The 288,358-nt window shown below is 39.9% G+C and overlaps 15 protein-coding genes and 3 pseudogenes across 15 annotated transcripts; 14 read left to right on the top strand and 4 right to left on the bottom strand.

Annotated features, from left to right (window-relative positions):
* Nucleotides 1-5,051: 5,051 nt before the first annotated feature.
* On the bottom strand, nucleotides 5,052-6,062 carry LOC148675507 (trace amine-associated receptor 13c-like). Its single transcript, XM_088627193.1, has one exon. It carries the CDS (start codon nucleotides 6,048-6,050, stop codon nucleotides 5,052-5,054), a length of 999 nt encoding a protein of 332 aa, XP_088483319.1. The 5' UTR covers nucleotides 6,051-6,062.
* A 7,288-nt stretch (nucleotides 6,063-13,350) lies between these two features.
* LOC148675506 (trace amine-associated receptor 13c-like) lies at nucleotides 13,351-16,084 on the top strand. The gene has a single exon (XM_088627192.1). It carries the CDS (start codon nucleotides 13,691-13,693, stop codon nucleotides 14,711-14,713), a length of 1,023 nt encoding a protein of 340 aa, XP_088483318.1. The 5' UTR covers nucleotides 13,351-13,690; the 3' UTR covers nucleotides 14,714-16,084.
* Nucleotides 16,085-27,887: 11,803 nt separating this feature from the next.
* LOC148675505 (trace amine-associated receptor 13c-like) lies at nucleotides 27,888-28,907 on the top strand. The gene has a single exon (XM_088627191.1). It carries the CDS (start codon nucleotides 27,888-27,890, stop codon nucleotides 28,905-28,907), a length of 1,020 nt encoding a protein of 339 aa, XP_088483317.1.
* Nucleotides 28,908-38,331: 9,424 nt separating this feature from the next.
* Nucleotides 38,332-39,436, top strand: LOC148675504 (trace amine-associated receptor 13c-like). The gene has a single exon (XM_088627166.1). It carries the CDS (start codon nucleotides 38,408-38,410, stop codon nucleotides 39,434-39,436), a length of 1,029 nt encoding a protein of 342 aa, XP_088483292.1. The 5' UTR covers nucleotides 38,332-38,407.
* A 9,561-nt stretch (nucleotides 39,437-48,997) lies between these two features.
* Nucleotides 48,998-50,026, top strand: LOC148675503 (trace amine-associated receptor 13c-like). Its single transcript, XM_088627165.1, has one exon. The coding sequence runs from the start codon at nucleotides 48,998-49,000 to the stop codon at nucleotides 50,024-50,026; it is 1,029 nt and encodes a 342-aa protein (XP_088483291.1).
* Nucleotides 50,027-63,005: 12,979 nt separating this feature from the next.
* On the top strand, nucleotides 63,006-64,014 carry LOC148675502 (trace amine-associated receptor 13c-like; annotated as a pseudogene).
* A 9,457-nt stretch (nucleotides 64,015-73,471) lies between these two features.
* LOC148675501 (trace amine-associated receptor 13c-like) lies at nucleotides 73,472-74,577 on the top strand. The gene has a single exon (XM_088627164.1). It carries the CDS (start codon nucleotides 73,549-73,551, stop codon nucleotides 74,575-74,577), a length of 1,029 nt encoding a protein of 342 aa, XP_088483290.1. The 5' UTR covers nucleotides 73,472-73,548.
* Nucleotides 74,578-90,667: 16,090 nt separating this feature from the next.
* LOC148675500 (trace amine-associated receptor 13c-like) lies at nucleotides 90,668-91,787 on the bottom strand (annotated as a pseudogene).
* Nucleotides 91,788-104,832: 13,045 nt separating this feature from the next.
* LOC148675499 (trace amine-associated receptor 13c-like) lies at nucleotides 104,833-105,861 on the top strand. Its single transcript, XM_088627162.1, has one exon. The coding sequence runs from the start codon at nucleotides 104,833-104,835 to the stop codon at nucleotides 105,859-105,861; it is 1,029 nt and encodes a 342-aa protein (XP_088483288.1).
* A 619-nt stretch (nucleotides 105,862-106,480) lies between these two features.
* On the top strand, nucleotides 106,481-108,162 carry LOC148675498 (trace amine-associated receptor 13c-like; annotated as a pseudogene).
* A 14,888-nt stretch (nucleotides 108,163-123,050) lies between these two features.
* LOC148675497 (trace amine-associated receptor 13c-like) lies at nucleotides 123,051-124,073 on the bottom strand. The gene has a single exon (XM_088627161.1). The coding sequence runs from the start codon at nucleotides 124,071-124,073 to the stop codon at nucleotides 123,051-123,053; it is 1,023 nt and encodes a 340-aa protein (XP_088483287.1).
* Nucleotides 124,074-139,626: 15,553 nt separating this feature from the next.
* On the top strand, nucleotides 139,627-140,725 carry LOC148675496 (trace amine-associated receptor 13c-like). The gene has a single exon (XM_088627160.1). The coding sequence runs from the start codon at nucleotides 139,697-139,699 to the stop codon at nucleotides 140,723-140,725; it is 1,029 nt and encodes a 342-aa protein (XP_088483286.1). The 5' UTR covers nucleotides 139,627-139,696.
* A 582-nt stretch (nucleotides 140,726-141,307) lies between these two features.
* On the top strand, nucleotides 141,308-149,145 carry LOC148675495 (trace amine-associated receptor 13c-like). The gene is made up of 4 exons (XM_088627159.1): nucleotides 141,308-141,314; nucleotides 142,044-142,408; nucleotides 142,473-142,889; nucleotides 149,083-149,145. The coding sequence occupies exons 1-4, from the start codon at nucleotides 141,308-141,310 to the stop codon at nucleotides 149,143-149,145; spliced, it is 852 nt and encodes a 283-aa protein (XP_088483285.1).
* Nucleotides 149,146-156,000: 6,855 nt separating this feature from the next.
* LOC148675494 (trace amine-associated receptor 13c-like) lies at nucleotides 156,001-157,121 on the bottom strand. Its single transcript, XM_088627190.1, has one exon. It carries the CDS (start codon nucleotides 157,027-157,029, stop codon nucleotides 156,001-156,003), a length of 1,029 nt encoding a protein of 342 aa, XP_088483316.1. The 5' UTR covers nucleotides 157,030-157,121.
* Nucleotides 157,122-169,154: 12,033 nt separating this feature from the next.
* Nucleotides 169,155-170,183, top strand: LOC148675493 (trace amine-associated receptor 13c-like). The gene has a single exon (XM_088627158.1). It carries the CDS (start codon nucleotides 169,155-169,157, stop codon nucleotides 170,181-170,183), a length of 1,029 nt encoding a protein of 342 aa, XP_088483284.1.
* A 7,083-nt stretch (nucleotides 170,184-177,266) lies between these two features.
* LOC148675492 (trace amine-associated receptor 13c-like) lies at nucleotides 177,267-178,286 on the top strand. Its single transcript, XM_088627157.1, has one exon. The coding sequence runs from the start codon at nucleotides 177,267-177,269 to the stop codon at nucleotides 178,284-178,286; it is 1,020 nt and encodes a 339-aa protein (XP_088483283.1).
* Nucleotides 178,287-188,974: 10,688 nt separating this feature from the next.
* Nucleotides 188,975-226,563, top strand: stx7l (syntaxin 7-like). Its single transcript, XM_088626859.1, has 10 exons — nucleotides 188,975-189,065; nucleotides 202,363-202,485; nucleotides 205,183-205,252; nucleotides 207,479-207,569; nucleotides 216,813-216,950; nucleotides 217,459-217,511; nucleotides 220,352-220,448; nucleotides 220,784-220,856; nucleotides 222,787-222,869; nucleotides 225,477-226,563. The coding sequence occupies exons 2-10, from the start codon at nucleotides 202,401-202,403 to the stop codon at nucleotides 225,570-225,572; spliced, it is 786 nt and encodes a 261-aa protein (XP_088482985.1). The 5' UTR covers nucleotides 188,975-189,065; nucleotides 202,363-202,400; the 3' UTR covers nucleotides 225,573-226,563.
* A 9,151-nt stretch (nucleotides 226,564-235,714) lies between these two features.
* On the top strand, nucleotides 235,715-285,146 carry moxd1 (monooxygenase, DBH-like 1). Its single transcript, XM_088626858.1, has 12 exons — nucleotides 235,715-236,330; nucleotides 240,825-240,971; nucleotides 241,250-241,417; nucleotides 242,043-242,126; nucleotides 263,098-263,277; nucleotides 263,720-263,822; nucleotides 269,172-269,338; nucleotides 270,761-270,952; nucleotides 272,506-272,565; nucleotides 274,286-274,428; nucleotides 283,259-283,427; nucleotides 284,359-285,146. Exons 1-12 carry the CDS (start codon nucleotides 236,058-236,060, stop codon nucleotides 284,530-284,532), a joined length of 1,860 nt encoding a protein of 619 aa, XP_088482984.1. The 5' UTR covers nucleotides 235,715-236,057; the 3' UTR covers nucleotides 284,533-285,146.
* Nucleotides 285,147-288,358: the final 3,212 nt, after the last annotated feature.

Here is a 288,358-nt window from a genome sequence, read left to right as displayed (position 1 = left end):
GTGTATTCAACCCTTACTTCAAGAATTTTTATGGTCTCTGTTGCTCTTGTTGGTGGACAGAGGTCCCAGATAAAGAGGTGCCCGTGCATCCAAATAGGAGCACAGTCCTGCTTATTTCCCACATTATTTTAATGAGGATGTAAACCTGAAAGAAGCACATCGTATTCACAACAAGCACTTGTTTTTAATTAATAAAAGTCAAAACACTATACAACTATAATTGGAAAGATTGTCCCAAGGGGCTCAGCATCACCAGGGTTTCAAACCAGGTGTTTTCTGACTACAGCCCAAATGCTTCCACACATCATGTTAAGCATTCACTGCATTCACTGCGGCACCTGGTGGTTTTACAAAAGTAGTCCAGTCCTTCAACAGAATATTTTTTTTGAAAGGGCAGTGTGGTGCAGTGCAGAGTGCTGGGGTTTGCATAGCACAAACTGCTGTATTGTCCAGCGTGCATTCTGAATGGCTGGATCTGTACGGCTTACATAGCTTATATAGGTTTTTTCTCTGGTCCCATTCTGCTGCTCTGGGGAGTAACACCAACTCTTTTAACCTCAACCCTTGTCGATCGCTATTAACCAGTCTCTTCACCTCAAAGATTGTCCATTGATACTCCTTAATGTAAGCCCCAAACACATTTAAAATTGACACAGCTGACAACAGTCCTTTCTAACGACAGAACTGAAAATAGATTGATTTTTGTAACAAATGCCACGTGATTAATTTCACATTACATTATTAATGGACAAGTCTGTTAACAAGAGTATATGGTTGCCAAGGGTGCCAGAATGTTTTGGTGGTTGTGTCTATGATGGTAATCATTAATTAACATGACTCCAAGTCACCTTCGCCACACAGAAGCTGTGACGGTGGTATAGTATACCTGCGGAATATTGTTTAACAAACCAGAGGATGATACTAGACTCATCTAGTTAATTTGGTTGCAAGTTGCTTTTTCCATTGAAAGTTGCCACCTCAATTTTCATTCATTCATAAATTCCATTAATTTCCTGCATTGACAAGGTAAACAAACAAAAAAAAGTTTTCTTTCTATTTTGAACAAAAACTATAAAGGGAATCGATACAAAATCCTTATCTATCTCCTCTCCCAAAATGGAACAATGTTCTCCTAGACCGGATGTACCTTTTAATGTCTTGAATTATCTTTGAAACTACAGGCAGTATAGACCTGGTTTGGGTCTTGAATTAAAGAGAACCCCTGTCTGAACCTTCAGATTTGTATGTTTTTTCTCACATTTTAGACAGAAATATCCAGAAAAAAAACCTACTATCTTGGGTAAAAAGTGATCGAACAAGTATAAAAAACCTGCATGATTTTTTTTATGAAGACAGGACATGAACTGGTTTTCTCACCCTTCCAAAAAATTAAATGTAATAGTATTTAAATACTGCCAGCCCTAGAGAGGCTTCTGATAATCTTTACAGTTTAAAGAAGTGTTTTACACTTTTTGTTTAAACTTTTCTGGTATTTATAGGGTTAAACAGGTTTAGTAAAACAAAATAAAAAACTATGCACGCATTCTAAAGAGAGGATACGTATTTGAACGTACAGTATATGGGAGCTTCACCAGCCATCTTTGTTGCAGAATGTTTTGTTTTTATAAACTTGTGAATTTTCTCATGGTAAGGTGAAATGTTCTTTATCTATTTTAGCAAAATTTAGCTTTTCTGCTTGTATCTGGCTGGAGAACCAATAAATTACAGACATACTGTACTTTGGTGCTTCTCTTAACTAAAACGTGAGATGACTATAACTATGACAAAAGGTTCATTTGCTTTATGATGATGTATCTAGTTATGAAACACAGTTCTGAAAAGCTCAGATTGCCTTGTGTTTTGTGATGTTGCGTTTTGATTTTGCTGGTAAAAATATATATTATTCAACCATTGTGCAGTTTCTGTCTCAAGAGCTATTGCCAGTATTACAGTATTAATTTTATTTGTTTATTAAAAAATTGTTTCACTGAAATGAAAACAAACTTAATTGTTGTGTTTAGAGGATATTGGAAGTCAGTTTTATGTCCAATATTGTGAGGAATGATTAAAAAAAATGTTTTTGGTAATAAAATGTTTAGCATTAAAACCAAACACACAAGCTTAGACTGATATGCCTAGCTAGGGGTGGACAAAGTCATCCCAATGGACTCAGAATCAACAGTTAAACCCAATAACACTTAATGATGAGAACAAGAAGCACCTTTAACACATGTTAAAACATCTGGAACCATAAAAATATCGAACAGCCATTTCATTGAAGCTGATACGCTGGCTACATTCAGGATATCAGCTTCAAAAACTTGAATGGGTAGTTTTTTGCAGACATCCAGGTAGCTAGTTACTGTATTTTGTGATGCTGAGTGTTCCAAGTGTGCATCAGAGTCAATAAGAGAGCATTTTCTAGGCTGTCTCTATTGGGTTTTGCTGGCTACTTCACTAAGACAGGGTTCTTAACCAGGGGTTCAGGAAGGGAACCTAAGGGTGTGGGAGTCACATATAATATTAACAGAGAATGCCTAACCATTATACAAATATTTATCTTTATATTTTTATAATTTGCAATTAGTTATTGTTTAACTTAATTGCATAGAATTCATTTAATAAATGTTGCCATTATTATTTTTAATAAAACTTGAAATGATAATTTAAACCATTGCACCCTAAGTTTAAAAATGTTGGTGATGTCGACGAAGAATTTCAATGAATCTTGGTCTCACATTCATCACTGATCATCATGACATACAGAGGCCTCAGTGCTTCTTATGTGGGAACATTTTTTGCAATGCCAACATTAAACCACCTGGGAATGAATCAGACAGTCTTGAGGTATTCTGACAGAAAAAGGCTCCAGGGAGGCACCAGAAATTTTGCCGAAACTTAGATTTGCTTCGGTGCAAAAACTAGAAACATCTTACAAGGTCATTTGTCATGCCTTGTGCCATGGAAATGGTTGAGCTGGAATGTGCTACAGAAAAGTGAAAGAAGATTGAGGAAGTAATTTTATCATTCATTCTCAAATTGTCAATGTCTTTGAATATTCTGAAACAGGTTATACAAGACAATACCAATGTGTCACATAGTAGTCAGCTGTTCATTTTTTATTTGGTATATGGAAACTGGTACCATAAAGAAGAATTTATCATTTTTTGTGAGCCGTTTCAAACAACCATGGAGGCTTCAGATATTCTTTAAAAAGTAAAAAGTCAAGGTTTAATTGTAAGGAATGTCTCAGCACAAGATACACCAATGGAGCACCTTCTATAATGGGAAAGAACACTGGATTTCCTCCCTGCTGAAGAGAGAAGAAAGTCATAGAGACTCACTATTTCCTACATTGGGGTGCTCTGGCTTCTACATTGCTTTCAGAAACTCTAAAATATGTCCTGTCAATAGCTGTACAAGTATTCAGCTTTATTCATGCCAGGGCCCTAAGCATCGATCCATTACTGAATTTTGTACTGTTATCATGTAATAAATATTGGAATTTACATATCATGCATTAAACATGAATGCTCTTGGGGGTGTGGTGTCTGGTGTTGCCTCCAGGCTGTCTGAAGGCTGGTTGGGCATATTGTTATGGGCAACCCTGCAGTCTCAGTTCTAGGAAGCTCCAGGCAAAGGGCTCTTGGCATGGGTCAGGTAACATGGCTGGGCTGGGGTCCAATGCAGCTATGGGGCATAGCACAGTGCTCCCAGTCCCCAGACCTGTGGGCATAATTGATATCCCATTCAAGTTGAGGCCACTGGGGAACTGCCAAGACTAGAAGAGGAACTCTCAGTGTGGGCAGCTTGGACACAAAGCAACCGGCCAGCGTCTAATAAATGCACTGGATGGGGCTGCTGCCAATGTTCTCATAGTCCTTGATAAGTGTTACGCCCGACATCCCTCCCTAAAGGGCGCTCCACTGCTCCCATTATTGTCCTTGTGATTAAGCTGCCTAGGTGTACCCCCTTAGCTTTATTATTTAAAGACTAGCTCCTCCAGTCCTCGGCGCTCATCATTAGGGTAAAGATGTCGCGAGGCCAGCCTAGCACCAGGAAACCCTACGTCCATCTCCTGAGGGCATAGGCCTCAACCTTCCTGAGCCTGGGGTCTGGAGGATCTCGCCCCGTCACCCTTGGACCTCCATGTTTTGCCTGTCCGTGTGGTTCCCCTCTCCCACGGATTTTAACCTTGTCGCGTCCCAGGATGGATTCCTTGTTGATGGACTTTCGGACTGTGCCCTGACCTGCCTTTGGACCTGTTTGGATTTGGATGCCGTTCTGTCTTCCCCGTTCACTGTCTCACGGATTGTCACTATTATTTTGTGCACTATTAAACCACTGCGTGTTCCCTTTTACCACGCCTCCTGTTTTCTCCAACTCTTACCGTATCGCATAGGGTCTACTACAAGATCTGACACGGATTTCAGTCTGTGTCCGTGACAATAAGGAGGCTGTGGAAGTCACTGATAGCTTGATGGTGGCAGTGGAAAGGTGCTTTGGCAGGTGGGAAGTCCTCACAGTTGCCTGGTAATGCCTGGGACAAAGACTGCAACAAAAACATCACCTGAGCTGTTTTGCTACAGACGCTGCTTGCTTGTGAAGGAACCTTACCCTGGAAGTCACAGACTTTCAAAATGTTGCTGGCACTGTAGAAGCTGGGACCACTCATGGTATGATGCCAGAAAAAGCTGACAGAATGGCATTAACAGGGTTCTACGAAATATATAATAAAATGGACAAGCCAACACTCATTTCTCTGCAATGTTCCACTAAACAACTTTGAGAATCATTTTTAAAGTAGTTTATTCAGAACGTTTTGTATGCAGAAACATAAGGAAGCAGGAGAAATTAATTAGTGACATACAAAAGATGCTGATTTTGTCTGTGACTCATGATGTATTTCAAACATGATGAAACTATAAATTTGTATTTTTCCCCCAAATTTTTAAAAAGTGCTTTTAAATACATATGAACTGTACTTCTAAAAGGGATAGATTATTGCACTTGAGGCTTATAATGACTATGTATTAACAGCACCAATATGTTTACAAGTTCTCTTGGAACAAGTTGATCAAAGATGATGCAGTGTTAAAAATTCTGAGTGTTACAATCAATTTCACAGTCTTCTGAAACCAGGGATAAAAGAGAGCATAAATAATAGGATTCAGACTAGAGTTAAAATATATCAACCATGTCAGAAAATTATTAACTATAGAAGAAAAAGATAAATTCATACCTGCATAAACAAAACCACATATATAATATGGCATTAAACACATCAGAAAGATAAAAACTACCATTCCTAATGTCTTTGCAGCTTTTCGTTCAGATTTAATAGAAATCCTACCCTTTCGTTCATGAGAAAAAGGCAATTGCTCCTTGAATGAACTAATGACTTTTGCATGACTTCTAGCTACTATAAAAACTTTTCCATAAAGTAATAACATTACAAAACATGGTAACATAAATATAATTATATCAGCCATACTCCACATATCATTGATAAAAAATAAACACTCTCCAAGACAAGTATTATGTTTTTCTGCACTGCTGATATTCCCATTAAAATAAAGTAGTGCCAAGCTGTAAAGGACTGATAGTAACCATACATGCAATATAGCTATTCGTGTTAGATTAGCTGTTATTTTTATAGAATAAAGTAAAGGGTCACACACAGCAAGATACCGGTCAATAGCTATACATGCAATATTATAAACTGAAACAGAAGCTACAATACAACCAATTGTTTTATAAAGTATACAGAACTTTTCTCCAAAATACCAACATGTTTCTATTAAAAGAATTAAACAGAAAGGCATCACAGTTAGTCCTACTAGAAAGTCTGCCACAGCCAGAGAGAGCACAAGGAAGTTAGTTGGTGTGTGGAGCTGCTTGAAGTGAGAGATAGAGACGATCACAATCAAGTTTCCACACACTGTCAGCATCACCACTGCCACTGCAGAAATATACATCACCACATAAACAGCTGGAGATCGCACTTCCTTAGTACAGGATGAGTTGTATGTCTGAAAACAATACTGCATTGCTTCAAATTCGTTTTTCCATGAAGCTGTAAATCAATTGTGTTCACTAAAGGTCCACATGTAAAATATCAGAATTTAAATAAGTTTGTAAGTCATGAATAAGGCATGCTTACAGATTCAACTGGTATAAATCAGAATAACGTTTAAAAATTGAATTATATACCATGAATAAGTTAAATATCTGCACTCAAAACATCAAAATCTAAACATGGTTAAGAATTTTTGGGAATATGACGAGAACAAATTAAATTGACACAAATAAGAATAACGTTAACAACCTTGCCTTCAACTCAGTGTCTACAAATCTTTTGATGTGGTGTGATGTTTATATTAATAATTCCTGGCCCCTCCTGGGTGTTGATGACTCTCCAGTGCTCCTAATGACATCTGTTGATCTGGGTTTTTGTGAGGAGCCTAGTGAGCATCCCATATCCTTAGACTGAACAGGGAATAAACAGAAAAACAATGGGAACTTAAAGATGTTTTGGAAAATTCAAATAAAATAAAAGTGAACAAAAGTCTTTAAACTAGGGGGAAGAAAGTTAATTAAATCAATTAATGAAAGGCAGATACAGTAAGCAAAATCCTAAGAAAAGAGCATGTACAGCTCATGCTGTTGGGGTTAATGTGAAAGTAGTCTGCCAGGACTGTTGGTAGGACAGTTGCCCCTGCCACCTCCTGGATGCTCGTAGGCATGCAGTATTGCTTGTGCGGAATCCACCTTTCTTCCAATTAGCGATAAACCTTTACTACTGGTCTATTTTACCAATAAAGTGGTACAAAATGAACAAATCAAAGGTCAACAGGTGGAAGGAGCACAACCACACTTCCTCACGTTCCCATGAGCAAACCCAGGATTCCTAGCTCGAAGCAGAGACATGAGAAAACACATTTGACATTTGACATCAGATGGATATTTGTGGATATTATGACTTTCGGGTAGTTAGTTGACGTAGGAAGGTGAGGAGACTGTTATTTTAGGTCTGTTGGGCCATTAGATTACACTGTTCTTCTTGCTTCATGAGGAAGCTACATCCCCCTTTTTATTTACAGAGGGCATGCTACAGTAGTCACGGAGAGGTGGGAAAAGCAGGGCGAAGAAGAGAAGCAGAGGGAGATGAGGCTCTTGAATGATTCCAGGTAGGAAGAGAGCGAACAGGGGTCTCACATTCCTTTTGTGGGGGGTATGACACCGCGGATATACCCTCGCACCATTCGCTACAGATGGTACCACTAGAGGGCCTGTAAAGCAACAAAACAGCCCTGTGCTCACCAGTGAATGCCCAGAACCAGAACCTCGCTTATGCAGCACTGCTGAACAGCTTAGTAATCAGAACCCCTTAAAGACAGAATTCTTCATTTACTTTGCTATCGATCTTAACAGCTCCATTTAACTGTATAGAATATAATCCATCTAAGTGATTTTACACCTACTTTCCACCTCCTTATCAGGAGAGTTAATTTAATATTCAGTGACACCCCGGGCCAATTACCCACGCACTGTTACATCGTGGCGCCCAAGGTAGGGCTCTGTGTGGAGAAATGGCCAGGGCTGATTCTGCTTAAGGAAGCAGTACGAGCACTCACTTTCGCCGTCTCTGCTGAACAAGAGGCTAATGGGCTCCGTCGTCAAACTCAAGACACCCAACAAGTCCAGCTGGTGATTTTCCAGGAGGCAGCCTCGGTCCAAACCTGCTACCTACCGAGCCAGGTTATGGTGACCCAAGACCTTTGTTGTCAAATGGAAGATTTTATTTATCTTTTCTCCCTGCTCCTCCTCATTTTTTTTGAGAGGACAGCTGAATGCCTTAACCGGGACTCTGCTATCTGGGTGAGCATCATTGCTCCTTTTCTCTATGGGGAAGCTCAAAAGGCATATTACAACCTTGACAGCTCTTCTGCCGCAGATTATAACCTGCTCAAAGCTGAGATCCTCACCCATGAATGGGGTTAAAACACGGGTCCAGGCACAGTATTCCAGGTGTTGCGCTACAGTCCCAACATCTCCACTCACTCTCAAATGTTCAATGGAATCTACTGTACTTGGCAAAGAAATGGTTGGAGCTAGACACTTTGATGCCCAATCAAATAGTAGAAAGAATAGTCCTCTACACTCATCTATGACAATTGCCCCCTAACCTGTATCAAAATGTTGAACAATCCAATCGTCAAAATGTAGATGACTTCATGGCAACCTTGGAGAGGCATCTGGCAGCCACTGACATCGCAGGGAATTCCCAGGGGGCTGCTGCTTCCTCATCCTCTCCTCTGTGTCGAGGACTCCAAAGGGAGGGGACCAAGCAGAATCTCGGAACAGGCGCAGGGTCAGTTCCCATCTAATCTGAAGGATGGCCATAGCTTTCCAGGGACATAAGGTGGTAGAACCGTGATGAACAGCCACATTGTGAACATCGTGAACTTGACCAGTGTCTCATCAAAGACTGCACTAACATGGACTGTAATATAGAGACCCGCTAAAGTAGAGAGTCACCCCAGTTTCTCTATCACCTGTATTCACAGGAAGCAAAATAATTATCCAGCTGCCTGTCTAAATCTCCAGCTCAGAGGACAAAGCTTCAATATCTGCACCACCATGATTCTCTTATTCTTGTGAGGGACTTTCTCCGGTTTTCACAATTATTCCCCTCGCAGGAATCCCTTTCGCGGAATACAAACTTAAGGAAGAATGAAAAAACTTACCCTACACCACAGGTAATCTGCATAGTGGGAAAATGAGCAAGAAAAGGAGTCACGTCGCAAACAGACTCTCACAGAGCTTCCCCCTCTCCTTTTTCTCCCCACAGCTCAAGGGCTAGGTCTAAACTAAATGGCACAAACCCAGAAGGGATACTCGTACCATAAAAACATTGACAATTCATATTGCGGGCTAGCCCACTCACACCTACAGAGATGCAGGAATTGAAAAAACCCAAGAAAGAATATTAAAAAGGTTCTCCTGGTAAGGGAAGGTTCTTCTGCTGACGTCAGGGGTTTCTGCAATAGCTTCGTTCCCTGAAGCCACAGTTACAAGCTCTGCTACAACCCTTACTCATTATCGAAGAACCTTTTTCTCGCACCGCAATGGACCTCCTAGGACCACTCCCCAGAAGTTTTCTCCCAAAAGTTTGACAAGGTGGAGCACCCAGTCCTTTTTCTAAACCGTAAACTGCTCCTGAGGGAACAAAAATTAGCTGGGCAGTGTGTTCTGACTTGTTCATAGCAGGGACTGCAAAGAAGACCACCTCTGCTGGTATCTGAAGCTTACAACCAAGAATAAGAAGGGAAGGTGTGCAGCTAGTGAACTCCTTGACTGCTGAGGAGCAGGCGAGGACCACCAGGGGCAATAACTGGTCCCAGTTGCTTTGCAAATACCAGGGACAGCAGCATGTCCTCTTGATGCAGCTGCAGATGAACCGATTGACAAGTCCATTGTCTTAAAGGTCAAGAGGAGTGATCTGACTCTTTTGAATACCTAGGCATTGGCACATGCACTGGAACACTCGGGACTCCAAGTTCTGACCTCGGTCTGAGTGCAGTTCTTTCAGCACTCCAATTTAGCCTAAAAATCTCTTGGTTAAATCCTCACGCATTGTCTCCACCTCCTGGTCTAGCAGAGCATAAGCCTCTGGCCAGCAGGAAAAATGGTCCATGGCCGTGAGGAGGTACCTGTTGCTGCGAGGCGCTCATGGAACTGGATCCAGCACATCGTAGCAAGGTGGCTGAGCAGTGGCTTAGAGGCCCCTTCTGAACGGTGCAGGTGTTGCAACACTGAAAGAAGTCCGTGACATCCTGCCAGACTCAGGGTCTTTATGACACCAAAATGTGCCATTCTCTGAGCCCTGTGGTGCGCCTGGAAGACCTGGCCCATAAGTACATAAGTATTATGGGCACAACCACCTGCCACCTACCCTCTTCTGAGGCAGGGTGCACCCAGCACCACTTTAACATGCCATCTTGGATGCTGAATCCAGACCACTGTCCAGACAGTTTAAAGGCTCACTCTTACTCACTTCAGTCCTTGGCCTCTCAAACCTCTGGATCCTGGCTATCTCCCCTGGCTGGGTCAGGAACCCATATCCTGCAGCTAGTAATCAGGGTCTAGTCCTCAGTTCACATCTCACACAGTGCCTGCATCTGGCCTCACTGCAGGGTCTCCTGGAAAGCACATCAGTGCTTCCATGCAGCTTGCCAGTACTGTGCTGGTGCATAGTGAACTTAAATTCCTACTGGATCCCAGAATGAGATAAGCCAGTTAGGGCATTGTGGTGAGTGAACAGCATGAAGAGGAGGCCACAGATGTAATACCAGAAATGGCGAACCATGTTTGCCACAACCAGGAACTCCTGTCTGGTGATGCAGTTACACTCCTGTGCACTAGATATGTGACTCTAATAGGCTATAATTCACTCACCTTCCGACATCTTCAATACGAGCACTGTGTCTAGAATGAAAGTTGACCGCAGGTCAGTCAAGGCGAGGACTGGGGCTGAGCACAGCACCTCTTTCAGGGTCTTGAAAGCCCCATGTCTCTTCAGGTCCCAGGAGAAAGTTCATTCAAAAACCGCCTGTAGTAGATGACCAGCCCAAGAAAAACCTGAGAATTGGGAGCTTCTGATCAGAGGCAACATTGTTCTCTGTGGGGGGGATGTCTGCTCTACTCACCTTTTACCCAAAGAACATCTCTCTGTACATCAGGTAGCATTTTTCCGGGTTTAGGTTGATCCCTGCTTCCGTTATTTTTTCCAGGACAATTCGAAGGGCTTGGAATGCTTTCTCAAATGAGTTGCCAAGCACCAAATATTAAACCAGGTAAATTAGGCACTGGTTTGGGGGCAATGGCTACAGGACCCTCTCTATCAAAGTTTGCAAAGGCATTGCAGAGGCCTTGGGACATCATTGTAAATTGCCACATCCCATGCTCTATGGAGAAGGCCATCTGGTGTCAGTTCCACTTGCCAGTATCCACTCTTCAGGTCAAGGGATGAAAACCAGGACAGCCCCCTCAGGTGATCCAGGAATTCCTCAATGCGGTATATGGAGTAGGAGTCTTTCTGTGTAACAGCATTCCAGGTGCTGGTAGTCAACACAGAACCTCCAGGTTCTGTCCTTCTTCGGCACCATGCCTATTTGCGACTTTCAGGGCCTGACTGAAGGTTCCCCTGTCCCTGCCCACAGCGTCTACTCTAGGGGCCTCTCAGCAACCTTTCTCAGTTGTTCTGACAGCCAGTGGGCCTGCTGTCTGATAGGGCAGGTGTCACCAGTGTCAATGAGGTGCCTGAAGAAATCGGTGTGGCCAAGGTCCTGTGGTATCAACGCGAAGACAAGCTGGAACTACAGGGCAAGACTCCAGAGATGCTCACCTTGGCAGGGTGTCAGGTCCTTGGTCAGGTCAGAGCCACACCAGCACAGCCTCCCTGGTTCCTGGCAGGAGTTGACCTGGTGAACCCTCATGGACTAGAGCAGGGTTCTAGTGCATGGGTGAAGCTTGACAAGCCTTCTGGCGAGAACTGTCTTAAGATCCTGCCTGCGTAGGGTGTCAGGTTTCGATGGCTGTTGGCGGGAAGGGGCTGCTGCCGGCAACTTACTCAAAGGCTGCCAGGCAGTGGTCAGCTCTACCGCAGGGCTCTGATTCAGGAACCAACTACAGTATAGTATTAGTCTCATTCTTGCAGACTGCCTAATTACCAGTATTTACCATTGCTTTGCAAATAAAATTATATTTCAGGGTTTTGAGTGGTGCATACCGTACTTCAACAGAAAATTGCAATATTAACAATTTTGTTATGGATGTTGATATACAGTAAATATAGAGCAGATTTGTATCAGCTTTTTTTAAAAGCTTTTGTTATCCCAGTGCCAAAGATATTGAATGTAACATGTTTGAATGTTTACAGGTTGGTAATCTCACATCAGCCATTATGAAAGTGTTTGACTGGCTAGTATGCAAAATAAACAAGTGCTGTTGAGGAGGCTGCCTCTCTGTACCTGCACCTTGAGGTACACTGGTCTTGCTCATAGATTACAGTTTGGCTTTTAATACAGTACAATAGTCCCTCAGACGCTGTTCCATCAGCTTTCATTGACATGGATGTGAATCAATAAACAGTTTCTAGATTCTAGATTTTTTTTATAAAGTAGGAGGTGGATGGCCAAAGTACATCAGAAGCTCTCATAGCCATTGGTTTTAAATACAAGTACTTCCCAAGGGTAGAATTCTGTGACTGATGTTGAGATAGTGGAGAAATTAGGTGCTGTTCCTTTAAGTTTCATGGCACAACAGTCTTCTCCATCTTGAATGAGAGACCAATGTACTGTACGTATAACAGATAGTGAAATAAGACCATCAAAAACCCTTTTCTCAGCAAACTCAGAAAGTTTGGTGTGTAACATAGACCATGGTCCATTTTTACAGGGCAACAGTTAAGAGAGTGTTAATGTTTTCTGTGACAGTCTGATTTGAGAATTTAGCCTCTCCAGAGAAAAAACAGTTGGATAGAGTGTTCCACACTGCTTCTAAAATAATTGTCTGTGACTTACTATCTGTTGCTTCCACACACTGTATGCAACACGCTTAAAATTGAAAAAATTGAAAAAATTATTAGTGACCACCCCTACCCTCTTTTCCCTTGCTGCTGAAAAGATTTGCATGTCTGTGGTGGATTCTCTACTCACGAGAACATGAGTATCACACGCTTTTAAGTTCAAATTAAATAGTGATGAATGTTCAGTCTTTAATGTCTGCAAGGTTAAGGAATTGTATGTATGGTTTTGGTAGTGGTAGATATATACTGTACAGTGTTATTTTATGGCTCCAGCCACATTCCAACTGGTTTCTTCCCAAAGACCACCCACAGGTCAAAGGTATTACAGATATTGAAAAAAGCCCATCAAAGACCCCGTTTTCTCAGGCAGCTCAGAAAGTTTGATTTGGTTTGTCTCATGACCACGGTCCTTTTTTCACAGTGCAACAATTGAGAGTATGCTAACCTTTTTTGTGAATGTTTAAGAATTTAACCTCACAGGAGAAAAAACAGCAAGTTTGACTGGTCCACACTACTTGAACTCTGAGAATTGTGAGAAAAAAAAAAAACATCCAAATATTTCAAAATCTTTTTTTTTTAACCCAGCATACAATACACAGCAGTTTGAATGCATTTGTAAATATTTTGAGTGAACCACAGCCATTTATTTGAAGGTATTTAAAATGTTAAAATTAAAATGCTTTGTCAAGGTTTTTGAATGTTATTCTTTATTGTTTCTCCTTGCCGTATTTTAGAGCACATAACAGCCTCTTTAATTTTTTCCATTGTTATTTAATATTTTAATATTTTATGCTCTACAGGTATGTCTGATCGTGGGGGCTGTTCTTTAAGCTCCTCATCCAACCCTTAGTGATTAGGGCCAATGAACAATTATCAACACTATTAAAGTGGGAGTGGCTAGTAATCCTGTTTAACATTTACACTCACATGAAGGGATGTTCAGAGACTTTGAAGCAGGAAAACTAGCAATGATTCTGTCTGTGCCGTTTTTGCTCTGAATATAATTCACAGTATGAAGATGTAATTGTAATTTAACTGTAACTGGGAAATCTGTTTATTTTTCTTTTGTGGATAATTCAGTTAATACATTTCAAATCAATGGAATTACCAGAATCTGGAGAAGTGCAGTACTGTTTCCAATCATATAACTCATCCTGTATTAAGGAAGTGCGATCTCCAGCTGTGTATGTGGTGATGTATATTTCTGCAGTGGCAATGGTGATGCTGACAGTGTGTGGAAACCTGGTGGTGATTATTTCTATCTCTCACTTCAAGCAGCTCCACACACCAACCAACTTCCTCCTGCTCTCTCTGGCTGTGGCAGACTTACTAATAGGACTAACCGTGATGCCTTTCCGCTTAAGTGTGTTAATAGAGACATGCTGGTATTTTGGAGAAACATTTTGTACAATTTACAAAACAGTTCAATATGTTTTCACATCTGTGTCAATTAATAATGTTGTATGCGTCTCTATTGATCGTTATTTTTCTGTTTGTTATCCTTTCCTTTATTCTACAAAAGTTATATTTTACATAACACAGCCAGTTATATCATTTAATTGGTTAATATCTCTGTTATACAATTTGGCACTTGTTTATTTTAATGGAAATATTAGTGGTGCTGAACTCAATACTTGTCTCGGAGACTGTTTGTTTGTGATGAGTGAAGCCTGGGGAATAGCTGATTTAATATTTGTATTTATTCTGCCATGTTCTATAATGATTGTCCTCTATGTGAAAATTTTTGTAGTAGCTAGAAGACATGCAAAATTAATCAATACTGTTACAGCACATGCTAATTCTGCAAATGAAAGAAAAGGCAAAATTCCTAAGAAATCTGAAACAAAAGCTGCTAAAACATTAGGGATCGTAGTTGTTGTCTTTCTCCTGTGTTTGGTGCCATATTATATCTGCACACTAGTTTATGAAAAAGTCAATATGTCTTCTTCTTCTGTACTTATTAATTGTCTTGTTTTGTTGGCCTGTTTTAATTCTTGTCTCAATCCCATTATTTACGCCCTGTTTTACTCCTGGTTTCAGAAATCAGTGAAATTGATTGTAACACGGAAGATATTTAACCCAGCATCATCTTTGATTAATTTGTTCCCAGAAACCTTGTAAACATAGTGACTCCCTGTCTCAAGTGTCAATTGTATGACTTTACCCATCCCTCTTTTTTTGTCTTTTTACCAGAGATTTGATCATTTTAAAATTCACCATCACATATCAGCAAACAGTGTGAAACGACTCATACTGAATTAAAAATAATATACTGTACATACTTTCTTTTATAAATATTCTGCAATAGAAAGTACCATGTTATACTGTAGTTCCTGCCCTCTGTTTAATAATATCTAAACTTTACAAAAAATATTAACATCATTCTCAAATGTATATGGAGGAAGAGGGCAGATGATGTTATATTGTAGATTGAAACAGTTGAGAAAAATCAAATCCTCTGTCCTTGATATTCTTTCACACTGGCTTTTTACAGCAAGAATGGGAACCCCATGTTTCTATGCCGGTATACTGTAGGTTGATATTTTGATTAGCTACTGACTAACATTTGCAAAAAGAGGTTGTGTGATCTGCTATCTAAATAGTTTGTTCTTTTACGTTATTCAGCTGTAATAAAAGTCAGGGATCCACTGTAGTTGTAGTTGTACTTTATTGGTTTAGAAGATGATTCTAGATAACAGGTCTTCAACAGGTCTTTTTTCCATTTGTCTAATTTAATAATTTATCTTAATGAGTACCTCATCATTGTTAACTTTATATAACTTAATATAAAACATATTTATTTCTTACATTTTTATTATTAGGTATACTACCCCAGCACTTCAAATTTTGATTCCTCTAATAAAAGTCAATATTAAACTTGGAATCATAAAAAACATATTCTTCTGGGGTTAAAGAGATTGCAGATGTATTTTTAAAAATTAAAATAATTTTCCTTCATTATTAACTGTGCAAATATCATTATTGTACCATTCCTCAAAAAAGGCTTCTGTTTTTGGACTTTATGTATATTCTATTTAATGACTAACAGCAGCCATATCACCCTGCAACTCACAACTGGCAACCCACTGAAGCTCAGCAGGTGTGAGCCTGGTCAGTACCTGGATGGGAGACCTCCTGGGAAAAACTAAGGTTGCTAACGGAAGAGGTGTTAGTGGGGCCAGCAGGGGGTGCTCATTCTGCAGTCCATGTGGGTCCTAATGCTCCAGTATAGTGACGGGGACACTATACTGTAAACGGGCACCGTCTTTCAGATGAGATGTAAAAGTGAGGTCATTAAAAATCCCAGGGTGTTTCTTGAAAAGAGTAGGGGTGTAACCCCAGTGTCCTGGCCAAATTTCCCATTGGCCCTTTCCAATCATGGCCTCCTAACAATCCCTCTATGAATTGGCTACATCACTCAGCTCTCCTCCCCACTGAGAGCTGGTGTGTGGGGAGCGTTCTGGCGCACTATGGCTGCTGTCACATCATCCAGGTGGGGCTGCACATTGGTGTTGGTGGAGAGCACTTTGAGTGGAGTGTCCAGTAAAGCGCTACATAAGTGTAAGCAATTATTATTAATTATTATTAACATCAATGTGTTGAAAATATATGTTTGCAAAGTTGCAAAATCAATAAATTTGTTTTTGAAAGGGAATGTTTGATTTCATTACCAGTTTTATAAATGTTCTATGTTAAAAATGTACAGATGCAGCCATTCAAAATGGGTGAGGTATTTCACGGCATACCGCGACATGCCCACCGGGGTATCACGTGGTATCACGTGTGTCACGTGACTAGCTATCCGGCGTCGCCTTGTAAAACCGCCAGGGGGAGCTTAACCTCTCATGTACAGCATTCGAGCCTTTAATTTTGAACTGTGTATTACAGCATGTTAATCATCAGTCATTCAAATGTTGGTATATTTTATGAAAGCAAGATTGCTCAGTTGGACAAAAGTACACAACCTACCTTTATCAGAAATATGTATGCATCAAAGCCTTTACTGAAGATATTACTAATAGTATAATAATGGATGACTTTGGACAAGCTGTATACTCAAAGTATAATTTCTTTAGCACATTTGTACAAGCACTTGGAATCTGTCCAAGCCATACTTTGTCAGGCATTTTGTTTTACTTCAACGGGCATAAAAACGTCCTTGCTTTTAACAGGGCGTTTCATAATTTCTAACTACGAAAATGATTTAAAATGCGACACGTATCATGAAAAGAAAAAAATACACACCAGTATTCCATTTCTCCCTAAACATTGTAAGCTTTGAAGTCTTTAACTAACGTGATACCGGAGTCAACAAGCATACTTTTAGAATTTGATTAAAAGGAAATATAATATGGAATCGGGTATCTCAAGAATTTAATAACGGTATGATTATATCCGTGTACTGCGGCAGGGCTGTTTCGCCTGCCTGCTTATGCGAGCTGTCTTGTAGCCTACTGGTCTATGTGTGTGACTACCAACTGGCAGGTTGTTTGTTCGAATCCAGCTAGTGCTGGACCTTTCAGTTTTATTTGTTTATTTTTTAATCGCGTAACATAAACATATTGTAGCGTTTGCAGGTTCTTTTTCAGAACTAAAGAACAGTGGAGACACAATTAACCAAGCACTGACTTTATTTTACAACCACACCAAAACCAAACACAGGATCTACACACACATGAGGAGACTGACGAACACGTACACACATTTAGGGTGGTAATTACCTAACAACACACTCTACTTTTACAGGACTACACAGGGCACTAGAATTACTAGGACATTATTTACACAGGTAGGGTCAGCCGCTGGTCATCGTGCTGACCCTCAGACTCTTCCCGGCTACCACTCCCAGCATGCCCAGCGGTACTACGAGCGCCTAGGGGCGCTTCCTCCTCACCACCAGGCGAGGGCGTTACACTGCCCCCACCTGAAGCGTCTGGCGTCTCGCTGACGTCGAACACCCCCCTCAGGCTGTACTCGTATTCGGCCAACTGCTGCGGAACCCTGCGTGAGCGGCCGCTGCGCCGCGGTGACGGCTGGCGATCCACGGACGCCCCACTATCGGCCGGCTCCGGCCCCGGCTGCTCCTCTGGAGCCTCCCCACACGGCTCCTCCTCCCGGGCCCGGTAGGGGGCCAGGCGGTCTCGGTGCAGGACCACCACTCTCCCCAGTGTTCGCAACCGGACACGGTAGCAGACCTCGCCCACCACCCCGAGTACCTCAGCGGGCCCCTCCCACGACGGCGCCAGCTTAGGACTGAGGCCTTTGCGGCGCCGCGGGTTGTACACCCAAACCGAGTCCCCGGGCTGGAAGGCAGGCCCCCTGCAGCGCAGGTCGTAGTACCGCTTCTGCCGGACCCCCGCCTGTGTCAGGTGGGTCCGTGCAAAGCTGTGCACCCGCTGCATCCGCTGCCGCAGGTCCCACTCGTAGTCCAGTCCAGCCGGCGGTGCCGACCCGTCTCCGGGCGGCGGGCCGAAGACCAGGTCCACCGGTGTTCGCATTTCCCGGCCCAGCATGAGCGAGGCCGGGGTGCACCCGGTGGATTCCTGGACCGCGGTCCGATACGCCCAGAGCGCAAGGGGGAGGTGGCGGTCCCAGTCCCGTTGGTGCCGGGACACCAGGGTGGCCAGCTGGGTGGCGAGCGTCCGATTAAACCGCTCCACCAACCCGTCGCTCTGGGGATGCAGCGGGGTGGTCCGCGTCTTAGTAATCCCCAGGCGCTGGCACACTCTGGCGAAGACCTGGGACTCGAAGTTACGCCCCTGGTCACTGTGTAACTCCTCCGGCACCCCCAGCCTGGCAAACATCCCCTCCAGCAGTGCATCGGCCACCGTGGGGGCACTCTGTTCCGGGAGGGCGTAGGCCTCCGGCCACTTCGTAAAGTAATCCATGGCCACCAAGACGTAGCGGTTCCCGGCCTCGGTGCGCGGAAACGGGCCCAAAACGTCCACTCCCACCCGCTCCATAGGAGCCCCCACCTGGTGTTGTTGGAGGGGGGCCCGAGAGCGCTCGGGGGGACCCTTCTGCGCCACGCACACCGCACACGTTCGGCAGTACCGCTCCACGTCCCGGTGGCAAAGACCCCAATAAAAATGGCCTCGGAGACGCTGCAGGGTTTTTTTACCGCCGAAGTGCCCCACACCCGGTTGGCCGTGCACCGCTCGGAGCACCGCCCCGCGGAGCGACCGAGGCACCACCAGCTGCCACCGTACCTCGCCACTGGAGGGTACCCGCCACCCCCAGCGCAGCACCCCGTCCTTTACCTCCAAGGCCTCCCACAGGGCGCAGAGGGCCTTGACGGACTTCGGGTGCGGGGCGAGCTCCTCTCGTGTAGGCCGCACTCCTGCTGCCCTCCAGCGGAGCACCGGGCCCACGTCAGGATCAGCTGCCTGACGCTGCGCCAGGTCTGGCAGGCCCACCCCCAGCGGCCCCTCCCGGGCCGTGGCCGCGGCGCTCACCCCCGCCACGGTGCGGATAGCCTCCTCACGCTGCTCCCGCCGGGCGCAGTGATGGCAGTCCGCGGCCTCGCAGGGGCGCCGCGAGAGAGCGTCGGCATTGAGATGGCGAGACCCCGCACGGTGCACGACAGTGAAGTCGTACTCCTGCAGGATCTCTATCCATCGCGCCATCTGTCCCTCTGGCTCCTTAAAGTGGAGCAGCCAGGTGAGGGACGCATGGTCGGTCCTCAACCGGAACCGGGTCCCGAACAGGTACGGCCTGAAATGGTGGACCGCCGCCATCACCGCCAGCAGCTCGCGACGGGTCACGCAGTAGTTCCGCTCAGGCCTAGTCAGAGCCCGACTATAGTAAGCCACTACGCGCTCCCCATCCGGCCCCTCCTGCGCCAACACCGCCCCCAACCCCGAGTCACTCGCGTCGGTGTCGAGAATATACGGCAACCGCGGGTCGGGGTAGGCCAGCACGGGGGCCCCCACCAGAGCTTCACGCAACCGGCCAAAGGCAGTCTCACAGCCCGAGTCCCAGTCAAAACGGCGGCCCTTGTCGGTGAGGCGGTGCAGCGGGGCGGCGATGCTGGCAAAGTCCCGGACGAACCTCCGATAGTACGAGGCCAACCCCAGAGAGCTGCGGAGCTCCGCGACGGTGCGTGGAGTCGGCCAGCCCCTCACTGCGGCGACCTTACCTGGGTCCGTAGCCACCCCTCGCGGTCCAACAACATGTCCCAGGAAGGTCACCTCCCGCCGCAGGAGCTCGCACTTGCGGGGGTTGAGCCTCAGGCCAGCACGGCGGATGCAGGCCAGCACCGCCTGGAGGTTCGTCAAGGCCTGGTCGAAACTCCGTGCATGAACCAGCAGATCGTCCAGATATAACACACACTGGTTCCGCGGGACCGATGCCAGCACCCTCTCCATCAGCCTCTCGAACGTCGCCGGGGCATTGCACAGGCCAAAAGGCATGACAGTAAACTGCCAGAGGCCCTGGCCGATGGAAAAGGCCGTCTTCGGGCGAGCATCGGGAGCAAGCGGTACCTGCCAGTAGCCGCATCGGAGGTCCAGGGAGCTGAACCAGGTCGACCCGGTGATGTAGTCCAGGGCGTCATCTATCCTCGGCAGGGGGTAGGAATCTTTCCGGGTGACCTCGTTCAGCTTGCGGTAGTTGACGCAGAACCTCCACGAGCCGTCTTTTTTTTTAACCAGTACGGCTGGCGCCGACCACGGGCTCGCGGAGGGCTCAATCACCCCCGCTGCGGCCATCTCCCGGATCTTTTCCTCGGCGGCGGTCCGCTTGGCGTGGACCATGCGTCCTGGTGGGATGCGGATGGGCCGAGCGTTGCCGGTGTTGATCTCGTGTTGGACCAGGGCAGTGCGGGTGCAGTCCTCATCCCTCGCCGCAAAGAGGTCTTCGTTCTGGGCGAGTAGCTCCTGGAGCCGCTGCCGCTGGTCCTGATCGAGGCCCTCGCAGCTCCGCTGGAAGAGGTCCTCAACGGCACGCTTCGCTTCCACGCAACGCTCGGCCCCCGCCGCCGCCTTGTCTGGCCCCCCGGCCGACTCAGGGGCAGGATCCGGCACGCTCGCTCCCCGGCTCGCAGGCCTGGTCTGCCCCGGCGACTGACGCCGCCGCCGCCGCCGCCGCTGCCTCTTGTTCCCCCGGCTCCGGCAAGCCCGCGTCCCTCGGCCTTCGCCGGACCTGTCCTCCACCAGGTGCAGTCGCTCCCCCTGCCACACCAACTCCTGCCGGTCCAAGTCCAACCTGGCCCCCACTCGCTGCAGTAGGTCCAGCCCCAGAATGCAGTCCTCCTGGATGGGTGCAAGGTAGCAGGGGTGGCGCACCGTCGCTGCACCCAGACAGAAGGCAAGCACCCGTTTCCCCCGGACCGCAGCGAGCTGTCCCGTCACGGTCCTCAGCCGCAGGCCGGAGGCCTCCCATCCTGGGGGGTTGGTGCCCTCGGTGTCGGGGAGGACGCCCGGCCGAAGTAGGGTTACTGATGAGCCGGTGTCGAGTAGGGCCAGGCAGGGTTGGTCCTCAATCCGGCAGTGGAGGTACAGGCCCCGGCTACAGCCGACTCGCCCCACGGTGGCGTGAGGGGCGCCGGTTTTTACAGCGCTCTCCGGAGCGGGGGTTGAGGTGTTCAAGGGCGGCCTTCCCCGCGCTGAGCCGCCCCGTTCCCGTTTCCCGACGCCGATCGGGGAGAGCGAGGTTCGGGTGCCCGGCAGAACCGGGCTCGGTGTCCTCTTTTCCCGCAGCGGTCGCAAATCAGCGTGCGGGGCTGTTCCCCCGGCGGTCGCTGCACGGGCTGGCTCCTCTTCCCCCTCGCTGGATTCCTCCGTCGCCGTCTTGGTCAGCCAGCAGGGCGCACTGCGTCTGCTGGCGCTGCCAGTCACCCCGAACACTACCTCAGCCCGTGTAGCAAGGGCCAAGGCCTGCTCCAGCGATGTTGGCTCATAGGTCTCCCAAGGCGCCTCACCATTGTAGCGACCTGGTCGCACCCGCGCCGATGGGTGTGGGAATCGCTGATCGGCTCCGGCAGGGAGGGCATCCTCTCTCCGGGGCGGCCACCCCAATTCTACTGGTGGGACCACTACTGGGTAGCCCTGGTAAGGGCTGTGGCCACCTGTCGCACGCAGGAGTTGCTCAGGCTCCCTATGTGCGCCGCCGATGGGTTCTGCGTCTTCCAGCGTCAGCTGGCGCTTTATGGAATCGGGTAGTGTCTGCCACGAGTTGTTCATTCATCCCACTTCTAAAACCAATGTAGCGTTTGCAGGTTCTTTTTCAGAACTAAAGAACAGTGGAGACACGATTAACCAAGCACTGACTTTATTTTACAACCACACCAAAACCAAACACAGGATCTACACACACATGAGGAGACTGACGAACACGTACACACAGTTAGGGTGGTAATTACCTAACAACACACTCTACTTTTACAGGACTACACAGGGCACTAGAATTACTAGGACATTATTTACACAGGTAGGGTCAGCCGCTGGTCATCGTGCTGACCCTCAGACTCTTCCCGGCTACCACTCCCAGCATGCCCAGCGGTACTACGAGCGCCTAGGGGCGCTTCCTCCTCACCACCAGGCGAGGGCGTTACAATATTACCGTATGCAAACTGTACTGTATACAATATGTATATGTATATTTAATGTCTTAACTGTGCCCGTTTAAGTATTGAATATTCATATCTAATTTTACCACCGAAGGGAAATCTTAACATAAACATACAGTATATGGCTGGTCTCTGTACTTTAAAGAAAAAAATACACGCCAGTATTCCATTTCTCCCTAAACATTGTAAGCTTCGAATGAAACCACTAAATAAAGACATAAATATAGAAATCTTAAGATTTGTTTTATTTAATGTTGGTAGCAGGATGAACTGTCAGAGTGTATATTTTGTTGCAAAGTTGCTACAAGATGTTAACAGTGAAAAAGGTATTTAGAAATGAGTTATTTCAAGATGAAAAAGAAAACATACACGAAACATGGTTTCATTACGACCAGAATCGGTCTTGAGATATTTTTAACTTGATTTACAGTATTTGAGAGGTATGTCTTAACACCGATACTACAGTGCTTAAGTACTGCTCACGTATATGTTTCTAGGTTTATATTATGAATTTCATACGGTCAAATTACTTTTGAGCAACTAATAAGAAGCGCTGAACGGTATGCGTTTTAGTTTCGTTTTGTGCTGGAACCCGTGGATTGATTAGAGATATCAAGTACATACAAGTCATTTTTTAAATGTTGTAGTTCGTCTTGAAAAAATGTTACGAGTACATCATCTATCAACAATTAGGTTCTGTTTCCATATTGCGGATTTTGGTTAGGTACAGTATTATCAAATCCAGTGGTGCTGTGTGTTACTTTACTGAGTCCCAATCTGTGATTGAAACCTGTAAAACCGGTTTAATTCGTCACAGCCAGCACTCTTCAGGTGTGAGGGTCTTCTGCTCAGAATGAAACGCTAAAATGTTTGTGTATATTCTAATGGTAGTGGGGGCAGGGTGTGTGGGAACAGGTTTGTTCTTCACACCTGAAACATTTTCTCTGAAAGGATTTTCTTCGCAGTTAACCGATCTTGTAACAGCATGTTACAGTTTACTATTATTAACCATATTAATTTTAAGTGCTTAATGTAAAATCTTGTAAAAATATATTTTCATTGTTCAAATATACATTAATATACATTAAGTCTGACTATCATATAATAAGTTAAATACAAAACTAAAGAAAAAATAGGGTTAAATATAATTCAAAATATTTTGCTAACAATGTTAACTGTTTATGAATAAAATGTATTAACTAAGGAGTAGGATGGCACAGTTGTTAGTATGTTTTTTGTTTTGTTTCTTTTTCATAAATACAACAGTAGTACCTGATGTCTCAGTGGCTTTCAAAATTAAATTATGCATGCAAACCTGTGAACTAGAAAGATAACTAAGATTTTAATACTAATTAAATGACCGCGGGCACTTCCCACCGCCTCTACATTCTCAGAGTAGAACAGACTAACCTTCTAATGAAAGACGGTCCACCCCCCACGGACAGTAAAAGTGCCCACAGGCACTTAAACTTAATATGGTCAGTAACGGTAAACAGTAACATGGTAAGAAGGAGCACGTACAAACGTTTTCGAAATAACCACATGTAAGACTCTGATCCTAAAAATGGGATTTCTATATGTCTTTATTTAGTGTTTACATTAGTGACAAAGGCTAAGCTTTTAGCTTCAGTAACGTGTACATATCTCCCCTTTTTATAAAACGACTTGGTTGAAAACTGTTCCAGAGCCACTGTTGTTTCATCAGTGAAAAGTACATCATGAAATGCCTCTCCCTGTTCAATCCACTGGAAAAAAGAAAAGGAGCATAAAGCTTCTGATGGTCATAAACGATATTCATTTAGGAGCAGCATCAGAGGTATGTTTTTAACTGCACTGCATTGGAGAGAATACCATAGTGTGTTTTTTTTTACTCCCTGGCGGAAACTGGCTTCCAGAAGAATCAGTATGGCTCAGAGATTAAATAAAACTTCACAGACATTAACGAAGAGCATAACGCGTGTACTGTATGCACTGCAAGTACAACCCAACTCTCTGCAGGAGTGCTGGCTGTGACGAATTGAACCGGTTTCACGGGTATTTTCAAAGTAGGAGGCGAGATTTCCAGCGAAAGACACCCCCCTCAAAAACCCAGTAAATACAGTACTTACTAGTTAAAGGCTAGGCTCCCGACTACGGCGAAAGGAACCCTTCTTTCATTAGAAGACAATGAACATATTTTAGCCCTGAATGAATTAATAGCAAACATGGTTTACATAAAAGACATTTTTCCAAGAAAGTTTAGCCTTTGTCACTAATGAACCCACTAAATAAAGACATAAATAGAAAAATCTTGAGATTTTTAAAATACATGACTTTGCTAAAATTTATTTGAAAATTAAAACAATTACAACCGCCAGGGGAGAGAGAGAACAGGGGAAGGATGTTGGTTTTGCATAAGGGGCGGGGCTATGGAAAGTAGGTATGTTTGGGAATGTGTAGTTACATGTTCTGGCTGTTTGTGAATTATCGTTGTTGAGTATGGAGTGTTGAGGTATTGATTTTGTGTAATGCTTTATGTTGAAAATTGAGGTGGATTTTGTTTATGATAAACAGGATAAACTGGGATGGGAGGAAGGTTTGGTTTTGCATAAGGGGCGGGATTATGATAATTGGAGGACTTTGCGAGTGTAAAATGGTTTGATTATTTGATTTTGTATTGTGGTTGTTATCTATGTTTTTGGTTGGTATTATGTTTATATGGTTGTTTTTGTTGGTTGGTTGTTATTATGGTTATTAATAATACGATCTATAGTTGAAATCTGAGCCTAAATAAAAAGAAAAAGCAAGTGATTAGGTTTATGAGCAATCTAATTACTTATTCGTTTAAAAAGCTATATAAAATAAAGTTTATTATTAATTTGCTGGACAGAGCGGTGAACATTATTATGCATAAGACAAAGATAACGATCCTGATCAGTTTAGAAATCTGTGTACGCTGTAAGGTTTTTACTTCTTAAACTTTTAAAATACACGTTTAGAATTGAAAGAAATCCTCTTCCTGGTATAGCAAACCAGCACGTCTTTTTTCTCCAATCAGAGGGGTGTCAGATGGTGTCAGCCAATCACCATTCTGCGTTGGGTAGCAACGGGTGACTGTTCTCAGGCGGAACATGTAAACAGCTTAATGTTCGTGTTAAATATTTTTTTTTAATTAAAATTCATTCTATACAACAATCGCATATTTGGGTACCGTTTCATAAAACTTTCATGCTTAAAATGTTTAGGGAGAAATGGAAGACTGGTGTGTATTTTTTCTTTAAACTACCAAGACCAGCCATACACAGTACAGTTTACATACATACTTCATACATACAGTCTTCTTTTTATGCTCAGCTACTAAAATTTCCCTTTAGTGGTAAAATCCATATAAATATTCAAAACTAAGCGGATTAAAATGTGCACAGTAAAGACATTAAATGATTAAATCTTTGCACTACCAACCAATGCACCATGAGTGCCCCTGTCGGTCATTTTGGCCAGCCAATCATTTGCCCTGCGGTACCCTCCGGTGCCCCGCGGTGGCTTGTGGGTAGGTTACCGTACCGCGGGTTTTTACCGCGCATTTTGAATGGCTGCATCTGTACACCCGATAAGGATTCTGAGGTATTACAGTCCATTATCTCTGTTCCCTGACTGGGCTCTCTTCTTGATCTTGAGAGAGGGAATAATGAGAATTCAGGCATTGTTATTCTACTCCAAACCATCCAGGGAATGAGAACCTTATCACCTCTTATCTCTGGTGCTCCCCCTTGGTGTGGAGTCATTGTCGCTTCCTGGCAATTTTGGCAGCTGAGTGATGTCATATTAAAGTCATCTCGTTAGTCTCCACTGTGTAGCAGAACAATACTACTGCCTTTGACCACAGCAACATGTGAACCATAAATTCATGATTCTCAGTGATGGGAGATTATATCATGTGTTTAATCAGTGAACATGTTTTTAGTATGTTTTAGTTTTAATTTTAACAATAGTTACACTAGAACATGGAGATCAGGGACTAAGCATCATCTCTTCCTCCTATAGTTTAGTTTAGAATAAAGTCATGGAACACAAAGTGAAGGTGTGGAGTCCTGACCAACACAGGTCAGGCTGGTCAGGGTGGGAACCAGAGACCACAGATCAAGAAGGGGAAACATGGGACAGCCACACGTACACCCACATAACATGTATACAAACCCTTGTCTTTCCCCCCGAGTCCCAGGAGTTAAAGATGTCCTTGATATTTCCCAGCTATCCTAGACAGGTTCCGTGAAGAGGTGTTAGTGGGGCCAGCAGGGGGCGCTCACCCTGCAGTCCATGTGGGTCCTAATGCCCCAGTATAGTGATGGGGACACTATACTGTAAACAGGGCCTTCCTGTTTACTATCTTGTAAACAGAAATAAAACTGAGCTCCTGACTCTCTGTGGTCATTAAAAATCCCAGGGTGTTTCTTGAAAACAGTAGGGTGTAACCCCAGTGTCCTGGCCAAATTTCCCATTGGCCCTTACCACTCATGGCCTCCTAATAATCCCCATCTATGAACTGGCTTCATCACTCTGCTCTCCTCCCCACTGAGAGCTGGTGTGTGGGGAGCGTTCTGATGCATTATGGCTGCCGTCACATCATCCAGGTGGGGCTGCACATTGGTGGTGGTGGAGGGGAGTCCCCATTATCTGTAAAGCGCTTTGAGTGGAGTGTCCAGAAAAGCGCTATATAAGTGTAAGTAATTATTATTATTATTATCTATCCTAACATGCTCTCCTGAGGCTGACATCACCAGCCCCATGGCCTGTCCACTCAGAGCCCCATCACTGTCTGAGGAGGGCGCTACAATACTATCTCAGAGCTCAATTCTGTGCTTTGTACTGTCAAGGGCCAAGACCTTGCTGTTGTTCTAACTGAAATGCAGGTCTTACTACAAGGGTCTCTGAATCAGAACATTTGAATAAATCTGATGTGAACAGTACGTTAATGCACTGTGTAGACCACAATAATAATATAGAATTATTAAAAAGCTGAAAAAGAAATCCAGGAGGGTTTGTATGAAGGTAGCAAAAACAAACAATAAAAACAAATGACAAACCCTAAAAGTGAAGTGGCTGCATAAGAAAAAAACTTTGGTGTTTCTGTTGACTCATCTTTTTTATCTTTTGACTTTTTTAAATGGAAAATCAATTAAATTGGACAAACAAAACATAGGGATATACAGTATGGTTTAAAGCATACAATATTTGTTGCCATGTTATTGAAATGATATTGCTGCTCTTGAAAACTATAGCCAGATACTATCTTGAACAAACTCCATAGGGATCTTATACAAGTTTTCAAACTCCTCAATGTCAGTGAGAATGTCCAATTTGTACAGTTATTAAAAGGCTTATTATTAATAAATTATTAATATTTATTTCATAATATCTATATTAGCTTTAAGTTCCATCGTGTTTATAATCTTTTTATGTTTAATTTCACTGCACTCTGAGGATGTGGGCTGCACTCTAGGCTCCACACATAACCCCAGGACAACAGGTGTAATTAGAAAAACAGAACACTCATCCACGCTTACTAGCACCAGGAGGGGCCAGTAAGAATTTATATAAATGTCATACAAACATGAAATGTTTTACAGACGTTGGTAGAAGTCAAAGATGTCAGTGCTATTCTAATTAGTATAGCCAGGATCTATGTTTATTTAATATTTAAATTCTGGTATATTAAGTATAGATAAGTAAACATTATTATACATTTCAATGGAAGTAATAGAATTTGAACCAGTGCAGTATTGTTTTCAGACTTACAACTCATCCTGTATTAAGGAAGTCCGCTCTACAGCTGTTTATGTAGTGATGTATATTTCTGCAGTGGTAGTGGTGATGCTGACAGTGTGTGGAAACCTGGTGGTGATCATCTCTATCTCTCACTTCAAGCAGCTACACACAACAACTAACTTCCTCCTGCTCTCTCTGGCTGTAGCAGACTTACTAGTAGGAATAATTGTGATGCCTTTCAAATTAATTGTGCTAATAGAAACATGTTGGTATTTTGGAGACATATTTTGCAAAATTTTCACGATATTTTCATCTGTTCTCACTTCTGTTTCTGTTAATAATGTTGCATGCATATCGATTGATCGTTATTTTGCTGTTTGTTATCCTTTTGTTTATTCTGCTAAACTAATAACTAACATAACATGGTCAATTATATTATTAAATTGGTTTTTATCACTGCTATACAATTTGGCTTTTGTTTATTTTAATGGAAATAGCAGTGCTGAACTCAACACTTGTCTTGGAGACTGTTTGTTTGTAATTAGTGAAATATGGGGAATGGTTGATTTAATATTTGTATTTATTCTGCCTTGTTCTATAATGGTTGCCCTCTATTTGAAGATTTTTGTAGTAGCTAGCAGACATGCAAAATTAATCAACTGTGTTACAGCAAAAAATAGTCCTACAAATGAAAGAAAACATAACCTTACTAAGACATCTGAAGGAAAAGCTGCTAAAACGTTAGGGATCATTGTTATTGTTTTTCTCTTGTGTTTGGTGCCATACTATATCTGCACTCTTGTTTATGAAAAGGTGAATATTTCTTCTTCTTCTGTGGTTATTAATTTTCTGTGTTGGCTGATGTTATTTAATTCTTCTTTCAATCCCATTATTTATGCTCTGTTTTATTCCTGGTTTCAGAAATCAGTTAAATTAATTATAACACTGAAGATTTTTAACCAATCATCATCTTTGATCAACCTGTTTCCAGAAACCTTGTAAAACTAGTGACAGTATGTGACTGCAAGCCTCAAGTATGTAAATATCATCATTTTCTTCACACATTTCATGGCATGGCGGTAAAACTGAAATTCCTCATTTTGAAAAAAAACATACACAAATTCTGTTTTTCTATATTCTGGAAGATGAACTTTAAAGTTATCATTTCTGACATCTAATAATGTTCTACATGCACAGCAAATGCTAAGGGAATTCTCGAAATGGAGGAAGATTTAATCCAGTAGATTGAAACATCTGAGGAGAGTAACATGATTATATTATTTCTCACTGAGATGGCTTTTTACAGCAAGGATGGGAAACCCCATTTCTTTGGGCCAGAGTACTGCAATTTGGGCAGTTGGTTTTGTATTAGCATCTAATCTGCAGAAAAGGGTTGTTCTTATCCAGGTACTGTAGTTTGTTCTTTCAGGAGATTTGACTGTGCTATTTTTCAGGAATGTATTCATTCTGCGAGGAATGCAGTTGCCCTCTAATGTTTTAGAACCTGATTCTGGAGAGCATGTCTTCAAAATAATGTGAAGCATATCAATAGACACGAGATCTGTGTTTTCAATTGTCTTACTTTAATTTACCAATTTTGGTAATAAGTGCCCCAAACTATGCTAAATCTGAGTAAATGCTGAAACGTATAGTTAAATGTAAAACTTTAAGCCAATTGTCTTATAGTTAAATATAAATATAAGTGTCTTCTTCAAATGTATCTAAAATTTGAATAGATTTCACCTCTTACACTCATGTTTCCATCTCCCTGCACCTAAAATTATAATTCTGTCTATCGAAGTCAGTATTCCGCTAGGAATCACTTTAAAATCAATAGAATAGTTCTTTTTTTTATGTTATGTACTGTAAATACAGTATTTCATTTTGAGTTGTATAAATATCTCTATTGTTCTACTTCTCAAACAAGACTTCTATTTTTTTTTCTTACTGTAATGTATAATAGAATTAGAGGCCCGTGAATTCTTTATTCTCTGACACAGCTTTGTTGAGAGGAGTAAAAATGCAGGCACACTTGGGTAAACAAACATTTATTAATGCCAAGACACAAACTACACTACACAAAACAAAGCACACAGCACACTAGTTACTCTATGTATAGTATTTACAGACAAGGCGTTTCAGAGGCCTAGCCTTCTGGTCAACCAGAAAAGCCGAGACTGCTACTAAGCATTAAACGTTTAATGCCTACAAAGGCCACATAAAACTAAGATGCCTTCTAACTAAATACAATGCAACTTGCAGCTAAATCTCTCTCTCTGCACCCCCCATGCCGCAAAATCAATGGGAACCTATATCCTAATCCATAAAAATGCACCCTAACCAGGAAAGACGTTTCTTGTATATTTTACCCAGGAAACACAAGTTCAAATACTGTACTGAGCTCCAGTCAGGTTTGGTTTGGATGACCAAGAAGTAGGGGGTTCTTGTCTGGCGCAAGCTTCAAGTCCCAACTCCTCCGGACTCCTCTCTCTTCTTCTTATTCCCTGCTTCCCTGCTTTCTTCATTTTGTCCTGTGCTCCAAATGTGATCTTAGATTGTGTTTCTGTACTCCTCTTTGATAATCATTCACCCATAACCTACCCAGGTATACTAAGGTAAACTTTACAATTGTTTCTGCTCAAGAGACTCCCAAGAGCTCAGCACACATCCTCTCTGGCTTTGAAGCTAGAAGTGTTTACTCTTCCCAGTGTTATAAACTTTGTCTAAAATCCATGAGACACTTCTCAGTCGCCTAAAATTGTAACAATATTTAAACTGTATTGTTTTCCATTCTGGACATGCAAAATATTCAATTAGTTTTATTTTTATTTTCTATTAAATGAAGATAATCTTATTTATACCTTGGTTGTCAAATTCGGTATTGACTTAAGTTTTATGAGTCCTATTGTGTGATTTGTTTTTCAATATATAAGCTGTTCCCCAGTGGATCATCTGGTTCCAAGCATTTGGTTCTGTCAGACAAAAGCAGTATGTGGATGTGCAGAGGAAACTGCTGCAAAGGGTCCTGTGACTGGCCTGTGAGCAGCAGAACCTGTGGGCATCTAGATGGCCTCTCCACTATTTTGTACAACTACCCAGACCCAGGAATTACTCTCAACGTCATCTCCCAGAAAACCACAGGACCACTAGTGTCACGCCCTCTGCAGCCAGAGGGCGCTCCTTCTCTGTCCTGTCCCTAGTTTCCGGTCTGCTGTCCTTCCTGTCCCTCTCTTTCCCTTGGGCTATATATTTCCGGGTCTTGCACTCTGTCCTCGCTCAGCATTGACGTTCGGATGTCCTGAGACCTGCCTAGCTCCCTGAGGGCATAGGTTTCTATACGGCATTCCTGAACTCTTTGCACTAATGAGCCCGGGCCTTTTTCCCGTCTCGCCGTTACGCATATGGGTCTTTTTCCGCTCTCCTACTCCCCACGGTTAGTCCCTTTGGACGTCCGTGACAACTAGAGGCTATCATTCCCAGTACTAAGGAAGAAGTCTGGAGTACCAATGAGTCCTACAGGGCCACTACCTGCAAACTGTAATGGAAAGTTACTGAGAAAAAGTGTTTTATCCTAAAATTTTGTTTACGGACAGAGCTGTGCTGCAGAAGCAGCTGGATACTTAGAACAAAGTGTGATAGCACCCAACTCGTCAAGGGCACGGGATGTTTTAATAATGTTTATCTCTGCTGCTTGAAGAAGGGAGTATGAGAAACTGTTTGTATAACTGCTCTTCTTTGCTTTAAGCAGAAACCCATGAGGAATGGAAAATTACTGCTTCACCTGTCCTTGAAGTGTTGCATCAGCTTAAAAAAGATATAAAACAAGGGGCTCTCCCTGCTTGCTTTTGAATCAGCTTTCAGTTCTCTGCACAGGCTGGGTGATTGCTTTTTCCCATATTGCAACATGAATAAAGACCTTACTGAGTGAATGAGAACACCTCTCCTGGCTCTTCTTTGATAAAATTCCACAACAAACCCCTTCACAAGCCTTCAAGGACTCTCTGGTATCCACGCAAACAAACACTTCGACAACATTAGATCTGGGACTCTTTTTGGGGACCACTGAGCTCATCCAAGCCGCCAAGTCCCAACCCAGCTGCCCTTGCAGATGCTCTGTCAGCAGCCACCCTGAAGGATGCAGCATTCTTCATACAACCACTGCTGTCCTTCTCAAGGGCCTGTCTAGCTGTTTCACTGGGCCCTGAGTGACTGGTGGTTCAGAAAAACATCTTCCTCCTTTCTCCCAACCTGAGGAATGTCTCCCATCCAGGTACTGACCAGATATGAGTCACTTACTCCTGACACTTAGGAATGCAGTCCAGATGTCCATCTGGCACTCCCAAGACAGATAGGCGCCAATGGATGACCATTGATCATGACTGCCAGGCTTAGCTAAGTGCATCCCCATTTGGGAGCTGTCCCTTATCAAAAGAAAACATCATAAATTAGCCTGCATGAATAGTTTCTCTGTGGCTGCACCACAGAGATGAACAGAGAGATGGGGCCTCATTTGGGAAAGCACTGCAACACTTAATTCTGTCTTATTAATAAGCATTGCCTCTACAAGTTCATTGACACAACAAGTACAGTCTGGAGGATGTATGTTTTGCCTGGTCTTCTCTCTCCCCATCATTATATTTAGCCCATCCCAGGCCTGCTTTGCATTACCCATGTGCTTCTGCTCAGTTTTCTTTTTAAAATCTTTCTTAGCCCTCCTTACTTTACTCCTAAATTCCTTTTCTTTCTCCCTGACCACACCTGTATTAAAGGCAGACCGCTACTCATTTAGACACATCTTAAGTTTCTTTACACACATGCCTTATTTTTGGGAAAAATTCCAAAGAATATTACTGTATTATTGTGTTTTCACAAAACTGGATGCACAATGGTATGGCACCCGTTAGCTTGTGTGCTTCGAGACAGGAGCCAAGAAACACCTGCCATTCTGTGGTGTCAAAGCAGTGTTTAAGTTCCTCCTTACTCTCCTCCGACCACAGCTATACAGATTTTATACAGAGCTGTATATAGTTTTTCATGTTTAATCTTCTGTCGGTATTTCAGCAGAAGATGATTAATATTGTAATGCCCTCGCCTGGTGGTGAGGAGGAAGCGCCCCTAGGTGCTCGTAGTACCGCTGGGCATGCTGGGAGTGGTAGCCGGGGAGAGTCTGAGGGTCAGCACGATGACCAGCGGCTGACCCTACCTGTGTAAATAATGTCCTAGTAATTCTAGTGCCCTGTGTAGTCCTGTAAAAGTATAGTGTGTTGTTAGCCCAGTGGGCAAAAGACGTATAATATACGTCTATTAAACGCATACCTTAGACGTCTAAATGTGGTCTACAATTCGTCTAGAATGAAATTCTAATATACGTATAAAGTTATACGTCAATTATACGTCTATGTTTAGACGTTCATTATACATAAATGGTTGGAGTTCTATTATACGGATAAATTTAGAGGACTATTATACATATATGGTTGGAGTTCCAGATAACTTTAGAGGTCTATTATACGGATAACTTTAGAGGATTATTATACGTATATGGTTAGAGGTCTATTACACAGATAACTTTAGAGGTCTATTATACGTATATGGTTAGAGGTCTATTATACGGATAACATTAGAGGTCTATTATACGTATATGGGTAGAGGTCTATTATACATCAAAGATAGATTTTATAGGTGTAGAAACAAGTAAACCAAGCCAATGATTAGGTTTAGAAATTTATTCTGAAAATACACATTCACACCTGAAACATATGTATTTCAAATTATACATTGTATACAATCAATCAACAATCAACATATGGGCAATAATCATAAAAAACACAACTAGTCTTAAACTTCAGCTACAAATTCTGGTAACATGGCAATATACAGTATAGTAATGACAAACACAAAACTAATTACATTAACACACTAACTCAAAACCACATTTTGATTCAAATATACATTTTAAAATGTACAACTTCTATATTTCCAAGAAAAAAAAATATTACAATGGAAGTTAAGACGATTTTTGTCCACTATTTGCAAACCCTGTCTAATTGTCCTAACAGTTAGAACCAAAAACCTATTATTTTCAGAGTCCAGATCTCCTGGCCCCCTGCCTTGCATATGCATTCTTCAAGTAACACATTGCGTGCTCCTTTAATTCTTTTTCTGTTGATGTAGGGTGGACTTCAGCACCGCAGCTAGGAGAAAATTATATAATATTACTTCCCAAATAAATGATGATTAATATCTTCTTTAGTACAATCTAAAAAATGAACGGTTTACTAAGCTCAAAGCTGAAATAAATGTATAAAATTTGGCTTGCATCATAGCAGTTGAGCAATAAAGTCTGTCCTAATTAAAGAGTACCCAAAGTTTGAAAGTACAACATAGAATAAGAATAAGAGAAACGGCAAAACGATTTTGTGTCATCTTCCCCATTCACACTATTTTATGTGCCATTTTTTTGCTTATTCACGTACTATTTTAATCAAAATAATATTAAGAAAGATCTGTATGTATTCAGATAGTATTATTATTGTTCATACTTACTCGTCAAAAGAGGATTGCTGAGATATTTGCGGATATACTTCTACGTTTGAAAAACGTGTCCAAAATGGTGACCAACGAATACTAGCAATGCATTGTGATATATAACCGGAAAATATGCTGGGTTCGATATTTTCTCAACGTATGCGTTTATTAATGTTGTCGATATTATGGTTGAAATTTAACATTGATAATACATCGCGGCTATGTGCCCCCTGCTATGAGCTGATGTGCAATTTTAACGCATGCAGTTAGTAAGGATCGGTCACTGTTGTATGGTATTATATATAATGACATTATGGAATAGGATGGGGACAGGCCTGGCATCACGGAGGGAGGGGGGAATGTCGCCCCTTCAGTTTTGGGCAAAAAGATTTACCTAACTTAATTTGCGCCCTAAAAAAATAGTTGTACTTTGTCAATGGTCAGACAACACTAAATGACACGAACAGTCACTCAGTCTGTTTGATGGGCAGGAGGGCAATCCGTCCAGGAACTGCACATATCAGTGTCATTATTGAGTGTCAACATTACGATCCTGTTTGCTCAGGTGGACCGATTCCTTGCAGTAGTTTATCATTATACTTAAAATCGTTATATAACTAGGACTTGTTATAGCAGTCTGTGCTTTCTGTTGGTTTTACAACATTTTTTTCTTAACGATTCAGAACGTCCATGTAGCTGCAAAAATGAACGCTTATGATACTTTTCGCTCCAGGCAATACAAACTGTGAGAGTGACGAAAAATGTGAAACTGAACTTCATCGCAAATACCAGATTGCTAGTCGTTATCTTCTATCATGAAGCACTAATCAATGGCATAGCCGCTGGAAGAGGTCCTCAACGGCACGCCTCGCTTCCACGCAACGCTCGGCCCCCGCCACAGCCGCCTTGTCTGGCCCCCCGGCCGACTCGGGGGCAGGATCCGGCACGCTCGCTCCCCGGCTCGCAGGCCTGGTCTGCCCTGGCGACTGCTGCCGCCGCCGCCGCCGCTGCCTCTTTTTCCCCCGGCTCCGGCAAGTCCGCGTCCCTCGGCCTTCACCGGGCCTGCCCTCCACCAGGTGCAGTCGCTCCCCCTGCCACTCTAACTCCTACCGGTCCAAGTCCAAACTGGCCCCCACTCGCTGCAGTAGGTCCAGCCCCAGAATGCAGTTTTCCTGGATGGCTGCAAGGTAGCAGGGGTGGCGCACCAGACGGAAGGCAAGCACCCGTTTCCCCCGGACTGCAGCGAGCTGTCCCGTCACGGTCCTCAGCCGCAGGCTGGAGGCGTCCCATCCTGGGGGGTTGGTGCCCTCGGTGTCGGGGAGGACGCCCAGCCGGAGTAGGGTTACCGATGAACCGGTGTCGAGTAGGGCCAGGCAGGGTTGGTCCTCGATTCGGCAGTGGAGGTACAGGCCCCGGCTACAGCCGACTCGCCCCACGGTGGCGTGAGGGGCGCCGGTTTTTACAGCGCTCTCCGGAGCGGGGGTTGAGGTGTTCAAGGGCGGCCTTCCCCGCGCTGAGCCGCCCCGTTCCCGTTTCCCGACGCCGATCGGGGAGTGCGAGGTTCGGGTGCACAGCAGAACCGGGCTCGGTGTCCCCTCTTCCCGCAGCGGTTGCAAATCAGCGTGCGGGGCTGTTCCGCGGCGGTCGCTGCACGGGCTGGCTCCTCTTCCCCCTCGCTGGATTCCTCCGTCGCCGTCTTGGTCAGCCAGCAGGGCTCACTGCGTCTGCTGGCGCTTCCAGTCACCCCGAACACTGCCTCAGCCCGTGTAGCAAGGGCCAAGGCCTGCTCCAGCGATGTTGGCGCGGCCAGCTGCACGTGGCGCCGCAGCTCCTTGGGTGAGAGGGCCTTGAGAAAGGCCTGGAGAGCCATCTCCCGCTGCGCCTCCCGGGGGAAAGTTGGGTATCCTCGGCGGGCGAGGAACATGACATCCGCGGCGACCGGGCCCAGTCGCTCTCCTGGTCGGCGCCGCTGCAGGGCCAGCCTCTCCCGCATCAAGTCTGGTGCCTCCTCTACACCGAAGCACAACTGGAGGGCTGCTGCCAGCGCCGTGTAGTCGCCTCTGTCCTCCTCCGGGACGTCCAGGAGCACCTGGCAGGCCGCTCCTTCCAGCGCCGCCGCCAGGTGGCCGGCCATCTCCGCCCGGCTCCAGCCATTCGTCCGGGCCGCGAGCTGGAACTGCGCCTCACAGGTTTCCCAAGGCGCTTCACCATCGTAGCGACCTGGTCGCACCCGCGCCGATGGGTGTGGGAATCGCTGATCGGCTCCGGCAGGGAGGGCATCCTCTCTGCGGGGCAGCCGCCCCAATTCTACTGGCGGGACCACTACTGGGTAGCCCTGGTAAGGGCTGTGGCCACCTGTCGCACCCAGGAGTTGCTCAGGCTCCCTATGTGCGCCGCCGATGGGTTCTGCGTCTTTCAGCGTCAGCCGGCGCTTAACAGAATCGGGTAGTGTCTGCCACGAGTTGTTCATTCTGCCCGCTTCTGACACCAATGTAGCGTTTGCAGGCTCTTTTCAGAACTAAAGAACAGTGGAGACGCGATAAACCAAGCACTAGCTTTATTTAACAACCACACAAAACCAAACACAGGATCTACACACACATGAGGAGACTTACGGAACACGTACACATATTTAGGGTGGTAATTAACTAACAACACACTATACTTTTACAGGACTACACAGGGCACTAGAATTACTAGGACATTATTTACACAGGTAGGGACAGCCGCTGGTCATCGTGGTGACCCTCAGACTCTCCCCGGCTACCACTCCCAGCATGCCCAGCGGTACTACGAGCTCCTAGGGGCGCTTCCTCCTCACCACCAGGCGAGGGCGTTACAATACTGTAGCAATATATAGCTGTTTGTATTACCATATTCCACTTTCTTTGTAAACATCTGCGTCAATTTCTTTTATTCTTTGATTCATTCACATTAAATCCGCTTTACCACTAAAGGAAAGTTTTGGTAGCTGAGCATAAAAATAACAGGAGCATAAAGTCTCTGAACGTCATAAACAGTATTCATTTAGGAACATAAATATATAATACAGTACAAACTGTCTATGGCTGGAAATGGTAGTTTAAATGAAAAATACACAACAGTATCCCACTTTCTTCATTTTATGCATCAACGTTTTTCACTCGGTCACTTACTATGGTTATTTTGGAAAAGTTTTGACATGCTCGTTCAGACTATATTCATTTCAAATTCATTTTTGTTTTCAGCTATTTTCAAAATAAATTTTACAGTTTTGTTGTAGGAAGCTAAAGTTTACGCTAACATTTAATGCATAAGAAGGGCTACCTATTGATCGTCTTTGGTCAGTGAATCACGATGTTTGCTGTGGTATGGTGAAGCAAAACTCAGCCCCTGTAACACATTAATGAGTTTTAATGCACATTCTGAATGGCTCCATCTGTATGTGTAAGAAGAGAAGTGCCCTGCCTGGTCTGTGGGTGCACTGGTAGTTTTAAGAGATAAAAACAGCCTGTGTCAAAAGAAAAATGGTCCTAGCACTTTTTCATAATTGCTAGGTGGTGTAAAAAAACAAAAGTAGTTCCTGCATATACTGCAGAGTTCACCTACTGTATCTGTGACAAAAATTCTATGGAAAAAGTAAAACTTTTAAAGTAAAAGTTTTTGGATTGTCTTTTTTTACTAAACATATCACAACGGTAGCTACTTCTCAAGATAATATTCAAATAAAGAAGGACAGCAGATTAATGAGATCTCTAATGAAATCTCTTGGCTCTTCACCACATCTTAATTAACCAAAAGAAAGACACTGGTTCCCACAGGCAAGCTCAGTAACAGCAGGAGGGGCTACTAGAAATACTTTATAAATTGAGAAGCAAAGAAGATACTAGCAATACTTGAAAGATAAATCTTACAGATTTTTTTTGGAGTAGACAGAGTTTGAGTGGAAAAAAGCAGCATTTCTAAGGAAGAGGAAGTGGAATTTTTCTCATATAATGGATTTAAATGAAATAGGGGGACATCAAATAGTGCAGTACTGCTTTGCTTCCGACAATACATCTTGCACAAAAGAAACTCGATCCACAGCTGTTTATGTCATTTTATATGTTTTCTTTATATCAGTGGTGATGCTGACAGTGTGTGGAAACCTGATGGTGATCATCTCTATCTCTCACTTCAAGCAGCTCCACACACCAACTAACCTTCTCCTGCTCTCTCTGGCTGTGGCAGACTTTCTAATAGGGCTGATTGTGATGCCTTTGGCAATGATCAGATATATAGAAACCTGTTGGTATTTTGGGAGGACATTTTGTATTATTTTCTATTCTGTTCTCTTCATTCTTTCAGTTGCTTCTCTTATTAATGTTGTTTTCATAAGTATTGATCGGTATTTTGCTGTGTGTGACCCATTGCAATATTATAATAAAATAACAGTTAATGTTATGTGCCTATATATAATATTCATTTGGTCATTCTCCGTATTTTATGTGTTGATGATTGTTACTTGTAATATTAATGTTATAAACTCTGCAGGTGCAAATGCCTGTCTAGGGGAATGTGTTTTTGAAATTAGTGCATCCTGGGTTATAGTTGATATGTTAGCTACTTTTATTTTGCCTTGCTCTATAATGATATGTATCTACATAAAAATATTTATTGTTGCCAAAAGTCACGCACATGTGATCAAAACTGTTACTGAGCAACTGACATATCGAAGTGGAAGCAACACTAAAGTTTCCAAAAGATCTGAAATAAAAGCAGCCAAAACCTTAGGAACTGTAGTGGCTGTATTCCTTCTGTGTTTCCTGCCCTATTACATTGGCAGTCTAGTTCAAGGAGATCTTAGTGTCTCTTCTTCAGTAACTAACTCATTAATTTTTATTATAAATACAAGCTCTGCAATGAATCCTATTATTTATGCTTTGTTTTATCCCTGGTTTCAAAAGTCAGTGAAAGAAATATTAAAATTCAGGGTATGTGATCGAGCATCCAATCTAATCAATTTGTTCCCTGAAAATCAATGAATTTTGCATGCATACTAAACTAAACATCACTTTGTTTCATGTAAATGTATTTCTTTGTATATGAACATTTTTCATACACGCTAAATAAAGTAAAAATAAAATAGGAGCGGAAAATGAGTTTTGCAAAGGTACAGATGCAGCCATTTAAAGTGCGCGGCACAGACACGTACCGGAGGTAATTGGCTACGGCCTCGTGCATCGTGACGTGCGATGACGCAAAATACCACGGTACGTGATTGGTTGACCGACAGGGGCACTCGTGGTGCGTTGGTCGGTCTTAGAAAGATTTAAATGTCTTTACTGTGCCCGTGTAGTATTGAATATTTATATGGAATTTTACCACTGAAGGGAAATCTTAGTAGCTGAGCATAAAAAGAATAGGAGCATACTGTAACGCGTGTGAACATAAACATACAGTATATGGCTGGTCTCAGTACTTTAAAGAAAACATACAGACCAGTATTCCATTTCTCCCTAAACATTTTAAGCATCGAAGTCTTTAACTAACATGATACCGGAGTCAACAAGCATACTTTCAGAATTTGATTAAAAGGGAATATAATATGGAATCTCGAATCTAAAGAAATTAATAACGATATAATTATATTCATGTACCGCAACACAAGAATAGTACATGCTGTACGATGTTTATTGATAATGTTTGTAGGGCTTTTTCAACACTCCTCATGTGACTTTGCTGGTGGCACTGTGGGTTACGTTCCTGACTCCCACATTACACAAGTTGGGTCTTCAAATCCAGCTGGAACCATGACTTTTTTTTTTTAACAAACATTTCTTTGAAAAAATAAAATCTTTCCCTGGCTCAGAGATTAAATAAAACTTCACTCGCACCAAACAAATTTATATTTCTAAATATCACAACATGATTGAATTTAAGTCATTTTAATATCAATGGATAGTCACCTATGCGTTACAATATAAACATTTATATTGATTTAAATCGGGTTTAAATCGCCTTTATTTAAAACCCATAAATAAAGCTGATACTGTTTAGACTTTTAATTATTTAAAACTGTATTACAGCAGCATAATGCACAATGCAACGTAAATTGCTATCTTTGTCTTCTGCGTAATAATGTTCACCTCTCTGTCAATCAAATTAACAATAGTAATAATAATGAACTTTATTGTATATGGCGCCTTTAATGGTGGCTCCTCAAAGCGCTTTACATGATAAAAACAATAACAACAGTACTGTTCGGCTGGGCAAACGATTTTTTTTTAAAAAAGAAATACAAAATGAGATATAATGATGGGTTCCGGCTTAGACATTAACAAAGAGCATAACATGGGGGCGGCGTAGCGGTCGGCTCTGGCTTTCCCATCTATACCGATGTACTGCAAGTACAACCCCCCTCTCTGCGGGGAGGAGAGCAGAGTAATGTAAATTCATAGATGGGGATTATTAGGAGGCCATGATTGGTAAGGGCCAATGGGAAAATTGGACAGGACGCCGGGGTAAAACCCCTACTGTTTTCAAGAAACACCCTGGGATTTTCAGTCATTTTATGTCTCATCTGAAGGACGGTGCCTGTTTACAGAATAGTGTCCCAGACACTATACTGGAGCATTAGGACCCACATGGACCGCAAGGTGAGCGCCCCCTGCTGGCCCCACTAACACCTCTTCCAGCAGCAATCTTAGTTTTTCCCAGGAGGCTTCCCATCCAGGTACTGACCAGGCTCACACCTGCTTAGCTTCAGTGGGTTGCCAGTTCTGAGTAGCAGAGCTGGGGCTGCTGTTTCCCAATTATTTTTCCGGCCATTTTCACAATCCTACACAGTTTGGTTTTGCTTTTCAACCCCAGGATTCCATACTAAACTGTCATGTTAAATCCCAGGATGCCCTCAACAAGGCTTTTATATGCCCTCTCTAGGACATTTTGACTCATAAGTTCTTGAGTCTTTGAATTAAAAACCCCCTCTGACTTGCTTTCTTAAAAATGTTGTCTATGTTCTCAGTGTAACTCAGCCTCTGATCAATATGTGTTCCTCATTCCATACATTTGGCTTAAAGTGAGTTGAGAGCCACAGTTCTAAAATCTTTGAGTAATGTAGCCCCTGGCTTTTTCGGAGTAGGTATAACCATAGATACTTTCCATATGTCTGGCACTGTATGGACATTGAGCAAGAACTGAAAAAGCTGGGTAAAAACCCCTTTAAGCTGGCTAACACAGACTTTTAGTACCTCCCCCCTTAAACCGTCAGGACCTGGTGCTTTGTTTGTTTTGACGCATGCTAGACACACAGCTACCTCCTATTCTGACAATTGTATGGGTGGGCGTATGGGAACTTCTGAAGTCTGTGGAGTCAAACTTTCTATAAAACTGATTAAGTTCATTGACAAAATAAGTACAGTCTGCAATATGTATGTTTTGCCCTGTCTTCTCTCTCCCCATCATTATATTTAGCCCACCCCAGGCCGTCTTTGCATTACCCATGTAACGTAAAGCTTCTGCTCAGTTTTCTTTTTAAAATCTTTCTTAGCCCTCCTTACTTTACTCCTAAATTTCACACCTGTATCACCTTTATTAAAGGCAAACCGCTACTCATTTAGACACATCTTAAGTTTCTTGACAACCATGTCTTATTGTTTGGAAAAATTCTGATAGTCTTTGTCTGTATTATTGTGTTTTCACAAAACTGGATACACGATGTTATGGCACCTGTTAGCTTGTGTGCATCGAGACATGAGCCATGAAACACCTGCCATTCCATGGCGTCAAAGCAGTTTTTAAGTTCCTCCTTACTCTCCTCCGACCACAGCTACAGATGCAGCCATTCAAAACAAGCGGGCGATACCGCATTATTTTGCAGTGCGCTTTACGCAGTCGACCGCGAATTACCGTAAATTCTCGTATAGTACCGCAAGTAAAATAATAGTATCCGGAATTTCCGCAAGGTGGAGCTAATAAAGCTCAACCTCTCATGTTTGAGCTGTCGCCTTCAAAGTCAACCTCTCACGTCAAAGTCTTTAACGAAGATATTACTAATAGTATTTATAATGAATGACCTTGGACAAGCTGTAAACTCAGAGTATTGCCCTGGTCAACATTCTTTTTTTCATTGACCGTCTTTGTAAAAGTAACACCACAGCATTTCGCAATCACACATTTGTTTCCAATCGTGCAAAGTACAGTAATTTTTGAGAATCGATTCACCATGCCTTTCACATGCTCATAAAAGAGATTGATTTTGGAACATAAACATATTACTGTATGCAAACTGTACTGTATGCAATATGTATATGTATATTTAATGTCTTTAATGTGCTCATTTAAGTATTGCAGATTTATATGGAATTTTACCACTGAAGGGAAATCTTAGTAGCTGAGCATAAAAAGAATAGGAGTATACTGTAACGCGTGTGAAGGCCAGAAACGATATTAATTTTGGAACATAAACATACAGTATGCTGTACTGTATGGCTGGTCTCGGTACTTTAAAGAAAAAACTACACACCAGTATTCCATTTCTCCCTAAAGATTTTAAGCATCGAAGTCTTTAACTAACGTGATACCGGAGTCAACAAGCATACTTTTAGAATTTGATTAAAAGGGAATATAAATATGGAATCGCGTATCTAAAGAAATTAATAACGATATAATTATATTTATGTACCGCAACACAAGAATAGTACACGCTGTACGATGTCTGTTGATAATGTTTGTAGGGCTTTTTCAACACTCCTCATGTGACCTTGCTGGTGGTGCTGTGGGTTAGGTTCCTGATTCCCACATCACACGTTGGGTGTTCGAAACCATGATTTTTTTTTTAACAAACATTTCTTTGAAAAAATAAAATGTTTCCCTGGGTCAGAGATTAAATAAAACTTCACTCGCACCAAACAAATTTATATTTCTAAATATCACAACATGATTGTATTTAAGTCATTTTAATAACAATGAATAGTCAGCTATGCGTTACAATATAAACATTTATAATGATTTAAATCGCGTTTAAATTGCCTTTATTTAAAACCCATAAATAAAGCTGATACCGTTTAGAGTTCTGATTATTTAAAACTGTATTACAGCAGCACAATGCACAATGCAACGTAAATTGCTATCTTTGTCTCCTGCGTAATAATGTTCACCTCTCTGTCCAGCAAATTAACAATAGTAATAATAATGAACTTTATTGTATATGGCGCCTTTAAAGGTGGCTCCTCAAAGCGCTTTACAGGATAAAAACAATAACAACAATACTGTTAGGCTGGGCAAACGATTTTTTTTTTTAAAGAAATACAAAATGAGATATAATGATGGGTTCCGGCTTAGACATTAGCGAAGAGCATAACGAAGGCCATAAAGGTCATAAACGATATTAATTTTGGAACATCAACATATTATGTAAACTGTATGTTGCTGTAATTGGTATTCTAAAGAAAAAATACTGTAAAATCTTGGGTTCGGTACAATGATTCAGGCATTCATGTGAAGGACAACAGAGCTTTCACTGGCCGATTATCAAACTTTATTGATAAAACAAAAACAAAAGCTATCCGACCAAGCCAGAAGAAGACAAAAAGAATAACGGACAAGCGCGAGCCTGCATTCTCTCCTCAGCCGTCCACACCACACTTTTCCCTGGGTCAGATTTTAAATAAAACTTCACTTGCACCAATCAAATTACCACACACTGAACACTGAACACTGAACATGTTAACTCAAATATGTCTCACAACACTTTTATGGTACATTACTTTGCTAAAATGTATTTAAAAATAAAAACGCCAGCAGAGAGAGACCCACACACAGTTCTTCATTGTCAAAAAGTAATTGTTTTTTACTTTGTCAGCACCCAGACAAACGCAAACGCATTATTAATGAAATGCTTTTATTCATTCTTAATCTAACTCACAAGCTGTCATCTGCTGTTAAAGCTCTGTGAGACTAGACTCACACATGGCTAGACTTGACTCGGCTCTGGCTTTCCCATCTATACCGATGCACTGCAAGTACAACCCCCCTCTCTGCAGGAGTGCTGGCTGTGCCGAATTAAACCAGTTTCACAGGTATTTTCAATACCACGCCCGGACTGTTACACCAATGCATTAGCATGTTAAAGCGATTTCATTGAGGAGCCTAGCTTTCTTAACTAGTTAGTACAGTACTTACTGGGTTTTGGATGGGGGGGGGTTGTCTTTCGCTGGAAATCTCGCCCCTTTCTACTTTGAAAATACCTGTGAAACCGGTTAAATTCCATATTAATTCCATATTTAATTCCTTCACTTCTGCATAAGCTTTCTGGAGGAACAGTGGATGGGATGCGGCTCTTTCTGGGAATACTGCAAATTCACAGGTGCCTGACTTGATGGAATTCATATATTATCATATAATGCCTTGCCCTCCTCCCTGTATATTGTCCGTTTAGGGCAAGCGAGAGAGAGTGTGCTGTCCTATGACAAAACAAGGCTCGCCAGATAATGTGAATCGAAACCTGTTTTTCTTGCTTTTAAAGTCGTGCGATGTGTAAGCAGGAACACATCACTATATCTTACATATGAAAAATACATAATATAGCTCCCAAACAAACACTTGTGTTTTTAATAAAATGCTTTTATTCACTCATAATCTGACAATTTCAGAAAGACTAAGCAAGGACTAAGGAAATTGTCATCTGTTGATGAAGCTCTGTGAGCTCGGTAACTTTGAGACCACTTGTTATCCCAAGTTGTTTGAATCACCACAATTCAAATAGAGAAAAAAGAGCTGACTGACAAGATTTAAAATGTGGCTGTCAATGTTGGATTAAAAAAAACACGTTTTTAACTTCCTGAAAAACAAGTAATAATTTAACAATATGTGCAAACGTTTTATGATATGTCGCTGTTGTGAATGTCTGTGGAGTGTGTCTTATTTGCCTGTCTGTCCTGGCTGTGCTCTCGCTCTCCCTCCCCCCCCCTCTCTCTCAATTCAATTCAATTCAAGGTGCTTTATTAGCATGACAGATGGGTACAATCAGTGTTGGGTATTTACTTTGAAATCTGTGGTCCTTTTAACTGTTTGTACATCTACTGTATTGCTTTGAGATGCCACTTTTAAAGGTGATATATAAAATCAAGGCTTTAACTTGCTTTAACTCCGCAAGTCTGAGTTCTTGTGTCCATCCTATCCGAACCCGAAAGTATTACAATATGTATCTTTATAGCAGGTGGTGAACAGCTTTTTAGTATAGATTACACTTTTCTAAAATGTATTTAAAAAATAAAAACGATTACAATCTAATCTTTCCACGTTTGATCCCAAGATCCCAACCCAAGAAAAATAAATCTAAACGGGGAGAAAGCTATGCTGAAAGTTTATTAAGATACTTAGAAGACAAATATATCAATTTATGTTGCATTTGTCTGATTGTGAATCAAAAAACACATATATTTAAACACGCGTTTGCGATTTAAATCAAAACGCGATTTAAATCAATATAAATGTTTATATTGTAAAGCCTAGGTGACATTGCTATTAAAATGACTTAAATTCGATCATGTTGTGATATTTAGGAATATAAATTTGTTTGGTGCGAGTGAAGTTTTATTTAATCTCTGACCCAGGGAAACATTTTATTTTTTCAAAAAAATGTTTGTTAAAAAAAAAAAGTAATGGCTCTGGATGGATTCCGGCTTGTGTTGCGGTACATGAATATAATTATATCGTTATTAATTTCTTTAGATACGCAATTCCATATTATATTCCCTTTTAATCAAATTCTAAAAGTATGCTTGTTGACTCTGGTATCACGTTAGTTAAAGACTTCGATGCTTAAAATGTTTAGGGAGAAATGGAATACTGGTGTGAATTTTTTCTTTAAAGTACCGAGACCAGCCATATACTGTATGTTTATGTTCCAAAATTAATATCGTTTATGGCCTTCACACACGTTACAGTATGCTCCTATTCTTTTTATGCTCAACTACTAAGATTTGCCTTCAGCGGTACAATTCCATATAAATATTCAATACTAAAACGGGCACAGTAAAGACATATAAATCTTTCTACGACCGACCAACGCACCACGAATGCCCCTGTCAGTCAACCAATCACGTACCGCGGTGTTTTGCATCGTGACTCGCGAGGCCGTAGCCAATTACCTCTGGTACGTGTCTGTGCCGCGCACTTTGAATGGCTGCATCTGTATACAGATTTTGTACAGAGCTGTACAGAGTTTTTCATGTTTAATCTTCTGTTGGTATTGTGGCAGAAGATGATTAATATTGTGGTCAGATTTACTGAGAGGGGGCCTGCACACTGCTTTTTAAGCGTCAGTAATGTTTCCAAAGCACTTATCGAGGACACATGTTGAGCCCGTCGGACATGTGATGTACTGTTTTGCTGACGGGCAGGAAGGACATTGAAGAAGAAAAATAATAATTTTGTTTTGTCCATCACTATACAAACAAATAGTCAAATAGCATAATAAGATAACTGGTGAAACACAAACAAACCGAAAGCGATGATGAACTGTAATCACCATTGCATAAAACAAAGTCATTTTCAGTCTAGTTCATCCCAGCACAAGAGCAGGCCTGCTCTTCTTTATCAACATTGGGTTACCAGGAGTGATGTACCCCACATCAGTACCTGCCATCTCCTGTTGACACTGCAGTGTGAACGTACAGATGAGTTCAGAATAGCGCTGCTCCTGCTGCTGTGAGGGGGGTGGTTTGTGGATGAAGTCCTGGCTCTTTCCATTACCTGGCAGTCCTTGTCTGGACAGGCTGAATGACCCTGATTTCTGTCTTTGTTGAGAGACAGAAACAAAACAAAGACATTAACAACAAAAATAATTTAAGGATCTAATATAATATATAATATATAATATATACTATATAATATATAATATATAATATATAATATATAATAACATATATATAATATAGAGATGTTTGTATTACCATATTCCACTTTCTTTGTAAACATCTGCATCAATTTCTTTAATTCATTCACTTTAAATCCACTTAATATGGAGTTTTACCACTAAAGGGAAGTTTCAGTTAGTTAGTGCTCAGCATAAAAATAACAGGAGCATAAACCATAAAGTCTCTGAACGTCATAAACAGTATTGATTTAGGAATATAAATATATTATATAAACTGTCTATGGTTGGTAGTGGTAGTTTAAAGAAAAATATACAACAGTATCCAACTTTCTTCATTTTATGCATCAATGCTTTTCACTCTGTCACTTACTGTGGTTATTTTAGAAAAGTTTTGACATGCTCATTCAGACTATATTAAGTTTCTATGCTTTGTATAATACTTAATATTATATTAAGTTTCTATGCTTTGTAAAAAGCTCTAATGTTTTAAGGTACAGGTACAGGTATTATAGATAAATTATTATAGAAGTTTTACTTAAGTAAGTTTTACTTACTGTTTACTCTTTCCATCTTTAGTATTCACCCATTTGCTCAGTCACAGCCTCTTTTCCATTCAGCAGGGAATAAACCTTTTCCCTTTTCCTTTGCAGTCTACGCAACGAGAACAATGCTAACACTGAACCAAATTGTCACTCAGTTTGAACGACTTGTATCCAGCACCACTGAGATGAGGGAGAGAGACTGGCAAGGGAGCAGCAAGATTTTCAATTTTCCAATGAAACAATCATGACAGAAAAAGTAGTTAAAATAAGCACGGCAAAATGTTTCCAATATAATCACATGACCGAGTTATGTTTATGAAGAAAGTGGAATACCCTTCCACAACCAGCTAAATAAATATATTTATATTAATAATTTGAAATTGTTCATGACGTTCAGAAATTCATTTTTATTTTCAGCTATTTTCAGAATAAATTTTACAGTTTTGTTGTAGGAAGCTAAAGTTTAAACTAACATTTAATGCACAAGAAGGGCTACCTATTGATCATCTTTGGTCAGTGAATCACGATGTTCGCTGTGGTATGGTGAAGCAAAGCTCAGCCCCTGTAACACATTAATGAGTTTTAATGCACATTCTGAATGGCTCCATCTGTATGTAGAAGAAGAGAAGTGCCTTGCCTGGTCTGTGGGTGCACTGGTGGTTTTAAGAGATAAAAACAGCCTGTGTCAAAAGAAAAATGGTCCTAGCACTTTTTTATAATTGCTAGGTGGTGTAAAAAAACAAAAGTAGTTCCTGCATATACTGCAGAGTTCACCTATCTGTGACAAATTCTATTGAAAAAGTAAAACTTTTAAAGTAAAGGTATTTGGATTGTCTTTTTTTTTCTAAACATATCACAACGGTAGCTACAGTACTTCTCAAGATAATATTCAAATAAAGAAGGACAGCAGATTAATGAGATCTCTAATGAAATCTCTTGGCTCTTCACCGCATCTTAATTAACCAAAAGAAATACACTGGTTCCCACAGGCAAGCTCAGTAACAGCAGGAGGGGCTACTAGAAATACTTTATAAATTGAGAAGCAAAGAAGATACTAGCAAAACTTGAAAGATAAAACTAAAAAAGTAGCATTTTTAAGGAAGAGGAAGTGGAATTCTGATATCCTTTCAGCAAGATCTTTCCATTTTTTTTTTATTTAAGATTTTATTTTTTCTCATATAATGGATTTAAATGAAGTAGGTGGATATCAAATAGTGCAGTACTGCTTTGCTTCCGACAATACATCTTGCACAAAAGAAACTCGATCCACAGCTGTTTATGTCATTTTATATGTTTTCTTTATATCAGTGGTGATGCTGACAGTGTGTGGAAACCTGATGGTGATCATCTCTATCTCTCACTTCAAGCAGCTCCACACACCAACTAACCTTCTCCTGCTCTCTCTGGCTGTGGCAGACTTTCTAATTGGGCTGATTGTGATGCCTTTGGCAATGATCAGATATATAGAAACCTGTTGGTATTTTGGGAGGACATTTTGTATTATTTTCTATTCTGTTCTCTTCATTCTTTCAGCTGTTTCTCTTATTAATGTTGTTTTCATAAGTATTGATCGGTATTTTGCTGTGTGTGACCCATTGCAATATTATAATAAAATAACAGTTAATGTCATGTGCCAATGTATAATATTTATGTGGTCATTCTCTGTACTTTATTTGTTGATGATTATTATTGGTAATATTAATTTTGTCAACTCTGTAGGTGCAAATGTCTGTCTAGGAGAATGTGTTTTTGAAATCAGTGCACCCTGGGTGATAGTTGACATGATAGCTACTTTTATTTTGCCTTGCTCTGTTATGATAGCTCTCTATATGAAAATATTTATTGTTGCCAAAAGGCACGCACAATTGATCAAAATGATAACTGAGCAACTGACTTATCAAAATGGAAGCAATGGTAAAGTTTCCAGAAGATCTGAAATTAAAGCAGCCAAAACATTAGGAATCGTAATGGCTATATTCCTCACATGTTACTTGCCATATTACATTGGCAGTCTAGTTCAAGGAGATTTTAGTGACTCTTCTTCAGTTACTATATCATTAATATTTGTTATCAATGTAAGCTCTGCAATTAACCCTATTATTTATGCTTTGTTTTATCCGTGGTTTCAAAAGTCAGTGAAAGAAATATTAAAATTCAGGATATGTGATGGAGCATCTGATCTAATTAATTTGTTCCCTGAAAATCACTGATTTTTGCATAATAAACATTAGCATGTCTTATGTAAATGTATTTGTTTATGTCCGTAATTCAGACATACTAACGAAGGTTAAAATATATAGGAACTGGAAACAGCATTTTGCAAATGTGCATGTGGTTTTTCATGGAAACATGTTTTCTTCCAATGATATGTTCTTTCATTTTAATTGAATTAAATATATACATTAACTTGATAAATTAATTTTTATTTGGCTTTAGAATGTTAATGGAAGGCAGATGAATACATACAATTATTTATTTGCCACACTGTTCACATTTTATTATTGAGTAATATTCTATATATTCTATATATTAATGTTTCTAGTAAATATACTCATCTGACTATATGTATTTAATCAACTTATCATTCATGCCTAACCATGAAGCACATGTGACTTTGACTATTGAAATACTAAATCAATGTGGAATTATTAAATCTCATTAGATCTGATAGGTGATGGTGAAGCCTGTGTAACTTAAGAAAAAAAATACCTTCATATATAAATATATAAAAAATATTTTCCCCACCTATCCACACAGAACAAAGCCATTAACTACAGATGCAGCCATTCAAAATGCACAGTACAAACCCGTACTGCGGGCAACTATGCACGAGCCACTGCGCCATACTGCGGTATGTGATTGGCTGGCCAAAATGACCGACAGGGGCACTCGTGGTGCATTGGTCGGTAGTGAAAAGATTTAATCATTTAATCTCTTTACTGTGCACATTTTAATCCGCTTAGTATTGAATATTTATATGAAATTTTACCACTAAAGGGAAATTTAAGTAGCTGAGCATAAAAAGAAGAGGAGCATAACGCATCTGAAGGTCATAAACAATATCAATTTAGGAACATAAACATATTACTGTATGTAAACTGTACTGTATATGGCTGGTCTTGGTAGTTTAAAGAAAAAATACACACCAGTCTTCCATTTCTCCCTAAACATTTTAAGCTTTATGAGCTTTTTTTTTCATAAAAAAGCTAAGTTTTATGAAATGGTCCCCAAATATGCGATTGCTGTATAGAATGAATTTTAATAAAAAAAAATATTTAACAAGAAAATTAAGCTGTTTACGTTCCTCCGCCTGAGAATATAGTCACTCATTGCTACGCAACGCAGAAACACAGCCACTAACTAGCAAAGAGAGGACATTAGCTAGCCAATATGATAAAGGAATAAATTATTATTTTTTGTTTATTTCTTTTGCACATTTATTTGAACATTTCCATCGATTGTACAAGCACTTAGAAACTGTCCAATCCCTAGTTCGTTTTCCATCTGATAATACATCTTGCCGAAAAGAAACTCGATCTGCAGTTGTTAATGTAATTGTATATGTTTCAGTGTTGATACTGACAGTGTGTGGAAACCTGATCTGTATCTCACTTCAAGCAGCTCCACACACCAACCAACCTCCTCCTGCTCTCTCTTGCTGTGTGTGACCCATTGCAATATTATAATAAAATAACAGTTAATGTTATGTGCCTATATATAATATTCATTTGGTCATTCTCTGTATTTTATGTGTTGATGATTGTTACTTGTAATATTATGTTATAAACTCTGCAGGTGCAAATGCCTGTCTAGGGGAATGTGTTTTTGAAATTAGTGCATCCTATAGTTGATATGTTAGCTACTTTTATTTTGCCTTGCTCTATTATGATAGCTCTCTATATGAAAATATTTATTGTTGCCAAAAGACACGCACATGTGATCAAAACTGTTACTGAGCAACTGACATATCGAAATGGAAGCAACACTAAAGTTTCCAAAAGATCTGAAATAAAAGCAGCCAAAACCTTAGGAACTGTAGTGGCTGTATTCCTTCTGTGTTTCCTGCCCTATTACATTGGCAGTCTAGTTCAAGGAGATCTTAGTGTCTCTTCTTCAGTAACTAACTCATTAATTTTTGTTTTCATTAATTGACCGTCTTTGTAAAAGTAACACCACAGCATTTCGCAATCACGCATTTGTTTCCAATCATGCAAAGTACAGTAATTTTTTAGAATCGATTCACCATGCCTTTCACATGCTCATAAAAGAGATTGATTTAGTAACATAAACATATTACTGTATGCAAACTGTACTGTATACAGTATGTATATGTATATTTAATGTCTTAACTGTGCCCGTTTAAGTATTGAATATTTATATGGAATTTTACCACTGAAGGGAAATCTTAGTAGCTGAGCATAAAAATAGGCTGGGCAAACGATTTTTAATTTTTTTTAAAAATAAATAAAAAATGAGATATAATGATGTGTTCCTGCTTAACTTAGACATTGCACGACTTTAAAACATATAAAAACAGGTTTCGAGAGTTAAAAAACACTTTTTATGCGCGAAAAATTGGTGATTTTTCTTCCTCGTGATCAGCTCAGAATCTTTGTGTACGCTGTAAGGTTTTTACTTCTTAATTAAACGTTTAAAATACACGAATTTCATAAAGACAACACACGTTTCGAAGAGAAAAAATCCCATTCTTTTCTCTTCCTGTTGTGTGAAACTCATCAGCAGGTCTTTTTTTCCCAATCAGAGGCTCTGAAAATAGCGTACCGCCCACTGCGCTCCGTCAGAGAGGGGCGCGGCACCGAGAGAGGGAGGAGGTGCGGAGCTTAGCAGTACAGACCGAACGTTCTGCTGCCTGGAGCGCTTATGGCAGCGATCGCGTCTGCATTTATAACTTAGTTTTTAAAATTAAACAAGCAATATGAAGCATCTCTTTTTACTTTTAAGTCACTTAATTATCATTAAGCACAACTTTCTCACCATCTAGACTACTTTTTGATACCATCCTTAGACAAAGCAGAAACGTGTTGTTCTGTCTAATGACATTACAAGTGGAAAGATTACAGATTTTAATCGTCTTTAATTTTGTTACGTTATACATTTTAGAAACGTTTCATCCATACAAACACCACAAAACTATTCTTGATTGTATTTCTGAATGGTACAGATGCAGCCATTCAAAATGGGTGAGGTATTTCGCGGCATACCCCGGTGGGCGTGTCGCGGTATCACGCAGTTCACGTGTGTCACGTGGCTAACTATCCGGCGTCGCCTTGTAAAACCGCCAGGGGGAGCTTAACCTCTCATGTACAGCATTTGAGCCTTTAATTTTGAACTGTGTATTACAGTATGTTAATCATCAGTCATTAAAATGTTGGTATATTTTATGAAAGCAAGATTGCTCAGTTGGACAAAAGTACACAACCTACCTTTATCAGAAATATTTATGCATCAAAGCCTTTACTGAAGATATTACTAATAGTATTAATAATGGATGACTTTGGACAAGCTGTATACTCAAAGTATAATTTCTTTAGCACATTTGTACAAGCACTTGGAATCTGTCCAAGCCATACTTTGTCAGGCATTTTGTTTTACTTCAATGGGCATAAAAACTTCCTTGCTTTTAACAGGGCGTTTCATAATTTCTAACTATGAAAATGATTTAAAATGCGACACCTATCATTCAACTAGAGCTTAAAATATCACAAGGATCCTCAAGAGCACAGCAAAGAGTGTATTAAAAGACACTTGTATTTATCAACGCTTTCTTTTCCGTATACCAGATTTTATGGAACCACTTCAGAGGGGTGTCAGCCAGTCAGATTCCAGGAATCGGCACTTTAAAGGAAAAATACACACCGGTATTCCATTTATCCCTAACGATTTTAAGCATCGAAGTATTTAACTAGCATGTGAAATAGAGTGTGAAAAAGTGGTAGTTTTAAGCTTTTCTGCTAATATAATTACGCTGGGCAAACGCCCGAGATCGAATTCTTCCGCGACGGGGGTACCTTTAAAGCGGAGACGACGGCACCGAAAATTTTTGGCGCGCCCTCTCTTTAAAGCCCTGGCCAAATACGAAGACAGTACGTACAGTTATAATTCAAACGGAATTAAAAACTACACATCCCAGTTACCATGGTGGTGCTTGTGATCATTGCGTTTAACCAACGAAACAGGGCGAAAAATCAGTCACATGACTTTGGGGCAGAGTTTCGAAAGCTTAACCTATCAGCAACAAAGCGAAATTTACACGATAGGCTACCTCAAACTGTCAGTTACACGACTGTGTATGTCGCTTAAGCCACTCCTATTTGGCATTTTAGTTATGGAGGCGAGAAGACGCCCCCCCCCCCCCCCCCTCTCTGGGTGTCTGATTTGCCGCCATGTTTAACCGTCCGTGTCCGAATCGCAGTAGCTACGCGTACGAAATAAAGTTCATCCCAGCTACAAAACATATATATTTTTGTGGTAAGGGGGCGCAAAACATCAGTATTTACTGCTATTAATTACTGTACGATTTATAGGTGAAATCTGAGCCTAGATATAAAGTTAGATATAAAGTTAAAATCTCGACAAAGCAATGTAGGAAATACAGAGAAAAGAAATCCTTTCTGACATCTAAAATCAGTTTCGATCAAGGTCTCTAAAACGAACAAGAAAAAGAGGATTTTCGGAGGGCAATTACGCTGTGTTTATATAGGATAAGTGATCTATGAGCAATCTAATTTCATGTTCGTTTAAAACAGTGAAATGTCAGCTGCAAAAGATCGCAACAGAAACAGCACTCTCTCTGCCTGTCATAGACGTTCAGGAAAGGCTGAATGAAGTCATGTCAAGAACTCGAATAATTCGGTGATCAATAATAACAGTTGTAGGACAAGAAACAAAAGATAATGAAAACTTCTTTAGGCTAAAACTCAAGATCATTCTACAAATTAAGGCAAATGAAAATTCAGGATGTTAAAGTGCTAGAGGTGTAAAAAATACAAAAATGCACATGAGTAAAAAGTTTTAGAAATGGAGCAGGTGTTGCTTTGAAATAAGCAAACAGAAAAAAAAGCCATGACTAAAGTGCAGAAGAGGGATGCAGGAACACTTGCTTAGATATACAAAAAAAATCACAAAAAGGTGTATGTTACAAAAGAACATGCAAACATGTTCATCATGTACATCAATTTCCCTTCACGATCAATAAAGTCTTGTCTATAAACATGAAACAGAGTGAGGAATCAGAAAATTAGCATGCATAAAAAACAGCAATTCTGTCAATAAGCCCTAAATGAATTAATAGCAACCATGGTTTCATGGAGGGCTTCTCAGATAGTTGGGCATTCAGGTAGATTGCCAGGTGAAAGGATTTGTAAACATACTTTGTTAAAGCAAGTCAGTTTTTTCTGCAACACATAAAAGACATTTTTCCAAGAAAGTTTAGCCTTTGTCACTAATGAAACCACTAAATAAAGACATAAATATAGAAATCTTAAGATTTTTTTATTCAATGTTGGTAGCAGGATGAACTGTGCTAAGTGTATATTTTGTCGCAGAATTGCTGCAAGATGTTAACAGTGAAAAAAGGTATTTAGAAATGAGTTATTTCAAGAAGAACATGTTCAGAATAATTGCAAATCTAGCAGGATAGAGAAAGCACAGAAAACAGGCAGTTAGATTGATCAGATTAGTATAAAAAGTTATTTAGCAAAGGGAATGAGAAGAGTGACAAACTAGTATGCTTTAGATCTTTTTATCTGGACCAGGGAAAACTGATCATGTTTCTCTATAACAATAATAAAAAACTTTATTTTATATATCACCTTTAAAAGTGGCATCTCAAAGCAATACAGTAGATATAAAAACAGATAAAAGGACCACAGATTACAAAGTAAATACATATAAGAAAGACAAGCAGTTAGAGGTGCTACCAAAATTAGAAAATGAAGCAGATACAGACACTAAGTCTTCTGAAAAGAAAGGTTCTGAGGTTAGATTTAAATGCACTCAGGGTACGTGACTGAGATCACTGGGAATACAAATTGAGAGCTCTGGGGTGCAGCTAGAGAAGACCCTGTCACCCACAGAATGTAGATGTTCTTGAGGACAGCTAGAAGACCAGAGTCAGACGGCCAAAGGTGGGGAGTAGACGGATAATAAGCCATATACTGTAGGTACTGAATGAGGATGAGGATTTTGAAGTTGACTCGAAACCTGATAGGTAACCAATGCAAGGACTTGAAAACAGGTGTAATGCATCCCTGATAGGATTCTCGCTGTCATATTCTGAACATATTGAAGATTGCTCAGTGTGGATTTAATTTCCCCAGTGAACAGGATGTGCATTTATTAATTCTAGAAAAAAAAGCCTTTCTTGATTTCTCTAGTTCTTAGTTTCTCTAGTTCCCTTTAAAATAAACTATTATTCCACAATGCAGAGTATTACATGGACAGTATTTACACATGATATTTGTGATTTAAAGAAATGAACACAAGCAGCTTTTCGAGATTTAAGTGTTGGCTGAGTTATTGCAGGATAAAAAACTAGAGATGTTGGTAAGAAGATAATTTTGGGATAGCTGAGGAATACACTGATAACAAGAACACTTCCTAATGGGGTAAGGCATACTTTTGATGAAGATGATGAAGTTAACAGACTGTATGTTTACATAGATACTGAAATGAGGATTGTATTTTAGATTTTGTGTAGTCGCTAGCATTGAACTGTGTGTTGGATGCACATGAATTGAAGGAATGGGCAAACATAGCTGATGCGGATCCACAGAGCCAGCATATTAAGATGTTTATAATTAGAGGCAATTTGTTTAAATAACTAGGTATGGATACTGATGTGCAAGAGAGGTGGAAAGGCTGTTTCCTTAAGCCAGCACTATAAAATGTTTTATTCTCAGTGAGATGCTGCCATTTCATAGTGGGTTTCTAACACTGTGTATAGTTCCATCCACACAGTGCCTTTACTTCCATCCATTTCTAATCTCTTTATCCAGGACAGAGGATTTGGAGCCTATCCCAGTAAGCGACGGACACAAGGCAGAATACACCCTAGACATAGCGCCAGTCCATCACAGGACAGACAGACACAAACACACACACACCAGGGCCAGTTTAAATCTAACCTCAGAACCTTTCTTTTCAGAAGACTTAGTGTCTGTATCTGCTTCATTTTCTAATTTTGGTAGCACCTCTAACTGCTTGTCTTTCTTATATGCATTTACTTTGTAATCTGTGGTCCTTTTATCTGTTTTTACATCTACTGTATTGCTTTGAGATGCCACCTTTAATGGTGATATATCAAATAAAGTTTTTTATTATTGCTATAGGGAAACATGATCAGATTTTCCCTGGTTCAGAAAAAAAGATCTAAAGTATACTAGTTTGTCACTCTTCTCATTCCCTTTGCTAAATGACTTTTCATACTAATCTGATCAATCTAACTGCCAGTTTTCTGTGCTTTCTCTATCCTGCTAGATTTGCAATTATTCTGAAAATTTTCATCTTGAAATAACTCATTTCTAAATACCTTTTTCACTGTTAACATCTTGCAGCAACTCTGCGACAAAATATACACTCTGACAGTTCATCCTGCTACCAACATTAAATAAAACAAATCTTAAGATTTCTATATTTATGTCTTTATTTAGTGGTTTCATTAGTGACAAAGGCTAAACTTTCTTGGAAAAATGTATTTTATGTGTTGCGGAAAAAACTGACTTGCTTTAACAAAATATGTTTACAAATCCTTTCACCTGGCATTTTCATAGTTAGAAATTATGGAACGCTCTGTTAAAAGCAAGGGAGTTTTTATGTCCGTTGCAGTTCTTTTGCAACATGAATATAATTATATCGTTATTAATTTCTTGAGATACGCGATTCCATATTATATTCCCTTTTAAGCAAATTCTAAAAGTATGCTTGTTGACTCCGGTATCACGTTAGTTAAAGACTTCGATGCTTAAAATGTTTAGGGAGAAATGGAATACTGGTGTGTATGTTTTCTTTAAAGTACCGAGACCAGCCATATACTGTATGTTTAAGTTCCAAAATTAATATCGTTTATGGGCTTCACACGCGTTGCAGTATGCTCAGGCACTAAGTAAAAGGAGATGCTTCGTATTGCTTGACTAATTTTAAAAACTAAGTTATAAATATAAAAATTGCAGGCGCTGCTCTGGTGCGTCGGCTCCTACACAGTGCCTGTCTGCCGTAAGCGTTACAATATACATACAGTACCCAACACTGCTTGTACCCATCTGTCATGCAAATAAAACACCTTGAATTGAATTGAATTGAGGGGAGAAGGGGGGGATACTTAAGCCAATACTGGCTCAATGGGCTTTGACGTGCTAATGCGTTGGTTTAACAGTCTGGGTGTGGCAGGCTTCCAATGTCAACTCGACTCGATTGGAAGACAATGAACGTATTTTAGCCCTAAATGAATTAATAGCAAACATGGTTTACATAAAATACATTTTTCCAAGAAAGTTTATAATAATACGATCTATAGTTGAAATCTGAGCCTACTTTAAAAATAAAGGAAAAGCATTTTCAGACAGCAATCACGCTGTGTTTATGTAGAAAAAGCGATTAGGTTTATGAGCAATCTAATTACCTGTTCGCTTAAAACGCTATATAAAATAAAGTTTATTTAGAGATGAATGATCAGTGTCGCAGTTTAAATAATGGGAGTCAGGAAACTAACACACAGCGCCACCGGATTTAATAACGCAATAAAAACGCTATAAAATAATGTGACTAGGCACAGAAAAAGTTTACAGCACAGTACAATCATAAATGCTGACCATGACTTTAGAAGCATAAATTACCTTACACTCAATTTATACACAAGTTGTCTTTCTGTATGAACCTCTAAGCTGGTTCATACAGAAAATGTAGAAATGCATTAGCCTGATTATGATTAAAAAACACATAATTAAACACGCGTTTGCAATTTAAATCAGAACACGATTTTAATCAATATAAATGTTTATATTGTAACGCATACTGTCAAGCCTCCATTTCTCTATAAAAATTTACTCTGTTGCACACACACACTATAGAAGCAGGAACCGCTGTCAGAAGGGAAGATATGTTCAAAATATCGCAAATATCGATCATGTTGCGATATTTTGAAATATAAAAGTCAATTGATTGTCCATAATATCGCTTACCTATTTTTTCGAAGAAATGTTTGTTAAAAGAAAAGTCCAGCACCAGCTGGATTCAAACACACAACCTGCCAGTTGGTAGTCACGTCTACAAGACAGCTCACATGAACAGGCAGGCGAAACAGCCCTACACAGCCCTGTCGCAGCACACGAATACCGTTATTAAATTCTTTAGATACGCGATTCCATATTATATTCCCTTTTAATCAAATTCTAAAAGTATGCTTGTTGACTCCGGTATCACGTTAGTTAAAGACTTCGAAGCTTACAATGTTTAGGGAGAAATGGAATACTGGTGTGTATTTTTTTCTTTAAAGTACCAAGACCAGCTATATACTGTATGTTTATGTTCCAAAATTAATATCGTTTATGGCCTTCACACGCGTTACAGTATGCTCCTATTCTTTTTATGCTCAGCAACTAAGATTTCCCTTCAGTGGTAAAATTCAATATCTACAACGGGCACAGTAAAGACGTTTACAGTAAGTCTTTCTACGACAGACCAACGGACCACGAGTGCCCCTGTCGGTCAACCAATCACGCACCGCGGTATTTTGCGTCATCGCGCGTCACAATGCACGAGGCCGTTGCCAATTACCTCCAGTACGTGTCTGTACCGCGCACTTTGAATGGCTGCATCTGTATATAATAGGCCTGATCAGCGATGATGACGAGTCCACTTACAGGGATGAAGTCATACAGCTGCTGAGGTGGTGTCATAGCAAAAACCTGGACTTGAACGTGAACAAAACAAAAGAGCTAATAGTGGACTTTCGGAGACACAGGCTGCACACTCACAGCCCACTCAGTATTGATGGAACAGAAGTGGAAACAGTCACCAGCTTTAGGTTTTTGGGAATTCACATTTCTAATGATCTAACCTGGACTGTGAACACGGACTCTATCTTGAAGAAGGCTCAGCAGTGCCTCTATTTCCTGAGGTGCCTCAGGGGCACCAACGATGGGGGATGCCAGTACCTGTGTCGGTGAACTTCTACAGCTACACTGAGAGTGTCCTCACCAACTGTGTTTTACGCAACACCTCTTCTCAAGAGAGAAAGGTACCGCAGAGAATGTTGAATGTGGCCCGGATGACCATCGGCTGTGGTCTCACTGAGATTAAAGAGCTCTATGAGGACCACTGCCCAGGTAGAATTCCATCACAGAGCACAGTCACCACCCCAGGCATGAGCTCTTCACCCCACTGCTTTCAGGCAAGAGAAACAAGAGCATACGGACACTTACCACCAGATTCTTCAATAGCTTCTACCCACAAGCAGTGAGATTGGCGAACACATTTGGCCATGCCCCTCGGACCACACCTACACCCTCTACCTCATTATGGTTTCTTATTTATTGCATATATCTCCAGTCATTGTTTACACATCTGTATTGTTTACATTCAAACTGTTTACTTGTACATTGTCTACTGTTTGTTCGTATATTGTCTTGATTCGCTGTCTACACTTTGTGTTTTTACACTTGTTTTAACAATCGAGACATGTACTGGTTACATATGGCAATAAAGCTCCAGTTTAAGTTCTTTAGCACTTGGTTTTAGGTTTTCTCAACCACTATATGCAACCCTAATGAATGTCCATGGCAAGTTTATAAAATAAGCGTTGATGCTTTTCAGGTACAGCATGAGAAGCTTCTCTGTTCTTGCCATTCAGTTGGTAGAGGAGGTCATTTTTTATAATAAATTAACAAGGTAGTCTCTTGAGTCCCCATTCCATTGATTTCCACAACCTGGGCACGGGAGTGAGATAAGGTGGGATCTTCAACTCGGTCGAAGTGGAAGCAAACGGTTATGTGTCCCATCTCCCAGGTGTCAAGGTGCTTAGACCAGGATAGGGAAGAACTGTTCGGGTTTGTTTGTGTGGCCACCCCTTTCCCTAGCCTTTCCCCAGCCACACAGATTACTTTTTCATGTAGAAATGACCTTTTTCCGCTCCCTTGATTGCCATGATTTATTTTGCTAGTTCTCACATTTGGGGAAGAGGTGTCTTCAGTTATATCGCCCTGTGTCTGGAATATCTGTTGGATATGGGGAAAGTCTCTCCCTAGGATAAGAGGGTGTGGCAAACCTTAGACTACTGTTTACTGAATAGTGAAAAGTTTGCCATTGGAGCTGCAGGTTCAGGCATGTATGAGGATGGGTCTTCTTATCTCCGTATGCGCAAGTGACAGATTAATTCTGTTCACAAATGCCAATACTGAGTTGAGGTTAAGGAGGACTGGTTCCATAAATGGGGTGTTTATAAGTACCTGGGATTCTGACTTACACCCGATAAGGATTCTGAGGTATTACAGTCCATTATCTCTGTTCCCTGACTGGGCTCTCTTCTTGATCTTGAGGGAATAATGAGAATTCAGGCATTGTTATTCTACTCCAAACCATCCAGGGAATGAGAACCTTATCACCTCTTATCTCTGGTGCTCCCCCTTGGAGCTAAAGATGTCCTTGATATTTCCCAGCTATCCTAGACAGGTTCCTGGAAGAGGTGTTAGTGGGGCCAGCAGGGGGTGCTCACCCTGCAGTCCATGTGGGTCCTAATGCCCCAGTATAGTGACGGGGACACTATACTGTAAACAGGGCCTTCCTGTTTACTATCTTGTAAACAGAAATAAAACCGAGCTCCTGACTCTCTGTGGTCATTAAAAATCCCAGGGTGTTTCTTGAAAACAGTAGGGCGTAACCCCAGTGTCCTGGCCAAATTTCCCATAGGCCCTTACCACTCATGGCCTCCTAATAATCCCCATCTATAAACTGGCTTCATTACTCAGCTCTCCTCCCCACTGAGAGCTGGTGTGTGGGGAGAGTACTAGTGCACTATGGCTGCTGTCGCATCATCCAGGTGGGGCTGCATATTGGTGGTGGTGGAGGGGATCCCCATTATCTGTAAAGCGCTTTGAGTGGAGTGTCCAGAAAAGCACTATATAAGTGTAAGTAATTATTATTATTATTATTATTATTATTATTATTATTATTATCTATCCTAACATGCTCTCCTGAGGCTGACATCACCAGCCCCATGGCCTGTCCACTCAGAGCCCCATCACTGTCTGAGGAGGGCGCTACAATACTATCTCAGAGATCAATTCTGTGCTTTGTACTGTCAAGGGCCAAGACCTTGCTGGTGTTCTAACTGAAATGCAGGTCTCAGTGGGGCTCTGAATCAGAGCATTTGAATAAATCTGATGTGAACAGTACGTTAATGCACTGTGTAGACCACAATAATAATATAGAATTATTAAAAAGCTGAAAAAGAAATCCAGGAGGGTTTGTATGAAGGTAGCAAAAACAAACAATAAAAACAAATGACAAACCCTAAAAGAGAAGTGGCTGCATAAGAAAAAAAACTTTGGTGTTTCCGTTGACTCATCATTTTTATCTTTTAACTTTTTTAAATGGAAAATCAATTAAATTGACAAACAAAACATAGGGATATACAGTATGGTTTAAAGCATATAATATTTGTTGCCATGTTATTGAAAAGATATTGCTGCTCTTGAAAACTTTAGCCAGATACTATCCTGAACAAACTCCATAGGGATCTTATACAAGTTTTCAAACTCCTCAATGTCAGTGAGAATGTCCAATTTGTACAGTTATTAAAAGGCTTATTATTAATAAATTATTAATATTTATTTCATAATATCTATTTTAGCTTTACGTTCCATCATGTTTATAATCTTTTTATGTTTAATCTCACTGCACTCTGAAGATGTGGGCTGCACTCTAGGCTCCACACATAACCCCAGGACAACAGGTGTCATTAGAAGAACAGAACACTGATCCACGCTTACTAGCACCAGGAGGGGCCAGTAAGAATTTATATAAATGTCATACAAACATGAAATGTTTTACAGACGTTGGTAGAAGTCAAAGATGTCAGTGCTGTTCTAATTAGTATAGCCAGGATCTATGTTTATTTAATATTTAAATTCTGGTATATTAAGTATAGATAAGTAAACATTATTATACATTTCAATGGAAGTAATAGAATTTGAACCAGTGCAGTATTGTTTTCAGACTTACAACTCCTGTATTAAGGAAGTCCGCTCTACAGCTGTGTATGTAGTGATGTATATTTCTGCAGTGGCAGTGGTAATGCTGACAGTGTGTGGAAACCTGGTGGTGATCATCTCTATCTCTCACTTCAAGCAGCTCCACACACCAACTAACTTCCTCCTGCTCTCTCTGGCTGTAGCAGACTTACTAATAGGTATAATTGGGATGCCTTTCCAATTAATCGTGCTAATAGAAACATGTTGGTATTTTGGAGACATATTTTGCCCAATTTTCACGACATTTTCATCTGTTCTCACTTCTGTTTCTGTTAATAATGTTGCATGCATATCGATTGATCGTTATTTTGCTGTTTGTTACCCTTTTGTTTATTCTGCTAAACTAATAACTAACATAACATGGTCAATTATTTTATTTAATTGGTTTTTATCACTGCTGTACAATTTGGCTTTTGTTTATTTTAATAGAAATAGCAGTGCTGAACTCAACACTTGTCTTGGAGACTGTTTGTTTGTAATTAGTGAAATATGGGGAATAGTTGATTTAATATTTGTATTTATTCTGCCAGTTCTATAATCGTTGCCCTCTATTTGAAGATTTTTGTAGTAGGTAGCAGACATGCAAAATTAATCAACTGTGTTACAGCAAAAAATAGTCCTACAAATGAAAGAAAAAATAACCTTACTAAGACATCTGAAGGAAAAGCTGCTAAAACTTTAGGGATAATTGTTATTGTTTTTCTCTTGTGTTTGTTGCCATACTATATCTGCACTCTTGTTTATGAAAAGGTGAATATTTCTTCTTCTGTGGTTATTTTCTGTGTTGGCTGATGTTATTTAATTCTTCTTTCAATCCCATTATTTATGCTCTGTTTTATTCCTGGTTTCAGAAATCAGTTAAATTAATTATAACACTGAAGATTTTTAACCAATCATCATCTTTGATCAACCTGTTTCCAGAAACCTTGTAAAACTAGTGACAGTATGTGACAGCAAGCCTCAAGTATGTAAATATCTTCATTTTCTTCACACATTTCATGGCGTGGTGGTAAAACTGAAATTCCTCATATTGAAAAAAAACATACACAAATTTTATTTTTCTATATTCTGGAAGATGAACTTTAAAGTTATCATTTCTGACATCTAATAATGTTCTACATGCACAGCAAATGCTAAGGGAATTCTCGAAATGGAGGAAGATTTAATCCAGTAGATTGAAACAGCTGAGGACAGTAACATGATTATATTATTTCACACTGAGATGGCTTTTTACAGCAAGGATGGGAAACCCCATTTCTTTGGGCCAGAGTACTGCAATTTGGGCAGTTGGTTTTGTATTAGCATCTAATCTGCAGAAAAGGGTTGTTCTTATCCAGGTACTGTAGTTTGTTCTTTCAGGAGATTTGACTGTGCTATTTTTCAGGAATGTATTCATTCTGCGAGGAATGCAGTTGCCCTCTAATGTTTTAGAACCTGATTCTCGAGAGCAGAACCTGATTCTGAGTCTTCAAACTCATGTGAAGCATATCAATAGATACGAGATCTGTGTTTTCAATTGTCTTACTTTAATTTACCAATTTTGGTAATAAGTGCCCCAAACTATGCTAAATCTGTGTAAATGCTGAAACGTATAGTTAAATGTAAAACTTTAAGCCAATTGTCTTATAGTTAAATATAAATATAAGTGTCTTCTTCAAATTTATCTAAAATTTGAATAGATTTCACTTCTTACATTCATGTTTCCATCTCCCTGCACCTAAAATTATAATTCTGTCAGTATTCAGCTAGGAATCACTTTAAAATCAATAGAATAGTTATTTTTTTAATTTTATGTACTGTAAATACAGTATTTCATTTTGAGTTGTATAAATATCTCTATTGTTCTACTTCTCAAAAAAGACTTCTATTTTTTTTTCTTACTGTAATGTATAATAGAATTAGAGGCCCGTGAATTCTTTATTCTCTGACTCAGCTTTGTTGAGAGGAGTAAAAATGCAGGCACACTTGGTTAAACAAACATTTATTAATGACAAGACACAAACTACACTACACAAACCCAAGTTTCCTAAAAACACAGAATTGCACGCTCTCTCTAGCAAAGTTCAAATACTGTACTGAGCTCCAGTCAGGTTTGGTTTGGATGACCAAGAAGTAGGGGGTTCTTGTCTGGCGCAAGCTTCAAGGCCCAACTCCTCCGGACTCCTCTCTCTTCTTCTTCTTCCCTGCTTCCCTGCTTTCTTCCTTTTGTCCTGTGCTCCAAATGTGATCTTAGATTGTGTTTCTGTACTCCTCTTTGATAATCATTCACCCATAACCTACCCAGGTATACTTAGGTAAACTTTACAATTGTTTCTGCTCAAGAGACTCCCAAGAGCTCAGCACACATCCTCTCTGGCTTTGAAGCTAGAAGTGTTTACTCTTCCCAGTGTTATAAACTTTGTCTAAAATCCATGAGACACTTCTCAGTCTCCTAAAATTGTAACAATATTTAAACTGTATTGTTTTTCATTCTGGACATGCAAAATATTCAATTAGTTTTATTTTTATTTTCTATTAAATGAAGATAATCTTATTCATACCTTGGTTGTCAAATTCGGTATTGACTTAAGTTTTATGAGTCTTATTGTGTGATTTGTTTTTCAATATATAAGCTGTTCCCCAGTGGATCATCTGGTTCCAAGCATTTGGTTCTGTCAGACCCCAGCAGTATGTGCATGTGCAGAGGAAACTGCTGCAGAGGGTCCTGTGACTGGCCTGTGTGCAGCAGAACCTGTGGGCATCTAGATGGCCTCTCCACTATTTTGTACAACTACCCAGACCCAGGAATTACTCTCAACGCCATCTCCCAGAAAACCACAGGACCACTAGAGGCTATCATTCCCAGTACCAAGGAAGAAGTCTGGAGTACCAGTGAGTCCTACAGGGCCACTACCTGCAAACTGTAATGGAAAGTTACTGAGAAAAAGTGTTTTATCCTAAAATTTTATTTACGGACAGAGCTGTGCTGCAGAAGCAGCTGGATACTTAGAACAAAGTGTGATAGCACCCAACTCGTCAAGGGCACGGGATGTTTTAATAATGTTTATCTCTGCTGCTTGAAGAAGGGAGTATGAGAAACTGTTTGTATAACTGCTCTTCTTTGCTTTAAGCAGAAACCTATGAGGAATGGATAATTACTGCTTCGCCTGTCCTTGAAGTGTTGCATCAGCTTAAAAAAGATATAAAACAAGGGGCCCTCCTGCTTGCTTTTGAATCAGCTTTCACTTCTCTGCACAGACCAGTGATTGCTCTTTCCCATATTGCAACATGAATAAAGACCTTACTGAGTGAATGAGAACACCTCTCCTGGCTCTTCTTTGATAAAATTCCACAACAAACCCCTTCACAAGCCTTCAAGGACTCTCTCTGGTATCCACGCAAACAAACACTTCGACAACATTAGATCTGGAACTCTTTTTGGGGACCACTGAGCTCATCCAAGCCAAGTCCCAACCCAGCTGCCCTTGCAGATGCTCTGTCAGCAGCCACCCTGAAGGATGCAACCACTGCTGTCCTTCTCAAGGGCCTGTCTAGCTGTTTCACTGGGCCCTGAGTGACTGGTGGTTCAGAAAAGCATCTTCCTCCTTTCTCCCAACCTGAGGAATGCCTATTTCCCCACTGACCCCAGCTTGAGCACTGTGCTTTAATTTCTGGGGATGTGTGGGCTCCACCCTACAGTATGTGTAAAACTCTCTCTCGCCATAAGACGGCAGCGCCCAGCAATCTATCTCTCCCTGCGGCCTCATGCCCTCCCCTTGTCTTTAGTAAATGGGTCCTTACCAGAACTCTTCTCTAACATGGCCCCCATGAGAGGTACATCACTCTGTGCAGCCAAACAAGAGTATTCCTGCATGTGACCCCACATCCCCACAGCAACGTTGGCAGGATCTCATGGTTTAACAGCAAAATGGAGAACTCAGTTTCAACCAAGTGGACAACTAATACATTTCTCACCGAGAAAACTCTCAACCTTGAGGGACCGAGTAGTTTATGAGTGAGTGTCACTGTTGTGTAGCAGATGAATCATACACTGACTGACTGACTGACTTCAGTGAACCCTGACAGCACTTGATCAATTGTTCTACCCAGTTGTTCTAACCAGCTTGGCCATTGCCTCTGTATCTGAAAAAGGCCAGGGTCAAATTATCAATAAACTGTACTAACCACAAATTTAAAAACCTTTGCAATTATAAACACTCAGACGTTTGTACATTATATTCCGTGGAAAGTCTCTGATGGGCCCTTACAGTATCTTTCATGATCCATGAACATGTCCGCTTCTCCCTGTTCTCCTGAAATTGTGCTGATTGTTCTGTACAAATAGGGGGTAATGAAAATAGTGAATATAAGAAAATGACTGAATAAATACATCAATAAGGAAATTAAATCATAAGAACCCTCAACTTATACCCAAGCGGTTGGTATACTTAGAGGCCCATGAATTCTTTGTTCTCTGTCACAGCTTTGGCAAAAAGAGTAATAATTCAAACACACTGGGTGTCAATATCAAGAGATAGATAGATACTGTACTTTATTGCCCACAGCTGTGGAAATTTGTCTTTGGCTTCTCCCACAGAAGTACAAAACACACAAGCACAACATAAGAGTCACATATACTCACATGAAATCACAACAGCAGCATGTGATCCATAAATAGAGGGATAAATGAATAGATAGAGGGGAGAATACGTTTACATAACTTCATTGAGTAGCTTTATTGCAGAGGGGACAGAGGACTTCATATGAATGTTTTTATTTGAACTTGGTACCCTGTACATCTCCCTGATGGGAGTGTTATGAATTGAGAATGGAATGGAATTAATTGAGAATTGAGAATAGCGCTTTTCTGGACACTCCACTCAAAGCGCTTTAAAGGTAATGGGGACTCCCCTCCACCACCACCAATGTGCAGCCCCACTTGGATGATGTGACGGCAGCCATAGTGTCCCAGAACTCTCACCACACATCAGCTGTCAGTGGGGAGGAGAGCAGGGTAATGAAGCCAGTTCATAGATGGAGATTATTAGGAGGACATGACTGGTAAGGGCCTATGGGAAATTTGGCCAGGACGCCGGGGTTACACCCCTACTCTTTTGGATAAACACCCTGAGATTTTTAATGACCACAGTGAGTCAGGACCTCGGTTTTACGTCTCATCTGAAGGACGGCGCCTGTTTACAGTATAGCGTCCCCGTCACTATACTGGGGCATTAGGACCCACATGGACCGCAAGGTGAGCGCCCCCTGCTGGCCCCACTAACTCCTCTTCCAGCAGCAATCTTAGTTTTTCCCAGGAGACTTCCCATCCAGGTACTGACCAGGCTCACACCTGCTTAGCTTCAGTGGGTTGCCAGTTCTGAGTAGCAGAGCTGGGGCTGCTGTTTCCCAATTATTTTTCTTGCCATTTTCCCAGTCCTGGACAGTTTGGTTTTGCTTTTCAACCCCAGGTTTCCATTCTAAACTGTCATGTTAAATCCCAGGATGCCCTCAACAAGGCTTTTATATGCCCTCTCTAGGACATTTTGACCCATAAGTTCTTGAGTCTTTGAATTAAAAACAGCCTCTGACTTGCTTTCTTAAAAATGTTGTCTATGTTCACAGTGTAACTCAGCCTCTGATCAATATGTGTTCCTCATTCCATACATTTGGCTTAAAGTGAGTTGAGAGCCACAGTTCTAAAATCTTTGAGTAATGTAGCCCCTGGCTTTTTCGGAGTAGGTATAACCATAGATACTTTCCATATGTCTGGCACTGTATGGACATTGAGCAAGAACTGAAAAAGCTGGGTAAAAACCCCTTTAAGCTGGCTAACACAGACTTTTAGCACCTCCCCCCTTAAACCGTCAGGACCTGGTGCTTTGTTTGTTTTGACGCATGCTAGACACACAGCTACCTCCTATTCTGACAATTGTATGGGTGGGCGTATGGGAACTTCTGAAGTCTGTGGAGTCAAACTTTCTATAAAACTGATTAAGTTTGTAGTGTGCTCTCACGAGGCACCAGTTCTGTAGGGTTTGGGCATTTACTGGGACAATTATTAATTGTAGCAGTAAATCACAAAGTTGATTCTTTTAATGGCTTTAGAATCCAACCATGCGATATAACTCAAACAACGCACACACACAGGTACTAATACACGAGGATACATTTATTAATACATAGAATGTGCATGTAAACCTAACAGATCTTATCGAGAGGGTTATCAGAATACAAAAGATATATATTCATTCAGTTACGAAGAGTTACATATATCAAGAGGACATACGTTCAGTATATCATTCATTTAGACCGTTTCATAAAGTGAACTTGGTTACAACTTTTACATTGGATACTCAAAACAAGTACATAACTCTTAGGAATTAAACTGATATCAACTGGTTGGGATAACAATTGAATTCTCGAGCTGTAATGCATTGAAGTTGAATACTCATCCAATCGCTGGGGATTCAGATCTCCTGAGGGCTCTCTGGCTCCGTGCCAGGCTGTGCTGTGCTGCTTGCGACAGTGCGCTGCTGATGCTCACTGGCCGGCTAGTTAGTGTTGGCTTTAACTAGCAAAGTTTGTGCACAGGAGAAAAGATGACTGTGGGTCCCAGCAGGTCAGGAATAAGACCGGTTCGTTCCTGATGAAGCGCTAGTTCTGAATAGTGATTCAGCTGTCTACAGTTCCGACCTGTTCACGAGGCTTGCTGCTGATGCTAACCTCGGGTGGATCCTCTGGTTACTCTCTGGCAACCTCCTCTCTAGACTCGGACACACTGGCCGTTCCGTGGTTGTCCGGGCTGAGTCTCAGGATGGTCAGGAGGTGCGCTGCGAGAATGTCCTGCCCTTGGGAGCCTTTCTTCTCCTGGGCCTTCCTGCCCTGGAATTGTCTCGCACCCCTGGAATTCTCCTTTAGAATAGTCTCCTACTGGAATAGTCGTCAGAATAATCTTGGAGCTCTGTGTTGCCTGTTTTTACCTGGAGGAACTTCAGCTCATTCATTGGCTGAAAGTTCCATGGGCATCAGAGTCCCACGAGGGTTACTCGGCCCTACCAGTCCCTGATTGGTTGATCAAGGTGAAATATGAGTCACTTACTCCTGACACTTAGGAATGCAGTCCAGATGTCCATCTGGCACTCCCAAGACAGATAGGCGCCAATGGATGACCATTGATCATGATAGCCAGGCTTAGCTAAGTGCATCCCCATTTGGGAGCTGTCCCTTATCAAAAGAAAACATCTTTAAATCAGCCTGCATGAATAGTTTCTCTGTGGCTGCACCACAGAGATAAACAGAGAGATGGGGCCTCATTTGGGAAAGCACAGCAACACTTAATTCTGTCTTATTAATAAGCATTGCCGCTACAAGTTCATTGACACAACAAGAACAGTCTGCAGGATATATGTTTTGCCTGGTCTTCTCTCTCCCCATCATTATATTTAGCCCATCCCAGGCCTGCTTTGGATTACCCATGTACTGTAAAGCTTCTGTTCAGTTTTCTTTTTAAAATCTTTCTTAGCCCTCCTTACTTTACTCCTAAATTCCTTTTCTTTCTCCCTGACCACACCTGTATTAAAGGCATTTCCAAAGAAAAATTCCAAAAAATATTACTGTATTATTACTGTATTATTGTGTTTTCACAAAACTGGATACACAATGGTATGGCACCCGTTAGCTTGTGTGCGTCGAGACAGGAGCCAAGAAACACCTGCCATTCTGTGGTGTCAAAGCAGTGTTTAAGTTCCTCCTTACTCTCCTCCGACCACAGCTATACAGATTTTATACAGAGCTGTATAGAGTTTTTTACGTTTAATCTTCTGTCTGTATTTCAGCAGAAGATGATTTATATTGTGGTCAGATTTACTGAGAGGGGGCCTGCACATTGCTTTATAAGGGTCAGTAATGTTTCCAAAGCACTTATCGAGAACACATGTTGATGTACTGTATTGCTGAAGGGCAGGAAGGACATTGAAGAAGAAAAATAATAATGTTGTTTTGTCCATCACTATACAAACAAATAGTCAAATAGCATAATAAGATAACTGGTGAAACACAAACAAACCGAAAGTGATGATGAACTGTAATCACCATTTCATAAAACAAAGTCGTTATCAGTCTAGTTCATCCCAGCACAAGAGCAGGCCTGGTCTTCTTTATCAACATTGGGATACAACAGGAGTGATGTACCCCACATCAGTACCTGCCATCTCCTGTTGACACTGCAGTGTGAACGTACAGATGAGTTCAGAATAGTGCTGCTCCTGCTGCTATGAGGGGGGTGGTCTGGCTCTCCATTACTTGGCAGTCCTTGCCTGGACAGGCTGAATGACCCTGATTTCTGCCTTTGTTGAGAGACAGAAACAAAACAAAGACATTAACAACAATATTAATTTAAGGATCTAATATAATATGTAATATATTGTAGGCATCCTCTCACGAGGCCCCAGTAAATGTAGGGGTTTTGTTCTTAACTGGGTCAATTATTAATTGTAGCAGTAAGTCACAAAAATGATTCTTCTGATGGCTATTAGAATCAACCTTGCGGGATAACTCAAACAACGCACACACACGGGTACTAATACACGAGAATACATTTATTAATACATAAAATGCGCATATAAACAGATTTTATAGTGAGGGTTAGCACAATACAAAAGGCATATATTCAATCACAAAGAGCTACAAACCAAGAGGGACATACATTCAGTATACCATTCATTTAGACCGTTTCGTAAATGAACTTGGTTACAGCTTCTACACTAGATAATCAAAAGCAAGTAGATCACTCATAGGAATTAAATTGATATCAGCTGGTGTTGAGGTAACAATTGAATTCTCGAGCTGTCATGCACAATGTTGAATACTCACCCAATCTGTGTGGATTCAGATCTCCCGCAGGCACAAAGAAACAGTGGCAGGCTTGTTGCTGTCCAATCGGCGCTCTCTGGCTCTGTGACAGGCAGTGCTGTTGCGGCGTGCGACGTGGTGGGAGAGATTCCTGCTGCAATGCGCTGCTGATGCTCTCTGAAGACCAGCTAGTTGTTGGCTGAAACCAGCAGAGTTTGTGCACAGGAGAAAAGTGACTGTGGGTTCCAGCAGGTCACTCTCTTTAGGCAGGAAGAAAACCGGTTCATTCCTGATGTACAAACTGTCTATGGCTGGTAGTGGTAGTTTAAATAAAAAATACACAACAGTATCCCACTTTCTTCATTTTATGCATCAATGCTTTTCACTCGGTCACTTACTGTGGTTATTTTGGAAAAGTTTTGACATGCTCATTCAGACTATATTAAGTTTCTATGCTTTGTAAAAAGCTCTAATGTTTTAAGGTACAGGTACAGGTATTATAGATAAATTATTATAGAAGTTTGGTAGAACTGTTTTACTCTCTCCATCTTTAGTATTCACCCATTTGTTCATTCACAGCCTCTTTTCCATTCAGCAGGGAATAAACCCTTAACTGTTCCTTTGCAGTCTACGCAACGAGAACAATGCTAACACTGAACCAAATTGTCACTCAGTTTGAACGACTTGTTTGGGCAAGATTTTCAATTTTCCAATGAAACAATCATGACAGAAAAAGTAGTTAAAATAAGCACGTCAAAATGTTTCCAATATAATCACAAGTGACCGAGTTATGTTTATGAAGAAACTGGAATAACCATCCACAACCAGCTAAATAAATATATTTATATAAATAAATTGAAATTGTTCATGACGTTCAGAAATTCATTTTTGTTTTCAGCTATTTTCAAAATAAATTTTACAGTTTTGTTGTAGGAAGCTAAAGTTTACACAAACATTTAATCCACAAGAAGGGCTACCTATTCATTGTCTTTGGTCAGTGAATCACGATGTTCGCTGTGGTATGGTGAAGCAAAGCTCAGCCCCTGTAACACATTAATGAGTTTTAAAGCACATTCTGAATGGCTCCATCTGTATGTAGAAGAAGAGAAGTGCCTTGCCTGGTCTGTGGGTGCACTGGTGGTTTTAAGAGATAAAAAGAGCCTGTGTCAAAAGAAAAATGGTCCTAGCGCTTTTTTATAATTGCTAGGTGGTGTAAAAAAACAAAAGTAGTTCCTGCATATACTGCAGAGTTCACCTATCTGTGACAAATTCTATGGAAAAAGTAAAACTTTTAAAGTAAAAGTTTTTGGATTGTCTTTTTTTACTAAACATATCACAACGGTAGCTACTTCTCAAGATAATATCCAAATAAAGAAGGACAGCAGATTAATGAGATCTCTAATGAAATCTCTTGGCTCTTCACCACATCTTAATTAACCAAAAGAAAGACACTGGTTCCCACAGGCAAGCTCAGTAACAGCAGGAGGGGCTTCTAGAAATACTTTATAAATTGAGAAGCAAAGAAGATACTAGCAATACTTGAAAGATAAATCTTACAGATTTTTTTTGAGTAGACAGAGTTTGAGTGGGAAAAAGCAGCATTTCTAAGGAAGAGGAAGTGGAATTTTTCTCATATAATGGATTTAAATGAAATAGGGGGACATCAAATAGTGCAGTACTGCTTTGCTTCCGACAATACATCTTGCACAAAAGAAGCTCGATCCACAGCTGTTTATGTAATTTTATATGTTTTCTTTATATCAGTGGTGATGCTGACAGTGTGTGGAAACCTGATGGTGATCATCTCTATCTCTCACTTCAAGCAGCTCCACACACCAACTAATCTCCTCCTGCTCTCTCTGGCTGTGGCAGACTTTCTAATAGGGCTGATTGTGATGCCTTTTGCAATGATCAGATATATAGAAACCTGTTGGTATTTTGGGAGGATATTTTGTATGATTTTCTGCTCAGTTCTCAGCATTCTTTCAGTTGCTTCTCTTATTAATGTTGTTTTCATAAGTATTGATCGATATGTTGCTGTGTGTGACCCACTGCAATATTATAATAAAATAACAGTTAATGTCATGTGCCAATGTATAATATTTATGTGGTCATTCTCTGTACTTTACATGTTGATGATTATTATTGGTAATATTAATTTTATAAACTCTGTAGGTGAAAATGTCTGTCTAGGAGAATGTGTTTTTGAAATCAGTGCACCCTGGGTGATAGTTGACATGATAGCTACTTTTATTTTGCCTTGCTCTGTTATGATAGCTCTCTATATGAAAATATTTATTGTTGCCAAAAGGCACGCACAATTGATCAAAATGATAACTGAGCAACTGACCTATCAAAATGGAAGCAATGGTAAAGTTTCCAGAAGATCTGAAATTAAAGCAGCCAAAACATTAGGAATCGTAATGGCTATATTCCTCACATGTTACTTGCCATATTACATTGGCAGTCTAGTTCAAGGAGATTTTAGTGACTCTTCTTCAGTTACTAATTCATTAATATTTGTTGTCAATGTAAGCTCTGCAATTAACCCTATTATTTATGCTTTGTTTTATCCGTGGTTTCAAAAGTCATTGAAAGAAATATTAAAATTCAGGATATGTGATGGAGCATCTGATCTAATTAATTTGTTCCCTGAAAATCACTGATTTTTGCATAATAAACATAAGCATGTCTTATGTAAATGTATTTGTTTATGTCCATTATTCAGACATACTAACGAAGGTAAAAATATACAGGAACTGGAAACAGCATTTTGCAAATGTGCATGTGGTTTTTCATGGAAACATGTTTTCTTCCAATGATATGTTCTTTCATTTTAATTTAATTAAATATATACATTAACTTGATAAATTAATTTTTATTTGGCTTTAGAATGTTAATGGAAGGCAGATGAATACATAAAATAATTTATTTGCCACACTGTTCACATTTTATTATTGAGTAATATTCTATATATTCTATATATTACTGTTTCTAGTAAATATACTCATCTGACTATATGTATTTAATCAACTTATCATTCATGCCTAACCATGAAGCACATGTGACTTTGACTATTGAAATACTAAATCAATGTGGAATTATTAAATCTCATTAGATCTGATAGGTGATGGTGAAGCCTGTGTAACTTAAGAAAAAAAATACCTTCATATATAAATACATAAAAAATATTTTCCCCACCTATCCACACAGAACAAAGCCATTAACTACAGATGCAGCCATTCAAAATGCACGGTACAAACCCGTACTGCGGGCAACTATGCACGAGCCACTGCGCCGTTCCGCGGTATGTGATTGGCTGGCCAAAATGACCGACAGGGGCACTCGTGGTGCATTGGTCGGTAGTGAAAAGATTTAATCATTTAATCTCTTTACTGTGCACATTTTAATCCGCTTAGTATTGAATATTTATATGAAATTTTACCACTAAAGAGAAATTTTAGTAGCTGAGCATAAAAAGAAGAGGAGCATAACGCATCTGAAGGTCATAAACGATATCAATTTAGGAACATAAACATATTACTGTATGTAAACTGTACTGTATATGGCTGGTCTTGGTAGTTTAAAGAAAAAATACACACCAGTCTTCCATTTCTCCCTAAACATTTTAAGCATTTAAGTTTTCTGAAATGGTCCCCAAATATGCGATTGCTGTATAGAATGAATTTTAATAAAAAAAAATATTTAACAAGAAAATTAAGCTGTTTACGTTCCTCCGCCTGAGAATATAGTCACTCATTGCTACGCAACGCAGAAACACAGCCACTAACTAGCAAAGAGAGGACATTAGCTAGCCAATATGATAAAGGAATAAAAAATATTTTTTGTTTATTTCTTTTGCACATTTATTTGAACATTTCCATCGCTTGTACAAGCACTTAGAAACTGTCCAATCCCTAGTTCGTTTTCCATCTGATAATACATCTTGCCGAAAAGAAACTGGATCTGCAGTTGTTAATGTAGTTGTATATGTTTCAGTGTTGATACTGACAGTGTGTGGAAACCTGATTTGTATCTCACTTCAAGCAGCTCCACACACCAACCAACCTCCTCCTGCTCTCTCTTGCTGTGTGTGACCCATTGCAATATTATAATAAAATAACAGTTAATGTTATGTGCCTATATATAATATTCATTTGGTCATTCTCTGTATTTTATGTGTTGATGATTGTTACTGGTAATATTATGTTATAAACTCTGCAGGTGCAAATGCCTGTCTAGGGGAATGTGTTTTTGAAATTAGTGCATCCTATAGTTGATATGTTAGCTACTTTTATTTTGCCTTGCTCTATTATGATAGCTCTCTATATGAAAATATTTATTGTTGCCAAAAGACACGCACATGTGATCAAAACTGTTACTGAGCAACTGACATATCGAAATGGAAGCAACACTAAAGTTTCCAAAAGATCTGAAATAAAAGCAGCCAAAACCTTAGGAACTGTAGTGGCTGTATTCCTTCTGTGTTTCCTGCCCTATTACATTGGCAGTCTAGTTCAAGGAGATCTTAGTGTCTCTTCTTCAGTAACTAACTCATTAATTTTTGTTATAAATACAAGCTCTGCAGTGAATCCTATTATTTATGCTTTGTTTTATCCCTGGTTTCAAAAGTCAGTGAAAGAAATATTAAAATTCGTGATCGAGCATCCAATCTAATCAATTTGTTCCCTGAAAATCAATGAATTTTGCATGCATAATAAGCTAAACATCACTTTGTTTCATGTAAATGTATTTCTTTGTTTATGACCATTATTCATACACGCTAAATAAAGTAAAAATAACAGAGGAGCGGAAAAAGAGTTTTGCAAATGTACAGATGCAGCCATTCAAAATGCGCGGCACAGACACGTACTGGAGGTAATTGGCTACGGCCTCGTGCATTGTGACGCGCGATGACGCAAAATACCGCGGTACGTGATTGGTTGACCGACAGGGGCACTCGTGGTGTGTTGGTCGGTCGTAGAAAGATTTAAATGTCTTTACTGTGCCCGTTTTAGTATTGAATATGTATATGGAATTTTACCACTGAAAGGAAATCTCAGTAGCTGAGCATAAAAAGAATAGGAGCATACTGTAACACGTGTGAAGGCCATAAACGATATTAATTTTGGAACATAAACATACAGTATATGGCTGGTCTCAGTACTTTAAAGAAAACATACACACCAGTATTCCATTTCTCCCTAAACATTTTAAGCATCGAAGTCTTTAACTAACGTGATACCGGAGTCAACAAGCATACTTTTAGAATTTGATTAAAAGGGAATAATATGGAATCGCGTATCTAAAGAAATTAATAACGATATAATTATATTCATGTACCGCAACACAAGAATAGTACACGCTGTACGATGTCTGTTGATAATGTTTGTAGGGCTTTTTAAACACTCCTCATGTGACCTTGCTGGTGGCGCTGTGGGTTAGGTTCCTGACTCCCACATCACATGTTGGGTGTTTGAATCCAGCTGGAGTCATGACTTTTTTTTTTAACAAACATTTCTTTGAAAAAATAAAACGTTTCCCTGGGTCAGAGATTAAATAAAACTTCACTCGCACCAAACAAATGTATATTTCTAAATATCACAACATGATCGAATTTAAGTCATTTTAATAACAATGAATAGTCACCTATGCGTTACAATATAAACATTTATATTGATTTAAATCACCTTTATTTAAATACAGATCAGTTATTAATGAATTCCTCTTGCAACTACCAGTGATCCCCTCATGTTTGAATCAACTTTTAATCTGAATAATCTGCTTGCTTTCCAGAATCAATATAGATAGATACTTTATTGATCCCGTGAGGGAAATTGCAGGGCAACAGCAGCTTAACACAGACAACACAGCCACAGTGTAATGAACGATATAATAATAGTACAATACATACAATACAATCAGTACAGTGAGGGGTGCACTAAAAGAGTTACACAGTACGGACACACAAAGAACAAACTAGAACAACAGTACACAGAAAATCGTATCACACGTATGAATATAAATATAGATGTAAATATAGATATAGATATAAATATAGATATAAATGTATTGCACAGGTCCCTGGCATATATTGCACAAAAAACGGTTTTAAATGGGAAAAGAAAGAAAGAGAACAGATGTAGCAGTAGATGAGTAGATGCGTTCAGTCCAGAAACAGGTCACTGTCAATGTTGCCTCTGCCCAGGTGCAAGGCGGATGCGTTGTACAGTCTTATGGCAGAAGGCAAGAATGATCTCCTGTAGCGTTACCTGTTGCACCGTGGATGAATCAGTCTATTGCTGAACGTGCTCTTAATTTCTGCAAGCCTGTCTTGGAGGGGATGGGAGATGTTGTCCATGATGGCCTCTAGTTTGGACACCATTCTCCTCTCAGCCACTACCTCCAAAGGGTCCAGGCCAGACCCAGTGACAGAGCTTGCTCTCCTGATGAGCTTGTTCAGCCTTTTAGAATCCACTGCTCTGATCCCAGGGCCCCAGCATACCACTGCGTAGAAAATGGCGCTCGCTACCACCGACTGATAGAACATATGAAGTATCTTACTACATACATTGAAGGACCTGAGCCTCCTCAAGAAGTAAAGTCGACTCTGTCCCTTCTTATAGATGGCCTCGATGTTCTTAGACCATTCCAGTCTATCATCGATGTGCACTCCCAAGTACCTGTACGAGTCCACCATCTCCACGCCACTCCCATGGATGTAGACAGGAGTAGGTTTGACCTTTTTCCTCCTGAAATCTACCACCAGTTCCTTTGTCTTTGTTACATTCAGTTCCAAGTGGTTCACCCCACACCACTCCACAAAGCTGCTGACCAGTCCTCTGTACTCCTCCTCCTGCTCACCCTTGATACATCCCACAATTGCAGAGTCATCTGAGAACTTCTGCAGGTGGCATGACTTTGAGTTGTACTTAAAGTCCGAAGTATAGAGGGTGAAGAGGAATGGAGAAAGAACTGTCCCTTGAGGTGCCCCTGTGTTACTCACTACCTGTTCAGACACACAGTTCTGAAGTCTCACAGACTGTGGTCTGCCTGTCAGGTAGTCAGTGATCCACGAGGTCATGGAGGCATCGACTTGCATCTCCTCCAGCTTCCTCCTTAGAAGTAAGGGCTGGATGGTATTGAAGGCACTGGAGAAGTCGAAAAACATGATCCTTACAGTGTTGCCAGCCCTGTCCAGGTGTGAGTAGGCCCTTTGCAGCATGAAGATGATTGCATCCTCCACACCAACACTGGGCTGGTAGGCAAACTGTAGGGTGTCCAGTGATGAGCTGACCAGGGGTCTCAGGTGGGATAAGACCAGCCTCTCCAGTGTCTTCATGACGTGAGAAGTCAGTGCAACTGGTCTGTAGTCGTTGAGGACAGAGGGGCGCCCTTTCTTTGGTACCGGGACCAGGCATGATGTCTTCCAGAGCACCGGGACTCTCTCCAAGCGCAGGCTCAAGTTGAACAGTCGCTGGAGCACTCCGCTCAGCTGATCAGCACAGGCCCTCAGAACTCTGGGACAGATGTTATCTGGTCCTGTGGCCTTACCCTGGTGCAGCTTCTTCAGCTCCTTCTTCACCTGGGCAGCCATGATGGTCAGCCTGGCCTGGGGGATGGTGCTCATAGTGCTTTCAGTGCTGCAGGTGTTAATGGCGGATGTTTTGGAGAGTGGCAGCTGTGGGGGATGGGTAGGTGAGTAGCTGTCGGGGGTTGTAGCTGTAGGCGGCCATGTTTGTGGGGGGATGGAGGAGGTGTTGGGCAGTCGCAGCTGTGAAGGGTTAGGGAGCGTGTGGCTGTGGGGGGATGGGTGTTGAGCCACAGAGGACCCAGAATCAAACCTGTTAAAGAACTGGTTCAACTCGTTGGCCATCTCCTGGTTCCCCTCTGTTGCACCCCCAGCCTGTTTGAAGCCAGAGATCTCTCTCATGCTGCTCCATACGTCCCTCACCCTATTCCTTTGCAGCTTGTCCTCTACCTTCCTCCTGTAGGCGTCCTTGCTCTCTCTTAACGTCTGCTTTAGCTCCCTCTGTACACGCTTGACCTTTTCCTTATCCCCCCTCCTAAAGGCTCTCTTCTTGTCATTCAGAAGAGCCTTCAGGTCGCTGGTGATCTAGGGTTTGTTATTGGAAAGGCAGTGTACGTCTTTGGTGGGGATGGTGTTGTCTACGCAGAAGTTAATGTAGTCAGTGACACAGTCCACCATGCTGTCTATGTCGTCCCCATGTGGTTCGCATAGCACATCCCAGTCGGTAGCCTCCAGAGCACCACGTAGATCCTCCATAGCCTCCTGAGACCATCTCCTCACAGTCCTCATGGTCGCAGGTTGGCGCTGGACAATAGGCGTGTATAGTGGTGATTGATATAAAGAATCCGAATAAAAGATAAGAGCTACATCATCGCACGACTAGTAGTGTCTCAATAAGTAGATTGTTTTTTTTTCCATTTTTTTGAACTTTTTTAATTTGTTTATTCCTAAATTTAATAAATATATTGATTTTCTATTTCAAAGACAAATAATCCAAAGTTCAACATATACAGTAAAAGAAATGAACTCATTTAATCCACTGTGACGTACTGTATAACACATTCCTGTATGAAGAGAAGCTGATGATTTGCCAACAGCACATCAAGTAGAAAATTGAAAAATTACTTCACTAACTCAAGGGAGAACCTTTAACAGGCCCATAATGTTGTATCCTTTAATACACCTGACGATTTGGATAACATTTGCCTTTGGAATTCAGTTGTTTTCTCTCTCTCTCTGACTCCGCACAGGGTCATGCTGTACTTCCATTTATCTGTAGCAGTTAGAGATGCAGGACAATTTGAATTGCTTAAAGTTCTTTCTTACTCAACCAGTGAAGTAATTTCACACTTCTCAAGTTAATCCATTGTGTATTTCGGTTGTTGGCACATCATGCTCTGCCCTTTACACAGGAGGGTGCTGTATGTCAGGGATGGATGAATTGGGTGATGCCGAGTAGCAGTCTGAGGTAGTTAGGCCTCTGAAACGCCTTGTTTGTAAATACTTTACATAGAGTAACTTGTGTGTTGTATGTTTGTTTTCTGTGTAGTCTAGTTTGTGTCTTGTGTCATTGTAATAAATATTTGTTTAACCAAGTGTGCCTGAATTATTACTCCTCTCAACAAGTTGGGGTTTATGAATACTTATTTTATTTATTGACTATACCGTTCGGTCAGCTCCTGATTTTCACCAGTTTCGTAACCATATATTTTCTAAAAAACTTGAAAAAACCACGGGAGGGTGTCTGAACCTTATAGGATGATCCAGGACAATAGGCAATAGCCTATTATCTATTATCTATATAATGAATATAAATAAGTTCAACATAGGGGACACTTTTAACCTTAAATGTGAAACAAGTACAGGAGATCACAATAAACAAATTAAGGAAAATTCGTTTAGGACAAAGGAAACACTTTACTCGGGGTAGTGGACAACCTGCGGACACCCCTGGCTGTGTTGCAATAAGCAGCTTCATGACTGTAACACATACACTGAATTTCTTTAAAACTTTTAATACCAAAGATTGCAAAACACTTCACATATAAGAAGGTGCACAATTAATCCACTCCTGAAGTACAGAACCCTGAAGTGTGATGGGGATATCAAGATGATAGCAGAGGAAGACTACTCAAGAGTAGCAGCCCCAGGACACAGTAAACCAAGTAAGCAAGTGAGAAATGACTTTTCTGGTTGAAGAGAGGAAGAACTTTAAGCAGGCCAGATCATTCTGCAGAAATTCATGCTGTACTGCATGTTGTGACACCATGGGGTTGATGGTGGAGGATGTGTTCCAAGTGGGTTCACAGGAATTGACATGCCCCTACAGCCTGTTGGGGAACTTTCGGCACTATTTTTCCCCTATTAAACATTATCTGCTCCGAGCTTAGTGTTTTATATGCTCCTTCATCATGGTACCTAAAACAAGGAAAATAATATTTGATTTGCTTTTTCTCATTCCATCAGAGCTATTTTACTTATTAACTATCTCTGAGCTCTCGGTTTGCAGATTCTCAGGCTCTGAGTCCCGTACAAATAATATGTCATCCTACATGTCATCATGGATCTCACACCTCTGTCCTTCACCTGTCTGACCTCCACTGTGTTAGTCTTTGAGGATGACATTGCCAGCAGCCATATCACCCTTCAACTCACAACTGGCAGCCCACTGAAACTAAGCAGGTGTGAGACTGGTCAGTAACTGGATGGGAGACTTCTGGGAAAGCTAAGGCTGCTGCCGGAAGAGTTGTTAGTGGGGCCAGCAGGGGGTGCTCACCCTGTGGTCTGTGTGGGTCCTAAAGGGGACACTATACTGTAAAAAGGTGCTGTCCTTCGTACTTTGCCATTTACCCACAGTTTTTAATTTGGGTATGTGCGAACAGTAATCCTGGGGACAACATCTTCTGTGCATTTGCTGATATACTGTCGCTAGTAGCATATTCCAGGTTAATGTCGTTCCCGGCAGCTTTGCAAAAAATCCACCAGTCAGTGGTAGCAAAGCAGTGACTTAGAACAGAGCCCGATTCCTCTGACCAGCGCTGAATTGTCCTTTTTAGCAGGCTTCTCCTGCTTGAGTTTCTACCTATAGGCAGGGAGTAGCAGGATGGAGGTGTGAACGGATTTGCCGAAAGGAGGTCGGGGGTCGTGCTTTGTATCCATCCTGGAAGGGAGTGTAAACATTGTCCAACGTGTTTTTTCTGCGTGATGGACAATTTATATGCTGATGCAGGTTTGACATGATTTTCTTCAGGTTCGCGCCATTGAAGTCCCCCACTGTGATAAATGCGCCCTTGGGGGGCATACCTCTGGGATACTTAGGATACACTGTGCTATAATGTTTAGCAAGGTATTGTAGGTGTTTTGTGCATTTACTGGGACAATTATTAATTGTATCACTAAGTCACAAAATGATTCTTCGATGGATATTAGAAAACCAACTTTGCGGAACAATTCAGCAAAGCACACACACGGATACTAATACAAGAGAATACATTTATTAATACATAAAATGTGCATATAAACATAACAGATCTTGTAGTGAGGGTTAGCAGAATACAAAAGGTATATACTGTATTTAATCACAAAGAGACACATACATTCAGTATACCATTCATTTATACCATTTCGTTAATGAGCTTTGATTACAACTTCTACATTAGACACTCAAAAGTAAGTACATCACTCATATGGGACATCAACTGGGGTTGAGGTAGCAATTGATTTCTCGAGCTGTAATGCAGAATGTTGAATACTCATCCAATTTATGTGGATTCAAATCTCCTGCGGATACAAAGGAACAGCGAAAGGCTGTTGTTGCGTCCAATCTGCGTCTTCTGGCCTGGTGCCAGGCAGTCCTGGTTCGGCGTGAGGTGTGGGAGAAGGAGGGAGATACTCCTGCTGCAGCGCACTAGCAGTGACTCTCTGAAGACTGGCTAGTTAGTCCTGGCTGCACTAGCAGAGATTGTGCACATGAAAAGTGACTGCGGGTCCAAGCAAGTCACACTCTTTAGATGGGAAGAAGACTGGTTCACTCCCGATGTAGCGCTAGTCCTGAACCCTGAGATTCAGCTGTCGACAATTCCGACCGTAGTTCACTCGTTGATCAGGCGAGTGTTCGCAGTGGAGTACCGGCGGTTCACCAGGCTTGCTGCTGGGCTAACCTCAGGCGGATCCTTTGATTCGAGTGGGTGGGTCTCGACTCTTAGAACAAATTAAAATCCTGGCACTCGGACACACTGGGCCGTCACGTGATTGTCCGAGATGAGTCTGAGAATGTCCTGGAGGGGCACCTTCTGGGCCCTGTGCTGCCTGTTTTATCTGGAGGAACTACGGTCATTCATTTGTTGAAAGTCCCGCGGGCATTTGAGACCCACATGGGGTTACCCTGCCCTGCCAGTTCCTGATAGGCTGATCAAGGTGGAGGATAAGTAACAATGTTCTCCGACATCAGGGATGTAAACACCTTGGGATGAGTCTCTCCTACGGAATCTCCCAGACAGTAAGGCACCAGAGATGACCATTCATTAGGGTGGCTGGAGAATCTCAGCCTTGGGAGTTGTTCCTTATCAGGAAACTCTATCAGCTAGAAAGACACCTTAAATCTGAACCTAATGGAATGGCCTTTCTGTGTACAGCACCACTGAGATGAGGGAGAGAGGGACTGGCAAGGGAGCAGCAAACTTAATTCCTGTATTATAAATAAGCCTTGCCACTACAGTATTAAGAAAATATGTAAAAAAAAATTTTTTAAAAAGTATTTTTTTTTTAAAAAAGATCCAATGGGAAATTTGGCCAGGACACCAGGGTTACACCCTACTCTTTTCAAGAAACACCCTGGGATTTTTAATGACCACAGAGGATCAGGACCTCACTTTTACATCTCATCTGAAAGACGGTGCCCGTTTACAGTATAGTGTCCCCGTCACTATACTGGAGCATTAGGACCCACTTGGGCCACAGGGTGAGCAGTCCCTGCTGGCCCCACTAACACCTCATTGGCGTTAGTGGGGCCAGCAGGGGGCGCTCACCCTGCGGCTCATGTGGGTCCTAATGCCCCAGTGTAGTGACGGGGACACTATACTGTAAACAGGCGCCGTCATTCGGATGAGACGTAAAACCGAGGTCCTGACTCTCTGTGGTCATTAAAAATCCCAGGGTGTTTCTCGAAAAGAGTAGGGGTGTAACCCCGGCATCCTGGCCAAATTTCCCCATCGGCTGTTATCAATCATGGCCTCCTAACAATCCCCCTCTGTGAATTGGCTTCATTACTCTGCTCTCCTCCCCACTGATAGCTGATGTGTGGTGAGCGTTCTGGCGCACTATGGCTGCCGTCGCATCATCCAGGTGGATGCTGCACATTGGTGGTGGTGGAGGGGAGTCCCCATTACCTGTAAAGCGCTTTGAGTGGAGTGTCCAGAAAAAGCGCTATATAAGTGTAAGCAATTATTATTATTATTATTACCTCTTCCAGCAGCAACCTTAGTTTTTCCCAGGAGGTCTCTCAGCCAGGTACTGACCAGCCTCACACCTGCTGAGCTTCAGTGGGCTGCCAGTTGTGAGTTGCAGGGTGATATGGCTGCTGGCATTAGATCCTGGAGACCCAGGCCCACTTTAATAGGGCTGTTGTTGAAGTTAAGAGTTCATTTTAATGGTTCATTTTAACCCCAGACAGGGAATGTGACATTATTGTTGAATGTGCTGTACTACATAACATTGCCACCCTGAGGTCCTCCCCTCAACCTGAACCCTGTATCCAAAAAGGTAGGAGAGCTGTGACAGACCATCAGGAATGAGCACATTATAGTTAAATGGTGACCTAATTTTTAGGATTTTTCATCCTATTATAAGTAGGTCACATTTTACCTGGCTTAAGATTTTCTGCAACTTGGGGGAAAAAGCTTCACCCATATTATTTGATACACAACACAAAGTTGGGGAAAAACACAATGACCCAATAATGGAGGAATGCGTTCTTTATTGTGTTGATGATTATGATATTCTTGTATTTTGTCTTGACCATTGTGATCCAGATCTTCCCATTGTGATCCAGCTAATGTGTACATTACTGGATAAAAATAATATTATACAACTAAACAATGGCTTTAACTGGAGCTCCACTTCAGGGCCATAATAATGTAAGGTAAGTAATGCAATACGTGTGTGCTCATTCAATTTTTATAGTCTTGTCTAATTTGAGATATTTTTCTGCATTTCATAAATAACTTTTGCTCTCAATTTATTAGTGATTCTTTGCCAGGCGTCTGCAGCAGTTATGGGCAACAGATTTTACCCCCTCATAGTTTTCCATAAGGAGCCATAATTCATATTCTCCGAATAAAGACATAATACATTCTATGCTGTTTGCCTTGGTTTTGTTGGTGCAAAGGAGTCAAGGCTTGACACTCCTGCCTCCTGAGAGTGGCACATTTACTCTGATTGATTAACCCCGTGTGGCTTTAAACTGACAACTGAAACCCGAGTTTGCCGTTGTGGCGCTGGAGCAAACCTGAAGTCAGAAATCTGGTTAATTCAATCTGGCTATCTAGAGAAAATCTTGAACAAGTTAAACCTGTTTCATGAACCAGCCACCTGATCTCTTAGAGTCCATAGCTGTGTATTGTTAGACCACCAGCCTACTTCAGCTGTGGTCACATAACAACGCATGTTTCTCTCCAGAGTGATCTACATTCCTGACAATCACACCCTCTATTATGTTGCAATACATTGTGTTTATTTTGTTCTAAAGTTTGACATTTTTTATACTTTTAACTAAATACTGTATAGGTTTAACTCATTGTGTTAATATTCCCTCTTGTATTTAATAAATATTCCCTCTTGTATTTGATAAGAGTGTTTGTCAGAAATTCATGATCAGAAAGCAAACTCTCCTGATGAGAGCTGCTCCTATCCTGGAAGTACAGAGTGAAGCAATTAAGTACAAATAAAATTGGGAGAATCTCTACAGTACACTTAAACTGTAAATACAAATGTAACTAATCAATATTCCTTACTATTTTTTAATTAAGTTAATACATTGTATGCAATCAAAAACAGAATACATTCCATAACAGTATACAGTAGATAATAATGTTTCTTTATTAGCCCTATACAATTTCTTGCATTAGGAATTCATCTTTTCACATACCCCAGCATTTCTCCATGGAGACACAGACAGGGAGAGAAGCTGGGGTCAGAGCGCAGGTTCTGCCATTGTATGGTGCCCCTGGAGCAGTTGGGGTTAAGGGCCTTGCTCAGGAGCCCAACGGAGTAGGATTCCTCTGCTGGCCGCAGGATTGGAACCGGCAACCTTCCAGTCACAGGTGCAGATCCTTAGCCACAGAGCCACCTCTCCGCCCCGTAAGATAAGAAAGCATCAAGTCATATCATCATACTGATATAAATACTGTTTTTTTTAGCAGAAATTCATTCATATAAGAAAGCCAAATATCCTGGTGAGAGCTGCTCCTATCATGGGATTGAAGGTGGATTGAGAGCACAAAAATTCTGCATCTAATGAATGTTACAATGAATGTCAAAACTGGTACAATTTCTGAAAAGAAATCTAATCAAGAAAAATATAGATCCTAAAATGATACATTCATGCACCTCACAGTTCTAAAGGAAAAGTACTGAGAGTAGCAGTACATACCTACGAGTGCTCAGGAAATACGTTCAGCATAGATGATGCTGTATTAAAAATCTGAAGTGTTATAATTAGTTTCACTGACTTTTGAAACCAGGGGTAAATCAGAGCATAAATTATAGGATTGAGAGAAGAATTTAAATATACTAACCAATTTAGAAAATTAACATCTACTGAAGAAGGAGATAAAAAATTATCAGCATTAACAAAACTTTTTACAAAATATTTACATAAATACAATACAAAAAAACCAATTACAGTTCCTAATGTTCTTGCAGCTTTTCTTTGAGATTTGGTAGAAAGTTCAGAATTATTTTTTTTAGAAACTGTTTGTCTCCTAACCAAATCACCAATTTTAGCATGCCTTCTAGCCACAACAAAGATTTTTCCATATAATAATAATATCACAGAGCATGGCAGAATAAATACAGCAATTAAATCAGCTATACCCCAGGCTTCACTGATCCCAAACTTACATTCACCAAGACATATATTTGTTTTTCCTGTACTGCTAATATTTCCATTAAAATAAATGAGTGCCAAATTGTATAGGACTGCAAACAGCCACACAAACACTATAAACAATCTTGTTGCTTTTACCAGTTTACTTGTTTAGTGTTTACCCTCGCCAGTCCATCTCTCTCTCATCTCAAGTGGTACTAGATACAGAGAGGCCATTCCATTTGGTTCACATTTAAGGTGTTTTTCTAGCTGATAGTGTGTCCTGATAAGAAACAACTCACAAAGCTGAGACACATCAACTACCCTAACAAATGGTTATCTCTGGAGCCTTAAAGTCTGGAATTCCAAGGGAGAGTCTTATTCAAAGTTGGTTTACAAATCTAAGGTCAGAGGGCTTGGTTACTCATCATCTGCCAATAGGAACTGGTAGGGCAGGTTAACCCCATGTGGGTCTTGAATGCCCATGAAACTTTCGACCAATGAACAACCGGTAGGTCCTCCAGGTAAAACAAGCAGTGCAGAGCCCCTCAGGGCGCCTGCTGGACATTTCTCAGACTCAGAGCTCATCCTGAACATCCTCAGACTCAGCTCGGAACCACTACATAACGGCCAGTGTGTCCGAGTGCAGGACTTTCCTTTGTTCTAAGAGTCGAGGACGGAGGTTGCCAGAGCGTATTCAAAGGATCCACCCGAGGTTAGCATCAGCAGCAAGCCTCGTGAACAGGTCTGATCTGTGGACAGCTGAATAAGTATTCAGAACTAGCGCTTCATCAAGAACTAACCGGTCTTCTTATTGACCTGCTGGGACCCGCAGTCACTTTTCTCCTGAGCACAACTTTGCTAGTTAAAGCCAACACTAACTAGCAAGTCTTCAGAGAGCAGCACATCGCAGGAACTTCTCTCAAGCCGCACAGCACAGCTTGGCACCGAGCCAGAGAGCGCGGATTGGACAGCAACAAGCCTGCAACTGTTTCTTTGTGCCCGCAGGAGATCTGAATCCCCAGAGATTGGATGAGTATTCAACTTCACTGCATTACAGCTCGAGAATTCAATTGTTATCCCAACTAGTTGATATCAATTTAATTCCTAAGAGTTATGTACTCGTTTCAAGTATCTAATGTAGAAATTTTAACCAAGTTCAATTACGAAACGGTCTAAATGAATGATATACTGAACATATATCATTCAGTATGATATATGTTATCATACTGAATGATATATTCAGTATATCATTGAATATACCATTAAATAGGGCTCCCTGTGAATGCCTTCTGCATGTGCACTGGTGGCAACAGACAACTGGTAAAGCACTAGCACTGGCCAGGACCTGCAGAACATGTCACCACAGCCAGGCAGCACAGAGACTCGTGACGTAGATGCCAGGAAATTGCCCAGCTGGTTTTGTGGGAATTGGAGGTCCTCTGGTAATACAGCATCTGTGAATTATCAGTCTGTTCTATCCCGTACACCCTAGCAGACAAAGTGAACTTGTAGCTACTGCTTGCAATGGGGAAATACTAATATTAAGTGTAAATAGATGAAGGCAGGCTGCAAGAAAGGCAGTAATATTTGATGCGTAGATACAGTACACGTGACTAGTACATCTCTGAATTTTTTCTTTGGTAACTCAGTAACTTTCCTTACTCATTACATTACTTAGTTCATACAAACAAAACTGTTTCATGTTGTTAATAGTAATATTATGCATGTGGTGCATCAAAAATGTAGTTTATGTGTCAATATGTTTGTTTCACATGCCTTATTGAAAACAACATTTTCCGCTGTTTTTTTCCTGTGTTTTAAATTCTTCCCTCTTCCCTATTTTAGACTTCTTAAATGAATAAATGCCACTAACAAAATCAAAAAGTATTGTAAATATTTGTGTTTTGTCTTCGTCCCCTCATGTCATAGCTAGGAGTCAAAATCTATAATAAGGCCTTAGTGGGACCTGCAGAACAGCATGAATAAAAAGATTAGCCCATCTGTGTGAAAAAAAACAGTACATAACAATCAATTAAATTCATAGAACACATGTCCTTGTCTCTAGCAAATAGGAAAAACTAAATGGGATGTACTGCAATCAAGAGAAAATAAGTACGTAAGAGTTTATGAAGTTCTAATCAGGAGATAAAAAGTCCTAAATGGGGGGAAAAAAGTTCTAAGTATGACAGCAAATTTATTTTATTTAACTGGCTTTCGCTCCACAAGCAATGTTTAGTTACCAACAAATTACCACCAAACCAATCAATTTTACAACACATTGTAGTCACTACAGCATGATACTGTAGGTACAGAAGACAGGTTTGTGCTTTATACAAATTTCTTTTTAACCCACATTTATGCTAAAGTTTTATTTAAGGGAGGTAAAGATAATTTTTGGTAGTCTTCCAGCTTTTGTGACCTGACCATTGACTTTCTCTGGATTATGTTTTTTATATCCAGGGCTTGTATCTGCTTGTGGCTCTCATGGTATTTTCTAGTTCTTTCTTTGGCAAGTCATACATTTACTTAGCAATTTTAAGTTTCTCCCTCCTGCAACACAATGTAAAGTCTTATTTTACTTTATTGTGACACATTTTGTTACAGCACCATCCCCCAAAAGCTTAATTTAATTAACTTAATTGACAGGCCGCCTTGACTCAGACCAACCTTGACTCACCCATAACAGGATTAGCAAGAGCTGTGTAGCTTCAATTGGCCTGAGCAAATGCTCCAAAGAGTGTCCATTGTCTATCCTTAAAGATGAGAGCAACTGTAATTAACCACTTGGTACAGTTGCATACAAGCAAACCATTTTGAATATGCTGAAAAACAATTACTGAAACAACACCAGCCATAACACTGTAGATATTGGAGACAGATGCCAAGATACAAGAAACAGTTAAAGTAAATCTGTTTCAAAAGGAATAATGCACAATTTTCAAAAGTAATGTGAGCCATGTTTCCTCAATTCTGCATGGAAATGTACTGTAGGCTAGACCAAGAAACCTTCAAGTGGAATCTTAATATTCAAGAATACCATTACTCCACAAATTATGAATGTATTTTAATGTTCTGAATAATTGTCAGAAAGAAGTATAAATTACAATAAAAGGCATGAATTTTATATTGAAGGTAAAATTTAAAGGTTTTCTGGAAACAAAGTAATAAGTGTGGATGCTGGATCACATATCCTAAATGTTAATATTTCTTTTGTTGACTTCTGAAACCAAGGGTAAAAGAAGGCATACAAAATTGGATTCATTGTAGAGTTAAAATAAACTAGAAAGAGAAGAGAATCCATTACTATAGAATACGAAGAAAAATTAACGTTTCCTACAACCAGACTGGAAAGATAATATGGTATCCAACACAGAAAGTGCACACTAATTATAATGCCTAAAGTTTTGGCTGCTTTTCTTTCAGATCTTTTAGAAATTTTACTATTGCTTCCATCTCTACAGTTCTGTTGCCCAGGGACAGATCTGATGATTTGTGCGTGCCTTTTGGCAACAATAAATATTTTCATATACAGAACTATCATAACAGGGTAAGGCAAAATAAAGCAAATCAGCGTGTCAACTATCACCCAGGCTCCACTCATTTAAAAAAAACAATCTCCACGACAGGTATTTCGGTTTTCAGACCTTTTAAAATTTATACTAAACATGATAGCCACATAACATACAGAGAATGACCAACTTAATATTATACACATGCGCATGTTATTAAGTGTTATTTTATTGGAATACTGTAATGGGTCACACACAGCAAGATATCGATCAATACTTATTAACAGAATATTACTAAGAGAAACAACAGAAAGTAAAGTTACAACTGCATAGAAAAAAACACAGAATGTTATCCCAAAATACCAACAGGTTTCTATATATCTGATCATTTGCAAAGGCATCACAATCAGCCCTATTAGAAAGTCTGCCACAGCCAGAGAGAGCAGGAGGAGGTTAGTTGGTGTGTGGAGCTGCTTGAAGTGAGAGATAGAAATGATCACCACCAGGTTTCCACACACTGTCAGCATCTTCACTGATATAAAGAAAACATATAAAATTACATAAACAGCTGTGGATCGAGTTTCTTTTGGGCAAGATGTATTGTCAGATGAAAAACAGTAGTCCTGTATTTTATGTCCTCCGATTTCATTTAATTCCATTTTCTGAGAACAAAGAATTAAAAAAACTGCAGCTCAAAAAACTGCTCTTAAATTTCCAGAAAGAAATTCAGATCCACTCTATCTACTTTATTGAAAAGGGATATCAATCCTATTTATAGAATAAGATTCAAATTCGCTGCTGTCAGCTTTGCTGCCCCTTGGTTTATATTCAGTTTCTGGTAGCTCCTCCTGGTGCTGCTGCGCATTAATGGTGTGAAAAGCTCAGAACAGATTAATTCCTTTGAGACCTTCTCAATAGAACTAGTCTGTCTTGTTACCCTTGATATTATATTTAGCAGTATGTATGCTTGTGTCAACATCATTAGTAAGCGTTCAATGTTTAAAATGAATTGAAGTGTCCCAACATTACTGTTAATCTTCAGCTCTGCGGCTGGACTACCAAGGAAATAAGGTATATTGAAAGTTATTAAATGTATCCACATAAAAGTGTAAAGTCCACTTGCACTATAAAGTCTGGATACTTAAAAAGTAGCCACCAGGTAAAGCTTTTTAGGGATAAAATATTGTGACAGTGCGCTACAACAATGAAATTCTAACTGGTTTAATTTTAAACTCTCGTGAGTACTGTAAATAATTAGAGATTGGGATATTGCCTTTCCACAGATCTTTTATTATGAGCTGTGTCTCCTGATGAGGGTTGTAGCAACCCTGAACCTGACAACTGTATCCTCTGTCCAAAGGTTAGTGTGCTTGCTCCGGTTGGTCTGCAACCTTGTCACCATACAAGACTCCCTGTCAAGCACACAATACGGCTCAGATCTCTGATGTCATGACAGTGCTGGTGCCAGTGATCGGTCCTGCATGCACACATGGACACCGCACCCCCCTGTGCTGTTAGAACATGCTCAGGCAGACTTTCACACCATGCGGCTAATTAATCTGCTATTTATTATTTCTTTATTAGTTCCACTTGGCTTAAATACTTCCCCCTTCACTCAGGGCTCTGTCATTAGCTGAGCTACTGTGCTTTTGCTACCTCATGGTTTCTTTAGGCCTTTTTTCTTTTTGCACTTGCTTATTAATACTGAAGCACTCTGGCTGCCTTCACATCATCCAGGTGGGGCTGCACATTGGTGGTGGTGGAGGGGAGTCCCCATTATCTGTAAAGTGCTTTGAGTGGAGTGTCCAGAAAAGCGCTATATAAGCATAAGGAAATCTGATAATTGATTCCCCTACCATTACTGTCTACTGTACCTTTCAGTGGACCTTTTGAGTGCTCATCAGTCATCCCTACATTATTTCCATGAGCAAAAATCTTGAATTTACATAATATCCTGTAATGGTAATTCAAAATGATGAATTATGACTGCATACCTGCTCCATATGAAAAACTGTTGTTCCCAAGGAGTAAAAAAACACAAAAAAACAATGACAGAGAAGTAAAAATTATTCTTCTGGACCCCACAGATGTTGAGCAACAAATTCCTGGAAACAAGTCAATACAGATGCAGCCATTCAAAGTGCGCTGTACAAACCCGTACCGTGGGCAAATCATTACGTCATAACGCGTCATACCGCGGTATGTGTTTGGTATGTGCTGGTCTTGGTAGTTTAAAGAAAAAATACACACCAGTATTCCATTTCTCCCTAAATATTTTAAGCATCAAAGTCTTACATGTGGTTATTTTGGAAATGTTTTTACATGCTCCCTGCTCCTTCTGACCATGTTACTGTACGTTTATACAGTATACAGTACTTTGTGAGAAAAGTGATAGTTTTAAGCTTTTCTGCGAATACGCTCGATACCGGAGTAAAAAAGCATACTTTTAGAATTAATAGGGAATATAATATGGAATCGCGTATCTAAAGAAATTAATAACGATATAATTACAGTATAGTCATATACTGTGCACAAACAGTTGTTTCACCGCTTGTCATGTGACTGTATCAGTAGCGTGATGGTTTAAGTACCTGACTTATAAGCGAGAGGTCGGCTGTTCAAATCTAGCTCTCGCCATGAGTTTTCTTTTAACAAACATTTCCTTGAAAAACTAAAATAGCAATATTATGGACACTCTATTGACTTTTTTATATTTCTAAATATCACAACATGTTCGAATCTAAGTCATTGATTAACAACAACGGATAGTTTCAGACTGTTACCGATATCATTATCATCGATATGTGAAAAAAGTTAATCCTGTTTTTTTATGGTCTGTAGCTGAAATCCTGCTTAACTAAAAATTAGTTAAGTGTGCTGGCAGCTGTGTGACGCAGTGGTGGCCGGGCACGGTGAGGTGCGCTGGCAGCTGTATGGTGTGATGCAGTGGTGGCCAGGCACGGTGAGGTGCGCTGGCAGCTGTGTGGTATGAAGCAGTGGTGGCCAGGCACGGTGAGGTGTGCTGGCAGCTGTGTGGCATGAAGCAGTGGTGGCCAGGCACGGTGAGGTGCGCTGGCAGCTGTGTGGCATGAAGCAGTGGTGGCCAGGCACGATGAAGTGCGCTGGCAGCTGTGTGGTGTGACGCAGTGGTGGCCTGGCACGGTGAGGTGCACTGGCAGCTGTGTGACGCAGTGGTGGCTTGGCATGGTGAGGTGTGCTGGCAGCTGTGTGGTGTGACGCAGTGGTGGCCTGGCACGGTGAGGTGCGCTGGCAGCTGTGTGACGCAGTGGTGGCCGGGCACGGTGAGGTGTGCTGGCAGCTGTGTGGTGTGACGCAGTGGTGGCCTGGCATGGTGAGGTGCACTGGCAGCTGTGTGGTGTGACGCAGTGGTGGCCAGGCACGGTGAGGTGCGCTGGCAGCTGTGTGACGCAGTGGTGGCCGGGTACGGTGAGGTGCACTGGCAGCTGTGTGGCATGAAGCAGTGGTGGCCAGGCACGGTGAGGTGTGCTGGCAGCTGTGTGGTGTGACGCAGTGGTGGCCGGGCATGGTGAGGTGCGCTGGCAGCTGTGTGATGCAGTGGTGGCCTGGCACGGTGAGGTGCGCTGGCAGCTGTGCGGTATGAAGCAGTGGTGGCCTGGCACGGTGAGGTGCGCTGGCAGCTGTGTGATGCAGTGGTGGCCAGGCACGGTGAGGTGCGCTGGCAGCTGTGTGGTGTGACGCAGTGGTGGCTGGGCACGGTGAGGTGCACTGGCAGCTGTGTGGTGTGATGCAGTGGTGGCCAGGCACGGTGCGGTGTGCTGGCAGCTGTGTGGTGTGACGCAGTGGTGGCCGGGCTCAGTGAGGTGCGCTGGCAGCTGTGTGACGCAGTGGTGGCCGGGCACGGTGAGGTGTGCTGGCAGCTGTGTGGTGTGACGCAGTGGTGGCCGGGTACGGTGAGGTGCACTGGCAGCTGTGTGGCATGAAGCAGTGGTGGCCAGGCACGGTGAGGTGTGCTGGCAGCTGTGTGGTGTGACGCAGTGGTGGCCGGGCACGGTGAGGTGCACTGGCAGCTGTGTGATGCAGTGGTGGCCTGGCACGGTGAGGTGCGCTGGCAGCTGTGTGGTATGAAGCAGTGGTGGCCTGGCACGGTGAGGTGCGCTGGCAGCTGTGTGATGCAGTGGTGGCCAGGCACGGTGAGGTGCGCTGGCAGCTGTGTGGTGTGACGCAGTGGTGGCCGGGCACGGTGAGGTGCGCTGGCAGCTGTGTGGTGTGACGCAGTGGTGGCCGGGCATGGTGCAGTGCACTGGCAGCTGTGTGGTATGAAGCAGTGGTGGCCAGGCACAGTGAGGTGCGCTGGCAGCTGTGTGGTATGAAGCAGTGGTGGCCAGGCACGGTGAGGTGTGCTGGCAGCTGTGTGGTATGAAGCAGTGGTGGCCGGGCACGGTGAGGTGCGCTGGCAGCTGTGTGGTATGAAGCAGTGGTGGCCAGGCACGGTGAGGTGCGCTGGCAGCTGTGTGGTGTGACGCAGTGGTGGCCAGGCACGGTGAGGTGCGCTGGCAGCTGTGTGGTATGAAGCAGTGTTGGCCAGGCACGGTGAGGTGTGCTGGCAGCTGTGTGGTATGAAGCAGTGGTGGCCAGGCACGGTGAGGTGCGCTGGCAGCTGTGTGGTGTGACGCAGTGGTGGCCAGGCACGGTGAGGTGCGCTGGCAGCTGTGTGGTGTGACGCAGTGGTGGCCAGGCACGGTGAGGTGCGCTGGCAGCTGTGTGGTATGAAGCAGTGTTGGCCAGGCACGGTGAGGTGTGCTGGCAGCTGTGTGGTGTGACGCAGTGGTGGCCGGGCACGGTGAGGTGCGCTGGCAGCTGTGTGATGCAGTGGTGGCCTGGCACGGTGAGGTGCGCTGGCAGCTGTGTGGTGTGATGCAGTGGTGGCCAGGCACGGTGAGGTGCGCTGGCAGCTGTGTGGTGTGACGCAGTGTGGCCAGGCACGGTGCGGTGCGGGAGTAGGGGTGTGTGCGGGTGGGTTTGTGGGGAGTGTCAATGAATAAAATAATGTTGACCAGGGCAATACTTTGAGTTTACACCTACAGCTTGTCCAAGGTCATTCATTATTAATACTATTAGTAATATCTTCGTTAAAGACTTTGATGGCGACAGCTCAAACATGAGAGGTTGAGCTTTATTAGCTCCACCTTGTGGAAATTCCGGATACTATTATTTTGCAAGCGGGGTATGCAGCGGTATAACACGGTGGGTGTGTCGCAGTGTACCGCATCATACCGCATCATACCATATGCAAATTAGATTTTGTTAATAGTATCCGGAATCACCTTGTAAAACCGCCAGGTGGAGCTAATAAAGGTTAACCTCTCCTGTACAGCATTTGAGCTGTCACCAGAAAACGTCGGTTTCGAATCCCGATCACTGCTGAGGGACAATCTTTATTCAATTAAGAATTTAAGTTGTATACTCTTTAGACTTTTAAATTTAAACAGTGTATTACAGCATGTTATAAAAGCAAGATTGTTCTGTTGGACAAAAGTACACAACCTACCACCTTTATCATCAATATTTTAATTATGTAGGAATATTTTATGCATCAAAGTCTTTACCGAAGATATTACTAATAGTATTAATAATGAATGACCTTGGACAAGCTGTAAGCTCAAAGTATTACCCTGGTCCACATTCTTTGTAACCGTCTTTGTAAACGAAAATAGTTTATTTTTTCCTTGACAAAAAGTAACACAACAGCATTTAGTTGATCCAATCACACATTCGTTTCCAATCATACAAAGTAATTCTTGAGAATCTCCGATTCACCATGCTTTTCACATGCTCATAAACAATATTTAGGAACATAAACATAGTACTGTATATAAACTGTACTGTATATTGCTGGTCTTGGTATTTTAAAGAAAAAATACACACCAGTATTCCATTTCTCCCTAAACATTTTAAGCATCAAACATGTAAGCATCTTACATGTTATTTGGGAAACTTTTTTACGTGCTCCTTCTGACCATATTAGGATGATATACTTTGTGAAAAGTGATAGTCTTTTAACCTTTTCTGTGAATTCGCTTGTTATCTAACAAATGCATACTTTTAGAATTTGATTAACAGGGAATATAATATGGAATTGCGTATCTAAACAAAAATATAACGATATAATTATATCCACGTACTGTCTGGCGGAATAAACTGAAGAGGTTAGTTAATGCGACACGGAATTATTAAGAATTATCACCTCTTTTTACACTGAGAACAAATGAGAACATTCCACTCAGTGGGCGGTGCATTGTTATCTCAATCACCTGCTAATTCGTTTTACACCACTGAACGACAGGAGAATGTGACTGTACTGTATCTGTACAGAATGTGTGTTTCAATCAATACAGTAATTGATTAAAATCGCAATTGCGTGATTAAATAAATGCATTTTTTGATTCACAATCTGAAAATGAAAACCACGGTGAAGTCACCTTGAATTAAAAAAAAAACGATTTTGGCACGCCTGTAGCATTTTCACGAAACCTCCTAGAGGTGTGAGAACACTTGCTTTGTGTATAAAGTACATTGTGAATGTTTTCACAGCCTTCACTTTGTCGTTTTTATGCCATTTTTTTGACCACACACGAATATTCCTACAGATGCAGCCATTCAAAATGCGCGGCCGATACCGCATTATTTTGCGGTGCGCTTTACACAGTCTACCGCGAGTTATCGGTAAATACCGCTAGTTACCGTAAATTCTCCTATAATACCGCAAGCAAAATAATAGTATCCGGAATTTCCGCAAGGTGGAGCCAATAAAGCTCAACCTCTCATGTTTGAGGTGTCGCCATCAAAGTCTTTAACGAAGATATTACTAATAGTATTAATAATGAATGACCTTGGACAAGCTGTAAACTCAAAGTATTGCCCTGGTCCACATTATTTTTTTCATTGACCGTCTTTGTAAAAGTAACACCACAGCATTTCGCAATCACGCATTTGTTTCCAATCATGCAAAGTACAGTAATTTTTGAGAATCGATTCACCATGCCTTTCACATGCTCATAAAAGAGATTGATTTAGGAACATAAACATATTACCGTATGCAAACTGTACTGTATACAGTATGTATACGTATATTTAATGTCTTAACTGTGCCCGTTTAAGTATTGAATATTTATATGGAATTTTACCACTGAAGGGAAATCTTAGTATCTGAGCATAAAAAGAATGGGAGCATACTGTAACGCATGCGAAGGCCATAAACGATATTAATTTTGGAACTTAAACATACAGTATATAGCTGGTCTTGGTACTTTAAAGAAAAAAATACGTACCAGTATTCCATTTCTCCCTAAACATTTTAAGCATCGAAGTCTTTAACTAACGTGATACCGGAGTCAACAAGCATACTTTTAGAATTTGATTAAAAGGGAATATAATATGGAATCGCGTATCTAAAGAAATTAATAACGATATAATTATATTCATGTTGCAATAAAACTGCAACGGACATAAAAACTCCCTTGCTTTTAATAGAGCGTTCCATAATTTCTAACTACAAAAATTATTTAAACTGCGACACTTATCATTCAACCAGAGCTCGATATATCACAAGGATCCTCTAGAGCACAGCAAAGACTGTATTAAAAGAATCGCGTATCTAAAGAAATTAATAAGATATAATTATATTTGTGTACTGCGACAGGGCTGTGTAGGGCTGTTTCACCTCTCTCTTCATGTGACTCTATTCAAAAGCCATTTAGCAAAGAGGGGATGAGAAGAGTGACAAACTAGTATACAGTACAGTACTTTAGATCTTTTTTTCTGAACCGGGGAAAATCAGATTATGTTTCTCTATAACAATAATAAAAAACATTGCCACACCCGGACTGTTAAACCAACGCATTAGCACATCAAAGCCCATTGAGGAGCAGGGCGCAATAATTGTTTTGTCCCTTGATTTACTGATCTGCGTTAATTACAGAAATCGAGTTCCTGCTCTTTGCAGATGACCTGGTCCTGCTGTCGTCCACAGAACAGAAGCTGTGGCAGAACCTGGCACTGCTGGAGCAGCTCTGTCAGACCTGGGCGCTGACAGTCAATCTGGACAAGACCAGAGTTATGGTTTTCCAGAAAAAAAGCCAGACCTCCCTTAGTCTTCCTGAAATTGTCGGATTATGAGTGAATAAAAGCATCTTATTAAAAATACGTTTGCGTTTGTTTGGGAGCTATATTATGTATTTTTCATATGTAAGATATAATGATGTGTTCCCGCTTACACATCGCACGACTTTAAAAGCTAGAAAAACAGGTTTCGATTCACATTATCTGGCGAGCCTTGTTTTGTCAAAGGACAGCACAAAAAAAACAGACAATACACAGGGGAGGAGGGCAAGCGAGAGAGAGAGTTTTTTACCCTCTGTCAAAAAAACCCAAATCACCTGGGGGAGAGACTCTGGGGGGGTCATTGTGTGGTATAGAACGGAGCTCACTCAATCCAAACAAGTTCAGTAGTAAAGAGAGAAAAGTCAACAATTGATTTAAGGGCGATCTGTCAAAGTGCAATGAAATACAATACTGTTGTTGTTGCTGTTATTGTTGTTTTTATCCTGTAAAGTGTTTTGAGAAGCCACCTTTAAAGGTGATATATAAAAGCGCTGATTCTTATGGAATGTGTTCCGCCGGGGATTCAAAAAAACTGCAACGGACATAAAAACTCCCTTGCTTTTAACAGAGCGTTTCATAATTTCCAACTACGAAATGTATTTAAACTGCGACACTTATCATTTAACCAGAGCTCGAAATATCACAAGGATCCTTTAGAGCACAGCAAAGACTGTATTAAAAGTATACTAGTGACAAACTAGTATACTTTAGATATTTTTTTCTGAACTGGGGAAAATCTGATCATGTTTCTCTATAACAATAATAAAAACATTATTTTACATATCACCTTTATGTGATATCACCTTAAGGACAGCACGTACAAGGGTTAATTGCACAATGGACCGCGCAAAGAAATTTAAAATATTCTTCTTTAGGTGTGAGGGCAGGAGTGGATCACAGAAGGCATAATAAGCAAATTAGGAAAACAAAGAACAGGACAGGTGAGACATTTATCCAGAGAGCAAGTGATCAGAAAAAGGAACAGCTGTTACGCCCAGGTTTTACGCTCTCTCTCTGCTGAATGAATAAAAGCATTTTATTAAAAACGCGTTTGCGTTTGTCTGGGTATTTACTTTGTAATCTGTGGTTTACATCTACTGTATTGCTTTGAGATGCCACTTTTAAAGGTGATATGTAAAATAAAGTTTTTTATTATTGTTATAGAGAAACATGATCAGATTTTCCCTGGTTCAGAAAAAAGACGATTAAAATCTGTAATCTTTCCACTTGTATGTCATCGGAAAATACAAGAAGTTTCTGCTTTGTGTAAGGATGGTATCAAAAAGTAATCTAAGTGGTGAGAAAGCTGTGCTCCTCAAAGCGCTTTACAGGATAAAAACAATAACAGCAATAGTGTTAAGCTGGGCAAACTATTTTTTTATAGAAATACAAAATGAGATATAATGATGTGTTCCAGCTAAGACATTAACGAGTACAACCCCCCTCTCTGGGGGAGTGCTGGCTGTGACGAATTAAACCGGTTTCACAGGTATTTTCAAAGTAGAAGGGGGCGAGATTTCCAGCGAAAGCCACCTCCCCCCTCCAAAGCCAAGGAAGTACAGTACTTACTAGTTAAGAAAGCTAAATTCCTCAATGAAATCACTTTAACATGCTAATGCATTGGCGTAACATTCCGGGCGTGGCAAGCTTCTAATGTCAACTCGACTCGATTGGAAGACTGAACATATTCTAGCCCTAAATGAATTAATAGCAAACATGGTTTACATAAAAGACATTTTTCCAAGAAAATTTATAATAATATGATCTATAGTTGAAATCTGAGCCTAAATAAAAAGAAAAAGCATTTTCAGAGAGCAATCACGCTCTGTTTATGTAGAAAAAGTGATTAGGTTTACAGTATGAGCAATCTAATTACTTATTCGTTTAAAACGCTATATAAAATAAAGTTTATTATTAATTTGCTGGACAGAGCGGTGAACGTTATTATGGATATGACAAAGATAACGATCTTGATCAGTTTAGAAATCTGTGTACGCTGTAAGGTTTTTACTTCTTAAACTTCAAATAGAAAGAAATCATCTTCCTGGTACAGTATGTATAACAAACCAGCACGTCTTTTTTCTCCAATCAGAGGGGTTAGACGCTCGATTAAAAGCAAAGGAAATTGTTTCGAATAGAAAGAAATCATCTTCCTGGTACAGTATGTATAGCAAACCAGCACGTCTTTTTTCTCTAATCAGAGGGGTTAGACGCTCGGTTAAATACCTGTATTCAAAGCAAAGGAGATTGTCTGTTATAGTGGACATAAAAACAAGAGTTCGCTGGCATTATGTCCTAGAAGACACAGACCGGGAGAATGCCCGCAGCGTAAAAGAAAATGCCTGATGAACTAGGGATTGGACAGTTTCCAAGTGCTTGTACAATCGATGGAAATGTTCAAATAAATATGCAAAAGAAATAAACAAAATAATCATTTATTTCTTTATCATATTGGCTAGCTAATGTCCTCTCTTTGCTAGTAAGTGGCTGTGTTTCTGCGTTGGGTAGCAACGGGTCACTGTTCTCAGGCGGAAGATGTAAACAGCTTAATTTTCGTGTTAAATAATTGTTTTAAATTAAAATTCATTCTGTACAGCAATCGCATATTTGGGTACCGTTTCATAAACCTTTCATGCTTAAAATGTTTAGGGAGAAATGAAAGACTTGTGTTTATTTTTTCTTTAAACTATCAACACCAGCCATACACAGTACAGTTTATGTACATACAGTAATGTTTATGTTCCTAAATTAATATTGTTCATGACCTTCAGATGCGTTATGCTCCTCTTCTTTTTATGCTCAGCTACTAAAATTTCCCTTTAGTGGTAAAATTCCATATAAATATTCAAAACTAAGCGGATTAAAATGTGCACAGCAAAGACATTAAATGATTAAATCTTTTCACTACCAACCAATGCACCACGAGTGCCCCTGTCGGTCATTTTGGCCAGCCAATCACTTACCTTGTGGGTAGGTTACTGTACCGCGGGGTTTTACCGCGCATTTTGAATGGCTGCATCTGTATTTTTTCTTTAAAGTACCAAGACCAGCCATATGTTTGTATGTTTATGTTCCAAAATTAATATCGTTTATGACCTTCAGATGCGTTATGCTCCTCTTCTTTTTATGCTCAGCTACTAAAATTTCCCTTTAGTGGTAAAATTCCACATAAATATTCGAAACTAAAACGGGCACAGTAAAGACATTTTAATCTTTCTACGACCAACCAACGCACCACGAGTGCCCCTGTCAGTCAACCAATCACATACTGCGGTATTTTGCATCGTGACGCGCGAGGCCGTAGCCAATTACCTCCTGTACATGTCTGTGCCGTGCGCTTTGAATGGCTGTATCTGTATACAGATTTTGTACAGAGTTTTTCATGTTTAATCTTCTGTTGGTATTGCGGCAGAAGATGATAATATTGTGGTCAGATTTACTGATGGCGGGCCTGCACACTGCTTTATAAGCGTCAGTAATGTTTCCAAAGCACTTATCGAGGACACATGTTGAGCCCGTCGAACATGTGATGTACTGTATTGCTGAAGGGCAGGAAGGACATTGAAGAAGAAAAATAATAATTTTGTTTTGTCCATCACTATACAAACAAATAGTCAAATAGCATAATAAGATAACTGGTGAAACACAAACAAACCGAAAGTGATGATGAACTGTAATCACCATTTCATAAAACAAAGTCGTTTTCAGTCTAGTTCATCCCAGCACAAGAGCAGGCCTGGTCTTCTTTCTCAACATTGGGTTACCAGGAGTGATGTACCCCACATCAGTACCTGCCATCTCCTGTTGACACTGCAGTGTGAACGTACAGATGGGTTCAGAATAGCGCTGCTCCTGCTGCTATGAGGGGGGTGGTTTGTGGATGAAGTCCTGGCTCTCCATTACTTGGCAGTCCTTGTCTGGACAGGCTGAATGATCCTGATTTCTGTCTTTGTTGAGAGACAGAAACAAAACAAAGACATTAACAACAAACTTAATTTAAGGATCTAATATAATATATAATATATAATATATAATAACATATTTATAATATAGAGATGTTTGTATTACCATATTCCACTATCTTTGTAAACAACTGCATCAATTTCTTTAATTCATTCACTTTAAATCCACTTAATATGGAGTTTTACCACTAAAGGGAAGTTTTAGTTAGTTAGTGCTCAGTTAGTGCTAAGCATAAAAATAACAGGAGCATAAAGCATAAAGTCTCTGAACGTCATAAAAGTAATGATTTAGGAATATAAATATATTATATAAACTGTCTATGGTTGGTAGTGGTAGTTTAAATAAAAATATACAACAGTATCCCACTTTCTTCATTTTATGCATCAACGCTTTTCACTCTGTCACTTACTGTGGTTATTTTGGAAACATTTTGACATGCTCATTAAGACTATATTAAGTTTCTATGCTTTGTACAAAGCTCTAATGTTTTAAGGTACAGGTACAGGTATTATAGATAAATTATTATAGAAGTTTTTCTTAAGTAAGTTTTACTTACTGTTTTACTCTCTCCATCTTTAGTATTCACACATTTGCTCAGTCACAGCCTCTTTTCCATTCAGCAGGGAATAAACCTTTTCCCTATTCCTTTGCAGTCTATGCAACGAGAACAATGCTTACACTGAACCAAATTGTCACTCAGTTTGAACGACTTGTTTGGGCAAGTTTTTCAATTTTCCAATGAAACAATCATGACAGAAAAAGTAGTTAAAATAAGCACGTCAAAATGTTTCCAATATAATCACATGACCGAGTTATGTTTATGAAGAAAGTGGAATACACTTCCACAACCTGCTAAATAAATATATTTATATTAATAATTTGAAATTGTTCATGACGTTCAGAAATTCATTTTTATTTTCAGCTATTTTCAGAATAAATTTTACAGTTTTGTTGTAGGAAGCTAAAGTTTAAACTAACATTTAATGCACAAGAAGGGCTACCTATTGATCGTCTTTGGTCAGTGAATCACGATGTTCGCTGTGGTATGGTGAAGCAAAGCTCAGCCCCTGTAACACATTAATGAGATTTAATGCACATTCTGAATGGCTCCATCTGTATGTAGAAGAAGAGAAGTGCCTTGCCTGGTCTGTGGGTGCACTGGTGGTTTTAAGAGATAAAAAGAGCCTGTGTCAAAAGAAAAATGGTCCTAGCGCTTTTTTATAATTGCTAGGTGGTGTAAAAAAACAAAAGCAGTTCCTGCATATACTGCAGAGTTCACCTACTATATCTGTGACAAATTCTATTGAAAAAGTAAAACTTTTAAAGTAAAGGTATGTGGATTGTCTTTTTTTTTTCTAAACATATCACAACGGTAGCTACAGTACTTCTCAAGATAATATTCAAATAAAGAAGAACAGCAGATAGATCTCTAATTAAATCTCTTGGCTCTTCACCGCATCTTAATTAACCAAAAGAAATACACTGGTTCCCACAGGCAAGCTCAGTAACAGCAGGAGGGGCTACTAGAAATACTTTATAAATTGAGAAGCAAAGAAGATACTAGCAAAACTTGAAAGATAAAACTAAAAAAGTAGCATTTTTAAGGAAGAGGAAGTGGAATTCTGATATCCTTTCAGCAAGATCTTTCCAAGATTTTTTTTTAATTTAAGATTTTCTTTTTTCTCATATAATGGATTTAGATGAAGTAGGTGGATATCAAATAGTGCAGTACTGCTTTGCTTCCGACAATACATCTTGCACAAAAGAAACTCGATCCACAGCTGTTTATGTAATTTTATATGTTTTCTTTATATCAGAGGTGATGCTGACAGTGTGTGGAAACCTGATGGTGATCATCTCTATCTCTCACTTCAAGCAGCTCCACACACCAACTAACCTCCTCCTGCTCTCTCTGGCTGTGGCAGACTTTCTAATTGGGCTGATTGTGATGCCTTTGGCAATGATCAGATATATAGAAACCTGCTGGTATTTTGGGAGGATATTTTGTATGATTTTCTGCTCAGTTCTCTTAATTCTTACATTTGTTTCTCTTATTAATGTTGTTTTCATAAGTATTGATCGGTATGTTGCTGTGTGTGACCCACTGAGATATTCTAACAAAATAACAGTTAATGTCATGTGCCAATGTATAATATTTATATGGTCATTCTCTGTACTTTACATGTTGATGATTATTATTGGTAATATTAATTTTGTAAACTCTGTAGGTGAAAATGTCTGTCTAGGGGAATGTGTTCTTGAAATCAGTGCACCCTGGGTGATAGTTGACATGATAGCTACTTTTATTTTGCCTTGCTCTGTTATGATAGCTCTCTATTTGAAAATATTTATTGTTGCCAAAAGGCACGCACAATTGATCAAAATGATAACTGAGCAACTGACCTATCAAAATGGAAGCAATGGTAAAGTTTCCAGAAGATCTGAAATTAAAGCAGCCAGAACATTAGGAATCGTAATGGCTATATTCCTCACATGTTACTTGCCATATTACATTGGCAGTCTAGTTCAAGGAGATTTTAGTTACTCTTCTTCAGTTACTAATTCATTAATATTTGTTGTCAATGTAAGCTCTGCAATTAACCCTATTATTTATGCTTTGTTTTATCCGTGGTTTCAAAAGTCAGTGAAAGAAATATTAAAATTCAGGATATGTGATGGAGCATCTGATCTAATTAATTTGTTCCCTGAAAATCACTGATTTTTGCATAATAAACATTAGCATGTCTTATGTAAATGTATTTGTTTATGTCCATTATTCAGACATACTAACGAAGGTTAAAATACTGTATATAGGAACTGGAAACAGCATTTTGCAAATGTGCATGTGGTTTTTCATGGAAACATGTTTTCTTCCAATGATATGTTCTTTCATTTTAATTGAATTAAATATATACATTAACTTGATAAATTAATTTTTATTTGGCTTTAGAATGTTAATGGAAGGCAGATGAATACATAAAATAATTTATTTGCCACACTGTTCACATTTTATTATTGAGTAATATTCTATATATTCTATATATTAATGTTTCTAGTAAATATACTCATCTGACTATATGTATTTAATCAACTTATCATTCATGCCTAACCATGAAGCACATGTGACTTTGACTATTGAAATACTAAATCAATGTGGAATTATTAAATCTCATTAAATCTGATAGGTGATGGTGAAGCCTGTGTAACTTAAGAAAAAAAATACCTTCATATATAAATATATAAAAAATATTTTCCCCACCTATCCACACAGAACAAAGCCATTAACTACAGATGCAGCCATTCAAAATGCACGGTACAAACCCGTACTGCGGGCAACTATGCACGAGCCACTGCGCCGTACCGCGGTATGTGATTGGCTGGCCAAAATGACCGACAGGGGCACTCGTGGTGCATTGGTCAGTAGTGAAAAGATTTAATCATTTAATCTCTTTACTGTGCACATTTTAATCCACTTATTGTTGAATATTTATATGAAATTTTACCACTAAAGGGAAATTTTAGTAGCTGAGCATAAAAAGAAGAGGAGCATAACGCATCTGAAGGTCATAAATTATATCAATTTAGGAACATAAACATATTACTGTATGTAAACTGTACTGTATATGGTTGGTCTTGTTAGTTTAAAGAAAAAATACACACCAGTCTTCCATTTCTCCCTAAACATTTTAAGTTTTATGAAATGGTCCCCAAATATGCGATTGCTGTATAGAATGAATTTTAATTTTAAAAAAAAATTAACAAGAAAATTAAGCTGTTTATGTTCCTCCGCCTGAGAATATAGTCACTCATTGCTACGCAACGTAGAAACACAGCCACTAACTAGCAAAGAGAGGACATTAGCTAGCCAATATGATAAAGGAATAAATTATTTTTTTTGTTTATTTCTTTTGCACATTTATTTGAACATTTCCATCGATTGTACAAGCACTTGGAAACTGTCCAATCCCTAGTTCGTTTTCCATCTTATAATACATCTTGCCGAAAAGAAACTCGATCTGCAGTTGTTAATGTAATTGTATATGTTTCAGTGTTGATACTGACAGTGTGTGGAAACCTGATAGTGGTCATCTCTATCTCTCACTTCAAGCAGCTCCACACACCAACCAACCTCCTCCTGCTCTCTCTGGCTGTGGCAGACTTTCTAATAGGGCTGATTGTGATGCCTTTTGAGATGATTAGATATATAGAAACCTGTTGGTATTTTGGGAGGATATTTTGTATTATTTTCTATTCTGTTCTCTTCATTCTTTCAGTTGCTTCTCTTATTAATGTTGTTTTCATAAGTATTGATCGGTATTTTGCTGTGTGTGACCCATTGCAATATTATAATAAAATAACAGTTAATGTTATGTGCCTATATATAATATTCATTTGGTCATTCTCTGTATTTTATGTGTTGATGATTGTTACTTGTAATATTAATGTTATAAACTCTGCAGGTGCAAATGCCTGTCTAGGGGAATGTGTTTTTGAAATTAGTGCATCCTATAGTTGATATGTTAGCTACTTTTATTTTGCCTTGCTCTATTATGATAGCTCTCTATATGAAAATATTTATTGTTGCCAAAAGACACGCACATGTGATCAAAACTGTTACTGAGCAACTGACATATCAAAATGGAAGCAACACTAAAGTTTCCAAAAGATCTGAAATAAAAGCAGCCAAAACCTTAGGACCTGTAGTGGCTGTATTTCTTCTGTGTTTCCTGCCCTATTACATTGGCAGTCTAGTTCAAGGAGATCTTAGTGTCTCTTCTTCAGTAACTAACTCATTAATTTTTATTATAAATACAAGCTCTGCAATGAATCCTATTATTTATGCTTTGTTTTATCCCTGGTTTCAAAAGTCAGTGAAAGAAATATTAAAATTCAGGGTATGTGATCGAGCATCCAATCTAATCAGTTTGTTCCCTGAAAATCAATGAATTTTGCATGCATACTAAACTAAACATCACTTTGTTTCATGTAAATGTATTTCTTTGTATATGACCATTATTCATACACGCTAAATAAAGTAAAAATAACAGAGGAGCGGAAAAAGAGTTTTGCAAATGTACAGATGCAGCCATTCAAAGTGCGCGGCACAGACACGTACTGGAGGTAATTGGCTACAGCCTCGTGCATTATGACGCGCGATGACGCAAAATACCGCGGTACGTGATTGGTTGACCGACAGGGGCACTCGTGGTGTGTTGGTCGGTCGTAGAAAGATTTAAATGTCTTTACTGTGCCCGTTTTAGTATTGAATATTTATATGGAATTTTACCACTGAAGGGAAATTTCAGTAGCTGAGCATAAAAAGAATAGGAGCATACTGTAACACGTGTGAAGGCCATAAACGATATTAATTTTGGAACATAAACATACAGTATATGGCTGGTCTCAGTACTTTAAAGAAAACATACACACCAGTATTCCATTTCTCCCTAAACATTTTAAGCATCGAAGTCTTTAACTAACGTGATACCGGAGTCAACAAGCATACTTTTAGAATTTGATTAAAAGGGAATAATATGGAATCGCGTATCTAAAGAAATTAATAACGATATAATTATATTCATGTACCGCAACACAAGAATAGTACATGCTGTACGATGTCTGTTGATAATGTTTGTAGGGCTTTTTCAACACTCCTCATGTGACCTTGCCGGTGGCGCTGTGGGTTAGGTTCCTGACTCCCACATCACATGTTGGGTGTTTGAATCCAGCTGGAGCCATGACTTAACAAACATTTCTTTGAAAAAATAAAACTTTTCCCTGGGTCAGAGATTAAATTAAACTTCACTCGCACCAAACAAATGTATATTTCTAAATATCACAACATGATCGAATTTAAGTCATTTTAATAACAATGAATAGTCACCTATGCGTTACAATATAAACATTTATATTGATTTAAATCACCTTTATTTAAATACTGATCAGTTATTAATGAATTCCTCTTGCAACTACCAGTGATCCCCTCATGTTTGAATCAATTTTATATCTGAATAATCTGCTTACTTTCCAGAATCAAGATAGATAGATACTTTATTGATCCCGTGAGGGAAATTGCAGGGCAACAGCAGCTTAACACAGACAACACAGCCACAGTGTAACGAATGATATAATAATAGTACAATACATACAATACAATCAGTACAGTGAGGGGTGCACTAAAAGAGTTACTCAGTACGGACACACAAAGAACAAACTAGAACAGAACAGTACACAGAAAAATCGTATCACACATATGAATATAAATATAGATGTAAATATAGATATAGATATAAATATAGATATAAATGTATTGCACAGGTCCCTGGCATATATTGCACAAAAAACTGTTGTAAATGGGAAAAGAAAGAAAGAGAACAGATGTAGCAGTAGATGTGTAGATGCGTTCAGTCCAGAAACAGGTCACTGTCAATGTTGCCTCTGCCCAGGTGCAAGGTGGATGCGTTGTACAGTCTTATGGCAGAAGGCAAGAATGACCTCCTGTAGCGTTACCTGTTGCACCGTGGATGAATCAGTCTATTGCTGAACGTGCTCTTAATTTCTGCAAGCCTGTCATAGAGGGGATGGGAGATGTTGTCCATGATGGCCTCTAGTTTGGACACCATTCTCCTCTCAGCCACTACCTCCAAGGGGTCCAGGCCAGACCCAATGACAGAGCTTGCTCTCCTGATGAGCTTGTTCAGCCTTTTAGAATCCACTGCTCTGATCCCAGGGCCCCAGCATACCACTGCGTAGAAAATGGCGCTCGCTACCACCGACTGATAGAACATATGAAGTATCTTACTACATACATTGAAGGACCTGAGCCTCCTCAAGAAGTAAAGTCGACTCTGTCCCTTCTTATAGATGGCCTCGATGTTCTTAGACCATTCCAGTCTATCATCGATGTGCACTCCCAAGTACCTGTACGAGTCCACCATCTCCACGCCACTCCCATGGATGTAGACAGGAGTAGGTTTGACCTTTTTCCTCCTGAAATCTACCACCAGTTCCTTTGTCTTTGTTACATTCAGTTCCAAGTGGTTCACCCCACACCACTCCACAAAGCTGCTGACCAGTCCTCTGTACTCCTCCTCCTGCTCACCCTTGATACATCCCACAATTGCAGAGTCATCTGAGAACTTCTGCAGGTGGCATGACTTTGAGTTGTACTTAAAGTCCGAAGTATAGAGGGTGAAGAGGAATGGAGAAAGAACTGTCCAGACCTGTCTACCTGTTCAGACACACAGTTCTGAAGTCTCACAGACTGTGGTCTGCCTGTCAGGTAGTCAGTGATCCACGAGGTCATGGAGGCATCGACTTGCATCTCCTCCAGCTTCCTCCTTAGAAGTAAGGGCTGGATGGTATTGAAGGCACTGGAGAAGTCGAAAAACATGATCCTTACAGTGTTGCCAGCCCTGTCCAGGTGTGAGTAGGCCCTTTGCAGCATGAAGATGATTGCATCCTCCACACCAACACTGGGCTGGTAGGCAAACTGTAGGGTGTCCAGTGATGAGCTGACCAGGGGTCTCGGGTGGGATAAGACCAGCCTCTCCAGTGTCTTCATGACGTGAGAAGTCAGTGCAACTGGTCTGTAGTCGTTGAGGACAGAGGGGCGCCCTTTCTTTGGTACCGGGACCAGGCATGATGTCTTCCAGAGCACCGGGACTCTCTCCAAGCGCAGGCTCAAGTTGAACAGTCGCTGGAGCACTCCGCTCAGCTGATCAGCACAGGCCATCAGAACTCTGGGACAGATGTTATCTGGTCCTGTGGCCTTACCCTGGTGCAGCTTCTTCAGCTCCTTCTTCACCTGGGCAGCCATGATGGTCAGCCTGGCCTGGGGGATGGTGCTCATAGTGCTTTCAGTGCTGCAGGTGTTAATGGCGGATGTGTTGGAGAGTGGCAGCTGTGGGGGATGGGTAGGTGAGTAGCTGTCGGGGGTTGTAGCTGTAGGCGGCCATGTTTGTGGGGGGATGGAGGAGGTGTTGGGCAGTCGCAGCTGTGAAGGGTTAGGGAGCGTGTGGCTGTGGGGGGATGGGTGTTGAGCCACAGAGGACCCAGAATCAAACCTGTTAAAGAACTGGTTCAACTCGTTGGCCATCTCCTGGTTCCCCTCTGTTGCACCCCCAGCCTGTTTGAAGCCAGAGATCTCTCTCATGCAGCTCCATACATCCCTCACCCTATTCCTTTGCAGCTTGTCCTCTACCTTCCTCCTGTAGGCGTCCTTGCTCTCTCTTAACTTCTGCTTTAGCTCCCTCTGTACACGCTTGACCTTTTCCTTATCCCCCTTCCTAAAGGCTCTCTTCTTGTCATTCAGAAGAGCCTTCAGGTCGCTGGTGATCCAGGGTTTGTTATTGGAAAAGCAGTGTACGTCTTTGGTGGGGATGGTGTTCTCTACGCAGAAGTTAATGTAGTCAGTGACACAGTCCACCATGCTGTCTATGTCGTCCCCATGTGGTTCGCACAGCACATCCCAGTCGGTGGCTTCCAAAGCACCACGTAGATCCTCCATAGCCTCCTGAGACCATCTCCTCACAGTCCTCATGGTTGCAGGTTGGCGCTGGACAATAGACGTGTATAGTGGTGATTGATATAAAGAATCCGAATAAAAGATAAGAGCTACATCATCGCACGACTAGTAGTGTCTCAATAAGTAGATTGTTTTTTTTCCATTTTTTTGAACTTTTTTAATTTGTTTATTCCTAAATTTAATAAATATATTGATTTTCTATTTCAAAGACAAATAATCCAAAGTTCAACATATACAGTAAAAGAAATGAACTCATTTAATCCACTGTGACGTACTGTATAACACATTCCTGTATGAAGAGAAGCTGATGATTTGCCAACAGCACATCAAGTAGAAAATTGAAAAATTACTTCACTAACTCAAGGGAGAACCTTTAACAGGCCCATAATGTTGTATCCTTTAATACACCTGACGATTTGGATAACATTTGCCTTTGGAATTCAGTTGTTTTCTCTCTCTCTCTGACTCCGCACAGGGTCATGCTGTACTTCCATTTATCTGTAGCAGTTAGAGATGCAGGACAATTTGAATTGCTTAAAGTTCTTTCTTTACTCAACCAGTGAAGTAATTTCACACTTCTCAAGTTAATCCATTGTGTATTTGGGTTGTTGGCACATCATGCTCTGCCCTTTACACAGGAGGGTGCTGTATGTCAGGGATGGATGAATTGGGTGATGCCGAGTAGCAGTCTGAGGTAGTTAGGCCTCTGAAACGCCTTGTTTGTAAATACTGTACATAGAGTAACTTGTGTGTTATATGTTTGTTTTGTGTGTAGTCTAGTTTGTGTCTTGTGTCATTGTAATAAATATTTGTTTAACCAAGTGTGCCTGAATTATTACTCCTCTCAACAAGTTGGGGTTTATGAATACTTATTTTATTTATTGACTATACCATTCGGTCAACTCCTGATTTTCACCAGTTTCATAACCATATATTTTCTAAAAAATTGGAAAAAACCACGGGAGGGTGTCTAGACCTTATAGGATGATCCAGGACAATAGGCAATAGCCTATTATCTATTATCTATATAATGAATATAAATAAGTTCAACATTGGGGACACTTTTAACCTTAAATGTGAAACAAGTACAGGAGATCACAATAAACAAATTAAGGAAAATTCGTTTAGGACAAAGGAAACACTTTACTCGGGGTAGTGGATAACCTGCGGACACCCCTGGCTGTGTTGCAATAAGCAGCTTCATGACTGTAACACATACACTGAATTTCTTTAAAACTTTTAATACCAAAGATTGCAAAACACTTCACATATAAGAAGGTGCACAATTAATCCACTCCTGAAGTACAGAACCCTGAAGTGTGATGGGCATATCAAGATGATAGCAGGGGAAGACTACTCAAGAGTAGTAGCCCCAGGACACAGTAAACCAAGTAAGCAAGTGAGAAATGACTTTACTGGTTGAAGAGAGGAAGAACTTTAAGCAGGCCAGATCATTCTGCAGAAATTCATGCTGTACTGCATGTTGTGACACCATGGGGTTGATGGTGGAGGATGTGTTCCAAGTGGGTTCACAGGAATTGACATGCCCCTACAGCCTGTTGGGGAACTTTCGGCACTATTTTTCCCCTATTAAACATTATCTGCTCCGAGCTTAGTGTTTTATATGCTCCTTCATCATGGTACCTAAAACAAGGAACATAATATTTGATTTGCTTTTTCTCATTCCATCAGAGCTATTTTACTTATTAACTATCTCTGAGCTCTCGGTTTGCAGATTCTCAGGCTCTGAGTCCCGTACAAATAATATGTCATCCTACATGTCATCATGGATCTCACACCTCTGTCCTTCACCTGTCTGACCTCCACTGTGTTACTCTTGTAGCATGACATTGCCAGCAGCCATATCACCCTTCAACTCACAACTGGCAGCCCACTGAAACTAAGCAGGTGGTCAGTAACTGGATGGGAGACTTCTGGGAAAGCTAAGGCTGCTGCCGGAAGAGTTGTTAGTGGGGCCAGCAGGGGGTGCTCACCCTGTTGTTACGAGTTCGGTAATAGGGACCGAACTAGTGAGTGAACCCACTTGCAGGAGCGAACAAAGCCAAGTCGTAAACCGAAAGTAAACCGTAATCGTAGGAACGAGCCGAGAGTCCAGGGGGAGCAAGATATCCGAAAGGGAACATGTACCGAAGCCGAAGTGTGATCCGAAGTCGTAGTCCGTAGAGCAATCCGAGAATCCAGAGGTAGCCAGTTATCCAAGACAGAGCGAAAGTACCAATCCAAGCCGAGATCCGAAAAGCCGAAGTCCAAAGGGAAAAACCGTAAGCCGAAATCCAAGACAAACACAGAGTAGAAGAAGCGCAACCAGGAAGCTCGATAGGGAAAACCAAATACTGAGCAACGAGGTAGGGAAGGACAGGTGTTTAAGTAGGATGAGACGGGGGTGTGGTGGTGAATGGGAAAACTGATAGGTGAACTGATGGATAGGGGCTACACCTACTTCTGCCTCCTCCGTTGCCGAGAAGCAGGGATCGTAACATTACCCCCCCCTCTACGGGCGGCTCCTGACGCCCTAACGGGACGATCCGGGAAGTTAAGGTGGAAGTCTTTGATGAGATTGGGGTCCAGAATATCCTTCTCCGAAACCCAAGAGCGCTCCTCCGGACCATAGCCTTCCCAATCGACGAGATATTGTAGGGCTCCACGAGACCATCGGGAATCCAGGATTTTATTGACCGTGTAAGCAGGGAGTCCATCAATCACTCGAGGCGGTGGGGGTTTTTGTTGTGGTTTAGACAGGGTGGATCTGTGAAAGGGTTTAAGGAGGGAAACATGGATGGTAGGATGGATCCGAAGGGTAGGAGGCAAGGCCAGTCTGTAAGTTACAGGGGTAATCTGGGCGAGGACACGAAAAGGACCAATGTACCTGGGAGCAAGCTTGCCAGAAGGTTGCTTAAGAGGAAGGTTACGAGTGGATAACCAAACAAACTGACCGCGTCGAAGTCTGGGTGGGATCCGGCGGCGCCGATCAGTTACCTTTTTCTGCTGAGCTGAGCTGCGAAGAAGGGTGGCTTTGGCCTTCCTCCAGAAGGTCTTCAGGTTAGAGATATAGTCCTGAACCGAAGGGACCTCTGTGTTGGGGTGGGAGTCAGGGATCAGAGGAGGCTGATAACCAAAGGCACACTTAAATGGAGACATGCCAGTAGAAGTAGTATACAATGAGTTGTGTGCATACTCAGCCCATGGGAGCAAGGACACCCAATTATCATGGGTAGAGGAGATATAAGTCCGTAAATAGGTCAGCAGTTCCTGATTTATGCGTTCTGTCTGACCGTTGGCCTGAGGGTGGTAAGCTGAGGTAAGTGAGACTGAGGCGCCCAGTGACTTACAGAAGGCCCTCCAAAACCGGGAGACAAACTGAGGGCCCCTATCTGAAACAATATCCTTAGGGATGCCATGCAATCGGAAGATATGTTGTACAAACAATTCTGCTAGTTCTCGAGCTGTAGGTAAAGATGGTAGGGGAATAAAATGAGCAGATTTAGAGAAACGGTCTACCACTACCATAATAGTTGTGTGTCCATGGCTGGGTGGAAGGTCAGTAACAAAATCTACTGAGAGGTGGGTCCAAGGACGATCCGGGATGGGTAAGGGTTGAAGTAGGCCTGCTGCGTTCATTCGGGAAGACTTCATTTGGGAACAGATAGCGCAGGCCTGGACATACTCCTTGGTATCCTTAGCCATAGTTGGCCACCAGAAGTCTCTGGAGATGAAATCCAAGGTACGGTGGACTCCAGGGTGTCCAGCGAAGCGGGAGTCATGACCCCATTGTAAAACTGCCGATCGGACGGGATGAGAGACAAATAACTTGTCCTGAGGACACTGAGGAGGTACCTTCTGCCCAACCAAGGCTCGTCGGACAATCACCTCAATGTCCCATCTTACCGCAGCCAGGAACTTACCAGATGGAATGATGGGTTCTGGGGTCAATTCGGCCTCAGGGGGGTCATGGATCCGTGAGAGGGCGTCTGCTTTGACGTTCTTAGAACCTGGAGTATAGGTGATCAAAAAATTAAACCTGGAAAAAAAAAGGGACCACCTAGCCTGGCGAGGACAAAGACGTTTGGCCGACTGCAGGTACTCCAGGTTTTTGTGATCTGTGTAAATCAAAAAAGGGTGATGAGCACCCTCTAACCAGTGCCTCCATTCCTCCAATGCCAGCTTAATGGCCAAGAGCTCACGGTTACCCACGTCATAGTTCATTTGGGCAGGGGATAACTTCTTGGAGAAGAAGGCGCAGGGGTGAAGAATCTGTTTTTCTCCATGACGCTGAGAGAGAACAGCCCCCACACCATGACCAGAGGCGTCCACTTCGACTACAAAAGGCAAAGTTGGATCAGGGTGTTTTAGGATGGGGGCTGTTGTGAACAGGTGTTTCAGACGCTGAAATGCTTCTTCGGCTTGAGGGGTCCATTTGCCTTGTCTTGGTCCTTTACGGGTCAAGGAGGTTATGGGAGTGACCACCGAGCTGAAGTTTCGAATAAACTTCCTGTAAAAATTAGCAAAGCTGAGAAATCGTTGAATGTGTTTGAGGTTCTTGGGTGTGGGCCAATCAGTAATCGCCGAGACTTTACTCGAATCCATTTCCACACCCTCTGGAGAGATGACATAACCTAAAAAATGAATCCTTGAAGCATGGAAGGTACACTTCTCCAGTTTGACATACAGTTTATTCTTGATGAGCCGGGAGAGTACATCTCTGACGTGGAGAACATGATTCTGGAAGGAATCAGAAAAAATTAGAATGTCATCTAGATAGACCAAGACAAATCTTTGTAGTAGATCACGAAAGATGTCATTAATAAAAGACTGAAACACCGCTGGGGCATTAACCAAACCAAAGGGCATGACCAAATATTCGTAATGTCCATGGGTAGTCATAAAGGCCGTCTTCCACTCGTCCCCTTCCTGAATGCGGATTAGATTATAGGCCCCTCGTAAATCCAGTTTGGTGAAGACTTTGGCTCCATGCACCGACTCAAGTGCTGCTGGAATTAGAGGCAAAGGGTACCGATTCTTGATTGTGATCTCATTGAGACCACGATAGTCGATGCAGGGACGAAGCCCACCATCCTTCTTTTCCACGAAAAAAAAACTGGCACATGCTGGTGAAGTGGATGGACGTATAAGTCCAGCTATCAGAGAATCCTGTATGTAGACTTTCAGGGCCTCAGACTCAGAACTGGAGAGCGGAAAAATACAACCTTTAGGAGGGATAGTACCTGGCAGAAGGTCAATGGCACAATCATAAGGTCGATGAGGTGGGAGGGTCAAGGCCTCCCGCTCATCAAAAGCTTCCTGTAGATCGGAATATTGAGGGGGTATGGTAGAAACCCCTGAAGGGGATGTCGCCGTGAGTGCAATTCGTACTGGTAGACGACAGCAGTCTTTAATACATCTGGGTCCCCAAGCTAAAATTTCTTTTCGGGACCAAGAAATGTTAGGGTCATGCTGTTGTAGCCAAGGAAAGCCCAACACCAGAGGATGTGTTGGGGTCTCAAGGAGATAAAACCAGATGTCTTCCACATGGGTGGCGCCAATCTGCAAACTTATAATTTCAGTTTGCCATCTAATGAGTCCTGGAGATACGGGGGAGCCGTCGATCGATTGAACACGAAGTGGTGTAGTCACCGGGGTCAAAGGTAATTTCCAAGTTTGAGCGATGGAGGCATCAATAAAGTTTCCTGCCGCCCCTGAGTCTATAAAAGCTAGAAGAGGTCTCCTTTCAGTACCCCAGAATAGTGTAGAACGAATAAAAAATCCAGAGGAAAACTGAGGGGATTGAGAAATCTCACTCACCTTAGGAACTTGAGAAGGGGGGCTGCGCCTCAAGGACGAGTATGAGGCAGGGCAGGCCGCTTTAAAGTGTCCTAATTTCCCACAGTACATGCAGCGACCCTCTCGTTGGCGCCTCTCTCGTTCTTCCGGGGTTAACTGGGTTCGGGCTACTTCCCTAGGTTGATCTGAGTCGAAAGATCTGATAGGAGAAAGCCGAGGAGCCTTTAATATTGAGGTCCGAGATCTTTCAGCACTCCTTTGACGAATTCTGATATCCAATTCCAATACTCGTGAAATTACTTCTTCCAAGGTACTGCCCAATTGTGGCATATTTACCAGACGATCCTTTATTTCTTCACTGAGTCCTTGACGGAAAAAAAAAATTAGGACCTCGTTGTTCCAGTGAGTCTCCGCTGGTGCTACTTGAAAATCTATAGCATAGTCTTGTACAGACCGGCAGCCCTGGCGGATGGAGGAGAGGCGGAAGGCAGTGTCTTGACCAACTACAGGATCACAAAAAACCCCCTTAAATTTTCCTAAAAAGAGATCATAATCCTGAATTTCAGGAGCCTCGTGATCAAGCAGAGCAGTAGCCCATTCCAAAGCGCGGCCGGTTAGCAGTGAAACTATGAAGGCGATCTTGTCCTGAGGAGAAAAAAAGGTTTCCGGATGGAGCCTGAAAACCAGCGCACACTGTTATAAGAAGCCCCGACATTTCGTAGGGTTGCCGTCAAACCTGTCAGGTGGAGTTAGTGGAAGAGGCCGAGGGGCAGGTGTAGCAGCTGGCGGGGGTGGAGCCGAAGCGGCAGCTCCAGCGTTGCTTCCTAGATTGCCGATGGGCGGCATTGCAGACAGGTGCGCAGAGATCTGTTGGACAGAAGCCTGGAGCTGGAGTAAGGCTTGTCCGTGCTGATCCAAAGCCGTGCGAATCTCCTGTTGCTCCGCTGGGTCCATGTTAATTGGCTCAGTATTCTGTTACGAGTTCGGTAATAGGGACCGAACTAGTGAGTGAACCCACTTGCAGGAGCGAACAAAGCCAAGTCGTAAACCGAAAGTAAACCGTAATCGTAGGAACGAGCCGAGAGTCCAGGGGGAGCAAGATATCCGAAAGGGAACGTGTACCGAAGCCGAAGTGTGATCCGAAGTCGTAGTCCGTAGAGCAATCCGAGAATCCAGAGGTAGCCAGTTATCCAAGACAGAGCGAAAGTACCAATCCAAGCCGAGATCCGAAAAGCCGAAGTCCAAAGGGAAAAACCGTAAGCCGAAATCCAAGACAAACACAGAGTAGAAGAAGCGCAACCAGGAAGCTCGATAGGGAAAACCAAATACTGAGCAACGAGGTAGGGAAGGACAGTTGTTTAAGTAGGATGAGACGGGGGTGTGGTGGTGAATGGGAAAACTGATAGGTGAACTGATGGATAGGGGCTACACCTACTTCTGCCTCCTCCGTTGCCGAGAGGCAAGGATCGTAACACCTGTGGTCTGTGTGGGTCCTAAAGGGGACACTATACTGTAAAAAGGTGCTGTCCTTTGTACTGTACTTCGCCATTTACCCACAGTTTTTAATTTGGGTATGTGCGAACAGTAATCCTGGGGACAACATCTTCTGTGCATTTGCTGATATACTGTCGCTAGTAGCATATTCCAGGTTAATGTCGTTCCCGGCAGCTTCGCAAAAAATCCACCAGTCAGTGGTAGCAAAGCCGTGACTTAGAATAGAGCCCGATTCCTCTGACCAGCGCTGAATTGTCCTTTTTAGCAGGCTTCTCCTGCTTGAGTTTCTACCTATAGGCAGGGAGTAGCAGGATGGAGGTGTGATCGGATTTGCTGAAAGGAGGTCGGGGGTCGTGCTTTGTATCCATTCTGGAAGGGAGTGTAAACATTGTCCAACGTGTTTGTTCTGCGTGATGGACAATTTATATGCTGATGCAGGTTTGACATGATTTTCTTCAGGTTCGCGCCATTGAAGTCCCCCACTGTGATAAATGCGCCCTTGGGGGGCATACCTCTGGGATACTTAGGATACACTGTGCTATAATGTTTAGCAAGGTATTGTAGGTGTTTTGTGCATTTACTGGGACAATTATTAATTGTATCACTAAGTCACAAAATGATTCTTCGATGGATATTAGAAAACCAACTTTGCGGAACAACTCACCAAAGCACACACACAGATACTAATACATGAGAATACATTTATTAATACATAAAATGTGCATATAAACATAACAGATCTTGTAGTGAGGGTTAGCAGAATACAAAAGGTATATACTGTATTTAATCACAAAGAGACACATACATTCAGTATACCATTCATTTATACCATTTCATTAATGAGCTTTGATTACAACTTCTACATTAGATACTCAAAAGTAACTACATCACTCATATGGGACATCAACTGGGGTTGAGGTAGCAATTGATTTCTCGAGCTGTAATGCAGAATGTTGAATACTCATCCAATTTATGTGGATTCAAATCTCCTGCGGATACAAAGGAACAGCGACAGGCTGTTGCTGCGTCCAATCCGCGTCCTCTGGCCTGGTGCCAGGCAGTCCTGGTTCGGCGTGAGGTGTGGGAGAAGGAGGGAGATACTCCTGCTGCAGCGCACTAGCAGTGACTCTCTGAAGACTGGCTAGTTAGTCCTGGCTGCACTAGCAGAGATTGTGCACATGAAAAGTGACTGCGGGTCCAAGCAAGTCACACTCTTTAGATGGGAAGAAGACTGGTTCACTCCCGATGTAGCGCTAGTCCTGAATCCTGAGATTCAGCTGTCGACAATTCCGACCGTACTTCACTCGTTGATCAGGCGAGTGTTCGCAGTGGAGTACCGGCGGTTCACCAGGCTTGCTGCTGGGCTTACCTCAGGCGGATCCTTTGATTCAAGTGGGTGACCTCCGGTCTCGACTCTTAGAACAAATTAAAATCCTGGCACTCGGACACACTGGGCCGTCACGTGATTGTCCGAGATGAGTCTGAGAATGTCCTGGAGGGGCACCTTCTGGGCCCTGTGCTGTCTGTTTTATCTGGAGGAACTACGGTCATTCATTTGTTGAAAGTCCCGCGGGCATTTGAGACCCACATGGGGTTACCCTGCCCTGCCAGTTCCTGATTGGCTGATCAAGGTGGAGGATAAGTAACAATGTTCTCCGACATTAGGGATGTAAACACCTTGGGATGAGTCTCTCCTACAGAATCTCCCAGACAGTAAGGCACCAAAGATGACCATTTATTAGGGTGGCTGGAGAATCTCAGCCTTGGGAGTTGTTCCTTATCAGGAAACTCTATCAACTAGAAAAACACCTTAAATCTGAATCAAATGGAATGGCCTTTCTGTGTACAGCACCACTGAGATGAGGGAGAGAGGGACTGGCAAGGGAGCAGCAAACTTAATTCCTGTATTATAAATAAGCCTTGCCACTACTATTTTTTTTTAAAAAAAGAGCCAATGGCAAATTTGGCCAGGACACCAGGGTTACACCCTACTCTTTTCAAGAAACACCCTGGGATTTTTAATGACCACAGAGGATCAGGACCTCACTTTTACATCTCATCTGAAAGACGGTGCTCGTTTACAGTATAGTGTCCCCGTCACTATACTGGGGCATTAGGACCCACATGGACCGCAGGGTGAGCGCCCCCTGCTGGCCCCACTAACACCTCTTCCAGCAGCAGCCTTAGTTTTTCCCAGGAGGTCTCCCATCCAGGTACTGACCAGGCTCACACCTGCTGAGCTTCAGTAGGCTGCCAGTTGTGAGTTGCAGAGTGATATGGCTGCTGGCATTAGATCCTGGAGACCCAGGCCCACTTTAATAGGGCTGTTGTGGAAGTTAAGAGTTCATTTTAATGGTTCATTTTAACCCCAGACAGGGAATGTGACATTATTGTTGAATGTGCTGTACTACATAACATTGCCACCCTGAGGTCCTCCCCTCAACCTGAACCCTGTATCCAAAAAGGTAGGAGAGCTGTGACAGACCATCAGGAATGAGCACATTATAGTTAAATGGTGACCTAATTTTTAGGATTTTTCTTCCTATTATAAGTAGGTCACATTTTACCTGGCTTAAGACTTTCTGCAACTTGGGGGAAAAAGCTTCACCCATATTATTTGATACACAACACAAAGTTGGGGAAAAACACAATGACCCAATAATGGAGGAATGCATTCTTTATTGTGTTGATGATTATGTTTCCTTCTCCAGTCTCCCTTTGCCCACACCTCCTCTTTGGATGATATTCTTGTATTTTGTCTTGACCATTGTGATCCAGATCTTCCCATTGTGATCCAGCTAATGTATACATTACTGGATAAAAATAATATTATTCAACTACACAATGGCTTTAACTGGAGCTCCACTTCAGGGCCATAATAATGTAAGTTAAGTAATGCAATACATGTGTGCTCATTCAATTTTTATAGTTTTGTCTAATTTGAGATATTTTACTGCATTTCATAAATAACTTTTGCTCTCAATTTATTAGTGATTCTTTGCCTGGCGTATGCAGCAATTATGGGCAACAGATTTTACCCCCTCATAGTTTTCCATAAGGAGCCATAATTCATATTCTCCAAATAAAGACACACATTCTTTGCTGTTTGTTGTTGCAAAGGAGTCAAGGCTTGACACTCCTGCCTCCTGAGAGTGGCACATTTACTCTGATTGATAAACCCTGTGTGGCTTTAAACTGACAACTGAAACCCGAGTTTGCCGTTGTGGTGCTGGAGCAAATCTGAAGTCAGTAATCTGGTTAATTCAATCTGGCTATCTAGTGAAAATCTTGAACAAGTTAAACCTGTTTCATGAACCAGCCACCTGATCTCTTAGAGTCCATAGCTGTGTATTGTTAGACCACCAGCCTCCTTCAGCTGTGGTCTCATAACAACGCATGTTTCTCTCCAGAGTGATCTACATTCCTGACAATCACACCCTCTATTATGTTGCAATACATTGTGTTTATTTTGTTCTTAAGTTTGACATTTTATATACTTTTAACTAAATACTGCATAGGTTTAACTCATTGTGTTAATATTCCCTCTTGTATTTAATAAATATTCCCTCTTGTATTTGATAAGAGTGTTTGTCAGAAAGCAAACTCTCCTGATGAGAGCTGCTCCTATCCTGGAAGTACAGAGTGAAGCAATTAAGTACAAATAAAATTGGGAGAATCTCTACAGTACACTTGAACTATAAATACAAATGTAACTAATCAATATTTTTTACTATTTTTTAATTAAGTTAATACATTGTATGCAATCAAAAACAGAATACATTCCATAACAGTATACAGTAGATAAGAAAGCATCAAGTCATATCATCATACTGGTATAAATTCTGATTTTTTTAGCAGAAATTCATTCATATAAGAAAGCCAAATATCCTGGTGAGAGCTGCTCCTATCATGGGATTGAAGGTGGATTGAGAGCACAAATATTCTGCATCTAATGAATGTTACAATGAATAACAAAACTGGTACAATTTCTGAAAAGAAATCTAATCAAGAAAAATATAGATCCTAAAATGATACATTCATGCACCTTACAGTTCTAATGGAAAAGTACTGAGAGTAGCAGTACATACCTACGAGTGCTCAGGAAATAAATTCAGCCTAGATGATGCTGTATTAAAAATCTGAAGTGTTAAAATTAGATTCACAGACTTTTGAAACCATGGGTAAATCAGAGCATAAATTATAGGATTGAGAGAAGAATTTAAATATACTAACCAATTTAGAAAATTAACATCTACTGAAGAAGGAGATAAAAAATTATCAGCATTAACAAAACTTTTTACAAAATATTTACATAAATACAATACAAAAAAAACAATTACAGTTCCTAATGTTCTTGCAGCTTTTCTTTGAGATTTGGTAGAAAGTTCAGAATTATTTTTTTTAGAAACTGTTTGTCTCTTAACCAAATCACCAATTTTAGCATGCCTTCTAGCCACAACAAAGATTTTTCCATATAATAATAATATCACAGAGCATGGCAGAATAAATACAGCAATTAAATCAGCTATACCCCAGGCTTCACTGATCCCAAACTTACATTCACCAAGACATATATTTGTTTTTCCTGTACTGCTAATATTTCCATTAAAATAAATGAGTGCCAAATTGTATAGGACTGCAAACAGCCACACAAACACTATAAACAATCTTGTTGCTTTTACTGTTACTCTGGTGGAATAAAGTAAAGGGTCACACACAGCCAAATACCGGTCTATAGCTATACAAGCGACATTATAAAATGAAACAGAAAATATGATGTAACCAATTGTGTTGTAAAATATGCAGTTAATTGTATCAAAATACCAACAGGTCTCTATTAAAAGAATTAAGCAAAAGGGCAACACAGTCAGTCCAGTTAGAAAGTCTGCCACAGCCAGAGAGAGCAGGAGGAGGTTAGTTGGTGTGTGGAGCTGCTTGAAGTGGGAGATAGAAATGATCACCACCAGGTTTCCACACACTGCCAGTATCACGACTGCTGCTGCAGAAATGTACATCACCACATAGGTGACTGTCGAGCGCACTTCTTTAATGCAGGATGAGTTGTCAGCCTGAAAGCAATACTGCACTGCTTGAAATTGTGTTACTTCCATGAAATTGTAAATGAATTAAAAATAAGAATAACAAGCTTATCAATATTTAAGCACCTTAAAGGAAACTCATAAATATTGTATACAGCAAAAATAGATGCCATGTATACTGATTAGAATAACATGAATGTCTTTGTCTTCCACTCAGTGTCTATCCTTTGAAGTTTGTATGACATTTATGTCCATAGCTGTTGCCCCCTCCTGCTGCTAATAAACCTTGAAGACTCCTCCGTGTTTCCTTAATGACACCTGTTATCCTGGGGTTATGTGAGGAGCCTAGAGAACAGCCACATCCTCAGAGTAAACTAGGAGTAAACAGAAAAAGACAAAAACAAGGATGTCATGGTAGTGGAATGGTTAGCATTGGAGCTTTGCAGGACTGGAGCTCCTGATTCACTTTTGGACCGGGGGTGTGGAGTCTGTGTGGAGTTTGTATGTTCTCCCCATGTTAACTAGGTTTTTGCCACATGCTCCTGTTTCCTTCCATAGTCCAAAGACATGCTGGTAGATAAATCAGCATTGGTGTGAATGTGCTGGTGTCTTGTGATGGATGTTGTAATGTCCAGGGCACTTCCTGTCTTTTACCCGTCCATTTTCTACCTGCTTAACCTAATACAGGGTCCGAGGGACATCTTAGCCAACCCAGCAAGCACTGGGGGCAAGTCATTACACACCATGGACTCACACCAGGGCCAATTTTCCCAGGAGCCAAATAACCTACAGTATTTTGTCTGTGGAAGGAAACTAGAGCAACTGGAGGAAACCCACAAACACAGTGAGGACATACTGTACATACTCCACAAATATAACATCCCAGGTCTAGAATTTAACTCAGGAACCCCAGTGCCACAAGGTAGCATGGTCAACCGTACAACCCTGAATTAATTTTATTTTTACCCTTTTTAGCCCTTTTTGTTCCTGGTTTTCTGTTCCTTTAGGCATGTGGCTGTGCTGTCCAGAGCCTGCAAGCTATTGAGTTCGGTAGAGAGGGCGGGACCCCGCTCTCTGCCTGGACTCTGCAGATGATTCAGTCTCCGGTGAAGTCAGTCTCCGGTGAAGTCCCCTGACAGCATACACTGTCCTCATCTCAGCGGGAGACCTCCAAAGAGTCCAGCTTCTGAATGGTGTGCCTCTTCGATTACCAGCTCATCTCTTATTTTTGCCTAAGAAGGCATTTTTTTAGCGTTCAATCCTTAGAAGCAGACTGGGGTTTTCTGGGTGATTAGGATGTTAGGATTCAGAAACGCCTTGTTTCTTACATGCTGTAAATATAGTAACTTGTATGCTGTATGTTTTGTTAAAATAAGTTCAGATCACTTTATTGGCCATATACAATTTCTTGTATTAGGAATTTTCTTTTTCCCATATCCCAACTTGCTCTCCATGAGACACTTAGACAGGTAGAGAAGCTGGGGGTCAGAGCGCAGGGTCAGCCATTTATATTGCACCTCTGGAGCAGCTGGGGTTAAGGGCCTTGCTCAAGGGCCCAACGGAGTAGGATTCCTCTGCCGGTCGCAGGATACAAACCAGCAACATTCCAGCCACAGGCACAGATCCTTATCCACAGAGTTATGTGTAACATAGTGTTTGTCTTGTCAATATGAATTAACATTTGTTTAAACAAGTGTGTCTGGATTATTACTATTTTCACCAAAGCTATGCCAAAATATAAAGAATTCATATGCCTTTAATTATACTAACCACTTGGGTATATTCTGAGAAATCACTTACAAGTTGGAAGATCTGAATATTTATTTTACTTATTGACTAAACCACTCAGTCAATTCCTGAAATTCACCATTTCATAATCCTGCATTTCTAACAGTCACAAATGCAGCCATAAGGTACTGTACAGTCTAGTTGTGAGTGTATTATTTTCAGATAAAAAGCTTTACCTAGCATTTCATAATAGTTCATAGGTGGTGTTAATATTATTTTTTTAAACTGAAGAAGTCACCAAAGGTGTTTCTCATTGTAACATTTTTAAATAGACAGTTCAAAGGACTTGAAAGATTTGATCCATCTTTTGAGCCAGGTATTTAAAAATTTTAGAAAGAGCAACTCCCTGCATTAAAAGACCAATACTGTATTATTTTATGCAGGGCAAATACAGAAACATTGAAAAGTACAAGAAAATTGGATTATAAAGTATGATTTGTTACAGTACTATGTACTAAATTGACCTTAGTAGTTAATATCTGCAAAACAAAATTAGAAACACTTCCATATCACACATACAGACTTCAGTAGTATTTGAAAATATTTTTATCTGTTAACTGTAGTGGCCAGGCTTATTAAAGTACAGCAATCAAGTTTGCTGCTCCCTCACCAGTCCATCTCTCCCTCATCTCAAGTGGTACTAGATACAGAGAGGCCATTCCATTTGGTTCACATTTAAGGTGTTTTTCTAGCTGATAGTGTGTCCTGATAAAAAACAACTCCCAAAGCTGAGACACATCAACTACCCTAACAAATAGTTATCTCTGGAGCCTTAAAGTCTGGGATTCCAAGGGAGAGTCTTATTCAAAGTTGGTTTACAAATCTAAGGTCAGAGGGCATGGTTACCCATCATCTGCCAATAGGAACTGGTAGGGCAGGTTAACCCCACGTGGGTCTTGAATGCCCATGAAACTTTCGACCAATGAACAACCGGTAGGTCCTCCAGGTAAAACAAGCAGTGCAGAGCCCCTCAGGGCGCCTGCTGGACATTTCTCAGACTCAGAGCTCCTCCTGAACATCCTCAGACTCAGCTCGGAACCACTACATAACGGCCAGTGTGTCCGAGTGCAGGACTTTCCTTTGTTCTAAGAGTCAAGGACGGAGGTTGCCGGCGCGTATTCAAAGGATCCACCCGAGGTTAGCATCAGCAGCAAGCCTCGTGAACAGGTCTGATCTGTGGACAGCTGAATAAGTATTCAGAACTAGCGCTTCATCAGGAACTAACCGGTCTTCTTATTGACCTGCTGGGACCCGCAGTCAATTTTCTCCTGAGCACAACTTTGATAGTTAAAGCCAACACTAACTAGCGAGTCTTCAGAGAGCAGCACATCGCAGGAACTTCTCTCAAGCCGCACAGCACAGCTTGGCACCGAGCCAGAGAGCGCAGATTGGACAGCAACAAGCCTGCAACTGTTTCTTTGTGCCCACAGGAGATCTGAATCCCCAGAGATTGAATGAGTATTCAACTTCACTGCATTACAGCTCAAGAATTCAATTGTTATCCCAACTATTTGATATCAATTTAATTCCTAAGAGTTATGTACTCGTTTCGAGTATCTAATGTAGAAATTGTAACCAAGTTCAATTACGAAACGGTCTAAATGAATGATATACTGAACATATGTCCCTCTTGGTATTTGTAACACTTTGTGATTGAATATATACCTCTTGTATTCTGCTAACCCTCACAATAAGATCTGTTATGTTTATATGCACATTTTATGTATAGATAAATGTATTCCCGTGTATTACTTCCCGTGTGTGTGCGTTGTTTGAGTTATCCCGCAAGGTTGGATTCTAATACCATCAGTCACAATCATTTTGTGACTTGCTGATACAATTAATAGTTGTCCCAGTTAAGCACAAAATCTATATTTACCTATATTTACTGGTGCCTCGTGAGAGAATGCCTACATAACTAAAGAAATGTTGAAGAGAATATCTTACGCATTGTATTTGAATTGGAACATTTTTAAAATAATACATCCACCTATACATGTTCTAACCACTTCATCCAGTACAGGGTCATGGGAGAGTGGGAGCAACATGAGCAAAGGCAGGGTACACCCTGTACGGAATGCAAATCCTTCACAGCGCACACAGACATAAACACACTCAAATCAAGGCCAATTTACCTAGAAGCTAGTGTTGCGTCCTACGCTGTCCTGGTCCTAGTTTCCCTGTTCTTTGCTTGTCCTTCCGGTGTGTCTTTGTCTGGGGCTATATATTTCGGGGTCACCCTTTCCTCCTTGCTCAGCGTTCTGATGTCTTGAGACCCACCTAGCACCAGGTCGTCTTCTCCACCTCCTGAGGGCATAGGTTTCTACCCGACATCATCTGACCATCTGAGCCCGGGCTAACCCCCATTTTGCCACTACGCATAGGGTCTTTATTGCTCTCCTGCCATTCCATGGCATGCCTTTCCAACATCCGTGACAGAATCCTAAACCTTACTTTTGTTTTCCCGCATCGCTTTTTTTCAGTTCTCCTATTCTAATCGCGGGATGCCACCTCCCAACATCCGTGCCCGTGAGCGGGTCAGTCAGTGGTATGTCTTTCCGACATCCGCGTACGAATACCTGGCTTTCCTCGGGATGTCACTCCTGGCATCCGTGATAGAATGTTGAACATGTTTTTTTTGTTGTTACTTTGTTTTTTCTCTTGGTGTTTTGGTTTCTCACTTCCTGGTTTCTGTGTTCCCTGGTCTCTCTGACCCCTGTTTCCCTGGACTCTTGGTTCCTGTTGTGTGTGGTTTGTTGGCCTGGTCTCCCAGGTTTATTTTTGTTGTGTGTGCTTTTGTATGTGTTTTTTGTCTCGCTCCCCGGAGCTCCGCCAGGCCCCCCCTTCATCTACTGAATAAAGGTTTTTACCCTGGAGAAGAGGGTAGCTCTCAGCCATGGACTCCCAGAGGTTTCCTTTCAGTTAAATTATTAACTGAAAATTATTAAATTTAAGGTTTTTCCTCTCCCCAGTGCTGTGCAGTCCATTTGTTTTTTGGGCATCAGGAGCCGACCGTGAAGAGGAGAGGGGTACTGTCACGCCCTGTATAGCTAGAGGGCACTCCTACTCTGTCCTGTTCCTAGATTCCCTGTGTTTTGCTTGTCCTTCTGGTGAGTCTTTGTTTGGGGCTATATATTTCAAGGTCACCCTTTCCTCCTTGCTCAGCATCGAGGTTCAGATGTCTTGAGGCCCACTTAACACCAGGTCGTCTTCTCCACGGCCTGAGGGCATAGGTTTCTACCCGACATCGTCTGACCATCTGAGCTCGGGCTAACCCCTGTTTTGCTGCTACGCATAGGGTCTTCATTGCTCTCTTGCAATTCTACTGCATGCCCTTTCCGATATCCGTGACAGCTACTTAACCCACCAGTAAGTCTTTGGACTTTTGGAGAACCTGGAGGAAACATGTGAACATAGGGAGAACAAGCAAAGTTCACACAGATCACACCCCAGGAATTGAACTAAAACTAATTGCACTAGTCATTTGACCACCAGAGAGTAAGGGAATTTAAACATACCCTTAAAGAGAAATTAGTTTTTTACATGTGTATTTTCTTGCACATATTACATGTGTAAAGCCACTACAAAGTCTAGATTGATACTGTAATTAGATACCCACTAGCAGCCTGCAGTACAGCTGACCTGTGAATAGCTCAGGAAACCCTCACACGTTTTTTAGACTTTTAAATAGGGCTCCCTGTGAATGCCTTCTGCATGTGCACTGGTGGCAACAGACAACTGGTAAAGCACTAGCACTGGCCAGGACCTGCAGAACATGTCACCACAGCCAGGCAGGACAGAGACTCGTGACGTAGATGCCAGGAAATTGCCCAGCTGGTTTTGTGGGAATTGGAGGTCCTCTGGTAATACAGCATCTGTGAATTATCAGTCTGTTCTATCCCGTACAACCTAGCAGACAAAGTGAACTTGTAGCTACTGCTTGCAATGGGGAAATACTAATATTAAGTGTAAATAGATGAAGGCAGGCTGCAAGAAAGGCAGTAATATTTGATGCATAGATACAGATGCAGCCATTCAAAACAAGCGGGGTATGCTGCGGTATAACACGGTGGGTGTGTCGCAGTTTACCGCATCATACCGCATCATACCATATGCAAATTAGATTATGTTAATAGTATCCGGAATCACCTTGTAAAACCGCCAGGTGGAGCTAATTAAGGTTAACCTCTCCTGTACAGCATTTGAGCTGTCACCAGAAAACGTCGGTTTCGAATCCCGATCACTGCTGAGGGACAATCTTTATTCAATTAAGAATTTAAGGTGTATACTCTTTAGACTTTTAAATCTAAACAGTGTATTACAGCATGTTAATCATTAAACATTTAAAAGGCGGTATATTTTATAAAAGCAAGATTGTTCTGTTGGACAAAAGTACACAACCTACCACCTTTATCATTAATATTTTAATTATGCAGGAATATTTTATGCATCAAAGTCTTTACCGAAGATAATACTAATAGTATTAATAATGAATGACCTTGGACAAGCTGTAAGCTCAAAGTATTACCCTGGTCCACATTCTTTGTAACCGTCTTTGTAAACGAAAAGAGTTTATTTTTTCCTTGACAAAAAGTAACACCACAGCATTTAGTTGATCCGATCACGCATTCGTTTCCAATCATACAAAGTAATTCTTGAGAATCTCCGATTCACCATGCCTTTCACATGCTCATAAACGATATTAATTTAGGAACATAAACATATTACTGTATGTAAACTGTACTGTATATTGCTGGTCTTGGTAGTTTAAAGAAAAAATACACACCAGTATTCCATTTCTCCCTAAACATTTTAAGCATCAAACTCTTACATGTTATTTGGGAAACGTTTTTACGTGCTCCTTCTGACAATATTAGGATGATATACTTTGTGAAAAGTGATAGTCTTTTAACCTTTTCTGTGAATTCGCTTGTTATCTAATAAATGCATACTTTTAGAATTTGATTAACAGGGAATATAATAATTTTATTAATTTATTTTATATTAGAATTGCGTATCTAAACAAATTAATAACGATATAATTATATCCATGTACTGTCTGACGGAATAAACTGAAGAGGTTAGTTAATGCGACACTGAATTATTACGAATTATCACCTCTTTTTTTACACTTGAGAACAAATGAGAACATTCCACTCAGTGGGCGGTGCATTGTTAACTCAATCACCTGCTAATTCGTTTTACACCACTGAACGACAGGAGAATGTGACTGTACTGTATCTGTACAGAATGTGTGTTTCAATCAATACAGTAATTGATTAAAATCGCAATTGCGTGATTAAATAAATGCATTTTTTGATTCACAATCTGAAAATGAAAACCGCGGTGAAGTCACCTTGAATTTAAAAAAACGATTTTGGCACGCCTGTAGCATTTTCACAAAACCTCCTAGAGGTGTGAGAACACTTGCTTTGTGTAGAAAGTACACTGTGAATGTTTTCACAGCCTTCACTTTGTCATTTTTATGCCATTTTTTTGACCACGCACGAATATTACTACAGATGCAGCCATTCAAAATGCGTGCGCGATACTGCATTATTTTGCGGTGCATGTTACGCAGTATATCGCGAGTTACCGGTAAATACCGCTAGTTATCGTAAATTCTCCTATAATACCGCAAGCAAAATAATAGTATCCGGAATTTCCACAAGGTGGAGCTAATAAAGCTCAACCTCTCATGTTTGAGCTGTCGCCATCAAAGTCTTTAACGAAGATATTACTAATAGTATTAATAATGAATGACCTTGGACAAGCTGTAAACTCAAATTATTGCCCTGGTCCACATTATTTTTTTCATTGACCGTCGTTGTAAAAGTAACACCACAGCATTTCGCAATCACGCATTTGTTTCCAATCATGCAAAGTACAGTAATTTTTTAGAATCGATTCACCATGCCTTTCACATGCTCATAAAAGAGATTGATTTAGGAACATAAACATATTACCGTATGCAAACTGTATTGTTTACAGTATGTATATGTATATTTAATGTCTTAACTGTGCCCGTTTAAGTATTGAATATTTATATGGAATTTTACCACTGAAGGGAAATCTTAGTACCTGAGCATAAAAAGAATGGGAGCATACTGTAATGTGTGTGAAGGCCATAAACAATATTAATTTTGGAACTTAAACATACAGTATATGGCTGGTCTCGGTACTTTAAAGAAAACATACACACCAGTATTCCATTTCTCCCTAAACATTTTAAGCATCAAAGTCTTTAACTAACGTGATACCGGAGTCAACAAGCATACTTTTAGAATTTGATAAAAAGGGAATATAATATGGAATCGCGTATCTAAAGAAATTAATAACGATATAATCATATTCATGTTGCAAAAAAACTGCAATGGACATAAAAACTCCCTTGCTTTTAACAGAGCGTTCCATAATTTCTAACTACGAAATTTATTTAAACTGCGACACTTATCATTCAACCAGAGCTCGAAATATCACAAGGATCCTCTAGAGCACAGCAAAGACTGTATTAAAAGAATCACCTATCTAAAGAAATTAATAAGATATAATTATATTCGTGTACTGCGACAGGGCTGTGTAGGGCTGTTTCACCTCTCTCTTCATGTGACTCTATTCAAAAGCCATTTAGCAAAGAGGGGATGAGAAGAGTGACAAACTAGTATACTTTAGATCTTTTTTTCTGAACCGGGGAAAATCTGATCATGTTTCTCTATAACAATAATAAAAAACATTGCCACATCCGGACTGTTAAACCAACGCATTAGCACGTCAAAGCCCATTGAGGAGCCGGGCGCAATAATTGTTTTGTCCCTTGATTTACTGATCTGCGTTAATTACAGAAATCTAGTTCCTGCTCTTTGCAGACGACCTGGTCTTGCTGTCGCCCAAAGAACAGAGGCTGCGGCAGAACCTGGCACTGCTGGAGCAGCTCTGTCAGACCTGGGTGCTGACAGTCAATCTGGACAAGACCAGAGTTATGGTTTTCCAGAAAAAAAGCCAGACCTCCCTTAGTCTTCCTGAAATTGTCAGATTATGCGTGAATAAAAGCATCTTATTAAAAACTCGTTTGCATTTGTTTGGGAGCTATATTATGTATTTTTCATATGTAAGATATAATGATGTGTTCCCACTTACACATCGCACGACTTTAAAAGCTAGAAAAACAGGTTTCGATTCATATTATCTGGCGAGCCTTGTTTTGTCAAAGGACAGCACAAAAAAAAACAGACAATACACAGGGGGGGAGGGCAAGCGAGAGAGAGAGTTTTTTACCCTCTATCAAAAAAAGCCAAATCACCCGGGGCAGAGACTCTGGGGGGATCATTGTGTGGTACAGAACGGAGCTCAGTTAATCCAAACAACTTCAGTAGTAAAGAGAGAAAAGTCAACAATTGATTTAAGGACGATCTGTCAAAGTGTAATGAAATACAATACTGTTGTTGTTGCTGTTATTGTTGTTTTTATCCTGTAAAGCGTTTTGAGAAGCCACCTTTAAAGGGGATATATAAAAGCGCTGATTCTTATGGAATATGTTCCGCCGGGGATTAAAAAAAAACTGCAACGGACATAAAAACTCCCTTGCTTTTAACAGAGCGTTTCATAATTTCCAACTACGAAATATATTAAAACTGCGACACTTATCATTCAACCAGAGCTCGAAATATCACAAGGATCCTTTAGAGTACAGCAAAGACTGTATTAAAAGTATACTAGTGACAAACTAGTATACTTTAGATATTTTTTTCTGAACCGGGGAAAGTCTGATCATGTTTCTCTATAACAATAATAAAAAACATTATTTTACATATCACCTTTATGTGATATCACCTTAAGGACAGCACATACAAGGGTAAATTGCACAATGGACCGCACAAAGAAATTTAAAATAGTCTTCTTTAGGTGTGAGGGCAGGAGTGGATTGCAGAAGGCATAATCAGCAAATTAGGAAAACAAAGAACAGGACAGGTGAGACGTTTTTTGTCCAGAGAGCGAGTGATCAGAAAAAGGAACAGCTGTTACGCCCAGGTTTTACGCTCTCTCTCTCTGCTGAATGAATAAAAGCATCTTATTAAAAATGCGTTTGCGTTTGTCTGGGTATTTACTTTGTAATCTGTGGTTTACATCTACTGTATTGCTTTGAGATGCCACTTTTAAAGGTGATATGTAAAATAAAGTTTTTTATTATTGTTATAGAGAAACATGATTAGATTTTTCCTGGTTCAGAAAAAAGACGATTAAAATCTGTAATCTTTCCACTTGTATGTCATCGGAAAATAAAGAAGTTTCTGCTTTGTGTAAGGATGGTATCAAAAAGTAATCTAAGTGGTGAGAAAGCTGTGCTCCTCAAAGCGCTTTACAGGATAAAAACAATAACAGCAATAGTGTTAAGCTGGGCAAACGATTTTTTTATAGAAATACAAAATGAGATATAATGATGTGTTCCAGCTAAGACATTAACGAGTACAAACCCCTCTCTGCGGGAGTGCTGGCTGTGACGAATTAAATCGGTTTCACAGGTATTTTCAAAGTAGAAGGGGGCGAGATTTCCAGCGAAAGCCACCTCCCCCCTCCAAAGCCAAGGAAGTACAGTACTTACTAGTTAAGAAAGCTAGGTTCCTCAATGAAATCGTTTTAATATGCTAATGCGTTGGTGTAACAGTCCGGGCATGGCAAGCTTCTAATGTCAACTCGACTCGATTGGAAGACAATGAACATATTCTAGCCCTAAATGAATTAATAGCAAACATGGTTTACATAAAAGACATTTTTCCAAGAAAGTTTATAATAATACGATCTATAGTTGAAATCTGAGCCTAAATAAAACGAAAAAGCATTTTCAGAGAGCAATCACGCTCTGTTTATGTAGAAAAAGTGATTAGGTTTATGAGCAATCTAATTACTTATTCATTTAAAACGCTATATAAAATAAAGTTTATGATTAATTTGCTGGACAGAGCGGTGAACGTTATTATGGATAAGACAAAGATAACGATCTTGATCAGTTTAGAAATCTGTGTACACTGTAAGGTTTTTACTTCTTAAACTTTTAAAATACACGTTTCGAATAGAAAGAAATCATCTTCCTGGTACAGTATGTATAGCAAACCAGCACGTCTTTTTTCTCCAATCAGAGGGGTTAGACGCTCGGTTAAAAGCAAAGGAAATTGTTTCGAATAGAAAGAAATTATCTTCCTGGTACAGTATGTATAGCAAACCAGCACGTCTTTTTTCTCCAATCAGAGGGGTTAGACGCTCGGTTAAAAGCAAGGAGATTGTCTGTTATAGTGGACATAAAAACAAGAGTTCGCTGGCATTATATCCTAGAAGACACAGCCCGGGAGAATGCCCGCGCGAAAATGCCTGATGAACTAGGGATTGGACAGTTTCCAAGTGCTTGTACAATCGATGGAAATGTTCAAATATATGTGCAAAAGAAATGAACAAAATAATAATTTATTTCTTTATCATATTGGCTAGCTAATGTCCTCTCTTTGCTAGTTAGTGGCTGTGTTTCTGCGTTGGGTAGCAACGGGTGACTGTTCTCAGGCGGAAGATGCAAACAGCTTAATTTTCTTGTTAAATAATTTTTTAAAATTAAAATTCATTCTATACAGCAATCGCATATTTGGATACCGTTTCATAAACCTTTCATGCTTAAAATGTTTAGGGAGAAATGGAAGACTGATAATGGAATGGAATGAATGATAAGTGTCTCAGTTTAAATAATTTTCGTAGTTAGAAATTATGAAACGCTCTGTTAAAAGCAAGGGAGTTTTTTTGTCCGTTGCAGTAAAAGAAAATGCCTGACAAAGTAGGGCTTGGACATATTCCAAGTGCATTTTTGCAATTTACGTTGCATTGTCCATTGTGCTGCTGTAATACAGTTTAAAATAATTCAAAGTCTAAACTGTATCAGCTTTATTTATGGGTTGCATTTTAGAAGAAGTCAAAAACCGCACTCAAAATGCAATTTAGAGCTTTCTGGCAAAAGGAGACACCCAAATTAATAATGTAACATGCCACTGTTTGTGCATGAACAAAGTTATACTGCTATTTCCTTAGATACGCGATTAAAAAAAAATGTGAATCCCTGGCGGAACACATTCCATAAGAATCAGCGCTTTTATATATCGCCTTTAAAGGTGGCTTCTCAAAACGCTTTACAGGATAAAAACAACAATAACAGCAACAACAACAATATTGTATTTCATTGCACTTTGAAAACCAAGTAATAACTTAACTACATGTGCAAACGTTTTATGATATGTCTCTGTTGTGAATGTCTGTGGAGTGTATCTTATCAGCCTGTCTGACCTGGCTGTGCTCTCCCGCTCGCCCACCCCCCCTCTCTCCCTCAATTCAATTCAATTCAATTCAAGGTGCTTTATTAGCATGACAGATGGGTACAATCAGTGTTGGGTATTTACTTTGCTATGAGATGCCACTTTTAAAGATGATATATAAAATCAAGGCTTTAACTTGCTTTAACTCCGTAAGTCTGAGTTCTCGTGTCTGTCCTATCCAAACCCGAAAATATTACAATATGTATCTTTATAGCAGGTGGTGTACAACTTTTTAGCATAGATTACACTTTTATAAAATGCATTTAAAAAATAAAAAGGATTACAATCTAATCTTTCCACGTTTGATCCCAAGATCCCAAGAAAAATAAATCTAAATGGGGAGAAAGTTATGCTGAAAGTTTATTAAGATACTTAGAGGACAAAGATAACAATTTATGTTGCATTTGTCTGATTGTGAATCAAAAAACACATATATTTAAACACGCGTTTACGATTTAAATCAAAACGCGATTTAAATCAATATAAATGTTATAGGTGACTATTCATTGTTATTAAAATGACTTAAATTCGATCATGTTGTGATATTTAGAAATATAAATTTGTTTGGTGCGAGTGAGGTTTTATTTCATCTCTGACCAAGGGAAACGTTTCATTTTTTCAAAGAAATGTTTGTTAAAAAAAGAAGTCATGGCTCCAGCGGGATCGATCACAGACCATGTGATACAGGAGTCAGGAACCTAACCCACAGCACCAGGTCACATGCAGAGTGCTGAAAAAGCACTACAGAAACATTATCAACAGACAATGTACAGCGTGTACTATTCTTGTGTTGAGGTACATGAATATAATTATATCGTTATTAATTTCTTTAGATACGCGATTCCATATTATATTCCCTTTCAATCAAATTCTAAAAGTATGCTTGTTGACTCGGGTATCTCGTTAGTTAAAGACTTCGATGCTTAAAATGTTTAGGGAGAAATGGAATACTGCTGTGTACTGTATTTTTTCTTTAAAGTACCAAGACCAGCCATATACTGTATGTTTATGTTCCAAAATTAATATCGTTTATGGCCTTCACACGCGTTACAGTATGCTCCTATTCTTTTTATGCTCAGCTACTAAGATTTCCTTTCATTGGTAAAATTCCACATAAATATTCAAAACTAAAACGGGCACAGTAAAGATATTTTAATCTTTCTACGACCGACCAACACACCACGAGTGCCCCTGTCAGTCAACCAATCACGTACTGCGGTATTTTGCATCGTGGCGCGCGAGGCCATAGCCAATTACCTCCGGTACATGTCTGTGCCGCACACTTTGAATGGCTGCATCTGTATACAGATTTTGTACAGTTTTTCATGATTAATCTTCTGTTGGTATTGCAGCAGAAGATAATTAATATTGTGGTCAGATTTACTGAGAGGGGGCCTGCACACTGCTTTATAAGCGTCAGTAATGTTTCCAAAGCACTTATCGAGGACACATGTTGAGCCCGTCGGACATGTGATGTACTGTTTTGCTGACGGGCAGGAAGGGCATTGAAAATAATAAGAAAAATAATAATTTTGTTTTGTCCATCACAATACAAACAAATAGTCAAATAGCATAATAAGATAACTGGTGAAACACAAACAAACCGAAAGCGATGATGAACTGTAACCACCATTGCATAAAACAAAGTCGTTTTCAGTCTAGTTCATCCCAGCACAAGAGCAGGCCTGGTCTTCTTTATCAACATTGGGATACAACAGGAGTGATGTACCCCACATCAGTACCTGCCATCTCCTGTTGACACTGCAGTGTGAACATACAGATGAGTTCAGAATAGCGCTGCTCCTGCTGCTGTGAGGGGGGTGGTTTGTGGATGAAGTCCTGGCTCTTTCCATTACCTGGCAGTCCTTGTCTGGACAGGCTGAATGACCCTGATTTCTGTCTTTGTTGAGAGACAGAAACAAAACAAAGACATTAACAACAAAATTAATTTAAGGATCTCATATAATATATTATAACATATATATAATATAGAGATGTTTGTATTACCATATTCCACTTTCTTTGTAAACATCTGCATCAATTTCTTTAATTCATTCACTTTAAATCCACTTAATATGGAGTTTTACCACTAAAGGGAAGTTTTAGTTAGTTAGTGCTCAGTTAGTGCTAAGCATAAAAATAACAGGAGCATAAAGCATAAAGTCTCTGAACGTCATAAACAGTATTGATTTAGGAATATAAATATATTATATAAACTGTCTATGGTTGGTAGTGGTAGTTTAAATAAAAATATACAACAGTATCCCACTGACTTCATTTTATGCATCAATGCTTTTCACTCTGTCACTTACTGTGGTTATTTTGGAAAAGTTTTGACATGCTCATTCAGACTATATTAAGTTTCTATGCTTTATAAAAAGCTATAATGTTTTAAGGTACGGGTACAGGTATTATAGATAAATTATTATAGAAGTTTTACTTAAGTAAGTTTTACTTACTGTTTTACTCTCTCCATCTTTAGTATTCACCCATTTGCTCAGTCACAGCCTGTTTTCCATTCAGCAGGGAATAAACCTTTTCCCTTTTCCTTTGCAGTCTACGCAACGAGAACAATGCTAACACTGAACCAAATTATCACTCAGTTTGAATGACTTGTTTGGGCAAGATTTTCAATTTTCCAATGAAACAATCATGACAGAAAAAGTAGTTAAAATAAGCACGTCAAAATGTTTCCAATATAATCACAAGTGACCGAGTTATGTTTATGAAGAAAGTGGAATACCCTTCCATATTAATAAATTGAAATTGTTCATGACATTCAGAAATTCATTTTTGTTTTCAGCTATTTTCAAAATAAATTTTACAGTTTTGTTGTAGGAAGCTAAAGTTTACACTAACATTTAATCCACAAGAAGGGCTACCTATTGATCGTCTTTGGTCAGTGAATCACGATGTTCGCTGTGGTATGGTGAAGCAAAGCTCAGCCCCTGTAACACATTAATGAGTTTTAATGCACATTCTGAATGGCTCCATCTGTATGTAGAAGAAGAGAAGTGCCTTGCCTGGTCTGTGGGTGCACTGGTGGTTTTAAGAGATAAAAACAGCCTGTGTCAAAAGAAAAATGGTCCTACCACTTTTTTATAATTGCTAGGTGGTGTAAAAAAACAAAAGTAGTTCCTGCATATACTGCAGAGTTCACCTATCTGTGACAAATTCTATTGAAAAAGTAAAACTTTTAAAGTAAAGGTATTTGGATTGTCTTTTTTTTTCTAAACATATCACAACGGTAGCTACTTCTCAGGATAATATTCAAATAAAGACGAACAGCAGATTAGATCGCTAATGAAATCTCTTGGCTCTTCACCGCATCTTAATTAACCAAAAGAAATACACTGGTTCCCACAGGCAAGCTCAGTAACAGCAGGAGGGGCTACTAGAAATACTTTATAAATTGAGAAGCAAAGAAGATACTAGCAAAACTTGAAAGATAAAACTAAAAAAGTAGCATTTTTAAGGAAGAGGAAGTGGAATTCTGATATCCTTTCAGCAAGATCTTTCCAAGATTTTTTTTTTATTTAAGATTTTCTTTTTTCTCATATAATGGATTTAGATGAAGTAGGTGGATATCAAATAGTGCAGTACTGCTTTGCTTCCGACAATACATCTTGCACAAAAGAAACTCGATCCACAGCTGTTTATGTAATTTTATATGTTTTCTTTATATCAGAGGTGATGCTGACAGTGTGTGGAAACCTGATGGTGATCATCTCTATCTCTCACTTCAAGCAGCTCCACACACCAACTAACCTCCTCCTGCTCTCTCTGGCTGTGGCAGACTTTCTAATTGGGCTGATTGTGATGCCTTTGGCAATGATCAGATATATAGAAACCTGCTGGTATTTTGGGAGGATATTTTGTATGATTTTCTGCTCAGTTCTCTTAATTCTTACATTTGTTTCTCTTATTAATGTTGTTTTCATAAGTATTGATCGGTATGTTGCTGTGTGTGACCCACTGAGATATTCTAACAAAATAACAGTTAATGTCATGTGCCAATGTATAATATTTATATGGTCATTCTCTGTACTTTACATGTTGATGATTATTATTGGTAATATTAATTTTGTAAACTCTGTAGGTGAAAATGTCTGTCTAGGGGAATGTGTTCTTGAAATCAGTGCACCCTGGGTGATAGTTGACATGATAGCTACTTTTATTTTGCCTTGCTCTGTTATGATAGCTCTCTATTTGAAAATATTTATTGTTGCCAAAAGGCACGCACAATTGATCAAAATGATAACTGAGCAACTGACCTATCAAAATGGAAGCAATGGTAAAGTTTCCAGAAGATCTGAAATTAAAGCAGCCAGAACATTAGGAATCGTAATGGCTATATTCCTCACATGTTACTTGCCATATTACATTGGCAGTCTAGTTCAAGGAGATTTTAGTTACTCTTCTTCAGTTACTAATTCATTAATATTTGTTATCAATGTAAGCTCTGCAATTAACCCTATTATTTATGCTTTGTTTTATCCGTGGTTTCAAAAGTCAGTGAAAGAAATATTAAAATTCAGGATATGTGATGGAGCATCTGATCTAATTAATTTGTTCCCTGAAAATCACTGATTTTTGCATAATAAACATTAGCATGTCTTATGTAAATGTATTTGTTTATGTCCATTATTCAGACATACTAACGAAGGTTAAAATATATAGGAACTGGAAACAGCATTTTGCAAATCTGCATGTGTTTTTTCATGGAAACATGTTTTCTTCCAATGATATGTTCTTTCATTTTAATTGAATTAAATATATACATTAACTTGATAAATTAATTTTTATTTGGCTTTAGAATGTTAATGGAAGGCAGATGAATACATACAATTATTTATTTGCCACACTGTTCACATTTTATTATTGAGTAATATTCTATATATTCTATATATTAATGTTTCTAGTAAATATACTCATCTGACTATATGTATTTAATCAACTTATCATTCATGCCTAACCATGAAGCACATGTGACTTTGACTATTGAAATACTAAATCAATGTGGAATTATTAAATCTCATTAGATCTGATAGGTGATGGTGAAGCCTGTGTAACTTAAGAAAAAAAATACCTTCATATATAAATACATAAAAAATATTTTCCCCACCTATCCACACAGAACAAAGCCATTAACTACAGATGCAGCCATTCAAAATGAACAGTACAAAGCCGTACTGCGGGCAACTACGCACGAGCCACTGCCCCGTACCGCGGTATGTGATTGGCTGGCCAAAATGACCGACAGGGGCACTCGTGGTGCATTGGTCGGTAGTGAAAAGATTTAATCATTTAATCTCTTTACTGTGCACATTTTAATCCGCTTAGTATTGAATATTTATATGAAATTTTACCACTAAAGGGAAATTTTAGTAGCTGAGCATAAAAAGAAGAGGAGCATCTGAAGGTCATAAATGATATCAATTTAGGAACATAAACATATTACTGTATGTAAACTGTACTGTATATGGCTGGTCTTGGTAGTTTAAAGAAAAAATACACACCAGTCTTCCATTTCTCCCTAAACATTTTAAGTTTTATGAAATGGTCCCCAAATATGCAATTGCTGTATAGAATGAATTTTAATTAAAAAAAATATTTAACAAGAAAATTAAGCTGTTTATGTTCCTCCGCCTGAGAATATAGTCACTCATTGCTACGCAACGTAGAAACACAGCCACTAACTAGCAAAGAGAGGACATTAGCTAGCCAATATGATAAAGGAATAAATTATTTTTTTTGTTTATTTCTTTTGCACATTTATTTGAACATTTCCATCGATTGTACAAGCACTTAGAAACTGTCCAATCCCTAGTTCGTTTTCCATCTTATAATACATCTTGCCGAAAAGAAACTCGATCTGCAGTTGTTAATGTAATTGTATATGTTTCAGTGTTGATACTGACAGTGTGTGGAAACCTGATAGTGGTCATCTCTATCTCTCACTTCAAGCAGCTCCACACACCAACCAACCTCCTCCTGCTCTCTCTGGCTGTGGCAGACTTTCTAATAGGGCTGATTGTGATGCCTTTTGAGATGATTAGATATATAGAAACCTGTTGGTATTTTGGGAGGATATTTTGTATTATTTTCTATTCTGTTCTCTTCATTCTTTCAGTTGCTTCTCTTATTAATGTTGTTTTCATAAGTATTGATCGGTATTTTGCTGTGTGTGACCCATTGCAATATTATAATAAAATAACAGTTAATGTTATGTGCCTATATATAATATTCATTTGGTCATTCTCTGTATTTTATGTGTTGATGATTGTTACTTGTAATATTAATGTTATAAACTCTGCAGGTGCAAATGCCTGTCTAGGGGAATGTGTTTTTGAAATTAGTGCATCCTATAGTTGATATGTTAGCTACTTTTATTTTGCCTTGCTCTATTATGATAGCTCTCTATATGAAAATATTTATTGTTGCCAAAAGACACGCACATGTGGTCAAAACTGTTACTGAGCAACTGACATATCAAAATGGAAGCAACACTAAAGTTTCCAAAAGATCTGAAATAAAAGCAGCCAAAACCTTAGGAACTGTAGTGGCTGTATTTCTTCTGTGTTTCCTGCCCTATTACATTGGCAGTCTAGTTCAAGGAGATCTTAGTGTCTCTTCTTCAGTAACTAACTCATTAATTTTTATTATAAATACAAGCTCTGCAATGAATCCTATTATTTATGCTTTGTTTTATCCCTGGTTTCAAAAGTCAGTGAAAGAAATATTAAAATTCAGGGTATGTGATCGAGCATCCAATCTAATCAGTTTGTTCCCTGAAAATCAATGAATTTTGCATGCATACTAAACTAAACATCACTTTGTTTCATGTAAATGTATTTCTTTGTATATGACCATTATTCATACACGCTAAATAAAGTAAAAATAACAGAGGAGCGGAAAAAGAGTTTTGCAAATGTACAGATGCAGCCATTCAAAGTGCGCGGCACAGACACGTACTGGAGGTAATTGGCTACAGCCTCGTGCATTGTGACGCGCGATGACGCAAAATACCGCGGTACGTGATTGGTTGACCGACAGGGGCACTCGTGGTGTGTTGGTCGGTCGTAGAAAGATTTAAATGTCTTTACTGTGCCCGTTTTAGTATTGAATATTTATATGGAATTTTACCACTGAAGGGAAATTTCAGTAGCTGAGCATAAAAAGAATAGGAGCATACTGTAACACGTGTGAAGGCCATAAACGATATTAATTTTGGAACATAAACATACAGTATATGGCTGGTCTCAGTACTTTAAAGAAAACATACACACCAGTATTCCATTTCTCCCTAAACATTTTAAGCATCGAAGTCTTTAACTAACGTGATACCGGAGTCAACAAGCATACTTTTAGAATTTGATTAAAAGAGAATATAATATGGAATCGTGTATCTAAAGAAATTAATAACGATATAATTATATTCATGTACTGCAACACAAGAATAGTACACGCTGTACGATGTCTGTTGATAATGTTTGTAGGGCTTTTTCAACACTCCTCATGTGACCTTGCCGGTGGCGCTGTGGGTTAGGTTCCTGACTCCCACATCACATGTTGGGTGTTTGAATCCAGCTGGAGCCATGACTTAACAAACATTTCTTTGAAAAAATAAAACTTTTCCCTGGGTCAGAGATTAAATTAAACTTCACTCGCACCAAACAAATGTATATTTCTAAATATCACAACATGATCGAATTTAAGTCATTTTAATAACAATGAATAGTCACCTATGCATTACAATATAAACATTTATATTGATTTAAATCACCTTTATTTAAATACTGATCAGTTATTAATGAATTCCTCTTGCAACTACCAGTGATCCCCTCATGTTTGAATCAATTTTATATCTGAATAATCTGCTTACTTTCCAGAATCAATATAGATAGATACTTTATTGATCCCGTGATTGAAATTGCAGGGCAACAGCAGCTTAACACAGACAACACAGCCACAGTGTAACAAATGATATAATAATAGTACAATACATACAATACAATCAGTACAGTGAGGGGAGCACTAAAAGAGTTACTCACAGTCCGGACACACAAAGAACAAACTAGAACAGAACAGTACACAGAAAAATCGTATCACACATATGAATATAAATATAGATGTAAATATAGATATAGATATAAATATAGATATAAATGTATTGCACAGGTCCCTGGCATATATTGCACAAAAAACTGTTGTAAATGGGAAAAGAAAGAAAGAGAACAGATGTAGCAGTAGATGTGTAGATGCGTTCAGTCCAGAAACAGGTCACTGTCAATGTTGCCTCTGCCAAGACGAAAGGTGGATGCGTTGTACAGTCTTATGGCAGAAGGCAAGAATGACCTCCTGTAGCGCTCCCTGTTGCACCGTGGGTGAATCAGTCTATTGCTGAACGTGCTCTTCATTTCTGCAAGCCTGTCATAGAGGGGATGGGAGATGTTGTCCATGATGGCCTCTAGTTTGGACACCATTCTCCTCTCAGCCACTACCTCCAAGGGGTCCAGGCCAGACCCAATGACAGAGCTTGCTCTCCTGATGAGCTTGTTCAGCCTTTTAGAATCCACTGCTCTGATCCCAGGGCCCCAGCATACCACTGCGTAGAAAATGGCGCTCGCTACCACCGACTGATAGAACATATGAAGTATCTTACTACATACATTGAAGGACCTGAGCCTCCTCAAGAATTAAAGTCGGCTCTGTCCCTTCTTATAGATGGCCTCGATGTTCTTAGACCATTCCAGTCTATCGTCGATGTGCACTCCCAAGTACTTGTACGAGTCCACCATCTCCACGCCACTCCCATGGATGTAGACAGGAGTAGGTTTGACCTTTTTCCTCCTGAAATCTACCACCAGTTCCTTTGTCTTTGTTACATTCAGTTCCAAGTGGTTCACCCCACACCACTCCACAAAGCTGCTGACCAGTCCTCTGTACTCCTCCTCCTGCTCACCCTTGATACATCCCACAATTGCAGAGTCATCTGAGAACTTCTGCAGGTGGCATGACTTTGAGTTGTACTTAAAGTCCCAAGTATAGAGGATGAAGAGGAATGGAGAAAGAACTGTCCCTTGAGGTGCCCCTGTGTTACTCACTACCTGTTCAGACACACAGTTCTGAAGTCTCACAGACTGTGGTCTGCCTGTCAGGTAGTCAGTGATCCACGAGGTCATGGAGGCATCGACTTGCATCTCCTCCAGCTTCCTCCTTAGAAGTAAGGGCTGGATGGTATTGAAGCCACTGGAGAAGTCGAAAAACATGATCCACTTGGAGAGTGGCAGCTGTGGGGGATGGGTAGGTGAGTAGCTGTCGGGGGTTGTAGCTGTAGGCGGCCATGTTTGTGGGGGGATGGAGGAGGTGTTGGGCAGTCGCAGCTGTGAAGGGTTAGGGAGCGTGTGGCTGTGGGGGGATGGGTGTTGAGCCACAGAGGACCCAGAATCAAACCTGTTAAAGAACTGGTTCGACTCGTTGGCCATCTCCAGGTTCCCCTCTGTTGCACCCCCAGCCTGTTTGAAGCCAGAGATCTCTCTCATGCTGCTCCATACGTCCCTCACCCTATTCCTTTGCAGCTTGTCCTCTACCTTCCTCCTGTAGGCGTCCTTGCTCTCTCTTAACGTCTGCTTTAGCTCCCTCTGTACACACTTGACCTTTTCCTTATCCCCCCTCCTAAAGGCTCTCTTCTTGTCATTCAGAAGAGCCTTCAGGTCGCTGGTGATCCAGGGTTTGTTATTGGAAAAGCAGTGTACGTCTTTGGTGGGGATGGTGTTGTCTACGCAGAAGTTAATGTAGTCAGTGACACAGTCCACCATGCTGTCTATGTCGTCCCCATGTGGTTCGCACAGCACATCCCAGTCGGTGGCTTCCAAAGCACCACGTAGATCCTCCATAGCCTCCTGAGACCATCTCCTCACAGTCCTCATGGTCGCAGGTTGGCGCTGGACAATAGACGTGTATAGTGGTGATTGATATAAAGAATCCGAATAAAAGATAAGAGCTACATCATCGCACGACTAGTAGTGTCTCAATAAGTAGATTGTTTTTTTTCCATTTTTTTGGAACTGTTTTAATTTGTTTATTCTTAAATTTGATAAATATATTGATTTTCTATTTCAAAGACAAATAATCCAAAGTTCAACATATACAGTAAAAGAAATGAACTCATTTAATCCACTGTGACGTACTGTATAACACATTCCTGTATGAAGAGAAGCTGATGATTTGCCAACAGCACATCAAGTAGAAAATTGAAAAATTACTTCACTAACTCAAGGGAGAACCTTTAACAGGCCCATAATGTTGTATCCTTTAATACACCTGACGATTTGGATAACATTTGCCTTTGGAATTCAGTTGTTTTCTCTCTCTCTCTGACTCCGCACAGGGTCATGCTGTACTTCCATTTATCTGTAGCAGTTAGAGATGCAGGACAATTTGAATTGCTTAAAGTTCTTTCTTTACTCAACCAGTGAAGTAATTTCACACTTCTCAAGTTAATCCATTGTGTATTTGGGTTGTTGGCACATCATGCTCTGCCCTTTACACAGGAGGGTAATGTATGTCAGGGATGGATGAATTGGGTGATGCCGAGTAGCAGTCTGAAGTAGTTAGGCCTCTGAAACGCCTTGTTTGTAAATACTGTACATAGAGTAACTTGTGTGTTATATGTTTGTTTTGTGTGTAGTCTAGTTTGTGTCTTGTGTCATTGTAATAAATATTTGTTTAACCAAGTGTGCCTGAATTATTACTCCTCTCAACAAGTTGGGGTTTATGAATACTTATTTTATTTATTGACTATACCATTCGGTCAACTCCTGATTTTCACCAGTTTCATAACCATATATTTTCTAAAAAATTGGAAAAAACCACGGGAGGGTGTCTAGACCTTATAGGATGATCCAGGACAATAGGCAATAGCCTATTATCTATTATCTATATAATGAATATAAATAAGTTCAACATTGGGGACACTTTTAACCTTAAATGTGAAACAAGTACAGGAGATCACAATAAACAAATTAAGGAAAATTCGTTTAGGACAAAGGAAACACTTTACTCGGGGTAATGGATAACCTGCGGACACCCCTGGCTGTGTTGCAATAAGCAGCTTCATGACTGTAACACATACACTGAATTTCTTTAAAACTTTTAATACCAAAGATTGCAAAACACTTCACATATAAGAAGGTGCACAATTAATCCACTCCTGAAGTACAGAACCCTGAAGTGTGATGGGCATATCAAGATGATAGCAGGGGAAGACTACTCAAGAGTAGTAGCCCCAGGACACAGTAACCAAGTAAGCAAGTGAGAAATGACTTTACTGGTTGAAGAGAGGAAGAACTTTAAGCAGGCCAGATCATTCTGCAGAAATTCATGCTGTACTGCATGTTGTGACACCATGGGGTTGATGGTGGAGGATGTGTTCCAAGTGGGTTCACAGGAATTGACATGCCCCTACAGCCTGTTGGGGAACTTTCGGCACTATTTTTCCCCTATTAAACATTATCTGCTCCGAGCTTAGTGTTTTATATGCTCCTTCATCATGGTACCTAAAAAAAGGAACATAATATTTGATCTCTGAGCTCTCGGTTTGCAAATTCTCAGGCTCTGAGTCCCGTACAAATGATATGTCATCCTACATGTCATCATGGATCTCACACCTCTGTCCTTCACCTGTCTGACCTCCACTGTGTTACTCTTTGAGGATGACATTGCCAGCAGCCATATCACCCTTCAACTCACAACTGGCAGCCCACTGAAACTAAGCAGGTGTGAGACTGGTCAGTAACTGGATGGGAGACTTCTGGGAAAGCTAAGGCTGCTGCCGGAAGAGTTGTTAGTGGGGCCACCAGGGGGTGCTCACCCTGTGGTCTGTGTGGGTCCTAAAGGGGACACTATACTGTAAAAAGGTGCTGTCCTTCATACTTCGCCATTTACCCACAGTTTTTAATTTGGGTATGTGCGAACAGTAATCCTGGGGACAACATCTTCTGTGCATTTGCTGATATACTGTCGCTAGTAGCATATTCCAGGTTAATGTCGTTCCCGGCAGCTTTGCAAAAAATCCACCAGTCAGTGGTAGCAAAGCAGTGACTTAGAACAGAGCCCGATTCCTCTGACCAGCGCTGAATTGTCCTTTTTAGCAGGCTTCTCCTGCTTGTGTTTCTACCTATAGGCAGGGAGTAGCAGGATGGAGGTGTGAACGGATTTGCCGAAAGGAGGTCGGGGGTCGTGCTTTGTATCCATCCTGGAAGGGAGTGTAAACATTGTCCAACGTGTTTGTTCTGCGTGATGGACAATTTATATGCTGATGCAGGTTTGACATGATTTTCTTCAGGTTCGCGCCATTGAAGTCCCCCACTGTGATAAATGCGCCCTTGGGGGGCATACCTCTGGGATACTTAGGATACACTGTGCTATAATGTTTAGCAAGGTATTGTAGGTGTTTTGTGCATTTACTGGGACAATTATTAATTGTATCACTAAGTCACAAAATGATTCTACGATGGATATTAGAAAACCAACTTTGCGGAACAATTCAGCAAAGCACACACACGGATACTAATACAAGAGAATACATTTATTAATACATAAAATGTGCATATAAACATAACAGATCTTGTAGTGAGGGTTAGCAGAATACAAAAGGTATATACTGTATTTAATCACAAAGAGACACATACATTCAGTATACCATTCATTTATACCATTTCGTTAATGAGCTTTGATTACAACTTCTACATTAGACACTCAAAAGTAAGTACATCACTCATATGGGACATCAACTGGGGTTGAGGTAGCAATTGATTTCTCGAGCTGTAATGCAGAATGTTGAATACTCATCCAATTTATGTGGATTCAAATCTCCTGCGGATACAAAGGAACAGCGAAAGGCTGTTGCTGCGTCCAATCTGCGGCCTCTGGCCTGGTGCCAGGCAGTCCTGGTTCGGCGTGAGGTGTGGGAGAAGGAGGGAGATACTCCTGCTGCAGCGCACTAGCAGTGACTCTCTGAAGACTGGCTAGTTAGTCCTGGCTGCACTAGCAGAGATTCTGCACATGAAAAGTGACTGCGGGTCCAAGCAAGTCACACTCTTTAGATGGGAAGAAGACTGGTTCACTCCCGATGTAGCGCTAGTCCTGAACCCTGAGATTCAGCTGTCGACAATTCCGACCGTAGTTCACTCGTTGATCAGGCGAGTGTTCGCAGTGGAGTACCGGCGGTTCACCAGGCTTGCTGCTGGGCTAACCTCAGGCGGATCCTTTGATTCGAGTGGGTGACCCCCGGTCTCGACTCTTAGAACAAATTAAAATCCTGGCACTCGGACACACTGGGCCGTCACTTGATTGTCCGAGATGAGTCTGAGAATGTCCTGGAGGGGCACCTTCTGGGCCCTGTGCTGCCTGTTTTATCTGGAGGAACTACGGTCATTCATTTGTTGAAAGTCCCGCGGGCATTTGAGACCCACATGGGGTTACCCTGCCCTGCCAGTTCCTGATTGGCTGATCAAGGTGGAGGATAAGTAACAATGTTCTCCGACATCAGGGATGTAAACACCTTGGGATGAGTCTCTCCTACGGAATCTCCCAGACAGTAAGGCACCAGAGATGACCATTCATTAGGGTGGCTGGAGAATCTCAGCCTTGGGAGTTGTTCCTTATCAGGAAACTCTATCAGCTAGAAAGACACCTTAAATCTGAACCTAATGGAATGGCCTTTCTGTGTACAGCACCACTGAGATGAGGGAGAGAGGGACTGGCAAGGGAGCAGCAAACTTAATTCCTGTATTATAAATAAGCCTTGCCACTACAGTATTAAAAAAATATGTAAAAAAAAAATTTAAAAAAAGTATTTTTTTTTTAAAAAGATCCAATGGGAAATTTGGCCAGGACACCAGGGTTACACCCTACTCTTTTCAAGAAACACCCTGGGATTTTTAATGACCACAGAGGATCAGGACCTCACTTTTACATCTCATCTGAAAGACGGTGCCCGTTTACAGTATAGTGTCCCCGTCACTATACTGGAGCATTAGGACCCACTTGGGCCACAGGGTGAGCAGTCCCTGCTGGCCCCACTAACACCTCTTCCAGCAGCAACCTTTTTGGTCGTTTTTCCCAGGAGGTCTCTCAGCCAGGTACTGACCAGGCTCACACCTGCTGAGCTACAGTGGGCTGCCAGTTGTGAGTTGCAGGGTGATATGGCTGCTGGCATTAGATCCTGGAGACCCAGGCCCACTTTAATAGGGCTGTTGTTGAAGTTAAGAGTTCATTTTAATGGTTCATTTTAACCCCAGACAGGGAATGTGACATTATTGTTGAATGTGCTGTACTACATAACATTGCCACCCTGAGGTCCTCCCCTCAACCTGAACCCTGTATCCAAAAAGGTAGGAGAGCTGTGACAGACCATCAGGAATGAGCACATTATAGTTAAATGGTGACCTAATTTTTAGGATTTTTCATCCTATTATAAGTAGGTCACATTTTACCTGGCTTAAGATTTTCTGCAACTTGGGGGAAAAAGCTTCACCCATATTATTTGATACACAACACAAAGTTGGGGAAAAACACAATGACCCAATAATGGAGGAATGCATTCTTTATTGTGTTGATGATTATGATATTCTTGTATTTTGTCTTGACCATTGTGATCCAGATCTTCCCATTGTGATCCAGCTAATGTGTACATTACTGGATAAAAATAATATTATACAACTAAACAATGGCTTTAACTGGAGCTCCACTTCAGGGCCATAATAATGTAAGGTAAGTTATGCAATACGTGTGTGCTCATTCAATTTTTATAGTCTTGTCTAATTTGAGATATTTTACTGCATTTCATAAATAACTTTTGCTCTCAATTTATTAGTGATTCTTTGCCAGGCGTCTGCAGCAGTTATGGGCAACAGATTTTACCCCCTCATAGTTTTCCATAAGGAGCCATAATTCATATTCTCCGAATAAAGACATAATACATTCTATGCTGTTTGCCTTGGTTTTGTTGGTGCAAAGGAGTCAAGGCTTGACACTCCTGCCTCCTGAGAGTGGCACATTTACTCTGATTGATTAACCCCGTGTGGCTTTAAACTGACAACTGAAACCCGAGTTTGCCGTTGTGGCGCTGGAGCAAACCTGAAGTCAGAAATCTGGTTAATTCAATCTGGCTATCTAGAGAAAATCTTGAACAAGTTAAACCTGTTTCATGAACCAGCCACCTGATCTCTTAGAGTCCATAGCTGTGTATTGTTAGACCACCAGCCTACTTCAGCTGTGGTCACATAACAACGCATGTTTCTCTCCAGAGTGATCTACATTCCTGACAATCACACCCTCTATTATGTTGCAATACATTGTGTTTATTTTGTTCTAAAGTTTGACATTTTTTATACTTTTAACTAAATACTGTATAGGTTTAACTCATTGTGTTAATATTCCCTCTTGTATTTAATAAATATTCCCTCTTGTATTTGATAAGAGTGTTTGTCAGAAATTCATGATCAGAAAGCAAACTCTCCTGATGAGAGCTGCTCCTATCCTGGAAGTACAGAGTGAAGCAATTAAGTACAAATAAAATTGGGAGAATCTCTACAGTACACTTAAACTGTAAATACAAATGTAACTAATCAATATTCCTTACTATTTTTTAATTAAGTTAATACATTGTATGCAATCAAAAACAGAATACATTCCATAACAGTATACAGTAGATAATAATGTTTCTTTATTAGCCCTATACAATTTCTTGCATTAGGAATTCATCTTTTCACATACCCCAGCATTTCTCCATGGAGACACAGACAGGGAGAGAAGCTGGGGTCAGAGCGCAGGTTCTGCCATTGTATGGTGCCCCTGGAGCAGTTGGGGTTAAGGGCCTTGCTCAGGAGCCCAACGGAGTAGGATTCCTCTGCTGGCCGCAGGATTGGAACCGGCAACCTTCCAGTCACAGGTGCAGATCCTTAGCCACAGAGCCACCTCTCCGCCCCGTAAGATAAGAAAGCATCAAGTCATATCATCATACTGATATAAATACTGTTTTTTTTAGCAGAAATTCATTCATATAAGAAAGCCAAATATCCTGGTGAGAGCTGCTCCTATCATGGGATTGAAGGTGGATTGAGAGCACAAAAATTCTGCATCTAATGAATGTTACAATGAATGTCAAAACTGGTACAATTTCTGAAAAGAAATCTAATCAAGAAAAATATAGATCCTAAAATGATACATTCATGCACCTCACAGTTCTAAAGGAAAAGTACTGAGAGTAGCAGTACATACCTACGAGTGCTCAGGAAATACGTTCAGCATAGATGATGCTGTATTAAAAATCTGAAGTGTTATAATTAGTTTCACTGACTTTTGAAACCAGGGGTAAATCAGAGCATAAATTATAGGATTGAGAGAAGAATTTAAATATACTAACCAATTTAGAAAATTAACATCTACTGAAGAAGGAGATAAAAAATTATCAGCATTAACAAAACTTTTTACAAAATATTTACATAAATACAATACAAAAAAACCAATTACAGTTCTAATGTTCTTGCAGCTTTTCTTTGAGATTTGGTAGAAAGTTCAGAATTATTTTTTTTAGAAACTGTTTGTCTCCTAACCAAATCACCAATTTTAGCATGCCTTCTAGCCACAACAAAGATTTTTCCATATAATAATAATATCACAGAGCATGGCAGAATAAATACAGCAATTAAATCAGCTATACCCCAGGCTTCACTGATCCCAAACTTACATTCACCAAGACATATATTTGTTTTTCCTGTACTGCTAATATTTCCATTAAAATAAATGAGTGCCAAATTGTATAGGACTGCAAACAGCCACACAAACACTATAAACAATCTTGTTGCTTTTACCAGTTTACTTGTTTAGTGTTTACCCTCGCCAGTCCATCTCTCTCTCATCTCAAGTGGTACTAGATACAGAGAGGCCATTCCATTTGGTTCACATTTAAGGTGTTTTTCTAGCTGATAGTGTGTCCTGATAAGAAACAACTCACAAAGCTGAGACACATCAACTACCCTAACAAATGGTTATCTCTGGAGCCTTAAAGTCTGGAATTCCAAGGGAGAGTCTTATTCAAAGTTGGTTTACAAATCTAAGGTCAGAGGGCATGGTTACTCATCATCTGCCAATAGGAACTGGTAGGGCAGGTTAACCCCATGTGGGTCTTGAATGCCCATGAAACTTTCGACCAATGAACAACCGGTAGGTCCTCCAGGTAAAACAAGCAGTGCAGAGCCCCTCAGGGCGCCTGCTGGACATTTCTCAGACTCAGAGCTCATCCTGAACATCCTCAGACTCAGCTCGGAACCACTACATAACGGCCAGTGTGTCCGAGTGCAGGACTTTCCTTTGTTCTAAGAGTCGAGGACGGAGGTTGCCAGAGCGTATTCAAAGGATCCACCCGAGGTTAGCATCAGCAGCAAGCCTCATGAACAGGTCTGATCTGTGGACAGCTGAATAAGTATTCAGAACTAGCGCTTCATCAGGAACTAACCGGTCTTCTTATTGACCTGCTGGGACCCGCAGTCACTTTTCTCCTGAGCACAACTTTGCTAGTTAAAGCCAACACTAACTAGCAAGTCTTCAGAGAGCAGCACATCGCAGGAACTTCTCTCAAGCCGCACAGCACAGCTTGGCACCGAGCCAGAGAGCGCGGATTGGACAGCAACAAGCCTGCAACTGTTTCTTTGTGCCCGCAGGAGATCTGAATCCCCAGAGATTGGATGAGTATTCAACTTCACTGCATTACAGCTCGAGAATTCAATTGTTATCCCAACTAGTTGATATCAATTTAATTCCTAAGAGTTATGTACTCGTTTCAAGTATCTAATGTAGAAATTTTAACCAAGTTCAATTACGAAACGGTCTAAATGAATGATATACTGAACATATATCATTCAGTATGATATATGTTATCATACTGAATGATATATTCAGTATATCATTGAATATACCATTAAATAGGGCTCCCTGTGAATGCCTTCTGCATGTGCACTGGTGGCAACAGACAACTGGTAAAGCACTAGCACTGGCCAGGACCTGCAGAACATGTCACCACAGCCAGGCAGCACAGAGACTTGTGACGTAGATGCCAGGAAATTGCCCAGCTGGTTTTGTGGGAATTGGAGGTCCTCTGGTAATACAGCATCTGTGAATTATCAGTCTGTTCTATCCCGTACACCCTAGCAGACAAAGTGAACTTGTAGCTACTGCTTGCAATGGGGAAATACTAATATTAAGTGTAAATAGATGAAGGCAGGCTGCAAGAAAGGCAGTAATATTTGATGCGTAGATACAGTACATGTGACTAGTACATCTCTGAATTTTTTCTTTGGTAACTCAGTAACTTTCCTTACTCATTACATTACTTAGTTCATACAAACAAAACTGTTTCATGTTGTTAATAGTAATATTATGCATGTGGTGCATCAAAAATGTAGTTTATGTGTCAATATATTTGTTTCACATGCCTTATTGAAAACGACATTTTCCGCTGTTTTTTTCCTGTGTTTTAAATTCTTCCCTCTTCCCTATTTTAGACTTCTTAAATGAATAAATGCCACTAACAAAATCAAAAAGTATTGTAAATATTTGTGTTTTGTCTTCGTCCCCTCATGTCATAGCTAGGAGTCAAAATCTATAATAAGGCCTTAGTGGGACCTGCAGAACAGCATGAATAAAAAGATTAGCCCATCTGTGTGAAAAAAAAAACAGTACATAACAATCAATTAAATTCATAGAACACATGTCCTTGTCTCTAGCAAATAGGAAAAACGAAATGGGATGTACTGCAATCAAGAGAAAATAAGTACGTAAGAGTTTCTGAAGTTCTAATCAGGAGATAAAAAGTCCTAAATGGGGGGAAAAAAGTTCTAAGTATGACAGCAAATTTATTTTATTTAACTGGCTTTCGCTCCACAAGCAATGTTTAGTTACCAACAAATTACCACCAAACCAATCAATTTTACAACACATTGTAGTCACTACAGCATGATACTGTAGGTACAGAAGACAGGTTTGTGCTTTATACAAATTTCTTTTTAACCCACATTTATGCTAAAGTTTTATTTAAGGGAGGTAAAGATAATTTTTGGTAGTCTTCCAGCTTTTGTGACCTGACCATTGACTTTCTCTGGATTATATTTTTTATATCCAGGGCTTGTATCTGCTTGTGGCTCTCATGGTATTTTCTAGTTCTTTCTTTGGCAAGTCATACATTTACTTAGCAATTTTAAGTTTCTCCCTCCTGCAACACAATGTAAAGTCTTATTTTACTTTATTGTGACACATTTTGTTACAGCACCATCCCCCAAAAGCTTAATTTAATTAACTTAATTGACAGGCCGCCTTGACTCAGACCAACCTTGACTCACCCATAACAGGATTAGCAAGAGCTGTGTAGCTTCAATTGGCCTGAGCAAATGCTCCAAAGAGTGTCCATTGTCTATCCTTAAAGATGAGAGCAACTGTAATTAACCACTTGGTACAGTTGCATACAAGCAAACCATTTTGAATATGCTGAAAAACAATTACTGAAACAACACCAGCCATAACACTGTAGATATTGGAGACAGATGCCAAGATACAAGAAACAGTTAAAGTAAATCTGTTTCAAAAGGAATAATGCACAATTTTCAAAAGTAATGTGAGCCATGTTTCCTCAATTCTGCATGGAAATGTACTGTAGGCTAGACCAAGAAACCTTCAAGTGGAATCTTAATATTCAAGAATACCATTACTCCACAAATTATGAATGTATTTTAATGTTCTGAATAATTGTCAGAAAGAAGTATAAATTACAATAAAAGGCATGAATTTTATATTGAAGGTAAAATTTAAAGGTTTTCTGGAAACAAAGTAATAAGTGTGGATGCTGGATCACATATCCTAAATGTTAATATTTCTTTTGTTGACTTCTGAAACCAAGGGTAAAAGAAGGCATACAAAATTGGATTCATTGTAGAGTTAAAATAAACTAGAAAGAGAAGAGAATCCATTACTATAGAATACGAAGAAAAATTAACGTTTCCTACAACCAGACTGGAAAGATAATATGGTATCCAACACAGAAAGTGCACACTAATTATAATGCCTAAAGTTTTGGCTGCTTTTCTTTCAGATCTTTTAGAAATGTTACTATTGCTTCCATCTCTACAGTTCTGTTGCCCAGGGACAGATCTGATGATTTGTGCGTGCCTTTTGGCAACAATAAATATTTTCATATACAGAACTATCATAACAGGGTAAGGCAAAATAAAGCAAATCAGCGTGTCAACTATCACCCAGGCTCCACTCATTTCAAAAAAACAATCTCCACGACAGGTATTTCGGTTTTCAGACCTTTTAAAATTTATACTAAACATGATAGCCACATAACATACAGAGAATGACCAACTTAATATTATACACATGCGCATGTTATTAAGTGTTATTTTATTGGAATACTGTAATGGGTCACACACAGCAAGATATCGATCAATACTTATTAACAGAATATTACGAAGAGAAACAACAGAAAGTAAAGTTACAACTGCATAGAAAAAAACACAGAATGTTATCCCAAAATACCAACAGGTTTCTATAAATCTGATCATTTGCAAAGGCATCACAATCAGCCCTATTAGAAAGTCTGCCACAGCCAGAGAGAGCAGGAGGAAGTTAGTTGGTGTGTGGAGCTGCTTGAAGTGAGAGATAGAAATGATCACCACCAGGTTTCCACACACTGTCAGCATCACCACTGATATAAAGAAAACATATAAAATTACATAAACAGCTGTGGATCGAGTTTCTTTTGGGCAAGATGTATTGTCAGATGAAAAACAGTAGTCCTGTATTTTATGTCCTCCGATTTCATTTAATTCCATTATCTGAGAACAAAGAATTAAAAAAACTGCAGCTCAAAAAAATGCTCTTAAATTTCCAGAAAGAAATTCAGATCCACTCTATCTACTTTATTGAAAAGGGATATCAATCCTATTTATAGAATAAGATTCAAATTCGCTGCTGTCAGCTTTGCTGCCCCTTGGTTTATATTCAGTTTCTGGTAGCTCCTCCTGGTGCTGCTGTGCATCAATGGTGTGAAAAGCTCAGAACAGATTAATTCCTTTGAGACCTTCTCAATAGAACTAGTCTGTCTTGTTACCCTTGATATTATATTTAGCAGTATGTATGCTTGTGTCAACATCATTAGTAAGCGTTCAATGTTTAAAATGAATTGAAGTGTCCCAACATTACTGTAAATCTTCAGCTCTGCGGCTGGACTACCAAGGAAATAAGGTATATTGAAAGTTATTAAATGTATCCACATAAAAGTGTAAAGTCCACTTGCACTATAAAGTCTGGATACTTAAAAAGTAGCCACCAGGTAAAGCTTTTTAGGGATAAAATATTGTGACAGTGCGCTACAACAATGAAATTCTAACTGGTTTAATTTTAAACTCTCGTGAGTACTGTAAATAATTAGAGATTGGGATATTGCCTTTCCACAGATCTTTTATTATGAGCTGTGTCTCCTGATGAGGGTTGTAGCAACCCTGAACCTGACAACTGTATCCTCTGTCCAAAGGTTAGTGTGCTTGCTCCGGTTGGTCTGCAACCTTGTCACCATACAAGACTCCCTGTCAAGCACACAATACGGCTTAGATCTCTGATGTCATGACAGTGCTGGTGCCAGTGATCGGTCCTGCATGCACACATGGACACCGCACCCCCCTGTGCTGTTAGAACATGCTCAGGCAGACTTTCACACCATGCGGCCAATTAATCTGCTATTTATTATTTCTTTATTAGTTCCACTTGGCTTAAATACTTCCCCCTTCACTCAGGGCTCTGTCATTAGCTGAGCTACTGTGCTTTTGCTACCTCATGGTTTCTTTAGGCCTTTTTTCTTTTTGCACTTGCTTATTAATACTGAAGCACTCTGGCTGCCATCACATCATCCAGGTGGGGCTGCACATTGGTGGTGGTGGAGGGAATCCCCATTATCTGTAAAGTGCTTTGAGTGGAGTGTCCAGAAAAGCGCTATATAAGCATAAGGAAATCTGATAATTGATTCCCCTACCATTACTGTCTACTGTACCTTTCAGTGGACCTTTTGAGTGCTCATCAGTCATCCCTACATTATTTCCATGAGCAAAAATCTTGAATCTACATAATATCCTGTAACGGTAATTCAAAATGATGAATTATGACTGCATACCTGCTCCATATGAAAAACTGTTGTTCCCAAGGAGTAAAAAAACACAAAAAAACAATGACAGAGAAGTAAAAATTATTCTTCTGGACCCCACAGATGTTGAGCAACAAATTCCTGGAAACAAGTCAATACAGATGCAGCCATTCAAAGTGCGCTGTACAAACCCGTACCGTGGGCAAATCATTACGTCATAACGCGTCATACCGCGGTATGTGTTTGGTATGTGCTGGTCTTGGTAGTTTAAAGAAAAAATACACACCAGTATTCCATTTCTCCCTAAATATTTTAAGCATCAAAGCCTTACATGTGGTTATTTTGGAAATGTTTTTACATGCTCCTTGCTCCTTCTGACCATGTTACTGTACGTTTATACAGTATACAGTACTTTGTGAGAAAAGTGATAGTTTTAAGCTTTTCTGCGAATACGCTCGATACCAGAGTAAAAAAGCATACTTTTAGAATTTGATTAATAGGGAATATAATATGGAATCGCGTATCTAAAGAAATTAATAACGATATAATTACAGTATAGTCATATACTGTGGACACAGTTGTTTCACTGCTTGTCATGTGACTGTATGGTTTAAGTGCCTGACTTATAAGCGAGAGGTCGGCTGTTCAAATCTAGCTCTTGCCATGAGTTTTCTTTTAACAAGCATTTCCTTGAAAAACTAAAATAGCAATATTATGGACACTCTATTGACTTTTTTATATTTCTAAATATCACAACATGTTCGAATCTAAGTCATTGATTAACAACAACAATCCTGTTTTTTATGGTCTGTAGCTCAAATCCTGCTTAACTAAAAATTAGTTAAGTGTGCTGGCAGCTGTGTGACGCAGTGGTGGCCGGGCACGGTGAGGTGCGCTGGCAGCTGTGTGGTATGAAGCAGTGGTGGACAGGCACGGTGAGGTGCGCTGGCAGCTGTGTGACGCAGTGGTGGCCAGGCACGGTGAGGTGCGCTGGCAGCTGTGTGGTGTGACGCAGTGGTGGCCTGGCACGGTGAGGTGCGCTGGCAGCTGTGTGGTGTGACGCAGTGGTGGCCTGGCACGGTGAGGTGCGCTGGCAGCTGTGTGGTGTGACGCAGTGGTGGCCGGGCACGGTGAGGTGCGCTGGCAGCTGTGTGACGCAGTGGTGGCCGGGCACGGTGAGGTGTGCTGGCAGCTGTGTGACGCAGTGGTGGCCGGGCACGGTGAGGTGCGCTGGCAGCTGTGTGGTGTGACGCAGTGGTGGCCTGGCACGGTGAGGTGCGCTGGCAGCTGTGTGGTGTGACGCAGTGGTGGCCTGGCACGGTGAGGTGCGCTGGCAGCTGTGTGGTATGAAGCAGTGGTGGACAGGCACTTTGAGGTGCACTGGCAGCTGTGTGGTGTGACGCAGTGGTGGCCTGGCACGGTGAGGTGCGCTGGCAGCTGTGTGGTGTGACGCAGTGGTGGCCGGGCACGGTGAGGTGCGCTGGCAGCTGTGTGGTGTGACGCAGTGGTGGCCGGGCACGGTGAGGTGCGCTGGCAGCTGTGTGGTGTGACGCAGTGGTGGCCTGGCACGGTGAGGTGCGCTGGCAGCTGTGTGTTGTGACGCAGTGGTGGCCTGGCACGGTGAGGTGCGCTGGCAGCTGTGTGGTATGAAGCAGTGGTGGACAGGCACTTTGAGGTGCGCTGGCAGCTGTGTGGTGTGACGCAGTGGTGGCCGGGCACGGTGAGGTGCGCTGGCAGCTGTGTGGTGTGACGCAGTGGTGGCCGGGCACGGTGAGGTGCGCTGGCAGCTGTGTGGTGTGACGCAGTGGTGGCCGGGCACGGTGAGGTGCGCTGGCAGCTGTGTGGTGTGACGCAGTGGTGGCCGGGCACGGTGAGGTGCGCTGGCAGCTGTGTGGTGTGACGCAGTGGTGGCCTGGCACGGTGAGGTGCGCTGGCAGCTGTGTGGTGTGACGCAGTGGTGGCCGGGCACGGTGAGGTGCGCTGGCCGCTGTGTGGTGTGACGCAGTGGTGGCCGGGCACGGTGAGGTGCGCTGGCCGCTGTGTGGTGTGACGCAGTGGTGGCCGGGCACGGTGAGGTGCGCTGGCAGCTGTGTGGTGTGACGCAGTGGTGGCCTGGCACGGTGAGGTGCGCTGGCAGCTGTGTGGTGTGACGCAGTGGTGGCCTGGCACGGTGAGGTGCGCTGGCAGCTGTGTGGTGTGACGCAGTGGTGGCCGGGCACGGTGAGGTGCGCTGGCAGCTGTGTGGTGTGACGCAGTGGTGGCCGGGCACGGTGAGGTGCGCTGGCAGCTGTGTGGTGTGACGCAGTGGTGGCCGGGCACGGTGCGGTGCGCTGGCGGCTGTGTGGTGTGACGCAGTGGTGGCCGGGCACGGTGAGGTGCGCTGGCGGCTGTGTGGTGTGACGCAGTGGTGGCCGGGCACGGTGAGGTGCGCTGGCAGCTGTGTGGTGTGAAGCAGTGGTGGCCAGGCACAGTGCAGTGCGCTAGCAGCTGTGTGACACAGTGGTGGCCAGGCATGGTGAGGTGCGGGATTAGGGGTGTGTGGGGGTGGGTTTGTGGGGAGTGTCAATTAAAAAAGTAATGTTGACCAGGGCAATACTTTGAGTTTACACCTACAGCTTGTCCAAGGTCATTCATTATTAATACTATTAGTAATATCTTCGTTAAAGACTTTGATGGCAACAGCTCAAACATGAGAGGTTGAGCTTTATTAGCTCCACCTTGCGGAAATTCCAGATATTATTATTTTGCTTGTCGTATTATAGGAGAATTTACGGTAACTCGCGGTATTTACTGGTAACTCGCGGTAGACTGCATACAGCGTACCGCAAAATAATGCGGTATCGCCCGTGCATTTTGAATGGCTGCATCTGTAGATGCCAGGAAATTTCCCAGCTGGTTTTGTGGGAATTGGAGGTCCTCTGGTAATACAGCATTTGTGAATTATCAGTCTGTTCTATCCCGTACACCCTAGCAGACAAAGTGAACTTGTAGCTACTGCTTGCAATGGGGAAATACTAATATTATGTGTAAATAGATGAAGGCAGGCTGCAAGAAAGGCAGTAATATTTGATGCATAGATACAGATGCAGCCATTCAAAACAAGCGGGGTATGCTGCGGTATAACACGGTGGGTGTGTCGCAGTATACCGCATCATACCGCATCATACCGTATGCAAATTAGATTATGTTAATAGTATCCGGAATCACCTTGTAAAACCGCCAGGTGGAGCTAATAAAGGTTAACCTCTACTGTACAGCATTTGAGCTGTCACCAGAAAACGTCGGTTTCGAATCCCGATCACTGCTGAGGGACAATCTTTATTCCATTAAGAATTTAAGTTGTATACTCTTAAACAGTGTATTACAGCATGTTAATCATTAATAAAATCATTTATAAAATCATTATTTTATAAAAGCGAGATTGTTCTGTTGAACAAAAGTACACAACCTACCACCTTTATCATAAATATTTTAATTATGCAGGAATATTATATGCATCAAAGTCTTTACCGAAGATATTACTAATAGTATTAATAATGAATGACCTTGGACAAGCTGTAAGCTCAAAGTATTACCCTGGTCCACATTCTTTGTAACCGTCTTTGTAAACGAAAAGAGTTTATTTTTTCATTGACAAAAAGTAACACCACAGCATTTAGTTGATCCAATCACACATTCCTTTCCAATCATACAAAGTAATTCTTGAGAATCTCCGATTCACCATGCCTTTCACATGCTCATAAACGATATTAATTTAGGAACATAAACATATTACTGTATGTAAACTGTACTGTATATTGCTGGTCTTGGTAGTTTAAAGAAAAAATACACACCAGTATTCCATTTCTCCCTAAACATTTTAAGCATCAAACTCTTACATGTTATTTGGGAAACGTTTTATGTGCTCCTTCTGACCATATTAGGATGATATACTTTGTGAAAAGTGATAGTCTTTTAACCTTTTCTGTGAATTCGCTTGTTATCTAACAAATGCATACTTTTAGAATTTGATTAACAGGGAATATAATATGGAATTGCGTATCTAAACAAATTAATAACGATATAATTATATCCATGTACTGTCTGACGGAATAAACTGAAGAGGTTAGTTAATGCGACACGGAATTATTAAGAATTATCACCTCTTTTTACACTTGAGAACAAATGAGAACATTCCACTCAGTGGGCGGTGCATTGTTATATCAATCACCTGCAAATTCGTTTTACACCACTGAACGACAGGAGAATGTGACTGTACTGTATCTGTACAGAATGTGTGTTTCAATCAATACAGTAATTGATTAATATCGCAATTGCTTGATTAAATAAATTGATTTTTTTAATTGACAATCTGAAAATGAAAACCGCGGTGAAGTCACCTTGAATTAAAAAAAATGATTTTGGCACACCTGTAGCACTTTTACGAAATCTCCTAGAGGTGTGAGAACACTTGCTTTGTGTAGAAAGTACATTGTGAATGTTTTCACAGCCTTCACTTTGTCATTTTTATGCCATTTTTTTGACCATGCACAAATATTCCTACAGATGCAGCCATTCAAAATGCGCGGGCAATACCACATTATTTTGCGGTGCGCTTTACGCAGTATACCGCAAGTTACCGGTAAATACCGCTAGTTACCGTAAATTCTCCTATAATACCGCAAGCAAAATAATAGTATCCGGAATTTCCGCAAGGTGGAGCTAATAAAGCTCAACCTCTCATGTTTGAGCTGTCGCCATCAAAGTCTTTAACGAAGATATTACTAATAGTATTAATAATGAATGACCTTGGACAAGCTGTAAGTGTAAACTCAAAGTATTGCCCTGGTCCACATTCTTTTTTTCATTGCCTGTCTTTGTAAAAGTAACACCACAGCATTTCGCAATCACGCATTTGTTTCCAATCATGCAAAATACAGTAATTTTTTAGAATCGATTCACCATGCCTTTCACATGCGCATAAAAGAGATTGATTTAGGAACATAAACATATTACCGTATGCAAACTGTATTGTTTACAATATGTATATGTATATTTAATGTCTTAACTGTGACCGTTTAAGTATTGAATATTTATATGGAATTTTACCACTGAAGGGAAATCTTAGTACCTGAAGATTTAGCAAAGAGAGGATGAGAAGAGTGACAAACTAGTATACTTTAGATATTTTTTTCTGAACCGGGGAAAATCTGATCATGTTTCTCTATAACAATAATAAAAAACATTGCCACACCCGGACTGTTAAACCAACGCATTAGCACGTCAAAGCCCATTGAGGAGCCGGGCGCAATAATTGTTTTGTCCCTTGATTTACTGATCTGCGTTAATTACAGAAATCTAGTTCCTGCTCTTTGCAGACGACCTGGTCCTGCTGTTGCCCACACAACAGAGGCTGCGGCAGAACCTGGCACTGCTGGAGCAGCTCTGTCATACCTGGGCGCTGACAATCAATCTGGACAAGACCAGAGTTATGGTTTTCCAGAAAAAAAGCCAGACCTCCCTTAGTCTTCCTGATTATGAGTGAATAAAAGCATCTTATTAAAAACTCCAAGAAAGTTTCCAAGAAAGTTTATAATAATATGATCTATAGTTGAAATCTGAGCCTAAATAAAAAGAAAAAGCATTTTCAGAGAGCAATCACGCTCTGTTTATGTAGAAAAAGTGATTAGGTTTATGAGCAATCTAATTACTTATTCATTTAAAACGCTATATAAAATAAAGTTTATTATTAATTTGCTGGACAGAGCGGTGAACGTTATTATGGATAAGACAAAGATAACGATCTTGATCAGTTTTGAAATCTGTGTACGCTGTAAGGTTTTTACTTCTTAAACTTTTAAAATAGACGTTTCGAATAGAAAGAAATCATCTTCCTGGCACAGTATGTATAGCAAACCAGCACGTCTTTTTTCTCCAATCAGAGGGGTTAGACGCTCGGTTAAAAGCAAAGGAGATTGTCTGTTATAGTGGACATAAAAACAAGAGTCCGCTGGCATTATATCCTAGAAGACACAGACCGGGAGAATGCCTGCAGCGTAAAAGAAAATGCCTGATGAACTAGGAATTGGACGGTTTTCAAGTGCTTGTACAATCGATGGAAATGTTCAAATAAATGTGCAAAAGAAATAAACAAAATAATCATTTATTTCTTTATCATATTGGCTAGCTAATGTCCTCTCTTTGCTAGTTAGTGGCTGTGTTTCTGCGTTGGGTAGCAACGGGTGACTGTTCTCAGGCGGAAGATGTAAACAGCTTAATTTTCGTATTAAATAATTTTTTAAAATTAAAATTCATTCTATACAGCAATCGCATATTTGGGTACCGTTTCATAAAACTTTCATGCTTAAAATGTTTAGGGAGAAATGGAAGACTGATAATGGAATGGAATGGAATGAATGATAAGTGTCGCAGTTTAAATAATTTTCGTAGTTAGAAATTATGAAACATTCTGTTAAAAGCAAGGGAGTTTTTTTGTCCGTTGCAGTAAAAGAAAATGCCTGACAAAGTAGGGCTTGGACAGATTCCAAGTGCATTTTTGCAATTTACGTTGCATTGTCCATTGTGCTGCTGTAATACAGTTTAAAATAATTCAAAGTCTAAACTGTATCAGCTTTATTTATGGGTTGCATTTTAGAAGAAGTCAAAAACCGCACTTAAAATGCAATTTAGAGCTTTCTGGCAAAAGGAGACACCCAAATTAATAATGTAACATGCCACTGTTTGTGCATGAACAAAGTTATACTGCTATTCCCTTAGATACGCGATTAAAAAAAAAATGTGAATCCCCGGCGGAACACATTCCATAAGAATCAGCGCTTTTATATATCGCCTTTAAAGGTGGCTTCTCAAAACGCTTTACAGGATAAAAACAACAATAACAGCAACAACAACAATATTATATTTCATTGCACTTTGAAAACCAAGTAATAACTTAACTATATGTGCAAACGTTTTATGATATGTCGCTGTTGTGAATGTCTGTGGAGTGTATCTTATTAGCCTGTCTGACCTGGCTGTGCTCTCGCTCGCCCTCCCCCCCTCTCTCCCTCAATTCAATTCAATTCAATTCAAGGTGCTTTATTAGCATGACAGATGGGTACAATCAGTGTTGGGTATTTACTTTGTTTTGAGATTCCACTTTTAAAGATGATATATAAAATCAAGGCTTTAACTTGCTTTAACTCCGCAAGTCTGAGTTCTCGTGTCTGTCCTATCCAAACCCGAAAATATTACAATATGTATCTTTATAGCAGGTGGTGTACAGCTTTTTAGCATAGATTACACTTTTATAAAATGTATTAAAAAATAAAAAGGATTACAATCTAATTTTTCCACGTTTGATCCCAAGATCCCAAGAAAAATAAATCTAAACGGGGAGAAAGTTATGCTGAAAGTTTATTAAGATACTTAGAAGACAAAGATAACAATTTATGTTGCATTTGTCTGATTGTGAATCAAAAAACACATATATTTAAACACGCGTTTACGATTTAAATCAAAACGCAATTTAAATCAATATAAATGTTTATATTGTAACGCATAGGTGACTATTCATTGTTATTAAAATGACTTAAATTCGATCATGTTGTGATATTTAGAAATATAAATTTGTTTGGTGCGAGTGAGGTTTTATTTAATCTCTGACCAAGGGAAACGTTTCATTTTTTCAAAGAAATGTTTGTTAAAAAAAGAAGTCATGGCTCCAGTGGGATCGATCACAGACCGTGTGATACAGGAGTCAGGAACCTAACCCACAGCACCAGGTCACATGCAGAGTGCTGAAAAAGCACTACAGAAACATTATCAACAGACAATGTACAGCGTGTACTATTCTTGTGTTGAGGTACATGAATATAATTATATTGAGATAACAATGCACCGCCCACTGAGTGGAATGTTCTCATTTGTTCTCAAGTGTAAAAAGAGGTGATAATTCTTAATAATTCCGTGTCGCATTAACTAACCTCTTCAGTTTATTCCGTCAGACAGTACATGGATATAATTATATTGTTATTAATTTCTTTAGATACGCGATTCCATATTATATTCCCTTTTAATCAAATTCTAAAAGTATGCTTGTTGACTCCGGTATCTCATTAGTTAAAGACTTCGATGCTTAAAATGTTTAGGGAGAAATGGAATACTGGTGTGTATTTTTTCTTTAAAGTACCAAGACCAGCCATATACTGTATGTTTATGTTCCAAAATTAATATCATTTATGGCCTTCACACGCGTTACAGTATGCTCCTATTCTTTTTATGCTCAGCTACTAAGATTTCCTTTCAGTGGTAAAATTCCACATAAATATTCAAAACTAAAACGGGCACAGTAAAGACATTTTAATCTTTCTACGACCGACCAACACACCACGAGTGCCCCTGTCAGTCAACCAATCACGTACTGCGGTATTTTGCATCGTGGCGAGCGAAGCCATAGCCAATTACCTCCGGTACATGTCTGTACCGCGCACTTTGAATGGCTGCATCTGTATACAGATTTTGTACAGTTTTTCATGATTAATCTTCTGTTGGTATTGTGGCAGAAGATGATTAATATTGTGGTCAGATTTACTGAGAGGAGGCCTGCACACTGCTTTATAAGTGTCAGTAATGTTTCCAAAGCACTTATCGAGGACACATGTTGAGCCCGTCGGACATGTGATGTACTGTAATGCTGACGGGTAGGAAGGACATTGAAGAAGAAAAATAATAATGTTGTTTTGTCCATCACTATACAAACAAATAGTCAAATAGCATAATAAGATAACTGGTGAAACACAAACAAACCGAAAGTGATGATGAACTATAATCACCATTTCATAAAACAAAGTCGTTTTCAGTCTAGTTCATCCCAGCACAAGAGCAGGCCTGCTCTTCTTTATCAACATTGGGTTACCAGGAGTGATGTACCCCACATCAGTACCTGCCATCTCCTGTTGACACTGCAGTGTGAACGTACAGATGAGTTCAGAATAGCGCTGCTCCTGCTGCTGTGAGGGGGGTGGTTTGTGGATGAAGTCCTGGCTCTCCATTACCTGGCAGTCCTTGTCTAGACAGGCTGAATGACCCTGATTTTTGTCTTTGTTGAGAGACAGAAACAAAACAAAGACATTAACAACAAAATTAATTTAAGGATCTAATATAATATATAATATATAATATATAATAACATATAATATAATATAGAGATGTTTGTATTACCATATTCCACTTACTTTGTAAACATCTGCATCAATTTCTTTAATTCATTCACTTTAAATCCACTTAATATGGAGTTTTACCACTAAAGGGAAGTTTCAGTTAGTTAGTGCTCAGTTAGTGCTAAGCATAAAAATAACAGGAGCATAAAGCATAAACTCTCTGAACGTCATAAACAGTATTGATTAAGGAATATAAATATATTATATAAACTGTCTATGGTTGGTAGTGGTAGTTTAAATAAAAATATACAAAAGTATCCAACTTTTTCATTTTATGCATCAATGCTTTTCACTCTGTCACTTACTGTGGTTATTTTGGAAAAGTTTTGACATGCTCATTCAGACTATATTAAGTTTCTATGCTTTGTAAAAAGCTATAATGTTTTAAGGTACAGGTACAGGTATTATAGATAAATTATTATAGAAGTTTTACTTAAGTAAGTTTTACTTACTGTTTTACTCTCTCCATCTTTAGTATTCACCCATTTGTTCATTCACAGCCTCTTTTCCATTCAGCAGGGAATAAACCTTTTCCCTTTTCCTTTGCAGTCTACGCAACGAGAACAATGCTAACACTGAACCAAATTGTCACTCAGTTTGACCGACTTGTATCCAGCACCACTGAGATGAGGGAGAGAGACTGGCAAGGGAGCAGAAAGATTTTCAATTTTCCAATGAAACAATCATGACAGAAAAAGTAGTTAAAATAAGCACGGCAAAATGTTTCCAATATAATCACATGACCGAGTTATGTTTATGAAGGAAGTGGAATACCCTTCCACAACCAGCTAAATAATATATTTATATTAATAATTTGAAATTGTTCATGACGTTCAGAAATTCATTTTTATTTTCAGCTACTTTCAGAATAAAATTTACAGTTTTGTTGTAGGAAGCTAAAGTTTACACTAACATTTAATGCACAAGAAGGGCTACCTATTGATCGTCTTTGGTCAGTGAATCACGATGTTCGCTGTGGTATGGTGAAGCAAAGCTCAGCCCCTGTAACACATTAATGAGTTTTAATGCACATTCTGAATGGCTCCATCTGTATGTAGAAGAAGAGAAGTGCCTTGCCTGGTCTGTGGGTGCACTGGTGGTTTTAAGAGATAAAAAGAGCCTGTGTCAAAAGAAAAATGGTCCTAGCACTTTTTCATAATTGCTAGGTGGTGTAAAAAAACAAAAGCAGTTCCTGCATATACTGCAGAGTTCACCTACTGTATCTGTGACAAATTCTATTGAAAAAGTAAAACTTTTAAAGTAAAGGTATTTGGATTGTCTTTTTTTTTTCTAAACATATCACAACGGTAGCTACTTCTCAGGATAATATTCAAATAAAGAAGAACAGCAGATTAGATCTCTAATGAAATCTCTTGGCTCTTCACCGCATCTTAATTAACCAAAAGAAATACACTGGTTCCCACAGGCAAGCTCAGTAACAGCAGGAGGGGCTACTAGAAATACTTTATAAATTGAGAAGCAAAGAAGATACTAGCAAAACTTGAAAGATAAAACGAAAAAAGTAGCATTTTTAAGGAAGAGGAAGTGGAATTCTGATATCCTTTCAGCAAGATCTTTCCAATATAATTTTTGTATTTAAGATTTTCTTTTTTCTCATATAATGGATTTAAATGAAGTAGGTGGATATCAAATAGTGCAGTACTGCTTTGCTTCCGACAATACATCTTGCACAAAAGAAACTCGATCCACAGCTGTTTACGTAATTTTATATGTTTTCTTTATATCAGTGGTGATGCTGACAGTGTGTGGAAACCTGGTGGTGATCATCTCTATCTCTCACTTCAAGCAGCTCCACACACCAACTAACCTCCTCCTGCTCTCTCTGGCTGTGGCAGACTTTCTAATAGGGCTGATTGTGATGCCTTTGGCAATGATCAGATATATAGAAACCTGCTGGTATTTTGGGAGGATATTTTGTATGATTTTCTATTCTGTTCTCTTAATTCTTACAGTTGCTTCTCTTATTAATGTTGTTTTCATAAGTATTGATCGATATGTTGCTGTGTGTGACCCATTGCAATATTATAATAAAATAACAGTTACTGTCATGTGCCAATGTATAATATTTATGTGGTCATTCTCTGTATTTTACATGTTGATGATTATTATTGGTAATATTAATTTTGTAAACTCTGTAGGTGAAAATGTCTGTCTGGGAGAATGTGTTCTTGAAATCAGTGCGCCCTGGGTGATAGTTGACATGATAGCTACTTTGATTTTGCCTTGCTCTGTTATGATAGCTCTCTATATGAAAATATTTATTGTTGCCAAAAGGCACGCACAATTGATCAAAATGATAACTGAGCAGCTGACCTATCAAAATGGAAGCAATGGTAAAGTTTCCAGAAGATCTGAAATTAAAGCAGCCAAAACATTAGGAATCGTAATGGCTATATTCCTCACATGTTACTTGCCATATTACATTGGCAGTCTAGTTCAAGGAGATTTCAGTGACTCTTCTTCAGTTACTAATTCATTAATATTTATTATCAATGTAAGCTCTGCAATTAACCCTATTATTTATGCTTTGTTTTATCCGTGGTTTCAAAAGTCAGTGAAAGAAATATTACAATTCAGGATATGTGATGGAGCATCTGATCTAATTAATTTGTTCCCTGAAAATCACTGATTTTTGCATAATAAACATTAGCATGTCTTATGTAAATGTATTTGTTTATGTCCATTATTCAGACATACTAACGAAGGTTAAAATATATAGGAACTGGAAACAGCATTTTGCAAATGTGCATGTAGTTTTCCATGGAAACATGTTTTCTTCCAATGATATGTTCATTTTAATTTAATTAAATATATACATTAACTTGATAAGTTAATTTTTATTTGGCTTTAGAATGTTAATGGAAGGCAGATAAATACATAAAATAATGTATTTGCCACACTGTTCACATTTTATTATTGAGTAATATTCTATATATTAATGTTTCTAGTAAAAATACTCATCTGAGTATATGTATTTAATCAACTTATCATTCATGCCTAACCATGAAGCACATGTGACTTTGACTTTTGAAATACTAAATCAATGTGGAATTATTAAATCTCATTAGATCTGATAGGTGACGGTGAAGCCTGTGTAACTTAAGAAAAAAAATACCTTCATATATAAATATATAAAAAAAATTTTCCCCACCTATCCACACAGAACAAAGCCATTAACTACAGATGCAGCCATTCAAAATGAACAGTACAAAGCCGTACTGCGGGCAACTACGCACGAGCCACTGCGCCTTACCGCGGTATGTGATTGGCTGGCCAAAATGACCGACAGGGGCACTCGTGGTGCATTGGTCGGTAGTGAAAAGATTTAATCATTTAATCTCTTTACTGTGCACATTTTAATCCGCTTAGTATTGAATATTTATATGAAATTTTACCACTAAAGGGAAATTTTAGTAGCTGAGCATAAAAAGAAGAGGAGCATAACGCATCTGAAGGTCATAAACGATATCAATTTAGGAACACAAACATATTACTGTATGTAAACTGTACTGTATATGGCTGGTCTTGGTAGTTTAAAGAAAAAATACACACCAGTCTTCCATTTCTCCCTAAACATTTTAAGTTTTATGAAATGGTCCCCAAATATGCGATTGCTGTATAGAATGAGTTTTAATTTAAAAAAAATATTAAACAAGAAAATTAAGCTGTTTACATTCCTCTGCCTGAGAATATAGTCACTCATTGCTACGCAACGCAGAAACACAGCCACTAACTATCAAAGAGAGGACATTAGCTAGCCAATATGATAAAGGAATACATTATTTTTTTTGCTTATTTCTTTTGCACATTTATTTGAACATTTCCATCGATTGTACAAGCACTTAGAAACTTTCCAATCCCTAGTTCGTTTTCCATCTGATAATACATCTTGCCGAAAAGAAACTCGATCTGCAGTTGTTAATGTAATTGTATATGTTTCAGTGTTGATACTGACAGTGTGTGGAAACCTGATGGTGATCATCTCTATCTCTCACTTCAAGCAGCTTCACACACCAACTAACCTCCTCCTGCTCTCTCTGGCTGTGGCAGACTTTCTAATAGGGCTGATTGTGATGCCATTCGTAATGATCAGATATATAGAAACCTGTTGGTATTTTGGGAGGATATTTTGTATGATTTTCTATTCTGTTCTCTTCATTCTTTCAGTTGCTTCTCTTATTAATGTTGTTTTCATAAGTATTGATCGGTATTTTGCTGTGTGTGACCCATTGCAATATTATAATAAAATAACAGTTAATGTTATGTGCCTATACAGTATATAATATTCATTTGGTCATTCTCTGTATTTTATGTGTTGATGATTGTTACTTGTAATATTAATGTTATAAACTCTGCAGGTGCAAATGCCTGTCTAGGAGAATGTGTTTTTGAAATTAATGCATCCTATAGTTGATATGTTAGCTACTTTTATTTTGCCTTGCTCTATTATGATAGCTCTCTATATGAAAATATTTATTGTTGCCAAAAGACACGCACATGTGATCAAAACTGTTACTGAGCAACTGACATATCGAAATGGAAGCAACACTAAAGCTTCCAAAAGATCTGAAATAAAAGCAGCCAAAACCTTAGGAACTATAGTGGCTGTATTCCTTCTGTGTTTCCTGCCCTATTATATTGGCAGTCTAGTTCAAGGAGATCTTAGTGTCTCTTCTTCAGTAACAAACTCATTAATTTTTGTTATAAATACAAGCTCTGCAGTGAATCCTATTATTGATGTTTTGTTTTACCCCTGGTTTCAAAAGTCAGTGAAAGAAATATTAAAATTCAGGATATGTTATTGAGCATCCAATCTAATCAATCCGTTCCCTGAAAATCAATGAATTTTGCATGCATACTAAATGTCACTTTGTTTCATGTAAATGTATTTCTTTGTTTATGACCATTATTCATACATGCTAAATAAAGTGAAAATAATATATGAACCAGAAAAAGAGTTTTGCAAATGTAATGGAATAATGTTTTCTTCTAATGGTATGTTCTTTCATTTTCATTTAATTAAATATCCTAAATATCATTATAAATTTTCATTTGGTTTTAGAATTTTAAGGGAAGGCCAATTAAATCATAAAATAATTCATTTGTCATGATGTTCACACTTTATTTATTAATATTCTCTGTAAACTATTAATTTTATGATTAATTCCTATGTCGATCTTACTCTTGATAAAATCAGTTTTATCACTATATATATTTGTAGAAAATATATTCAACTGGTAGATTTTATTAAACTTAACATTTATGCCAAACCATGAAGCACGTGTAACTGACTGCTGAAGTACTAAATCTCATTGATGTTGACAGGTGATTTAAACTGTGAAATGTCAAGCCTTGTGTAACCTAAGAAAGAAAAATACCTTAACATATAAATATAAAGATATTTTCCCCATCTATCAACACAGAACAATGCCATTCCATGTGTTGGGGGCTGCAGTGTTGCTCGCTGTCTGGGGTCTTCACAGCCAGTAATTTCAAGGCAAATGGAGGTTGTCAGGACAGAACAACATCTAGGTGACTAGGAGTTTCTCCCATCAAAAGGGAGATGTAGGAGATGCAAAATTATACTAGAGGGTGCTTTTTCTGCAGGATTTCACTTGTAGTGATCAGTGACAAGCAGTGCATTGCACCACTGTTATACATACAACAACTGGTTCCTTACCTGCCGGTCTTACTGTCGGTCATCTTGACAGGGCCCGTTGTAATGAGATGCCCCATGTTCTCAATTTTAAATTCACTTCTCAAGATGTCACACTTCCCTGTTACATCCCAAAAATACATAGCATTACATCTTTGAAACTAATGCACAAAATCCTCATTTCAGTGGCACAAATCTTCACAAATACATGAAACAGAAGCTGAAGGAAGTCACAGCCCTAAATAATTTTTTTTACCCCTGAAACGAAAGGAGCACAGAAGTTATTTTGACAGTAACTACGAAGCAGCACAAATGCAGCACAGCAGACACTGGCTTTGCTTTCCTCCACCTGGGCCGATGTCTTGGACAAAGAAAGGTAAAGTCCTGATATTAGTTATCATTGTCATGCGACAGTGGTAGAGACAAATGTTCTGAATTTTCAAAATATTTCTTTCTAGAATTTAATTAACATTGATTCTGGGACAGTACCACCAGTTTATATTACTTTAAAACTATGCATATGTATACACAAGTATACGCAAGTTAAAAAAATAGCCTCTTTTGACTGAGAGCTCACAAGCAGGTGAGCTCTGCTTTCATCAATTCCCCTACGGGATTAATAAAGTATTATCTATCTATCTCAGGCAGTGATGAGGTGGGAAACACCACAGCAAAAGAAAAAGAAAAGACACAAAAAATATACAAAAAAATATTCATATCAGCGGAAGTGTTCCAGAGGAGGTTTTTGATTTGGGAGATGGATGGCCCAGTCATCCTGGATGGAGGAGACAGAACACCTCAGGGATGTTTCCAGGTGTTGGTTTGCTCTCTCAGTTTGACCATTTGTCTCAGGATGACACCCTGAAGACAGGTCATTCTGAATGCCCAGTTTATTGCAAAACGCTCACCAGAACCTAGGAATGAATTGGAGGCCCTGATCAGAAACTATGGAAGCAGGAAGCCTGTGGAGTCTTAATACCTCTTGGGTGCAAAATATCCATATTCAGGTGTGACAAACCTCAAGAAGGCTCCACAGCCGAAACGTTGTGTTTCTGTTCTTCTCTTTTCAGCATGGAATAAACCTTTACTCGTTCCTTTGCAGCCTACGCATGCTGACGCAGCTCCCTACTAGAAGTAAATATAATGTTTCATTGTAGTGTCATGGAAAATGAACTTAATAGAAAATGGATCTTAAGATGGCGCAGTTCCATGGTGACGTCTCGCGTGTAGCTCTCAAATGAATCCATTACTAAACAATGCTTGCAGTTTCTAATTTTGGCTTGTGGCTCTAAATACATGAAGAAACTACATTACCCAATACCCCAGACATTAAGTAATGCATGGGTGATGCAGTGGTAGAATTCTTGGCCGCTAGACAGGAACCCTGGGCTCCTGGCCATTGTGCAAGCTGTAGTTGCCTTGGCAAATTAACCCCATTCAGGATAATAAAGACTGTCTTTAAAATAAATATATTAAATAAAATGTATACTACATATTGACATTTTTGTTCATTATTAAAACCACAGCTTGTTAAATATTAAATTAATATTAATGAATATAGTAATAACTAAATAATAAACTTAATCACCAACCAAAATTGCAATTGGTTTAAATAATAAAATACAATTTATCAGAATTTAATTTAATTTAAAACAATCTTTGATTCATAGTAGTTTTTAATAAGTAAAATATATAAATTGTGGGATTCAAAAGCATGTCCTTACAGTGAAAAGCAGGGCGCATAAACCTTTTTGCATTGATGGAGAAGTAGCAAATGTGAGAATCCTGCCATAGGAGGAGAATTTTTTTTACAAAATTACAAAATGACTATACAGTAGGTGTAAGCAAGTTCATAATGCGAGAATTACTATTCCTACAGTACGTACAGTATGCAAAACACCTGACCATATAATAAGAATAATAATAATTGCTTACACTTATATAGTGCTTTTCTGGACACTCCACTCAAAGCACTTTACAGGTAATGGGGATCCCCTCCACCACCACCAATGTGCAGCATCCACCTGGATATAAAGCTTTCAGTGCTTTCTTTGTGTATATCCTAATCGCAGTGGGGGTGTGTGTGGGAAGGTTTAAGCTGCAATTGAATTTGTATTCTTCACACCACACAGCAGCCACAAATAAATAAAAATTAAACTTTTTTTTTCTTCTGATCATAAATGTAAAAAATTGTCATGTTTCACTTCCCTGTGTAACAATCATGATGTTTCCGAAATATGAAGCTTAATGTTTTTTAAATTTGCTACCAATACATTTATGAGCACGGTTAACAATATTAATTTATTGATATAAATATATGTATTTAGCTAGTTGTATCAGGGTATTAATTTTATATATCACAGTATTTAAATGTTCAATTCAAATTCATGTTCTCATAGAGGGGTATGTCAAATGTTTCCAAAACATCCGCTTGTGATATTTTAGCTGCTTAGTTACACTATTCCAAATTAATATTACTATCAAATGGTATTAAATCAGTACAACTTTCTTTTACAATAACACCAAGTTGTGTTCTTACTAGGTATTCTTATAAAACGATAAAACGTTATAACTTTTTATGAAGTACAGTACATAAACTTTATAATGTTAGAATAAGCGCGTTAAAACCATAACACACTGTAAGTCACCAAGTTAAAAATATTTATAGAGAAGGTAGAATACTGTTGTGTACTTTTTTATATTTAGCTACCACTGCCATCTACTGTGTGTACATTAGGTATGTATTATGTTATACTACTGTTTTTATTCTCAGCTACCAAAATGTACCTTTAGATTTTTTCTATGTGGATGTGAACTTGAAAGAGGCACATCACATTCACAAACTACAGTATAGTAATAAACTATTTTTATATATCCAACTGAACAAACCTGCTTGCATGAAATATACCTACTGTTTAATCAGTTTAATATTTAACATGCTGTAATACACAGTTTAAAATGATTAAACGTCTAAACAGTATACAACTTCAATTCTGTAATTGGAAAAAGATTCTCCCTCAGCAATGACCGCGATTTGAAACCAGGCATTTTCTGGTGACAGCCCAAATGCTCCACGCCAAATTAAGCTTTCGCTGTTCTACCTGGTGGTTTTACAAAGTAGCACAGCCCAACAACTGAGTATTTAAAAAAACTACGTTACACCGCAGACATTGAACTGCAAACTACTGCACTATCCCCTGCGCATTCTGAATGGCTGGATCTGTACAACACACAAGTTACACTATGTACAAACTTTCACACAGGTGTCCCAGAGGCCTAACATCCTAACTACTAAAAAAAACAGACTGTTACCAAGAGTTCAAACTCTTGTACAATGACTACAAGAGCCAAAATAAGAGAAGCTGGCTTCTGACCTAAATAGAATACGACCTGCAGTTAAATCTCTCTCTGAACCCAGAAGCCACCAAATGAATGAATCTCCCTATTCTAAAAATATATCTTCTTACTGGGAAAAGCCATTTGTAACTGGTAGATTCTTTGATTCTTTATACAGGAAATCAGAGTTCCCTAAAACCACAGAATAGCAAGCTCTCTTAACAAGGTTTAAATACTTAGATCCACTACATCTCACCAAACATCCCCTTGATTTGAAGCTGTTGACACAAACATGGTTCCCCATTGTATCTATAGGTTCACTTCATAACACATAATTATCTTTTTCCTTCATTAATTCAGATACCCTATTTAATGTATTTTATAATATATGGTTTAGCGTAAAGTTCCATCTTGTTTATAGTCTTTTTATGTTTAATCTCACTGCACTCTGAGGATGTGGGCTGCACTCTAGGCTCCACACATAACCCCAGGACAACAGGTGTCATTAGAAAAACAGAACACTCATCCACGCTTACTAGCACCAGGAGGGGCCAGTAAGAATTTATATAAATGTCATACTAACATGAAATGTTTTACAGACGCTGGTAGAAGTCAAAGATATCAGTGCTGTTCTAATTATTATAGACAGAGTCTATGTTTTTTTAATATTTGAATTATGATATTTTAAGTATACATAAGTAAACATTATTATACATTTCAATGGAAGTTACAGAATTTGAACCAGTGCAGTATTGTTTTCAGACTTACAACTCATCCTGTACTAAGGAAGTGCGATCTCCAGCTGTGTATGTAGTGATGTATATTTCTGCAGTGGCAGTGGTGATGCTGACAGTGTGTGGAAACCTGGTGGTGATCATCTCTATCTCTCACTTCAAGCAGCTCCACACACCAACTAACTTCCTCGTGCTCTCTCTGGCTGTAGCAGACTTACTAATAGGAATAATTGTGATGCCTTTCCAATTAATCGTGCTAATAGAAACATGTTGGTATTTTGGAGACATATTTTGCATTATTTACAAAACATTTCACTCTGTGCTCACTTCTGTTTCTGTTAATAATGTTGCATGCATATCGATTGATCGTTATTTTGCTGTTTGTTACCCCTTCATTTATTCTACTAAACTAATAACTAACATAACATGGTCAATTATTTTATTTAATTGGTTTTTTTCACTGCTATACAATTTGGCTCTTGTTTATTTTAATGGAAATATTAGTAGTGCTGAACTCAATACTTGTCTAGGAGACTGTTTGTTTGTAATGAGTGAAATATGGGGAATAGTAGATTTAATAATTGTATTTATCCTGCCTTGTTCTGTAATGGTTGCCCTCTATGTGAACATTTTTGTAGTAGCTAGAAGACATGCAAAATTAATCAACTGTGTTACAGCACACGATAATTCTGCAAATGAAAAAAAAAGTAAACTAACTACAACGTCTGAAAGAAAAGCTGCTAAAACATTAGGGATTGTAGTTTTTGTTTTTCTCTTGTGTTTGGTGCCATATTATATCTGCAGTATTGTTTATGAAAAAGTTAATATTTCTTCTTCTTCTGTAGTTATTAATTTTCTGTGTTGGCTGATGTTTTTTAATTCTTCTATCAATCCCATTATTTATGCTCTGTTTTACTCCTGGTTTCAGAAATCAGTTAAATTAATTGTAACATTGAAGATTTTTAACACAGCATCATCTTTGATCAACCTGTTTCCAGAAAAATAGCAACTTAATCTGTGGCCGAAAACCTCAAGTACTGTATATGAATTTTCTTGCTCCAGAAAACACACCAGCTATTTTTGCTGTTGTTGATTTAGTGGATTTTTTATCATTTGATTGTATTTTAGATATTCATCATACATCCCACGGCACTGTGGTAAAACCAAAATTACTCATATTGTAAAAAACATACTCAAACGTTATTTTTCTATATTCTGGAAAAGAAAGTTTCAAATAATCATTTCTGACATCTAATAATGTTATAAATGTGCAGCAAATGCTAAGAGAATTCTCCGAATGGAGGAAGAGAGCTGAAGTTCTAAACAGTAAATTGAAACAGCTGAGTATAGTAACATGATGTGTCTCCGTGTTATGCAGTATTTTCACAATGAGATGGCTTTTTACAGCAAGATGAGACACTCCATAGGCCAGAGTACTGCAGGTCTGCCAGTTGTTTTAGTATTAACATCTATTTTCTGATATGATTGTTTTTTAAGGTAATTTGACTGTAATATATTTTAGAGAGGTATTTGTTCTGCAAGGAATGCAGTTGCCCCTTAATGTTTTAGAAATTGACTCTGGAGAACCGGTCTTCAAAATCATGTGAACTATATTAATAGTCACGAGATCTGCCTTTTCAATTGTCTTTTTATTATTATTCTGTTTATTGAAGTCAATATTCCACTAGGAATCACATTGTAAACAATAGTTATTTGGGGTGATGGAGTTTGCAGTTTTATTTAAAAACAAATGTTATGTACTGCAGTACTTCATTTTCAGCTGTGTAAATATCTCAAGTTCTACTTCTCAAAACCTCTGTTTTGTTTACTTACTGTAATATATGTTATTCAATATTAAAAATCAATGTGCTCAAAAACAATGCTGTAAAGTAACCAAGTCAATAAAATGTTTATAAAAGGAAATGTTTGATTGTTATTTTACCAGTTTTCAAAGGTACTGCGGTAATAATGTAGGAGCTGTAATATTTTTAATAGGCTTTGTATTTAGGTGTTGTCTTCCTTTCTGTTCATGCAAAATATTCAATTAGGTTTGTTTTTATTTTCTATTAAATAAAAAAAAATGTATTTATTTATACCATGGTTGTGAAATTCAGTAATGACTATTTGTCTTGTGTAATTTGTTGCAAAGCAACAAGTAATAGGTTTATTCAATTCTGAAACGAGAAGAAAGAAAAACTTTTCGGCCGTGGAGCATTCTTCAGGAGTGTGACGCAGCTATCCACCTGAACTTTGTTTTTTCTCAATATACAGTGGTGTGAAAAAGTGTTTGCCCCCTTCCTGATTTCTTTTTTTTTTTGCATGTTTGTCACACTGAAATGTTTCAGATCATCAAACAAATTGAAATATTAGACAAAGATAACACAAGTAAACACAAAATGCAGTTTTTAAATAAAAGTTTTTATTATTAAGGGGAAAAAAAATCCAAACCTACATGGCCCTGTGTGAAAAAGTGATTGCCCCCCCTGTTAAAACAGAAATCAACTGTGGTTTATCACATCTTTGGAAAGCTGAGTTCAATTTCTCTAGCCACACCCAGGCCTGATTACTGCCACACCTGTTCTCAATCAAGAAATCACTTAAATAGGACCTGCCTGACAAACTGAAGTAGAGCAAAAGATCCTCAAAAGCTAGACATCATGCTGCGATCCAAACAAATTCAGGAACAAATGAGAAACAGAGTAATTGAGATTTATCAGTCTGGAAAAGGTTATAAAGCCATTTCTAAAGCTTTGGGACTCCAGCGAACCACAGTGAGAGCCATTATCCACAAATCGAAAACATGGAACAGTGGTGAACCTTCCCAGGAGTGGCCGGCCGACCAAAATTACCCCAAGAGCGCAGCGACGGCTCATCCAAGAGGTCAGAAAAAAACCCACAACAACATCCAAAGAACTGCAGGCTTCACTTGCCTCAGTAAAGGTCAGTTTTCATGATTCCACCATAAGAAAGAGACTGGGCAAAAATGGCCTGCATGACAGAGTTCCAAGACGAAAACCACTGCCGAGCAAAAAGAACATAAAGGCTCGTCTCTGTTTTGCCAGAAAACATCTTGATGATCCCCAAGACTTTTGGGGAAAATACTCTGTGGACTGACGAGACAAAAGTTGAACTTTTTGGAAGGTGTGTGTCCCATTACATCTGGCGTAAAAGTAACAGTATTTCAGAAAAGGAACATCATACCAACAGTAAAATATGGTGGTGGTAGTGTGATGGTCTGGGGCTGTTTTGCTGCTTCAGGACCTGGAAGACTTGCTGTGGTAAATGGAACCATGAATTCTGCAAAATATCCTGAAGGAGAATGTCCAGCCATCTGTTCGTGACCTCAAGCTGAAGCGCACTTGGGTTCTGCAGCAGGACAATGATCCAAAACACACCAGCAAGTCCACCTCTGAATGGCTTAAGAAAAACAAAATGAAGACTTTGGAGTGGCCTAGTCAAAGTCCTGACCTGAATCTGATTGAGATGTTGTGGCGTGACCTTAAAAAAGCGGTTAAGGCTCGAAAACCCTCCAATGTGGCTGAATTACAACAATCCTGCAAAGATGAGTGGGCCAAAATTCCTCCACAGTGCTGTAAAAGACTCGTTGCCAGTTATCGCAAACGCTTGATTGCAGTTGTTGCTGCTAAGGGTGGCCCAACCAGTTATTAGGTTTAGGGGGCAATCACTTTTTCACACATGTAGATTTGGATTTTTTTTTTCCCTTAATAATAAAAACCTTCATTTAAAAACTGCATTTTGTGTTTACTTGTGTTATCTTTGTCTAATATTTCAATTTGTTTGATGATCTGAAACATTTCAGTGTGACAAACATGCAAAAAAATAAGAAATCAGGAAGGGGGCAAACACTTTTTCACACCACTGTATAACATGCTCTCCAGTGGATCACCTGTGTCTGGTTCGCGCATTACCTTGGACTGTCTCTATAACAGCATGAGGGAACGCTCCCAGGAGAGAGCTAGCCTGGCACACAGCACATTCCTTCACCTGTGGCAGAACACCCAAACCCAATCGCACAACCCAACAGGGCCCCCGATTCCTCTGATCATAGTATCTCTTCTGCCAGACCTCAGCAGTGGGAACAGCTGCAGGAGGTCCTGTGACTGGCCTGTGTGGAGGTCTGCACCATCTTGGACACTCTGAGTGACCTCTGACTTACCCTGACTTACAAACACCATCCTTGGAAGTGAAGGACCAGGATGCCTGCCCACCAGGCGGAGGTGGGAGAGCAGAAGGGAATGGAGTCTCCTCACAGAGCAATGACGGCAGCAGGTGGAAGAGTGCGGTTTTGCTGGTCAACACCAGCAGCAAAACCACGCATTCCTTCTGCTCTTCCATCTCTGTCCACTGGTGCTACGTCCCACTTCAGCATGAGATGACTGTAAGACTCAAAGACAGCATGTAATGGAAAGTTACTTAGAAAAAGTGTTTTATCCTAAAAATGTTGTTTATGGGCAGAGCTGTGCTGCAGAAGCAGCTGGATACTTAGAACAAAGTATGATAGCACCCAGCTCGTCAAGGGCATGGGATGTTTTAATAATGTTTATCTCTGCTGCTTGAAGAAGGGAGTATGAGAAACTGTTTGTATAACTGCTCTTCTTTGCTTTAAGCAGAAACCTATGAGGAATGGAAAATTACTGCTTCGCCTGTCCTTGAAGTGTTGCATCAGCTTAAAAAAGATATAAAACAAGGGGCTCTCCCTGCTTGCTTTTGAATCAGCTTTCACTTCTCTGCACAGGATGGGTGATTGCTTTTTCCCATATTGCAACATGAATAAAGACCTTACTGAGTGAATGAGAACACCTCTCCTGGCTCTTCTTTGCTAAAATTCCACAACACAGCCATTAGGACATCAGTTTAACATCCTTACTTTCAAAGTGTTTGAAAGCCTAGCCTAGGCTCCTGTTTGTTTGAGCCTACCCTTTAAGGCATAGCTTGTATGCCGACACCAGGGTGGCCTGCAGGGGAGCCTCCTTGAGGTGTCACAGGGCAGGCAGCCGCCCAGTTCTACAAGAAACCTCTGAAGGGGACGAATCCTCCCAGCTCTAGATCCACAAGCTGGGTTCGTCTCCTTGTAGGCGGCAAGTACGAAAGCTACGGTGGCCTGCCCGCAGGTGACACTGGGGCGGCATATCCACAAGCCTACGAGGGAGCCCTTCGGAGGGTGGTCTATTTGCAAACGTGTGGAGACACCAACACCATGGTGGCCTTGGAAGGGCTCCCCTGCAGTCCTGCGGACAGGCCATGCAGGGCAGTTGCTGGGTGACTCCTGAGAAAGGCTGGCCTGCCTCCCAAAGGTGTCACGGGGGTCATGGCCCAATCCCAAGATGGAAGAGCAGGCCGGAAAAGTCAGACAGGTGCCTCCAGGCCCTGGGGTGACACCAGCCCACCCTGGAGGGCCCCTGCCTGTGGGCATATAGGTTTCTCCCACCACTAGGTACTAGGCTCCACCAGGAAGCCCCTGTCCCCACTCTGTCTCTGACGTGCCCACCCACAAGAGTTATTTCACCGTTCCAACGTGCCCTGGGCTATTAACCAACCCTCATTTCAGACTCACCCGCAGATAACCAGGTCCCTTCTGTTAAACAATATATCACCAATCTCCAGAAACCATGGAAAAATGCTAAGTTTACTTTATCCCGCATCGCTCAAAGACAATGTAGAACTGCCACTAGGCTCCGTCGACCTGTTCCCCGCCTCCGACGAGGACAACTGGTATGGCTCTCTACACACAATATCCCTGTGAAACAGTACTCTTCTTAGTTATGATTTAGCCTGCTAACAGCTTTTACATGCTGAACTGTGACCATCATGCTTGATCATAGATGCTTCCCCCCCGTACTTACCCCCAAATGGTGAATATTTACCCAAATGGTGAATGTTTACACTAAACTTCTGATGAGAAAGGAAGGTTTCTGTTTCCTGGAGTTACACCAAAGACAGGAGGGGGGGGGGCATATACAGTATATAACTTATGTAGGGCCATATTCCCTTTGTGCTACGATAGGTACTATAACTATAATGGTCCTTATTGTGGTTCCTTGTATGCATACAATAAAGCTTGGCTGGACAAACGAACACTTCAGGCTCGAATTTCTTGGTTTCTAGTTAGGTCCCCGGTATATTGGCCCTTTCTGTGTCCTTACCCAGATAACCCTTCACACATACCGTCTTGCTTTACCTCCCACCCTTAGGTTATACCCCACCTTTCACGTCTCACTACTCAAGCCTTTTCACCGATCCTCCTTTTCACATGGCCCAGAAGAACGCTCCTGGGTATCTGAAAAAGACTCTTATGCCGGATTTCCACGGTGATTTCCCCAACTGTCCATCTAGGAAATCAGAAGCCGCCCCAGGTCTAGAACTTGTCTGGTTGTCTGGTCTAGAACTTGGATAGTTTCTGACTTGGTCTCTTGGATTTCTGTTTGGCCTCTGGTTTCGACTTTCATATTGCTGGACTCGGACTCGGATTTTCCCCTGACCACAGTTTTCGGACATCTCTCTGGCTTTTTGTCTGGTTTCCTAAGCTCCGCATAGGATCCTCCTCACTATTTCTCCCACTGGTTCTGAGTGTAACATTTGGTGTCTATACTTCCTAAGATGTAATATGTAATGTATAACATGTTTAAGGTCACAACCACTCCAGATGGAAATGGCCTGCTGAATGCATGGAGTGTTTCAGAAACAAAGGAAATCATCACTGATTTTACGAAAAATGCAACATCCCTACAACCTACTATAATTAGCGGTCAGACTGCAGAAATTGTCAATGACCACAAGTACTTGGAAGTGATCATACAGCAGAGAAGAACCTGAGATGGGACAAATGCTGTGACACCATTTATAAAAAAAAGGTTAATAGAGACTCTTTCGTCTTAAGAAACTAGGCTCTTTTAAGGTAGAAAAACTTACTTTACTATATTAAAATTATTCTACAAGTAATTTATTAAAAGCATCCTAACATACTGTTTCACTTGTTGGTTTGATAACAACAGCACCATTAATTGCAATAGGTTGTGAAAATTGCCATATAGCCATCATGACAGCTCATCCCATAAAGGTTCAATGGGAATTCAATTAATAATAATAATAATAATTGCTTACACTTATATAGCGCTTTTCTGGACACTCCACTCAAAGCGCTTTACAGGTAATGGGGACTCCCCTCCACCACCACCAATGTGTAGCATCCACCTGGATGATGCGACGGCAGCCATAGTGCGCCAGAACGCTCACCACACATCAGCTATCAGTGGGGAGGAGAGCAGAGTAATGTAGCCAATTCATAGATGGGGATTATTAGGAGGCCATGATTGGTAAGGGCCAATTGGAAATTTGGCCAGGACACCGGGGTTACACCCCTACTCTTTTCGAGAAGCGCCCTGGGATTTTTAATGACCACAGAGAGTCAGGACCTCGGTTTTACGTCTCATCCGAAGGATGAGAGCTTTATTATCCTCTGGGGGAAATATGTTTTACAGCACAGTCCAATACAACAATACAACAAGGAAGACAAATATTAATGACAGAAAAAATGATACATTAGTGTTACAGGAAATAAGAGAGTTACTTTACATTGGTTTAGAGTGATATCGCAACAGGGATGAAAGATTTCCTGTGATTACTTTTACATCTGGGGATGCAGAGGTGTCTCTCAGATGTAGTGTAAATTTGCAGTGGAGAGGATTAGGCACACACAACATAAGGCTCTTGGCCTTCTTTACAACACTTAGTTTGTAGAGGATATACGATATAAGGCTACTTAATTTTCCCCGTGTACAGCATGCATGTCCAGATGTTGCTTATTGGCCACACATGCTACTAGCCTTTGACTTTTATGTTACTCAACAAAATGAATTGACATCTGTCATGTCTGCTCAAAATAGTGGCAGTGCACCTGTTGCAAATAGCCATGTTCTTTTAAGTTTGTGACTGTGCTGCAGTTATTAATGCTGTTTAATGCACACTGTGCTCTATAGACATGGACTCCTGGTCCTCCTGGACTGGACTGCTCCAGTAACCTCTGACCTTTCCCCTTTAAGGCTTACCTTTTTCCTCTCCTCTTCTGGAAAATTGATAGAGGTCCCCCCTTTACCCTTTTTTGCCTCATGCCTGTGTAGAGAAAGCCTCTTTCTATTTCTCTCGGGCCATTACCTACCTCCCTTCAGTGACTTGCATGCCCATTGTAAATGAAAAGTGTGAGCCTGATAGACCTCCTCAAGCCTGTTTATTTTCCTCTTAATGCCTCCACAAGAGCTGAGCCCACCAAAATATGAATATACCTTATGTTTCTATTTTCAGGGGTGCATGCGGAGGATTACTGCACCACTTACAGGGATGAAGTTGTACAGCTGCTTAGGTGGTGTCATAGCAATAACCTGGACTTGAACATAAAGAAAACGAAAGAGCTAATAGTGGACTTTCAGAGACACAGGCCACACACTCACAGCCCACTCAGTATTGATGGAACGGAAGTGGAAACAGTCACCAGCTTTAGGTTTTTGGGAATTCACATCTCTAAAGATCTAACCTGGACTGTGAACACATGCCAATACATGTGTTGGTGAACTTCTACCGCTGCACCATCGAGAGCGTCCTCACCAACGGGATCACCGTGTGGTATGGCAACACCTCTTCGCGAGAAAGAAAGGCACTGCAGAGAATGGTCAATATGGCCCAGAAGATCATCAGCTGCGGTCTCACCGAGATTAAACAGCTCTATGAGGACCGCTGCCGTGGTAGAATTCTGGCCATCACAGAGGACAGTCACCACCCAGGGCATGAGCTCTTCACCCCACTGCCCTCAGGCAAGAGATATAAGAGCATACGGACACTTACCACTAGATTCTTCAATAGCTTCTATCCACAAGCAGTGAGACTGGCGAACACATTTAGCCATCCCCCTCGGACCACACCTACACCATCACCATCTACCTCATTGTAATTTATTTATTGTACGTCTCCAGTCATTGTTTACACGTCTGTATTGTTTACATTCAAACTGTCTGCATGTTTACTTGCACATTGTCTATTGTTTGTTTGTACATTGTCTTGATGCACTGTTTGCACTTTGTTTTGTTTTTTACACTTGTTTTACAATCGAGAGACTTTCTGTAAGTAAGAATTCCATTGTACCAGTACCGGTTACATATGGCAATAAAGTTCAAGTTCAAGTTCAAGTTCACCGAGCAACCTGCCAGGAGCACCAGAAGAAGTTGCAGATCGCACTCCTCCTGGCGTTGTTGATAACAAGTGCTTGCAAAGTGTGCGAATGGCTTGCTCCACGAGACCACGTGGATGTGGAAGGGTGGTCCTGGTCATCTGGTTGCCCAGCCACTAACAGACTGACTTGAGCACCTGGGATCTAAAGTTGTGCCCCTACTCTAAGTGGATCCCCTGTGAGACCCCGCAACTAGGGCCTTGCATACTGTCTCCACCTCCTGATCAGGCTGATCAATATGCTTCTGGCCAGTGCATAAAGTGGTCCGTGGCAGTTAAGATGAACTTGTTGCCCTGTGGCATATGGGGAAATGGGCCCAGGATATTCACAGCAATTCTCGTCATGGGTGCACTCACTGGAAACTGTAGCAGGGCAGCAACACACTGGTCCAGGTGCTCCTTCTTTAACTGGTTTGCCTGCAGTAGTGAGCCTGCATAACCACAGAGTGGCTCATAGTGAGCCCAGAGGACCAATGGTCTTAAAGGGGAACTGCAGTCCCAATTTCTCAGACTGGTTATTAAGTCTCGGTAACTAAATAAATTAATTTATGGTAACGCAAAAGTTGACAAATTCCAAATAAGCGAAATCGTGAACTTTGTGACAGTACTGGATAGTCGCCATGTGGTCGCCTGGTCTCCCCGCGAGTGAGAGTGAGAGTTTGTGAGACTTGTGATGTGCAGCGGCCCTTCCTCCTCACCAGTCAGGCCCTTCCTCCTCACCAGTCACTGTAGTGGCTAATGTACTGCAATACACAAGCAAATAAGTACAGGTTGTGCAACAGACGTGTCACCACAGAAATGTTCCAACATGATCTATATGCAGAGTTAACAAGTAAGTTGTATTAGTCGGCAAAACCATCTCAAAATCGAGAGCAATATTTCTACTGTTACAGTAGAAAATTCAATATTTCTAGCTTTACAGGTCCCCTTTAAAGTTGTAGGCATCACAATTGGTCCCTGCACTTTGCTAGAGACATGCTTCAGCTTGACCTGCTGACCCAATCCTTCTGTGACACTCCCACCCTACAGTATAGCAGATGTGAGAGTGCCTCAGCTGGAGCCTCCAGCAGGAGGAGCTGCAGCTGGAGAGCTGAATTCACGGGCAAGTAGCAATTGGGGTCAAGACTGACCAAATCCCAGCACAGGAACTGCATAGCACACAAAGAGATGACTGAAAAGTGCCTCGTGCAGCTCCAGGCTGCGATCAATCGGGCACATTTCTCATGGACAGTGATCCTGACACCACGAAGGACAATTATTAAAACCAATGGGCAAGAACTGATAATTCCTTGCATTTGTACTGTATAGCACCTTTCATCCCAAAGGACCTCGAAGTTTTTTGTAGTATGGAAGTGATCCACTTCACTTCACTAGTCTGTAGCAATGATCTGGGTTCTGTGCAATAATCATTATGCTCCGGGAGCACGTCTTTCAAACACAGGGTCTCTGGTGATATAACCTAATTATTTTTTGGAGGAAATTGCAAAGGAAATTGGTGCTAAAGTAGTTGAGCTAATAATTGTTTACAGCTGTTACTGTTGTTATTGCTATAAGATGGATGTGGATGCCAGGGTGCATGATTTGATAAAGAGCTTGAGTTCTGTTTCAGTGCTCTGCTTTATTCCTAGAACGCTCACTAGCAATATTAAGTGCTACACTGTTCTTTTTTTTGTATTTCTGCTACATACAATCTATTCTTGTAAAGTTATATCCAAGTATTTAATCATCAACAGCATTATTCATATGAGTTCTGTATCATGATTTTCTTTAATGTTAAAGTGGCTTTTTAATGACTATTGGCTGGAAAAACAGTGGAGTAGGGTTGTCATTTGGTTCCATGAGGACTAGATACAGTACTCTGAAACAGGATAGACTTTTCAAGTTTCCTCTGAATTTAAAGACATGCGACCTCTGGTGAATTGATACTGATGCAGTATGACCAGACATGATTAATTGTGCTCCTCTACTTTTTTATGACAATAAAAATACATTCAAATAAATATATGTATTATTTTATTATTCCTTTGTTTGTTTTTGCCCATATTTTAGATTTACAATACTAAACACCTGCTAATTTTGGTCTTGATTGATTGGAAAGTCTGCTTAAAATATGCATTGTAAATTAACAGGAGAGCGGTAAAATTAAAATGTGAATAATTGCAAAAATAAACAATGAAACAAAATGTATTTGACAATTCATTCTGGATTTGTTTTGGCAGGGTGTGTGGATGGAAAACTATGGAATTGTCTTGGTGACATGGAATTAATTACACAACATGTATATAACAAATATTTATTCATTGCTTTTTCTTAATGCGGGAGAAACTTTAAAACTCGTCTAAACCCTAAACAACTCTTGGAATTTAAGAGCCAAGGGGCAACCCCCTTGTCTTCAGGCCAAACACTAAAATCTCAATAAAGTTTCCCTGTTTCAACAGAAGAAAGGCACATCTAATGTCTGCGCAAGCGCACAACTACATCAGGTGACAGGGGCATGACTCGATAAACAGGAAACAAGCAGAAGAGTGAGCTGGGCTGCAAGATCAGGGTAAGAAAAATATTATGATGTCAGTCACTTAAAACGTAATAATATCCAAGAAAGCCACGTTCATCTTCATGTATTTGTCCACGTAAAGCATAATTGTTGAGACTTGCCAAACTGCCGAATCCAAGTTTCACTCTACGTAGGTGGGAGTGATCGTGTAGAAAATGTGTAAAATGCTTCATATACTGTAACACCGGTGTGTTTGCGCTTGAGCTGCTTTACGCTAACGTTTCAGTGTAAAAGTGTCTGTTGACTTCAGTTGCCGAGTATTTCTTGGAAGCGAGGATAGTAAAATGTAGTTTTCTTTATTTGTGTCGAGCGCGTAGTTCCGCATTTTATTTATCAAGGGACTTTGTGTTTGCCTGACTGACAGGCAGGTGTGTCACTCGACGTAAGAGGTCAAATGAGTAAGGTGCTTTCGTATGACTTCAGACTGAAGTTACAGCAGCTGATTTATTAAAAATAAGTTATTCCCCTTTTTTTTCATTGTGATTGAAAAAATATGGACCGTTGTCTTTTTTTCCCCCTTCGTAATAAATGTACGTCACTGAGCTTTTCAGTCTAGTTAATACAATGGTCCATATCAGATCGCACCGACCGTGTCCAATTTTTTACTTCTCTAAATGTGGTAGGACCCTCTGTAATAGTCGCAGCGTACTTGGCTATTTGCAGTTATTCAATTACGCAATTTCAGAGCGCTTTGAGGTGCGTCAGACACTGTGGTCCCAAAGGAAAGGGGATTCCTGAAGCGGTGTAGTGGGATCATACTTGACTTCTCTGACTGAAAAGACAAATCACTGTTGTTTAATAGAGGAACTGAAACAACATGTGTGTAACACCATCACCACCCCCCACAATACTTTTATTTGCTGAATCAATGCCAAACGAGCATGCACAGAAGGCTCCACGTCTTTAATTAAATTAATTAATTTAACTTCAATTAAATTACGCAAACTATAATTGCGTTATCCAGAATGTTGTTTTAATATCCAAAATGTGTTTTATTTCTAAAGACACATTAAGAATGGAATGTTTTTAAATATAACTTAAGGCCTGATTATATTTAGGGTTTAGCCTGAGAATGTCAGACTTGCCTGTTCTGAAAAATGTAGATTCAGGTTGTCCGGTTCTCTCAGGCAATAAAGAGTAAAATGTCAGCAAATGTCTAGTGCAGGGGATCCTGGTGCCAGTCTTGGTAAGGTCAACATACACTTGCTGGTTTTCATTCCTGCCTCGTACCCGAATGAAACCTTATTTTCTCGTGCTCAGACGTTTGGGATTTTGTTTTGCTGCTTATGAAATGCTGTGCTTGCTTGTGTAACTGAGGGCTCAGCTGGCACAGAACCAGCTGGCACGTGGGTCTTCAGGATGAGGTGTAGGAGCACCTGGCCTAGCAGAAGGTAGTTTGGTAAGCTGCACCCTTTCAGTGGTCTGAGCTGTACCATTCATACGGATGACAAGAAGGTTAAGAATGTGGAAAGAAAGGAGTGTATTGTGAGGGATCCGGCATTTTAACCAACCTGAGGAATGTAAAATGCCCTTATTCTGACAATCTTGTGAAGGACTGTTTTGTGGCGACTTTTTCATCTAAATATAATTTCGGAGTCCTAGCTAAAGATATCTGGGCCTTGGCATTCATGAGTAGTCAAGTTGGCAGTAGTTATGTTTATTGAAGGCATTCTAGAGGATTAGTTCCTGTAAGAGCTGCATCAGCATGCGTAGGCTGCAAAGTAACAGGTAACAGGTTTATTCTGTAATGAAAAAAAAAGAAACAACTTTTCCGAAATGTTGTTTCCTTTCTTTTCTTTTCAGCACAGAATAAACCTGTTACCTGTTACTTTGTATTCTAGAGGATTAGCCGTCTTATCAGGGTTGCCTGTCAAAAGCTGAATTCCTCCATAATCTTTTTATTGTCTTAAAACTTCATGATCACACTTAATTGAGAAGAGGCCATTTGCCTAAGCTAACCATTGTGATGGTAAGAAGCTAATTGACCCAGATATCTTTCCAGCTGTGTTGTGAAAGTGAGGGTATTAACCTGTACAACTGTACAAGATGGCTGGTCAGCTTGTTCCATACTCCCACAACCTTTTGTGTAAAGTAGTGCTTCCTGTTCTGAGCTTTAAATGCTCTTCTGTGCAGTTTCCTCTTATTTCTCCCTCTGGTTCATGTTTCACTGTTGATTCTGAAGAAGTCCAGTGCATGGCTTTTTGCCTGTGTCGAGGATTTTCAATATGTGGATCAGGTCTCGCCACAGTAATATCAAGAGTAGTAATATCTTTTTTTTTGTAACATGCAATATTCTGAGTGAGGTCTTACAAGTTCATGTGTAACATCCCTTGATTCCTTGATTAAAATTCTATGCTTTTAACTAATCTTAATATTTATTGACTGATTTGTTTCCCTTTTTTTATTTATTCCTGTATATATTGTAAACATGAAATAAAAATGAATATTTTATCAAGATTATTTTTATAACTAGCCTTTTCTAGCACAATGTAACCATAGCTTGTTTTTGCTACTGAAGGCATGGGAGTTTAGGCCAGGTCACACAGAGGCACCAGAGACAGCAGACTGGACTTAATCGGCCTTATGACAGTCCTGGGTGATCACCCTCTCACTGTATGTTGTGTAAAGAGCGTCTCGGCAAAACAGAGAGCTACAAGGCACAATCACAGAGGTGTGTGCAAAGTTATTTAGTTAGGATTGGAGGAGCTTTTGATACTTATACATTATTCACTATAGTGACACACAAGTGATAGGAGGTTCATATAAAAGAAATTCGATGAGGTTCATGTGTCTTGATATGGGGCTTGAGAGCGAGGTTCCCTCTCCAAGTTCCCCCTGACCCCTATAGGAGCTCTGCTTCTGCCCAGAGCATTCCAAGAGCCGTTGCTTAGCAACCCAGATAGTGGCCCTCTTGTTCAGCTCTTCTCTCCCAGCACACCATGAGCCGTCTCCTCTCAGACCTGTCTCCCCCTCACAAGCCTGTCTTTCTCTCCGAGCCTCACAAACCCTCGCTGCCTGCATGTGATGCTCTGCACATGATGCATCAGGTCTTGAATTTTATAGTCACCTGTTTCAATTTCATGGGCTTCTTCTACAGTGTTTTCTCTTCTTCCTATTCTGGTTTCATTTGAAAATGTTACTATCAGCGGTTGTAAATCGGTAGGAGCTGGAGCTCAGTGTGAATGAGAGAGAATCGCTGTGTGAGGTGCACCAGTTTGCTTTACTGTGACATTTGTGTAAAGCTCAATGTCAGTGTAATGTCGGCGCATTTGCAGTCTACTGCAGTTGGTGACATGCTATCAAGGTAATTTAGAAAAATCATTTTAAGCCTCATACACCACAATCATACATGATTAGGCCTTCCCTATTCTTGAACCATTTCCACTCTAATGCACCAGTTGGGTGTGTGGGGTCTCAGAGTCTGACTCTAATTTCCCACTAGCCCTAGCCCAAGCTTTTGGTGCAGCAGAGTTTGCCACTGTCCTGTCTGGAAGGTGCTGGCGCTGTCTGCCCCTGAGTGACAGTGATCGAACCCTGGGTCAAGGGGGCGGGGCACAGATACTTGTGTTGCATGCAGCGGGTATTGAAAGTCCTCACCCCCTTTCAAAGTTTGTACCTTTACAAACTGCAACTCGAATTAGCCAAGTGAAAATACAATTCTAAAACATTCTGAAAATGTATTAATATTACAACAGTAAAATACCTTATTTGGATTAGTGAACACCCCCCTTACAATTGCATTTAAAAACTTGCTCAGGTATAACCAATCACCTTATAGATCACACAACAAACTAATTGGCTCCCACCTATGATCAGCTGTGGTGATTTTGATTAGTCCAGAATAAAAGCAGCTGTTTCTAGAGGATTCCACTGCTTGGAAGTGCATTTCAAAGCAAAGTATCCACTATGGGCAGAAGGGTGCTTTGAAAAGAACTTTGAGATAAAGTTGTGGAAGGCACAGGTCAGGAGATGGGTATAAAAAAGATTTCAGAGGCTTCGTTAATCTCATGGAGCACAGTTCAGACCATCAGTGAGAAGTGAAATATGGCACCACCCAGACCTTGCCTAGATCAGGCCATCCCTCCAAACTGGACGACCGAGCTAGAAAGAGACTGATCAGAGAGGCTACCAAGAGACCGATGGCAACTTTGAACGAGCTACAGGCCTTTATGGCAAAACTGGTCATACGGGAGGGTGGCAAGAAAAAAAGCCACTCCTTAAAAAAAGCCACATCAAGTCTCGTTTATGTTTTGCTAAAAAGCACCTTAAAGATGCTGTGGTCAGATGTGACCAAAATCAAACTTATTGGCCAGAATGCAAAACGGTACATCTGGCGAAAACCCAATACATCTTTCCATCCAGAGAGCACCAGTCCTACAGTAAAGCACGCTGGTGGCAGCATCCTGCTGTGGGGGTGTTTCTCTTCAGCTGGGACTGGGGCACTTGTCAGGATAGAAGGGAAGATGGCAGCACAGGCAAATTCTTGAAGAAAACCTGAGGCCTTCAGCCACAGCATTGACAATAGGAAGATGGTTCACCTTTCAACAAGACAATGACCCAAAGCACACCGCCAAAGCAACCGTACAGTGGCTGAAGGACTGGAAGGTGAATGTCCTTGTGTGGCCTAGTCAGAGCCCCCGATCAATCCCATCACAAATCTGGAGGGCAGTACATCAACAGTCACCATGCAGTTTGACTGAGCTTGATCAATTTTTTTCCAGAAATTTTGCTTTCTTTTTTCACTTGGATGTTGCAAGGTACAATTTGAAAATAAAACTGGAAAAAGTCTGATTTTATTTGTCTTCTTTTGGGGCTTTAGGACAACAAAAGGTGAAAATTCTGAAAGGGGGTGGTGACTTTCTATACCCACTGTATGTAGCGCATAGGTAACCACAATTGACAAAAATATTGCAATTTATTCACAGGAAAAAAATAATTTATTCATGTGATTTAAACATGTTTTTGGCTTTTTGAAAAGGTACGAGCTGGAGTGTAACCGGCTCAAGGCACAGCCAGGCCAAATTATTAGTCTTTGTAGCATCAGACAGACTGTAGGAGCACATTCAGGACAGTGAAGACCATCTCTGCAGCCTCTTACTGTTTTCCTAACGCTTCAAGTTAAGGTGTTTATACACACCATGACAAATTAAGCTTTATAAGTGAAAATGCATTTGAGGATTCAATATGATAAAAAAAGTGATCATCGGTAAAATGATTTTTTAAATTCTTAACGGGCATGTAAATTGTTTTTAGGTCATGTGGAGGTGTGGGGATGGTGTTTAGTAATCCCACAGCAGACTGTTTCAGATTGAGACATATGGGAGCTGAGCTCTGGAACCAATTAATCACATCTTACTACACCAGGATCTAGATCATTGAAATGAATCGGTCGGCCTCAACTGCAGTATTCTGCCCTCATCTCTACTCTGCCTGTGGTCTGCTAAACCGTTCACACTCTAAACACCTTTCCCTGATTGCCTACCTGTCTGTATATCCTGTACTTGAATTTTTAATTGTTAATGAAAATATTTATATTAAATTGCTAATAGCAGGCCTCCTAAATTGGCTAGCCACATATGATTTTGCAACTTTTTCCTGCATCCTTGATTTCCACCGTTGCTGAGTGACTTGCAAATTATCGTGAACTGAAATGGAGTACAGTCTGACTTATTGCCACAAAGTACCAGAAAAATACCTCGAAGTACAGTCGTGTGCTACAAACTGCATTATTAACCAAATAAATCTGACAAGTGCAGCTCTCCCTGCCCCTGCTGGTATCTGATCCCAGTCGCTGATTGGCTCTAAGCACACACGGGACACCACCATCACTCCAAAAGATCACTCCAGGTCCTGGGCCAGGGCAGGGTTTGACACTTCCTGGATTTCAGAGGGCGGTGACGTCACTTCTGGAACTCATGCAGCACACTGAGCTATGTAACATAAGCACCACAAAAAGATTAGTTTTAGCCAACGTACAGTACAGTATGGTTTCTTTGCAGTGCGATATTGTTCCGATTAGCTGAGAATGTCTGTTTTGTGGTCATGTTTAGCAGCTCTATATTGATTACTGGGACTAGTGTCTGGCGAGTTGGTGAAATGCTGTAGTTAATCCTATTAGTGTAATTATGTATTAATTTGTATTAATTACCTACAGTTAATTAAGTAAAATAACTAAAACTCCATCGATGTATGTAGAAGACATAAGAAGACAGTCACAATTTTGTATTTAATCTCATGACTGCTGACTTTCTTGCCTATGTTCCATATTTTATCAAATCTAATTTTAAATGTTATTAAACAGGATTTTTATAGGGATTTTAAATAGTTAAACATTAATCATGCTTTATTGGCACTTCTTTAAATCAGAAAAAAGCTTGAACAGCCAGATTATATTCAATATTTAGGAACTCATAATTATTTCCTTAATATTTCCAATCTGTCCTTTGCTATTTTGGAACTCCTTTGGAACCTCAAAAGAATGATTATTTCAGTAGGATTGTGGGTAGATTGGTTTATTCTGCAAGTCAATGAATTTGTCAAATATTATCAGCTCTGTAGTTCTTCTGCGTGGGTTTGATGCACTGCAAAATGTGGAATGGCTTTGGCCCACTTGAACTGATGCTGATATTTTTATAAAGGGAAAATAATTAACAATAATATCAGTCAATCCCTATCAAATCTAAAAAGGATTGAAGTTCGAGTGTTTTTAACTCTTTTTAAGAATAATGAAGTATACCGCAAAATCCTGAACTGGCAAATACTGCTCAGTTCTAGCAGAAGTCTGTTATTTTATCATTACACAGATTCATGTTCTTTAGACAGTGAAAGGGACAGATACTTTGGTTAAAGTGTGTGGTGACTAGTCACATTTTACATGTCACATCATGTCATTTACCAAACCGCTTACCGGCAAGCAACGAGCACAAGGCAGGGTACACCCTGGACGGGACGCCAGTCCATCTCAGGGCAAGTGCAAGGCGATCATACAGGGGGACAGTAGAGGCCGGGGGGGGGAATTTGGCCCGGACACCGGGATAACTCCCTACTCTTATTGAGAAATGCCCGGGGATTTTTAATGACCACAGAGTCATGACCTCGGTTTTACATCTCATCCGAAGGACGGCGCCTTTTTGCAGTATAGTGTCCCCGTCACTATACTGGGGCATTAGGACCCACACAGACCGCAGGGTGGGCGCCCCCTGCTGGTTCCACTAACACCTCTTCCAGCAGCAACCATAGCTTCCCAGGAGTCTCCCATCCAGGTACCGACCAGGCTCACTCCTGCCGAGCTTCAGTGGGCGGCCAGTTGCAAGCTGCAGGGTGATATGGCTGCCATTTCACATTGTTCTCAAGAAGCATTAAAATTATGTTGATTTCTGTTGGAATTTGGCATCCAAATAGCCTTTTGTTGTGAGGGTCTCTGTGTACTTAGTACACACTTTTTCTGCTGAAGCTGCAGTATTTTATGAGATGGACATACAGAGCTGCTTTGAACTGGAATGGAAGAATGCTGGATACAAGGGCTACTGTGTAATTCTATACTGTGTTATATACTGTATGAAAGCGTGCTATGAAACTAACCAATTGTGTTAAAAGAAGTTCTCTTTGGCAAATAGGGAAGAGGAAGAAGAGTGTGATCTTGGAATGCTGCCAGTCTGATCAGCGCTGGGAAGCATGAGAGATGACAGAAAAATATTTAAGGACTGTTCTAATTTAATCACTTGGAGAAAAATACACTGAGCATCTCTGTATGTTTTGCTCCCATGCTCATGAAATAAAAACTTCTTCTAATTTCTGAGACGGATGCCTGGCTGTCTTTTTAGGGGAAGCAGGCAAATTTCTCCAACACTCTTTTTGTTTTGCCCATTCAAATTTCGGTATGGGGATATTACACTTAGTGAGCAACTGCTAATATATCACAGGGAACATTGATTAATTGTACCATTTGATTAGATTGTTTATTCCCTGACATGATCTGCTACACATATTTACTTAGTTTTTTTCGATTAAGTATCAACTTTTTTTGTTATATCCTCTCGATTTGAAATGGCCAGTTGTTGTTTTTTTCCCCAAAATCTGGACTTGCTGGTAAAAACCCGCAACTGCACACAGGGGATAATGACAGTGTAGGGAGACTTCAAGCTACTGTACCTCTCACCTTTGACCCACTTATTCTTCAACATGTCAGAGGCTGCGAATCAGCTGGAGGAGAGGTACATCCCTTACCGACAGCACCATGTGCCTGCATACACCTGGGAGGAGGAAGGGACTACTGTGTCTGTAATTGCAGAAAGAGCCCCAGCCAACTAAACCCACACTACCCCTTGGTAGTGCTCAGGCAAATGTAGGCCACAGCTTAGTGAATCCCGGTCACAGTTTGCTAGCGACCTGATCCAGGCCCGAACATGTGATTGTAGAGCTTAGCCTGTGCTCAGCAGAGAGATCTTACTACTTTTTACTCAGGAGGTCCCGTGAAATTTTAAGAAGAGAATCTGGGAGCTAGGAATCATTAATTATTTGCACTAACTTCTTACATAATGTTGTGCAATAATGTTGTAAGTATCTTAGAAACTCCTGGTCAATTAATTTTATTAGTCAACATACATTAATAGTGCTTTCACATGAACTAGAGCTCTGACAATCTTAAGTTTTCAGTTTGGGTGGTGGCTTAAGGAAATTGTTCATTAGCTTTGTAAACCAAACAATATGCAATAAATGCTTCTGCAGTGCCTGTGAAACCAAGTGGGATTGGGGATGTGGGAATTGTGCCTTCACAGGATTTATAGCTTACCTCATTCTCATTTATAATTACTACTTGGTCAAGAGGCTTACATTGTAACATCAGGTGGAAAACATTTAATCATACATTTGAAAATGCCCACAGATACAAAGGTGAATACTTTAAGCTTTATTCTGCCAATGACTGGGACAATCTGTAGCTACAAATTGAAATAAAACTCAGAGGGTAATAACCTGTGGGAGGTTTAGTCAGATAAAGGTACTATGTCTTAAATTATAGACTAGTGCGAAGAACTGGACCAATGAGGACAAGAATGTATTTTCCCAATTCAAGTAATGTAAATGAATTTAAACAAGTGAAGTTGTCCAGAATGTTGAGAGAGGCAATTAATCCAAAACTAAAGAATCACAAAATTGAGTGCGGGTGTTGTATCCTGATATGATATAGGGTGGTATATATTATTGTGACAGGAACAAGTAATACAGTAGGTTTGTTCACTGCTGAAAAGAGAAGAAAGAAAACGCAACGTTTCGGCCGTGGAGCCTTCTTATATTGTGACAGGCTATCAGCCAGTGTCCATTCCGGAAGCTGCAGCTGTAGGGAATTGATGGTTTGATAAGTCACAATTGTGGGTGGTCCTGTAAGCAGACTGTAAGCAGCCTGTCTGACTTTTCTGAGGGGATTGTTGGGGTCTGGGACTGCAGAGAGGGCCTGCTTGGCTCTCACACTCTGCAGGGCCACTGCAAGGATTCTCTCTGCGAGAGACGGAGAAAGACAACGGCTCATTTCAAAGCAGCCGTGCGTGTCGGGGAACTCTCCCAGACCTCCTATGTGTGGGTGAAACCCACTGCAACTCACAACTGGCAGCAGGGCCGTAAGGCTAGACAGCGGTCGGTCTGCAGGCTGCAGAAACTCGTGGCTGGTTGTATGGGCTCTGCGGAGGTGTGCCCAGGATCGCAGGGGGCTGTCAGTCACAGCCACTTCACAGCTCACGCGAAAGTGAACAGTGTGCCCATGCAGAAGACCTGCAGGCCTGGGGGCCCGGAACAGCTCCTGCAGAAAAGGAAGGAACTGTGGGGGGTTGCAGCTCAGACTACAGTGGGGCTCCTCTCCTGTTTCGTCGCGCCCAGGGGGTGGAAGTTGTAGGAGCGGGACGTGCAGCTGGGAGGACCCCAGCTCTGTGTCGGGGGAGTAACGGGGTTTACCTGCCCGAACGCCGGCTCTCTGGCACCCAGGGACGGCTGGCGTGTCGCCACTGGAAGGACCTTGGCAGGGGAGAGGACATGCCGGCCTGAGAGCTGTTGTGAGCGTTGGTTTGAAAGGCCAAGACAAAGACAGTGTGGTGACTGTGTGCGGTGTGGGGTGTGAAATATAGCTGGGGGGGTGAAAGAAAAGATAAGAAGAAACAGAGTGTCAAGTGAGTAGTGAGTCAGGAAACATCTTGTACAGATGCCTCCACTGCAAGCTCACTGATTGACATTGGGCCCCCTGGTTGTTTGCTTCAAGTTTTGTTTTGCAATTGTTACCAATGGAGGAGTTTGAATTGTTTCCATGGGATACCCTAACTTTATCCAAGTTTAGGAGAAGGTGCAGTTCACCTAAACTGAATTTTATTGAGACAGAGTTGTAAGTTGGCTGTTAATGACAGTAAGGTGATTGTAAGATGGCTGTCATCAACATGAATATGGATATGAGAGTCGGCTATTGGCTGAAAAGACCGTGGAAAAACACCTTGAAGGACTCCCTTAGTATTGGGAAGAATTTGTAGAACGAATCTCTCTGAAAAGGAAATGTGGTATAACCTTGCAGTCCTTGTTGTAATAATTATAATTAATAGGCCTTTCCTTATTGTGGGTGGATGCATCAGTTAACAGGTATTAACATGTTAGGATATCCAACACTAGCAATAATACGAGTTTATACTTCATTCTTGATGCACATAATACTCAGTACGCATCATTCAGTTGTTTCAGCATTGTTTTTTCTTGATATTGAGATGGAATGTTTTGTTTAGACTTCCATTTTTTTAAACGCTCTCTCTGCAGGAACTGCTTTTGTCGGAGAAACAGCTTCCCGTGCTGGATACCCAAGCTTGTGTCACTGCTGACTCTATTCTGAAGAGTTTAACATTGTCAGATCCAGCCTTGATTTTTCACTACATGCTTTGAATACATCAGAATTAGAACAGATGGGCTACTAAGACATTTTTGTTAGTTTTGAACACAAATGGGGTACTATGGTCTAGTACCCAACAGATCCAAACTTCAGTTTTAAATCACATGAGAGCATCAGTTAAAGATGCACACATGCACCTGCTGTATGATTTGCTGTTGAGGAGTGGCTTCAGCAGGAAAGAGATGTCTGTGTTTAAATATGATTAGACAAATTTGGCTTCATGCAAGATCAGGAAAATGCAAATCTGACCTGCACACTGTAGCCTAATGGCTGCACTCTGCAAAGCTGTAAACCTCCACAGTAATATGCCTAGGAGGTACAGTATGAAACGGAGTGAAAATATGGGAAACGTAATCTGTATTTGCCAGCATTCAGTTCTTGCTATGAGAAAAAGTCTCCCAACAATGTTATAATAATATATTGTAACGCTTACGGCCGACAGGCGCTGTGTAAGAGCCGGCGTACCAGAGCGGGTGACGTCACCGCCCTTCCCTGTGATAGCAGGACCACAGCTACTGGGCTGTGGAGAGATCTCTCTTTAGCTCACGGGGCTAGGTCGCTGCAGAGAGACGCGGAAGTCCCGGGTTCGAGCCTCCAGTCGGGATGGGGCCGACCAGATGCGGCAAGGGCACCCGCCTGAGCCCCCGTTGCGTTACAATATCTATGTTCTTGCTTAATAGGAATAGGCGTATTTTCTTAGTACTGCCAAGAAAACAGTTAAATTTTTAGGTCTGAGAGATTCAGTTTATTTCTTGCAATAAGTGAATCCTATGACAAAGATAGTATGTCTTCTTGAGAGGAACTGTAATGTTTGCTTTACTTGCATGGAGAAACCATCAGTGAAATGCAACTTTTTGGAGAACTTGAGTGAAAAGTTGTTGTTTTTTTTAAATGAGCTGATTGTGCGTAACATAAACTTAAGTTGCAAGTGGCAGAGCTCTATCCATGCTTGGTTCTCAATAAAGTTAATAAATTATGGCCTCTTGTGGTTGTTTATATAGCTGAATTATTTTGTGTGCAACAGAATTCTGCCAGTCTTTTACAGTATACAGTATTACACTAGTAATGTGGCTGGTGAGCATGTTATTCTTATATATATATATGATTTTACTTTGTCAATATATACAACTCTATTTTTAACACTGTATAATTATAATAAGTGATGTGGGTGTCATTGGGGTAGTTTAACATGGAGCAAAGTCTTTTCCAGCACTTCACTGTCATATCGTTCAAAGCGGTTCTCTAAGGAACATAATTGGTGGCCCCTGGTCTAGACCTTGCAGGCTGTAATCTGGGCTGTCAGTGTCCCCCAAGTGGCAGATCACAGCTGATTCAACACCAGCAGCAACCTTAGTTTTTCCCAGGAGGTCTCCCATCCAGGTACTGACCAAGCTCACACCTGCTTAGCTTCAGTGGGCTGGCCTTTGTGAGTTGCAGAGTGATATGGCTGCTGTGGCCTCAGTAGGCATATTAAGAGTTTAGTGCTTAGGAGCAGTCTGGGGATTTCTGGTTGACCAGAAGGCTAGGCCTCTGAAACGCCTTGTCTGTAAATACTACATAGAGTAACATGTTTTGAAGTGTGTTGTGTAATTGTTTTAAAATATCTGCCCAGCCCCATTTGTAATAATGTAACTTGTATGCTGTGTGTAGTTTAGTTTGTGTGTTTTGTCATTATAATAAATATTTGTCTTAGCCAAGTGTGCCTCAATTATTACTCCTCTCAACAAAGCTTTGCCAGAGAACAAAGAATTCACCTGCCTCTAGTTATACCAGCCGCTCAGGTATATGGCTAGAAAATCACTTACAAGCCGGGGACGAATAATTATTTCACTGATTGAATCCTGCCATTTTTAACGGTATATATGTTACCGTTTTGTATTTGTATGTACTTGCTTATTACTTCATTTTATTTTTGAGTGGCACTTGCTTTCCTCTTACAACATTCTCCTTAATGTCTTTTCCTTGTCATTTTGTTTTTTTTGTACCAGCTTGTTATCCTGTCTACTCTTTCCTTTGTGAGTACGCTTCAGGTAAAACATTTCTAAACACTGTAAGTTGTCCTATTTTAGGTAAGGTGAGGAAGGTCTGGTAAATAAAAATTCCACAGTATTTCATGTGACATTAATATTTCTATAAAAATGACTGCATTTTAAACGTTACACATTTTAAAATGTCATCACAAAACGTCCTGTTAAGTGCTGCTGTTTTAGTAAATGACTATGTTATAATTCAGTACTTTTTCACTTAGACCTTTCAGAGGATATCACAGTTCCCCCAATCATTAATGTGTAAAGGAATCTGTACGTTCCAAGAAGTAAAATATCTATTAAATGTGTTATTACATTTATTTATTATAGTTTTCTTTTTTCCATCCAGGGTGCCTTTTAAAAATTGAAGAAACACCTGATGCTGCAATGTCTTACCAATCTGGAATACCTCGGGATGCAAATCAGCTGGCACAGGCCATAAGCTCTAACATCCAAAAGATAACCCACCAAAGTAAGTGTTTTTCTTACATGGTCAGGATATGTACTGTAATAACCTAGGCTGGAGGTTCCCAACTGAGCGGCCCCCTGGTGGTCTCTGGAAAAAGTTATTATTATTAATTAAAATTTGATCTTTGGCTGTATATTTGTATATTATTGTTATTTTAATGTTTTTTTTAATGTATGTACAGTACATTTATGATTATTTCATTTTTTAATCCAAGCAATGTCTTTGTAAATGTTCTGATAAGGTTGCATAAGACAAGTTGACGTCGTATTTTTTTGCCAGTTAAAAATTAATTCCTCTTTAGAAACATCCATTATGTGGAAACTAAAGTTTCCTTTTGCGGTTATTTAAAATAGATTTGTGGCTTAAACTGGGACCGTTAAAAAAAAAAAAAAGATAAAGCCACATTGAAAATGGTGGTAGAGTGAGTGTAAAATGTCTGTTTCACACTGCAGTTAGATAAAACTACAGAAGTCGCTGACTCAGCCAAACTGCTTGTACACATTAGATAGGAATATTAGGGAATAGCACATGTAAAATTTTGTTTTGCAGGCCACTGCCTATCAAAATGCCCATTTACTGAATTCCAGTGAGTTACAGAATGGGTTTGCAGAGGAGTGTGGTGTTGACTGGCAGTGTTGTTGGAGTTTGAACGGATCTTGCCAGATGTCAGGGCAACATGAAATGAACTCGCTGTAGATTCCATCAAGAAGCTTTGCCTTGAAGAGACCGCCTGAGGGCAAGACGACTGTGTTAGATTCTGCTGTGAAAGCGATGAATATCGTTGAAGCAAGACCTGGGAATTTGTGGTTTATTTTCCGGGCTCTGTAATGAAATAGTAGTCACACGTAGCTTCTGATTCACGCAGAAGTAAGGTGGTTATCTAGAGGCAAAGTGCTCACATTGTCGTTCAGATTGCATGTGCGTGTTCAGATGCTTCTGCAAGAGCATCTGCTCTCTTTGTCAGAGTGCTCTGTAAAATCTGACTCGTTGAAATGGGAGAATACAAGTACTCTCCGTTACGGTTTTTGATGGAGGTGATAAGATTAACACCACGGTGAAAAAGCTCCAGTTGTCTGAAATGAAAACTTAAGGCATGCTTTCTGTTTTCCCCACTTTTGAAATTTGACTGAGATGTGTTGCAATGAAACATTAAGATATTAATTCAAAAGGTATTTCTTTATTAAATTTTGGATGCAAAAGTGAATATGCTTAATTTTCACATCAGGCGGCATGACGTCTCCTGCGGTTTGCGATCATTTGTCGGCATGACTGACGCCAACTCCAGTTGCCCCTGACACAGCCAAGCTTTAGTCAGACAGACAGGTGGCCACTTCCCCTTAACAAATTAACCTCTAGGTTTATTACTCTATACTTTATTTTACATGCTGTTTATTTTGTTTTAGTTGTTAATGTTTTGATGGTCTGCTAAGGCCTTCATCATTTTTTAATGGTCTGTGGGGAGAGAAAAGGTTTGGGAACCACTTATCTAGGTACATACATAAATAATAGCGACATTAAAGAATCACAAAAGAGTAAACTGTTTAAATGAGTAAAAATCACTTAATGGACGTAACAGACAGAACCTGCTAAAGTGAAAATTAAGAATACAATCAGAAATACCAGACTTTCCCCATAATAGACAACGTATAGAGCAGCTGATATACTGTACATGTAATGGTAGGCAAATTACTTTTGATGGATGTTTTCTTTTGCATGCTTTAGCAATGTTTGAATTCATATCAATGGTACCCTGCACAGGTAGGTCATGGGTGACATTGTGATGGTTGTTTCATATGCTTTAGCAAATACATTTTAGACTATGTTCATGACAATTGAAATAAAGACTTTGTATCTTTATGATAAGAAATGATTTTCATTGACTGTTGGTTGCATGTGAAAAAGTAAGTGCACTGTACCCTTCAAATACAGTAAAATAGCTAATAGCAGAAGCATCCTGTTTATTGTCCTTGTGTGTGTGAGATAAGGTTAGTTTATTTTGTAATAGTTCACCTTAAAGATTGTAGAACTAAAGCTTTATCACGCTCATTGATTGTAAAATACATTTGTCCGTGAAAATACTTGAATTGATACAGTCAGTCATCTTGAACTGAATTTGCCCTTTTTTCTTGTTTGACATTATAGTAAATATGAACCGCGATATGTGACCGCAGTGAAATCAGTTCTGTGTACTGTAATAAGTATCAAAATTCAAATGATATGAAGTGCTTTAATTAAACATTACTTGGTTAAAATGTCAAATTATTGTTGAAATATTGTCTGTCAAACAAGTTTAAGAGAAATAGAGTTCTAAGTGATTTCTTTTTGGGCCCTGTTAAAAATGGTGCAATCCAACCTAGATGTCTTTATACCTATAATTCTAGACAGTGTTATGTGGAGAAGAGACTTATCTTTGAAAATAACTTCTGTAAATTCTGTATTGAAACCCAAACTCCACAGTATTTTGAAAGTATGCTAAAACCTTAAAACAAAGGTCGTGGAATTTCATTAGAATGTGTGGTCAAGTTGGAGTCAGATACACAGACTGTAGTCCACTTACAGTGCTAAAGTCCAGTACCCCAGTAATAGAATTACTAGAAGTACTGTCAGATAATGCAGTTCACTGTGCTTACAGTAGTTTTCTTGAAAAGCACATCACAAATATGTGTAATTTAACAATGTCTTTATTTCTGTCTTGATCAGCATCTGAAATTCAGCGAATTATAAACCAGCTTGGAACTCCACAGGATACCACAGAACTTAGACAGAAGCTGTAAGTTGAACACTGTATTTGCGTATAGTACTTGTTGTTAAATAGCATGGATCTGTATACTTTTATGTTCAAGTCATGTGTGAATCCCTTTTTTAATGCAGAGATCATTTACTTTTTTAATGCAGAGATCACAAATAAATGATGAAGTCATTAGTAGTTATAAATGTGAAAGAGCATTAAAAAAGCTTAATCCTGATGTAAGTATTTTCTTAGAAATATGACATCTAAGGATTTTGGCTGTTAATTGATATATGATGTTTGTGGTGTCTTTTTGATTACTGGATCTTTCAAGAAAGACCGTGATATGCTCTAGTGACCTTGATAGTTGTATAAGCACTATATTACTTCATTAGAGAGAAAGTTGTTTGAACAAAGGTGATGAGGTAATTTAACCTGTTTAGCATAAGGCCTGGTGAAAATCAAGACTTAAAAACACAGAAAGAGACCAATATGCCCCACATATTAAGGCATGGTGGAGGATCAACAAAGTTGCCATTTGGTACACTGTCTGGTGTTTTCAGTTTTTGATCTTGCAAGATGCTGCAGCCAAATGATCCTTCGGTGATAAGCCACCATCTGCGAGACTACAAGTCGTGACACCTCCTCAACATATCACCCTACTCCATCTTTATAACTGTCTTTACACTGCCAGTCTGGCCGCATCGGAAACGTTGGAAAAAGTGATTGACAGCAGGCTGCCTGAATATCATGACATACAGTACAGTAGATCGAGTCCTGGGGCCGTGCCTGCAGTCTTTCCTGATGTGGCATTGTTCCAGCAGGACCGTGCACGTCCTAGTTATTGCTAGTTATGTAGCACTGGCATTCTTGCAAAATGTGAGCGTGGAAGTACTACTCCTCAAGTGTGAGCACATGTGAACATTTCTGGGGTGACCTGGAGCAATCCGTCACATCTACGGCTCAGAGGACAATGAACAAGGGATATGCGTGTCTAGGTTTGTAGGACAGAATCCTACACGATAGTATTTGCAATCTGAAGCTAAATATGGTCACCGCTTGTATTGTGTCTAATGGTGACCACACACAACTGTTACTTTCTGAGCAGATGCCCTGTGTAGACAAGTGTTCAGCAAACTGAATTAAACTGTCATCTATATTCAGCACAGTGTCAGAGCACTGTTCTGATAACTGTTGATGTGTTGCAGTTCTGAATATATCTTTATGCTTAGTATATTTCAGAATCCATAGTAAGATCTTGTGCACTATAAGAAATAAAGATGTACATTGGAGAAAGCTAATTTAAAGAATGATTATTTCTACCTGAAAACAGTACTCTGGAGGTGGAAAAGATTCATCTGGGTGATTCAGCCATGTGAAAGTCTGCATTTGCTGTATATATACAATAATAGTCATTTTTGAAAGGTGGAGGTTAATGATAGAAGAGTAAGTAGGCCGGAATATTCAAGTACTAAAGTGCTAAAGCATAATTGATATGAAGAAAAGCACTGGAAACATTAGCCTCACCTGAGCAAACTCCTACTTGTAGTATGTATACTCCTGCTGCTTGCAGCCTTCTGTAGTAAATCAATTGGGTGTGCCATGGATTACAGCAGTGAAGATTTGCTTTTCTTTGATTAGTAGCACAGATTACCACACCACACTACGCTGCTTCCACTGCTTCTTTGAAAAATACTGTCAATTTAAGTTATCCTGTACTTTACTCTGTATTGCAATGTATTAACCATATATCAATATTTATTTTATCAGAGATACATCAGCTGTGTTGCAGTACCTTAAATGTATTGTGTGCATTATAAATGACCACTAAATCCTTAACCAAATTGGTTATGCCCAATGTCAAAGTGAAAGTGGATTGCATATGTGTTTACTTGTAAAATAGTCTGTACTGTAGAAAAATCTTTTTTTTTTTTACTTTGGGGAATTTTGTTTTTGGTAAATAGATATTTGCCATTAAAGATGAACTTTCACTTTCTATGATGCATGTCAGATATACTGTATGTAGTAATGTAAACCAAGTGTAATTTTTTATTTTAAATATTTCCATTTCTTAGAAAATGCATGTAGTATTAGAAAATTCATGAGTCAGTTCAGTTGTGCTTTCTAGGACTATTCAGAAAATACTTAAGCAAAGAAAAACTTGCAATTCAGGTGGTCCAGAACATTTCCTAATAATATAGAATGTCTTATTAATGGAAGTGGATCTCAAGAATTGTGTTTTTGTTTCCTTTTCTTACTATGTTCTAGGCAACAAAAACAGCAGAATGTAAGCCATCTTGCCAAAGAAACAGACCGGTATATGAAGGAGTTTGGTTCACTGCCTGTAACATCTGAACAGGTACACATTTTTATCAACATATAAACTGCTGTTTTGGTAATATTCTTAACAGGAAGGGACAAGAAATACTACAAAAGATCTCAATTTATTTCTGTTTTCCTATGAAGTCTGTTTTGCATATAATGTTACTGAAATGTGATTCATGTGGTGCCAATGTCCTGTTAGAGAAGGTTTATGTATTCTTTAAAACCCACGTTTTTAAGATCTACTATTAGTTCTCTCTTAAATGCAGTGTGCTCTGTATGTAATGTAGCCTGTTTCACCTGATTGTGAAAAATGAGCTTCCATCACCCTGGTCCCTGGATATACCATCCCACTAGGGACACTGAATCCAGACCTTTGGTTCACTGATACTTTTCTTTTCAGCACAGAGCAGAGCTCATACAAGACTACTACACCTTGTAAGACCAGTGAGTTTTAAAAGTGTTGGCCATTTGGCATGTTACAAGCTGGACTCATGCTGATGTCACTGTCCACTTGGGCACGCAGTCCCAGTCTCCGGTGACAGCAGGCCGTAGCAAAGTGGAAGTCGCTCCAGTGCTGCCAACTTTAAATTTGCTCTTGATTCTAGAGAGTAAACCAATTATTTCTCTAGTGTTTTTTGTCAGTAGAGAACTTAAGCTGTGCTAGTCGCCAAAAATGCCTATTTAGTTTAAAGTACTGGAGTACTTAATGACCTTTCACTTTGACATTGTCACTGTAGTTGAATACAGTTAATAATCGATTATCCCTCATGAAATTTGGAAATGGACTTGTACAAATGCATGCCCCAAAAATCTGAAAGGAAGTGAAGATGGGAAAAGTTGCCATAACACAGTATTTGCAGCAAAAAAATAAATAAACAGGGAGTGTGCAAACTGCAATGCAGTTAGTTTTAATAAGGGACAGAATATTTGTGTAATATGTCATGTTTATATAATAAATAAAATACAATAAAGTTCAATTGTTTTTTTGCAATCTGGCAGCATTTGTTTTATAAAAATGGTACCGGGAGGCTGGCGGGGTGACTTTCAGATCATGCAAGCTATCAAAACTGAGCAACTCAGTTTACTGCCACTTTCTGGTTTGGTGCACAAAGTAGACTGGTGCCTGCTGGATGCAGAGGCAGGCAGGTAAAATCCTAACTACTAATCCTAATGTCACCTAACTGGACCTTTTAAAGTACAAGAAACGGGTAAACCACATTGCAGAGGTGAATGTCAGAGCTTGACAGCAAAGATAAGATTTTTCCATTGACTTAGCAGATAAATGAATAGTTGAGATTTAAGACTGCCACTGCATGCTGCTTTGTTCTGTGGTTTTTATCATAACTGTGATATGTGCTCCTGTGATAAGCAACATGAAAGTTTGCACCAGTAGTGCTAGTGTTTCAATTTAATGTTAACTCTCCTAAACAAGAATTTAATCAAATTCTGTTTACTAATAACCCAAAATAAAACGGTGGTCTGATTGCACTGTAACTCGGTGATGTGTTGGTGAATTCTAGAATTCCTGCACATTGTAGTGACAGACATAACCTTTAAGACCTTAACCCACTTCGACATCATTTATAATTCTTACTGCCCTCATCAATTCCTACTACCCCAACAATTAACACAGAACATAGACACACATTTAAACTCAAGAGGCCTCCCAATTGTCCACTTCCAACCAGTCACAGGGAAAACACAAGACTCCTGATCAGGATTTAACCCGTAAAACAAAACATTGGATGAGGATATGCTTATGTAATTTGTATATGTATTTGGTTACGTTGGGTATTTATTGTGCTTTCCTCCTTTGTGCACATGTGTCGTCTACGGCAACAAATCATATGACAACGTGGGACTCGGGGATCAGGTGAGTCCTTACTGTATGTGACATAACTCCATCCAGCCTTCTTTCTCCTCTTTGTGACTGTATATAAAAACACAGCTTGTCCAGGGCTTAGCAGCTCAATTCAAAATAATGTATTCATTCCCAAGAGTCAATTTAAGATGTTAGATTTGTTGACTCTATTAAACGAGAGCATTACTATGGTGATGAGAGAAGTTAACAGAGGTGTATAAACTTACACCAAAAAAATTCTTATTCCACTAAGCACCTGTGAAAGTTTTGAAGAACTGTAATGCTGTGTAACATTGTCAGATAAAAATACAACAAATACCAAATACAGATGTCAGGCATAACACTAAATATACCCCTTTTGGAAACATATTGGTGAAATCTGCCCACTTCCTTGTTGTAAAAGATTTCAGAACGTTTTGCCGAAGTAATGAGGTGATCTGTGTTGTCATTGTGGCTGGACACATTTAAATTGTAGCTTGATATTAAATTCCTGGCATGGAATTACATTTAATCTGGGTCTGTTGAGAATGCTGTAGGGAGACGCTGCCATCCCTGATGGGTCAAAGAACTGACCTTATGAGAGACGTCAGTAAGAAAGAACCTTTTAATGATTACAAAACAAGGCAGTGACAGTTGTTTCAAGTCAAGTGTTTTCTTGAAAAGACTGTGACCTTGAAAATGTACATTTAAGGTTGCCATATCAGAGATGAGTGCATATCAGGTGGGAATTAGGGGAACCCACAAATGTCTTTCCACATAATTGTAATGTCTCTGGTGATTTAGAGTTGTCTCTGGTAGATGAGGAGGAGAGCAAAACAGATGCTGGAATGTTTTCTGCAGTCTGAGTTTAATTTAATCTAAAATAGTTCTTGACAAAATTTTGGAACATTCCAACCCTTTGTCATTCTGAAAGCCAACAGTTATATTTCTGCCACCCAATGTGATGTGAACTTTAAGTATGATGGATTAAGGAAAAATGAAAAAATCTGAAATAAAAATACAGTAAACAAGTCATTCTTTTTTAGTGTGTGTGTGTTTGGTCCTTTGGTCTTTTAAGGATTTTAAAACCAATCTTTAACAAATCCCATTCTTAACAGTAAACAAGACAATGTGTGGAATTGCACAAAACCCACAACTAAATTTCGGTGTTTCACACAGCTCTATGAACACAGACATCCTGTAGCTTCTTAAAGTCTAAAACCCTAGCTAAAAAAACTGAGATATTTCGTGGAGTTCCTGTGTCTAAGTATCTTAAGTATTTATTGTACTGTATGTGTGTAGGTGGAAATTACAGTGAAACGTCTAATGTGAAACATTGATTTTATGTTATTTGATATAGGATCTTGTATGCAAGTAGAAACAGACCACATGAAAGTTATATATAGAAAACTCAAACATTTTTAGAACATTCAACAGCAATAGACCTTTCAGGCCATAGTGTATTTACAGTACATGCAATGTATTTGGTTGACCATATTATTAAATTCTTGTTGAGCAAAATAAAACAATGCATATAATAGAGGATCTACAGAATTGATGTTGTGATTTTGCGAATTAAAAGGGGTCTGAGGTGTGTCACCCTGTACATACTGTTAGAAATTCAAAAACATTTACATTTCTCAGGAACATGTAGCGCTTAATGCCTGTTTCTGTCCATGTGTGCTCTGTCAGTCTATTAGCTATGCAAAGCTAAAAATATCTGTGCAATACAAACCCACTTATTCATACAGCTATCTCCTTTAAAGGTCCTGTCATCCTAAACTCATAACTTTTTCTTCAGACTTCACCAGTTACACGGTGACGAGATGAACTTCCAAAACTAACCTCTTAAAATGTACTAATCTTTCATTGATCAGGCCTTCAGCGAGGCAGAAAACAGCCCAGAACATCAACAAGTAATTCCCACATAGAGAGCCACATTTCACTGGTGCCTCCCTTCCACACCCACATGCTTTCTGTTACCAAGCTCTTTAAAGAAAACTTCTCCATTTTAAAGGTTGACTCTTCAGCTCTGACCAGCTAGCCACTGTCCAAACCTAATATGCACCGATTGCTATAACAAATGTCTCTGCACTACCTGCAAATATTTATCCAGCATACATATGCATGCGCCCCCTGGCAATTTCAAGGTCACCAAGACAGCATGTCTTGTATCCAGCAATCTAATTTGTTGCATTTCTTGCAAAAAATATATCTTAGTAAAACACCACCTGTGTAATCTTCCCTGACATTCTACTTAATCTTTGTTTTACATAACATGGGGAGACATCTTCACTTTTTGCTTTCAAATTAAAAAGGAAACATAGGTCTTCCATCATCTACAACCTCTGCAGGGAATGTTCCTTATATCTGTCCATGTAATTCATACCGTTTGGCCTTGGGACCGCTCTGCTGATCTACTGTGCATTCTCAAAGGCTCAAAGCTAGAAGTATATACACTAAAAACAATGCAGGTTTGCAATAGAATTGCAGTTTCAGAATAGCCTCTTGACCTGTGTTCCATACAGGTTACTCTCTAATCCGTAATCCTGCTTGCCCAGTGTATTGTTTCTGTGCACTAGCAGGTGCTTGCCCTTTGCCGTTCTGAGGACGAATTGATTACAGTACCTGAATATACATACACTCAACCACAGCTTCTTAAATTTTAATCAGACTTTATTATACATTTTAATTGGGCTGTATTTTCTTTATTATGTGGGATAAAGAAACATGAATTATATAAACTGGCATTTATTAAGAGGGAGGTGTTCGTTTTCAGTAGATTAATTCTGGTGGCAGAATGGGAATATCGGAGCTCTTGAGGTGGTTAGGGTGGGACCTCATTTTAAGAGCATTTCCAATTATTCCTTTTAAAGGCGTTTGAAATGTCAAAAAACATCCATCCATCCATTTTCTAACTGCTTCTTCCAGTTCAGGGTCGCGGGGGAGCCAGGGCCCAAGAAACGGATGCAGGGCAGGGTACACCCTTGGCGGGACACCAGTCTATCAGAGGGCAGACAGACACAAACACAGACATGCACACACTCACAGCAGGGCCCATTGTCCTAAGAGCCGGTTAACCTACCACTATGTCTCTGGACTGTGGAATGAAACTGGAGCACCCGGGGGAAACCCATGTGAACCTGGGGAGAACATGCAGACTCCACCCAGACAGCAGCCCAGGTCAGCAGTGCTGAGAGGCACTAATGCTAATCACTACGCCACTGTGTCACCCATTCAAAAATGCAGTTTCTAAGACTCAATAAAAGAGGCCAACATGTTTTTTATACCCACATTAATTTGCACTGAAAGCAATGAGTAGATTCAAGAATCAAAGAAACAGCAGGCAATGCAGTATTTTGTTGTAATCGGCTTTCAGGTTGTTCTCCATGGTTATAAATTACACCTGGTAAGATTAGTTCATTGTGTCTAAAAAAGGTATATTCAAGCCCTTATTAAAGTAGCCTGTGCTTCACAAACAGTGTGTCATGGCTGTGAGAGAGGTTGTCAGGTGGGAGTCAGGAGAGCCTAAGTGCACAATAGAGATGTTTGCTCTTGCCTCATTATTTTTTGCATTATTTAAGAAATGCTAAGTAGCTGTACTGTTTTCTGCCCACCAGTTTTGATTTTAGAAATTTGGATAGTTGTGATGTTAAAGGGAGATATGCAAGAAAAGCACTGAAAATTAAATATATTGATTGACCTGTTACATAAAATTACATTATCTGCAAAGGTCTGCCGAACACTATTGTATTAGAAAACTTTTTTTTTACAAAACCGCTCCATTTCTTTACTTGTATTGGTGTAATGCTGTTTGTTATTCTTGCCAGGTGTTTATTTATTAATGTTTAGTTAAGAAATGTAAAATTGTTTAGTCTTACGAGGATTTGCTTATTATTTCTTAACCTGAAGTGATATCAGTGCCACATATAACCTTGAACCTTGCCAGTATAATCCTGTTTTCTTATAGATAAATGTGTATTTATTAAGAGAACCCATTTAGCTTTAGCATTAGATTATATAGACAGAGGGAGTCAGTTTTATTTCGCCAGTAATGGTACAATTCTGAATCTCATTCATATCACGTTGTGCTGGATGACCCCAGCAGTCAAGGTCTGGGTTTGCAAGTTATTGGATTTAAAGAACAGTGTCTCCATCTAGTGGTACAAAGTGAAAATGCAAAAGCACACCAGTACAATTTATTAAATATGTATGTATTTTATTGTAGGACCTCTATCAGTGAACACATGATAACATATGTAATAGGAAAAAGAGATCATTTAGATCACAATAAAAATAGAAAAATAAGATGGGGACTGTGCACTCAAACACTAATGTAGAAACTGGTCAATCTGGTAGGGATTTTGGAGGTTCCTCGTTGTTCTGAGGAATTCTGAAATGATTGCAATTATTCTTAAGACAATATTGGGATAGAGAAAGGAAATTAAACTTTGACTGTGAATTGGATTAGCATTGTTTCCCCTGTATTCCATTTCCGTACATAATTAATTAGATTGTTAACCACAAAATGGAGAAAAGGGTTAGTGCTTATTTTTAGAGAAGAAGTGAATCATTGAGTCTGTATTAAACTTCATCGAATATCTGTTTTTATTTTGGACTATGCAATGTGTGTTTAAAAAAGTGAGTTGTAATGTGTTGGTGAGGAACAACTGTTAAATACTGTTTACGTGTACTGTAAAGTGCCTTTGATTTCCAGCACAACGCTGTTTAGTCTTTATGATATTTGATTTTGGAACCTGATTTGGGTAAAACATATACTGTCTGTATACTGCATACTGTTGGTGCATTTTTTTTTTCAGAATTGCTTAGTACCCACAACGTAGTACAACAGGCATTTCATGCATTTAAGTTAAAATGAATCTGAAAATGTAATGTTTACACATAGAAAATACATAATGAAGGTTAAGAGCAAGACCATCCACTTCATCTTGCTAATTGGGATTCTATTATTGATCCAAAAAGCTAAACATTCCAGAACTGTTCCGGGTGAGTCTGCTTTATCAGTATATAACCAGATCACTTGTTATAGACACTCACTGTTGTCTTAGTTTCATTGTTGAGCCACACTTATCAATACTTTTGAATTATTGAATTCCCCAAGTAGTCTCTTCTGCACTAGAAAGAACTGGAGCAATTACCTTGTCCTTTTGATTGTGATTTACATGAGACTGGGAAGTGATACGTGCTCTTCTTTTTTGACACTTCTCGTTTTTATTAAAAAAAATAGCTTATTTCCTACTTTTTCAAACATTTTAGAGAAAATGCATAAAACAAAAATTACCAGCAACTGGTGCACATAGATTATTTATGGTTTAATTTGGATGGCATTAAATGCTAGTAACATTGAGTGTTATCTCTCTGTTCATAGGTCAAAATAAAGGACCTTCTACAGGATTCTAGTCAGTTTCTAGTATAAAACGTGTATGGGGAAACACCCACTAAATGAGGGTATTGGGGTGCTTTCACAGGAGTCTGTCAAGGATAGCTTCTCCATATTCATGGCTTTAATATCCTCAGGTGGTCAGGCCATCACAGTGCTGTGACCTTTAAGTTGCATGTGCATTGTGAGTGGGGACAACATCTTCAGCCATCAGCCTGTGAAAATATTGGCTCATAGAGCAGATTGAGCTCTATAATGCAGAAGGTGGTTCGAGCCTTGACATTGCTGGCAAGCGACCATGACGGAGATTCCCAACTGGCTCAGCACCACTGCAGCTAGGTGGGTTTCAGCTGGTCAGTGCAGTGGTCATCATTGTCCCCATAGGGTACATGGTTTGCAGTAATATGTTGATTTGGCGATTGGTGATTCCAAATTGCCAAAGTATAAAACATAAAACGATTATTCTCATTTTTAATAAAAATCTAGATGGAGGTACAGTACAAAAAAGCTAATGTTTTCACTGAAGAGATGCAACTGTCCTATAAACTAAACGACATGTCAGCTAAGACAGTCAGTGCACTGAGAAGCTGTCTAGGCCTCACCAATCACCAGACATGAACCCTGATGATTGTGAGCTCACATCCTAGAACTCCATAGGTTCTGTGGTAAGAAATGCTGCTGTCCTGCTAACGGGGATTGCTTCTTTATTCAAGCTGGAGAAGAGACAGCACTTAATAACTCCATTTCTATTTCAGCCAGTTGAGTCTGATGGTGTATAAATACACTAGTGCACTGTTTCTGCTTACAGTTTTTGCGTGCACACACAAACACAAGTTTGAGTGTATTCTCTTATCTATGTGAGCATGTGTATGAAACTGTTCTTGTGAAGTTCTGAAGGGAGTACTTTACAGGGTCAGCAGGAGCTCTTTTCCATTTTCTTTTTTGTCTGGGTGAGAGGATGGAGGGGGAGGGAAATACCAAATTGGCAAAAAAAAACCTTCCTGAAGGTTTGACCACAAGGCCTCTCCAGAGTATTTATAAATAACACGGATATAGACCTACAGCTGCTGTGGTGGGGAATGAGAGGGGATTAATTAAATTAAGAGCAGATAGAAATTTTTATTATATGTTGAAGAAGTAATTTCTTTTGTGCATTTGAATAGCGCAGAATGTCAACATTTTCCGTAATTTATAAAATACTATATACAGTAGATGCTGTTTGTTGTTATTGCTTATTGTACAATGTATTGTGCAATATGTACGTTGCACTCTTCATGTAATATTTTAAAGGCTGCTTACAAACAGAGGCATTTTTATGCATTTTGTTATGGGGGGATAAATACATGTTCAGAAAATAAACCTTTTATGTTCTTGAAACAGATGAAACTGTGTTGTTCGAAGTGATTCTTCATGGAATATTCCAAACATGTTATGCTTTGTAGTCACTTCAAAAACCCAGGACATGAATTTCCTGTTTTTATAGCTGTGGCCACTTTTAAAAGGAAACCTTAAGGCAAATAAAACTGAAGCATCTTAACAGATACAACACATTATGAAAGAATTTGGGGTTGTGGGTGGAGAAGTGCATAATCCATTTGTTTTCACATACAGAATTACAAATGATTTGTTGAAATAAAACTTTATTTCAATTTTAGTTTTATTTCTTTATATTAAAGCTGTCTGCTTTCTCCTATTTTACAGAGATTTTATATTAGAAAAAATAAAGAATTGGATGTTGTTAATATAAAATGTTCATAAAAACCATATTCATGAGTTCACAAATTACTTAACTTCCCCTTTCTTCAGACATGTGTGGGTTATCCTTCCCTGGTGTGATGAACCAAAGATTAATTCTAACCTTATTTCTGAAGGCCTATAATCAAATGTAAATGGTAATCATAGTTAATGAGTACTATTTAGTACCATAGGTGTATATTGTATTTTAGAATATTAATTTTTTTCACATTTTGAAAATGTTTCAAATTTAACACCACATTCTTCCTTACTGACAAAAGTTACTCTTTTTTTTTTTCTAGCGCCAAAGAAAAATCCAAAAAGATCGCCTCCTTAATGACTTCTCTAATGCATTGGCCGCCTTCCAAAAAATTCAAAGGCAGGCTGCTCAAAAAGAAAAGGAATTTGTTGCTAGAGTTCGTGCCAACTCAAGAATATCTGTAAGTAGTGGAAGTGTTTTTATCATTTTATTCTGTGTTACATTGGAAGTTCAGTTGCTGAGTGTATGGTATGTTTTAGGGAGTAGTTGGACAGTATGTTTTATTGTTGCTATCATTGTCATGCCTACACATTCTTATCTGCAAATATGTTGACATTTCATCTTTACTTATTACAATACATTAAAAATATTGAATAATATTTTAGGTTCAAAATCATATTGATGTTATAGAGAGGTTGAATTGCCGTGTAGTCAGCATCATTAAAAAACAAATCTAAGTATAGGTTTAAGCAGTAAACACCAGTGTATAATAACAAGTTAATGAGATTTCTCACGTTCACCTCGGGCCTTGGTTGCCAAACAGATCTTGAAGTGTGACATGGGCACTGGTGGAAAATGACAGATCAAACTAATTGCTCCCCGTGGAAGCAAGAATTATTGTGAGTTTGCAAAACTAAAGTTAACTTCGGTCTCTATAGTCCCGTGCTACAGCTTGTTTTTGTTTGCAGGGTGGCCTTCCTGATGACGGCTTCAAAGGAGAAAGTTCTTCGCCCTTTGAGAGGTTAGAAATGTTGCACTTACAGCCTTGATATTGCTCAGTCTCAGAATTGCACAGAATACTATGTATTCATATAGTTGCAGGATAAATGCAGCTGACAAATAAATATAGTAGTCAGGTTACAGGCCAAAGAACAGCAAACAGTCCTCTTGCTAAGTACTTTTATTCTTGGTCTGAAAATCAAAATGAAAATTATTAAAGGGATGTTCTGTTATTTCATACAGATCTGTGAAATCGTATACTGAAACACCTTAGAACAAAAACCCAAGATTAAAGTTACAGATGTAGATGGTTTCATTTGCCAACTGAAATAAAATGCACAAGGAATTTGCCCTGGTACAGTATTTCAAGCAATCATTAGATTCAATATTGCGCTGGTACACAGAAGCTACTTCACATTTTACATTCAAATATATTAGTTTGCATAGAGAATTACAAATAAATTGAACCAAATTAAGCATAACTTGCCTAACCTAAAGCCTTTATAGCTACAACAATAAAACTACCCCAATGCCTGCTTATTGGTGAGAGAAATGTTGCTGAGCACAACCCCAAAAAGGTCCTGTAAGTGAAGTGAGTCCAGTGTTAGTACAGGATGAAGGAGTGTTTTTTTTTCAGATTTCCTTTCTCTCCTAATATTTAAGATTATTGTCTTCTGCAATCAGACATTCATGGTTTTTGCCACCAATCAGGCCCAAGAGCAACTTTTCAGGTAGTGTTTGATCTGGAAGGCCAGTGCAAATTAGAGCTATAGATGACCTTTCACCTCATTATAAAAAGGTCGTATTTGAAATAAGGGCAACAAAAGTAAATAATTTAACGATTACAGTTTAGTTTCTGAGTTTTGTTAAACTAATAAGTTGATGATAATGAATGTTCAGGAAAATGTTAGCGCTCACTTTAATCAGAGGAGTTAAAATTCCGCCCTGGCTTAATGTATAAACTATAAACCCATGGTCCCGCATTCAACTAAATTCAACTAAGCACCAAGCTTAGTCAGTGTATCCCTAATCTGATCTTCAAATTGTTAAAGTGTTATTCCTGTAAATACGTTTTGTATTTTTGGGCATGACTGCATAGGTGCACATAAATGTGTGAAATCTAATTGGGATTTTGGAGATTTGAAAATTAGGCCCTTGAAAGGTTCGTCAATGTATAATGAACAAGTAATAGGTTTATTCCATGCTGAAAAGAGTCAGGGTGGTCATCTGGGTTCTTGGCCACTTTCTGACCAAGGTCCTTCTTGCCTGATGGCCGGGTTTGGCAGCCATGGTCTGCACTAGGATGATTGTTAGGGTGGTTCCATATTCTTTCCATTTCTTCATGATAGACCTGACTGTATGGCTGGGAACTTTCATTACCCCATTTTCTACCCCTCCCAGATTGAAACCTCTTCATAATTCTATTGCAGAAGTGGTCTTCATGGTAGAGTGTCTGCTATTGCTTGCACTGTGAGCTGAGGGGTCCTTATATAGACAGGAGGTGTCAACAATTTGTTGACATGTTAAATGACCGCACGTGGACTGCGTTCAAGTTTTAAAGTGAAGTTCCAAGGAAGGTAAATGCACCTGGGTACAAATTGGAGAGTCATTGCTAAGGAGGCGAATACTTACCATGTCGAGACATTTCAGAGTTTCCTTTCAAATTGCAAATAAAAACATTAATTCCACATTATTGGGTAATTAGTATAGATAAAAGACAGAAAACAACATAAAAGTATTTCTTTTTAAGTTTACAACTTAACAAATTGTGAAAATATCTATTAGGGGAGTGAATACTTTCTGCAGGCTCTGTACTTTACTAAAGCTAGCTACCTCACTGTCTATATGTGTAGCTTTAGCTGATTACTGATTACAGTTTTTCTGCAGCTTTTTGTGACACTGGGCCTACCAAACACAGACAGGCTGGGTGAATATTTCTAACAACATCTAGCTGTGATTACAGCCACACCACAGCATGGGATATGTGTATCGTTTTGGCCAGATAAGCCCTTCCTGATGTTTCCTGATGTCCCCCCCCACACTTCCATCAAAATCCTATAAAGCACTGTATATCTAAGGCTGTCTGAATTAGTACTCCAGCCAGGTCTGCCGTTGCTTTAAGTGATGCACCCAAGAAGCATAAACCAACTGTCAAGGTTCTTATGAGGCAAAACACATCAAGGAAAGGCCCTGGTGAGCCACTGCTTTACATTCTTCATTAATGATGGGTTACACCACATGCTGGGCTGCTACCATTACATTGGACAGGATGGGTTATTCCAACATATTCCAGTAAAATATCAGTTAACGATGAAGGCTGACCAGTTTCTGGTCAGTTGTTTTATTTTGCTAGAGCGGCATATACTGTATGTGAAATAAATTAGAGGTTTCATAACAGTTTTAGTCCATGAATTTGGCAACGTCCTTTTTCAACTGATGGTTTTAATAGGCTGGGTTGTGGAAAGGGGTGGCATGGAGGTGCAGTGGTCAGTGGCACTGGGGCCCTGGGTTCGATTTCTGGGGTGCAGTCTGCTTGGAGTTTGTATGTTCCCCCCCATGTTCCTATGGGTTCCTCCAGGAACTTCCATTTCCTTCCACAAACCAACAACATACTGGTAAGTTAATTGGCTTCTGGGAAAACTGGCCCTGGTGTGTATGAGTACCCTGTGATGGACTGGCGTCCCATCCATGGTGTATCCTGCCTTGTGTCCATTGTTTTATCAGGATAGGCTCCAGATCCCCGACAACCCTAAATTGGATTAAGCAAAATAGAAAATGGAAGGATGGGTTTTGGAAATTATTTGTTCATATATTTCTATCATCCTGACCTCTGAATTTATTCATTATTATTTTTAATGACAGTGGTGGCCAGCCTCAGGCACAAGTACAAGATGATGTCATTACAGAAGAAGATCTTATGCTTATTAAAGAAAGAGAAACATCCATCAGGCAATTAGAGGTAAATTCATCTTAAAATTGATGTCACCATATCAAGTCAATAACAAGTATTGTTTCTCTGTTTGCAAAATTTAACTTAAGATCTACTTAAGACTTTCCAGCTACATAGACCTCAAATGATGGCATAGATTTTGGTGAAATACCTGCTTACTGTATGAAAGGATTGGTCTGCATCATGTGCTTTCTTACTAGATGAAAAGCCCTTGAAATAAACATTTTTCTCTTTTTAATTGAGCATTTTTTTTTTAAATGTGACATCTATAGGACTGTAATGGTCTTAATTTATGTTTATGGCAAATTATTTTTATATTCTGTACCTTTTCTTTTTTCATTTAGTCAGATATTATGGACATAAATGAAATCTTCAAAGATCTGGGAATAATGATACACGAACAGGGAGAAACTATTGGTAAGATTTCCTTGTTCTGTTTGGCTGTTTTTCCTGTTATTTTAGATACATTTTTTTTTATTTTTAGCCCTGAAAAACTGCATCACCACTGGCCAACCCCCTTCTTTCACAAGGAATTTGTATTCAGTGGATTTTTCTCTTCTGACTGTACACTTTTTTTGCTGCTGTATCTCAGATCCTGATAAAATAACAGTATCTTCAAGACTCAATCTCAAATTCAGTGGCTGGATCTGACCTATATTCGGTTACACATTGCTGTAATCTGTATTTTGATAATCGGGAGAGGATTACTCATAAATTAATCCAAGACAAATGTTTTTCTAAACATATTTAAACCATTTTAAAACTTTCCTATAAACGAGCTCTTTTGATACAGTATATTATGTACTGTTCTTCTGTTCCAGCTTTTTAACAACATGCTTCGCAGCTGTGATTTCTGCCACACTTCCATGTAAATTTGCTTACAGTTTTGTGTCATTTTATGTATTTATCCTCAAACACTGTGTAAAGGTACTATGAACCACTGCATGAAAAATAAACAGTGCTTTTGAAGTGATAGTCATTTTTTTTTCTGTACTTTTTTTTTCTACAGTGTTAATCATTTAATGTATGTGCATATTCATTTTAATATCTTCTCCACTGAAGGTAAGAGGGATTAGGCCTGAGCAGTGTGTTATGTTTGTATTTCAGCATGTTTGTTTGACTTCGGGAAAAAAATTATGCAGGTTTCGCAGTGGAATTAAACTTTGAAAATTCTCACTTGGTTTAATTTGTCTAAAGTTCTGTGTGGAATTTATTTCTACATGGACCAGTGACAAATAAGTGGTGGTTACACACACATAATGAGGTGCCAGACTGTGTGCCAATGAATTTCACAGTACCTAATGCATCAATTAAATGTGTTGAACCAGTTGGTCTTTAAGGGCTTTTAACAAGCACCTCTGAGAATTCCAGTTTCTTCATTAACTGGCATGTACTGTTAGTAAGAAAACCTGCATAACATTTTGTTAGATTGTTAAACTAGATTTAAAACCTTAACAGTTTGCATTGAGCTTAGTTTGATCTCAACTTTTGCCAAATGTTCTTATTTTGTGTGTAATGCATTCTTATTAGTTTTATGAAATGTTAAAAGCTGCTGCTCTTTGGCTGTCTCAATGGTTAAGAATATGTTGAATGTGTTCATGAACTACATGTTTTCCATTATACTAAAAGGATTTAGTGTCTCTTATTTCACTTGTATCAAATGTTGTAATTCACAAACTATAGAAACCGCAGGAAAATAAAATAGTCTCTTCTAGCATTAATCTTAAGTAAATTTAACCCACTAGCTTTTCATGTATTGTTCTACTACACAGAAATGTAATTAAGTTGATTTATATTTAACACTTCGTTGGGCAGGAGGATGCAAGGAGTCAAAGCACAGCTAATGGAAGTTTGGAAAGAGGTCTATTCTGTATTCTGAGAGTTCCTCTCCCTACCTGATCTGTACATCATTTAAGAAATTCAGATAGGGAGCTGCATCAGCATGCATAGGCTGCAAAGGAGCAGGTAAAGGTTTAGTCCATGCTGAAAAGAGAAGAGACACAACATTTCAGCTGTGGAGCCGCCTTCAGAGAGGAGAGGGGAACCTCTCTACCTCCACAGCCGAAACGTCTCTTTTCTTTTCGGCATGGAATAAACCTTTACCTGTTCCTGTACATCATTGTTCACAAGCAGCTTATGTACTGTAAAATATCTCCTTTAACTACCCTAAATGGTATTTGGAGAAGCACACATTTTAGGACTAGAATATTTAAAGTAAACCTTTCTTGATTTATTCTTTATACAGATTTCCATACAGGTTCTTTTGTGGATACATACCTACAAAGTACTGCCTATATCACAGATCTACCTTAATTTACAGTAGTGTCATGTTTTTTCTTCTGATCAGACAGCATAGAGGCCAATGTAGAGAATGCTGATGTACATGTACAGACTGCTACCCAACAATTAGCAAGAGCTGCAGAATATCAGGTAAGCTCTGGACGCGTTTCACAGACAAGCATTCTGCTTAACATAAACCTCAGGAAATGGGGAGCATCAGTTACCTAAAAACTTCACAGTTTGTGGCAAGAATAGTGAAGGATATTTTTTTCCACTGCCATAAGCAGGAAATCAATGTATTTGAAAGGTTGCCTGCATGGGCGGAGCGGTGGCTCTGTGGCTCAGGATCTGCGCCTGTGACCGGAAGGTTGCCGGTTCAAATCCCGCGGCCGGCAGAGGAATCCTACTCCGTTGGGCCCCTGAGCAAGGCCCTTAACCCCAACTGCTCCAGGGGCGCCGTACAATGGCAGACCCTGCGCTCTGACCCCAAGCTTCTCTCCCTGTCTCTGTGTCTGAGTCTCCCTGGAGAAAAAGCTGGGGTATGCGAAAAGACGCATTCCTAATGCAAGAAATTGTATAGGGCTAATAAAGAAACATTACATTATTATTATTATTATTATACATTATAATCGGTACACAAATGTTTCCAATAAAGTCATTGAATGATAAAGTAATCCAGCTAGCTTGTAAACCTATGAAGCGTGATTCCAAAATCATGTGCTATATAAGAATGTATTTATTTTGCGATAGAGTAGAGTATGGACCCCATAGTGCAAGTTTTCTGGAATCCCTTCCCACCCATAGAATGAATGTTGATTTGCTGCCTGACTGGGTGAGACAGGCCCAAAGTGGCACACAAGCACAATCTGGCAGATACTGCATGGTGTATCTGCTGGGTTTTGTTCTTGGTGTTCTCAGGTAAATAAGCAATTCATTTAAATGTGGTGGGACTTTTTTACATTGAGAAAGCCTTGGTACATAAGTTAACATTTTAGTTAAGTAAATATACCCTTGTATGAATGAGCATACTGTAGGAACGGCTTGTTTTCAAGAACCACAGCTAAAACGTATACAGTGTGTATAGAAAGTCACCACCACCTTTCAAAATGTTCACCTTTTGTTGCCTTAGAGCATAAAAAGAAGACTTTTTCCCGTTTTATTTACGAATTGTACCTTGCAACATCCAAGTGAAAACAAAAGCTAAATTTCTGAAAAAAATAAAAAAGTAGAATAACTGGGTTGGATAAGAAACATCCCCCCTGAATAAATACTTGGTGGAAGCACCTTTTGCTTAAATTACAACCTTGAGTTTGTTTGGATACATCTTTACTAACTTTGCACACCTAAAGGGAGGAATAATTGCCTATCCCATTCAAGCTCAGTCCGTTTGAGACCGTTGATGAACTGCTCTCTTCAAGTCATTCCAAAGATTTTTGATGGGATTTATCGGGGGCTCTGACTAGGCCACACAAGGACATTCACCTTCCAGTCCTTCAGCCACTGTACAGTTGCTTTGGCGGTGTGCTTTGGGTCATTGTCATGTTAAAAGGTGAACAATCTTCACATTTTCAACGCTTTGGCTGAGGGCTTCAGGTTTTCTTCGAGACTTTGCCTGTATTTTGCACCATCCATCTTCCCTTCTAACCTGACAAGTGCCCCAGTCCCAGCTGAAGAGAAACACCCCCACAGCAGGATGCTGCCACCATTGTGCTTTACTGTAGGACGGGTGTTCTTTGGATGTTAAGATGTATTGGGTTTTCGCCAGATGTACCGTTTGCATTCCAGCCAAAAAGTTTGATTTTGGTCTCATCTGACCACAGCACCTTTTGTCACTTGGCCACAGAATCTTTAAGGTGTTTTATAGCAAAACATAAACAAGACTTTATGTGGCTTTTTTTAAGGAGTGGGTTTTTTCTTGCTACCCTCCCATACGGGCCAGATTTGTGGAGCGCTTGTGATATTGTCACATACACTCAAGGTTCGCTCTTTGCCATAAAGGCCTGTAGCTCGTTCAAAGTTGCCATCGGCCTCTTGGTAGCCTCTCTGATCAGTCTCCTTCTTGCTCGGTCGTCCAGTTTGAAGGGATGGCCTGATCTAGGCAAGGTCTGGGTGGTGCAATATGCCTTCCACTTCTTACTGATGGTCTTGACTGTGATCCATGAGATACTTGAAGCCTTTGAAATCTTTTTTATACCCATCTCCTGACTTGTGCCTTCTACAACTTTATCTTGAAGTTCTTTTTGAAAGCACCTTTCCACCCATATTGGATACTTTGCTTTGAAATGCACTTCCAAGCAGTTGAATCCTCTAGAAACAGCTGCTTTTATTCTGGACTAATCAAAAATCACCACAGTTGATCACTGGTGGGAGCCAATTAGTTTGTTGTGTGATCTATAAGGTGATTGGTTATACCTGAGCAAGTTTTCAAATGCAATTGTAAGGGGGGGGGGGGGGGTGTTCACTCATCCAAATAAGGTATTTTACTGTTGTAATATTAATACATTTTCAGAAAGTTTTAGAATTTTATTTTTACTTTGCGGGTTGCGGTGTGTGAATTAAAAAGGAACAAGCCTAATTTAATTTGTTTTCATTTTCAGAGTGTCGTACAAGAAAAGGGTACAAATTGTAAAAGGCGGTGGGGGCTTTCTATGCCCACTGTACTGTATACATACGACTGTGCAATATCCTGGTATACAGTATGTGTTGCTTCCATCGTTGGCTACATGAAAATTTAGGTGGAATGTTTTCTTTTCACAGCGCAAGTCACGGAAGAAGATATGTGTCATTATTGTGGTTCTCACAATAGTTGCGGTGATAATTGGAGTAATCATCTGGGTCTCGGTGAAAAAATAAACATGGTCTGTTTCACATACACTCTACTGAACGCCACGAACAAGTTTTTATTGTGTTGTCTAATTTCACCCTTAAAGATGTTATACTTGATGACCAAACCTGAGAGCCAAAGCTTTCCAAAATCGTCTCATCTGTCTTATCTGATCATTGCTGATACTGTATACTGTACAATACAGACATCTCGTTATATAGTATTCATTGTATCGTAAATAATTTAGCCTTTTTATTAAAACAACACAAAATGTAAATTGGTAATGAAATATTTTTCCTGCTCATTGTTGCTGCATGTGCCATGAGATTAATGAACCCTGTGAACATGGAACAATTCTGAATGTGCCAATCTATCAGCTTAAGCGTCTCAAGAATCTCCGGTGGTTTAGATTACTCTAGATTGTTTATTTTATGGTCAAAATGCGATGTTATGTTAATTTTGTGGAAATTAACAATTTTTCCACAATTTGCCTATTTCTTATCCTAATCCCAAAACTCTAAGGATCTCAGCAGTCCTTTGTGCTAAGCATGTCTTTACTCCCCAACAACATCGTGCATAACCATGCAAATTGGTGCTTGTTGTCATGTGTAGCCAGCTTTCAAGCATGTTATAAACTTTACACAGTGTGCTCACACACAGACCTGAAAGAGGAACTAAATGAAAAAATATATGATGATTAGTTTTTGCACCTGGGCATCGGTTCATGAGCTGGTTTTTGTAACATATTCATAAATGCTGCAGGCTGAATACAAATTTTCCTGTGTAAACGTAACACTAGTCTAGTTATCAAAGGCACAATTAAGAACTATGCTTCCAACTGTTTGCTGTACTTTGCTCCGTCTATGTAAGTAGGTACACATTCCATGTTTTGAATGTCTCTATTAATTAAGAGCTAGTAATAGTAATTATTAAACCATGGATGTGATTAAAATGTTACTATTTTCAACTGTGATTTAAAATGCAAGCTGTTACAATCAAAATAAAATACATTCAAATTGATATATTAAGTGTTGTTTAACTTCATTTTAATACTTGTTCTGGAGCTATTCCTGTTCCCATTGTCTTGATTTTCAAATCATAAGAAATAACTCTGTTATTATGACATGCTAATACATTTTATTTAAGGTCCTTCACCTAAGATCCCCTAACACTTTTGAGTTACCAACACTGGGGCGGAGCAGTGGCACTGTGGCTAAGAATCTGCGCCTGTGGCTGGGAGGTTGCTAGTTCAAATCCCACGGCCGGCAGAGGAATCCTACTCCATTAGGCCCCTGAGCAAGGCCCTTCACCCCAACTGCTCCAGGGGCACCGTCTAAATGGCTGACCCTGTGCTCTGACCTCCAGCTTCTCTCCCTGTCTGTGTGTCTCATGGAGAGAAAGCTGGGGTATGCGAAAAGACAAATTCCTAATACAAGAAATTGTATATGGCTAATAAAGTGATCTGATCTGATCTAAGAGACCTTTGACCTCTGTGTAATCATAAGCAAGCCAATGGACCTTTTGCCTATGGATCTGCATCAGTGGATAAAAATAAAACTACTGATTTCTTAATTGGGAAATTCCTTGTTATACATAGCACTACACAAATTGCATTACAGTATAACCATGATGACTGGGAATTGAAAGGAACAGCATCTGTATTAATAGTAGAACTGGTCATATTTAGCTTCCCATAGAGAATGCTTTTTGTAGGAAGTGCAGTTTTTGGAGGTCCAGTCCATCAGACCAACATCATTCACTAAATGTTCTAAAGCACTTCAAGAGGCAATGCATTTTACTCTTTCAGATACATATTGGCTGATGTTAGTAACAAAGTCTGAGCTGTGATACATCTACAAGCAGACACTGCGTCTAAAGGTAAAAAGATGTTCAGTTGTTTCAAGTAGTACTTGCATTAACACACACTGTGCATTCAGTAAACTAGGATCAGAATCATTAACGCACCCAATTTAAAAAAGGGGTAGTGAAAATTGATACATGAGAAGACTGTCTAATTACTCTTCAGCTAACAGTATCAAAGATAAACATGAAAGGCTGAGGTTATAAGTTTGGAATGCATAAATGACTGAACGTCCCACCTTAGCGCCTTAGGCATTTGGAAGTGCATTTAAAGTATTTCCTTGCTACTTGCTTGTAACAGTAGCAGACATCAGGTTTTACTCTGCTTTTTTTCATTCTTGTTGTGTGTGGACCATCATTATCATGTCAAATGCCAGAACATTCTAAGTATTATTGATGTACCCAATCAAATCTTTTTTTTCAAAGTTGCATATTTTTCCATGCTTGCATTTGCAGATATTTTTGACGATATTTTTAAAAATTATTTGGTGCAAACAGTCCTCAGTTTATCATTAGAGACCAAGTGGAGTATCTGTATCGTATGAGTATAAACAGGACAAAATGTGAGATATAATGGTACATTTCTGCCAGAGAACTACAGTATGAGCTTAACTTAAACTTTGAGCTCTAGTTATCCAGTGTATCAACCAGTTAAATTATGATATTATGATAAATTGTACTTAAAGCTGAGATACATATTTAGTTTGAATAATTGAATTCGGTCAAACATTAACCTTAATATTGCATACATGCAGATGATACACAATTATGTGAACCATTCAGTGATTCTAAGCTAGTTATCTGTAAACAGGGATATGTTTAGGTGTACTGCTTATTATAGTATTGACCATTCCCTATCCCATTGGAAAAGAGACATTTACTGTACAATCACACTTGGTGCATTGTTGGATTGACGGACAATGTTCTATTTTAAGGACAGTTACTGCTTGTTCAGCTCAGCCTGCCTCTTGTATGGTCTAATAGAGTTTGTGTTTAACTTCCGGTCAACCCTGGGAGTCAGCCAAAAGTTGGTGTTCCCACTTTATGTAGCTAAATCAGACACAAGGTACAAACAAATATTGCAGAATTTGAAGATTTAATTTTGTTACATAACACCGTAACAAGCAATAGCTCTGAATGCCTTCAATCTAAACCAGGACTTCTGTTCTGGCACCCCTTTATCTCTCTGTTGCTGGCTACCCTCTCCTCTGTCTTCCCTTTCTCCTCTCTTTCCTTCACTCTGACAACTCACTGAAGCCCAGCAGGTGTGAGCCTAGCCAGTACCTGGATGAGAGACTCCTGGGAAAGCTAAGGCTGCTGCTGGAAGAGGTGTTAGTGGGGCCAGCAGGGGGCGCTCACCCTGCGGTCTGTGAGGTTCCCTAATGCCCCAGTATAGTGATGGGGACACCATACAATAAAAAGGCGCCGTACTTTGGATGAGAAGTAAAACCAAGGTCCTTCATTAAAAATCCCAGGGTGTTTCTCGAAGAGTAGGGGTGTTACCTCAATATCATGGCCAAATTTCCCTGACCTTTACCAATTATGGCCTCCTAATCATCTCCATTTCTGAACTTGCTTCATCACTCTGCTCTCCTCCCCACTGAGAGCTGGTGTGTGGTGAGCAGACTGGCGCACTATGGCTACAGTCGCATCATTCAGGTGGGTGATGCTTATAAGTGGTGAAGAAGGGGAGTCCCCATTATTGTAAAGCGCTTTGAGTGTCCAGAAAACCACTATATAAGTGTAAGGAATTCTTAATTATTATTACTTGTCTGTTTATTCAGTGGTCTTGGACTGTTCATGACTTGTCATCATTTACCAAGAATTAGGCAAGGTAAGTCAAAATATTTCCTTTGGTCAATGTGTTTCAGACCCCCTGCAACTTGGCAAAACACCTCAGTTCCCGCTCCCTACAAACTGCAATGTTGACACTAGCCAGGCGTTGACCACTGTCTCTATATTGTTAAGACACCTCAATTCAAACTTCCAATATCCATTATTCTTAAAAGCTGTTTTTTATTACTGTTTGAGACTCTTTTTATACCATAAAATGATGTATAAGAAGGGTTGCAAAAAAGATGAGGCCGTTTTGCTTTTAGCAGCTAAGTGATCCAAAGGTCTCCTTCAGATGACTTTTTAAGAGAAGCGATAATACCAGCGCAGACAATGTGTTTTATCCCAGTTTTCCACAACCTTTTTTATCTTCTTTTCTGAACTTGTGTTCTTTGGTTCATGTTTCACTCTAGCTTCTGAAGAAACCTGTAACACTCTATGCCAACTTAAAACAGCAAGAGGAAAAGTTAAGCTCACAGCAATAGTCATCGCTATCACCACCAAATATACTGTATGCTCCTCCTTCCTAGGCCTCAGACAACTATAGTGTATACCAGCACAATAATCATCTTCAGCCATCTCTATCCCAACTGCTGAAGCAGCCCAAAGGCTGTAAATCCCACAAAACCCCTCTTCCACATCTTCCTTCACTGAGATACTCTGCCTGTTCTCTGGCCATCCTGCTATCACTCACTTCACCTGCTGCTTATTCTCAGACATCACCACAGTGCTCACCCCCTGACCCACACCACCCCTACTTCCAGTTTCTCCTGCTGCATCTGTCTTCTCACACCCTCATCAAGGTCAAAGGTGCTAGGACATACACTATTAATGTATCTTTTCAGGAGATTAAAAAGTCCACAATTTCACTCCTTCACATCTCCATCTCTACACCCTTGCTTGTAAAAGCTGACATTTCTAAATAGATTTAAAGTTACACTCATAGTATTTTTGATACCTCCTCGGGGTGTTGGGGAAATGTACTTTATTGTGCGTTCCACTGTCAGACGTCACTTAAATCTACAGGTTCCCAACTCAGAAAGTGTTATGACCCTCTGTCTCTATCGAATCTTTGGGAATAATTCTCAACTCCAACTTTACCTCATCTTACCACAACTCAGATTCAGTCACATCAAAAAAATCCTTTCCACTTCTTTTTTTCTCTCACCCTCCTACAAGTGAGCTCCTTTCAGTCACTTCAGTTATGCTATGAGCATCATTATACAGGGGCTCCTTAACATAAAATCAATCATCCTTTCCAGGTTAATCAATTCTGAAATCACACTTCGCATAATGCAGGGTACTAAAAACTGCAAAGGTATCTGATGCGCACTTGCAGTTCAAGACCTCTGTACTGTAATGGAGAGGCTCCTTGCTTTTGAGACGAAAGACATTTTTTTCACTATATGTCCTGAGGTTTGACATCGTTGGCATATCTGTGGCCTGTGACCAGGCTTTTTATTAACGGTCCTGTCCTTATGCAGCTGTGGTGACATACAGTACCTTAGTGTAGGTATACAGTACCTCTCTGTATTCCTACAGTCTCTAACCAGAACATCCACACATCTGTGGACCATATACAGTACCTGGCTTCCTCTAACCTAAGGGATTACATATGTTTTGAGACAAGAACCTGCCTGATGGTATTAGGTGCACCTCCAACAGCAGAGTGATTATGTTTCCCCTCCTTGGGAAGACTCTCAACTACACTTAAACTAGGACTTGAGGCTATAAATGTCCAACCAGGGATGATTTGTTGAGTACTCAACTTGCTCCACTTTACTATTAACTCATTAAAAGAGCTCTAAGCCCTTCACTTGTGGATTCCTAGGCTCAGTTATCAGTATGTTACATTTCCCCTTCAGTAAACTAAAACAATCTCCTGTCTCACTTCTTTGTGCACCTCAGTAACCTCCTCTGAGGTTATTTTGGTCCCTGCTGGACACTACTCAGCCACATGCCGAGAAACGAGGGATATGCTTGCTCCTTAGTAACAAAATTTGAAGTTTTCCCTTCCCTTCTCACTCTCAACAGGCTTGCCTACTGCCACATCCTTAGCCCTTTGCTCACTTATTTGGACTGCCAGCACACAAACGGCCACAAGCTGCCTACAGGGAAATGAATGAACTACCCCTGCTCCAACTCCCTCCTGCATTAGGGAATGCCAAACGTCCATTGTAGGGAATTAAGTCTTAGCTTCCGCCTTAACCATGATTGCCATGACTCTTGCTATCTAGCACTCTTGTAAACCTACAGTAAGACAGTTTAACACCTAACCATCGATGCTAAGATGGATCCCCCTTGATAGCTGTTTTTCTCTTGCAATTGGGCTACAAACCTCAGCTCTTGCCTATCCTGGAAGTCTTGTGAAAGCTAATCTTTGTTCATCTCCCTCTTCAGGATTTAGTTATATCCTGAACAAAGTCCATACCATATCCAGACATATCCAGCTAATATAGTCCATGATCCTCCGTCCCCTGTCCAGTCTGTCTCTCTTGTGTAAGAATTTGTTATACAGTAGCTGTGCTTACCTTGAACATAATATCAGCCATAACCAAACATGTGTTTCTCTTTTCTCAAACTGCCTACGGAGTTTGTAACCTTTCACGTTCATGTTTTCCCTGATGGAAATCCTTGATCTATTCATTCCCTCCCCAGGGAATCTCTTTAAATCCCCTCTGGGATTTATAACCAATTGATCTTTAGCCAGTTACCTGGCCCAGGATTTAGAACCGCATTAATGTTATGTTTGCAGGGTATAAGGGTGGGAACTCTAACCTGGTATCTAGTAGCAGGATCATCTTTCTCTTGGTTAATCCCATTTGGCCAGAACCATGCTACCTTATCAGTGGCCTGACACCACCACAACCGAATCAACCGAAGCAGTCTGGGCTATCCCAAACCCTCCAACCGTGTGCCTGTTTCTCTAGGAAACTCTGAGTGGCTGAATAAAATTATGATGAAAGCAATCGGGAGCTTCTGGCACTGAAGTTAGCCTTGGAGGAATGGAGACACTTCCTGGAGAGAGCTGCTCATCCTTTCCTTGTATTCACTGATCACACAAATCTAGCCTACATTGAAGGAGCTAAGCGGCTGAATTTGAGGTAGGAGGGAGGGGTTCTGTTTTTTTCATGATCTGATGAGAAATGATTGATCTCTTTTAACTCAGTCAAAACAATTGAGGTACCAAGATAAGCGGACTTACTCTCCAAGATACATAAAAACGAAAAGCCTTTGAGAAACTGTTAACATTTGTTGCTATCAAGTCAGACATCTGAGCTATGTCATTTGGAATAAAAGGAGGACAATTCAGAGTTGATGTCTCAAAGCCAGAAAATGATTCAGTCTGCTGCCATGTGAATAGTAGTTTTGTCTAACCTTATGTATAAAGCAATCTGCCCCCCATCTGAGCAAAGGCTTGAGTTATTTCTTAGTGATATCGTATTCAAACTGTGTCAAAGAAAGAACTTTTAGAGTGTGTTCACGGAGAATTAATTTAGATTGCAATTATTTAATTTAATGCACATTGTGTTTGTAGTCATTATTAGGAAATAGTATAACAATTCTCCTGACAAAGCGTTTATTGCATTCATTACCTAAAAGCACTGATAGATAAAACACGGAAAGATAAACTTATTGACTCTTGAATCTTATTATTTAATGATTCTAAAAAAACATAATAATCTCCAAGCAATACTTATTTTTATGGACAGAGTGCAGAGGCGAACGTCATCTTCATAGCAGTACATGAGAGGCTAAATACCATCAAGGTGTATTTATAAGTTTGTGATCTTGATTATTGGTAGCAAGGTTCTCAAGAGGGAGGTTTTGTAGTTCCCATTCAGATTTTGCCTTTGCAAGAAGTTTACTCAATACCGGTAGCAAACAAACCATGTATACAGAGGTCAATACTTTCTGGGAACCTGTGCTTTCCAGCACAGGAGAGATTGTTCGTTCAAGATAACGTAGTGTCCATTGTGTCCATAAAACACACCTCTAGCCTCCCTATGCAAGGAGCTTAGCAGCCCAGTTGAGTTTACAGATAAGGTTCACGTAGAAGTCTACAGGTAGTTTAGACTTTTGTTTATGTTTTGGTGTTTTGGTTATTGTACCTTCTAATTAAAAGAGCAGTCAGTTTGTCAGAACCTGCTACCCTCTCACATACCATTATAATGAAACTGAAGTGTAGATTATCAAGAAAAGCAAAAAAAATGTAAAATGGAAAAAACCCCACTCACTCAAATCTCCCACATTCATGCACACTGAAGATACTTGCTGCCAACCAACAAATCAATACTGAGCAACAAAAAATACTGCAACAAATTCACCAAGGTATTATCAGGAAAATCATTTTTGTATCAGGTGTACTGACATTTTACTGAACAGACATAAGTAAATTCATAATGATAATAATAATAATAATAACAACAATAATAACATAACTTTATTAACCCTTTACAATTTCTTGCATTAGGAATTATCTTTTCGCATACCCCAGCTTGCTCTCCTTGAGACACACAGACACACAGATAGGGAGAGAGCCTGGGGTCAGAGCGCAGGGTCTGCCATTGTACGGCGCCCCTGGGGCAGTTGGGTTAAGGGCCTTGCTCAGGGGTCCAATGGAGTAGGATTCCTCTGCCGGCTGCTTACATTCGTTATCAATGGTGGTGTTTGTTGTGAAAGCCACAGGTTAGTGTCACATCTCCAAACATTGCTGTGTGCCAGCTTGTAGACTCTTTTGTGATTCTGTCTCATTCTCTTTTCAGATGCTAGACTAAAAGCCTGTTCACTGGTCTTAAATTCGTACGTCATCTTGGTGTCACGAACCGCATTCCCAGGAGCACCTCTCACCCCCCACACCCGCGCACTAACCACTCGATCCTCATTCCTCACGCTCTTCCCTGTTTATACCCTCTCACTCCGCTCACTAGTGAGAATTACCCTGGGCTTTCTCCGGTGCGCACTACTACGCTCGACCTGATTTCTGGCTACCCAACCTTGTTTCCGCCTCGCTCCTCGTTTTGGATTTGGATACTCTCAACCTGACTCTTGTGATACCCGACCTAGTTCTTCTACCTCGACTTCAACTTTTGCACTTTAGCTTTGGGATTTGGATGCCAATCCCTAGCTACTACCTACAGTACAGTCTCAGCGCCGCATTAGGTCCAGCCAGGTGCTCCTAACGTCTCCTAACATCCCTGACACTTGGTTCATGCCACAGATAATCCATTGTGCTTAAGTCTGGCAACAAGAGTATGCATAGTCTTTTGAGATGAAAACTGGTTCTGATCATCCGTATCTACATATACTAAAACTCTTCCCTTGGAGGAGGAGGTCCCATTAGGCAGAGACTTCTGTGGAAGATGTTCCAACAAAGTAATGAAATAGCAAGAGATGAGTAGCCAGTTAAAGAAGACCAGTTTATTATATTAGTTATAAATTCAGCTGTGTCACTCATCTTCTTCCAACATGGAAGAAGCAACACATTGTGAGTTCCACTTCTCTTCAGATTCAAAGCACCAGCAATTTAGTCTTACCTAAATGTCAAAACCTAATCTTTGAAAACTGAAATCTTCAAAAACTGAAAAATGGTGTTTATGAGCACAAAAGAGACCAGAAGTAATGAAGAGACAACTGTTTTTTTTTTTTCATTTATGAGGAAAGCTTTATTTCCTTTTAGTCCCCACCAGACAGTGCCTGTATCTGTCTGATTTAAAGAAACAGTTCTCACAATTGTGTATCAGGTTTAGAGAGCAGACTGTGTCTTGAAGGGTCTTTGGTATTTAGAAACCAGCACTATCACAATACGTACTGTAATCTGCCATGTTTCCATGAGATTAAAGTAATGTTGGTCTAACTTTGAGGGGACAAGTGAGGATAGAGTTTTGGACTGTAGGAGGTCTTGTGTGTTTATCTAAAGTGTTTATGTGTTGTAAAAAATATTTGACTTTTAATATTTTAAATTTGTGCCTCCTCATTACTCTGCCCTCTCTCTCTGCCATCAGAAAGAATCCAAGTGTTCTTGATCAGTTTCCATTCTGGAATATAGGATGTTTTTATTTTTTATATTTATTAAACACCCCGCCCTGCCCACCTAAAGTATAGATATTTTATTAGTCATAACAGATTATAGGTACCTACTGTAGCTTGACTTTATAACTTTACCAAATATTACTGGTAGTACTGTACAGTATGTCACAAATACTGTAAAAACCTAACACGTGGCTGAAGTTATTTCTAAAATAAAGTGATACCAAAAGTTCTAAATTATTATTATTATTATTATTATTATTATTATTATTATTATTATTATTATTAGGATTATTAAGACTACTCCTAGTAATACTATTATTACTTTTATGAGCCACTCTAAAATTATCAGTGTCAAGATATTTGATGAAAATGTATGTGCAGGGTACCCGCTGACATTTCGGTTTTAACTAATGCAAGCGCTCCTCTTTGAAACCCAAGAAGAAAGAAACGACAGATCATACCGTAATACAAAAACAAAAAACAACACAAAAGCCATTTGAAGAAAAAAATGACCATAGAGTTGAGAGCAGGACGTGTCGCTGCAGATCAGAAAGCACTTGCACAAGTTTCGACAGTCTCGATGGGAGGATGAGATGGTTGTTTCTAGTGAGCTGTGCTGCTAGATCGTTTTTTGCCGGATCGCTCGCTTTCAGTGCTGCTTGCCAGCTAGAAACGGTCAATCAGGATCTGCAGCATTTACAGTACATTCGTTTCCTGGGAAATCAAGATTTAAAAATCAGTGTTTTAACACGTGAATGCTGGAAGTGATTTAAGTGAAAGGATCCAGCATGGCACTGCCAAACTGCTCTCCTGCCCTTACTTGTATCGTCATTTTTGGATTTTACCCGTCGTTTTGCACCAAAGGAGGTTTCTGGCATTCGACAGTGTTGGATGATCAGGGGAAATACCACATGAAATGGAAACATAATGAAAGCAGAATTACCTTTGAAATTGAAGTGGAAACTAGAGGCTATATTGGATTCGGACTATCTCCCAATGGAGCAATGGCGTTATCAGACATTGTAATTGGTGGAGTGGAGCTTGGGAAACCTTATATACAGGTATGAAAATGAACGTCCTTCTTTGTAATACACACCTTTTATGATTAGACTTGCATCACAGAATCTTCTCTGTAATGAATCCCAGGTGCTCTAAGCCAGTTGCCAGTTTTGATTTGTACAAAATGTGAAAGTTTTAAAAATGCACAGTTGTTTTTCAATATCCTGCGTCTTTAATGATTAATAGCGTTTATTTGCTCTTTAACCGCCTGCAATATGTCGCAAGCCTTCTGCTATAATAATTTGTTTTAAACTCAATTCTAAACAGAAACCTTTATGCTTTACGAACAGCCGAAAGTGTGGTGAGAAGGGCTACTGTCAGTAAAACTAAAACAAAGCTAAAACATCGATTCGGAAATTGACTTCTGAAATCCGCAACGTGATCAAATAGTGCCGCTATGCTGAATGTTAACTTTTAATGTCATTAAAGGCGTGTGGGTCAATAGTCAGGAAAAACGTAACACTTTAGTTTCCACTCTTGGAATAAATTTCAGAATGAGATTGATTGATATTTATTAGTAGGGAAGGTTAGTTTTGCATTTTTTATGATTTTCAGTTCTGTCTCGTTAAAACATTTCAGGAAAAGTTCTTGAACACTGGTTCTTTTTTTAATTGAACGTGTTTCTGATTATCTTTCAGTTTTACTTCGAAATCTGTACTAATACACGCATAGTATTGTGAATTTAATAAGCATAACTGCAAATTAAATGGTGCTGCGAACATATTTCAATGTAGGACTCTCATAGTTTCTTTTACTGCATTAGGAATACGGCGGAGCGTTGAGGGTATCACTGGATCACATTGAAAGTATTTGGAGGAGCAGAATGAAAAGATAAGATAAAAACCCATAGAAAACGATGTTTTCTGACTTTCATCAAGGAGTAGCTGTGTAATAGAATTCTGGCTATAATAATCATTGCGACAAAAAAAAAAACATACCGTATCAGGGGAATGTTACATGGTTAAACATTGTGTATACTCTATTTTGAATGTGTAAGGCCACTAGTTCCTTTAGTTATTAAGTTATGAAATTGTGTAACAGGTGTCACTGTATGGGCTCAGCACTCCACAGTGGCTCCAGTTACCATTCACACCTACTGTATTATTACAAATAACTACTTGACCATCAGGAAAAAGAGAAGTCACAAAAGGTCATTAAGTGAAGAGAAATATACATTGTTATACATTTTCTAAAAAAAAACATGGGTGCACAATGTGATGGCCTGTGACTTCAGGATCACTACAAATTTAATTACAAATAGACAATGACCTATTTGCCAAAGTTAATTAAAATCAATAATGCAATGCATTATAACTCAATATAATGTTCTACTGCAGTACGTATTGCATTAAATCATTGTATATTTTGTTAATCCATGGTAGCCTACACATATTAGTGTTCAAAATGTAATCAACCATTTTCTCCAAACTCAAGAAGTACACTTCAAAATGCACAGAAGCATTTAAATAAAAAATTCACTGCAAAGTACAACGATGTCTCCTGGTTGTGTTTTTGTTCTTGCCCTTTAAGCATCATGTTTGTTTTATGATGAGTAAGACTCTAGTCTTACTGATAAATGGCCTGTAGCCAAACCACCCAGATGAATGATTTTGTCAGACCCCATGAACCAGGCGTGGCAGTGCCTGTTCATGAAGTTCCTGGGGCTGACAGTAGCAGAAGATCAGACATTGCAGATAGGAAACAGGAAAATCACAGCAATTCCATACTAATGTAAAAGGTGTACTAAGATGAAGATGCATCCTTCTAGATCAGGGATGTACATCTCATGTCTAAGAGAGATGCATTGTCTGCAAAGTTGCAACCTATGTCCTAGAACGACATTATAGGCGAAATCCAGATTAACACATATCAAGCAAAATGTACCAAACTGCAGTTCAGAATGAATGAACATAAACTCCAAAATATCTTTGTAATGCCACACTGACAATCTCAAAAATCAGTCCTCTCAGTGTTGCCTCTTAAACTTCTAATGTAATACAAGAAGGAGAGATACTTGTAGCGGCATATTCTGATACTGTACCTCTAACCCATTGAAATGTCTGTGTGTACTCTAAAACATCTTTGTTGTCATACTTTGGGCTCAGAACAATGCAAGGCAAAGGTAGATTCCTGAGTCAATAAGCACCAATATTCTGCATTTCTCGATTTTATTTTGGAAGTTCCTTGATTATTAAAAAGCGTATACTGTAGCTACTTCTTACTTACGGAGTACTTGTATATAAATATCTGTCACGATGTTTACTTTTCTTGTGAAAAAAAAATAGAATATAGTGTTGCAGTGCAGGTCAATTTGATATCTCATGATAAATTAACTTTTTAAAACATTTTGTTCTGGATTCAAACAATTACATAGTGCTATGATTGTCATATAGTATAAAGTTGCTAGTAATTCTCTCATGGCAGGTGATCTGGGTGCACTTAATTCTCTTACTCCCCTGTCTGACACTGTAATCAAATCATCATACTTGCCTGGTCAAATGATTGTTGAAGTTTTACTTTGCTGAGCACTGTCATTTTATTACTCTTGATGGTTTTAGTTCTGAGGTTGGAGTGGCTACATCTGGTGTTCCACAGGGCTCAATACTGGTCCCTCTGCTGTTTTGTTTTACTTATGCATTTCCTTTTTTCCAAATACTGAAATTACATGGACTGGAATATAATTTCTGTGCAGATGATACCGAAATCTAGATCCACACTAGACTGATATTGAGGTAGAAATTTCCAGTTCTCTCTGATTGGTCATCCTAATTGCATCCTAATTGGGGTTATTGGTTTCCTCCCTTCTGTTACAGTAAATCAAACCATTGCTTTGATGGGACTGTGCATTTTTTTATTGCAAAGTGAATGTTTTGAAGGTAATTTTGGTGATGATGGTGGCTATGCATTTTATGATTTAGTCAGTATTTCATCTGTTTACTTTCGTGCCCACTTTTTAGTGAGTAACAGGTCTTTTTGTTTGTTAACATCATCATCCCAAAAGAACAATACAAAAGAACTCATTGTCAACATTGTTTTTAAACCCAGCTTGATATAAGGGCTCTTAACGATTGATTTTTTCATATATGTCTATGTGATTTTTCTTATGTTCTTTTTACAGTACAATATTGTTAAAGTGCTTTGAGATCATATTTTATATATTTTAAAGGTACTATATAAAAATAAAGTTCAACTAAAGCTTACATTGATATATTAAATAAAGTTTAAAGTTCATTATTATGATAAGATAGATGAACAAATATTAGTAGTGGTATCTAATTTAGACAATGCTATTGTATAATACGGTCATCCGACGGCTCAGAAATATACCAAGCTGTGATCTCATCACATGTCAGAACATAATGTCAAAGGTAAGTCCCATGCTGCAAAATTAAAAAAAAAACATTTTTTTCCGATCGAGCCTTACTGTATGTATATACTGTATGTAGCTTTTTTATAATGGATAGCTACTGTATTTAGGTAGTGCATACAAAGAGTGAGTAGAGTTATTTTCTTACTATACTGTATATACATACTGTACAGTATGAGTGCTAGAGTATGTCTGCTTTTACTTCTTCTATTCCTTGTCAAGACTGGCATGGACTTCCACACAGGGTTTTGCATAGGTTTTGTCCAGTAGGATTCATCAATACATATTTGGTTAACACCCCCAGTTAGCACTGTTTTGTTTTCCGAATAAAAGTTCGTATTTGAAGATTTAAACATTCTTGGTGGATGCCAGACTTAAACAGCTTCTTATGAGTCAATGCCCATATGAGGTAAAGTATGAGCTGCCAGAATTGAGGGGTGGGAGTTGCCACAGACATCTGATTGGGTTAAAGGTGGATTTGAGATTCGAGGTGACTCCATGTGCTGTAAAGAAGGGGAAAGGAAAAGGAAGGTGATGAAAAACCTCTGTGAAGTTCTGTTGCTGAATAAGTTACTTTTGATACTCAACACTTTTGTCATTTCCTGAAAGGGTTTATAGCAGTCTCGCCGCGGACGTAAAGGGATCAGGATCGGAAATGCTACATGAACCCGGACAGCACAAGAGAAGCTTAGAGTAATTAAATCAGTGGTAAAATATAATTTATCGAAATGTTTAATAAATTGCACAAAGACAAAATAGCAATTTAATTTGGCTCCAGGGTGGGAATTAATGCGAAGTTTTAAGTTATCACCACCCTTTTAACAATGAAAATACTCAGCACCAGATGCAATAAAAAGAACAAACATAACCACAGAGCCTTTTGAAGGTTTTATTTGTCTCTGTATACATGTATCACCCATGTGGGTCCTGCTGTTCAGATGTGGAAGACGTAGGTCCCCACCTATTTGTGTAGCATTCTGCAGTCCTGTAGGAAGAAAGGGGTTAAAGAAATGTAATGAACAATATTTCATATTATTTCAAAAGCATTTGTTTTGAAATAATATCGTTTCAAAATGATAAAATTCCCTAGAGGGAGTCTGTCGTGTTTCATTTGTAATATTTTCAACAGGACTATTTTGTAAGCACGAGCAGACAACTCCGCAAAGACGATCAGCAGAATTACCATCTGGAGTACGCAATGGAGAATAATACACACACTGTCCTGGCTTTCAGCAGAGACCTCCACACATGTGACAGAAATGACAAGCCCATTACGGTATGTGCTTGAAAAGGCTGCTTAATAACCCTGCACAACACAGCCAGTGAGCAATCAAACGGTTTAATTTTTTTCAGTGACTAAAAACATTGGAGCAAACCCTGCTTTGGGGGCAAATATATCACAATTAATCTGACATTAAAGAAGAAATATAAGACTTGGGCATGTCCATCAGTTATGAATCAAAGGAAATCTTGTCATCAAAAACACTGCTAAAATACCTGTTCACTAAGTTAGAAATAGCAGCTTTAATCACTGCTTGTGTTCTTCATAACCAGGAGAGCACTGTGAGAGTGATATGGGCCTATCACACTGAGGATTGTGGAGCTGCTGGACCACAATACCATGGAGTAAACAGGGGAAGGAAGAGCCTGCGGTTACTCAACCCTGGGGGTCATACAGCTGCCCCCTCTGAGACGGCTTCCTTTGACTTAAGAAACCTTAATGTAAGTAGAAATTGCTGGGATCAGCTGAACTGAAAAGGGTCCAAAACCTTTTAACTCCAAAGGGTGTATGGCTTTTAAATTACACATGTAGGCTGTGATGTTCCTATCATCTCACAACCTCTTTTAATTCAAATTCTTTGACATTTTCCAAAGACAACCAGGTGCATTTCACCTCAGTCTTTGAAAGGCAAGTACAAGCAAAAAGGTCATGATAACCATGAATGGGTATTAATGGAAACGCTTTGATTATTAAATATTTGTGTAATGTCAAAAGCAAAAATAGAATATTACTTTAATTTTCTTACACAGATATACATTTCTAAATGCTGCACTAATCTACCTCTGATCTGATAGTTTTATCACCAAAGAACTCACTAATCTCTTCCCGGAGGCTGTTATGCTATTACTATCTATTTTTGTCGGGATTTGTGAGAAACTAGAAGCAGTCGAATTTAAAGGGATAGAACTTGCCCCGAAAAAACAGACAGGGATAGAAAGAAATTGCACAATTTAAAACCAAAACCATGTAAAGGAAACTATCTGAAAAAGTGATGGTGACATAAATTACTGAATATTATGTTTTGTCTTTTTTACTAATTTCAATGTTGACATTTCAATAAAACAGGTTCCAGTGCCTTTTAAGGATACAACCTACTGGTGCCAGTTGTTTAAATTCCCAGAACTTGACAGAAAACATCATGTCATCAGAGTAAGTGAAGAATGTTTATTTTTTCCAGTTTCAGAGTCAACAAGCCTACACTATTACATATTTCCATCCTTATTTAATAGTCCATAAACCAAGCTTAATTGCCTCAGTTATGCATGGTGGGTAGGACCGCTATTGATTATGGGAACATCTCAACTGGGATGGATGGGAGAAATGGCACGCTGTGTCGGATGCCACTGGAGAAGGGAGGGTGACCTATTGCCATTGCTGCTTGGGCCCCAGCTTGGATGTCTGAAGGAGCAAAAGCAACAGGGGCAGCAAGGGCTGGGATGAGCTGTGGATTCGAGCCTGCAGGGGTGGCTGTGTTCCCAGAAAGACTAAGGATGGGGAAGGGAAAGAGGCAAAACACTTAAAGACATTGTTGGGGCCAAAGGCATCTAATGCTGAAAAGCGAGCGAAAAAGTTATAAATGGAGGTGGAAAAGGCACCGTGTACTTTATCAGGCAGGAACTGCAGGAGGGACGAGAGAGAGAGAAAAGATAGGTATAAAGAGCTAGAAAGAAGGTGGGATAGAGGGGTGTGGTTGCACTTTAGCTCCATGAAGATGCCTTGTCAGGATCAGGGATCCTGAGGAAGGAGATCAGCATGGTTGGATTTGCTTGGACATTACTGTAGATGCAAGCTGACAAGTCATTGAGCAGCTGCAAAGGTTACGAATGGACTTCTAGATTGGGATCTGTGGAAGTTGGTGTGACAGGACCGACCACTGGGAGAGCTGTGATATGGCAGCAGCAATAGCAGTTTGTACTTTGAGTTTTAGGCAGCACTGATGTAGTGATATCAAGGATAATGTGGCTTTTGTAAAAGGCTTCAGTTGTGTGGCTTCATAAGGTCACAGGAGAGCCACAGATTGATTTCCCTTGATCAGAGAGTCACGGAGAGCTGCACGGAGGGTACAATGCCTTGAAGAATTCTGCATTTTGTTCCTTTTAAGCTGGAGATCATGACTCTTTGAAGAAGCAATCAATATTTGGTATATGCACAACCTATTCCACATATTTAAAGCAAAAAACAAAAAGAAATAAGTAAAAAGATAATATTAAAGAAAAATGGAGAAGTCACAATACCACAAGTATTCAGACACTTTGATGTGGCAAACCAAACAAAACTCTACTATTTATTTGAGCTTAGTGATGTCAACTATTAAGAAGTGGAAGGTACCCAGACACTGCCTAGATACTGAGTAGCTAGACAAAGAGGAAACTGGTTAGGAATGCCAATGGTGAATATGAAAGTGTTATAGTGAGTTCAGTGCCAAAATGGGAAAAATGTCCATGGGTCAGCCATATCCCGATTGCTCTACAATGTAGCTGGTATGGAACTGAGAAAGAAAACATCTCAAATCCTTCATGAGGTTTGCAATACTGCTCCTGATACTACAAATACTGTATGTTACAAAAGGCTTTATGGTCAAAGAGAAAAAGGGAACTTTGTGGTCTAAATCCACAGCATTACATCTGGGGCAGACCCAATAAATTGACTCAGACTTCATCACTTAGTTAACACTATCCTTCTCGTCAAGCATGGTGGTGCCAGCATTATGTTAGAGTTCTGCTTCTCATCTAGTCAGGACTGTTGGGAACACTGATAGAGAAAAGCACTGGAATATCTTAGAGCAGGGGTGCCCAACCTTTCTTAATGTAAGATCTACTTTTTCATTTGCCAGACCAGCGTGATCTACCAGTGTGAATTTGAAGCTCTGATATAGGAAAAACCGACTGTGGGCACATCAGTACAATAACGATACCCATCACTAAAATGACAGCAAATTAAAGCAAGTGACTCATGTTACAGTGAACAAGTAATGTCCCCCATTTTAGAAAAAAGAATATCCTACCTTAATGTGAGCACTGGCACAGAGAAGTTTACTTGAGAACACTTGTAATTTTTTTTAACATGGTGCTGATCATGCCAATTACATTTTTATTTTATCCCTGCAGCTCGACATTCAGTTCATTCAGTCTGTGAGGAATGCTAAATCCAGAAGCCACTGGTCATCCTCTAATTGGTCATATTCATCATGTTTAGACGACTTGAGAAACTATTTGATTTCGGGCGACAGCTGTCTGAACCGCGCCAAAAATGTTTGTTTTTGAAATCTCCTAACAGCCAAGTCAGCAGCCTCAGCAAACGCTTTTTGTATTACTTCTTGATCCCTGAATGACTTCTTGTCTATGGCCAGCAGCCATGTCACTCTGCAACTCACCACTGGCAACCCACTGAAGCTAAGCAGGTGTGAGCCTGGTCAGTACCTGGATGGGAGACCTCCTGGGAAAAACTAAGGCTGCTGCTGGAAGAGGTGTTAGTGGGGCCAGCAGGGGGCGGTCTATGTGGGTCCTAATGCCCCAGTATAGTGACGGGGACACTATACTGTAAACAGGCGCTGTCCTTCGGATGAGACATAAAACCGATGTCCTGACTCTCTGTGGTCATTAAAAATCCCAGGGCGTTTCTCGAAAAGAGTAGGGGTGTAACCCCGGCGTCCTGGCCAAATTTCCCATTGGCCTTTACCATGGCCTCCTAATAATCTCCATCTATGAATTGGCTTCATTTCTCTGCTCTCCTCAACACTGAGAGCTGATGTGTGGTGAGCGTTCTGGCGCACTATGGCGGATGCTTCTTGTCTATGGCCAGCGGTGGATGCTGCACAGTGGTGGTGGTGGAGGGGAGACCCCATTACCTGTAAAGCGCTTTGAGTGGAGTGTCCAGAAAAGCACTATATAAGTGTAAGCAATTATTATTATTATTATTGTGTTGAGCCAGGACGTGGAACAATGCGATGATTGCCGCTTTCCGTCTTGCATTAGGCCTCGTGAAAACCGAATGCTGCTGGCTGAGATTTAAATTTTTCCAATTTTCTTTTCCGTAACTCACTATTAGTCCACATCATATGTTTTGTGTGCAGTTTTGAAATGTTGTTTTATATTTCCTTTTTTGGCATAGACGCTAGCATTGCAGATTTGAATGCAAAAGTACAAAAGAAAATCATGCTCCCATTCCTTGTGGTAACGGTACGTTTTCAGCCTCTTTGCTTCATTTTCGCTCAAACACTACAACTATCAAATAGGCAATCAAACTTATCAAACTGTTGGCGATTTTATCCAGTCTGTTTCACTCCACTATGCACTGTAGCAAATGTGGGGTTCGTGCTGCAATAACCAAGAGACCATTCTTGGGCAGCGCACACAACACTATTTACGGAGCTCCTGTAGCCTTTTTTCCAGTGTCAGCCAGCACTTTTCCAACCTGTTCGACAAGGGTTAAACACACACAAGGGCAGTTAAATGTATGACATTACATGCACAGATCTGAATGAATCTTTAGGGGATCGAAAAAAGTAACATTCTTGCAACTGATCGACCGACAAGCACTCCGGGATCGACTGGTCGATCGCGATTGACTGGTTGGGCACCCCTGTCTTAGAGGAAAGCCAGCTAAAGTGGGACAGAATTTTCTTTTTAGCCAGAAAATAATCCAAAACCGAAGGAGAAAGGAACAATGGAGTGGACTCATGATAAGAAAGCAAAAATAGCCTACAGTAGTGAGGCCCAGTTAAAATCCTGACCTGAATCCTATGAAGAATCTAAAGAAAAACCTAAAAGCCGCAGTTCATAGATGATCTCCAAGAAACTTGAGTGAGCTTGAGCACATCCGTCAGGAAGAATGTGATAAAACTACACCAAACCATTCTGTAACGTTTCTTATCGAGACTAACTGATTGGTGCCAAGTGTACGTCCATTGAATATTGAGTTCACAGGTTTACATACCAACATACAGTAATTCGGCTTTTTCATTTTAATTTGTTGAAGATTTTTCATTAAAATTTTTTGAAGAACCCTTACTTATACCATAAGACGTCTTCAATTGAAGCATTCAAACTTTGAATTAAAGACATTAAGTTTAAAAAATGGAATGCATCACTTTGTCACAAAATGGGACACCTTAGGAAGCATCTGAATATTGCAAGACAGTATGGCAAGAACAAGCATAAAATGGTAACATGCATAAAGAAACTTGCAAAAGAGTGAGCAAGAATAACATTTTAAAAATTTGTATGTCTAAGTGGAAGTGGCTAAGATTTATGACCTCCATAAATTCCACATAATAGGAGGAACTTAAGATAAAATGGGAAAAAAACAGAAACTCCAAAACTCTGTAAAATTTTACAAAATCTAAAATGTAGCTTGTTAGTTTTAAGACATAAAGGAGAAACGTATATGCATTATATACATATATGAAAGTGTACAGTATGGGCATTTTAAAAAGTGAAGAACACATAGAAAGTGTTTTCTTTAATTTCTATTCCATTCCATTTCCATTATACCTAGTTTTACATTTAGGTATAAATTTGAGATTCAGATACAATGAAAATATGCAAAAATAATTTTCGTATATGGGTAATAAAATACTGAGAAGCAATAAAACCATCATTGACATAATCTTAAGGAATGTCATACAATAAAGCCCGAGGGCACTTTTGTCACCAGCAGTTTATGAACAACAGCTGGTGACATCCTTCTTCCAACATCAGTGACAGCTCATTTTCCAACATGACAATGCTGTCAGGATTACCAGATACTATATTCACAATCACCAAATAGAAAACCATCTGAACACTTAATTACTTTATTTTATATAGTACCTGTAAAAGCAATTATCTTGAAGTGCTTTACAAAAGCAGAGAAACCAAAAATCCTTATTCATACATTCATACAGTACATGCATGTCAACAAACAGTGCATTAGCCATAGTAAACCAGAATATGCTGAACGAAGGTCAGGTGTGTAAGAGTAAATTGATAACATATCAGTAAGATACTTTGGAGATAAGCCATGTAGTCTTGAACACAAGCAGAAAGGTTTGAAAATCAACTTGAAACCTAACAGACCATTGCAAGGACTCCAAGATGGGAGAGATGTGATTACTTCCACATGACCTGTTCGGCAGCTAGGAGTCTAGCATATAAAAACTGAGCATATGTGTAACTTGTTAAGTGTAGTTTTAGATAATTCTGCAAAAATGGAGCATTAAAATAATCCAACCTTGCAGAATTAAACCCCTGAAAAAGTGTTTTTATCTATCCAATGGAAAACGAAAACATTTAGGTGGAGTTTTGTTGTGTTCAACTGCAAACAGTCTCAGTGACAGACAATCTCAAGTTGCATTTTCAAGTTGTTGCAGGCATCATTGAGCAGCTCACCATGTTCAGTTCATATGAGCCTCCTTTGTCAATTAATGCCATTTAGGTTTCAAGGATTTATCAGGCAGAAGGTGGTCACACCCATAACTAGGTATCAGTTACTGCTACATAGTTTCATGACTACTGTTGGAGTCAGTCCATATCAGTGCTGGTTGTGGTTGTTCCTTATGTTTATAAGATTGCTAAACTGAATCAAACATTATAAAGTGCCTTCCAAAAGTATTCAGACCCTTTAAATGTTTTCAAATGTTGCTGGATTATAAATGATACTTAAACATCTTTTTCCAATCAGTATTTTTATTGCAAACTCATATGCTCAAACAGAATTTGTTTAAAGACAAAAAGAGTTATTTGATATCTTAAGGAAAGTCAGAAACTGAAATATTCTGCTTAGCTCCAGTATTCAGACCTCGGTGCTCTGTTCACACAGTTGAAAATATCCCTAATGAATTGCCATTGTGTTATCATTGGCCTCTGCCTGTGCACCATTGAGGTACTGTCACATTTACTGGATAAAACCCCTGTCTGTTTAAGGATCATCGGTCAGGCAGTGAATCAGAGTCAGAAACATTTATTTGCCAAGTACAAGATATACAAGGAATTTCTCTTGGTGTAGGTGTTGACATAAATTAGATAAAAGTAACAAAAAATAAATCTACAGATAAAAACAAAGTTCAGTGATATGTATAATTTAAAAGTATATACAGTTGAGTAATAAAATGTATGGTAATACTGCATATATTTACAGAAAGCATTGGTAGTATGTGCCGTTAAATGAAAATGTACAACTGATCACAGAGGAGAGATGAGAGAAGTAAGCCACTTTATTGGCCATCTACAATTTCTTGTATTAGGAATTTGTCTTTTCGCATACCCCAGCTTGCTCTTCATGAGACACACAGGCAGGGAGAGAAGCTGGGGGTCAGAGCACAGGGTCAGCCATTTATACGGCACCCCTGGAGCAGTTGGGGTGAAGGGCCTTGCTTAGGGGCCCAATGGAGTAGGATTCCTCTGCCAGCTGAGGGATTTGAACCAGCAACCTTCCAGCCACAGCCACAGATCCTTAGCCACTGTGCCACCCCTCGGGGGGGGGATAAAAAAGTGTCCTTGTTTATAAGAGTTATGGCCTGAGGGAAGAAGCTGTGCAGCTGTCGGTTAGTTCCAGTTTTTAGGGCTCTCCATCTTGGCCTCCGCTGAGAGGGAACACGCTGGAAGAGAGAGTGGCCAGGGTGTGAGGGGTCAGCCATGATTTTCCCCGCCCTCCTTCTCATCCTAGACGAGTATAGATCTGTGTGTGGGGGGGGGAGCTGGCGGCCGATGGTTTTCTCTGCACGTCGCACAATGCTCTATAATTTCCGCTTTGAGTGTGATGATGCAGAGCCAAACCAAACAGAACTAGAGGATGTAAGTAGAATTAGCCTAGCAGCGCTTGTGACAGCCCAAATTTCTTAAGATGTCTCAAAAAATGCATGCACTGTTGGGTCCTCTTGGAAATTGTGGTGATGTTCCTGTCCCATTTAAGGTCCTGTTGGATGACAGTTCCTAAAAAATGGTAAGACTCTGCTCTGCTAGCCGTGAAACCATGTATTTCCAAAGGAAGGAGAGGGGTGGGCTTCTTCCTGAAATCAATGACCATCTCCACAGTTTTTTGTGTATTCAGCTGCACGTTGTTGACTCCATACCATGACACCAGGCAGTTTACTTCCTCCCAGTATGTGGATTCGTCACCGTTTGAGATAAGACCAACCAGAGTGGTGTCATCTGCAGAATTGAGAAGTTTGACAGATTCGCTGTTAGATGTACAGTCATTGGTGTAAAGTGAGTAGATTGTGGGAAAAAGCACATAGCCCTGCAGAGAGCCAGTATTGAGAAGGATGGGGTCCGAAATGTGGTCACCCACCCTGACGTGCTGTATTTCTGTTGGTTAAGAAGTCGTGGATCCAATGGTAGACGGGATGGGAAACATTGAGCTACCTTAGTTTATCCAGAAGTAGATCAGGGATGATAGTGTTGAAAGCAGAGCTAAAGTCTACAAACAAAATACAGGCATAAGTGTGAGAGCTGTCCAGGTGCTGCAGGATGTAATGCAGAGCCAAATTGATGGCATTGTCATCGTTAACTCTGTAGGCCAACTGCAGTGAGTCCTGAAAGGCACCAGTCATGATTTTGAGGTGATGCAGAATGAGTCTCTCGAAGCACTTCATGACGACAGAGGTTAAAGAAACCGGAATTGAAGGAAGGGTTATGAAAATGAAGACTAAGAGCTTTCGAGGAAGTTGGAGCTAAACTGGTAAAAATGCACACATTAAGAAAACGATTCAAAAACTGTCAAAGTGTTTGGATATCCCAGTGAGCACTGTTGGCTCAGTAATCAAGGAGTGGAAGTTGTGTCATACCACCCAGCCACTGCCTAAAAAAGGCCATTCATCAAAACTCAGCATGCGAACAAGAAGAAGGCTTGTGAGGGAAGCCAATGAGAGGCCAACAATCACTTGGAAACACCTACAGATTACAGGGGCTGAGAGTGGAGGAAAGGCGCATCTACTGTATCAGCCATATCAAGAGCTCTGCCTAACACTGGCCTGTATGGGAAGGTGCAAGAAAAAAGTTGTTACTCAAAAAGAACCATCTCAAAGCCCATCTGGAGTTTGCCAGATGGCACAAGAGTAATCCTGGTAAGATTTGGGAAATGTTTTTGTGATCAAATGAGACCAAGATAAAGTTTTTTGGCCAAAATTCGAAAGCATTATGTGTGGTGCAAACCTAACACGATCCCTACAGTAAAGTATGGTGGTGGCAGCATCAGGCTTCTCATCAGCAGGGACTGGGAATCTTGTTAAAATTGAAGGAAAATGGGTGAAGCAAAGTACAGGGAAATAGTGCAAAGGAACTAGTTTCAGTCTTCTAAAAAAACTGAAGCTTTGGAAAATATTCACCTTTCAGTAGGACAATGATCCCAAGCCCAGGACCAAATCAATATTGGAGTGGCTGATGATTAAAAAGGTGAATGTCCTTTGGTGGCTCAGTTCTGACCTCAACCCCATTTAGAATCTGTGTCATGATTTGAAAATTGCAATCCATAAGAGTTGTCCAAGAAACTTGAATGAGCTGAATCAAATCTCCCAAGAGGGTGAAAATCACTCCTAACCAGTGTGCAAAGCTGGTAGACACCTACCCCAGAAGCCCTAAAGCTGTTATTGCTGCAAATTACGGCTCTACTAAATATTAATGTGTGGTGTCTGCATACTTATGCATGCTGCATTTTTCAGTTCTTGACCTTCTTAAAGATAACTATATTTTACTTAAAGAACATGATGTGTGAGCATGTGATTTTCCAATTAAAATGCTGATTGGAAAAAGATGTGCAAGTATCATTTGTAATCCAACAACATTTAAAAACTTTTAAAGGGTCCAAACACTTTTGCAAGACATTGTATTTGCCATCTGAGCCATCGTGGAGTCAGAAAATGATGTTATTCAATGAATTACATTTTTGCCTGTTAGTATATGTGAAAACTTCAGTATTTTGCATATCCACACCTTGCTTCCTGTGTTAATTGCAGTCTTTTTTGTATTTTAAACTTTTTCCTGGCATATTTCCAGAGATATTTTTGCCTGCTCTTCAACACATACGGCTTAGAGTTCAGCGTTCGACTTTAGTTTCCTTTTTGCAGAAGCACCCTTCATGTTATTCCACACCAGCTACTGAACTGAGATGACCATTCCAGAGCTTTAATGTTTTGTTTAGAAACTCCTTTGTAGACTATACAGATATATAGAGCCATTGTCCTGCTGGGTTACAAGTGTGTGGAACAGAATCACGTGAACCTACAAGATTTCTTGATAATTTGCCCTATTAATTGGTTGTTTGGCAATGTTTAACATTGGGTTCTCTCTCTTTAAACACTTTGTCTTTGTTTCCAAAGTCAAATCTGTCATTGTAATCCAAACATTTTGCCATCCTGGTCAAACAATACTTCTTGCACATTTTGCATAAATCCTACTTGGTCTCAAAAACTTGGAACAGAAATATTGACTATGACCATTTTTATTGTGTTTCATTTAAATTACTTTTATAGTTATTTTCTTGTGCTTGATGATTGTGCATTTATTTGATGTTCGTTATAAAGTGTTTTTAATCCTGAATGGGTTTTAAATGGGTTTCATATGAAATATGTTGATTGACCAAATATCTCCATAAAACTTGTTTTTACATGCTATTTTTGATTTTGCTCATATTACATAGTAATTTGCTAGTTTGTTATGAAGCTGAATCTCTTTAAAGTTATACATACCACTTTCTTTTTTATTGACCGAAAGAATCATTTAATTTTCCAGCCAAACTATGCTGTTTGTATGAGTATAGAAACATCTCTCATATCACAAAATTAGGTACTGTATTTAGCTTTTGAAGTTTAACTGGCCATATATGTTTTATTTGTGACTATAACAGGAACTACAATAGTATTCCTCTCTGCACCAAACATCAGTTGCTAGATCTATGCTGACTCATTTAATTTATTTGATTAATATTAATTCAACAGTTGAAATTAGGATAGAAGTTAATCTATCAGGGGTATTCTACAGTATGTTACTAACATGCTGAATTTCTCACTTAGTCCTCCAGTGTATATATGTGCTAATAGAGAGAGAAAAGTAGTCTCAAAAGCAGACTAATTGCATTCACCTCACCAGACTTACCCAGTTCCCTTGAGGTAACCCTTTAACACAGACGAGATTTGTCTTGCAGAGGAGATTTTTCTAATGGGAAACAATTGTTTCACTTTAACAGTCAAGCTAAATTACTTTTTTGAAAACATGTGGTTGCAAATGTACTAAAAACTCCAGGGAGATGTAAATTTAGATTGACTTGCTCAGAATGCTACATGTAGGTATAGGTATAGGTAGCATTCCTATGCAATTGGGTGTACTTTGGGATATTGTATTTTGCATTGTTCAGCTCATACAGTAGTTTATTTTAACAGTTGTATTTAAACTTTAATCATAAATGATGAAAAGTACATTGGCAGCATTTCCCATTTTAGAGCTTAAGCTCAAGATAAGCGTCTGCTTTTGCAGTTGTTAGTCATTCGTTTGGGATCTGTCTTTCCTGTATTCACTCAGGTTTGTTCATGTTTTAAAGTACACCTGTGTTTTGTTTTAAGAGAACTGTAGTTAGAACCAGTGTGGCCCTTTATAAGTATATGTACAAACCTCAAATTACATGCATTCTGTACTTAATCATGTTCAATACCTTCAAACATGCTATAATTTTACAAAGCATTTAATTACAGGGAACTAGATACTGCAGTGCAACACTAACATTAAAGAGGCTGCCCTTAAAACCTATTCCCAAAGAAATAGAAAAGGTTGTTCTGTACATCAGATCTCTGTATATACAGTATAAAGGATAGAAACATCTGGAATGTTTGTACAGGTCAGTAGTGCATCTAATATCTATTAACTTGTCTCTATAACTTACATTATATTAAAATTATAACAATTAAATACAATTAAAAGAGCAATGGATGAGGTTTTCTTTTTCTAAATATTTAACATGCCCTGAAGAATGCCTTACTTTCCTATTACCTACTGTGTTTATGATACAACTGTGATTTGTTAATTAATGATAATAATAATAATAATAATAATAATAATAATAATAATAATAATAATTATGTTCTTTTATGAAGGCAGTTCTATAGGTAGAAGTAGTAATGTACAGTATACTCTCAAAACACAATAAATAAGGGAAAGTGTCTTTTCTCTGACAGGATCACTGAGCTATGGACATTTTATTGATCTTCATCTGCAAACAATGGCCCAACACAAAAATAGATCAGTGTCTCTATTACCAAAGCATGAAGTAATCAGAAGTGTTAGATGAAGAGTAAGATGTGCCAAATCCTGTTGGACTACTGATGTAATGCTAGAACAATATAAACAGATAAGAAAGATTACAAATGAGAGGAAGCCTTTCAGCTCATCCAAAGATCCCATCCAGCTGTTATTTGAAAGAAGCCAGGGTATCAGCTTCAACAACAAAGCAGGGTCATTTGTTCCAAACACTGTCAACCCTACAGTATGTACAATATCAAGACGTTCATCCTGTTCTCAGTTTTAAAAGCATTTCTCTGTATCCACTTGTGTCATCATGGTACACTGAACTTCTTAAATGGGCCCCGTCTTAAAAGCAGCACTGATTAGATAAATAATCAGCCGTGTTCTTTTATTTTTAAGAACATAAGGAGAGGTATCAGATAGGCCCTAAAGCTTGTTTGTTAGTAGATAATTAGATCTTATCCTGCTGTTTCTTGAAAGAAGCAATATTGGCATCATAAGAAACGACTCTTGTTCTAAGTTTAAATGCACTTCCACATACTGTAGTTACATTTATGTTCTCTGGTTATTGTTTCAGCTCTTCATTCTAACTAGGTCTTTTAGGTTGACTTTGTGGATTTTTAATATTTGATTCTAAACTCTCGTATTCTTCCCTGTTCAAAATGTGTTCGCTCTTTTAGCCTTTTGGAGTAGGGTGTTCCCTTACGCCACGGAATGTACTGTATCTGGTTGCTGTGCTTTCTATGCCATTAATTATACTGTACATCCTAACATTCTTTTTTCCTTTTTATTGCTTACCTACTGTATGTTTCCTATATTTTGTTATACCAGAATCTAAATCACTGATATCAATTAAGAAAAGTGGTGGAACTAATACAGATCCCTTTGGCACTCTGCTAACTGCATTACCCCAGTGTGCATGCCAAAAGCCTTATGAAAATCTAAATACCATAATCTGCGCTCTGATATAGTTAAGCAAGTCCTACCTTTTCTGAAACCATGTTGACTGACCTATTGCCTTTTAGATTATGTTACGGGCAAAATACCCTTTTTCTCAAGTGTAGTGGACCGCATGCGGGACAGCGGGTCTTTCCCGTATTAAAGCACTGGGTGCTTATCACAGACGAGATCCAGAAGCCGTAGTCAAGAGAAGCCAAGTCCGGTAACCAGGAAGTACTTATGCGTCAGAGGAGATTGCTGACAAACAGGAAGTTTAGCCCAAGAGGAGGAACCCAATACTGAGCAATGAGACTACAGCAATTCAGCCTTAAGTATGGTAGTTAAAGAGGGGTGTGGTAGTGGACAGGAAATGTTTTTGGTAAATTGTGTCTGGATGCTTTGCGTTTTCCCCTAATGACCGAGGTCAGGGCTTCCGAAAGGGATGCCTTCCCGAGACGGGAAGTCGAACACGTAACAGATGGGTATACTGTAAAAAGTTTATATTGTATTTAATACAATAATACAGTACCACAAAAAACTTGCTCAACTATATACACTTTCAAGTAAGCAGCTGCGTCAGCATGCATAGGCTGCAAAGGAACAAGTAAAGATTTATTCCATGCTGGAAAGGAGAGAAAAGAGACACAATGTATCGGCTGTGTTCTTCGGGTGTGGGAGAGAGGAACACCGACAATAGATGAACCATGGGAGAACAAAAGCTGGGAATGGAGAGGAGGCGGGAGCAGGCCAGAAGCAGTATCGACACTTGAGTGGTGTGAAGTCAAGAGAGGTAAAGAGAGGTGTGAAGTCATAGCATGCAAATTAATAGAGAGGATTAGAAGGAAACGAGTTTGTAATTGTTTTGGATGTCTTTCTGCAATTGGGGTTCCAAAACCCTCTTTCTGAATGCAGACGGAGAGTTCAATATGATCATGGCCATCAGAGTGGAAATAGGAAACTATGGATTTGAAGAGATCTCACAGCCCTGATACGTTCCCTGACATGCTCTCCCAATCTCCTTCCTGCCTCACCAACGTAAAGCGCTGGGCATTTTCTGCAGGTTCCAGATTGCTGGAAACACAAGATTTCATCTGAGTGATCCAGAATTGTCTAGAGAAGCCTTGAATATGTGTGTGGTATTGGATATTCTGTATATTTACAGGTGATACAGCAAGTTTTGTTGCAGGAGAAAGGGACTGGTGTGGATGATTTCTGAGGGCGCTCAAGGGAGCTGTGAACAAGGTTACGCAGATTAGGTGGTCGGTGAAATGAGATGATGGGGCAGTCAAAGTGGAGGGAGAGGGATGAGGAAGATGAGGAAGTTGTCATTAAGTTGGCCCTGGGGATATAAAGGGTGGTAGGGAAGCAGGAAGCTCCAATGGAATCCGGTTGTGAGTCCAGGAGTTCCTATTTTGGTTGATGGCTGGTTCTGGCTCGGGAGAGGGCCCTGTCAATAACATGGGTGGGGTATGCTCTGTTAATTGAAAAAGTGTGCATTTAGAGGGCTTGGCTTTGGAAGTCCATGTTGTGACTGCAAAGTGGCTGGAGCCTTAGGAACTATTGAAAAGGGAGAGAGTTTTTAGTATGTGTGGTGTGAAAGGAGCTGTATTGGAGATAGCTGTGTTAATCTGTGGGTTTGTAATAGACAGAAGTAGAGAGTCGTGGATGGTTAATGGATAGTTTAATGTAGTGAAACGGAAGAGTAGTGGAAGATATGTTAACTGTATATTTGAGCGATGGGTTGAAGTTGGTGAAGTTATGCAGGAAATGCTCCAGCTGAGGACCAATTCCGCAAGACGTACAAGGGTGTGGGTGGGTGGATCAAGCACTGTGAGTTTGTACAGAGTATGCTTAAGGGCTGTAAGACCATCATGGTGCAGAATGATGGTGTTTAAGGATGTGATATCCATGGTAAGAATTAAACATTCTGGGTCCTGAAACTGGAAATCATTCCAAAGTTGGAGAGCATGGTTGGTGTCCTTAATATATGAAGGAAGCCCTTCAACCAGTGGTCTCATAAGGCTGTCGAGAAAGGCTGAGATGTGAGCTGTGGGAACGGTGCATGCTAAGACGATGGTGAGTCCAGGGGTGTCAAGTGTGTGGATTTTGGTAATGAGGTTTGAGATGCCTGAGAATGTTCAGCAATGAGACAGTTCGCCTCTGGGATGAGTCTCTTATTGCTGATGAGAGGAGAGATGGTGGATACCGCTTCCTTCTGGTAGTTAGTGGTAGGATCCTGTGGAACAGGATGATAGGCGTAAGTGTTGGTATGTTGTCTGGAGGCTTCATTGATATATACAGTAGGTCTTTCTACCACACCACAACAGCGCCTTTGTCCGTGGTTGGATAACAATATCACCTCTATTGCAGAGAGATTTGAGTGCCTGAATTTCAATATACTGTACACTGTATACTGTAGATGTACAGTACTCTATAAATGTTGAATTCTTTTGGGATAAGTGATTGGAAAACAACCTAAAAATTCATCTGATTTTTGGCCTCATTCTTAAATAGTATTTGGTGTTAACAAAAAACAATGTACTGTATGAATAAGGTTTCAACCAATGTGTGACCAATAACTGATTAGATGGCCATAAAACTAAGATTTCATGTCGCTAAGGCAACAACACTTATTGACTTTGGAATGCTTTAACGGGTCATGCTTACAGAATAAAGGACTTCCTGTTCAGAAATTTACTGAATTAATGCCAGTAAGATACAACTATTAGTCTCTTTTCTTCCTCTGGGTCTCCCAGTGAATTTTTAATTGAGCTTGCACCAATACTCTTTCATTCGAGTCTTTCAGACTACTGTATTTGGTCAAGGCAATCATACGAAAAGAATTAGATCATAGAAGTAGAAAATATCCTTTCTATTAGATGACAAATGCATTCCAGATTAAGTCTGTGGAATTAATGTTAATGTTGAAAAACTCTGTCCTTTTCTCTTTAAATAACCATAACTGTAATGTTTTAGAACAAAATTTCTTTCTGAGTGAATATATGCATGGTATCAATCTTGAGAAATTGGGATTTATTATACAGTATGTTTAAAGTTTAAAATTTTATATCTAAAATTTAATTTTACTCAAGAAAAAAAAAATGCTTATAATTTATTAAGTAAGCATTTGTAACACAAGTTTAAATCTGATGTTTGTAATGTAGTGTTTCCAGCAAAAATAATGTCAGTTGTATTGTTTACATTTACATGTACAGTACATTGCTGAAGTATTGTACTGTACACTGAGAAGTACTGTATTAAAAACACAGCGAATGATGATTGGATCCAATACAGTTTCTTGTGTTTTTAGTTCCTCTCAGTGTATTAATATTTTCAAACGCATCATTATTTCAGAGTATGTTAAAGCTATGACCTTTCATGTCTTTCGTGTCTTTTTCTGCCTCTACATGTTCTGTATTCAAGGCATTTAATCCTTTAACATTTTCTTGGTGTGGAGAGGTGCTACTCCATCCACTGTATTAGATGGGCTGAGTAGCTTTCTCCTGTTTGTAACTTTTCTGTTGTTGTTAACATAATTCTGTTAAAACCGAGACACTAAAATCCTTGATATATGACATGATTTTCAATATATGCCTGATCCCACATATACAGTGCCTTGCGAAAGTATTGGGCCCCCTTGAACTTTTCAACCTTTTGCCACATTTCAGGCTTCAAACATAAAGATATAAATTTTTTATTTTATGTGAAGAATCACCAACAAGTGGGACACAATTGTGAAGTGGAACGAAATCTATTGGATTTTTGAAACTTTTTTAACTAATAAAAAAATGAAAAGTGGGGCGTGCAAAATTATTCGGCCCCCTTGCGTTAATACTTTGTAGAGCCACCTTTTGCTGCGATTACAGCTGCAAGTCGCTTGGGGTATGTCTCTATCAGTTTTGCACATCGAGAGACTGAAATTCTTGCCCATTCTTCCTTGCAAAACAGCTCGAGCTCAGTGAGGTTGGATGGAGAGCGTTTGTGAACAGCAGTTTTCAGCTCTTTCCACAGATTCTCGATTGGATTCAGGTCTGGACTTTGACTTGGCCATTCAAACACCTGGATACGTTTATTTGTGAACCATTCCTTTGTAGATTTTGCTGTATGTTTGGGATCATTGTCTTGTTGGAAGATAAATCTCCGTCCCAGTTTCAGGTCTTTTGCAGACTCCAACAGGTTTTCATCCAGAATGATCCTGTATTTGGCTGCATCCATCTTCCCCTCAATTTTAACCATCTTCCCTGTCCCTGCTGAAGAAAAGCAGGCCCAAACCATGATGCTGCCACCACCATGTTTGACAGTGGGGATGGTGTGTTGAGGGTGATGAGCTGTGTTGCTTTTACGCCAAACATATCGTTTTGCATTGTGGCCAAAAAGTTCGATTTTGGTTTCATCTGACCAGAGCACCTTCTTCCACATGTTTGGGGTGTCTCCCAGGTGGCTTGTGGCAAACTTTAGACGAGACTTTTTATGGATATCTTTGAGAAATGGCTTTCTTCTTGCCACTCTTCCATAAAGGCCAGATTTGTGCAGTGTAAGACTGATTGTTGTCCTATGGACAGACTCTCCCACCTCAGCTGTAGTTCTCTGCAGTTCATCCAGAGTGATCATGGGCCTCTTGGCTGCATCTCTGATCAGTCTTCTCCTTGTCTGAGCTGAAAGTTTAGAGGGACGGCCAGGTCTTGGTAGATTTGCAGTGGTCTGATACTCCTTCCATTTCAAGATGATCGCTTGCACAGTGCTCCTTGGGATGTTTGAAGCTTGGGAAATCTTTTTGTATCCAAATCCGGCTTTAAACTTCTCCACAACAGTATTACGGACCTGCCTGGTGTGTTCCTTGGTCTTCATGATGCTCTCTGCGCTTTCAACAGAACCTTGAGACTATCACAGAGCAGGTGCATTTATACAGAGACTTGATTACACACAGGTGGATTCTATTTATCACCATCAGTCATTTAGGACAACATTGGATCATTCAGAGATCCTCGCTCTGGAGTGAGTTTGCTGCACTGAAAGTAAAGGGGCCGAATAATTTTGCACGCCCCCCTTTTCATTTTTTTATTAGTTAAAAAAGTTTCAAAAATCCAATAGATTTCGTTCCACTTCACAATTGTGTCCCACTTGTTGGTGATTCTTCACATAAAATACAAAATTTATATCTTTATGTTTGAAGCCTGAAATGTGGCAAAAGGTTGAAAAGTTCAAGGGGGCCGAATACTTTCGCAAGGCACTGTACCTGTATAGAGAGAGCATCAAGAGCTAAAACACATCACTTTAGCCATGTATATATGTAGACAAATAAAATAAATGATTCTGCATGTTTATTAAATGGTTCTTGCATCATTTTAATTAATTGATGATTAGCTGTATTATACTCACATGACTTTGTTAGTTACAGTAAGCACTAAACCACCTCAGTAGATTTGACACACGTGATGATGATATAACCTGATGATATAGCCTGTTGAATGTCTACCTTGCAAATAAAGAAAGAAAACAGAAAAGGAGCTAATATTCCCTATTTACCAAGAGAACATTGTATTTGGTATGGTAGAGCCAAGTTCTCTTTAGAAATAAATCAGTTTTCTACATCGGTAAGTGTGGTGCAGATGTGCAGAACAGTTCACTGTTCTTCACAATCGCTCTGTTTAACAGGCCAATTGATAGGGAGCTCAATCTGGAAAGGATTGTCCTGGTACTCTAACAGTCCATCTAATAGCAGCTGGACAGAACGGCACTATATTGATCAAATCCTGGGACCTGACTTACTGCCTGTTGAGTGGGTTCAAACGGATGTGAAAACATTGCAGCAGGAAAATGCACATCCTTGTGCTGCTTGTACTGCTTGTGGATTCTGGCTCATTATATCAAAATGTTACAGCAATGCTTTTGGTACCCGCTTGACAGACATGAGTCCCATTGAACCTTTGTGGAATGAGCTCGTAGACCTGTGTATCATGCTTGATACACAATCCCACAAGATAGCATCTGCAACCTGCCACAAATCACAAGATAAACTTGTAGTGCTTCTAAAGTGAGCCACACATGCTACTAGCCTCTGACTTTCACAGTAGAGGCCCTGGTGATCATCCCTGTTAGTGAGAAATGTTAATTGCATAATACCTACTGTATGCGTTCACCTGCTCTGTGAATTTCAGGGAGACCTGTAGAGAAACCCAGGTTGCTGCTGTAGGTGTGGCTGGTGAACCAGTGGATGGTACTCTTCTGTTCAGTCTTGAATTTCAGAACTATTTCTCCAGCATGGTACTAGGAATATTGCTGGAGGACGTGCCATCCTTCCGATGAAATGTTAAACCATGGTTCTGCTGTAAGTACTTATCCCAAGTCATTTTTCAAAAGAGCAAGGATCTTGACTTCTGTATCCTGAATAAATTCCACTTTGTACTATCTGGACTACCTACAGTAGGTTCCGCTTTAATGCACTTTTTTCACTTCTTTGCCTGATTTGTTATGTGGCTGGGATGGGAGTTGGAGGAAGTGGTCCTCTCCCATGTGTTAAGGCCTTTGGAATCCTTCGGGATGAAAGACACTATAAATGCGTTGGGATTATTATTTTTTCTTATAATTGAGGTGTTCCTTCATTGTAATGAATTCATTAATCTAGCAATGATTAAATTTATAGTACCTTGGAAAGACATAATGGATACAGCTTGTGCTCACCAAAGCTATGCAATACTTACTATATATTCCAGTAAGAAATTCCACTGCCTACAAACGTTTTATGATTTACTAGGAAGTTCATGTTACCTTGGGTGCCCCCAGCAAACTGAATAACTCTTCTGCATTTTAGGCATGTAACAGATCCCATTTAGTGGTAGCATAGCAGGGCACCTGCAAATGAAACCAACCCTGTAGTGGGAGATTTAACTGCTGAAGGGAACCACCCCAAAGTTACTATTCCTTCACTCCTTCCCTACCCTGTAGTCACCCATAAACACGCACAGTTAACTCCACTTCAGAAATGAGGAGCAGTGGAAATGCCTCACCCAGTCGACCCTGTTTAGGCCAGTCTCTTCTCTTCTTTCTCACAGGCTGGCTCAATGGCCGCGGTCGAGGCTGCTGCTAATTAACACAAGTCTCCATCTTGCTTTTACCCCCCAACGGAATATTTGTAAACCTTATTAGAGTTTTCCCAGAGGATCTCACGCTGAGATTGTGTCATCGCTCTGTCCCAAAGTGATCAGCCAATTTCCTCATTTCCTCATGAGAATGCATAGGATCTGTTGGTAGGACTGTCTCAATGCCGCCCTCTTGTGGTTCAACTCCATTTGTACAGTCCCATCCTGGCCACCTTGTTACTTGAATCTGGGTCCAAAGAACAAAGCAATGACAAACCAGGAACAATCCCAATGAAGCAGAACTGCAATCCTATTTTTATATTTCAGGGTTAGAAGGAATCAGCATTGATAAGGGAATCTCAAGCCATTATTAATAATAATAATAATAATTCCTTATACAGTGCTTTTTCTGGACACTCCACTCAAAGCACTTTACAGGTAATGGGGATCCCCTCCACACCCAGTGTGCAGCCCCACCTGGATGATGCAACGGCAGCCATAGTGCGCCAGAACACTCACCACACACCAGCTCTCAGTGGGGAGCAGAGCAGACTGATGAAACCAGTTCAGAGATGGGGGTTATTAGGAGGCCAAGATGGGTAAAGGCCAATGGAAAATTTGGCCTGGACACCGGGGTAACACCCCTACTCTTTTCGAGAAATGCCCTGGGATTTTTGGGACCTCTGTTTTACATCTCATCCGAAGGACAGCGCCTTTTTACAGTATAGTGTCCCTGTCACTATACTGGGGCATTAGGACCCACACAGACCACAGGGTGAGCGCCCCCTACTGGCCCCACTAACACCTGTTCCAGCAGCGACCTTAGCTTTCCCAGGCGGTCTCCCATCCAGGTGCTGAACAGGATCACACCTGCGTAGCTTCTGTGAGTTGCCAATTTGGAGTTGCAGGGTGATGTGGCTGCTGGGTGTAAATCTACTGTGTATATTTAACTAGAAATGTAAAGTTAAGATAGTTTTAATTTTAAGAGTAATTTTATATATAATTAACTTTAATCTGAAGTGACCTAAAATACAAATGAAAAAATCTGTGTTGAGATAAATTTCAGAAGACTGAAAGAATGTTTATAAAGAAGTATTTATGTAATGGTCATAAGGCTTCATGTTTTGCCCTATACTCAGCTGAACTTGAAAGAGATTTCACAGTATGATATCACTGTAAACCCAGTAGGTAGCATTTTTTTTAGTTAGGATTTCAGCTCAAAATAGAAACTTCAGCTGATGGAAAACATCAAATGTTTTTACTGATTTCCATTTCAAAAGTACAGAAACAATCCTTCCCAAATGAATGAAATGTTAATCTTCTGTTTATCTAGAGTGTTGATATTCAACCAATAAACCAAGGGCTGTATGCAATCAGTATAAGAAAATATTTATAAAAATATATTATTTACTTTGCAACAGGAGAATTGTTTTTTCTCGATGTGCATTACAGACAAAGCATTTCTTGTAGTTTCTACATATATTCAAATTTAATTTTCCACAAAAACTACAAAAAAGCTACGGCAAATTATACTCTGAACATCTGTAACTTGTGTGCACCTTTTTCTTTCTTTCCCAATGCACAATTTTGTGATTATATTTTTGTATTTAATGGTGTATATACAGTTCAGAGTGTCTCACGGTAACAACTAAATATGTTGTTGCTGTGATACACTACTGTACAGTATATGCAAAGTTACAAAGTTGTATATTCAAAGTCTGCAAAGTGAAGTTGCAAACATTTAAAAAATGAATCTATTACTGTCGCATTTAATTTAGTGTGATTATATTTGATTTGTGAATAGTTTATGAGTGTTTTATCTTTTCCTACATCAGAACTTTCCACTCATTAATGTTGTTGTTGTTTTCATTCTTCTCCTTTTGTCAACTATAGATTGAGCCTTTGATTCAGACAGGACATTCCAATCTGGTTCATCACATCTTGCTATATCAGTGTGATAGTAATTTAAATGAGAGTCAACTCGATTTTGGTCATGAATGCTACCATCCCAACATGCCAGACTCTTTTCTCACATGTGAAAGTGTCGTCTTTGCCTGGGCAATAGGAGGAGGGGTAAGTAATTGTTATTATGTTACGGTGGTCTTAGTACAGTACAAGGCTCAGTGTGTGGGGGAAATGTCTAAGGAATGGCACTGTGCCAACCTATCTCACATCGAATCTGATAGAGACAGGGATAGTTAAATTCATCACACTTAGATAATGAAAAAAATAATCAAAGTTATTAAACTTTCCTTAAATCAAAGCTCATTTTGAACAGTATGAAATATATTAAGTTCAGTCTTGAATAGTGATAAGATAACCCTTTGGCAATAATGACTATATTTATTTGCTGTTTAGTCTCTCCCACATCTTCTAACACAATACTTATATATTCCTTTTAACATAGGGAATATTTAAACATATGAAATCAAAACTTGTACTGATGTATCTAGTAATTCTGTCTTTGTTATCTAACAGGTTGTAAGTGGTTAAACTATTATTTTATGACCTCCAGGGTTTTACTTATCCACCTCATGTTGGGCTTTCCATTGGTACCTCAATAGATCCTGTCTATGTCCTGTTGGAGATACATTATGATAATCCAACACGCCAGCGAGGTAGGGGTGGTACTGTTTCAATTATTTTCTTAGGTAAAAACATGAAAATGGACAAATTTAAAAAAAATTAGTCTTTCAACCAATCAGAAGTGATTAAGTGATTTATTTAACAGGAAGTTTGAAGAATTGTCTATGAATTGCTAGACCATATGAACAAGGTTGAAATAATCTTTACAAGGATGGTACCCAGAATTCCACTAATGGCATAATTAGGGCATTTTATATCTCCTCTACAAAAATATTTACCTTTTTAGGTATTCACCATTGCCACGATGTAGATAAATAAACTTGAAAATATTGTAGTTTATATATAGTTTATATATAATATATAGATGTAGGTTATATAATATAAAATATTATATTAGACATACTGTATACAGAGCAAGTCTACTGCACAAGTAAAAAGGACCACAACAATTACACACTGATTAGCATGCTTTCTGCTTGCAAGAATTTAACTAAAATATATTCACAATATATTTGTGAATGCAAGGCTGCAAGGACTCTGTCTAGTGAAGAGAAAACAGTCACCAGCTTTAGTTTTTTGGGAATTCACATTTCTAATGATTTAACCTGGGGTGTGAACATGGACTCTATCTTGAAGAAGGCTCAGCAGCACCTCTATTTCCTGAGGTGCCTCAAGCAATGGGGGATGCCAGTACCTGTGTTGGTGAACTTCTACCTCTGCACAATCGAGAGCGTCCTCACCAACGGGATCACCGTGTGGTACAGCAACACTCTTCTTGAAAGAGAAAGGCACTGCAGAGAACGGTGAATGTGGCCCAGAAGATCATCGGGTGTGGTCTCACCGAGATTAAACAGTTCTACATGGACCGCTGCCGTGATAGAATTCTGGCCATCACAGAGGAAAGTCACCACCCCGGGCATGAGCTCTTCACCCCACTGCCCTCAGGCAAGAGATACAAGAGCATACGGACACTTACCACCAGATTCCTCAATAGCTTCTACCGACAAGCAGTGAGATGGGTGAACACATTTGGCCATGCCCCTCGGACCACACCTACACCATCTACCTCATTGTAATTTTATTTATTGCACATGTGCAGTCATTGTTTACGTGTCTGCATTGTTTACATTCAAACTGTTTACTCGTTTACTTGTACATTGTCTACAGTTTGTTTGTATATTGTCTTGATGCACTGTCTGCACTTTGTGTTTTACACTTTATTAATCAATCAAGTGACTTTCTGTAAAAATTCCATTGTACCCATACAGGTATCTGTTTTACACATGGCAATAAAGTTCAAATTCAAGAACAGGTGGGATGCAGAAGAAAGCAGTATTATGAACCATTAATTTAATTAGTAGAAAAGTAATTAAAACATATTCACAAGGAATGGCAGCAGCTGAAGATTGTGTGACAGTAGCATCATTTATCAGATTTGGTGAAAACTTTGGCTTAAGCCGCTTGGCTGAGGGCCAACCTCCTAGCCACAGGATGAAGAGGCCGGGACCTCTGTGCTTGGTAGAAGGGGACCAAGGAGTAGCTGCACAGGTGGAGATGGGGTGGAGGAGGGATAGAGTGATATGGGGTATATATGGAAACTGAGGCAATTACTTCAGGATTAGTTGCGAGTTGCGGCAGCTGTGCTTAATTAGTCCGGTTGCCTTCATCCCTCACCTACTTTCATTAGAAATGCGTTAAGTATCAGTTGCTGATATGTGTAGAATTAGTTTATTTAAATAAAACTACTCTGTACTGCATATACTGCTTCTGTTTTGGATACTTTAGATTCCTCAAAGAATCGTCGTAGTTTAATATTTTCTCGTTAGTAGACTGAAGAACAGAGGCAACAGTATCAATAATATGTCTTCACTTAGTCCTTGTTACAGTCCCAGCATCCCGCCACCAGAGGGCACCTCAACCTCTGGTGCCTACTTCATCTGTACAGCAGAGGCGTAGATCAAGCAGACGGCAGTAGCCAGTAGTATCCCTGCTTGCCCAGTTTCTCTACAGTACCTCACCATGCCTCCCCTCCCCAAACCTACTTAAACCCTGCTCTTTGTTCAAGCTGTGCTCAGTATTGTTTTCAGCTCAGCCTTTGCTGGATTCTTCCAGGACTCTTTGCCTGACTTTTGGATTTTGGCCTGTTTCTTGACCTTGGTTTTTGGATCGTGTCTCTTGCACTTGACGCCGAATTTGTCTTCTGGCTTTTGACTTTCGCTCGCCTCTTGACCCTGACCTTGGACTTCCCTAATTTACTGGCTTAGGATTTTTGTGATCTTGAAACTCACCTAGGGTCCATTCCTTGTTTTCTGAGCTGTGGACCAGTGAAACAGTCCTGTCATGGGTCCTGCTCCCCAGAGTTTAGACACCAAGTGTTGACTTGTGGAATGCAGTAGAGCTGTTCACCACGTCTTGGGTATTTTTTTGCCTTCTTGCACCAAGAACTAAAGAATCATGGGATGTTCAAAACATGGTTTCCTAATATTTCATTATACAGTACCTTTCATTTCTTCATTCCTGAGATGGCCATGTACAGTACATTATGACCAGGCCATGACATTACCTCCACCGTGCTTAAGAATTCCTTGGGAAGTACAGGATGAAGATGAGCTTTGGAATAATGTTCAGTAATATGGACAGAAGACAACATGACATACCATCACATTCCAAAATGTTGAAAAGGTTATTGTGTAGAGAAAGAAAGGAACAGCAAATGCTTCAAAGAACGTAATCTCATCTGTAAAGCCTTGTCTGGTGTGGGCAAGCATGGCTCACTGGTCTCTGCTGATAATGAAACTGGTGACGACAGCAGCAGAGGGAATTCTGACCTTTAAAGTCCCTAAACCTATCATCCCTTGAAATCACTGGGTTGAACACAAAGTATGTTTTAGTTCTAATATGATCAAACATGAATGGGCACGCAAATATAAAGTTATAGAAAAGCACAGGAGAAGAGTGTTAAAACATTCAAGATGCTGAAACCCCATTGAACATGGTGGAATCATTAAGACGTCGAAGGTGTATCATAGCACAAAGACACTACCTACTGTATATCAGGCTGTCTTTCCAAACTGAAAAGCTGAGAAAGGGGGGACATTGGTAAGAGATGCCACTGTTATGCCAACAATGACTGGGACAGAGCTCCAGGGTTCAATGAATAAGATAAGACCAAATGTCCATGAGTCAAAGCTGGCTTGTATAGCAGAGAGGAAATCAGGAAGCCATTACTGAATAAAAAACATCTTAAATTGTGCATGGTATTTGCAATAAAAAAAAAATCCTAAAAGTGATACTACAAACAAGCCACAAAAGCTTTTGTGATCACACAAGACAAAAGTGGAACCATCCCTCCTGTCAAGCAACATGGTGTCTGCATTATGTCACAGGGCTGCTTCTCATCGTCAGGGACTGGAAAGCTTTTCAAGTACGATGGGGTAATGGATGGAGCAAATGCAGACAAATCATAGAGGACTACGTGCTAACGACTTGAAAGAAGAATGAAAATTACCCAAAGCACAAGACAAAAACTACAGTACATTGGAGTGGCTTCACAAGAAGTGAATGTCTGTCAGTGTCCAAGTCAAAGTCCGACTTGCATCTGATCGAAAGTCTGTGCCAACACTTAAAAACTGCTGTCTAACGATGCTCCCCAGAATCCCCACAGCCTGAGCAAGTTTACAAAGAAGAATGGGCAAAAATAGCACCACCTGGCAGAGATGAACCAGACTTGCAGCTGTAATTGCTGTCAAACAGGATTCCACCAAATATTGACTCAAGGGGGTGAATACTTATGTAGTCAGCATATTTTAGTTTTTGATTTTTCTGCAGTTTTTTTACAGACATTAAACTCCTTTCCTGTTCAGTTAAGTTTTGATTCAAAATATTCCAAATATAGATCATAAAATTATATTTTAATAAATGTTTGTACATGTGCGTAAAATAATACATGTATGTACATTTTGTATTTTGTATGTACTCTCATTTGTAATTCAACAAAACGGGCCATCATTGGAGCAAATATTTCTGCAAGGCCCTATACTGTATATAGAGAGAGCCATTAAAAATACAACAAATAGGTCATATTATTGCCTCTCAGTATAACTTCATTGCTCTTACGGTTTGGGAATGCTTAGAGGGAGAATTGTCTCACTGTCAGGAAACAGTTCTTTCCGGTCCCTATGCGGACGACACGATCCGAAAGGTGAAGAAACAATAGGGAAAAATAACATGCAAGAGTCGGTCAGGAGACAGGGGGGCGTGTCCGAGGTGAGCAGGTGTCCAGGGGAAGTGAGTCCGGGGCAAACAATCCAAGCATAAATCCAAAAAGGGAAATCCAAAACGGGAGGCGAAGTCCAAGACCAGGGTATCCATCCGAAATAACTAAAAACCAGAACCGGGTCGGGACCGGCAGGACAGGGAATCAGGAACAGGAAACTAAAACCATGACGGAGCCAGACGCAGCAGGACCCCGGGCTCTCACGAAACGGGATTCAATGAGAAGCACCGGGCAAACGCCTGCGTCTGGCTTTAAAGGTGGAACTAAAGAGGGGCTGGAATAAGGAACAGGTTTGGGGAATGGGACAGAACGAGGAAGGGCTGGAGCGCCCTTAAGAGGAGGAGTAATGACCGTGACACTCACAGGACTCTGCTTTTAGCAGTATAAAGTCAGAATCAGGAGCTAATGACAATCTTCACCCTTATTAGCACAAGGAGAATCAACAAAATGCTAATTTCTTGCATGTGGAACATTAAAATGTTTAACATTGTGTATTAAAAAATCTGTAATTAAAGAAACACTACATTAAAATATATAAATTGTATGAATACATCATTGTTATAGTAGTTAGAGCAGCTATAGGACCACTGTACAGTACAATAAATCCAGTGACTTTGGGATTTTTGTTTTCTACGAATTATAAAATAATTTATGGGGGAAAAAATCAATAGCAAGTTTTGTGGGAATATTGGATTTTAAACTGGTTAACCTGAAGGGTGAATAATCTTGTTGAAAATTCTTTATAAGAATACGAATATAATTATACAATTAATAATGATAATTAATAGATCTATAATGTAACATAATTATGCTACGTAACCAAAATGAGCATACCGCGACCAACACTTTTCAGAATAACTCGCATAACAAATATACCAGTATAGAATATTTAGGTAATCCTACCTGTGGATAATTACTGTATACTGACAGTTTTAAATAGGAAGTGTTGTCTATTAAATAAACAAATAAATAAAAAAACCTTTAACCTTGTTTTTATAATGGTGATTATTTGCTTTAATAGGAGAGAAGAATTCCATATCATTGGTTTGCTTATTACTGTTCATATTTTGACTTTATTCATACTGTGCATTGTTTTCTTTCCTAGGTTTAACTGACAGCTCCGGCCTCAGATTTTTCTACACTCCTGTGCTGAGGGAATATGATGCAGGTGTCATTGAGACTGGAGTATGGGTCAGTCTTTACCACATGCTTCCACCAGGCTTACCTGAATACATTTCGGAAGGCCATTGTACCATGGAATGTCTCCAGGAGGTACTGTACAATTCAAAGAATGGGTATACTGGTGTTTATACCGAACTGATTCAGGATACCACATACGAGATAAGATAAGATCACTTTATTGGACATTGCCTTAGGAATTTGCCTTTTCACATACCCCAGCTTGCTCTCCATGAGACACACAGACAGGGAGAGAGGCTTGGGGTCAGAGTGCAGGGTCAGCCATATATATGGCACCCCTGGAGCAGTTGGGGTGAAGGGCCTTGCTCAGGGGCTCAATGGAGTAGGATTCCTTTGCCAACTGCAGGATTTGAACCAGCAACCTTACAGCCAGAGGCACAGATCCTTGGCCACAGAGCCACCACTCCGCCACACCAATGCAGTTGTGCCATTGGTATCCTTCTCACTGGTACTGGATTAAATATTTTTTACTGTAACTGTGTTGAACTTTGGGTGCAAGATTTGGTACTAGGAATTTTAACATTGAACAAAAATGAATTCTCACATTTTATACTGTTAACTAAAGTAATATACATTTATTTTTTTGTAGAGTTTTTGTATGACAAGCAACAGAAGGCAAATTAATTTGTTTACTATCCTGAAATGCGCATTACGTGATAACAGTGTTGCATGGAAGAAATATTGTTCGCTTGATATTAAGTTATGATTTATATGATCATTTTATGCATTTTGCTTTATATGCTCTATTTAGTTTTCATGGTTTCTTTTTATTAAATGTAACCACTGTTGTACAGTTTTGTCACCTTTTATAAGATCTTTTATTAATTTCCTTGTTAATGACTTTAATATCTAAATATCAAAATGTTAAAGTTTGTTTATAATTTGAAAAATATAAAGAGCCATTTTTGTCTAATTCACCACTTTATATGTTATACAGTATACTCTATATATATTCTGTGTTTTTATGCAGAATTAGTAATATCTACTCATATATGAAGAGTCAGAACAGCATAGCAATATACAGTATAAATGTCTCTAAGATAAATGTCTTCATTTTCAAATCAACGCATACATCATTATGAACCACTACAGTATATTTCAAGCACCTTATTTTATACATGCTGCAGTACTGTACTGTATATTCCAGCAAGGAGACTCTTGCAGAGGTAAAAAATGCCGGACGCATTTTAAGCACAGTTTGTTCAAATCAAAACTCTGCTCAAACCTCTTCCCTTGCTATAGGTTAGTTATGTGGAACTTGTCATTTTGACTGATGTCTCTGGGAAAAGAATGAACACTCCAAGCACAGCATATAAGGAAGGGAGGGATCTTAAAATACACTACTATGTAACCATACAGTATACAGTATATACTGTACTGTATACTGTACAGGTATGTGTAGATACAGTATATCCAAAGCTTTTACGGTAAATATGCTGTATAGTCTATTACTTTCTGTGACTTTAACACACAAAGGTTTCTCTTGTTTCAAAGGCACTAGATCATGAAATGCCAGCAGGAATCCGAGTGTTTGCTGTTCTTCTCCATTCTCACCTTGCTGGGAGAGCCCTGCGAGCAAGGCACTTCAGAAAAGACAACGAGCTGCGTCCCTTGGCTTATGACAACGAGTTTGATTTCAATTTTCAGGAGTTTCAGTATCTCAAAGAAGAAAGACTCATATTACCGGTACGTACATGGTTCTAATGACTTGCCTGTGTCAGTGCATTCAAGAAAACCTGAACTGACATCTTATAGGAAACAAAAAAAAAGTTACATGGTGAAAAGAAAAGAAGAGAGACACAACATTTGAGCTATGGAGCCATTTTTGTCACAGATGTCAGAAGGGAAGAACCATGGAATGGCAGGAGAGCGAAAAGACCCTATGCGTAGCGACAAGACGGGGGTTAGCCCGGGCTCAGCTGTTCAGGAGATGCCCTATAGAAACCGATGCCCTCAGGTAGCGGACGTGGGGCGACCTGGTGCTAGGCGGGTCTCAGGACATCCGAACGTCAATGCCGAGCGAGGCAGAATAAGTGACCCGGAAATATATAGCCCAAGGAAAGAGGGAAACCGGAAGGACAGCAAAGCCGGAAACTAGGGACAGGACAGAGTAGGAGCGCCCTCTGGCTGCAGAGGGTGCGTGACACAACTTTTATTAAATTGCACAATAAATTAATTGGGTGTCTTTCATAGAAGATAAAATGGAGGGCTGTGTCAGTGAGCGAACAGCAAATGAACATGTAGAGGTTAATTCCACACTGAAAAGTAACAATAAGAAACTATGGGGCCTTTTCCAGGTGTGGCGTGTAGAAACATAGAAGACTACAAAGTCAAAAAACAGATTTTTGAAAGACTTGATATGGTAGGAAACTAAATGTAATACGCAGTGCCTTACATGGTACAGTATGTGCTAGCATTAATGTGTGCTAGTATTCAAGCAAGTCACTCTAAAGTGTTGCCATCTGGGTTGGCAACATGTTGCACCTGGTGTTCAAGTCAGGACTTTGTCCTCTCAGGGATAGTCACTCTTTTCTTATCAGACCATTTAAAAAAGTGGTTTTTCAGTCGACTTTTAGATTCATGGGTGACGTAAGACTTAATACTTAATTTCAAGTTAAAATACTTTGATTACACTCAGGCAGAAACCATTTCCCTATTTTTTTTTTACTTTTCAGACCAATCATTTGCACCAGATTGGATTCAGGGTAACCATAGCAATTTACGCAACTACTTCAAAAAATCAAATTACTATTTTGTTACTTACAGCGTTTCCTACAGTAGTTTTATCAGTTTTTTGCAGATTGTTTAGATTCTAAATACAAATGCCTATCTGAAAGTACAACTATGTCAAGTTCGGACGGCAGCAAAATATGGAAGCTTCTCAGTCAGGTGAAATACTTCTGTGAGGAACTGTCAGGTTTTATGTCTGCTACAAACCTGTATGCCTTCTTGTTTAAGTTAAGAGTTTGTCATACTGATGAGCCAGTAAGGGCCAGATTGCTGCAGAAATGGCATTGTGCAATGTTCTTATTAATGTGAGGGCCAATGATTCATTCCAGTAATGTTTGGATGGAAACATCTTCGGCACACACGTTCCACAATATGTCAGAGGTCCACCAGTCTGACATAAATTATTATTTAAGATAGTGTTTGCTTGTTTTTTCTGTTTTCTCTGTGATGAAAGGTTTCAGAATATACCAAAATTCTGATGTTCGTTGAATGTTTTTCTCTTTTTTTAGGGAGATAATTTGATCACTGAATGCAAGTATAATACCAGAAATCGGAAAAATATGACTTGGGTAAGAGGTGGCAGGCTTTTTGTCATTTGTTTTTGAAAAATAATCTATTTAAAATGTGAGAAGAGTAGTGTTGAGTCTTACGGAGTCTATTTTCTTTTGATTTAACCAATTTTCTGCTTGCATTTGAGGTGCGTTTTTATTTTAGCCTGACTAAAACACTCAGAAACAAAATGTTAAAATTATGGTTCTTTTATTACTGAAGATTGGGTCCAGATTTGGTTTGCCCCGTAGTTCTACAAGCCCTAAATTACAGATATTTCATGTTTCACAATTTTTTTTACAATGAAGTGTGATTATACACTTTTAAAATGATTTTTTTTATCAAACAATAACTTCAAGTATATCTCATAACTTGCTATAATTTTAATTGGCTTTGTTAAGAATAAACACTCCCTTACATTAGCCTACTAGTTCATTAGACCTTCACATATCTCGGTTTCTCTAATATTAAGAAGACTGAGAGCCATGACTTATATTATGTGGATAGCTCACAGAATTACTAGCAACACTGGGACTTTTATACAGCTGTGTGGCACTCCTTGCTGAAGGATACAAGAACACTGTCTGTTGTAGGGATTTTTTTCCCAGGTAGCCCAGGACTCCACAGTCCAGTCCTAAACTACTATACTATACAGCCCAATGTTACAGATCATACCATATTTACTGCGTAGTCCCTTTTGAGAGTCTTAATGTCATTGTGCAGAACATATCGCACCAAACCTACCCCTGTAATTTTCATCTTGGTAAGAGAACAAAATATGCAAGAATAAGCTGACCACTTTAAGCAAGACTGTGAAAAATATCTATATTTTCCATTTATTATTTAAACAGTAAGTAAAGTTAAATTGTCTTCAATAGGCCCCATTAATACTGCCAGGCAGGGATGTTGCTTGTTGACTTCAAGAACTCTCAGAAATCATCCAAATATAAAGGCTTGTAAGTTTGTAGCTTCATCGCTCAGAGGTTAATAGCCAACTAGAAGCTTCTGATTTTTTGGGAATGTAGTTCAGGCAAGAACTGCCATCTTGTCTGAACCTACTGCCATTTTACACAGATTAATAATTAATAATTAACTGATCCAGGAATCTCATTCATCCATTTCTTGAAAGAAGACAGGGGTTTCAGCCTGAACGACAAGGCAGCGTAGCTTGTTCCACACTCCCACAACCCTTTGTGTAAAAACATGCCTCCTGATCTCAGATTTAAGTGCACTTCCAGGTAGTTCCATGTGTGCACTCTAAACTGTGTTAAACTGTTTGATACTGAAGAAGGTCAGTTGGATGACTTTGTTCATGCATGTCAGGATTTTGAATACTTCATCAGGCTTTAGTCTTCTCCACTTAATACTAAAAACATTAATCTCTAATTTTAGCAGTGCAAGGGTCTTTTGCAAAGTCTCCTGCAAAATGTATAAATGTTGAATAATGACAGCCTCACGTACTTTGGAGGCAACTCATTTTAAAGAATTTAAAATGTTATATGATACCTAAAATACCTTCTTACCAGTGCTGATCATTTACAATGAGAAAAACAATGGCTATAATCTGGAGATGAGCAGTAGTACATACAGTAGATTACTTTTTTAAGACACTTCATAAACAGAAATGCACACCTCAATTAAAATTATTTTTCATTTTTGATGTTTTGTTTTGTTTAAGCATTGTATGTTCTTGTTTATGATGTTCACCTAGGTGGCAGTTAGAAATGTGTCTTATTACAGGGTGGATTAAGTACCAGGGACGAAATGTGTCTGTCGTATCTCCTGTACTACCCCAGAATCAATCTGTCCAGATGTGAAAGCCTTCCAGAAATTACAGGGCAGCTTAAATTTATTGGTGTGAAGGAGATATACACACCTGTCACGTAAGTATTCCTTAATTACAATAATCTATGATCATTCTTTTTGGGGAAGTTTACCGAGTTTTCACTGCATGTAACTTAGTCCAATTAACAACATCAGTGGACTGCTTTATTTTTAATTGCATAGAATAGATAATACAACTGTTTCAGCTGTTGCAACACTAGCTCATATACTAGTGAAGTACTAGTCATAAGCACTGTGTATTTGTTTTCCTTCCACTTATGTGAAGATTGGGATATTGTGCAATAAAAACTGTGGTTAATTTTATTAAAAGAGCATATGTTTCTCCATGTCGCATAAATTACACAGCTGTCTGGTTCTGGCATTAGATAATTCATTTTTTGTCTCATACACAAAGAAAGACAAGTCAGTGGGCAAGCATATAAAAGACTGCATTTTTTTCTTTTAAAGTATGGCCTTACAGTCATACATTTAAAAAATCACCATCTTGTGTCAGTTTTAGACTTATTAAGATCAAGGCTATTGGATAGTCTGTAAATGAGCTTCACATTTTCAGTGGAAATTTTACAATGCAGTTACATTTTTGAATTCTGTAAACATTTAAAGTAATTCTTTCATGTGTCAAAATTGAATTGTATCCATTTAATAATTGAGTTAAGAAGTTCATAAATTCAAAACATTGAATGTGTTTAGTAGTCCACAATAGTGATTAAATGTCACAAAAGTACATGTAAGAACAGTGATAACACAAACCCATCTGGTTTAACCCTCTTTGTTTCCATTTCAAAAAGCTGATCTTGATGGTTTATTTCTGAGATTCCTGGCAGGATATCATGTTAAAGTCAAAATTATCACTGTATGATTTTGTTTCCATGTAATGTGAGTCTGTGATCCTATTAGATCCTACTTGCACATTTGTAGAGCTTACAGGCACAGATCTGAGATTCATATAAATGGAATCAGGCAGAATAAACTGAGGACTTACAGTAATTTTGATTCAGAAACATTCATCATGTGTCTTTACATTGAAAACGTGTTCCTCAAAAGGACTGGTTGTCACGGATGTCGGAAGGGCCTACATCTTGAGGGCTGTAATGGCTTAAAGCAGTGGTTCTCAAACTGTGGTACGCGTACCGGCGGTGGTATGTGGCGTGCCTCCAGGTGGTACGCCAAATGACCCTGGAACTGTGTCATGTGCGCTGAAAAATCGGGCCGGGTTTTCATATTTTGTATTTTAATAAGTGTCGAATACGCAGCCTAGGACTACGATACAGTGCGCGCTAATACTTCAGTGGACACAAGAGATACTCTGTAATTCTATACCACTCTATAAGGAATGCGTGCTACGGATGCAAGTGACCAATTGTATTTAAAAAAAGCTACTTTATCTCCAGCAAATAGGGAGGAAGGAGAATGTGCGTGATTTTGGAACAATGCCAACGTTGTAAACACAGGAATGCATAGAAATACGTGCTACGAACGCAGGTAATCTTGTGAGCACACGAAAGCGTGATAACAGAAAAATATTTAAGAACTGTTCTAATTTGAGAAAAATACACCGAGCGTCTCTGTGTTTCGCTCCCATGCGCATGAAATAAAAACTAAATAAATACGGAAATAAAAACGGAAACGCGGAAAAATGCAAGTTTCCGGATTGCTAAAGCAGGTAAGCTACACTGTTTTTGAAGAACCTTATTTACCGTTGGCAAAAGAGCTGACACGCATTATGTGTAGAAAAAAAGCTGCTAAACAGCTCGACCTGCTGCCCCCCTCCCCCTGAAAGATACAGTCATTCATAGAATTATTGAAATGAAGGATTATATCAAAAGTACACTGATAGAGCGTGTTAAGATGAGCAGATGCTTTTCACTGCAATTAGATGAGTCTGTAGTCGATTTGGCCAATTTGCTCGTTTACGTTAGATACGGGTTTGAGGGTAGGTCCCATGAGGACTTTCTGTTCTTTAAACCGCTACCAACAGGAACTTCAGGAGAGCACATATTTCAGCTTCTGAATGAATTTATCGACAAGAATAGCATCGACTGGATAAAATGTGTGGGAGTTTGTACAGACGGTGCTAAAGCAATGACAAGCCGACATAACGGTGTAGTTGCACAAATTAGAGAGGTTGCTCCAGAAATTAATGTACGCATTACAACATCCACCGCGAGACCTTTGCCGTCAAGAAAATGCCTGATGATTTTAAGATATGTTAGACTCTGAATTGTATCAAGGCTCAAAAAATTAATTCACATCTGCTTTGCTCAATTAAACAGGCTCACCCCTCTCACTGAAATGGTGCTTTTTTATTAGTTGTTGTTAATGTTTTTTTTTCTGTAAAACACTTTGAGAAGCCACCTTTAAAGGTGCTTTATCAAATAAAGTTTATTATTATAATATTTATTATATGTATGCGCGCTCATGTTGGTCATTGAGAATTTCTGGGGTTTCTATGAGATGATGACCTGTAGGTGGTACTTGGATGCTTTGGTTGGATTAGGGGTGGTACTTGGTCCAAAAAGTTTGAGAATCACTGGCTTAAAGAATATAGTTCAGGTCTTACCCTGCTTTTGGAAGAACAACATACAGATAGACGTTGTTGGTCTGACGTAGGTTTTTAGCTGGCTTCTGTTCCCAATACACATCCTTAGTACAGACTCTAAACAAATTCACTGTCACGGATGTCGGAAGGGAATGCCGTGGAATGACAAGGAGAGACATAGAGACCCTGTGCTTAGTGGCAAAAGGGACAACACGGAGGTTAGCCCAGGCTCTGGGGGTCGGACCATGTCAGTATAGAGACCTGTGCCCTCAGGCTACGGATTTGGGGCGACCTTGTACTAGGTGGGTCTCAGGACATCCAAACCCTCAATGCTGAGCCAGGAGCAGAGCAGACACGGGAGATAAATAGGCTTCACAACAAGACACACCGGAAAGACATGAATAATCACAGGGAACTACGAACAGGACAGAAGAGCAGAGCCCTCTAGGAGTACAGGGCGTGACTCTGGTGCTGTTCTTCCTTCATACTGTATACCTGGTGATGCATAAAACCATACTGGGACCTGCAGGAGTAACTACCTGAAACATGGCTAGGAATGATAAAAATAAAAGGAATGAACACAATTATTTTTTACATTAAGAACAGAAGATGTCATAGTGTTAGTCATTATTAAATTGGACAACCGAAGTTAGAGGATCCAAGCAGTTTAAGACGTATGCAGATTAAATTACAAAATAACAATTCAAAGATTTAAACAACAGTTGTAAGCTACAGACCACCTACAGTGAATACGCACACAAGTAGCTTACTGAATGATGATATCAGGACACAGTGTAGCCAAGTTAATGTTCTCTTACTGGGAGATACAGAATCTGAAAGGGATATTGATGAAAGGATTGATAATCGCTTCTTAACCAGGATGCATAGTAATTAAAAGAACATACAGTACTATAAGACAGGTTAGAAATAAGAGGAAGTCATTTTGTTTATCATGAATAGACATGATAGAGGCAATTCTGATTTATACTTTCAATCTCTAAAACATGAGTCAAAGCCCAGGGTTTATAATATTCAAACAGCAAACTACAGTATAAAGGCATGAGGCAGATCTTACAGGGAGTGAACTAAGAACAGATGGATACAGAGTCAATAGAAGAAGGTTGGTTACACTTCAAAAACATGATATCAAAGACTCAGAATTAATTCATGCCTTCAACCATCAATTTGAAATCTAAAATATGGTCTAATGCTTTAATGGAGATGTTAAGAATAAAATAGAAGAAAGATGCTTTGCAGACTGCAAAAGGGCCCAAGATTCAGTGACAGAAAAGCTTCAGGCACTGCTGAAAGAAGGTTCGATAGGGGCTGGGGCAGATAACAACCCACAAATTGCACGCAAATATGGGGAGGACATACTGTACAAACCCCATACAAATAGCACCCCAGAAATTAGGCCCAGTACCCCTGCACTGCGAGGCAGCAATGCTAACCACTGCTCACTGTGCCGCTCAATTCAAGGAAATGAGAATCTTGTTCTTAGACCCATAGATACAATATTTCACCATTCAATTAGAATGGGAGCAGTACCTACAGATTAAAAGCATTTCAGTTTTAAATGCACCTCTCCCAGTTGTTTGCAAATTTTGATTCTGACTGACTTTATCAAGGCTTTTGAGCATATTGAATACTTGACTCAGGTTTCTTCCTTGTTAAAGACTAAAAAGATTCTGTATAAACTATGTTAGAAACTGCATAATTAACAAGGATTCCTTTGTGTTTGATGTCCTCAGATTTGCTGGTGGGAGTAAGGTGCTTATACTGTATGTACTGTAAATGAGATACTGTGCACTGTGATTGTAGTGGTGATCATCACCCTGGTACACAAAGCCATATTGAAATACAGCTGTTAAACATTTAGCTAGTGTAGTGTGTGGGGTCAGGTCCAGGATTTAAACTGCCAATTCCTGCCTCTAACTGAGCACCAGACCCACGCAGCCCAAACAAGAGCTAAATCCTCTGTGCTGAAAGTTAAGTCCCTTGTTGCAGAGATTTTAAAAGCTCTTTTGGGAGTCCTGCAGAGTAATGCTGCTAGCTCATCTTACTTTGCAATTTGTTTAGTTAGCCAATCACATACACAGTTTGCAAGTAATGTAGTAAGTAGAAACACAGCAGTTTCTTGAGAGGCATTCAATGTATCTGTAGCCTATGGCCACCCAGACATGTATTGGTATTGTTCATGTTTATGCCATGCACACAATTTCCCATAAAGCAAGCCATTCCCTGCATTTCTTCAAAATTTGTTTTGTTCTGGATAAGTTGGGTTTAAAACTCAAGGATCTTAACTTGGTAGTATAAAACAATTTAAGCATTTAACTTAAGTAAGTTTTCAGTTTAAAGATTTTTCTTCCAACCTTGTTAAAGGATATGACTCCTTACTGTTGCCAATCCATCCACTTTCTAATGGCTTCTTCCAGTGCAGGGTCACAGGGGAGCTGGAGCCTATCCCAGCAAGCGAGGGGCACAAAGCAGGGTACACCCTGGTCTGGAAGCCAGTCCATCACAGGGCACACACAGATGCAAACACAGACAGACACACACTGACACCTAGGACCAAATTTCTGGAAACTGGAGCTCCCAGAGGAAACCCACTTATTTTTTCTAAGATTTAACTTGTTGCTGCTCCAGCTGTTCTGTGTTTATGTTTTTGGTGTTGCCTTAATGTCTTTGTATTGGGGCACACAGGCAAATAAGCATCTCATTGAAGGTGACAATAAACCAAACTGAACATGGGGAGAACAGACAAACTCCATGAAGATACTGGAGGAGCCCAGGCCTGGAACTGAATTCAGGGCCCTCGTGGTGTGAAGCAGCAATGCTTAGTGTTGCCAGTATTTTAGAAAACCCCCTTCTTTGACTACGTTGTCATCTTATTTATGTTTGTTGTTCACTGTATAGTCCAGGTGTGACTTAGTTACCAAACAAACAACACAGATCGAGAAATCCCAAATGGATACATAAAAAAGTAGTAGCTTTGCTAGAAATGTATTCACACTGACAGTGTCTTCTGACAACAGATGCAGTCCTCAGATAAACACAGAAACAATACAAAAGCTGTAGGGCGTAATAGTAATGGCCACAGATCCATAGCAACACCGTGGAGCCTGACTTCACAAAGAACAATTACAAGAACATTGCGGTGGACACAAAGAAACAAAGCATAAAAGCATAACCCCGGTGTCCTGGCCAAATTTCCCATGCCTCCTAATAATCCCCCTCTATGAATTGGCTACATTACTCTGCTCTCCTCCCCACTGAGAGCTGGTGTGTGGTGAGCGTTCTGGCGCACTATGGCTGCCGTCGCATCATCCAGGTGGGGCTGCACATTGGTGGTGGCGGAGGGGATCCCCATTACCTGTAAAGCGCTTTGAGTGGAGTGTCCAGAAAAGCGCTATATAAGTGTAAGCAATTATTATTATTATTATTATTATTATTATTATTATTATTATTATTATTATTATAAAATTAGAAAGTAATTTACTGTATGTATCAACTAAATTTCTGTCGTCAGCGATGCAGGTCTTACAATCACAGACAAAATAAATGAAATACTGCCCGAGACTTGTAACTCTTAAGATCTTTTGTTTTTGCAGAGGCCCAGCTCGCACATACAGTACATCCTCTCCTTGGGTTATAACATTAATAATATGTCTTCACTCAGTCCTTGTTACAGTCCCAGCATCCCTCCTCCAGAGGGCACCTCGAGCTCTGGTGCCTACTTCATCTGTACAGCAGAGGCATAGATCAAGCAGACGGCAGTAGCCAGTAGTATCCCTGCTTGCCCAGTGTCCCTACAGTACCTCACCATGCCTCCCCCCCCCCCCCCCCCAGACCTATTTAAACCCTGCTCTTTTTTCAAGCTGTGCTTAGTATTGGTTTCAGCTCAGCCTTTGCTGGATTCTTCCTGGACTCCTTGCCTGACTTTTGGATTTTGGCCTGTTTCTTGACCTTGGCTTTTGGATTGTGTTTCTGGCGCTTGATACTAAATTTGTCTTCTGGCTTTGGACTTTCACTCTCCTCTTGACCCTGCCCTTGGATTTCCCTAGTTTACTGGTTTAGGATTTCTGTGACCTTGAAACCCACATAGGGTCCATTCCTTGTTTTCTGAGCTATGGACCAGCTTAACAGCCTGCTCAGTCTCGAAACCCAGTCCTTCACAGAGATATTAGTCCCCAAAAGATCTCCAGCTCCTCTTCTCACGTGGAACAGCTCTTCAGTCCTCTGTTCTGTTCCACTGAGAGAGCTGGAACGGATGAATTCTTGATAATCTCCCAAATTCCATAGTTCTCTTCTTTGCAGAATAACTCTTTCATTCCCTGGATCCCGTGGCACAGTCAGCTGTGCTCCCCCATGCCCAGTCTTCCCTTTACCTGACCCATTCCCACTGTGGGACCCCTGCCCCACTTAGTCGGGCTCACCCTTCCACAGCCAGTCTTCCCTACACTGGAAGATACACGTTTCGTCACACCCTCCTCTAGACCACGACTCCAGCCACACAAGCAATACTGCTCACCTGGCTGACGTCATTCACAAGTGATCTCCCACTCAATGTCTCCATCCAAAAAGTTGCCTTGCAGGCCATACACTCAAATTCGCTCATACATCAGTTTCTCTTTGACTGGTTATATAATTAGACTCTCTTTACACAAACTGGCTTTCCGAACCTGTTACTGTAAGTATTATGCCTATTTACTGTACTTAAATTCATGTTTAACATGTCCAATTCTATTTTATGAGCGTTTAAATGTGGAAAGTGGCAAGAAAATTCATGCAGATAAAAACAGAGTATGAACACAGAATTTGTTGAAGATGCATTTTAAAGCACGCTCAGCAGGCGAAACATTTCTGCGTAAGAGAGCGAGTGTGAGATTACAATTTGAACTCGCTTGAACTTCTATTTAACGACTCCGTTAAGATTGAAAACAGACGTGGTGCATGCTCTACCTGGCACTACCTGTCTATGATGAGGAAGCCAGCTCCTTGGCATCCTTCAAGAAGCAGCTACAGAAGATGATTCTGTGAAAATCATATGCAGTGGTTGCAGGGTGTGTGATAAGAGCAAACCTCATACCTTAAAAACTGGGTGTTTTGCGGGCAGTAATGAAAGTAAAAATTAGTAGTTTGGACTTTCAACCCCAGGGTAAGCAGTTTAAATCCAGCATAGTGATGCTGTTATACTCTAGAGCAAAGTTCACTAATCTAAACTGCATACAGTAAATGACTTTTATAATTGTTATGTAGAAAGCAGTTAACTGTAATTTGAAAGCCATTTAGGATTTAAGCATACTTTGCAATATAATGTATGAATAAGAAATTCATGCTCAACATTGATTAGTCTCCAAATGTGGATGACTTGTTTCCATGAGTAGTTTTTATACAAGTAAGTTGAAAGTAAACACACAAATATGTATTTTGCATGGCTGCATATTCACAGAATTCTTTGGTACAGGTTTTAGTAGCTGTAGCCATTTGATAGAAAACTGCCTTTGGTATTTTGTTTGTACTGTAGTTTTAGTTCCCAGATTTTTTTCCTGTCTGTTTACAATATTAATTTTTTCTTTCACAACAAAAAAAAACAATAAATTGTTTTTGGGAAAATGTTAACTCCATTGTGAAATTGTGTATAATATTTTTATGAAATTGCAGTCTGTTGGTAAGTGATCTAACAAAAGCTTGTTACTTTTGCTGGATTTTTAAAGGTAATTCCTAAGATGAAAATAGGGCTAGAGGGGGGGTTGGGTTTAATTTGCTCTGTTACCCTGCTGTTAAGCTGTGATTGATCTGCAATTACTCACTATCCTAGAATTTTCAAAATGTAACCATCAAGCTCTTAATGTCCATCAGCAAAGAGACTTAAGCCCACGTAATAATGAGAGTCTAGAAATGAGAACCATCTGAGAGGGCAGCCTAATGGTGTGTGTTTACTCTTATTGTTGGCAGCAGTGCATTCTTCCTGTACTAGTGTTTAGGAATGGAAGGGATTTGTATAAGTCATGCTGAGCCACACTGAACAGATTAAGTTACAAAGCTCTTTTCCCACAAACGTGTTGCACAAACAAGCAATAAAGAAAAATACTTTCCGTGCTTTTCTTTAAAACAGGCACACATCGGACAGTTTTGCATGATAGTAAACAGATATTCATCAATAACAACCCTTTAATATTTAAAATGTTTATATGCTTAAGCTGTGGTGTTTTTTTTCTTCCTTTATTTGTTTTTTGTCATATAGGCCGATAACAGCGGTGCAAAATAGCATGATTTCGAATTTTGGTCAAAATATGTGACTTTACTTTCTATTTCTCCGCTCTAAGGACCTGGCCATTTATAATCAAAAGCCCTATGAAGTATAATAACCTCTCCTTCATGGAAGCCATGGATAAATTCAGGTGGTCCAAGAAAAAGGGAAAGGCCTTCAATGACGTAGTTCATCGCCTGCCAATCAATGTGAGATGTGCCAAACACGATCAGGATGAGTGGTCGGTGAGTATCAGCCTGTCTGTTCTGTAAACATCACCAATAAAGAAGAATGACCAGTTCCAGAGGTGGCCATGCATGCCCTGTCCAAGACACTACCTCCACCATGCTTCACACCACACTTCAACCTTTCCATCTTTAAGGTTTATCTTGGTTTGGATCTGTCCGCAAAATGTTATTCCCAAACTTTCCTGGTCATCTTTGTACTTCTGAGCAAATGTGACTGCTGTGTTCTTGATACTGAAGGGAGGTTTACAAGTGATATACCTTTTTTATTTTGCCTCCTTCTGCAAACCGTGGATGATACCAACACCCTACATTCTGCAACTTGTAGCCAGTTTCGCTCACAGTAGTTTGAGAGTTGTCCTTGACAGCTCTAACTTCTGCCATCAGATTGTTTTTCTTGACCGACCCTGTCTTGGCAGATTGGTAATTCATTTTCTTCTTCAGTATATTCCAAATTGAAGTGTTTGATGTGCCAATAGATGTTCTGCGCCATATCTCCCACTGAGTTTTTCTTTTCTTTAACAGCAAATTCTTTGGTTCTCATTTTGACTTTCGACTACAGACTCCAAGCACTGAATTCAAAGTGAGACAGGTTGAAAGGCTGTTCACAACTCTTTTAATGAGTGCCAGAGTGCCCAACAATAAATGCCTGTCAACCTTTTGACCCTTCAAAATAAAGAGGTTCAACACCATCAATATGCTTTATTGACCCAAGACAGTAGAGCTTCGTTAAATTAAATACATACATAAATTAAATACATACATAAAATACAAAATAAGTATGTAAACTTATCAGTCGTGTTTTCTTAAGAGAAATGATTATTATTGGAGTAGTCCTAAAACGTTTCGAGAACACTTTTTCTATTTCTGTTTTCCTGTGTACAGTGCAAAACATCTGCATTCTTTTATGTTTTTGCCACTTGTCTCCTAGGTTCAAGGCATGATTGTGTCTCCACCTGAAATAAAGAGGCCAACCAGCATTTCTCCAGTCCCATGCAGTAGAGCATCAGAACAGCACTGCAGTCCAGCTCTCCTTATTTTCACCTACTTTGTGTATTTAATCAGCACCTGGCCACGATTGTGCCTAAATCCAGGTGACATCTAGCACTTTTCTGTGGGCACTCCATTGTTCTGATCTTATAATCGAAGCAGTTAAGGAACACTGAAGGTGAAACAGATCGAAAGACATTACAAACATGAAAATAAGGGCTTTGCAGTTCACTCTGTTATTTTCTAGAACATAGGGGGCAATCGTTTTGTGCATTCTCAAAAAGTACTGCAGGCTTGTTTGATAAGCATCCCTCTTCTACTTGACTAAAATATTTATGTGACCCTAAATCTAACATTCAGTCGTGAGGTTTTTTCCCTCTGTTGGAAAATAAATTCTGAGAAATATGAAACATGAACTAATACTGATACTAAGCATAAGCCATTAAGGAACTATTTGTATGAAAGTACTGTCAGAATACTCTGTGTGACATACTGTAAGCAAAACATACTGAATGATACAAAACATCCTCAAAAGACAATTGACAGAACATTCCTGGAATGTTCCTTGAAGTATAATGTTTTGATAAAGTAGAAAGATATTTTTTCACTTTATTCTATATTTTTAAAACTTTTAATAAATGTATTACTTTATTATGTGGATACAGTTGTCAGGTAAATCTAAAATTATGTATTAAAAAAGATTTTTCTAATTAAATGTGATGACAGAAATGTTTGTTTTCGTTACTCCGTTAAAGAAAAATAACAATTTAAATATATTGAAGTGATCTGAAGTACAGCTTTGTGTAACATCAACTTTGTTACAAGTACAACAACTTTAATTGTACTGAAATGAAACTTTATCAGAAAAATCCCAAACTTTAAATCAGTATTATAAATTCTCAAGGTATGAAATCTGGCGTTTTAACCGACAGCAAAACATTGTAACTATGCCAACGTTTAAAAATATTCACACATACTCTATTATAGAATTCTCAAAACTATTTTTTTGCTGTCAAAAATGTAAATTTCACAATTTATTCTCATGTAGTGCACCAAATTGCTGCCTTTCACACATTTCTTTAACATTATAGGAACTGTTTGCTTTTTTAAAAAGTCACCTGTGGTGACAGGACTGAGCTATATTACAGTATATGGAAAGGCAACCATGTTAAAATGCAACAGCAACAAACGTGAATTGAATTTTTGATGTCTATGAGTGGGGATTGTAGCAGTGAACTGGGTTACGTACAATGATATATTTTCCGAACTGGCCTGCAGAAAATTAGGAGGAATAATGACATAATCCAGTTTAAATCCATTCTGAACTGTATATCTATCTGATGAAGATGACTATAGTTGCTTATTGATGGGCTGCATATTCCAGCAATCATGAGGGGTATCTGATTACTCAAGAATAACATTCTTTCTCATGATCTCCTGCCTTTCAGACAGTCCTCCCCAGTCCCCATCATTTGCCCCTGTCCAGGCAGTCACTACACAACCCATCAGCGAAGTCAGTGAAGGCACCTGCACTAGTGTTCTTTGTGGATAACACACTAAGGGACATATGAGGCATTGAAAAGGGACATGTACACAGATGTACTGTGAAAGAGTAAGCAGAGAAGATCTGATGCAAAGGAAGAAAAAATAAAAATCTTCTATATTTCCTTGAATTTATATGGCAATTTTCATTGCAAAGGATCTCAAAGTACAGCACTATACATAAAGGAGACTACAACTACAGTACATATACTAGCTGAACCAAGGGAGTTCTTTAAGATGGCTAGATTGTACAAGTGGAATTTATCTAGGACACTAGCATTAATACCCCTACTGTTTTGAGAAGTGCCTTTGAATCTTTTATGATCAAGTAATCAGGAGCTCTGTCTAATTTGGCATCCAATCCAATCCAAAACCAACTAGGTTTTCCTTTTACAGAACTCCAACCCAGTACTCACCAGGACCACCTTTCTTAGCTCCTGAGATTTGCTGAGATCAGGCTAAACAGCTGGAACACTGCTGCCACTCCAACCTGAACAGAGTAGCTGCTTTCAGTGGAACATTAACTATGTACTGTACATGCCAGGAGAGCTACTTCCTCACATACAGTACATATACAAATGCAGAGGAAGAATCACAGTGAAGATCAAACAGTGAAAGACTTTCACTGCATTAGTATTTCTCAACCAGATTTAAAAGTTCGTTCAAGGCTCTCCTTCGAAGAAAAGTGGTATGTATAAAAAAATCATTTTGTTGTCCCTGTCTCACTCTTCTTTTCCTTTTCAATGTTCGTGTCCGCTCTCTCACATTCCCGATGACAGTAGGTTCTCCATATCTCTCACCCATAAGTGTGTTATTAAATCATAAACTGATCACACCTCCAGTTTATATACCCAGGACAGCTGACTTTTTTCCATATGTGTTCAGCCCTCTTTGCCTCTGAGGTGTTTCTGGGAGTTGTGGTCTTCTCTCGTCTAAACCAGCTCTCCATTTCTCCAAGCAAGGTAGCTTACCTACCTTGAGCAACATTGCCCCCATGGTGGTATAGTATATATGTACAGTATAGATATAATGTATATTGTTTAAAATACAGTAGGATCTCAACATTTACAAGGGTTCAGTGCAGAGAACATTCACTATGTGCCCAATTCACATAAAATCCATCCCTATGCAGTTACATAATGTACTACACTACAGTTGAGAAGAGCAGACGCTGTCAGTAACCAACCTTTGTGTGCCATTTTTATACGGCAGGGCTCGTCCAGCCCTCCAATCTCATCTCATTGATTGGAACACCTGACTCCAATTAGCTTTTGGAGAAGTCATTAGCCTAGATCAGTGGTTCTCAACTTATGGTACGGTAGGCGGAGCGCCGCCAGGTGGTACGCCATATGACCCTGGAACTTTGTTGTGTACACTGAAAAATTGGGATGGGTTTTCATATCTTCTATTTTAATAAAATTAGTTTGTGTCGAATCCGCAGCCTACATACTACAATACAGCGCGCGCTAATACTTGAGTGGACACAAGAGCTACTATGTAAGTCTATACCATTCTATAGGAATGCATGCTACGAACGCAAGTGACCAATTGTATTTAAACAAGTTATCTAGCAAATAGGGATGTAGGAGAATGTGCATGATTTTGGAACAATGCCAATGTAGTAAGCACAGGAAAGCATAGAAATGCGTACTACGAATGCCGGCAATCTTGTGAGCACAGGAAAGCGTGATAGATAACAGAAAAATATTTAGGAACTGTTCTAGGTTAATTTGAGAAAAATACACCGAGCACCTCTGTGTTTCGCTCCCATGCGCTTGAAATAAAAACTTCTTTTAACTTCTGAGACAGACTGCTGAAATGGAAACGGGGACAAATGCAAGCTTGTGGATTGCTAAAGTAGGTAAGCCCCACACTATTTTTGAAGAACCTTGTTTACCATTGGCAAAAGAGCTGACACGTATTATGTGTGGAGATAAAGCTGCTAAACAGCTCGACCTGCTGCCCCCTCTGGAAGACACAGTCACTCATCATAGAATTATTGATACGGCGGATGATGTCAAAAGTACGCTGATAGAGCGCGTTAAGATGAGCAGATGCTTTTCACTGCAATTAGATGAGTCTGTAGATATTGTTGATTTGGCCAATTTGCTCGTTTACGTTAGTTACGAGTTTGAGGGCATGTCCCATGAGGACTTTCTGTTCTGTAAGCCGCTACCAACAGGAACTACAGGAGAGCACATATTTCAGCTTCTGAATGAATTTATCGACTATCGAAGCTGACACAGCGGTGTAGTTGCACGAATTAGAGAGGTTGCTCCAGATATGAACTGCAGCATCTACCGTGACGCCTTGGCCGTCAAGAAAATGCCTGATGATTTAAAATCTGTTAGACTCTGTTGTGAATTGTATCAAGGCTCGACCAATGAATTCATATCTGC

This window comes from Lepisosteus platostomus, chromosome 3 (genome assembly GCF_059453375.1).
Source record: "Lepisosteus platostomus isolate fLepPlt1 chromosome 3, fLepPlt1.hap1, whole genome shotgun sequence".
Taxonomy (NCBI): domain Eukaryota; kingdom Metazoa; phylum Chordata; class Actinopteri; order Semionotiformes; family Lepisosteidae; genus Lepisosteus; species Lepisosteus platostomus.
This window is presented reverse-complemented; position numbering and strand designations above follow the sequence as displayed.

Coding starts and splice junctions, on each gene's coding strand:
- LOC148675504 (XM_088627166.1), top strand. CDS start 38,408: ATGGATTTAAATGAAATAGGGGGACATCAAATAGTGCAGTACTGCTTT.
- LOC148675493 (XM_088627158.1), top strand. CDS start 169,155: ATGGATTTAAATGAAGTAGGTGGATATCAAATAGTGCAGTACTGCTTT.
- moxd1 (XM_088626858.1), top strand. CDS start 236,058: ATGGCACTGCCAAACTGCTCTCCTGCCCTTACTTGTATCGTCATTTTT. Junction 236,331..240,824: donor TTGGGAAACCTTATATACAG/GTATGAAAATGA, acceptor TATTTTCAACAG/GACTATTTTGTAAGCACGAG. Junction 263,278..263,719: donor CCTGGGCAATAGGAGGAGGG/GTAAGTAATTGT, acceptor TATGACCTCCAG/GGTTTTACTTATCCACCTCA.
- LOC148675492 (XM_088627157.1), top strand. CDS start 177,267: ATGGAAGTTACAGAATTTGAACCAGTGCAGTATTGTTTTCAGACTTAC.
- LOC148675496 (XM_088627160.1), top strand. CDS start 139,697: ATGGATTTAGATGAAGTAGGTGGATATCAAATAGTGCAGTACTGCTTT.
- LOC148675501 (XM_088627164.1), top strand. CDS start 73,549: ATGGATTTAAATGAAATAGGGGGACATCAAATAGTGCAGTACTGCTTT.
- stx7l (XM_088626859.1), top strand. CDS start 202,401: ATGTCTTACCAATCTGGAATACCTCGGGATGCAAATCAGCTGGCACAG. Junction 216,951..217,458: donor GTGCCAACTCAAGAATATCT/GTAAGTAGTGGA, acceptor TTTTGTTTGCAG/GGTGGCCTTCCTGATGACGG. Junction 222,870..225,476: donor CAAGAGCTGCAGAATATCAG/GTAAGCTCTGGA, acceptor TTCTTTTCACAG/CGCAAGTCACGGAAGAAGAT.
- LOC148675503 (XM_088627165.1), top strand. CDS start 48,998: ATGGATTTAAATGAAGTAGGTGGATATCAAATAGTGCAGTACTGCTTT.
- LOC148675505 (XM_088627191.1), top strand. CDS start 27,888: ATGGAAGTAATAGAATTTGAACCAGTGCAGTATTGTTTTCAGACTTAC.
- LOC148675497 (XM_088627161.1), bottom strand. CDS start 124,073: ATGGAAGTAACACAATTTCAAGCAGTGCAGTATTGCTTTCAGGCTGAC.
- LOC148675507 (XM_088627193.1), bottom strand. CDS start 6,050: ATGCAGTATTGTTTTCAGACATACAACTCATCCTGTACTAAGGAAGTG.
- LOC148675499 (XM_088627162.1), top strand. CDS start 104,833: ATGGATTTAGATGAAGTAGGTGGATATCAAATAGTGCAGTACTGCTTT.
- LOC148675495 (XM_088627159.1), top strand. Junction 142,409..142,472: donor GGTCATTCTCTGTATTTTAT/GTGTTGATGATT, acceptor ATGCCTGTCTAG/GGGAATGTGTTTTTGAAATT. Junction 142,890..149,082: donor AAGAAATATTAAAATTCAGG/GTATGTGATCGA, acceptor GCCTGGTGCCAG/GCAGTCCTGGTTCGGCGTGA.
- LOC148675494 (XM_088627190.1), bottom strand. CDS start 157,029: ATGGAATTAAATGAAATCGGAGGACATAAAATACAGGACTACTGTTTT.
- LOC148675506 (XM_088627192.1), top strand. CDS start 13,691: ATGGAATTACCAGAATCTGGAGAAGTGCAGTACTGTTTCCAATCATAT.